The following is a 260,798-nucleotide window of genomic DNA, read 5'->3' as shown; positions in this document are numbered from 1 at the left end:
TGAAAAGTTTAATAAATAATAACAAGTATATTACTCTTTTGCACATAACGTTATTATGTCATGATTAAGTAATTAATTGTAAATTAACCACCTGGTCATGCCGAGCATCCTGATGGTTGGAGAAATATCAGAAAGCATCATTCTTAATTTAATTCGAAACTGTTCAAGACTATATAATTACAAACTAGTTTTGAAAAAAATCCGAGTATATCTTTTTCGCAAATCAAACAACAAATCGAATTTCACTGTATTTATTTCGGTTGTGTAAATGTTGCAAATTATTGATTTTACACAAATATACAGCTGGTGTGAATTTCAGAGAAAAGCCTGAAATATAAAATAATCTCTCTCCCCCTTCCAGTGGAACAGCGCCATATCTGACATACAACGCTAGACACCGGGTTTCGATAGTCATGGTTGACACAGAGCACAGACAGCTTGACTACAAATAAACTCATCTTCCATAACTACGAGACCATTTATTCACACGTCGTATTATGAAACCGAATTACAAGTAAAACATTAAGTATGGGCCCGGCACTGGCAGGTGGGTTAAGGCGTTCGACTCGTAATCTTAGGGTCACGGGTTCGAATCCTCGTCGCACCAAATATGTTCGCCCTTTCAGTCGTGGGGGCGTTATAATATTACGGTCAATCCCACTATTCGTTGTCAAAAGAGTAGCCCAAGAGTTGGCTGTGGGGGGTGATGACTAGCTGCCTTCCCTTTAGTCTTACACTGTTAAATTAGAAACGGCTAACGCAGATAACCCTTGTGTAGCTTTGAGCGAAGTTCAAACCAAACCAAAACCAACCCTCCAAATGCTCAACTGTCGCAAACGTTCACTACGAATATTAAAATATTATACTAATTTGTTTTTAAAGACGTATAATCCGAATATTTAGAATTATGGAAGAAAATAAATGACTGTGGTGGTTAAGTCGTAAGTTTAAGGCTTGGTTTGTTTTGGATTTCATGAAAAGTAACACGAGGGCTATTTGCGCTCGTGGCCTCTAATACTGGGATTAATTTTCATAATATAACGCACCCACAGCTGAAAGAGCGAGCACGTTCGGTGATAAGGATTCGAACCTGCGACCCTCAGATTGGGAGTCGAGTGTCCTAACCACTAGGCCATGTCAGACATTTGAAACTCTGAAATTTGAGGTTCGATCACTATGAATAACAGTATAATTAGTTCATTGTGCAGCTTAGTGTTTAATAACATATAAACAACAGGTGCGGTTTCTCTTTCTGGTTTGTGTGACTGGACTGTAATCTGTTTTTATACGTACATTATTTTACACTTTGAAAGTTTCTGTATGTCGTACCAACGGACAGTAATAATTTTCTGAAGGAACAACGGTGAAAAATTTAAAAGCAAAATAAACACATGACTTTACATATGGCGCTGGGTACCTCTCGACAGGTGCAGTGAATACATGAACTTAACTTGGACCAGTGAATAACTGTAACAAAAGACGAGTAGTCTTCAACACGGTGCTTACACCCCCTTTTATACGACGCTCCCGCAACTAACTAGCCGATTTATTTTTTAACCAAGGGATTTACGAACACACACCTGCGCCTTTTATTGTAATACCTCCCTCTCACATATTTCATTCATTGGCATCACTAGGAAAGACTGTCTTTAGTTGTTGTAGCTCGCGATCGTCGTGTGCAGCAGAATAAGTACTAACGACCTCTAGAAACGACAAACCAGTTTTTCACACAAAAACTCTATATTGAACTCAGTGTTACTTTTAGGGAAACAGCGAGAACAGACAGTTTAACAGCCTATATTTGAACATCTCTGAGAAGAAACCTTTCTGTCTTTCCGTTCTAAAGATCCGTTATCTCAGATTTTCAGACCATTGTATCTTTTCATTAGATAGTTTCAGTAATGGAAAACGTACATTAAAAACAACAACAAAGAAACTTATACGTTTCGAAAACGAAAGGTTATATATAAATAGATTACCTGGCAGGCAAAATCTCCAACCTAAGATCACAGTTACGTAATTATGGTCAAAGTTCACAGTTATTTGGGAAATTATGTATTCATGATTAACCATTGGCACCACAGAATGATTTATATTATCTTAAAACAATGTCCAAAATTCACATTTTTAGTAACATACTAACGGTTAAAATGTCAGACATAAACTACATCAACTAAGAAGAGAAAACTAAGATACCCACGTAATTAGAAACGATCAGAAGAAACCAAAGAACATGTCGTTTTTAATAGGATAAAATGCCATAGGAATAGCAATCGTTTGAAATACACACGCTTTTTATTGAGTAAACACGACAATAAATTTACACAATTATATCAAACTGTTTTTAAATTAACAAGAAATTAACAATATTCGCCTATCTATTAAAAACAAACAAACTCGATACTGTATAATATTATGGTATCGAATAGAAAGGAATATACAGACTAGATATGCCCAACAATGTACACTATTCCTTTCATAATATGAGACTGTATCGTGTAGTCCTGTACCTTATATTGTTAGACAGGACAATAAAAACCAGATCATTTTGAAAGTGTCCTGTCAAGTAACAAGGACTTTAAGTTCACTTTCAGTAGATTCTTTACAGAACGTTATGGGTTGTTTTTTATCATATGATGTTCCGCGTTGTTACACTAGTGTGGTAGGTAACATGTAACGCTTTATCACTCACGTTGGGGGAATTTTTGTTCTCGACAGCACTAGGGGTTTTTATCCATGAACGGAGCCCCGCAGTCAAAGTTCTTTAAAAAACACCAAAAAAATTAGAAGCTTACACTGGAAAAAATGTGTAGATTCTCTGCAGATAAATTACTTCTTAATTTTGCATCAAAAATATTACAATAGCGTTAGAAGTAGGGTTAATAGATTTCCAGAGGGACAAATTGGGACTTATTTTTCATTCGGAGTGATATCGTAGCAACTCTGAAATTGTTTAAACTACAGTAACACACATATATATTTTATACGTAATCTGATGTTTATTTCGTAACCTTTTAAAACTACAGACAATCAAAATTTGTTAACATCTTATCTAGTTAAAGAAATGTAAATAAAAATCGAACCTACGTTAACTTGAATGTACTAAAACCAAAAATAATATGTTAATTCTTCAGTTTCTTCTTGCACAGCTAAGCAACTCTTCAAATTTCACTTCTTGCGCATGCCCAAATGACAGGTTAGGTTAAGAGAACGTAGTTGTGATGGGGTGAACAAAGTGCCGCCTGATTTGACCCGGTCAGATGAGAACAAAACGTACGTCTCAGGCTCACAGCCAGATACAGAGAAACTAGGACTGTTTAATACATTTTATGATCGCGATAAAAAATAAGGCAAAACAAACTGGGATGATCTGGTAATCCTAGTTAAAAAACAACTCATTAAACAATAAAAAGACGACCCCTTAAACGCGCATACACAAAATTTATCTACCCATCTTTTGCTTATGGGTATTTTATACGCACACTCTGTAGTTAAAACTATCTTTATATAGAAAAAAAATTAACAGGGAAAGAATGGGCGGAACGTGCGCTCCTTAAATCAGTAGCAAACGTTTTTGATGTCTTTGTTTTTGGTTTTGCGTATTCATCATTGACGGCTGGCACAGGTTTTTACCTCCTAGTTCCCCATCCCTCAAAAAAAAAAAGAAAAAAAGGCTACGACTGAATTCCTGCGCATGGTCTTATTGTTTAATGCGCAGCAATGCTTTCTATTCACTCACCGCAACTATTAAATAGTCCCGATTCCATTGATTTGTAAAATAGTTGTGTATTTCCTGGATGTTGTGTATCTTGCAATGGACAACAAACACAAATAACGAGCGCCTTTTCTACTAGATTACTCTAGGATTTGAGCCTCATGTGGAAGCAGAATAAAGTCAGTATAGTTTTTGAACGCAAGTAATTGACCAAAATACAGAATTATAAATAGTAATGAAAGTGAACTGATGAGCAAAATAAAAAGTTACATAACACGCGATGAATCAAACACGAAGTACCTCTCTCCTATAAAAATCATAAATGAAGAACTTGCAGATAAAACAGAGCTGAGCGAAACTAATCCTAGACACAAACGTAGTTCTATTTTAAAAGTGTTTTTATGTAAAAATAGGTGTGTATGTGTGTGTATGACTACTAAGCGGAACTTTATCGTTAGCGCGGACCAATAATGCGATCATACGTACGTGCAACTTGTGAAAATAGACGAGTTAATATCACCACATGAATTGGACATGGTGCGAATAGAGGATGTTTATTAAGATTGTGAACAATGGACAAAATGTAACATATTGTAGGTAATGCAACAACGTAACAATGGATTCAGTGAACAATTCACGACAAGAGGGAAGAGGTCAACGCTGAACTTGACCCTCCCTGGTCAAAAATATGGATGTAGTCCCAATGAAGATGACAATAATATAATGTGACTGAGTAAATTAAGTTGTCAAGAAACATGGTTGTTGTTAATTATTTGTATGTGTTCATACACATTCTTGTTTGAAATTACCGACCAATCAAAATTCAAAAGTTGGAGCAAGTTAACTTAGTCACTTATTATGTTACATACAGTTGAATAACTAAGAAATATGAATTATTTAGAACTTAATATAAACGTAGTCATTTACGTTACAGTCACTTGGGTAACTAAAAAAATAATTCATAATTAAAACTTAATATAGACTTAGTCACTTGTGTTAGAGACACTAAGGTAACTATGATATAATGCATAATTAAAACCAAGTAGGGACTTGCTTGCTCTGTTAGGTAACAGAGATCAGTAACTTAGAAGTCTGTTACAATAAATACTATCTTCATCCAAGTAACGTTTCATTTTAGGCAGCTGTAGCTAAGCAACTAGAAAAAACAGTACCAAGTCAACGTGTTGGAAACATGAGGCTCTATTTTCGTAGTGTGTGTCTTTATCCGTGTTTTATAAATTGAAAACCTGGTATTCAACATCCCTCATACTATATCTAAAGAGAAAGTGATAAATGCGACAGTCATAACACTGTTTCTTTACCCCTAATTGACGATATAACAAGATCCACTCATTTTCCTGGTAAAATATGTTATAAAGATAACATATTTGTCTCGCCACCAAGTTATGGGATTGCACATGCGGTTGAAAATACCACGTGAACGAAACAACAATAACAAAAAACAGAACATTACTCCTCTGTCTTATATTTTTGTAATTTTGAAATATCTAGCTTGTGATAATACTTATGTACGTCAAAATGTGCTAAATATGAGGTTCAGATTGTTTAAAAAATAAAGACATTTTATAAACCACCTTTTCAGGACATTTCACAATTTTAAGTAAAAGCTGAGTTTGGAGAATATTATCAGTATCCTCTCTACATTTTATCTTTTACTATGAATTCCTTCCTGTCCTGGTTTAATTGTAACTTAAACTGGATTCATCATCTATCTGTCTCTCTGTCTGACTTTGTGTATACCTACCTATTCTTGCCCGGCATGGCCAGGTGGTTAAAGCACTTGACTAGTAATCCGATGGCGCGGGTTCGATTCCCCTTCACACCAAACATGCTCGTCCTTTCAGCCGTGGAGGCGTTATAATGTGACGATCAATCGCACTATTCGTTGGTAAAAGAGTAGCCCAAGAGTTGGCGGTAGGTGGTGATGACTAGCTTACACTGCAGATAGCCCTCGTATAGCTTTGTGCGAAATTCAAAGCAAACCAAACCAATCTACCTATTTGTTTGTGTATCTATCAAGACGTGTGTTTAGCCGGGTCTCAACGTTATAAGTTTTAAAGACTGTTGAAGTTTAGGAATTGACAGCTTTAACTGAAATTATGTTTCAACAGAGTTCAGGGTTATGACTGCCAGGTTTCTTATGTCAACTTGTTCCAAGGAAGGAAAACAAAATGTAAAACTGTATTAAGTTATGGGAATGTACTCCAGACAATAAAAGTCTCAGAGTGCTGAACAAGAACCTTTGCGTCAATAAAACTGACCATTGGTCTCCACTAACAAAGGCTATTCTCTTCTCTGGAGTGTCCATCTTATTTCCGGTCCAGGATGTGCGAACAGAAGCTGTTATTTATGTGTTTCTTATTGTTAGCCATACCCAAAAGCGTAACAACAGCGGAAAAGTAGAAATGAATAAACACACCCCAAAAAACAGTTTATAGTTTTGCCATAATCTTAGAAGCCCTGCGTGGCCAGGTGTTTCAGGCGCTCGACTTGCAATTTGAGGATCACAGGTTCGAATTCCCGTCACACCAAACATGCTCGTCCTTTCAGCCGTGGGGGTGTCATAAGGTCAACCCCACTATTCGTTGGTAAAACAGTATCCCAATAGTTGACGGTGTGTTATGATGACACTGCTGCCATCCTCCTTAGTCTTTCACTGCTAAATTAGGGACGGCTAGCGCAGATAGCCCTCCTGCAGCTTTGCGCGAAATTAAAAACAAAACAAGCAAACAATCATAATCTTAGATCACTTGCAATAATTAGGTTATTTTCTATTTAAATATCTTGTTTTCTGTTTGTTTCTTTAACAATGAAACTTTTTTTTAAATATGAAACTTATAATGCTGTATATGGTGACTGATGAAGGATAACAGACAAAATGCAACAGTAATGAGGAGCATCGCATCATTTCGGCTTTAGATTCTTGCAGACCTAAACGGTAATGAGAAACATCCCATAATTTCGGCTTTAGATCCTCGTGGACCTTAAGAATAATGAGGAGCATCGCATCATTTCGGCTTTAGACCCTTGTAGAGCTGAACAATAATGAGTCGCATCGCATCATTTCGGCTTTAGATTCTTGCAGACCTAAACGGTAATGAGAAACATCCCATCATTTCGGCTTTAGATCCTCATGGACCTTAAGAATAATGAGGAGCATCGCATCATTTCGGCTTTAGACCCTTGTAGAGCTGAACAATAATGAGTCGCATCGCATCATTTCGGCTTTAGACCCTTGTAGAGCTGAACAATAATGAGTCGCATCGCATCATTTTGGCTTTAGACCCTTGTAGAGCTGAACAATAATGAGTCGCATCGCATCATTTCGGCTTTAGATCCTTGTAGAGCTGAACGGTAATGAGGAGCATCGCATCATTTCGGCTTTAGATCCTTGTAGAGCTGAACGGTAATGAGGAGCATCGCATCATTTCGGTTTTAGATCCTTGTAGAACTTGGAGAATTAGATAAATCTACACCTCTTCTTCACTCCTGTAATATATACTGTAAAATGCTATTTTAGAACTTCAAGTAAACTGGGTTAGAAGATTCGTTATTTAACATTAATTACTCTTCTCTTGTCCGTAAATGTGATACAAAGGATTGAGTGTTTTCGTTACACTTTGCTTTAATTGGTCAATGCCCAAACAGTTCGTTGATAATTTCGTATTTTTTTCGACTATCATATTAAGATTGTATTTTGCACATTTCCCCTTCTGTTGGTGGGCAGAGCACAGATATCTCTTTGTGTGGCTCTGTGATCACTAAACAACAGTCATAAATATATACATATAACTTTTCAATGCACAGTCTATATTTTAATTGAGTGTACTGTAGGTAGCGAGTGACGTTCTGTTTTTTTTTTTCTTGTTTTTGTTTTCCTTTTATGTAAGTAAGGAAATCATAACAGGTGTTATAATGTACAACAGTATTGGTGTAAGGTGTCCGTTGTCTATTTGTGTTAATGATTTAATACTATCTGTTTGATTTAGAGGATTTTTATATTCTTAACTAAAATATTTAAAGGTAATTTTAACTGCTTCTAGAACTGGACTGTTATTCTTGGTGACGAGAAAACCACTTGAAATAAAAATGTATCTTAGAACGGCTGGTATGGGTGTTAATCTTCAGGTTAACAAAGAGAGAGATTGTTAACCTGAATATGACCTAGGAAGGTCGAAACGTTTTTCTCTGCTTTATTAGTAAAAGTATTAATACCCATACCAGCCGTTCTGAGATATACAATTGGACTGTTAATTGAGTGTTGCTATTGGTTATTTACTTCATTTGTGTTCAGTTGTTGTTTTATTTGTCTTTTTTTCGGAGGTTGCACAGCATCGGAATAAATGTGAACTTGAGTGTTGTGTGTGGTTGAGATTGTGGTTATTAATGGTGCTGTTGTTTTCTAAACTGTCGTTTGTTGTTTGATTTGTTTCCTGTACTTACATGTGTTTGTGCAGGTTGAATATTGTGATTTATATTATGTAATCTTTCTTGTATTTAGGGCAACCTTTATAGATTGCCCTGTTGTTTCTGTTGACAGTTACAACCTTCTGAATGTTTTCTTTCCTCTCTTTAAGTCCGGCATGGCCAGGTGGTTAAGGCACTCGACTCATAATATTAGGGTCGAGGGTTCGAATCCCCGTCACAACAAACATGTTCACCCTTTCAGCCGTGAGGGCGTTATAATGTGACGGTCAATCCCACTATTTGTTGGTAAAAAAAAGTAACCCAAGAGTTGGCGGTGTGTACTGATGACTACCTGCTTTCCCTCTAGTCTTACAGTGCTAAATTAGGGACGGCTATTGTAGATGTCCCTTGAGTAGCTTTGCCCGAAATTCAAAACAAACCAAAACAAATCCTTTCTTTAATTCTTTAATGTGGCGGTCATCACCATAGCCCACTCACCATGGGTGAAATTTGCAACTCGAAATATCTGATACCAGAGTGACATACCATTCGATATCATGCACTCCATACCCTGAGTTTATTTTGTGTAGACTTTTACAACGTTTATTTGTTTGTTCTTGCCGAGATAATACTGTGGTGAATGATATACCTTGTATATCAGTTCATCAAGTATTTATAGTAATGTTATAGTGTAGTGTATCCCTCTTATTACAAAGACATTGTTTTCGGTTTATTTTCTGGTAGGTGAATCGAGACGTTTCAGGTTTAAAAATATATCTTCTGACCATTGTTTATGAAGACTATTAAAGCCAGCCACAGCTTAACCTTTAACCAGAACTCTATTAAACAAGATGTTTCATACTCGTTGTATGAACGTTCTGCTATTTCAGACTCTCTTAACTGCCTTCTATTATAAATGTATGTTTTAGAGGCTGTATTACCTCGTAGTATTCGTGGTGTGGTTTGATTATCGACGTTATTTGAAGAGCAGAACTGAGGTTGGGTTTGAATATCGCGCAAAGATACAGGAGGGCTATCTACGATTGGCCGTCCCTAATTTAATATTGAAAGACTAGAGGGAAGGCAGTTAGTCATCATCACCCACCGTTAACTCTTGGGTTACTCTTTTACCAACTAATAATGGAATTGATAGTCACATTATAACGCTCCCACGGCTGAAAGGGCAAACATGTTTGGTGTGATGGGCGACTCGAAACCGAGATTACAGGTCGAGCGTCCCAACCACCTGGCCATTCCAGGCGCTTGAACTACAAGTACATACTGTATATAATGTATGCAAGAATATAATGGTAAATACATTAATATCTAGTTGTTATCTTTCCTATGTAGTAAAAACAACATTTCGAAAGATATTTCATATATGAGGCATTTTTGAACACAATGTTTAAAATAGTAAAATTATACCTGTTGTTTCAGCGCTGTATTTCTTGTTTATAACTGTCAATTCAGTGTAAAAGAAGAGAGTTAGGTACACGAACGTTCTATACTATTTTGTAAGAAAATGGAATATGAATTTTTAATATGAACAGCACCTTATGCATATGTGGGCCAAACGGTTGGGTCAAATAGCCCCGAGGGTTCAGGTATAGCCAGTCTCATAGTAGCACTTGTCATCGCATGGACTTTATCTGACTTTTTAAACTGAATAATGGAATTGGCTGTCACTTTTATCACGCGTCCATAGACGAAAGTGCAAAGAGTGTTCAACAGCATCGTATCTTGAACTCCACGCCATTTGATACGCAGACTGACACGTTAACTACTAGGCGACTTTTGATTCCTTAGAATAAGAGTAAATATTTTGATACCGGAAATGCGATAATATAAACAACAAAAAAACAAGAACAAAAGACTAGAAATATATTTAAACTTTCTTCAGATGCTATAAGTAGTTTACTAAATAAAATATTTTGTGTTTTCATGGCCTAGTAGTTAGTATACCTAGACTGTGAACCAAAAGACTCAGAATTCACAACCCATTGCTCCGTAAACGAGCTCCGAACTTGACGCCATGGATGTGTTATAAGAGTGATCGTCAAATCTCGCTATTCGACCATACAAAATTAGTGAAAAAGTTAGAGACAAGTGCTGTTAACAAGTTCTCTTTCCTCTATTGTATCAGTTCAAAATTTGGAACAGCTATGCACAGCTTGCCCTTATTCAGCTTTGCGCAAGAATTCTAAGAAACAGAAACAGAACAAACTGTTTCGCGCTTTTGAATTTTAATGTTAAAATAGTTCAAAGTTTAATAATAAATTATATTTTATGAAACAATTATATCCATTAAATATTAATTATCTTTTATCGTCCTCGTTTCAATCTAATCTCCTTACTTTAGGCAATCTGTATCTCTACTGAGTGGAAATGCCTAATAAACACAATCCCTGAAAAATTTACTTTTTTTATAACTCAACGAAGACCACAAAAACTTTAAGAAACAGTGTAGTTTTACTCATAATTTTCAGCTCGCGTATTCGGTCCTTTCCTTTATCTAGTTATTTGTTATTAAGCACAAAACTACACAAAGGGTCATCTGTGCTTTGTCCATCACGGGTGCTGAAACCCGATTTGTAGCAGTATACGTCCGCAGAATTACCGTTGCACCACTGGAGGGAATTCCTTTATTTATAGCTTCTGTTCTGTTTTTCTGAGACAAAAGAGAGAAGAGTCACCCACTACTCTGAGTCAACCAATGTTCTGTTTCGTTGTGATAGAAAAGAGAAGAGTCAATCACTCATCTGTTTATTTCTGGCAGAAGAGGAAAGAGTCAACCAATGCTCTGTTTCGTTGTGATAGAAAAGAGAAGAGTAAATCACTCATCTGTTTATTTCTGGCAGAAGAGGAAAGAGTCAACCAATGTTCTGTTTCGTTGTGATAGAAAAGAGAAGAGTCAATTACTTATCTGTTTATTTCTGGCAGAAGAGGAAAGAGTCAACCAATGTTCTGTTTCGTTGTGATAGAAAAGAGAAGAGTCAATCACTTATTTGTTTATTTCTGGCAGAAGAGGAAAGAGTCAACCAATGCTCTGTTTCGTTGTGATAGAAAAGAGAAAAGTCAATACTTATCTGTTTATTTCTGGCAGGAGAGGAAAGAGTCAACCAATGCTCTGTTTCGTTGTGATAGAAAAGAGAAGAGTCAATCACTCATCTGTTTATTTCTGGCAGAAGAGGAAAGAGTCAACCAATGCTCTGTTTCGTTGTGATAGAAAAGAGAAGAGTCAATCACTCATCTATTTATTTCTGGTAGAAGAGGAAAGAGTCAACCAATGCTCTGTTTCGTTGTGATAGAAAAGAGAAGAGTCAATTACTTATCTGTTTATTTCTGGCAGAAGAGGAAAGAGTCAACCAATGTTCTGTTTCGTTGTGATAGAAAAGAGAAGAGTCAATCACTTATCTGTTTATTTCTGGCAGAAGAGGAAAGAGTCAACCAATGTTCTGTTTCGTTGTGATAGAAAAGAGAAGAGTCAATCACTCATCTGTTTATTTCTGGCAGAAGAGGAAAGAGTCAACCAATGTTCTGTTTCGTTGTGATAGAAAAGAGAAGAGTCAATCACTTATTTGTTTATTTCTGGCAGAAGAGGAAAGAGTCAACCAATGCTCTGTTTCGTTGTGATAGAAAAGAGAAAAGTCAATACTTATCTGTTTATTTCTGGCAGGAGAGGAAAGAGTCAACCAATGCTCTGTTTCGTTGTGATAGAAAAGAGAAGAGTCAATTACTTATCTGTTTATTTCTGGCAGAAGAGGAAAGAGTCAACCAATGTTCTGTTTCGTTGTGATAGAAAAGAGAAGAGTCAATCACTTATCTGTTTATTTCTGGCAGAAGAGGAAAGAGTCAACCAATGTTCTGTTTCGTTGTGATAGAAAAGAGAAGAGTCAATCACTCATCTGTTTATTTCTGGCAGAAGAGGAAAGAGTCAACCAATGTTCTGTTTCGTTGTGATAGAAAAGAGAAGAGTCAATCACTTATTTGTTTATTTCTGGCAGAAGAGGAAAGAGTCAACCAATGCTCTGTTTCGTTGTGATAGAAAAGAGAAGAGTCAATACTTATCTGTTTATTTCTGGCAGAAGAGGAAAGAGTCAACCAATGCTCTGTTTCGTTGTGATAGAAAAGAGAAGAGTCAATCACTCATCTGTTTATTTCTGGCAGAAGAGGAAAGAGTCAACCAATGCTCTGTTTCGTTGTGATAGAAAAGAGAAGAGTCAATCACTCATCTATTTATTTCTGGTAGAAGAGGAAAGAGTCAACCAATGCTCTGTTTCGTTGTGATAGAAAAGAGAAGAGTCAATTACTTATCTGTTTATTTCTGGCAGAAGAGGAAAGAGTCAACCAATGTTCTGTTTCGTTGTGATAGAAAAGAGAAGAGTCAATCACTTATCTGTTTATTTCTGGCAGAAGAGGAAAGAGTCAACCAATGTTCTGTTTCGTTGTGATAGAAAAGAGAAGAGTCAATCACTCATCTGTTTATTTCTGGCAGAAGAGGAAAGAGTCAACCAATGCTCTGTTTCGTTGTGATAGAAAAGAGAAGAGTCAATCACTCATCTGTTTATTTCTGGTAGAAGAGGAAAGAGTCAACCAATGTTCTGTTTCGTGGTGATAGAAAAGAGAAGAGTCAATTACTTATCTGTTTATTTCTGGCAGAAGAGGAAAGAGTCAACCAATGTTCTGTTTCGTTGTGATAGAAAAGAGAAGAGTCAATCACTTATCTGTTTATTTCTGGCAGAAGAGGAAAGAGTCAACCAATGTTCTGTTTCGTTGTGATAGAAAAGAGAAGAGTCAATCACTCATCTGTTTATTTCTGGCAGAAGAGGAAAGAGTCAACCAATGCTCTGTTTCGTTGTGATAGAAAAGAGAAGAGTCAATCACTCATCTGTTTATTTCTGGTAGAAGAGGAAAGAGTCAACCAATGTTCTGTTTCGTGGTGATAGAAAAGAGAAGAGTCAATTACTTATCTGTTTATTTCTGGCAGAAGAGGAAAGAGTCAACCAATGTTCTGTTTCGTTGTGATAGAAAAGAGAAGAGTCAATCACTTTTTTTTTATTTCTGGCAGAAGAGGAAAGAGTCAATCAATGCTCTGTTTCGTTGTGATAGAAAAGAGAAGATTCAATACTTATCTGTTTATTTCTGGCAGGAGAGGAAAGAGTCAACCAATGTTCTGTTTCGTTGTGATAGAAAAGAGAAGAGTCAATCCTTGCTATATTTATTTGTGATAGGAGAGGAAAGAGTCAATCATTGTTCTGTTTCTCTATGACAGAAGAGGAAAGAGTCAACCAGTGTTATGTTTCGTTATGAGAGAAAAGAGAAGAGCCAATCCCTGCTCTATTTATTTATAGCTGGATACGTCAAATAAGGTCAATAACTAATGCTCTTAACAAGTACATCAAAATGCTCCTATGAGAAATTACTATTTAACAAACCACTCACACATGTCTTTCTAGAAAACAAAAAATAATACTCTCTCGATGTTTATGGGTTACTTTTCTGTTTCTGTTACTGATCATTTCGTGGTATAATGCCAGCGATACTGACCTAAACAGCTTCAGAGAGAAGAGGTTATCTAATAGATATCAATAGAACTGAGCTATTTACCTAGTGTGGGTAAGTTGGTAGAAATACCTGATTTTATCACGTTTCAACAGTGTGAAAGTCTGAACTGAACTGGTAATGAGCACGTGATAGAGAAAACAATCCCTAAACATACAGAGCGTCACTAACAACACCTGGATACCAAACACCAGTAATTCTGCATTAACATACTCGCTATTCTTCAAAGGAAAACAATGCGTTTTTATACGAATTTAAGATTATACTCAAAAGCACATTAGAATGAAAATTATGTAACTTCTCAGATTATTGTTATGTAAAGCTAATGAGTGGATGCTTTTTCTCTCTCTTTCTCACACGCACATACACACATGCGCGCGCACAGTTTGTTTTTGGAATTTCACCCAAAGCTTTATGAAGTCTATCTGCACGAGCCCTAATTTAGCAGTTTAAGACTAGACGGAAGGCAACTAGTCTTGGGCTACTCTTTTGCTAACGAATAGTGGGATTTATTGTTACCTTATAACGCCGCTAGGTGTGATGTGATGTGTGGTGTGATGGAAATTCGAACCCGCGACCTTCAGATTACGAGCCTAGCGCCCTAACCACCTTGTCATACTGGGCTCACACACAAAGACACTTCTCACGTCGGAAGATTTATCTACACTAATCTACAACATACATGATGCAACTTCATCATCGAACCTTTGACCTACTGGAATAATGGAATGTACCGAAGCACGTGAGTAAACACTAGAATGAGTCGTAGATAACTCCTGAGTAGCTTTGTGCTAAATTCAGCAAAACAAATATTAAAATTAAATATCTCCTACGAAACAATAAAATTATTAAATGTATATACTTCATTACTACGTGAAGCCTACTAATGTATATACTTCATTACTACGTGAAGCCTACTAATGTATATACTTCATTACTACGTGAAGCCTACTAATGTATATACTTCATTCCTACGTGAGGCCTACTAATGTATATACTTCATTACTACGTGAAGCCTACTAATGTATATACTTCATTACTACGTGAGGCCTACTAATGTATATACTTCATTACTACGTGAAGCCTACAAATGTATATACTTCATTACTACGTGAGGCCTACTCATATTCTTTCGATTTGTTCTTGTACGGAGTTACTGGTGATGTGTAGAATTCTCCAAAACAGGTATAACCCAGTGACAAATAGTAGATCGAATAATAGAATGGTGTTTACGTTTATTTTACATTTAAAATTCATTGACAGGAAGTTAATTTCTTAAACGTAATAAAAGTTTGTTTTCACTGAGATGTAGGCTTTAATACGAATCAACTGATATACTCTCAGTCCATAAAATGAGAATCTTTTGTTTAACATCTTAATATAGAACTTAAAAACACGTAATTACATACGAAAGCTTAGTGTTATTTCTTCGAGAATATATTAAGATTGAACCTTCTATTCATTGGTTAAAAGTATTCACTGTCCTCATGGATAACAAAATCCTTATGAGGCTACTAATTCCGAGCCAACAGCAGATGGCAACGAAAGAATACCCTGTCTTGACCCACATACTCCAGATCTAATGAGGGAAAGTGCCTGTTTGGCCTGAGTTTAAGAAATCCTTAACCATGTGGCATGGATGACATGTCCGCAAGAATGAAAGAAAAAATATAGGACAATGAGATAAAGCTCACGGTATACGCAACAGTGTGTGAAATACTGGTAAACCTTGCTTCATATTGTAGAAAACGAGAAAGAATCTTCTGTAGCTTCGGCTTTAATTAGATCTGAAATCGGTCAAGAGATAGAGCTATGAACTGAGAGCCATTCTATGAGCTGCTACGCTGCGTCAAAAATTATTGCAAAGATTTGTTTGTTGAATTTCGTACAAAGCTATTCGAGAGCTATCTACACTAGCCGTCCCTAATTTTGATATAATAGCTTAGAATGAAGACAGCTAGTCAAAACCGCTTACTTCCAACTCTTAAGCTACCCTTTTCACCTATGAATAGTGTCACTTTTATAACGCACTTACAGCTTAAAGTGTGTATGTAGAGGATATTTATGGTATCAGGTTGATTTGAACGCGTGTCGCCAGCTCCGTAACGTAGGACTCGAACCATAAGTCCGTCAGCTCAAGCTCGAAAATTTGGTAATTCAGGAATTATTTGTATGTTTATTTTAAATATATCGTGGTGTCTGTCCGAACGTTCGTCTATGTCCCGTTAAAGGCAACAGTTTCCTGTCCTGCGTTTGAAAAGCTGAGCACGCTTGGCAAAGCTCAAACATTCACTTTTGCAATGATCGGAGAAAAGACATGAATAATGTTGATGTCAAATTACGCAAGCAGAATATTCTACACTAAACTGTTACGTATTAATAGCATTATCATTCACACTCCAAAGTGTGACGTAACTTAAATAATAAAAATGTAGATTTACCGAATGTTGTTGTTGAGTGTCTCTTAACATGACTGAACTCAACAATTACATTTTGCGGTGGGTGATATAAGCAGCCCAGAGCTTTGGCTCTAAGTGAAACCAAGATTACAACACAATTTTAAAGTCCGTGAAAAATTAAATTCAAAGATGAACTTAAGAGTTTTCCCGTCACTGGGGACAGGTACTTTTGCTTGTAAAATGTAATTTATCGCTACGACATATTTGTTAAGGGTAATTGATTTAAAAAATTAATCTCCTGTTGACACTGTTACGTCTGCGACCACAACATGTCTGGTCATTTTGGATTTTATCATTAAAATAATCACGCGTATGTCTGGGGAGTTACAACGCTAAAACCAGGTTTCGATACCCGTGGTGGGCAGAGCACAGATAGCCCATTATTTATTGTTATGCTTAATTCAAAACAACAACATTAAAATAATCATAATTATTGGCGTTCTATTTCTCAATAACGAAACTATATAATCACAAGTTAGGACATTTTAAACTAATATTAACTTAAGAAATACGTTTACTTAAAAAAAATAAATTATAAATTGTATCATATAAGCCAAGCAATAAATACCCAATAAAACAAGACTGGCGTAGCCTGGTCGTTAGAGCAATCGAATAGTAATCTTTGGGTCGAAACGTCTCCCTGTGGCACAGCGGCATGTCTGTAAACATACAACGCTAGAAATTGGTGGTGGACAGAGCACAGATAGCCCATTGTGTAGTTCTGTGCTTAATTACTAACAACAATGGATCAAAACCCAGAATAATACATATTTGCTTTTTCCTTTTTAGGAAGTTTATAATGTAGTGGTCGGTTACATTATTCATTGGTGAAGAGTTGTCTGAGTGGTGGATTTTGTTCGCCATTTGTCTTACCTCTGGTCAGGTCTGATTTCAAAAAGGAAGAACGGTTCGAGAGCGTAAGTAGCTTCACCATAAAAAAAGGAAACAAGCAAACAAATATGGCAACAATTCTAGATTACTCTAATGAAGTCGAATTTAAATTTAGTGCCTAAATATGTTATCCGGCCTGGTATGGTCAGGTGGTTAAGGCACTCGACTCGTAAGCTTAGGGTCCTGGGTTCGAATCCTCGTCACACCAAACATACTCGCCCTTTCAGCCATGGGGGCGTTATAATTGGACGATCAATCCCATTATTCGTTGGTAAAAGAGTAGCCCAAGAGTTGGCAGTGGGTGGTGACAACTTCCCTTTGGTCTTATAATGCTAAAGTAGGGACGGCTAGCGTGAAATTCAAAACAAATAAACAATATTATATTCTTATCAAAGTATTGTTTTAGTACAGAGATAGAGAAATCGCGATATGACTGCTGTTGGTTTCCATAAACAATTTCTTTGCGGTAGTGATGATTATATTTCGCGCGACATGTTCAGTACGTTACCCCGCCCTGCGTTTCATAACTGATAAAACGAAATGTAAGAAAAGTTTAACTTCAATCGAGTTACCGACCCATAATTTATCCACAAAACTTCCATTACAGAATGAAATAACTGATTATCGCGAAGCTTACGTGTGAAGTAAGTGATACGTCAAACTCTACCTTCCACTGTCACGTACTTCCTAAATTGTGTATGGTTTGTTTTTTGAATTTCGCGCAAAGCTACACGAGGGCTATCTGCGTTAGGCGTCCCTAATATAGCAGTGTAAGACGAGATGGAAGCTATCAATACTCACCGCCAACTCTTGGGCTACTCTTTTACCAACGAATAGTGGGATTGACTCTCACATTATAACGCCCCCACGGCTGAAAGGGCGAGCATGTTTGGTACGATGGGAATTCGAACCCGCGACGCCTTAACCCACCTGGCCATGCCGTGCCAATTGTGTAGGAACTAAAACTATAATTCAGAGGTTTCAAAATTGTGTTAGTTTCCGTCTTTCTCCACCTAAGAAAAAAGAAACACTGGTCTAAAACTATGCTGTATTATAGATTTCCAGAACGATAACTGTATGTGATCTGTTTTTTCCAAAGTTAATTTTGCAAGTGGGTTTGCGTGCAATAAATATTTTACGTTGAATTATTCGGATGGATATAGAAAATGAAAAAAATAATAATTATTATTATTCTTAAAATAAATTGTTTTACAATTAACGGTCATAGGACCATGAGGATTTGGAACTTCTGAGAGGATCAGGTACAGTTCAATCTCCTTCCCCATCCTCCCTGACTTCTATTTTACGTGATCTTCGACGGAAATCTGTTTCAGAATATCGCGCTAAAATACGCCAAATTCATTTACCCTTGAGTGTCACTAGGTTCTGCTCTCGTCTGATCGAATAGTATGTCAGAGATGACTGTTACTTTTATAGCGCATCTCTGGGCTCAAAATAAGGAGTGTGTTCCTGAGACGATGGGTCGCGAACCACGAATCCTTGGATTCAAATCCAAACATGCAAACCACTAGTTTAACCTTTGCTTCTACGATTAGAAAAAAAGACTTTTTATGCAGATTTGTAATCACATTTTTGTCATTTAAACTCAATAAATCCTTTAACGCAAGTAACTTGTTTCCCGAAACATTTGTTGTCGTTGTTGTTTTCTCACGAACCTTGCGTAAAACACTATTTAGTTTGTTCATTTCCTTTAGAAGGGAGATAGATTTAAGTAAAGAAGCCTCACCTTTGAATCAATATTTATTAAAACAAAAGGCTTATAAAGAAATTCTGAGCATTCTATGTAAAACAATAGCGAGCACGCAAATCAGATTTGAAAAACAATTCCTTAAGCGTTAATGTGTAAGTTTCGAACTACAATTTCAAACAGAAAGACATCTAAAGATTCGAAGGCTATGTTCAAAGCTCATGGATTCTTGTTTTCCAATACGACATCACTAACAACTTTCCAACCGAGTATTCTGAGAGAATGTGTGGATGCTTTCTTTAAATCATAGATGAGGTTTTCAAATGCGATATTCCATTTCAACCAAATTATAGTCAATATTCGTGAAGTGAGAGTTGGGTTGATAACACGATTTAGTAACTTTTTCAGTAATGCATAGAAAGAAAGTAAGTTAAGTATTAACAATTCGTAGGAAAGGCAAAAAGACAGAATAATTTGCTGAATGGTCTGATTTAAATCCATAGTACTAGTAAGATAGACCACAAACAGTTTAGACTTTTATGTTTCCACACACACTAGGTAGCGCTTACATGTTTATTCTATTTTCAGTTATTTTCCCTTTTTCATTGGCATAGTGCATTAACTTATATGATAAAACGATTATCCGTTGGTTTTGTAAAACAATGGAAATACATGGTTTAGCTCCTTCAGCATTACCATAAAATAATCTCAATTGATTATTTAGTTTGTAAGCTAAATTTCAACTTCAACGTAAGATTAATTTATAGGAAGTCTTTGTTTTAAAATGTTGTGAAATAACTTTCAAACAAACATGCAAATTAACAAATGCATGATAAATAATAGATTATATCTTTAGTTTAAATTTATGATTTTTTTTTACTTTCAAAAGAAAAGGAAACAGTGTGTGTCTTTTTATAGTAAAGTCACATTGGGCTCTCTGCTAAGTCCACCGAGGAGAATCGAACCCATGATTTTAGCATAACTCCGTAGACTTACCGCAGTACCAGCGAGGAACAAAATAAAACATTCAACCCTTCTATATTTTTATTTTTGCAAAATTAAAAACAAAAGAATTATTTTAAAATAAAATCAAGCCTAAGTCAATGAGCTATTTTAGCAGTAAATGCCCTTTGTGACTGGACACTTCTAGAACGAAATTCAGTTATTTTACTATTTTAGGCTGGCCAAACGACCATTCGCTGATCTTGAAGGAAACAGAAATGAGCAAAAAGGATGGCAAAGATGAAGGTCAAACATTTGTATAGTTGAAAGAACATCTGCTCAGGACAGCGTGAGGTAATTATGGGCAGCGTATAGTCGTGACCTGCACTTTCGGCCTGGTCACAATGATTTTAGTTTCTTTGCTGAAGTTTTTCTTGGAATTTTTCCGGGGGCGGTGTGAAAGTGAAGCAAACTTAACTGGTGGAGGAGAATTAGGGGTGGGGACAGCGGGAGCTCTAGTCGGTGCCCGTATACCTACTGTCCAGTGACCTCACCTGCATGAAGGAACAAGTTTAGGGTTTCAGTTAACATTTAACTATTTTTCCTGATTAACCATTATTAGGTACCGGCTAACAACAGGATGTAATCTGAAGTCTTAAGAACAACAGACGTTATCAAGACATTATCGTAATCTAGTTCTTCCGGAAATGTCCTTCATACTTCAGATTTAAAAGCCTTCTAATTCTATGCCACTTTAACAACGTGGGTGTTTTCTGAGAAATGCTACTAGCTTTTGGGTTATTTTAAATAAAGTAAGGATTACGTGTTTCCCTAGGTTGATATTATTGACACTAATAACCAATTACTTTTTTTAAATATTTCAGTTAAAAGAAATAACAATAATCATTCCACTTGCACATGTCGTAAACCTATAAATACTTATTTTTATGTTTTCATTTTGGTGCAAAGCTACACAATGAGATATCAGTGCTTTGTCCACGGCAGGGAATTAAATACCAGATTCTTGAGTTGTAAGTCTCTGAAATCACCACTGATCTACCGGAACAATGGAATTCATCTTTTTGTACTATTCGTAAACTATCATTCAAGAAACAAAACTGTTCATGATACCCAAGTTTTCACAACAGGTTTCAAACACGTTAATGAATATCCCGTAAATATTTAGTAACTAAATAATTAAATGATATAAAACAAAATCCTGATTACAAGTAATCTCTATGTGAGGCATAATTATTCCATTCTATGTGTTTTAACTCCATTAAAAAGACGGTTTTTAACCAATATAACATACAACAACCAGTTATAGAACCGGGTCAATTCCATCTTGACTTGAAAAGAACGCCAACATTTAGATGTGTTTACCAAGTTTCTTGTCAGGATTGTTCCTCTTGTGATAAAGAGGATAAAGGTCGTGAATTAGGAATGACGCTAGAAGAACATTCCCGTCATTTTCACGTGTATTTAAATATTGTTTTTCGACCTTCGTGACCCCAGTTTGGACTGTGTGTTAAGTTATCCATATTTAACACAGGGTTACTCTTTATTTATAATTTACTTGGATAGCTTGCTCTGATCAGAGAATAGTGATATTCAACAAAATAAATCACAAACAAATATGTTTCTAACACTAAATTTATATGTAGGGAACCAAGAAAGTAAATTACAATAAAACTTAAGGAAACTTTATATTGTTTCCGCAGCAGAAAATTTCTATGGAATGACATCCTGGTAACCTTTTATACCTAAGCCACTCGTGACATCTTGTTATCCTGTTCTGCTTAAGTCACTCGTGACATCCTGTGTACTAAAGTCACTCGTAACATTCTGGTATTCTATTGTAATTATGTCACTCGTAACATTTTGGTATCGTATTGTGCTTAAGTCACTCGGGATATCTTTGTATACTGTTGTATGTAAGTCACTCGTAACATTCTAGTATCCTATTGTACTTAAGTTACACGTGACATCTTTGTATCCTGTTTACTTAAGTCACTTGTGACATTCTGATATCCTATTGTAGTTAAGTCACTCGTGCCATCTTTGTATCCTTTTGTACTTAAGTCACACGTGACATATTCGTATTCTGTTGTACTTAAGTCACTCGTGCCATCTTTGTATCCTGTTGTACTTAAGTCACACGTGACATCTTCGTATTCTGTTGTACTCAAACTGCTCGTTACGTCCTGAAATCCAGTTGTACATAAGTCACTCGAATATTACATGAATTGTACTTGTGATTTACGCCCCTGGTATCTCAGTAGTAAGTCTTCAGCATTACAACGTTAAAACTCGAATATCGATTCCTCTAATAGACAGACTACAGATAGTCGAATACTTAGCTTTGCGCTTAACAACCAAACTAATATATATTGTAACGGATTTACAGTTTATTTTAGTGCCTACGCTCGTTTTTGTATAGTTTTCTTTTGTGCATGTGACGTACATTCTTGATTTTATAGAAGGTTCTTGAAAGTAAGATTAAACAATACTAGTTTTACGAAAACGCGCTCGAATATTGTTGAGACGTCGAGAAACTCGCATGATTTGTATCAAAGAAACGTATTACTATTATTAGTCAGTTACAGTCAGTGTGCTATAAGCCTTGGAATTTATAGTTGTGATTAACTTCTGTTAGCCTGAAAAAACTACAGAATTTGACCACGAACGTTAATACAATTCGAACATTACAAACCGTTCAATATTCAGTGAATTCTTTGGACTTTAAATATCATCGCTGGGAAAAGTCTAACTGGCTTAAGCGAGAACTCAGAACTACTTCGTTCGTCATTAACCTGGACCGTCGATGAAATGTTCAATTCTAAACCGGTATTGTCTGTAAGTGTGTAAAACTGTTGCATATAAATCATTTTTTGTAATAACTATTAGTAATAACCGTTATTATAAATTGTATTTTTGTTTGTATATTAAAAAAGAAAATTGTGTGTATTAATCTTGTTGGCAAATAACATAAACTTAATACACGTTAATATTTAAATTCAAATTTCCGGTTATTTGCAATAGTAATACGTAACGTACGTAACGTATCAAATTGGAGACTCGTCCGAAATAAATAATAATATGTAACAATATACTGATTCGCTCGTTATGTGTTGTTCCTGTTGAGTATTTGTAATTTATTAACTTCTATTTTATGTTTGTTATTATTATTTAAGTTAGTGTCTAAATCAAGAAAACTACGCTGTAGAAAACGTTTAAATTCCCTCACAGTTTGATACCTTAGTGTTTATATTTACATGACAATAATTAGGCTATCTTTTATTGTTCCTGTTTCATACTCGTGATAAGAAGGAGGACAGCCAGTTAGCAGCACGCTACCATCTACGCTAAGGGATTAACTTTCACGCTTATAATGCACTCACAACCTAAAGTGCAAGAAATATTTTGCAGTATTGACATTTTCAAAATCGAGATCTCTATCATATCTCTAACCGCATACCTTATTTCCTTTGACTTTAACCCTGAGAGGTTCTTAAACAAAGTATATTATACATTTAGAGGCCATTGATCTGTGGTTGGATAATTTCAGAAACAAAATAAAATAACCTCGAAAACCAGAAATTTTACTCTCCAGATTTAAAACAACAAAAATAATAATATTTATTGTCATGTTGTTTAAAGGTAAAACAAAAAGAATGGTTAAACAACAAATCATATCCCTGAGCAAAAATTACAGTTGATACGTCATTATGTGATTTCTTTAATTTACATCTGATTGGTGTTGTTTTTTTAATTTCGCTCAAAGCTACACGAGGACTATCTGGGCTAACCGTCCCTAATTTAGTAGTACAAGACTAGAGGGAAGGCTGCTAGTCATCACCACCCACCGCCAACTCTTGGGCTACTCTTTTACCAACGAATAGTGGGATTGACCGTCACATTATAATGTACTTACGGCTGAAAGGTCGAGCATGTTTGTTGCGACGGGGATTCGAACCCGCGACCTTTAGATTACGAGTCGAACACCTTAACCCACCTGACCATGCCGGACCCATAGCTGATGGAAGTAGGAATGGAGGTAAATGTTTTTTTTTAATAATCTTGTGTAGCAAATACTATCTTACAAACATATTTAATTAATTTTTCAAACATTAGCGACATAGAAAATGTAGCGTTTTTGAGAATGGTACATTCGTTAAAGGTTTTGGATTTTACTACAAGATTAACGCGTAAAACTCAGAAACGTTAAATATCTTCGGAATATCATTAGTTGATTTTTAATACTCACAGACTGCGTACGTATTAGGGGTGTGGCGATACAGCGAATGATATGAGTATCGTATGGTGAAGCTGTAGTAGAGTTGTTTGTGTTTTGAATTTTGCGCAAAGTTATACAAGGGCTATCTGAGCTAGCCTCCCATAATTTAGCAGTGTGAAACTAGGGGGAAGGCAGCTAGTCATCACTACCCACCGTCAACTCTCGGGCTACTCCTTTACCAACGAATAGTGGGATTGATCATCACATTATAATCCCCCACGGCTGAGCATGTTTGGTATGACGGAGATTCGAGCCCACAACTCTCAGATTATGAGTCGAGCGCCATAACCACCTACCCATGCCGGGCCTTGTAGGATTGTATCGATTCATCTTCCAATGCAGTACGATACGATTTATGTATCTTCACCAAATATGGCAAAATTTCAGTACATATTATAAGTCTTTGGACAGAAAAAAATTAAAATTTTTAATGAAGTATTTTTGCTAAAAATAATGTTTTAATACATGGAGTCACTGTTCCATGTATAAAGAAATTGTCATATTAAGATTAAAAATACTTTTCTACATTTAAAAATTAACAACTTTTTTTGTATAATCTCTAAAATATTTGAAACAAATTTCGAACCTTTTTTTCCTGTAACTTTTTATATTTTGTCTGCTAATTTTATGTAAAGTCGGCCAGTTTTACCTTCCTCGTGACCATAATAAAAATATAAAAGAAATCAAAGTTATTTTTTCTTTCTTTCTAGAATTACTTCAAACTGTAGCAGGAAATTGTATTTGCTTGCACTGAATAATTCAAAGCTCTTAACACTATACATCGGTTTCTAACTATATTTTATTGTCAAGATTGTCAAACTATGTAAGAAACCATTGGTAAAATTTTTCTTTGTAAAAATGTATCATATCAGCCTAAGTACAAACGGTCACTTCAAATTATTAAAAAAACTGATCACAGTGCGATGCTGATGTTACACCCTTGCAGAGTTTTAAGCGTAAAAGTGAAATACTTTGTTTTAACAAATTAAAATAACTATAGTTGCACAAATAAATATAAATAAAAAAGAAGAGACGAATGGTAGGTATATGTGTGTCAGTAGTTCTAACGTTTATTTTGGTGTGTCACAAGTACGTGATGACACCAAGAACTGAAACCTTGTATTAGTCCCTCTTTCAACAATTTTAGTATCAGCTTATTAATTAGCTACGGAAAACAGCTGCATAGTGCATGCGTGTCTCCATTAAGTATAGCTCAGCAAGCGATCCACATTATCTAACATATACTTACTGCCTTAAAAAGGCAGGTGAGAAAAATAATCGCCCAACAATAAACATATAAGCAGCATTTCTATTAAATAGACAACTTTAGAGTTAATTTCCTTATTTTCAAGTATGAACTTACACAACGAGTTACCTTTCTATGATGCGCTCACCGCGGGTATCGAAACCCGATTTTTAGCATTACAGGCACTGCGATTTACCGCTGAATCGACAGTCGACAGTGTGTGGATGGGTTGGGAGTGGAGCTGTAGTGTTACTACAATAAAATTAATTAAATAGACCGTTTTAGTCTATTTAATAAGAAGTATTTTTTATTATAAGAGTGTTTACAGTCTTTATAAAAACAAAAGTTTCACTTGATTCTGACGATGGGGCCTGGCATGGCCTAGCGCGTTAAGGCGTGCGCTTCGTAATCTGAGGGTCGCGGGTTCGCGCCCGAGTCGTGCCAAACATGCTCGCCCTCCCAGCCGTGGGGGCGTTATAATATGACGGTTAATCCCACTATTCGTTGGTAAAAGAGTAGCCCAAGAGTTGGCGGTGGGTGGTGATGACTAGCTGCCTTCCCTCTAGTCTTACACTGCTAAATTAGGGACGGCTAGCACAGATAGCCCTCGAGTAGCTTTGTGCGAAATTCCAACAACAACAATTCTGACGAGATTAAGTGAACGATATGCCACGTGGCTACAACAAAGTGTAAACAGTATGGAATCCGGATCTTTTAACCAAGAAGAGGGAATGTGAAGCTGGAGACGGGAAATGAATTCAAATTCAAATTCGACAAAATAAAAAAAATACTGTACTTCAGGGGAGAATTTTTACACAGGTGGAATTTCCCACCTGAATCCAACACAGACTATAAGCAACGTTGAAACGGTGTTTCTACTTCCCAAAGAAACTGTTGTTTTTTTTTATTGAAATTGAAACATCGACAACGTTTCTTGTACAACTGAAAGCGACCAGAATTATTCTTAGGAAATAGATTCTTGAAACGGTTTTGAAACAGCGCAACTTCGAAAGCTGAGATTTTTTAAGAGACGTTTCAGTAATATTGCGTTGTAGCATTAAAGTTAACTTGTCTGACGCAACGCATATATTTTAATGAAAATTATTTTAACTCTACAAATATTATTTGCCAACTAATGGCTCGCTCAGCAGAAGCCTTGATAACTTATACCGCAAAAATTCGAGGTTCTATTCTTACGGTTGGCACGACACAGATCCATAAATCCAATGTCACAGTAGGCCCTGCATGGCCAGGTGGTTAAGGCACTCAACTTGTAATGTTTTAGTGTTTTAGTTGTTGTAGTTAAAGATAATTTCATAGTTTTACCCCAGGATCTCTTTAAACAAGAGAGAGGCTCCTCCGTGGAAGAAATTGGTTCTTCTTCCTAATACTAGATGTTTACGACCTGTTTATCACTATGATTTACTTCTCTTTTTTTTCTCACACGCGTCTTCCGCGAAAAGAAGGTCATCTCGATACGCGCGCCTAGGAGAAAGCACGTGCTGTCCAGCTTGGGTGAAATGATAATCCTACTACAAACTTGAGGTGGAACAAACAACTAAGACTGGAAGTCTCCCTAAAAATAACTACAGGGTTAACTACTAAGTATGTGTTTAACAGTTATTTTAGCCTTCCTGTTTACATAGCTATATACGTTGTAGAACGTCTCCATTAGATACATGTGTTATTTAAACTATGAAAATGTTTGGGGCTCACTATTTCTTCACTAGACATTCTCCGCTTCTAAAAACTCGCGCTGTAAAGTTTTAGACAGATTTAACGTGTTTAAAATACTTCCATACATGTACAATGATAATGGAAACGACGTGTTACATATATAAGTGAAAATTAAGGGCCGTCAGTCAGTAAACTTTACTGTAAGCATAATTATTTTGTAAGTCTCTTGAGTTCAAGTTGCTATTAACAACAGGACGACCATCAAATATTAAATAATGTAACAGCAAAGCACAGTCATCGTGTATACTACGTATGTATCGTTTACCAGTAGAATTCGAAAATACTTCGTAAAGCGAGGGGGAGGTGATGCTTTGTGCTATGCCGAAATGAACCGTATGATTCAAAACTATAACCTTATTGTGACGGAGTGGATCCGTCCCTCGTGTAAGTAACGCCTAGGAACGTGTATTGTCCTTCTAGGAGTATCAGAGGGGTGTCACTCGTAGTTTCAGGTATTTTCTATTTATCGTTCTGTTTATATTTTATGTCGAAAAGTATCAAATCATGTCAAGTAAAGGTGATAAAGAGCCGTGGACATGAACATCCCCGGATTAATTAGGGGCCTCAAGCTATGACTGTGTGTTGCACGTAGAGGGTTTGTCTCGAGGAAGCCCTAATAAGTTGAAAAGCCAATAAAACCTTTAAACCGGCCTTGGACCTGAAGGAACATCAGGTAATGTTGGGTTGGCAAATGTAAATAAAACAATAGAACTGTGGAAGTATGCGTCTCATATCTATATAATAAACGGTTCTTCCTCCAGGTAACGTTGTTATTTTTCTCTGGCTTCTATAAGAGTAGCATTTAAGGCTTAGATAGCGGTCCTGCTAAGTGATATAATCCGTTTAATATTAATAGAGATTGTCTTAAATGAGTACTGTATATAATATATATATTTTAAATTAAAATAGTTGATATTCGACCAGTTTTTGTTTTTTGTTTTACAATTGCGAAACGTAATATCTTGATGTTTTTAGAAGCGTGTTCTTATTCAGCATTGCGTTTCGCCTATTATAACAGACAACTAAAGAGACTGTGACCAAAAGCGTACGAAAATATATTCCCAGCCTGTCTTCTTACAAGATGACTGTACGACAACCACACGTGCTCTCAGGTGACGTCACAGATACGTTGTGCTGAGTGCTCTTTCCTGCGACGACGCGAGACTCGGGTGTTATGATTTATAGTGAAGAAATACCATGTGTTCTTTCATGTGATGGCACGAGACTCGAGTTGTACGTGTTTCAGGAAAGCAGCAGAATATCTATACTACTTTTTCTATGACGTCATTCTACATGGGACTCTTGGACGTTTTGAAATATGAACTGTTAAACAATAATAATTACAAATGACGAACATGCATTCTATATGTTCCACAGACTAGACTTGCACAATGTGTGTTCTGACATTGATGCTTCAAGTTTATTTATTTTCCTCTAGAATGTTACATGAATTATAATGTAATAACATAGAACAACACTTGGTTTTAAATACTACATATCGTGCAAAAAGTATAAAAACGATTCTTGACCACAATATCATTCCTTATATGACGTCACGTACTATAAAACATTAATTAAAGTACGATTCACAGGTTCTTGGTAGTTCACTTCCGTTTGTTGCTACAGTATAATCAACTGGTTCCTGTTGGTTCACTTCCGTATGTTGCTGGAGTATGGCCAACTAGTTCCTGCTTGTTCACTGTCGTTTGTTGCTAGAGTACGACCAACTGGTCCTGTTAGTTCACTTCCGTTTGTTGCTAGAGTGTGGCCAACTAGTTCCTGCTAGTTCATTTCCGTTTGTTGCTAGAGTGTGACCTACAAATTCCTGCTAATTCACTTTCGTTTGTTTCTAGAGTATGACCAACTGGTTCCTGTTGGTTCACTTCCGTTTGTTGCTAGAGAAGGATGAACTGGTTCTTCAATAGCACGCGTTATGACATTCCTGGAATAAGTATGCTTATCTTTGCAAAAACTGTAGGATTTTAAAAGTGAACTCCCGCAAAATATTTTTATTTTGCTAGTTTATAAAAGGTTTTTTAACACGAGTTAAACTACATATTTTACATACACTAAACACCATTAAATCCATATTTTCATTTGCACAAAAATTGTATTTGCATAATTAAAAACAAAAACAACGTGATTCGCCAACTTCGAAAGGCAAAGAAGGATACAAGAGGTCATTTTTTGCGAACGTACAATTAGCGTATTTCACGATGGCACCATACGAAAAAATAAAACTCCAGAAATTCGTTTTATTTAAACGAATTTTATGTCTTTTATACATACGATGTTAACAGTGATTGGTAGAGGGTATAAACCTGTTGTTATAGATACGATTTATACCAAGTATCATAATAACTTACAATCATATACCCAGCTGTAGACAACCAAAAACAGAAAATGGAGTAAGAATATATTTACCATATATTATGGTTAATACAGATAGGTAAAGTTTTTCATGTAGCATACGGGTTATCAAACAACCTTTAAACCTAAAATAACGTTTATTACTGTTATTAATGGATTGAAAAATAACACTTAACTATAAGATAAATAAGTTAAACCCCTTTCGGGGTTACCTGTTTTAACCACTTTTCTCACTTTACACTAGTGTGTTGTCAGTCGGTCAGTAGACACTAAAATAACGTCACATGAAGGACGCTTAACACTGCAGTTTGTACCGACGTGAAGCCACAAAACGTGCGCATGTCATGAATCACGAAAAGAATTATGCACTTGGTAGGCTAGTACACAGATGACATATGAACTTCAAAAGCAGGAAATGGTAATATTTGTTACTCTTAACTTGGTTTCAGTTACTCTTGAAGCAGAACATTTTCAAAGACCCTCAGGATGTATAGTTAGTTAGAGATTTACATAAACGAATCTCAAACGTCCTGCTTTGTCTTCTGAATATGGTGGATGATGTTGTCCACCAAAGCATACAGATTGTGTTTTTCAATATTATATACACGAACTTTCTGTGGAAAAGGAAACATCGGTGTAGTAACGTTTATTGATAGTATGCACAAGAGCCGACAGTCTAAAGTGTCTGTTTCAAGTAGCCTTCAGAAGTATATCATGAGATCAGTTTATCTTCTGGAAATTGAAGTGTTTTGCAGTAGCCCTAAAACAAGTACGTGTTTATAAAAACATTCTAGAAAAAGCGAATAATAAATACATTTTGCCGATTCGGATTATGGGTCTACCAAACTGTAATAAGGCCCGGAATGGCCAGGTGGTTAAGACACTCAACTCGTAATCTGAGGGTCGCGGATTCGAATCCCCATTACACCAAACATGCTTGCCCTTTCAGCCGTGGGGATGATATAATGTTACGGTCAATCTCACTATTTGTTGGTAAAAGAGTAACCCAAGAGTTGGTGGTGGGTGATGATGACTAGCTACCTTCCCTCTAGTCTTATACTGCAAAGTTGGAAACGGCGAACGTAGCTTTACACGAAATTCAAAAACAAACAAGCAAACCAGGCTGTACGTCTATGATCAAAACAACCGGAGGTTGGTTATATATAGCTGCCACCCACGCAACAAAAACACGGAATGATTGAAATATTTTGATTTTTACAGCCTACCAACCGTATACAGCTGTACGACTCGCTTCTTTGTGTATTTGTAAAATATTATCAACAGCGCATTTCTGTCAACAGCACGTGCCCCTGTAATAGCGGAAGCTGTGGCGCGTGCTTTCTTCACAGAACGAACAAGCTCTCCCTCCTCTCGTGTGTTTAGGGAGAAACACTATCGCAGTGCCAAAAATCCGATTAAGTGATTGCGCAAAATGAAAATATCGGTGACGTCAAGGTGATTTTGAAACGAGAGGATTTAAAGTGCTACTCGTCCAGATGGCGTTGTCCAGGTTCCTATTGCTTACTAGCAAAATAAGAGAGTAGCGGAAAGTCAAATGGTTGAAGAGAAAGGTAGAAATAGTGTTTACTCACACGTTCGTTCACTCACGTGACGTGTGGCATGCTTGACACAATAGTCAGAATAAACATTTTCTGACAGCTTCCATTACGTACACAAAATATTTCACATACCAATTTTTTTCTTCTTTTTTTTTTGTAAACTTAAAACGATACACACAAATAAAGACGAGGAAACAGCACCCATGGATTCCCGTCGTGGTAAATTTTGGATAACGAGCGGTTTGTTTTCTTTTGAATTTCACACAAAGCTACACGAGAACTACCTGCGCTAGCCGTTCCTAATTTTGCAGTGATAAACTAGAGAGAAGGCAGCTAGCTAGTCAACACCCACCTCCATCTCTTAGGTTACTCTTTTATCAATGAATAGTAGGATTGACTGACAGGTTATAACGCCCTTAGAGCTAAAAGTGTGAGCATGTTTGGTGACGAGGAAAATTTTAATGAGGTAAAGCACAAATTTTACAACTGTCAGAAAAATGATAGGAAATATCCTCCCCCCCCCCACAAAAAACAAAACATTTCAATATAATTTAAGAACATTTACTAAACACCCAAAGAAACTACAACTTTCTGGGTTGGTAATTCGTCTCGATACTCTTATGAAAAACACAAAGATCTCAAATTACATGTAGCAGTATAGAGCTTCATTTTACACTGTATGTAGCAGTATAGAGCTTTATTGTATAATGTATCTAGCTGTATACAGCTTAATTTTATAATGTATGTAGCAGTATAGAGCTTTATTGTATAATGTATGTAGCACTATACAGTTTTATTTTATACTGTATGTAGCAGTATAGAGTTTTATTTTATACTGTATGTAGCAGTATAGAGTTTTATTTTATACTATATGTAGCAGTGTAGATCTTTATTTTATACTGTATGTAACAGTATAGAGTTTTATTTTATACTGTATGTAGCAGTTGAGAGCCTTATTTTATACTCTATGTAGCAGAATGGAACTTTATTTTATAATGTATCTAGTTAGGGTGCGTCAGCGGATAAAGGATAAAAATTAAAATGTCCCAATTTTTTTGCTCAGTTGCTCAGTTGTGCCACTGCATGAGAAAAGAACATAGACAAAGTTTCATTTAAATCGCGAAGTATTTAGGGGTCGCGCATCCCTCGCAAAGTTCACTATTTTCCTTAAATTTACCCTACATTACATTGTTAATGTAATTAAACTATTTAATGAAATTATTTAATATTTATTGATTATACATTTAGCAAAAACATAAAAACTTGAAAGAAAAATTTATTTCATTGAAGTTTTATCTTGCCTGCCCCCTTCGCATTATGTTCGCCGATGTTCTTCTGTCACCTGAATCATATACTGAAATTGATCTTCGTTCTTGGTGCGGCGTAAACTGTTGAATTAAAGCTACTCCTCTTTCAGCTGCGTCATTTGTCACAAAAACTGTCCTTTCCTTGTTTGTACTCTTCGGAGGCGCTCCACTCTTTCGGTGGTAATGATAAAAATGCGCTACTAATATCCAGATGGTAGAAATTTTTCTTCGTTGCCGAGGTAAAAAAATCTGGAAATTTTCTGGAAACAGCATTGCTGGCAACATCAACTGTTAAACGTGGAGTTGGCCTAAGAGATCCTTTCACGGTATTCATATTTGAGACCATCTTGAGTTTGTCGCTATTCGTTACACCGTCATCAAAGAGCGCAAGCCCAACTGCAACCTTAGATAAATACCATAAATGCTGATCCATTGCCTTTGTACCAACTTCCTTAATCATATGATTTTCATGCAATGCAAGTTCCTTGAGTAGTGTAAGGTCCCTTCGAGCTGCCACGGAAGCATCCTTAGCTGTAAACCATGAGAACAAGTAATGTTTAGTTATAAAGACACACAAATCGCCAAGTTTGCTGCAGAAATGTGCGTCAAATGAAACACGAGATGAAGCAGGCCGTGGTTGCAGTCTACCAAACTCCTCTTGGAACATCCAAATTTTTAGAGAATATACTGCTCGAGCCATTCATTGTGCACGATGTACAGCACCAGAAGTACGGAAAGAAACTGAAGAACGTCCGTGTGAAAGCGATCCAAGAAAAATGACAGCTAATTCCAAGAGCTCTTTATAATCGTCCCGTGGTTGATGAGATTGAAGGAGATTCTGACAAAATTGAATAATATCATCCTTCCAAGGCTGTATTCGGAGTAGCATTGCTTCTACTGCTGTTATGTACTTAGTTTTATTAATTTTAGGCCAACAATCTGTAAAGTTTAAAAACAAAGTAATATCTGGACTTTTGATGTCTCTATCACGAGGTAGAGAATACAGCGCTCAGAAGAATCTCCAAAATGTGATGTCTACAGGCAAGGTGCAAGAGCTCACGTTCAAGTAACATTTCAATCCTCAGACAAACGCCAGATTTGAATCCTCTATTGGTCGCCGTGGTGTCAAAGCAAAGCGACTTAATTCTGTCTTTTTACATTCCATTCTACTAAAACTGATCCGATCTCAGAGGCTACTGAATTTGCATCCCCACTATCAATCTTGGGCACTGAAAGAATCTTCTCTACACCTTCACCTGAAACTAAAATTGCCAAACGTTCGATCTTCTCTCTGCCAACCAAGTCAGGCATCAGCTTACCATCCCAGTGTAATGTCAAAGGAACGTTTGGAGAAAAACTTTCCTTCAATTCAGCTGCTAGAAGAGTACGGTTAGTAATTCGTTTCCTCCTTATGGAACTTGGGCTAATGGCAAGATCCTTGATATTATGTCCAATATGAGCTGCAAAAGGAAGCAAAATTTGCGCGGCTTTTCGGTCACTGATCTTGGTTCTGTCTAAAGCCGAAGCTAGCCTTTCACTAATGCCAACTTTTCGTTTGGTTCCGGAAGCACGTTGTTATTTTGTGCGCATTGCGCAACCCCTAAATATTAATGTATTGGATTGATTTTTACGCTAGCATATTTTATTCATTGAATGGAATCAAATTATAAGCGAGCGACTGAGTGTCACAACTTTTTGTTTTTTGACGCACCCCTAATCTAGCTGTATACAGCTTAATTTTATAATGTATGTAGCAGTAGGGCCTGGCATGGCTAAGCGCGTAAGGCGTGCGACTCGTAATCCGAGGGTCGCGGGTTCGAGCCCGCATCGCGCCAAACATGCTCGCCCTCCCACCCGTGGGGGCGTTATAATGTTACAGTCAATCCCACTATTCGTTGGTAAAAGAGTAGCCCAAGAGTTGGCGGTGGGTGGTGATGACTAGCTGCCTTCCCTCTAGTCTTACACTACTATATTAGGGACGGCTCGGTGCAGCGGGCTAACGACCTACTCACTTAACTACCTGTTGAAGAATCCGCAAGCGATTGCGGCCCTATGTTCCTTGATGGAATCTAATGGTGATTGAATGATGATGAATTGAATGTAGCAGTAGAAAGTTTTATTTTATACTGTATGTAACAGTATAGAGCTTTATTTTATACTGTATGTAGCAGTATAGAGCTTTATTTTATATTGTATGTAACAGTATAGAGCTTTATTTTATACTGAGTGTAGCAGTATAGAGCTTTATTTTATACTGTATGTAGCTATATACTGCTTACTTTTATAATGTATGTAGCAGTGTAGAGCTTTATTTTATACTGTATGTAGCAGTATACAGCTTTATTATGTACCGTATGTAGCAGTGTAGAGCTATATTATGTACCGTATGTAGCAGTATAGTGCTTTATTTTAATATAGCTGTGAAAATAATCTTCTTATATATAGCCCTAATTGTTTTTCAAAAAAAAAAACAACAAACAAATCGAACTCAGAAATGTGCAGATCTTAATGGAAGGATAACAAAGTTTTGTGTGAATATTTGCACATTTTAGTACACGCTATGAGAAAACAACAACACGAGATTATGTTACATAATGTTATAACTCTTCGCAACATAATCACAAAATATCCACGTTTGGAACAAGGTATGAGTTCACCATAATTAGGCTTACAGCAATACACATCCCCTTTAGTAATCGCACTACCTTGAATAACTGGAGGATGAAGCGGCCATTCATGCTGTTTCACACAAGATGTGTTGTCGTCTCCAAAGAACGATGATGTGCAAACACAGTCTTTTTTAATTTATGTTTTCATTGGTTGACTCTTCTCGGAAAAAGAGTAAGAAACTTTCTCGCTGAAAACAAATTAATATTATTATTATTTCCGGCTGGAAAAGAGAAGGCCTTAATGAAATAATACATTTGAGATTTTTATACGCACGGGTTTCGAGTTTTTCAATTCTTGATCAATCCAAGCTGTCTACGTATATAAAAAATAAAAAATAATTGAAGACGCAGTTCAGTCAGTTACGTGTTTTAATTCCATCCGTTCTTTTGCTATATTTTTTATGTGTATATAGTTTAACGCATAACGCAGATAATGTCTGTAAGCAGTTACATGGATCATAATTAGTTTATTATTCCTCATTTGAATTGGAAATCTCATTTATCTCCTGATTTCGTCATGATCGTGAAGTTTAGGAAAAGCACGATTTTTCAGCGCACGAAAGCACTTTTAACTGGTGTGTGTTTTCTTATAGCAAAGCCACATCGGGATATCTGCTGAGTCCACCGAAGGGAATCGAACCCCTGATTGTAGTGTTGTAAATCCGAAGACTTACAGCTGTACTAGCGTGGGACTACTTTCAACTGAATAGGGGGATTATGTTTTTTTTTTTTTTAATTTCGCGCAAAGATACACGAGGCCTATCTGCGCTAACCGTCCCTAATTTAGTAGTGTAAGACTAGAGGAAAGGTAGCTAGTTATCACCACCCACCGACAACTTTTCGGTTACTCTTTTACCAACGAATAGTTAGATTGACTGTGACATTATACCGATCCCACAGCTGAAAGGACGAGCGGGCTCAACGGGATTACCTGTTACTTTTATAATACAGCTGAAAATGCGAATTGTGTTCATAGACAAATCGCGGACTCGAACGTTGGACCTTCCTATACACGGACCAGTACACTAACCACTAGGTCACGTCTAGATTTGTTGTTTTGAATTAAGCACAAAGCTACACAATGGGCTATCTGTGCTCTGCCCACCACGGGTATCTAAACCCGGATTTTAGCGATGTAAGTCCACAGACAAACCGCTGAGCCACTGGAGGGCCACGTCTAGGTTTCTTACACTTTACTTAGAAAAGAGCCACGCCACCTAGTTTTGCTTGAGATCTATAAAGACCAAAGTAAAAAAATGTAGGATATATATATAAACTGCAACAGTTATCTGTACAAGCTACTCTGTATGACAATCTATAAACTCTTCGCGCTAGTTGATAAGAGATGGATGAGTAGGTTTAGCTGAATTAGTGCTAACATCCCCGAATTTTCTCATTCAGTCAGTGTCCAGTTTTCACATATATACATACGTAGAGACATAGACAGAAAGGCCAAGATACACGATATGTGCTATGCGACAAAAACAACCTGCTGTGGAACAGGGGTAGTAGTTCCACTTTATGTATCTCGGATTGTATTAATCCACACTACTACATATATTCCGTGAATCTCCTCTCCTAAGCTATTACTTTACACATCAAATTTCAAAGCAATTCCTTAAGAAGTGAGTGAGATATAACATCTCCAACTTTGATTCAGTTTCTTCCTTTTTTTTTCTTTGCCTTAAAAATATGGAAACTGTTTTTGAAATATATTCTGAATTTTTATGGTATTAAAAAACATTGTAACACTGATAGATCCTTTCAACCTACAGTTAGGTATTTTATTTGGTGTAAATATAAGCCAATTGTGCAAAGTTATTCAACAAAAACCGCTCGAATTTAACAAAAATATTTTGCACACGCCTACTCAAAAAGTCACGTGAGCTATTGGTCTTAACATTTTTACTACAGCTTCACCTTGGAGTAAAAGTGAACCATATTTAGTTTTTGTCATTCGTATTAAAAACGACTAACTCAGAGCAGCAAAACTATAAGGTGAAGGAACGTACAGATATAGAAATATTGGTTAGGCCAAGCAAACTGAATTAGTAGTTTTTAGCTCAAGTATTCAAAAGAATCATTCGTGTGTACGATTATTATTGATTGCCACCTTTCAGCACAAATTTGCTAAATGTTATGAAGTTATTCTAATTAAAGATCATTTAGCGTCACTAGATGTTAGCTTAAGCAATTTGCATAAATAATGATGCTTGATATAGCTGTACCGATTGCATAAGGGTGATGACAAGAAACTATTAATCTAAATTCCATGGCGTAACTACAAAGGATGTTATTGACACTGTTTTACAGACGAAAATTACCACCATATATATGAAAGAATCTTGTTGGTTCTGTAACATAAAGGTATGTTTCGAAGAATAGGTTGTAATCTTAAAGTTAATGTGGATTATCATCGATGTTAATTTCTTATTTGCTCTAGTTTGTTGGCGTATATTGACAAAAAGCCATAATATGTGATCAAAATTACTTTAAGTCTGAGAAAATGGTGTGGCCAATAAGGATTCGGTGTGTGACTTAAGGAATGAAAACAAAATTTGGAGGCAAAACTAGCAGCCACGTTTATAGCATTGTTTGTTTTGAATTTCGCACAAAGTTACACGAGGGCTATCTGCGCTAGGCGTCCCTAATTTAGCAGTGCAAGACTAGAGGGAAGGCAACTAGTCATCACCACCCACCGCCAACTCTTGGGCTACTCTTTTACCAACGAATAATGGGATTGCTCGAAACATTATAACGCCCCCACGGCTGAAAGGCGATTATGTTTGGTGCGACGGAGATTCGAACCCGCGACCCTCAGATTAATGAGTCGAGAGCCAAGCCTTATAGCATTGATAATAATTTTACAAACTTATCTAACTAATGAAAAAAATATTTGCTGTAAAACGTTTTTCAGTGCTATAAATGTAGCTATTATTTTCACCGCCAATTTTGAGTTTATTCCTTTTAGTTGTATGTTGAACCCTTTTTGTGGCTGCACCTTTTTTACACACCTAAATTGTTGTTTATTAGATTCAACTAATCTCAGGCTTTTATATATTACACACGCCACGTGACACTAAAAATTGTGTAGTGTAAGTTATTGCGGTATCCATGTGATAGTGGTAAACACCTGAACATTTTGTGCCATGTAGGCAGGTTGGGAACTTGGCAGTGGAAATGGTATTAAATAGTGAAATAAAAGCGAATTAGCGAGGGTTATACTATAACCTTTGGTCTACCGCGACACCTGGTTATAAAGCACGGGCGGAGCCTTACTCTTATAGCTATTAGCAATAATAGATTAGAAACTGTGGATTTAAAGTCTTAGAACTTAGCCAGGTCTTCTATGTATCGGAAGGCTTAACTTCTTTTATTTTACCAGCTACTGTCTGTCTGTCTATCGTCTGTTTTTAATACACTGTGCTAATTTAACAAAAGGCTACGTTCATAGTGCACTGTTAATTTTCTATTATTAAATGAAAAAGTCTGTGCACCTGGGTATTACACATCTGTTAAAGAGTAAGAAACTCTGAAACTTGTTATTTGAAAGAGTCGAGTCTGCTCTCACCTAGAATGTTACCGTCTTGATCAAAAACGACAGATAAGGGAGCAAAAAAATGAAAATAAAATAGATCTCCAGTTTCCAGACCAATGAAGAGAAAAAGGCAAAAAGATATATGTAAAAATTATGAACGCAAATCGCATGATCCTATTACATTTACATGAAAGATGCATAATAGACGAGTTGTCGACTTAGATACAACGTCTATAATTATTTATTTTGATTTACAAATAAATCTTCCACGCTTTACAAAACCAAGTATCAATGTGAAGAGAAAAAAAGTCCTAAAAAGTGAAAATTGAGATTGGGTAGGAATTTACCCAGAAACTTTAGTAGTGAGAAATTCCTAGTTTATCAATTTGTGAGGTCTAGTTGCTAGTTTGTTCAGAATGTGAACCCGAGAATGTATGTTTCACGTTTCGATTTCACAAAATCGTGCAGTGTACTTTGGAGCTATGAGTGCGTTATGAGAGAGAGAGAGTCAATCCCGTTATTCGATTAAAGTAGCCCAAGCTTTGACATTAGTTGCTGTTGACCATTTGCTTTCTCTCTAGTCTATCAGCTCAAAATTAGAAACACCTATGTTTTGATGAAGCTTTGTATAATAATGGACGGCAACTGCCTGTTGTGGAGACACAAGTGTAGAGGACGACGTTTTGAAAGTCTTCCGCCTTTCGTCTTCAAACAATTCTAAATAATCTATCAAAGTTATGTCCTTTTATGTAACAAAAAGACACTGGGTAAAAAAAACAACAACAAAAACTAGACTACGATAATGTTCCACACAATCTAGCATATTTTCAACATGAAAAACTAGACTACGATGACGTTCCACACAATCTAGCATATTTTCAACATGAAAAACTAGACTACGATAATGTTCCACACAATCTAGCATATTTTCAACATGAAAAACTAGACTACGATGATGTTCCACACAATCTAGTATATTTTCAACATGAAAAACTAGACTACGATGATGTTCCACACAATATAGTATATTTTCAACATGAAAAACTAGACTACGATAATGTTCCACACAATCTAGCATATTTTCAACATGAAAAACTAGACTACGATGATGTTCCACACAATCTAGTATATTTTCAACATGAAAAACTAGACTACGATGATGTTCCACACAATCTAGTATATTTTCAACATGAAAAACTAGACTACGATAATGTTCCACACAATCTAGCATATTTTCAACATGAAAAACTAGACTACGTTGATATTTTCAACATGAAACATGAATTTTGGAGTAGCATTATTAGGAATGGGTTGTTTTAAATATATCAAAATATTGAAGCCTAAAAATACAATCCTGAAACTCACGTAACTATTTTTTATTTCATTCTTACTATACAAAGACTAAATAAATACTCACGAAATAAATCTTCAATTTCTGTTGTTATTTCAACGCAAAGCTACACAGTTGGTTATCTACAGTCTGCCCTCCGCAGGCAATTGAATTCCGGATTTAAATCTTGTAGGTCCATAAGATTATCGTTGACCCACAGAGGAACTAAATCATTAAAGTTCTTCTGTTCAATCCAGTAAATAAACGCAGTTATTTTAACTTTGTATTATGTAATGAACCTCACTTTTAAAAGAATATGAGGTAGACCATACAGTTCTTGTTATATATACTATTGTCAGTACGACAGCAATGTCCTTCTTTCGGTATCACTAACCGAACAGTCTTCATTACTGGAAACGTTGTATCGACATAGTATATATATCTGTACTTAATTTTTTGGTGGTTTGACCTACAACAGAACTTTTCTTTTGTCTCTTTCAATAACCACTTCGGGCCCAGCATGGCCAGGTGATTACGGGTGCTTGACTCGTAATCAGAGGGTCGCGAGTCAAACATGCTCGCCCTTTACAGCGTGGGGGTATTATAATGTGACGGTCAAACCCCCTATTCGTTGGTAAAAGAGTAGCCCAAGAATTAACGATGGGAGGCCTAGTTTTACACTACTAAATTAGAGATGGCTAGCGCAGATAGCCCTCGGGTAGCTTCGCACAAAAATTGAACACAAACAATCAACCATACGTGTAACTTCCTACACAGTTCCATACAATTCTTGTTGCTGATTGGGCAAAATAATGAATAAAAATAAAGCTTTGTATTTACATATCATTTTAATCTGATGCTGTGTGTACTCTTCTACACTTCTTACGTTACAGTTTTTGACCAGAAAAAAACCTCGTGCAAAATTCAAACTCAAACTACTGGCAGGTTTTTCGATTAAAATTAATTATTAGAAAGCAAAACCGTCGGGGCTACAAAACTGCTTTGAAACAACGGATTCATTGAGCACAGAGCGGCACGTGACTAATTCCTGTTGCTGGAAAGAAGTTTCTTGTGGTGGTGACGTCACATGAAAGTATGGAGTACTCCACAACTTGGCTGAGAGCCTTTTCATGCAACAGATCTAAAAATAGTATCGACCAAACACGAATGTTTAGTCAGGCGGTTAATGCTATTCAACTTTATTTTGTCCACCAGTAACATACGTATGGTCAACAAACACACATGTTCAATTTTCTTCCAAAATCAGACCCTTCAGTTTTTGTTTAGCAATATCATCCGTGAAACGCATATAATCACAAACAAGAACATATTTTCAAAATTGCCCTCTGGTGGGACAGTGGTAAATTACAGACTTCCAACACTAAAATCTGGGGTTAGATTCCCTAGTGGACAGTGTAGATAGCCCAGTGTGGCTTTGCACTAAATAAACAATATCGTTGAAAATATTTTTAAAATATTATCAAGATTGAAACCCTTTGAAGGAGTTTTTCTAAATTTCCCTAACCTGTGAAACCATTTATAATGAATTTGAAAGGAGTGGTCTGAGACTTCTCTAACACAATTAGTAATAATTAATAAATTTTAAAAGAGTGGTCTGAGACTTCTCTAACACAATTAATAAATTTGAAAAGCGTTGTCCGAGGTTTATTAACAATGTTTTGGTTTACATAGCCTGTAATCTCTTTGGAAGCATATTCATTTAGATCTTTACAGTTTTCGATCGTGTTGTCAGTCTTATAAAAAGAGGCTGCTAAGCCTAACAACAAATTTCATTAAAATGTCTTAATCTAAATGCAAGGTTCCCAACCAGGGGTGCGAGATAGCGTTCCAGGGGATGCGAGAACATATTAAAATTTTTAGGGGTGCGGGGCATAAAAAAGGTTGAGAACCACTGATCTAAAGGAATCCTGTGTTGACTTTTATCTTCATTATACATCATTATTTATAACTGCAGAGAGGCGATGTTGTAATACTGTAAAGTACATACTTCAACTATTAAAGCAACATCATTGAATTACGTTTAATTCTCAAAATCTTACACAAAACTGTGATGTTGAGTGACGTATTAGTTATCACATCTGTACAACGCACAATGAATTATGGATGCATATTGTATTCAGTCGCAAATCTGTAAGGTGGAGTGAATTATGAGCTATTCTCAATATTTCTGAATGCATGAGAGAATCCCTGTGTTTAAATATAGTATACTGTGCTTCACCATCAGCTAAACACTTGAACAATTTATAAATGCCAGCTTATAATGTTTATTTCGACAATTTCAACAAACACCTGTCTAGATACGGTATTAAATATTTTAATGTTAAAAAGTATGTACTAGAATTACTTTACATTGGCATCATACAGTTTGCTCACCTGCACATATGCATTGGCTAGTTGACAAAATTTAGCGCATGCTCACTTGAACATTTTCATAGGCCTTAAATACATGACAAAAGTAAGCGCGAGTTTATAGATACATGTTCGCGTTATACTTTGTTAAATACTTTCCCTTTCACAACTTCTAGGAAGTGAAATTTTCGTTAAAAGTAACAGTCAAAGGTTACTGTTCCACGCCTGCCGGGGAGTGAATAAAGAGTTGAATGGTGAGACACGCTTTAATCTTTCACAGCTGTTCATTTTGTAACGCACCTTCGTACAGTGACAGTGAAAGGAAACGTAGTGCCGCAGGTTAGGCTTAACCGTGCAAGGTCGCAATCGCCATTTCGAAGACTTCAATGGTGCAATGACAGTACCAAAACATTTTAGAAAAGTGAACACAAAAAATATAAACTTATGGTCCGTAAACTTTCTTTTGGTAACGTTCAGTATCATTAAAGCATAAAACTCTGGAGTTTCCGCGAAGTTGACCCCCAGACCCTCCTTTGCGTACGTATATTCTCAAGCTAGTGGGACAAATGCTTTGAAACCTTGTGGTAGTACTGAAGAATCTATATAACAAGCATATTATAGATGAATAGACATTATAGCGGATTACAGTGAACCACAAGATGGACATGAATATAACTGAATGGAAGAAAAGGTGATACAGATACCACAAAAAAAATCTCAGGTGTTGAGCAATAGAAATCAGATATTCTATAATTATATAATGTTTATATAAATAAACATCTGATACTGTACAGCTATTAATGTTACGTTACATTTAGGTGAATAGTAATAAACATCTGATACTGTACATCTATTAATGCTACATTACATTTAGGTGAATAGTAATAAACATCTGATACTGTACAGCTATTAATGTTACGTTACATTTAGGTGAATAGTAATAAACATCTGATACTGTACAGCTATTAATGTTACATTACACTTAGGTGAATAGTAATAAACATCTGTCAGTGTACACTTATTGATGTTACATTACATTTAAGTGAATAGTAATAAACATCTGTCAGTGTACACTTATTGATGTTACATTACATTTAGGTGAATAGTAATAAACATCTGATACTGTACAGCTATTAATGTTACATTACACTTAGGTGAATAGTAATAAACATCTGTCAGTGTACAGTTATTGATGTTACATTACATTTAGGTGAATAGTAATAAACATCTGGTACTGTACAGCTACTAATGTTACATTACAATCAGTATAAAGCTGTAACTTCGTGATTTTTTTATACTGTAGGTAGTATTTAAAAATATATGTATAATAATAACGACTCATCAAACGATTTGTTTTCCTTTTATAGAGGAGTAAGTTGGGATATTCGTTAATAAAACAACTCTTAACTTGATGTGAGATAGTTGTATGTATGTATGTTTTCTTGTAGAAAGGCCACGTCGGGCTATCTGCTGTGTTCACCGAAGATAATCGAACCTCTGATTTTAGCGTTGTAAACCGAAGACTTACTGTTGTCTTAACTGAGGACGATAGTTGTAACTCTTAACTCGGTACTGGGATAACGGTTGATTGAATTACAAAATAATGCTTAACTCAATATGGGATAGTTGATTGGGTAACATTTTATTTCCACACAGCAAAGTTGTTTAGTTGTCATTTGATTTGCTAATTTTCTATCTATATTTAAATAACCACAGTGTTATTCTTACTGGGGTTTTGTGTAGGGCACAAATGTCAACGGATGTTGGTGTCCCATCTGACTCCTTCCAGACGTCGTTTCACTACATTTTCTGCTTGCTTGAGATTGCTGTCCTGATGGAAGATGAGCCACTGCCCCAAAGAAATGTAATGATATAATGGACACTAGTCTACTTGTACGTATCGGCAGTTAAGGTGCCATCAGTTTTGTGCAAATCCTCAATACGACTAACTGAGATACATGCTTCATTGTAATGTTATAAATTCAATACGACACAGTTCTCTTCTCTCCCATCGAACAAGCTATATATATGTATATATATATATATAAACAATATAAACACACACACAGGACAATAACACCACATATACAACAAATCTACTTAGTGAGGAAATAGACATTCCTACTTCAACGCAAGTGTTAAGTTATATTATCGCTATCTAATTGTATGCAAAAATGAAGGAGGAAAATGAACTTCACGAAAAGGCCGTAGAATTGGCGTTCTCTTTTAACCGCATGAGAAAGTCCGTTAAAAAACGAATCATTTGAAGTTGGACACTTTCTTCAAATAAATTTGATTAAGATTTTGTGTACCTATGTATATTTCGTATTTTGAATGTCTATTTTTGTTCTTATTCTAATGAATATAGCATAAATAGTATAATAACTTTATTTATAAACGTCTTACTTCCCTTGAAAGAACACGGAGAACAATAACACCACACATACAACACATCTACGTATGTATATATATATACACATACATAGAACAATAATACCACACATACAACGCTCTACGTATATGTATATACGTATATATAAACCCACACACAGAACAATACCACACATACAACACATCTACACACAGAATAATAACACCACACACACAACATACCTACGTATATATATATAAAAACACACACACACAAGACAATAACGCCACACAAACTGCAATTGGTTGACTCTATCTCATTATAAACTATGAGAAAAGGCTGAAGGTAGTTCTGTAGAAGAAAGTAATTTTGCTGATTGTTCCGAATAATAAGCAGGTAAATTAATAAAATTAATTATTAAAGTCAAAAGAAGAAAATAATGTTTTAAAAATCCTTATCGTAATCCTGGTGTGTGATGACATAAATAAAAATGGTGAAATATTCATATGTCAGCTTAATCCAGCTCGTATCGTAACAGTTCTTGTGTATCGCCTCACCCACAATATATCACATCCTAGCTGGCTTGAACAGCTTTGGTAATAGGCGACACGCCCCGTTGGCTCAGGATATAGCAAATATAGTGTGGTTGACGTAATGCTATATGCTCTTCTTTACTTCGGTGAGAAGATCTTATTGGTAATTTCTAAGAGAAACCAGCCAATAAACACAGAAAATATACTTTCAGGAGGTGACGTTAAAAAAAAACAAAACAGTCTAACTTTGTAAAACCTGGTTAGAAGCTACAGTGCAAGTGTAGAACAGTATGCTACGAGTACATCACTATCGTACATATCATAACAACATTCTTGCTTTAAATTACGAAGAACTCATTGAATGAAGATTGTAATGTCGAGAAGTGTGAGCAAAATCAAAATTATAAATCAAAGAAGCCTTTTTTTTGTTGGTCTAGAAAATAATTAATAACTGAAAGTTATAAAATCAGAGAACAACTAAACCTCTTGTTTTCTTACTTGGAATATTTTTCTTTTCTAACTTTACTGCATTTTTTTTCAATTATAATAACTTCGTTATTTCTCTCACCCCCACCTCCAGCCCGGCATGGCCAGGAAGTTAGGGCGCTTGACTCGCAATCTGAGGGTGTCGCGGGTTCGAATCTTCGTCTCACCAAACATGCCCTCTTAGCTGTGAGGGATTTATGAAATTACGATCAATCCCATTGTTCGCTGGTAAAAGAGTAGCCCAATAGTTGATGGGTGGTGATGACTAGCTGTCTTCTCCCTAGTCTTACACTGTTAAATTATGGACGACTAACGCCGATAGTCGTCCTGTAGCTTTGCGCGAAATTCAAGATAAAACCAATCCCTCCCTCAGCAGAAACTACCATATTTTTGTGGAGTTGTCGCCTTATTTTTCAATAAGTATAGAAACTTCGATAAAAACCCATAGAAAATGCTTATCATTATTCCTGGTTTCTAGAACGCTGTGTAAAGCCAGTAAGTAATACGTTTTAATAATACCAGTTAAGTTACGTAAAAAAGTAACCACTTATTTTTCTAGTTCAAATTCGGTGTTGCAACAATGTTTGTTTCCTTTTTTCATTGAAACGGTACTGACTATCAAACCATTGCTAATGGTAAGACCTCCTGCGGAACAGCGGTAAGTCTTCGGATTTACAATGTTATAATCAGGGGCTCGATTCCCCGCGGTGGACACAGCAGATAATCAGGGTCTCGATTCCCCACGGTGGACACAGCAGATAATCAAAGTGACTTTGCTATAAAAAAACCAAAACACACACACGCTAATGCTAAACCCTCAAGTGTCACAGTGGTATATATGCAGACATATACTGCTGGAAACCCTGGTTTCGATACCCGTGGGGGTAGAGTACAGATAGCCCTTTATGTAGGTTTGTGCGTAATAACAAATCAAACAAACAACTTATGATAAACTTCTTGCTGGAGAAAAACTTCAACTGGTATTTTAAAATAGCATCACAATCACTATCGTTTGTAAACTTATTACAAACAATTTTTATCAGTTTGTTTATTTCCTCGTATCATAATGGCTGCGTCATAAGAGTGACAACCAAATTCACCTATTCTATTGAAGAAACCGAAAAGTTGGAGATGGGTGGTGTTGACTAGCTAATTGCCTTCCTTTTGGTCTCTCGGTGGACTCAGCAGATAGTGCAATGTGGCTTTGCTATAACAAAAAGACAAAACAACACACACACCTCTGGCCCATCAGGTCAAAATCAGAGACAGCGCAGGTAGCCGTCGCGTAGCTTAGCACGAAATTCGAATCAAATCGAAATGAAGTTAAGTAAATAAGCACTACTGTCGTTATTATATTTGTTTAAATGTTATGTTTTACTTATTAAATGTTGTAAAGTTCTTTGCGTTTCCACGAGAGGTCAGTTAATATTTTCTTCTTCCTCCAGTTCTTTAGAAATCCACACTACTTGTTCTGGTGTCTATTCACAGATCCACTTTCTTCTGAATGGAGACTATTAACTACGAAATAGTCAAGTATGTACGAAATAATATCAAGGAACTAGCTCGTGGCCGGAGGGAAGCAGCTGCGAGAGTGACCCAATCTAGAAAGCGAATGGATACTCACTTCCGGCCAAACTAGTGGTGGCTAGCTCCCGTTAGCCCTGACAGACACTTTGTAGAACTGTTGTTTAAAGTCACCGACTTTCTTTTTTTTTTTTCTTCTGTGTTGGTGAATGACAGCCTCGGGTTTTTCGACCCATATAAGACAGTATTGTTCATTGGTGTCGTGGGAAGTGAATGGTTAAATTTTTTTTATTGTGTATCCAGCCGCCTCCGCGCATTTTGCTTTTCATTGTGGACATGTCCATGCGCGTGATGCAACGTAATGATATATGCTTCTACTCCAAGCTAGGCGCCTTCATTCTGCGCTACAGAAACCAACTTCTGGAACTCTGTCCGGAAAAAGGCACGGCAGTTAAATATGTATCCTTTCTACAACTGAATGCTGGCGTTAAAAGTCTGGGTGGCCCACTAATAAAATGTGTAGGATGGAGGGTAAATTCTTCAGAAACTGCGGTAAAGGATCAGTGTCCAGTTTCGACTTGTTAGAACAGAAGATTTGTTTGTTTTTTTAATTCTGCGCAAAGTTACGCGAAAGCTAACTGTGCTAGGCGTCCCTAATTTAGCAGTATAAGACTAGAGGAAAGACAGCTAGTCATCACCACCCATCGCTCATTCTTGGGCTACTCTTTTTACTAACGAATGGGGGATTGAGTGTAACATTATGACGAAAGGGCGAGCATGTTTGGTGTTACAGGGATTCGAACTCGTGACCCTGAAATTACGAGTCGAGCGACCTAAACACTTGGCCATGCCGGGCTCAGAACAGAAGAAAAAGTATATACATATAATGTATTTAAAAAGTTCATTCAAAGAAAAAGAGTTGCTTTAACGTTACGAAACGCTTCCTGCTGAAAAGAAAATGTAATCTTGAGCTCATTCCTCTGTTATAAAGACGCATCCTGTACCATAATAAGTACAGTAGTAAGGTATAGGGCTTTAACGCTGCGATTTGAAGCTCGATTCCCGTGGTTGGAACAACGTCGATATCGCTCTGTGCATATTCTAGCTGAATTCTAATTACACATACAGGATTTTACAAAGGTCACTTCCTCTCTCCTGACGAGTGCTTCAGGAAACCGCTGGACACAGTATTGTAGAATTTGGTATGTTGACCAATATGACCACAGAGTAGTGTCTTCTTTACAAACTATTTGAATATGAGTATGGACGATACCTTTTATACTAATATGTACCATGGTATATAGTGTGACCATGATGTCATCACAACACACTACACGTTCATACTTGTCTACACACCGAATCACGCAATACCGAGTCCATCTTTTCCTCAACACAGTTGCTCGGAGAGTGGAAGTACCTTTTAAAACATTCTGTGTTTATGTAAAGCAGACGTTGGACTGTTTTTGATGAACAGAACATTTGAATTGGCAGGACTGTTTTCAACAAATGTGAAAGAACATAAAGTAGATTACCGAATACAGGTTCTGATGCTACATATAAGTCAGCCAGCTAGTCATCATATAGCCTGACTGTATGGTATTCATTATGATACGCTTACTGTTACGAAACGCTGAACTTATTGCAGTCGAAAACAAATGTACACATAGATAGATACCCAAACAATACGACAGAAGGTTTTATCACCCCCATCATACGGTACGATCGCTACTTATTCGTTAGCGTGCTGCATGGTGGATCTATGGATTCACATTTTGAATTTTGGAGCTATGGGCGCATTAGAAGGATAACCGCCAAATCTTACTACTCGGTTAGACGAGAGTGACTCACGAATCGGTCGTGAGTGTTGTTGAACAGCTCAGTTCAACACTAGGGGTTTCCCAGAGTAGTTAGCCGATAGGTAAGTAGTTTTGAGCAAATATTCTGGAATACAAATACAGTGTAAGAAAAGTTAAAGCGTTACACGTATTCAATCCTAATTCTGAAATAACAAAGTAGAAGGGAAGCAGTTAGTTACAACACCCATCACTAACTCTTGCCTCCTCGATTGATTAGTAGTGTTTGACTGCCACTCTTATAACGCACATACAACATCAAAGCGAGAAGCGTATTTTGCGGTATCAGTCCGCAAATCACGAATCTTAGGATTCACAGTTCGGGCATTTTAACATGAAGGCCACGCCAAAACTGTATAAACAAACGCGCGCCCTATGTTGATCAGGCAATAAAGTCATCTATAGCTCAAAATCATTTGAAATGTTGCTTCTCTTCCTTATATCATGATGGGAATGTTACCTCTCTCCCCCCGGGCCTCAGCGGTAACTCTGTAGCTATATAGCATAAAAACCCGGTTTCAATGTTTATAGGCTTATAACACTAAATTAGGCTTCAGTACCCATATTGGGCACAACACAGATAGACCATTGTGTGGCATTGTGCTTAACACCAAAGTTACAAACAAACGATAACAAGATATAAAATAGAACCTCTGTGTCTCGTTCTAGGAGGATTCAAAAGGAAAGCTAAGAAAGCATATTCTTTATTCTAACTATTATATAACATTTACTTTTTTTCGTTAGGTTAATTCGAAACACAGTATCCAGTTTTGTAAGTTATTATTATGCTAATTTTACGGTGTAATATTATTAGAACATTGTGTTATTAAGGATACAGAATTTATAATAGCAACAGCATCTGACACTTATGTGGGCAAAGTAGCATGATAATAGACATATAATATTCAGCTGACCAAAAAGAAGGCATATAATCAGCAGCATCCACCGCAACTATGGAATTGTCTGGCATTTCTGACTGCCACTTTTATAATGCACCCATAACTTTAAACGCTGAGTGTGTTTAGCATCATTACATCACGATTCACACACAGCTCAACACGTACGCTCACCACTAGCCCATGTACGATATGTAATAATAGTTATTTACGAAATAAAAAAGTAATATATTAATATAGTTATTTTCATTAGCAATGCTTAAAGAGTAAAATAAAGTGTATTATTTTACTTTGAAGGATTTTTATCTTTTAATCTCGCAAAAATAAGAATGTGGTAAAAAATTTAAAACGAACGAGTTTCCTCATACAGATACTGTCCCGCCATCTATTGAGAACACCAAAACTTATAACGTAATACAAATATTTAATTTCAGAAATTTAATATCTCAAAAGTACATAATTTCTAATTTCAGTTATACAGCTTTGTATTTCTAAAATAAAATAATTTTGTAGGTAATAAAACACCAACGCGAATGAACAAACAGGAACTTCTGACCAGCTAAAACTTTAATAGTGAATTAAAGGATTTTGAGATGATACTTCAGAGCAATCTCTCTTATAGTCATTTGGGTGTATATGTTTCTATACCCAGGAGGGTCAGGTTTCGTCGACCTCTCCCTCCTTCCTTTATATTTGTTTCAGCATCTGTCAAGTGTATTTATAGATTGTACACGAAGGCCAGAGTAACCTGCACTTACTCAGGCAATGCCCTATCAGGGCAATGTCCATGCACTATCTACACATACACTCGGTGCAAATAAATCATTTCTCTTTATAGTTCCATAATTATTTGCACCTTAATTAAATAGGTATTAACTATAAAACATTTACATGAATACTTTTCAATATTTATTAATTAACCGCTAAACTAATGTGAAGTCTAGTTTATAGGTGGCCTTTTTATTTTATTTTAAAAAATACATATTTACTGGAGAAAGGTGTTTTTTTACTTACATATATCCTTGCAGGGGCTGCATAGTCAATGACAAGTTTGTTTTGTTTTTTTATTTCGCGCAAAGCTACATGAAGTCTATCTGCGCTAGTCGTCCCTAATTTAACAGTGTAAGACTAGAGGGAAGGCAACTAGTCATCACTAACCATCGCCAACTCTTTTATCAACGCATAGTGGGAATGACCGTCACATTATAACACTGCCAAGGCTGAAAGGGCAAGCATGTTTGGTGTGACGGGGATTCAAACCCACGACCCTCGGATTGCGAGTCGAGTGCCTTAACCACCTGGCCACGCCGGACCTCACAGTAAATGTACGGAGTTTTGTAAGTTACACAGTATAAGTGTTGCAATGAACTAATGAATTGGTAGACAGACACAAGGCTTTACATATTTCTTGTACATGTTTAACTAAGTTTCTCTCTGTAGATAAGTGTATATATAAATACTTACCTACAGACCTATGTTCAATCATTCTTACGTATCACTATTTCAAGTGTGATATACAGTTTACTGAATAGTACTATAATTTTGAGAAAAATATTTGTTAGAAAAGAATTTCTCTGCATATAAATTATGAACTCATGAGATACTCATTAAAAAATTTTAAAACGCGCCAACACTAACAAATTTTTATTAATGTGTCATAATATATTGAGATATTAATTTATATTTTTCGTAATATTAATCCACAATAAAAATTCGGAGAGTTTCATCATATATACATTGAAAACCTAGAGATTTGGTTCACACAAACTTGTACAAAAATATCCAGTTTAATTACTTCATACTTCTGTACAATCACATAGCTTATAGGAATATATTTATAGTACTGACAGTTTATAAGCGATTTACATTCTATAATAAAATCATATCACAAATATTTTAGCCCCTGGTAGTTGGATTTGTTGCCCGGTCTCTTACCGAGGTAGAAAATAGTAGCAGGAAATTACATGAAGATATTAGAATAAGGAAATTTATTAATAGTTTAGCGAGATTATAGTTATTAGTAATTTATACTGAGAGAAAATTGTGCCATATAGATATAGGTAATTATATACATTCGGTGCCTTTTAACGCAAATTAAGGAGTAAAACAGACTGACTGGTACATTCAGTGTTCTACGTTGTTTAGTTACTTCATACAGAGGCACGGTTAAGTAGTTTGTAATAGCAATACAATGGGCGATTTGTGATCTGCCCACTATGGGTATCTAAACCTGGTTTCTAGCATTGTAAATCCACAAACATTCTGCTGTGTCACTAGAAGGCAGTTTATAAGACTATATTTATAATATAATCAGCTTTTAGACCAGATACAGTAAAAAAACCCAAAAAAAACACGTTAAATCAAATGAAAAGTATTTTTAGCATCTGGTGGCAGACTTCACTGATTTAAGACATTAAAGTAAAAACCAGACTGTAAAATTTTATACAGTCGTTAAGGTAAAGACCTTTTAAAGGTTTAATATGATAGTGGTTACAAGTAGTTTATTATGAGTAGACACATTGGGTTTGATTGGGTAGTGAAAAAATAAGTTTACCCAAACGTTGTACAATTATAATAATATTTCTTTCACCATTAATTAAAGCCGTCTTGAAACTTTATTTTCTAAAAAGTGTATCCCTAGCGATCAAACCTGGATTCAGTCCGTGATGATGAGAAACCCACTTGAAGTAAAAATGTATCCCTGGACGGCTGATATGGGTATTAACATTTTTACCAATAAAGCAGAGAAGGTCAAAACGTTGTTACATGTTTTATTAGTAAGTGTTAATACCCATACCAGTCATCCTGAGATACAAATCTGGATTCAGGTAAACTGTGTGGTCCTTTTCAGTCTTATGATATTGGTGAGAAAAAAAGGGCTTGGACTTTGATGTTCTACGTTGTTTTGATATGTTGTAAGTAGGTACAACTAGATGGTAGTTTTTTATCAGAAATTCCTTAAATGCAAGTCAGTACAAAATAAATATAAAATAATTTAAGCTTCTCTTGGTGGCCTTCATTTCTGGATTCTCTCATTAGACACTGGACTGGAACATTACATGAAGATGTGAGAGGATAGAAGGCTTTTCAATCGTTTACATTTATAGAGTAATCTATACTGAATGTTGTTTCTTTTAACTAAAAAGTATTAAGTGATTTGATTAACCAGAAACAAGGCCTCAACTTTTTTGTATTCTAATTAGTGTCTAGTACCAGAATTGACTATAATCAAATAATTTTGCTATGAAATATCTGAGTACAGTAATTGCAATAAGAGTATTATGTGTTAAAAATGACAGCTGTTTATAACTATAAAAATAAATAAACTGGTTGAGTGGAAATCATTTAGCTTTGTTTTTAAAGGCAAGCTAATTAACAATCATGATTTGAGCTGGAATAAATAGATGTCAAACTTGAAGTGTAATTTACTGTAGGTAAAATGATGGTGTCTTAAGAACCTTAAGATAACATTAAGTTAGCCAATCACATATTTGAACTAATCTTATGCAGCCTATGAATGTAAACAACTTAATGATGAACAAGTTAATAAAACATATGTTTCCTGTTTCACATTTAAGACACAGAATAAGAAGACATTTATTTACTTTCATTCACTAAAAGAATTAAACTGATATTTGATTTTAGAATCTGTTAATCTAAGTTAAATATCTATAAGTAATGTGTCTATGAATTTTTATTATTGTTTACAAAGTACAAAATTGATACTTCTCTATTTTGCCTTCCTTTCTGTTAAAGTGAACTGTCAAGCATCTATAATGCAAAAATCCTAGTGTTACTTAACAAACCATGTAGGTTGAATGCAAGTCACTGATCCTTACACAATTAAATGAACATTTAACTGACAAGCATGTTACCATTTTCTGTCCATTATAAGAGTGGAGTCAGATATTGATAAAACATTAACAAGTTCCAATTTTATTGTTAACTGTAATTTTTACTGAAGACTTATAAGAGCTCTTCTGGTAGAAGTTATTACATATTTTATGACAATCTAATATCTGCCATTAAAGGCCTGGTGGTAAGGGAGCTTAACTCATGATCTACAAGTCATGGGTTCAAACTCCTATTGCCAAACTTGCTAATTCTTTCAGTCATGAGAGGCATTATATTGTTACAGTCAATCTCACTGTTTGTTAGTAAAAGAGTTAGTTCAAGAGTTGGCAGTAGGTGGTGTTGACTAGCTGCCTTCCTTCTAGTCCAACACTGCTAAATTAGGGATGGTTACACTATGTAACACAAATTTTGTTCCTGGATAATATGTGTTATTTCTTAATTGCTTAAGTTGTAAAAGTACAGAAAATGACCATTATTCCCTTCAAACTTTGCTTTTGTGGCCAGGATAATGAAATTTAGAAATTAACCTACTTTCTATGTGAAATTTGCACATTTTTATTTACATAAGGTCTGAATAAAACAACATATGATTTAAGATTTACATGTATTTACACTAAAGTTATACAAAAATGTTTAGAAGTGAGTAGTTTTTTGAGATTTGGGACTGTAATGTAAATCACTTTCATATATCAGCCCCCAAATATAGTCTCCAATCATGTTTTCATTATACACTACCAGGTCACAAAAGCAAAGTTTGAAGAGAAAAAATAGGTCTTTTCCATTTACTTTAGGCATAAGCAATTGGGAAATAACACTTTCTGCCCAGGAACAAGAAAAAGTAAACATTTTGTTACATAGTGTTATCTGAAAAGGAAATAGGCATCATCAGGTAAACCTGTTCAAGGTTCAATGCATCAGATTCTACAGTGCCCTAGGTGGCATGAAAATCACCTGTAACTGTGTGACATTAGCTCATCATGTTATTGAGTCCACAAGTTTTAATACTATACTTAGGACTAAAATTACTGATGTCTCCAACAGCCTTTTAAACACTTTTCAAAAGTAAATATGCAGTTTTTAGTTTATTACTTTATTAATTACATGGTCTCTAATAACATACGAGTCACACACACATACAAAAAAAAAAGGAAACAAATATACAATCAGTATTACAGTTAATCTCAGTAATTAGATCAATAACTGAACCCAAAATTGGTAATTTATGCATTTTATTTGATCATCAAACTTTGTAAGAATCAATGAAAAAATTATGGTTATAAACTAAATATTTATTACTGTACCTAACAGAACATGCACGTAATTTTATAAATGTCCCAAAGCTGTTAATGGAAAGCCAACTTAACTTTCAACACAATTAAATATATCACAGGACCTGCATATAATAAGAAACTTCTAACAAAAATGTCCAGCTAATGGTTGATATACTGGTACTGGTCAATATCAGCTGTTTTCAATTTCTCTGTAAAGAAAATGTACAACTTAGCACTGGATGGATGAAAACTTGGTGAAACAATATCCTGCGAATCAACACAAACAAAACATTACCTAAAATTTAACATACAAAAAATGAAAATAAATCATGCAAAATAAAATATAAGAGACATACATTTGACTTTAAAATCGACTGTCACTAACATCATATATTAAAGAAAAGTATTGTCTATCATAATAATTGGTTGTATGTTTGAATAATTCTCCATAAGTGTATAACATTCAACCAATATATTTTAATACACAAAGCAAAACAAATTGTTATATGAAGCTCTGAAAAGAGGGCATATGTAAATGAAAAACAGTTTATCATAATACCAAATCTAAAGTTATAATATGGTGGTTAAAGTCATGAAGATTAATTAAACATAATGAGGTAAAATGATATAGTGGTGTTAACATACTAAATGGGGCACATTTGTTGTGAAAATATGTCGTAATAGTTGTTTGTCAAATTCTGTAACAACTTCTGTATGTATATATTTAAAAAAAAATCATAACTTATATCAAATCTTAAGTTCTCCATAATTATTTGCACACATGGCAATTTATACAGTATTAATATCGAACATGAATGCACCAGAGCTGTATACAGTTCGTGAATTATAAATGGAATTCAGCACATCCTAGAAATTTTCAAGTTGCTGATATCTGGTTCTGAAGAGTTCATATTTCTTTTTTCCAAAGTTCAGTAATGTTAGCAAAATATGATTTTAGTGCTTTAAAAACCCAACTTACCCACTTTGTTTTCTTTCACCAACTTTGAAAGATGATGAATAACATTGTTTTCTGCTGCAAGGTGTAAGGATTCAGGAGTATCCTGTGAAAATATAAAAATACATCTATAATAACTAGTCTATAAAGGGCAGATTTACTACAATATATCAAACAATTACGTGTTCATCAACCTGCATGCACAACAAAAAAAATATGGTCATGAGTTGGCCTGTCAAAAACACAAATTCCAAAATAAAATAATTATTAAGTGAAAACCACAGAATAAATATTAAAAATAATATCCTTGTATGAAGAAAGGTAGAACTTAAATATATCCTTTCTTTCTTTTTATTTAGTTTTTCTATTATTTCTACATGGTATTGTCACATTTAAATGTTACATGTATTTTATGCAAGGACAAGAACAACAAATAAAACTTTTGGTTGGCCCTGGATCACTGTTCATAGCAATGTGCATGGCAGGTCAAAACATTTCATACCTTCCACTATACTGATTCCTGGGTTTTAAACTTATTACATATATTAAATAAAACAATCTCGTTAAGAATAAAAAAAAAAGTTAAAGTAGGCATGTTTATACTTGGTATACTAAAAGTTATTTTTATTGTATGACAGTTACTGTAAACACCTTGAAACTGGGTTAACACAAAAACTTGTTATTTTAAGAAATACTTAGATAGATACTACAAATAATGGTCAATGGTTAGATCAGTGAAGTACAAAACTGGACATTCCATGAAATAATGAGGCAATACTTAGAGAAATCAGTTTCCATTAGAGCAAATTACTGACCAATACAAGTCTTCTGAAAGGCAGGTATGTATTATGTTAATCCATGAACCTCTGCCTACCTGCCTATCATTTTTCAATTATAATGTAAACTGATACATATTGTAATTTGTATACATTGTGGTAACCATTTTGTCAGTATATTTTGTCTAATAAAGAGATAAGATTCTTTAACTCCAGATAATAAAATAGATCTTTGTCCAATTTAGGCTCCATCTGAATGATTTTACACATAAAAAAATTGTTCATTTTATATAATGCTAAAAAACTGGTGACAAGTGGTAAAACATTTCAAGGCTACCAATATGTTAATTATTGGGTTTAGGGGTTATTAAATGTATTAAACCTTCTGATTAATAATAAAAAAACAACAACATCGACTTCTTTACACTTTTAGTATATAAACATATTTTTATTGTATGCCAATAATTGTAAACACAGTGAAATTGGGTGTTTTTTTATTATTAATCAACAAATACAATTTACAGTTTTATAAAATAAAACTTTTATAGAAAAGGTTTTAAAAGAATGTAGAATGATACAAAATCAGTACAATAATCACAACTGTTTCTAAAAAAACCACAATGGAATCCTTTCTAATTTTCAAAGCTGAAAATTAATATATATAAAAATATTTTATTTGTAGCAGCTACATGATCTACAGAAAGGTCATAGGTTACAAATTTCACAAGCTGTGATCTGTAGAAAGGTCACGTTTCAAGTTTTACAAGTTACGTGATCTATTGAAAGAACATATGTTTCAAGTTTCACACTATTTCAGATGAATAGTTGTGTTCTTCGATGCAATTAAACCACAAAACAGATGCATTAAAATGATACACCTTGGATTTTTAGGGATAAATATCCATATTTCACTATACAATAAATCCCTAAAATTGTAGGAATGATTCACAACAATATATATCTCTCTATTATTTTAGTGATTATGCGAGATACCAGATCACAGCACTAAACTCAATATAAACAGTCTATTAATTTAATTCATAATTATCACTTGGAGTTATGACTTTAAGCAAATGTTTTGAATGAATAGTACACAATAAGGTAAGGTAGAGGAAATGGTCAAACACCCAGTATTACAGTCACATTCATACAATAAATTAACAGTACAAGATGTATTGTATTTCTAGAGGCCAGTCTACATTGACATATATCAATAATTATATTCATTCAAGCAAATTTTGAAATGAAGAAGACAAAACAGTATACACTTTTAATCACAAACTGTTGTTGTATGTATGACACAACAATACTATATGGTAAAACACCTTTATTACATTATTATAGTAAAGATCTGCTAATACTGCTAAATATTTATGTACATTCACTAGATATTTCATAAATACCTTATTGAAATAAACAGTAATGAAGCTGAAAGCTCATTGAATAAACTTAGTTTCTTTGAAATAGTATGAAGTTTGAATCATGTATTGTTGAAATAATGTTCAGACATTACTAATCATTAACAATATTCTAGCTTTGAATCATATACATTGTTGAAATTATGTTCAGACATTACTAATCATTAACAATATTCTAGCTTTGAACCATATACATTGCTGAAATTATGTCCAGACATTACTATTCATTAACAATATTCTAGCTTTCAATCATATACATTGTTGAAGTTATGTCCAAATATCACTAATCATTAACAATATTCTAGCTTTGAATCGCATACATTGTTGAAATTATGTCCAAATATCACTAATCATTAACAATATTCTAGTTTTGAATCGCATACATTGTTGAAATTATGTCCAGACATTACTAATCATTAACAATATTCTAGCTTTGAACCATATACATTGTTGAAATTATGTCCAGACATTACTAATCATTAACAATATTCTAGCTTTGAATCATATACATTGTTGAAATTATGTTCAGACATTACTAATCATTAACAATATTCTAGCTTTGAATCATATACATTGCTGAAATTATGTCCAGACATTACTAATCATTAACAATATTCTAGCTTTGAATCATATACATTGTTGAAATTATGTCCAAATATCACTAATCATTAACAATATTCTAGCTTTGAATCATATACATTGTTGAAATTATGTCCAAATATCACTAATCATTAACAATATTCTAGCTTTGAATCATATACATTGTTGAAATTATGTTCAGACATTACTAATCATTAACAATATTCTAGCTTTGAATCATATACATTGTTGAAATTATGTCCAGACATTACTAATCATTAACAATATTCTAGCTTTGAACCATATACATTGTTGAAATTATGTCCAGACATTACTAATCATTAACAATATTTTAGCTTTGAATCATATACATTGTTGAAGTTATGTCCAAATATCACTAATCATTAACAATATTCTAGCTTTGAATCATATACATTGTTGAAATTATGTCCAGACATTACTAATCATTAACAATATTCTAGCTTTGAATCATATACATTGTTGAAATTATGTTCAGACATTACTAATCATAAACAATATTCTAGCTTTGAACCATATACATTGTTGAAATTATGTCCAAATATCACTAATCATTAACAATATTCTAGCTTTGAATCGCATACATTGTTGAAATTATGTCCAAATATCACTAATCATTAACAATATTCTAGCTTTGAATCATATACATTGTTGAAATTATGTTCAGACATTACTAATCATTAACAATATTCTAGCTTTGAATCATATACATTGTTGAAATTATGTCAAGACATTACTAATCATTAACAATATTCTAGCTTTAAACCATATACATTGTTGAAATTATGTCCAAATATCACCAATCATTAACAATATTTTAGCTTTGAATCATATACATTGTTGAAGTTATGTCCAGACATTACTAATCATTAACAATATTCTAGCTTTGAATCATATACATTGTTGAAGTTATGTCCAAATATCACTAATCATTAACAATATTCTAGCTTTGAACCATATACATTGCTGAAATTATGTCCAGACATTACTAATCATTAACAATATTCTAGCTTTGAATCATATACATTGTTGAAATTATGTCCAAATATCACTAATCATTAACAATATTCTAGCTTTGAATCATATACATTGTTGAAATTATGTCCAAATATCACTAATCATTAACAATATTCTAGCTTTGAATCATATACATTGTTGAAATTATGTCCAAATATCACTAATCATTAACAATATTCTAGCTTTGAATCATATACATTGTTGAAATTATGTCCAAATATCACTAATCATTAACAATATTCTAGCTTTGAATCATATACATTGTTGAAATTATGTCCAAATATCACTAATCATTAACAATATTCTAGCTTTGAATCATATACATTGTTGAAATTATATCACTAATCATTAACAATATTCTAGCTTTGAATCATATACATTGTTGAAATTATGTCCAGACAATACTAATCATTAACAATATTCTAGTTTTGAATTGCATACATTGTTGAAATTATGTCCAAATATCACTAATCATTAACAATATTCTAGCTTTGAATCGTATACATTGTTGAAATTATGTCCAAATATCACTAATCATTAACAATATTCTAGCTTTGAATCATATACATTGTTGAAATTATGTCCAAATATCACTAATCATTAACAATATTCTAGCTTTGAATCATATACATTGTTGAAATTATGTCCAGACATTACTAATCATTAACAATATTCTAGCTTTGAACCATATACATTGCTGAAATTATGTCCAGACATTACTAATCATTAACAATATTCTAGCTTTGAATCATACACATTGTTGAAATTATGTTCAGACATTACTAATCATTAACAATATTCTAGCTTTGAATCATATACATTGTTGAAATTATGTCCAGACATTACTAATCATTAACAATATTCTAGCTTTGAATCATATACATTGTTGAAATTATGTCCAAATATCACTAATCATTAACAATATTCTAGCTTTGAATCATATACATTGTTGAAATTATGTCCAAATATCACTAATCATTAACAATATTCTAGCTTTGAATCATATACATTGTTGAAATTATGTTATTACTAATCATTAACAATATTCTAGCTTTGAATCATATACATTGTTGAAATTATGTCCAGACATTACTAATCATTAACAATATTCTAGCTTTGAATCATATACATTGTTGAAATTATGTCCAGACATTACTAATCATTAACAATATTCTAGCTTTGAACCATATACATTGTTGAAATATTAACAATATTCTAGCTTTGAATCATATACATTGTTGAAATTATGTCCAGACATTACTAATCATTAACAATATTCTAGCTTTGAATCATATACATTGTTGAAATTATGTCCAAACATTACTAATCATTAACAATATTCTAGCTTTGAATCATATACATTGTTGAAATTATGTCCAAATATCACTAATCATTAACAATATTCTAGCTTTGAATCATATACATTGTTGAAATTATGTCCAAATATCACTAATCATTAACAATATTCTAGCTTTGAATCATATACATTGTTGAAATTATGTCCAAATATCACTAATCATTAACAATATTCTAGCTTTGAATCATATACATTGTTGAAATTATGTCCAAATATCACTAATCATTAACAATATTCTAGCTTTGAATCATATACATTGTTGAAATTATGTCCAGACATTACTAATCATTAACAATATTCTAGCTTTGAATCATATACATTGTTGAAATTATGTCCAAATATTACTAATCATTAACAATATTCTAGCTTTGAATCATATACATTGTTGAAATTATGTCCAAATATCACTAATCATTAACAATATTCTAGCTTTGAATCATATACATTGTTGAAGTTATGTCCAAATATTACTAATCATTAACAATATTCTAGCTTTGAATCATATACATTGTTGAAATTATGTCCAGACATTACTAATCATTAACAATATTCTAGCTTTGAACCATATACATTGTTGAAATTATGTCCAAACATTACTAATCATTAACAATATTCTAGCTTTGAATCATATACATTGTTGAAATTATGTCCAGACATTACTAATCATTAACAATATTCTAGCTTTGAATCATATACATTGTTGAAATTATGTCCAAATATCACTAATCATTAACAATATTCTAGCTTTGAATCATATACATTGTTGAAATTATGTCCAGACATTACTAATCATTAACAATATTCTAGCTTTGAATCATATACATTGTTGAAATTATGTCCAAATATCACTAATCATTAACAATATTCTAGCTTTGAATCATATACATTGTTGAAATTATGTCCAGACATTACTAATCATTAAAAATATTCTAGCTTTGAATCATATACATTGTTGAAATTATGTCCAAATATCACTAATCATTAACAATATTCTAGCTTTGAATCATATACATTGTTGAAATTATGTCCAAATAATACCAATCATTAACAATATTTTAGCTTTGAATCATATACATTGTTGAAGTTATGTCCAAATATCACTAATCATTAACAATATTCTAGCTTTGAATCATATACATTGTTGAAATTATGTCCAGACATTACTAATCATTAACAATATTCTAGCTTTGAATCATATACATTGTTGAAGTTATGTCCAAATATCACTAATCATTAACAATATTCTAGCTTTGAATCATATACATTGTTGAAATTATGTCCAAATATCACTAATCATTAACAATATTCTAGCTTTGAATCATATACATTCGCATACATTGTGAAATTATGTCCAAATATCACTAATCATTAACAATATTCTAGCTTTGAATCATATACATTGTTGAAATTATGTCCAAATATTACTAATCATTAACAATATTCTAGCTTTGAATCATATACATTGTTGAAATTATGTCCAGACATTACTAATCATTAACAATATTCTAGCTTTGAATCATATACATTGTTGAAATTATGTCCAGACATTACTAATCATTAACAATATTCTAGCTTTGAACCATATACATTGTTGAAATTATGTCCAGACATTACTAATCATTAACAATATTCTAGCTTTGAATCATATACATTGTTGAAATTATGTCCAAATATCACTAATCATTAACAATATTCTAGCTTTAAACCATATACATTGTTGAAATTATGTCCAAATATCACTAATCATTAACAATATTCTAGCTTTGAATCATATACATTGTTGAAATTATGTCCAGACATTACTAATCATTAACAATATTCTAGCTTTGAATCATATACATTGTTGAAATTATGTCCAGACATTACTAATCATTAACAATATTCTAGCTTTGAACCATATACATTGTTGAAATTATGTCCAGACATTACTAATCATTAACAATATTCTAGCTTTGAATCATATACATTGTTGAAATAATGTCCAGACATTACTAATCATTAACAATATTCTAGCTTTAAACCATATACATTGTTGAAATTATGTCCAAATAATACCAATCATTAACAATATTTTAGCTTTGAATCATATACATTGTTGAAGTTATGTCCAAATATCACTAATCATTAACAATATTCTAGCTTTGAACCATATACATTGTTGAAATTATGTCCAGACATTACTAATCATTAACAATATTCTAGCTTTGAATCATATACATTGTTGAAATTATGTCCAAATATCACTAATCATTAACAATATTCTAGCTTTGAATCATATACATTGTTGAAATTATGTCCAGACATTACTAATCATTAACAATATTCTAGCTTTGAATCATATACATTGTTGAAATTATGTCCAAATATCACTAATCATTTAACACTAATCATTAACAATATTCTAGCTTTGAATCGTATACATTGTTGAAATTATGTCCAAATATCACTAATCATTAACAATATTCTAGCTTTGAATCGTATACATTGTTGAAATTATGTCCAAATATCACTAATCATTAACAATATTCTAGCTTTGAATCATATACATTGTTGAAATTATGTTCAGACATTACTAATCATTAACAATATTCTAGCTTTGAACCATATACATTGCTGAAATTATGTCCAGACATTACTAATCATTAACAATATTCTAGCTTTGAATCATATACATTGTTGAAATTATGTCCAAATATCACTAATCATTAACAATATTCTAGCTTTGAACCATATACATTGTTGAAATTATGTCCAAATATCACTAATCATTAACAATATTCTAGCTTTGAATCATATACATTGTTGAAATTATGTCCAGACATTACTAATCATTAACAATATTCTAGCTTTGAATCATATACATTGTTGAAATTATGTTCAGACATTACTAATCATTAACAATATTCTAGCTTTGAACCATATACATTGCTGAAATTATGTCCAGACATTACTAATCATTAACAATATTCTAGCTTTGAATCATATACATTGTTGAAATTATGTCCAGACATTACTAATCATTAACAATATTCTAGCTTTGAACCATATACATTGTTGAAATTATGTCCAAATATTACTAATCATTAACAATATTCTAGCTTTGAATCATATACATTGTTGAAATTATGTCCAAATATCACTAATCATTAACAATATTCTAGCTTTGAATCATATACATTGTTGAAATTATGTCCAGACATTACTAATCATTAACAATATTCTAGCTTTGAATCATATACATTGTTGAAGTTATGTCCAGACATTACTAATCATTAACAATATTCTAGCTTTGAATCATATACATTGTTGAAATTATGTCCAGACATTACTAATCATTAACAATATTCTAGCTTTGAACCATATACATTGTTGAAATTATGTCCAGACATTACTAATCATTAACAATATTCTAGCTTTGAATCATATACATTGTTGAAATTATGTCCAGACATTACTAATCATTAACAATATTCTAGCTTTGAACCATATACATTGCTGAAATTATGTCCAGACATTACTAATCATTAACAATATTCTAGCTTTGAATCATATACATTGTTGAAATTATGTCCAGACATTACTAATCATTAACAATATTCTAGCTTTGAACCATATACATTGTTGAAATTATGTCCAGACATTACTAATCATTAACAATATTCTAGCTTTGAATCATATACATTGTTGAAATTATGAATATCACTAATCATTAACAATATTCTAGCTTTGAACCATATACATTGTTGAAATTATGTCCAGACATTACTAATCATTAACAATATTCTAGCTTTGAATTGCATACATTGTTGAAATTATGTCCAAATATCACTAATCATTAACAATATTCTAGCTTTGAATTGTATACATTGTTGAAATTATGTCCAAATATCACTAATCATTAACAATATTCTAGCTTTGAATCGCATACATTGTTGAAATTATGTCCAAATATCACTAATCATTAACAATATTCTAGCTTTGAATCATATACATTGTTGAAATTATGTCCAGACATTACTAATCATTAACAATATTCTAGCTTTGAACCATATACATTGTTGAAATTATGTCCAGACAATACTAATCATTAACAATATTCTAGCTTTGAATCATATACATTGTTGAAATTATGTTCAGACATTACTAATCATTAACAATATTCTAGCTTTGAACCATATACATTGCTGAAATTATGTCCAGACATTACTAATCATTAACAATATTCTAGCTTTGAATCATATACATTGTTGAAATTATGTCCAAATATCACTAATCATTAACAATATTCTAGCTTTGAACCATATACATTGTTGAAATTATGTCCAAATATCACTAATCATTAACAATATTCTAGCTTTGAATCACATACATTGTTGAAATAATGTCCAGACATTACTAATCATTAACAATATTCTAGCTTTGAATCATATACATTGTTGAAATTATGTCCAGACATTACTAATCATTAACAATATTCTAGCTTTGAATCATATACATTGTTGAAATTATGTCCAGACATTACTAATCATTAACAATATTCTAGCTTTGAATCATATACATTGTTGAAATTATGTCCAAATATTACTAATCATTAACAATATTCTAGCTTTGAATCATATGAATCATATACATTGTTGAAATTATGTCCAAATATCACTAATCATTAACAATATTCTAGCTTTGAACCATATACATTCTTGAAATTATGTTCAAATATCACTAATCATTAACAATATTCTAGCTTTGAATCATATACATTGCTGAAAATATGTCCAGACATTACTAATCATTAACAATATTCTAGCTTTGAATCATATACATTGTTGAAATTATGTCCAAATATCACTAATCATTAACAATATTCTAGCTTTGAACCATATACATTGTTGAAATTATGTCCAAATATCACTAATCATTAACAATATTCTAGCTTTGAATCATATACATTGTTGAAATTATGTCCAGACATTACTAATCATTAACAATATTCTAGCTTTGAATCATATACATTGTTGAAATTATGTCCAGACATTACTAATCATTAACAATATTCTAGCTTTGAATCATATACATTGTTGAAATTATGTCCAGACATTACTAATCATTAACAATATTCTAGCTTTGAATCATATACATTGTTGAAATTATGTCCAAATATCACTAATCATTAACAATATTCTAGCTTTGAATCACATACATTGTTGAAATAATGTCCAGACATTACTAATCATTAACAATATTCTAGCTTTGAATCATATACATTGTTGAAATTATGTCCAAATATCACTAATCATTAACAATATTCTAGCTTTGAATCATATACTTTGAATCATATACATTGTTGAAATTATGTCCAAATATCACTAATCATTAACAATATTCTAGCTTTGAATCATATACATTGTTGAAATTATGTCCAAATATCACTAATCATTAACAATATTCTAGCTTTGAATCATATACATTGTTGAAATTATGTCCAGACATTACTAATCATTAACAATATTCTAGCTTTGAATCATATACATTGTTGAAATTATGTCCAGACATTACTAATCATTAACAATATTCTAGCTTTGAATCATATACATTGTTGAAATTATGTCCAAATATCACTAATCATTAACAATATTCTAGCTTTGAATCATATACATTGTTGAAATTATGTCCAGACATATACTAATCATTAACAATATTCTAGCTTTGAACCATATACATTGTTGAAATTATGTCCAGATATTACTAATCATTAACAATATTCTAGCTTTGAATCATATACATTGTTGAAATTATGTCCAAATATCACTAATCATTAACAATATTCTAGCTTTGAATCATATACACATTGTTGAAATTATGTCCAAATATTACTAATCATTAACAATATTCTAGCTTTGAATCATATACATTGTTGAAATTATGTCCAAATATCACTAATCATTAACAATATTCTAGCTTTGAATCATATACATTGTTGAAATTATGTCCAGACATTACTAATCATTAACAATATTCTAGCTTTGAATCATATACATTGTTGAAATTATGTCCAGATATTACTAATCATTAACAATATTCTAGCTTTGAATCATATACATTGTTGAAATTATGTCCAAATATTACTAATCATTAACAATATTCTAGCTTTGAATCATATACATTGTTGAAATTATGTCCAAATATCACTAATCATTAACAATATTCTAGCTTTGAATCATATACATTGTTGAAATTATGTCCAGACATTACTAATCATTAACAATATTCTAGCTTTGAATCATATACATTGTTGAAATTATGTCCAGACATATACTAATCATTAACAATATTCTAGCTTTGAATCATATACATTGTTGAAATTATGTCCAAATATCACTAATCATTAACAATATTCTAGCTTTGAATCATATACATTGTTGAAATTATGTCCAAATATCACTAATCATTAACAATATTCTAGCTTTGAATCATATACATTGTTGAAATTATGTCCAGACATTACTAATCATTAACAATATTCTAGCTTTGAATCATATACATTGTTGAAATTATGTCCAGACATATACTAATCATTAACAATATTCTAGCTTTGAATCATATACATTGTTGAAATTATGTCCAGACATTACTAATCATTAACAATATTCTAGCTTTGAATCATATACATTGTTGAAATTATGTCCAGACATTACTAATCATTAACAATATTCTAGCTTTGAATCATATACATTGTTGAAATTATGTCCAAATATTACTAATCATTAACAATATTCTAGCTTTGAATCATATACATTGTTGAAATTATGTCCAGACATTACTAATCATTAACAATATTCTAGCTTTGAATCATATACATTGTTGAAATTATGTCCAAATATCACTAATCATTAACAATATTCTAGCTTTGAATCATATACATTGTTGAAATTATGTCCAGACATTACTAATCATTAACAATATTCTAGCTTTGAATCATATACATTGTTGAAATTATGTCCAGACATTACTAATCATTAACAATATTCTAGCTTTGAATCATATACATTGTTGAAATTATGTCCAGACATTACTAATCATTAACAATATTCTAGCTTTGAATCATATACATTGTTGAAATTATGTCCAGACATTACTAATCATTAACAATATTCTAGCTTTGAATCATATACATTGTTGAAATTATGTCCAGACATTACTAATCATTAACAATATTCTAGCTTTGAACCATATACATTGTTGAAATTATGTCCAAATATCACTAATCATTAACAATATTCTAGCTTTGAATCATATACATTGTTGAAATTATGTCCAGACATTACTAATCATTAACAATATTCTAGCTTTGAATCATATACATTGTTGAAATTATGTCCAGACATTACTAATCATTAACAATATTCTAGCTTTGAATCATACAATATTCTAGCTTTGAACCATATACATTGTTGAAATTATGTCCAGACATTACTAATCATTAACAATATTCTAGCTTTGAACCATATATTGCTGAAATTATTGATACATTGTTGAAATAATGTCCAGACATTACTAATCATTAACAATATTCTAGCTTTAAACCATATACATTGTTGAAATTATGTCCAAATAATACCAATCATTAACAATATTTTAGCTTTGAATCATATACATTGTTGAAGTTATGTCCAAATATCACTAATCATTAACAATATTCTAGCTTTGAACCATATACATTGCTGAAATTATGTCCAGACATTACTAATCATTAACAATATTCTAGCTTTGAATCATATACATTGTTGAAATTATGTCCAAATATCACTAATCATTAACAATATTCTAGCTTTAAACCATATACATTCTTGAAATTATGTCCAAATATCACTAATCATTAACAATATTCTAGCTTTGAATCATATACATTGCTGAAAATATGTCCAGACATTACTAATCATTAACAATATTCTAGCTTTGAATCATATACATTGTTGAAATTATGTTCAGACATTATTATTCATAAACAATATTCTAGCTTTGAACCATATATATTGTTGAAATTATGTCCAAATATCACTAATCATTAACAATATTTTAGCTTTCAATCATATACATTGTTGAAGTTATGTCCAGACATTACTAATCATTAACAATATTCTAGCTTTGAATCATATACATTGTTGAAGTTATGTCCAAATATCACTAATCATTAACAATATTCTAGCTTTGATCCATATAAGTTGCTGAAATTATGTCCAGACATTACTAATCATTAACAATATTCTAGCTTTGAATCATATACATTGTTGAAGTTATGTCCAAATATCACTAATCATTAACAATATTCTAGCTTTGAATCATATACATTGCTGAAATTATGTCCAGACATTACTAATCATTAACAATATTCTAGCTTTGAATTATATACATTGTTGAAATTATGTCCAACTATCACTAATCATTAATGATATTCTAGCTTTGAATCATATACATTGTTGAAATTATGTCCAAATATCACTAATCATTAATGATATTCTAGCTTTGAATCATATACATTGTTGAAATTATGTCCAAATATCACTAATCATTAACAATATTCTAGCTTTGAATCATATACATTGCTGAAATTATGTCCAGACATCACTAATCATTAACAATATTCTAGCTTTGAATCATATACATTGCTGAAATTATGTCCAGACAATACTAATCATTAACAATATTCTAGTTTTGAATTGCATACATTGTTGAAATATTCTAGTTTTGAATTGCATACATTGTTGAAATTATGTCCAAATATCACTAATCATTAACAATATTCTAGCTTTGAATTGTATACATTGTTGAAATTATGTCCAAATATCACTAATCATTAACAATATTCTAGCTTTGAATCGCATACATTGTTGAAATTATGTCCAAATATCACTAATCATTAACAATATTCTAGCTTTGAATCATATACATTGTTGAAATTATGTTCAGACATTACTAATCATTAACAATATTCTAGCTTTGAACCATATACATTGTTGAAATTATGTCAAGACAATACTAATCATTAACAATATTCTAGCTTTGAATCATATACATTGTTGAAATTATGTCCAAATATCACTAATCATTAACAATATTCTAGCTTTGAACCATATACATTGCTGAAATTATGTCCAGACATTACTAATCATTAACAATATTCTAGCTTTGAATCATATACATTGTTGAAGTTATGTCCAAATATCACTAATCATTAACAATATTCTAGCTTTAAACCATATACATTGTTGAAATTATGTCCAAATATCACCAATCATTAACAATATTTTAGCTTTGAATCATATACATTGTTGAAGTTATGTCCAGACATTACTAATCATTAACAATATTCTAGCTTTGAATCATATACATTGTTGAAATTATGTTCAGACATTACTAATCATTAACAATATTCTAGCTTTGAACCATATACATTGCTGAAATTATGTCCAGACATTACTAATCATTAACAATATTCTAGCTTTGAATCATATACATTGTTGAAATTATGTCCAGACATTACTAATCATTAACAATATTCTAGCTTTGAACCATATACATTGTTGAAATTATGTCCAAATATTACTAATCATTAACAATATTCTAGCTTTGAATCATATACATTGTTGAAATTATGTCCAAATATCACTAATCATTAACAATATTCTAGCTTTGAACCATATACATTGCTGAAATTATGTCCAGACATTACTAATCATTAACAATATTCTAGCTTTGAATCATATACATTGTTGAAATTATGTCCAAATATCACTAATCATTAACAATATTCTAGCTTTAAACCATATACATTGTTGAAATTATGTCCAAATATCACTAATCATTAACAATATTCTAGCTTTGAATCATATACATTGTTGAAATTATGTCCAGACATTACTAATCATTAACAATATTCTAGCTTTGAATCATATACATTGTTGAAATTATGTTCAGACATTACTAATCATTAACAATATTCTAGCTTTGAACCATATACATTGCTGAAATTATGTCCAGACATTACTAATCATTAACAATATTCTAGCTTTGAATCATATACATTGTTGAAATTATGTCCAGACATTACTAATCATTAACAATATTCTAGCTTTAAACCATATACATTGTTGAAATTATGTCCAAATAATACCAATCATTAACAATATTTTAGCTTTGAATCATATACATTGTTGAAGTTATGTCCAAATATCACTAATCATTAACAATATTTTAGCTTTGAATCATATACATTGTTGAAGTTATGTCCAGACATTACTAATCATTAACAATATTCTAGCTTTGAATCATATACATTGTTGAAATTATGTCCAGACATTACTAATCATTAACAATATTCTAGCTTTGAATCATATACATTGCTGAAATTATGTCCAGACATTACTAATCATTAACAATATTCTAGCTTTGAATCATATACATTGTTGAAATTATGTTCAGACATTACTAATCATTAACAATATTCTAGCTTTGAACCATATACATTGCTGAAATTATGTCCAGACATTACTAATCATTAACAATATTCTAGCTTTGAATCATATACATTGTTGAAGTTATGTCCAAATATCACTAATCATTAACAATATTCTAGCTTTGAATTGCATACATTGTTGAAATTATGTCCAAATATCACTAATCATTAACAATATTCTAGCTTTGAATCATATACATTGTTGAAGTTATGTACAGATATTACTAATCATTAACAATATTCTAGCTTTGAATCATATACATTGTTGAAATTATGTTCAGACATTACTAATCATTAACAATATTCTAGCTTTGAACCATATACATTGCTGAAATTATGTCCAGACATTACTAATCATTAACAATATTCTAGCTTTGAATCATATACATTGTTGAAATTATGTCCAAATATCACTAATCATTAACAATATTCTAGCTTTAAACCATATACATTGTTGAAATTATGTCCAAATATCACCAATCATTAACAATATTTTAGCTTTGAATCATATACATTGTTGAAGTTATGTCCAGACATTACTAATCATTAACAATATTCTAGCTTTGAATCATATACATTGTTGAAATTATGTTCAGACATTACTAATCATTAACAATATTCTAGCTTTGAACCATATACATTGCTGAAATTATGTCCAGACATTACTAATCATTAACAATATTCTAGCTTTGAATCACATACATTGTTGAAATAATGTCCAGACATTACTAATCATTAACAATATTCTAGCTTTAAACCATATACATTGTTGAAATTATGTCCAAATAATACCAATCATTAACAATATTTTAGCTTTGAATCATATACATTGTTGAAGTTATGTCCAAATATCACTAATCATTAACAATATTCTAGCTTTGAACCATATACATTGAAATTATGAAATTATGTCCAGACATTACTAATCATTAACAATATTCTAGCTTTGAATCATATACATTGTTGAAATTATGTCCAAATATCACTAATCATTAACAATATTCTAGCTTTGAACCATATACATTCTTGAAATTATGTCCAAATATCACTAATCATTAACAATATTCTAGCTTTGAATCATATACATTGCTGAAATTATGTCCAGACATTACTAATCATTAACAATATTCTAGCTTTGAATCATATACATTGTTGAAATTATGTCCAGACATTACTAATCATTAACAATATTCTAGCTTTGAACCATATACATTGTTGAAATTATGTCCAAATATCACTAATCATTAACAATATTCTAGCTTTGAATCATATACATTGTTGAAATTATGTCCAGACATTACTAATCATTAACAATATTCTAGCTTTGAATCATATACATTGTTGAAGTTATGTCCAAATATCACTAATCATTAACAATATTCTAGCTTTGATCCATATACGTTGCTGAAATTATGTCCAGACATTACTAATCATTAACAATATTCTAGCTTTGAATCATATACATTGTTGAAGTTATGTCCAAATATCACTAATCATTAACAATATTCTAGCTTTGAATCATATACATTGCTGAAATTATGTCCAGACATTACTAATCATTAACAATATTCTAGCTTTGAATTATATACATTGTTGAAATTATGTCCAACTATCACTAATCATTAATGATATTCTAGCTTTGAATCATATACATTGTTGAAATTATGTCCAAATATCACTAATCATTAATGATATTCTAGCTTTGAATCATATACATTGTTGAAATTATGTCCAAATATCACTAATCATTAACAATATTCTAGCTTTGAATCATATACATTGCTGAAATTATGTCCAGACATCACTAATCATTAACAATATTCTAGCTTTGAATCATATACATTGCTGAAATTATGTCCAGACAATACTAATCATTAACAATATTCTAGTTTTGAATTGCATACATTGTTGAAATTATGTCCAAATATCACTAATCATTAACAATATTCTAGCTTTGAATTGTATACATTGTTGAAATTATGTCCAAATATCACTAATCATTAACAATATTCTAGCTTTGAATCGCATACATTGTTGAAATTATGTCCAAATATCACTAATCATTAACAATATTCTAGCTTTGAATCATATACATTGTTGAAATTATGTCCAGACATTACTAATCATTAACAATATTCTAGCTTTGAACCATATACATTGCTGAAATTATGTCCAGACATTACTAATCATTAACAATATTCTAGCTTTGAATCATATACATTGTTGAAATTATGTTCAGACATTACTAATCATTAACAATATTCTAGCTTTGAACCATATACATTGTTGAAATTATGTCCAGATATTACTAATCATTAACAATATTCTAGCTTTGAATCATATACATTGTTGAAGTTATGTCCAAATATCACTAATCATTAACAATATTCTAGCTTTGAACCATATACATTGCTGAAATTATGTCCAGACATTACTAATCATTAACAATATTCTAGCTTTGAATCATATACATTGTTGAAATTATGTCCAGACATCACTAATCATTAACAATATTCTAGCTTTGAATCATATACATTGTTGAAATTATGTCCAGACATTACTAATCATTAACAATATTCTAGCTTTGAATCATATACATTGTTGAAATTATGTTCAGACATTACTAATCATTAACAATATTCTAGCTTTGAACCATATACATTGCTGAAATTATGTCCAGACATTACTAATCATTAACAATATTCTAGCTTTGAATCATATACATTGTTGAAGTTATGTCCAAATATCACTAATCATTAACAATATTCTAGCTTTGAACCATATACATTGCTGAAATTATGTCCAGACATTACTAATCATTAACAATATTCTAGCTTTGAATCATATACATTGTTGAAGTATGTCCAGATTATCACTAATCATTAACAATATTCTAGCTTTGAATCATATACATTGTTGAAATTATGTCCAGACATTACTAATCATTAACAATATTCTAGCTTTGAATCATATACATTGTTGAAATTATGTCCAAATATCACTAATCATTAACAATATTCTAGCTTTGAATCGCATACATTGTTGAAATTATGTCCAAATATCACTAATCATTAACAATATTCTAGCTTTGAATCGCATACATTGTTGAAATTATGTCCAAATATCACTAATCATTAACAATATTCTAGCTTTGAATCATATACATTGTTGAAATTATGTTCAGACATTACTAATCATTAACAATATTCTAGCTTTGAATCATATACATTGTTGAAATTATGTCCAGACATTACTAATCATTAACAATATTCTAGCTTTGAATCATATACATTGCTGAAATTATGTCCAGACATTACTAATCATTAACAATATTCTAGCTTTGAATCATATACATTGTTGAAATTATGTTCAGACATTACCAATCATTAACAATATTCTAGCTTTGAATCATATACATTGTTGAAATTATGTCCAAATATTACTAATCATTAACAATATTCTAGCTTTGAATCATATACATTGTTGAAATTATGTCCAGACATTACTAATCATTAACAATATTCTAGCTTTGAATCATATACATTGTTGAAATTATGTCCAGACATTACTAATCATTAACAATATTCTAGCTTTGAACCATATACATTGTTGAAATTATGTCCAAATATACTAATCATTAACAATATTCTAGCTTTGAATCATATACATTGTTGAAATTATGTCCAGACATTACTAATCATTAACAATATTCTAGCTTTGAATCATATACATTGTTGAAATTATGTCCAGACATTACTAATCATTAACAATATTCTAGCTTTGAATCATATACATTGTTGAAATTATGTCCAGACATTACTAATCATTAACAATATTCTAGCTTTGAATCATATACATTGTTGAAATTATGTCCAAATATCACTAATCATTAACAATATTCTAGCTTTGAACCATATACATTGTTGAAATTATGTCCAAATATCACTAATCATTAACAATATTCTAGCTTTGAATCGCATACATTGTTGAAATTATGTCCAAATATCACTAATCATTAACAATATTCTAGCTTTGAATCATATACATTGTTGAAATTATGTTCAGACATTACTAATCATTAACAATATTCTAGCTTTGAACCATATACATTGTTGAAATTATGTCCAGACATTACTAATCATTAACAATATTCTAGCTTTGAATCATATACATTGTTGAAATTATGTCCAGACATTACTAATCATTAACAATATTCTAGCTTTGAATCATATACATTGTTGAAATTATGTCCATATACTAATCATTAACAATATTCTAGCTTTGAATCATATACATTGTTGAAATTATGTCCAAATATCACTAATCATTAACAATATTCTAGCTTTGAATCATATACATTGTTGAAATTATGTCCAGACATTACTAATCATTAACAATATTCTAGCTTTGAATCATATACATTGTTGAAATTATGTCCAGACATTACTAATCATTAACAATATTCTAGCTTTGAATCATATACATTGTTGAAATTATGTCCAGACATTACTAATCATTAACAATATTCTAGCTTTGAATCATATACATTTGTTGAAATTATGTCCAGACATTACTAATCATTAACAATATTCTAGCTTTGAATCATATACATTGTTGAAATTATGTCCAAATATCACTAATCATTAACAATATTCTAGCTTTGAATCACATACATTGTTGAAATTATGTCCAAATATCACTAATCATTAACAATATTCTAGCTTTGAATCATATACATTGTTGAAATTATGTCCAAATATCACTAATCATTAACAATATTCTAGCTTTGAATCATATACATTGTTGAAGTTATGTCCAGATATTACTAATCATTAACAATATTCTAGCTTTGAATCATATACATTGTTGAAATTATGTTCAGACATTACTAATCATTAACAATATTCTAGCTTTGAATCATATACATTGTTGAAATTATGTCCAGACATTACTAATCATAAACAATATTCTAGCTTTGAACCATATACATTGTTGAAATTATGTCCAGACATTACTAATCATTAACAATATTCTAGCTTTGAATCATATACATTGTTGAAATTATGTCCAAATATCACTAATCATTAACAATATTCTAGCTTTGAATCATATACATTGTTGAAATTATGTCCAAATATCACTAATCATTAACAATATTCTAGCTTTGAATCATATACATTGTTGAAATTATGTCCAGACATTACTAATCATTAACAATATTCTAGCTTTGAATCATATACATTGTTGAAATTATGTCCAAACATTACTAATCATTAACAATATTCTAGCTTTGAATCATATACATTGTTGAAATTATGTCCAGACATTACTAATCATTAACAATATTCTAGCTTTGAATCATATACATTGTTGAAATTATGTCCAGACATTACTAATCATTAACAATATTCTAGCTTTGAATCATATACATTGTTGAAATTATGTCCAAATATTACTAATCATTAACAATATTCTAGCTTTGAATCATATACATTGTTGAAATTATGTCCAAATATTACTAATCATTAACAATATTCTAGCTTTGAATCATATACATTGTTGAAATTATGTCCAAATATCACTAATCATTAACAATATTCTAGCTTTGAATCATATACATTGTTGAAATTATGTCCAGACATTACTAATCATTAACAATATTCTAGCTTTGAATCATATACATTGTTGAAATTATGTCCAAATATTACTAATCATTAACAATATTCTAGCTTTGAATCATATACATTGTTGAAATTATGTCCAAATATCACTAATCATTAACAATATTCTAGCTTTGAATCATATACATTGTTGAAATTATGTCCAGACATTACTAATCATTAACAATATTCTAGCTTTGAATCATATACATTGTTGAAATTATGTCCAGACATTACTAATCATTAACAATATTCTAGCTTTGAATTGCATACATTGTTGAAATTATGTCCAAATATCACTAATCATTAACAATATTCTAGCTTTGAATCATATACATTGTTGAAGTTATGTCCAGATATTACTAATCATTAACAATATTCTAGCTTTGAATCATATACATTGTTGAAGTTATGTCCAAATATCACTAATCATTAACAATATTCTAGCTTTGAACCATATACATTGTTGAAATTATGTCCAGACATTACTAATCATTAACAATATTCTAGCTTTGAATTGCATACATTGTTGAAATTATGTCCAAATATCACTAATCATTAACAATATTCTAGCTTTGAATCATATACATTGTTGAAATTATGTCCAGACATTACTAATCATTAACAATATTCTAGCTTTGAATCATATACATTGTTGAAATTATGTCCAAATATCACTAATCATTAACAATATTCTAGCTTTAAACCATATACATTGTTGAAATTATGTCCAGACATTACTAATCATTAACAATATTCTAGCTTTGAATCATATACATTGTTGAAATTATGTCCAAATATCACTAATCATTAACAATATTCTAGCTTTGAATCATATACATTGTTGAAATTATGTCCAAATATCACTAATCATTAACAATATTCTAGCTTTGAATCATATACATTGTTGAAATTATGTCCAGACATTACTAATCATTAACAATATTCTAGCTTTGAATCATATACATTGTTGAAATTATGTCCAAATATCACTAATCATTAACAATATTCTAGCTTTGAATCATATACATTGTTGAAATTATGTCCAAATATCACTAATCATTAACAATATTCTAGCTTTGAATCATATACATTGTTGAAATTATGTCCAAATATCACTAATCATTAACAATATTCTAGCTTTGAATCATATACATTGTTGAAATTATGTCCAAATATCACTAATCATTAACAATATTCTAGCTTTGAATCATATACATTGTTGAAATTATGTCCAAATATTACTAATCATTAACAATATTCTAGCTTTGAATCATATACATTGTTGAAATTATGTCCAAATATTACTAATCATTAACAATATTCTAGCTTTAAACCATATACATTGTTGAAATTATGTCCAGACATTACTAATCATTAACAATATTCTAGCTTTGAATCATATACATTGTTGAAATTATGTCCAAATATCACTAATCATTAACAATATTCTAGCTTTGAACCATATACATTGTTGAAATTATGTCCAAATATCACTAATCATTAACAATATTTTAGCTTTGAATCATATACATTGTTGAAGTTATGTCCAAATATCACTAATCATTAACAATATTCTAGCTTTGAATCATATACATTGTTGAAATTATGTCCAGACATTACTAATCATTAACAATATTCTAGCTTTGAATTGTATACATTGTTGAAATTATGTCCAAATATCACTAATCATTAACAATATTCTAGCTTTGAATCATATACATTGTTGAAATTATGTCCAAACATTACTAATCATTAACAATATTCTAGCTTTGAATCATATACATTGTTGAAATTATGTCCAAATATCACTAATCATTAACAATATTCTAGCTTTGAATCGCATACATTGTTGAAATTATGTCCAAATATCACTAATCATTAACAATATTCTAGCTTTGAATCGCATACATTGTTGAAATTATGTCCAAATATCACTAATCATTAACAATATTCTAGCTTTGAATCATATACATTGTTGAAATTATGTCCAGACATTACTAATCATTAACAATATTCTAGCTTTGAATCGCATACATTGTTGAAATTATGTCCAAATATCACTAATCATTAACAATATTCTAGCTTTGAATCATATACATTGTTGAAATTATGTCCAGACATTACTAATCATTAACAATATTCTAGCTTTGAATCATATACATTGTTGAAATTATGTCCAGACATTACTAATCATTAACAATATTCTAGCTTTGAATCATATACATTGTTGAAGTTATGTCCAAATATCACTAATCATTAACAATATTCTAGCTTTGAATCATATACATTGTTGAAATTATGTCCAAATATCACTAATCATTAACAATATTTTAGCTTTGAATCATATACATTGTTGAAGTTATGTCCAAATATCACTAATCATTAACAATATTCTAGCTTTGAATCATATACATTGTTGAAATTATGTCCAAATATCACTAATCATTAACAATATTCTAGCTTTGAATCATATACATTGTTGAAATTATGTCCAGACATTACTAATCATTAACAATATTCTAGCTTTGAATCATATACATTGTTGAAGTTATGTCCAAATATCACTAATCATTAACAATATTCTAGCTTTGAATCATATACATTGTTGAAATTATGTCCAAATATCACTAATCATTAACAATATTCTAGCTTTGAATCATATACATTGTTGAAATTATGTCCAAATATCACTAATCATTAACAATATTCTAGCTTTGAATCATATACATTGTTGAAATTATGTCCAGACATTACTAATCATTAACAATATTCTAGCTTTGAATCATATACATTGTTGAAATTATGTCCAAAGACAATACTAATCATTAACAATATTCTAGCTTTGAATCATATACATTGTTGAAATTATGTCCAAATATCACTAATCATTAACAATATTCTAGCTTTGAATCATATACATTGTTGAAATTATGTCCAAATATCACTAATCATTAACAATATTTTAGCTTTGAATCATATACATTGTTGAAGTTATGTCCAAATATCACTAATCATTAACAATATTTTAGCTTTGAATCATATACATTGTTGAAGTTATGTCCAAATATCACTAATCATTAACAATATTTTAGCTTTGAATCATATACATTGTTGAAGTTATGTCCAAATATCACTAATCATTAACAATATTCTAGCTTTGAATCATATACATTGTTGAAATTATGTCCAAATATTACTAATCATTAACAATATTCTAGCTTTGAATCATATACATTGTTGAAATTATGTCCAAATATTACTAATCATTAACAATATTCTAGCTTTGAATCATATACATTGTTGAAATTATGTTCAGACATTACTAATCATTAACAATATTCTAGCTTTGAACCATATACATTGCTGAAATTATGTCCAGACATTACTAATCATTAACAATATTCTAGCTTTGAATCATATACATTGTTGAAGTTATGTCCAAATATCACTAATCATTAACAATATTCTAGCTTTGAATCATATACATTGTTGAAATTATGTCCAAATATCACTAATCATTAACAATATTCTAGCTTGTTTGCTGTTTACATCATATAAAAAGAAACAAACTTGTCATTTGAATGCCCTTCATGTCATATTTAGATTGTGATTTAACTTGGAGTACAATGTGATAAAACAGGGAGGAATACAGCAATAAAAAAAAATGATGAAATTTTGAAATATACATTGAAATATCTGATTGCTTACCAATTGGTAAACTAAAAAGTACACTTTGTCTTACCTTATAAATACTCTTTACTAAATCCATAGCTTTTAGTGGTTGCTCACTGCTTTCTTTCAATGCATTCAATATTTGAGTTTCTCGCAAATTTCTGTGCTGGATGTAATCTTTAATCAAAGCACAAGGGTCAGGAACTACTGGACCATGACCAGGATATATAATTGTTGGTTTCAACTCTAGGATTTTATGTAAAGATTTCATGTAGTTGTACAGGTCCTCAAACACCTAAGAAAACATTAACCTATTAGTAATTTATGTAAAGATATTACAAACTTGTATTTTAAGATTTAACTAAAATTAATTAAAAAGACCAGAGTTATCTGTAAAAAAATTAATAACTTAACAATTGGCTATTCACATAAATGCATCAGTGATGAAACAAATAGGAGATATAATCCGTGATGACGAGAAAACCCACTTGTAGAGAAAAATATATGTAAAACCAACACCAGCCATTTTTACATATATAAATAGGAGATATATGTAATTTCATGCACCAGAAAAACTAAAGTTTACAAAAGAGCACAAAAATATGATTCGGCCATTAGATGCTGCCCTTATCTCACTGCTATGTTTTCCTTCCTAAATATTTTGAAATTTCATTACAGCAAATAACATATTGATACAAGAAACAATGTGGCTTTATGGAAGTCAGTTTTAACAATTCCAGGACTTAAATAAATTTTAAATAGCTATTTGCCTCTATGCACAGATAATTTATCCCCAACATTTATTTTGGACAACAACTGTGACACCAGTAACATTAACAATAATGCTAGGAATGTTCTTGGTGTGTCTGTGTGACCCAACACTTCATTTCATGATGAAGAAAGTGGAGAGTGGGAAGAGAACTTTTAGGTTATTCTACAAATATTAAATTAGTTGACTTTCCTTTAGGAGTAGAAAACCTAGGGGATCAATATAATGTTGAGGGGATGTAGGGGGGACTTCTGAAACAGAGAAAGGAGTGATTTACTGTTTCACAAGCAGCATTCTGAAACAGAGAAAAACTGTGTGGTTGTTGACCATGTAGTAAACAAGTATGCTCAGAAAGCATATATTGAGTGGTAGAGAGAGGTAACACAGTCACAAGGACTACTTTTAGGATTAGACAGTAACTCTTGAAACAACTGATACCATTTCCTGTCAGTCCTAATGGGCAGCTCAGCAATTAGTTGAGTCAGAGTGTCCTTTCGAGTTCAAGCATGTCCACAACTATGACAAGAGAATGAAACAAACAAGAAGGAATCCAAGGATGATGATACAATGTACAGATGATTTATTTATTAATATCCACAAAACAGGCAAGACCCTAACAATACAGGAATGTGTACTCCAGTAACAAAACCACAAAAAGGATACACTTATTTGCAGTAGATAAAAGCTGGTATTTGGTATGTTTGTAACATCAAGAACACCATTAGATGTTGAGTAGGGCAGTTAAGCATTTCCTTTAATGAAACTAGGCACAGTTAAATGTACAGGAAATCAGGAAAGGATCAGTTATGAAAAAAACAAACCTTAATTACATCTCCAGAATGCTACAAATGTAATACAAATAGCAATGATGCAACCATAGGGAGTGGTGGAAACTAAGTCATCATCAAATGTCTACAAATATATCTTCAAAAGAGGTCTATCAGCTACAGCAAGGGTGAAGAAGAACGTGTGTTAAAAACCATAGACCCATTCAAGTATAGGAACATTAAACATGGTTAAATATTTTTATGGCATGATAAAAAAAAATTAAAAAATCAATAGTTCAAAATATAGTACAGATATACTGACAAAGAACACATACAGAATGAGGTAGAGTTCTGTAATCATACTACTATTTTCTACAAATATGTAGAAGAACTACCAGCATTACAGATGTTATCATAAAAGTGACAAGAAGTAGGCTTAGTTCTGATACTAAAGTCTAAGCTAAGCTTTCTGTGCAAACAGAGCTAAACTAATGCACCTGTAAATGTGGTAATGTGAACATCCAATTATCCTTCACATCTAAAACTAGTAATAGAATATAAGTGGATGTAGAAAACTCAATGATTATAAAATCCTGCCCAACAAGATAACAGGCCTAACACAATTTCAAACTCCAGAAAATAAAGAAAGCTGAGCATACAGACAAGAGCTAACTACATAAACTAGCTAAAGTTCCATAAGAGGACCCAGAATATCAGATGGCTTACTACATATTTGTAAAATTTTACAAAATTAATATCCTACTGAAAGACTAAATTAAAAATGTTTGACATCTGGATATAAGGAATAGATAAATCACAGCAGGAATGGGTAGTAGCCTTATTCAAAACAAGTTCTCAACCTCATGAATCTGTCAGAAGTGGAAAGAGTCTGATCATGTAGAGATTGAAAACAATACCCAAGAGAAAAATGAATCAACTGCAGTAACATTTAGAAAAGTGCACAGTGTTTGGACACAGACAGAAGTATATAAAGTAAGCAAGATTTCTGAAGTATAGAGCCAAAAAATGCAAAAAAACCAAGATGTGAAATGTAAACATGGAATTTTTCCATTAAGTCAGAGGAGATCAATGGGTATAGTTAGAAAGAAGCCAACTATGAGGCAAAACTAGGTTGTTTAGTTTCTTGGCTTGTAAATACTGAAACAAGAAAGGAGAACAAAACAAATAAGATGAGAGAAGACTATCAAAGGCATCTTGTACAAACTGGTAACTGGGTAAGTAACAATTAGGCAGGGCTAAGTTGTATCGTCCCATTCCAAAATAATACAAAGAGTAGCTGCAAGTAAGATACAGTGAAGGTCCGCATTAGGAAGGTTCCCAAGATGTTTTATGGGAAAGTGATGTGACAGATATAAGGATTAGAAGTTTATCCAATTTAAAGAAAATAATATGAACTGAGGAAGTTCACACTGAAGACAAAAGATCCTGACTAAGAAGCCTGTTTGCATAAGAAAAATACATCCAGATGTAAGCAACTATTTACGATAGTTTCCTGCAGTAAAAAAAAACAATGATAAAACTTCGATATGCTGAAAGCACAACCCATGCAAGCCAATCAGACATACATAAAAGAAATTTGTGTGGTTAAAATATATATAAATTTTACAGGACATTTCAGTACCAAATACTCACCCATACAAAAGTAAGCATCCAATGGGTTTCACAGTAGGATGAGATTAGGTATATTTTATGTGTTTCATCAAATAGGTTCAAGGTAATTATCCCATGAATAGAGTCTATGATTTCATTAGTACAAATCACATGGATTGGAAGCAACTCAAAATCACATGACAAATTTCATAAAATTATAAGACAAAATGCACAAACAACCTAAAAGAAAAATGAAATATTTAAATATAAAAATATTTTTTTTAAAGTTGAGTAGAATTAATTCATTTTTAATCTTGCACATGCGCACACACACACACACACACACACACATTCTAAAGGAACTATAGAGACATTTTTAGCTTTTAAATTTAAGCCTCAATGCCCAACCTTACCTCATGAGCAGAATTACCACTGCTGCAAACTAGGCCAACAATAAGTTATAAAACAGTTAGCAACAGCTTTATAATCCATATCTTAGCCAGTAACCTCACGTAGTTAAATGACTGGACACGAAGGTCTGACAAACAAATACAAAGACTACAACAGCCTAGACAGGCTGAAAGCAGAGAGACAACATACTTAAGGTAATGTTTGAAAATGGACAAAAAAAAAGATACCCTTAATAAAACAAAATCAAACAAATTCATGAATTTTATGTTTAAATTAAATTCAGTTAATAGAAGGGTAAAGTTTATGATGCAAAATATTACACCAAAATCAAATACCAAGACATGTACATATCAACTTTTTTGGAGGGAAAAGGGGTCCTTACTGGAAAGTGACAAAAGCAAGGAAAACATTCAATAGCCACTGGAGGAACTATTTCTTTAATTTTCCTCAGTAGAAATGAATGGATTGATCTCCTACATTTGATCTACCTAGCCAGGTTTGTATGATCAAAAGGCAGTTACCATAAGCTGATGCGTGAAAACTCACAACTCACTCAAGATGTTACCAACATGAATGGAAACCACTGGGAAAATGTGAATAGCAAATATATAAACAATAAAACAGAAAGGTACTCCACTTTATTAGCTTTTACAAAAACAGAATTCAGAAGTCAAACAATTCACATTATCTGATCCAGTCTCATTACCCAATTTTATTCACAAAAGCAACTAAATCAATTGTACCAAAAAGTGATTTTTTTTTGTCTTTTGAAGAAATAAAGATGAGTGTTACTAATGAAAGGATACATCTTGTGGTAGGTTTCTGAAGTGTTTGTGATGAAGAAAGAGGATACATCAAATATAAGATGTGAGGAGCTTTCTATGAGTTTCAACAAGTCCAAGTCATCCTAAGCAAACACACACACACAATAATACCACACTTCATTCTTCTTGGTTAAGATGTCAAAGTCATATCCAAAGTGTTCTCAAGATTGCTGCCAAACCAAGATCTATTGACTTGAAGCAAACAAAAGGGAGTAATATAATTTACCATTCCATGTGACAGCTTATGGGTTGTTGTCCATCCATAGCATCTGGTGCAGTTGATGTGAACCCTTTCAGTTCAAAATCCTCATTAAAATTTACAATAATAGAATTACTGAGAGATGTCAGGTTTATTTCATAACCCATAAGAAAAAGTGATTTTAGGCAATTCTAGATTCAGCATAAACATTTAGCACAGTCTTTCAGTTTTTAACACAATGGAGTTGACATTAGTAAGTAGTATGAACAGTAACAGAGATTTATGCCAACAATAAAGTAATCAATAACATTTTCTTTCTGAAGATCCTGATGATCCTTACCCCTGTGCATCTTGACTCCATACAGTGATTAATAGGTGACCTTAACCTTTGTAATGCCAATACAGCAGCACATGGAATACAAATGCATATTCAATAAGGACAGATCTATTACTAACTGAAGGTGTGATATATTAGCAGAAATACTAATACAGTGTATGAAATAAATAAAATTGTTTAATTTGTTTTTTAACTTAAACTGAGCATTGACTGTTACTTTTAAATAAAGCAGAACGATATTATGAGAAATTTAAGGTTATTTTTCAATCACACTCTTTCAGTAGGTCTACGCCTACCATTTTAAGGCATTGTGAATACAGTAAATATGTATATATTAAAACCTGATGAAATAATGAATATACACTCCATGATTCAATGTTTTCTCATGAAAATATTACATAATTTTAACAATGGAAATTACATTCATAAGTGACTCATTCAAATAGGAACTACTTTAAACAAATCATTATGAGTTTGCTGTAATATATTATTTTTTTTATTCTAATTAACTGATATAAAATATGACTTAAACCTAATATATCTTGCAAAAGAGTTTATTACCAAAATTTAGAAAAAATAATTTTTAGCTATACCAGAGAGAGGTGTTTAAGGAAACATTATACATTTATTCAGATGAGAGAAGAAAAGCTTTAAAAAGTTGAATCATTCAGATAAAAATTGTAAATAACACATAAAAGTTTGTTACTACTTATTCAAACTCTCTCACAATTAATACAGATTTCCATGATTCTTGCCAATCCAAACTTAATTCAAGTGTTTGTCTCAAATAAAAAGTATACATACCGTTGTTCCTTCTCCAAGTATACAATCTCCACTGAACACGGCATTGTCTTCTTCCAACACAAGCACCAAATGATCTTCTGTATGACCAGGAGTATGAACTACCCTGAAAAAAAGTATTTTAAAATAATAACAAAAAAGTACATCAAAATATTTGATGTATACAAGTAAATTGTCCAGTAGTACCACAACATACTGAGTTATCCTATCTATGAAAGAAGGAAGGCTTGATGAGTATGCACATAAAGCATAATAACATTTAGAGTTTCTCAAATTATCAATTTACCCCATTTATTTAAATAAAGGAACCACATTAGTAGTTTTTCAATCAACCTTCAGCAACTTTTAAATTATTATACAGCAAAAATGGTGTTTTTGTACAAGTTCATTCAAAACATATTTTGCTATTCTATAGCATATATTTATATATGTATATGTAACAAACACATGCACGTTCTGACTAATTTATTAAAAACATTAGCTAATAATGGGTTAAGCCACCTACTGCTCAAATAACAGCCATCATAAAACATGGTATAGAACCTACAAAGTGCTGAAAGGTGTTCTGAGGATTCTATCCCCATTCATTCATTAATATTGTTCACATTAACCCTTTCAAAATGAGTCAATGATCAAAGGTCATGCCATCTTGTTTGTTGACTTACATTCAAAATTTTATTGAACTACTATTTTATGAATTTATGTCAATAAGTACGGAATCAAATTGTAAATTATAATTCAAACTTTAATGCTATATATGAGTGAATTTCTTAATTTAAAAAGTAAATATTAAAAAAAACATATAAAGGTAGATTTTAGTAAGTTATGTGGTATGTTGAATGCAGCACTGTTTAAAATTAGATGTTTGTGATGTTAAAATATTAAGTATATAGTTTTGTACAAATTAGGAACTCAAGTTACTAATATTGACAAGTGAGGATAAATTTTAAGATTGGTTGGTTGATTTGGTGTTTCATGGCACAAAGCAGCTAGGCTATCTGTGCCAAGCATCCAGTAAAAAGTTAAAATTAAAGTAAATTCAGTGAAATTCATAAAAGGAAATTAAGGTAAAACAAAGGTTTAAAAAAAAACATAAATAGCATTAAAACCAATGTTTACATCTAGCCTACAACAGTAAGAGAAAAACTTCAGCAATACAAGTTATAAAGGACTTTCATAATTGTAATTATCATAACTCCCCAGGAAAACTAACAGTTCAAAATCCACCATTAGTCACCTGAAGTTGGCCTATCCAGTCCTGGTTCTCAGTTATTTGACGTTATGGTCATTTTCAGAAAGTAAAGTAATAAAAACTTTAAAGGACTTGTAGCAAAATTTTAATAATAACTCGCCAGGATGACTAACAGGTAGTTCAAACAGCAGTGTCAGTCACCTGAAGGTGGCCTTTCCAGTCCCAGTCGAGTTATTTGATGTTACGGCCATCTTCTAATTTCAAATCGAACTAGGTGGACTTTGATTCTTAAAAGGGTATCACATTAAAAAAAGTCTAATGTATAAATTAACAAACTTAAATAGCATTAAAAAGATTAATGGCCTTTAAAAATAAAAACGTTTGTAACATGAACAGTGTCACCATTACCAATAACACTGTCTAATGTTACGGATAAAACTTGGGACAGAACATGTTTAAAATGGTGCTACCATTGAGAGTCACAATGACGGCAAGACAGTAAAATATGGCTTATTGTGACCTGAATGTTATACGGCCAACACATTGGTGCATCAGTCCTAGATAAAAAGAAAACGATGAGTTAAAAAACTGTGACCAATACTTAGTCCAGGTAGATCAACTTTCTCTTTCTGATCCTTACAGAAGCAAGATGGCCAAAGTCCAATGCAAGGTTTTATTTGGAAAAGCTTGTTTTCACATTACTCACTCCAAGTCGACTGCCAAAGGAACGGAGCTGAGCCTTGAATACAGGACTATAGTTCATGTATGGAACAGGCATAGCGGTGATAGTGCCTGAGCAGATAGATTTAGCTGCAGTGTTGGCTAGCTCATTCCCGCGAATACCAATGTGACCCGGTATCCAGAAAAACTGGATAGAAGTAGATGATAAAGAGAAATGGGCCAGTCAGTTTTGAATATCGGCAAGAACAAGGTATGAACTAATGTGAAGCGATTCCAGGGTCAGAAGAGAACTAAGTGAGTCAGTATAAATAGTACAGTTTGAGTACTGCTTAGCTTCTATGTGGTCCAGGGCAAGAGAAATGGCATATAGTTTGGCAGTGAACACAGAAGGTGTAGAGGGAATTCTCCATGCAACCACTGAACCACAACAAACCAAGGCAGAGCCCATACAATCACCTGATTTCAAACCATCTGTATAAATAGGAATGAAAGAATGGTTCAAAAGATGTTCAGCAAATAACAGACAGTATTTCCAATTGGGAGAGTCTGCTTTTCTCAGATGACTTAATGGTAGGTCACATTTGTGGATGTTAGGAAGCCATGGTGGGATGGGTTGACTAGTGGATACAGCAATGTTATCCAAGGACAGACCCAATTCATCCAACTGCACCTGGATATGAAGGTCAAAAGGAGCAATGGCAGATCATCTGTTCTAAAAAAGTATGTTCACCGAGGAAGGAAAATACAACCCCAGGTGGGATGCTTTGGTAAGAAATGAAGTTTCGAAGCATACAGTAAAGACAGTTTTAAATGGCAAAGGTGCAAAGAAGGTTCCTGAGACTCTATGTATAAGCTCTGAACTAGGGAAGTGCAGAAAGCCCCAGTGCAGAGCCGAAGTCCTTGATAATGGGTCCAGCATCTTTAATTGGAGATCCCGGCAGAGCCATACACCAGTGATCCATAGTCGAGTTTTGATCAAATAAAAGCACGATATAACTTTAGCATAGAACATCAATCTGCTCCCCAAATTGTGGAAGAGAGGACATGGAGAATGTTCAGTGCTCTTGTACATTTGACCCACAGCTGCTTGATGTGTGATATAAAGGTCAGCTTATGGTCAAAGATAAGCCCCAAGAACTTTGTCTCAGGGATCACAACTTCACCAATACAGAGTTCAGGATCAGGGTGAATACCCTGTTAGCAGCTAAAGTGCATGTAAACAGTTTTAGAAAGAGAGAAGTTAAAACCATTTGCTGTGGTCCACTTCAGGAAACGATTGAATGCAGTCTGAAGTTGCCTCTCAATATACCTCATGTTCGACGACTAACATGAGATGTGAAAGTCATCGACACAGAGCCTGTTTGTAACAGTAAGTAGTAGTTGTTCAGTGATGGCATTAATCTTTAAACTGAAAAGTGTGACACTCAAAACACAGCCTTGAGGGTCTCCAAGTTCCTGTAGAAAGGAATGGGAAAGTGTCAAACCCACATGAACTTGGAATCTCCTGTCCATTAAAATTTTTTTAATAAAAATGGGCCAATGGCCAAGCAACCCATATATATGGAGGCCTCACAAAATGCCATACCTCCATGTTGTATCATAAGCCTTCTCAATGTCAAGGAATATTGATACAAAATGTTGTCATTTGAGAAAGGCTTCTTTGATTGATGTTTCAAGTAGAATCAGGTGGTCAACGGCGGAGCGCTGCTATCGGAACCCACACTGGATGGGCGAGAGGAAGTTGTTTGATTCGAGGAACCAAACGAGACAAGCATTAACTATCCTCTCTAAGATCTTACAGAAACAGCTCATCAAAGCAATTGGATGGTAGTTCGAAGGAATCTTGAGATCTTTCCCAAGCTTAAAGAAAGGTAGGATAGTAGCCTGGCACCAGGCATCAAGAAAAACATTCTCCTGCCAGATCCAGTTAAAAACAATCAGAAGAATAGCAAGAGAAGCAGGAGATAGATGGCGCAGCATTTCATAGTGTACATCATCAGGTCCGACTGATGTACTGCCAGACTATGAAGGTCCAGTTTGAGTTCCACCAGTCTAAAGGGATGACTATAATCATAGAGACAATCAGCTCGAAAGGAAAGAGGTGATTGCTCTGCCCGAGTCTTGATGGCTAAGAAGGTGGAGGAAGAAACAGAAGTGCTAGATATCCAACAAAAGCTTTCACCTAGAGTATCAGCAATGCTCCTGGTATTAGCTACTTCCTGGCCATCAGAGAGCAAGATCGAGAGGGGGACAAAATTATATTGCCCATTGACCTTTCGAATCTTGTCCCACATGACTTTAGAACTGGTGGTAGAAGATATGCTGGTTGTGAACTTAATCCAAGATTCCTTCTGGCTTTGACATCTTACCCACTGAGCGTGTGCACGGGCCTGCTGGAAAGCGATGCGGTGCAGGAGTGTGGGATACCTACAAAAAGTATCCCACCCCCATTTTTGAGCCTTCTGTGCCATGTGGCAGGCAGGATTCCACCATGGAAGAGGATTTCGTGGAAAACGTGTCGAGGTTTTAGAAATACACTGAGTAACTGCTTGTATAATACAGGCACTTACTGTTGCCACAGAGTCATCTGTTGATGGCTTACAGACAAGTGCAAGAGCAGTGAAAGAGGGACAGTTTGCTTGATACAGCTTCCACTGAGGCACACAGGTTGGGTGGCACTGACCATGGTCAGTCTCTCTCAAAATTATAAGAAAATGATAACTGTCTTATGGAGTATTGTCAACCCTCCACGGAAAATAGGAGAATAGTGAAGAGGAGCAAATTGAGAGACCAATAGCAGGTAAAGGACTGACTAGGTGCATGAAAATAAGCAGAAGAACCAGTATTGAAAAGAGAAAGGTTGTGATCAGAGAGCGTACCCTCTACAGAACAACCTCTGCTATAAATATTAGCACTTCCCCACAGGTGATGATGTCCATTAAAGCCCCCCAGAATTAAAAAGGGAAACAACAACTGTTCAATAAGAACATTAAGGTCTGATTGATCATAGTTATATCCAGGTGGAAGGTTGAGTGAACAAACAGTGATGGCACGACCCAAGGAAGCACAAATGTTTATGACCTTCAAGGATGTGTCGAGTGGCAAAGACAAGGTGGGCACATGCTGATCAACCAACAGCACCACCCACCCCTCCATGCACTTTTCCATCACATTGCCTGTCATTTCTGTACAAAGGAAACTGCCGAGAGGTGACTGTATCGGTAGATTTCAGAAATGTTTCCTGCAAGGAGAGACATACAGGATGGTTGGAAGCAATCAGTGTTTTGATGTCATCCAGATTAAAATGTAAACCTCGACAGTTCCATTGTATCAAGGTGGCCACTTTTATTTATGTGCAGGCGAATTGGGTGAAGAACCCTTCTGTTTACGAACACGTCTTTTTTCTTTACTGTCTTTATTGAGAGAGATCAACTGACCTCCATGGATATTGCCCTGGGTTGATTGGGCATTTCTTTGCTGTTGGAAGAGGATTCCAGTGACTGAGGACGCAAACGATCATCCTCAGTCTTCTGGAGGTGGGAGAATAAGATGTATCCGAGTAAATGCCTTACCTGAAACCAAAGGAAGTGGATCTTGGGATTTGCTTGAATGTATGTAAGGGACAGAGATGGGTGTTAAAGCTAATTCATCAACTTTTTTAACGATGGAGGTCAAAAACTTTTCATTTGGTTTGAGAACAATTCTTTTGGAGGCACAGAGAGATATGTCTGCACTCCCACTGTAGTTGTGGAACAAAGTGCAGCAGCATACGTCTGAGATGAAGAAGTGGTGGATAGCAATTTGCGAGCCTTAAGATAAGTAATGTTATGAATCATTTTCAAATGCTGCACCTTTTTATCTCCCAACCATTTAGGGCACAAATGAAAGTAGGATGGGTGAGAACCATTGCAATTGATGCAATGAGGGTCCGTTTCACACTCATAGGCATCATGGTCTTTGACACCACAACGAGCACACGTCAAGGAACCATGACACGACGTATTTGAGTGACCAAACCCCTGACACTGGAAACATCTGAGAGGGTTTGGAATATATGGCCATACCCTGCAACTAAAATAACCTGCCTTGCCTTGAAGGTGGCAGGTGGATGTGGTGATGTAAATGTCAGAAATGAGGATATTGGTCAGCATTGTAATTCCATCTTTGTGAGAGGAGATACGCCTCACTGCAGAATCTCTGACTCGGGGATGTTCTTCAAATCCCTCTTAACAATAACTCCTCGTGATGAATTTAAAGCAACATGAGGTGTAACCTCAATAGGTATATCCCCAATTGCCTTTGAATGCAAGAGGAGTTCACTGTGTTCAGATGTGGATGTTTCCACCAATATGTTACCAAAGCGAAGATTCTTTACTGACTTTGGAGAGCCAGCAAGTCCCTCTAGTCCCTTCTGAATGAAAAAGGGAGAATTTGCTCTAGAGGTTTGTCTGAAAGAGAATGCAGTATAAGAAATTGAGGTACAATTGGTGTTACTGATGTTGAAGATGTGGTCATTTACCTATGGACTGTTTTTTCACTATTTTATTTAAGTTTTTATTTGGAGGATCCATAATAAAAAAAGGAATATTTTGGTGCCTACTGACACCACCCACCATGGAGCCCTACGAGAGGATGCACTACAATGCCAAACAAGAACACTGCGGCAAGGCCATGGTTTCATGAGCACTATACCCAAACACCAGCACCAGATACAATGTCCACAACACCTGTTGAGAACATCCAACACTGGTACTTGGTTGATCCAAGCCCAAGTGGACTAGCAGACTGACACAAGGGAGGCCACCCCAAGGCTGCCCATCTACAGGAATTCAAGGCTAAAGTGGTGTGTTAGGATTGGACCCCTCAACCACCAGGATCCTCTCTTCCCCTTCACAGGTCACCATGTACTGGAAACACATGGGTGGATGTTTAGATCCCAGAGGAGGTAAACTGAAAGAACACAACCTTCTCTGGGAGGTCCCCTCACCACGCACAGGAATCAACACACAGGGGACAAATTAAGAACCTCTTATCTTTTTATTTTGCTGAGATATTGATTAGGTACTGAATCAAATGGTCTCTTATATACTCTTACCACAATATGTGACATGTGAATAACCAATTGACAGCTTGCAACTTCCCATCAGCCTTTTTAATCTGTGAAAAAGTTATCATGTTCTTTCAAACCAAGATTTCATGAAGGTAGTTTATGTCTTTAGTTTGGTTAAAGTTTCATACGTTTTAAAATCCAAATACATCTTAATTAAATTCTAAGATTAATAAATTATCAGGGAATTCTATGGTATATTATGTACTTATGATTTTTGGTTATTCAACTACATATATATAAAACCTAAAAAAAAATTTTTGTTTGATATCCTCCATGTGCAAAATTTAAAAAGTTTAGCAATCTATGTCCAGCAGCAACCAAGTTCAAAGGTTGTAGCAAGAAGAGATAATTGTTTGCTTTATTTTGATTTATTGTTATATATTTTAAGAAAAACAAGTTTCATAATTTATTATTTAAATACTAATAATCTCACTCTCTGATGTAATAATTGAAATGACTATATATTACAAAATATTATTCCACTAAAACACAGCCAAGATAGGGAAGACTAAAAGTCAAGGTCAGTTTTATATTACTGAATATGCAACAAGTGCACATGAACTGCATCAATGCAAGTTAAATAATGCTAGCCAGACATAACTGGAAGGTCAATGTAATAAAAAAATAATAAATATATAGTGTTATGAGACTTAAGCTACTTAGACTAATACATTTGTAGTTTTGTGTTGTAATATGTAGTCATTATAGCACGAAAAAACACAATTTATATTTATATTTCCTAATTTTTTTTCATGATGGTTACGAGGTTGGTCAAGTGACAGACCCCTCACAGTAATAGAAAATAACAAAATATAGTCTTATTGAAAACAAATGTTTGAAATTATTTTAGAGATTATGCAAATAATATTTAAGATTTATGGGATGAAGAATAGATTTCTTAATCATAACACAAAATCATATTTCACTCAGACTAGTAACGAAACAGACTCTATTTTCACAAATAAATCTTTAGTAAAAACATTTCATCAAAAAACCTTAACTAAAAGCATGTCAAATTTTGTGAAGATACACATGCTGTATCAAAAGTTATAGTGCAAATACTTAATGTATGCAAATGTGCAGATGAACTCATGCATATTATACCGAGCCCATCACAAAAGGGTCAATGAAGCAGTGTAGGCAGAAGAACAGTAGGGGGGTAATACAGGCTAAATTTGGGAACAGTTATACTATTTTAGAGCACATCTGAATAGATACACATAATTATAACATAAAATTTAAAAGTATCTTTCAGATTTCTTTGCTCTAAGTACCCTCATACAACCCACAGCTCAAAGTTTCAGCCAGTTTATACTACATATAAACATGCCTTATTTGAACTTAATCACTGCCACTCAAATTACTTTTCTATATTATCTTTTGGACTGCAATGGCAAATATCTGTTCCGAGTTCCTTCCATAGATGGTTAACTGAATTGAAATCCAGAAGCTGTGGTAGCTGTGGTAAACATTGAAAGTCTTCATCATATTTTTCAAACAATACACAAACAATTTGGGTATGGTAAATGAAAAGAGTGTCATCTGTGAAGTAGCCATCCCCATCAGGATACACATGAAGTATTTCTGGATGTTTGTGATCAGAAATGATGCTGAGTGGGTTGTAGCACTTATCTTGCCTTTTAAATGATCCAGAGGATGCAAAGAAAGCATCCCTACACCATGATTCCACTACCAAAGACCTTGACAACTGAGGCTACAGAAAAGGTGTTTGTGCTGAACTTTGTTTTTTCCAAATCTGTCTTTTCCTGATTGTACAAAAAATGGTAAAGCATAAACCCTGTACTACATAACTGTTCATCAGTTTTTATTAGTCCAATGTTTTTTTTTGTTATTTTTGAGTTTTGCTCAAATTCACTTGAGGGCTACCTGCACTAACCATTCCTAATTTAGCTGTGTAAGACTAGAGGGAAGGCAGCTAGTCATCACCACCCTCTGTCAACTCTTGGGCTACTATTTTACCAACAAATAGTGGGATTGACCATTACATTATAATGCTCCCACGGCTGAAAGGGCGTGCATGTTTGGTGCAACGGGGATTTGAACCTGGCAGTCCAATGTTTGTTCTATTTACACCACTAAAGACACTTTTTCTTGTTTGTAGCCAAATTTACTGCTTTATGTAAATCTCCTACTGCTATAGGCCATTTGTTCCAACGTTATTTGGAAGGTACAGCTGGATATAGGTGTAGACTGACCTACACAAAATATCTGTCAACTGGCGCACTGATTGATGGGTGGGTTTTTTTTACCTGTCCAACTGCCTTCCTTCTCTTCTTAAGCATTTGTGGTCACAAGTCCTCCTTACACAGTCCCCCGTTGGTACAGCAGTAAGTCTATGGATTTACAACATTAAAATCAGGGGTTGAATTCCCCTCAGTGGATTCAGCAGATAGCCCAATGTGGTTTCTCTATAAGAAAATATACATACATACATCCCCTTATACCAGATATTTTGTTCAATGTTTTCCATTTTTGATAAACTTAGATGACTAATTTCTTGAAACAGTCTACCCATTAAACTGTGTTCAACACCGATATCTTCACCTAATGACTCTTTTGAATGCTACAACATTATTTCTCAATATTTCGTCCCAACCAAATTATAATGCAGCATGAGTAATGTGACACATCATGTGACCAACCTAATTTCCACTTGCAGATCAGGATAGGCCCAAGACTAAAACATGTATATAATTCCTAATCAAATGACCAGGCTGTGTTTTTTAAATAAAATCTGTTACATATAATCTCTATAGATAACTTCTTGTACTAAGGCTTACCGCAGGGTAGCACCTTCAGTTTTCAGCTTGTCACCATCTTTCAGATACATATAGTCGATATTTTTTGCTGGTTTGTCATCTTTCTTTTCAGAATCAAGAGGCAATTTGAAAACTTCACAGTCTTTAGTGGAAAGCAATATGTTAATTTCAGACATGATTTATAAAGACAAGTTTCTCTAAAACTATGAACAACTGATTTCTATATGTACAGATAACAACAAAACTGATTGAAATATGTATGTACATTTATTTGCAATACATCACTAATTCTCAGAGAAAATATATGCTGCTAGTTTGTTCTTTGGATAATCTTTGTTTATTAGTTTAAAAATTTTTAGGGCCAAATATCCCAGATCAACTATAAGCAGTAAAACAGACAGCTGAAATGTTTCATTAGTAGTTTAAGTAAAATCATTTAGCAGTATTCAGTTCCACTAGCAATAATTATGTCTCAAAATAATATTTAAATACATAAAAAAACTCATAAAAACAAAGCCAACAGAACTAACTGAATATAACACATCAAAAATTAAATGAATACAGCTTTACAAAAAATCAACAACTGTTCTCTAAATGCATGTTAATGAGAAATCCACTTGAAGTAAAAATATATTCTAAATACGGCTGGTATGGGTAATAAACTTTAATTAAAATAAAGTACATAACAATGTTTTGACCTTCTTAGGTCGTCCTTCAGGTTAACAAAGTCTTAGGAATGAGAGTGTAGATGGGTGCCCAGCAACAGTCAGTTGCAAATTCTCTTTGCTAACCTGAAGATAACCTAAGAGGGTCACAATGTTGTTCTGTGCTTTATTTTAAATAAATTTTTAATACCCACACCATTCTTTGCTGGTACAGTGGTATGTCCACAGATTTACAATGCTAAAATCAGGGATTCAATTCCCCTTGGTGGACTCAGCAGATAGCCCACATGGCTTTGTTATAAAAAAAAAAAAAAACCCATACCAGCTGTTTTTAGAATACAGTTCTTTAAATGACAAAACCTGGTTTTATATCTCTGAAGATGTCTGCAATTCCTCCTACATGGTCATGATGCCAATGACTCACTACTATTTTCTCTAGAGAAATCTTTTTTTCTGAAAGCTCCTGCTGTAATAGAGAGATGTATTCTGGAAAACCAGCATCTCCAGTGTCAAAGAGAATTCGCCTGGAAACGGCAATGACAAAAGCAACATAATTAAAAGTTTAAATATCAATTGTTAATATCATTCATTTATTAAGTTTATCCTTAATTAAAACAGTCTGTTTCCATTATTATTTTCATAGCATCTACAAATTATAATTATTAAAAGTACATAAGCTTTTTTACCAGTACAGGATTTAAATAGCATGTTTATTGTTTTACATTTTACAATGGCTTTAACCTTCAAAAGAAGATTTTCTGTATCTGCACTCAATGAAGTCTTCTGAACTCCTTAATGATACCAATGCATAATATTATAAAGCATGCATAATTTAAAAACATATATTGAAACAAATGGGCAAGCTTCCAAAAAACTGAGTATGTTTATTGGTGTAGACTCAAAAGACCAGAGCGAGTTGGATGTCCAGAGTCAAACCAGTCCTTGAAATCATGGTAGTAAATGTAATGATCATTTGTCTTGCATTGTCCGAGATTCTCAATTAAAGCCTGACTATACCTTGTTGCTTTTTCACTTATTCCATATCATTACATTTGTTATTACTCAAGTTAGGACATGATAATTAACTTATAGGGCACTTGCTAAGTTCACTGAAGGTTTGTCTTACTGTTATAAAACACAGATACACTAGTGAAACTATAAAAGATGTTTTCCCCCACAAAAAGTAATTTCTCTACAATTGTAGTCACAATTCTGGTTGATTTGAAGCCACTTTTACCTCCACCCCACAACTGCAGGGACCATGAAGGCATACCAACACTACTGCTAAAATACCAAAAAGGTCAAAGTCAAATACAAAGTAAGATTGATCAAAGTAAACTACCTAGGCAGATAAAAATTTATACCTAATGAAGAACAAAACCTAACGAATATAATATTCAAACTATACATTTCTTTATGATTTGAATACATTGTTTCATTACTTAGGCCATCTCAGGAGGATTTGGTTAGCCCTAAATCCACTAACTAAGAAACAATGTATAATCATGATTATAATAAAATAATAAACCAAATATTAAATTACAAATTATGAAAAATAAAATTATATATATATATTAGACATTCTAACCAAAACCACATGTTCACAATGTGGTAAAAAATTTTATCCTTTAAGTCGGTGTTTCAGTATGAACTACCACACTTTGTTAAAAAAGTTATACTTGGCTTGGCTAGTTTAGTAAATTTAGGTTGGCCTAAATCCATAATATAATTCAATAATTTGAAGTTATCCTTACACAATAATACAAATAATAACATAAGCCTAATTAGTATTAATGTAAAAATTACACTTTATCAGAATTGATCCAGTTTATCATACAACAGTTGTTCAAGCAGTTTGCTAATATAAACAAAATCTCAACTGCTACTATTTTTGTTGTATCCAAACCATCTTGAACTGCCCCGGTACTGGGCAGAAGGATCTTGTACTGTTTTAGGCAATGGATATAAAATGCTTTTGAGAAAGGTATGTAAGAGTCTTTTCTGAGGAAAAATATTCTTACACTCAGAACATAAAGATGTGTTTAGATCAATGATTTAGAATTTCCATGAATAGGATGTCCTTTAGACTTAATGACACTGGAAAACAAAAGGAATATGGATCAATCTTGGTGACCAGAAATATCCAGAAAAACCTGCAAAAATTCATATATCAACCATGGTAATCTTAAAACATAGAAATTCATGAACACAAAAGCCACCCAAGTGACCCTGGCAACAGTAAATACAACAAAGAAAGGTCTCCATCTAGAAATCAGGCTAACGGAGGGTATTGGCTCATCTAAATAAGTTTTTCACTTTCAGTCATAAAAAAATATTCAACCAATGCATATTTGAAAAAAAGGAAGAGAGAATGAAACGGTATTAATGCTATTCTATATTAAAGCTATACTGGTTATATTAATGGGTAAAGTGTCTATGGATTTCTGTGCAGTCAGGCTTTCGCAACAGGTGACAGGACTCTTTTTTAAGTCTCGCACACTAGTTTATAAAAGCCTGCAAAGAACGGTGTATTCTGGACATAAGGATCTTACGACAGAGATTTTGCAATGAAAATTATGATGCATGAATACACAGATCTTAAACAAATCGTGAGTGGATATAACAATATGGAATATTACGACGTGATGAACTTCATGATCATTCTACTACATTATGATTTTTTTGTTCGTGTTGTTGTTAAGCTGAGACCTACGAACCCACACTACTTGTAGGCTTATGGAATGATGTTATTCATTATTAATATGCAACTGCGTTAGGTTATTTTTTATTCACACTGGAACTTAAGTTACCCTCAACTTATTTCAGTAAGTATTAGCTTACTTTTTACCAGTACCAATTAAATATGTGTTCGTTCCTTGCAGAGTCGCAGGATTCGGATTACATCCTAAAATACGAATCACTCGGTGAGATAATTGCGATACTTTAGGAACTACAGACGCCATGTTTGAAATCGTGCTGCTCCTGGTATTCAAAGTTCACTTCGTTTCAGGACACATTAATAGTTTTATCATTATCACAAGCATATAAACAGCACTCTTGAGGAACGAGGCAATGGGACTAAATACGTATTTTAATATAAACAGTGAACTCCGCGATTGTACTTTAAATATGCTTTATTGTTTTCGACCCTCGGTACTTGTTTTGTTCGTTTGTTTGTTTTGGAATTTCGCACAAAGCTACTCGAGGACTATCTGTGCTAGCCGTCCCTAATTTAGCAGTGTAAGACTAGAGGGAAGGCAGCTAGTCATCACCATCCACCGCCAACTCTTGAGCTACTCTTTTACCAACGAATAGTGGGATTGACTGTAACATTATAACGCCCTCACGGCTGAGAGGGCAAGCATGTTTGGTGCGACCGGGATTCGAACCCGCGACCGACAGGGTACACTCTGAGTCGAACGCCTTAACAAGCATGACCATGCCGGTCCACTAGAGGGAAGGGAACTCTTGGGCTACTTTTTTTTACCAACGAATAGCTGAAAGGGGGGGGAGCATGTTTGATGGCCTTACGCGCTTGGCCATGCCGGGCCAACCCTCGGTAGATAAAAGTAATTTTGCCATATTCAACACTGCACCCAACACCTCAACAAATGGAGATGATTTATTTCTTAATACTTTATCTTGTACGATACAAAATATTTTAAATAGAAACTATTACTTTTAGTCTACCTGTATGGTAAAACTTGTGTAAAACATAGAATAAATGATTTTAGATTTAAATAATTTTAGAAAATTACATTGGTAGGTCGGCCTGGCATGGCCAAGCGCGTAAGGCGTGCGACTCGTAATCCGCGGGTTCGCGCCCGCGTCGCGCTAAACATGCTCGCCCTCCCAGCCGTGGGGGTGTATAATGTGACTGTCAATCCCACTATTCGTTGGTAAAAGAGTAGCCCAAGAGTTGGCGGTGGGTGGTGATGACTAGCTGCCTTCCCTCTAGTCTTACACTGCTAAATTAGGGACGGCTAGCACAGATAGCCCTCGAGTAGCTTTGTGCGAAATTTCAACAAAACAAACAAAGCGTTGGTAGGTAGTCGCATTTTAAAATATTTGATAAATAAATATTTTTATTTGTTTGAATTATGTTTCTATTAATGGCAGTTATTAACACATAAATTTGCGATTTCTCGGATAATCAATAAACCAGAAAAGTTAGGACTGATAACAATATGATCTCAGATTTGAATCGTGTTCCCTTTGTGTCAATAATAGGATCGTGACAAAAATTTAGTCAACAAATACTTACGAATACTTTAATAGTTTACAATGTAGTATAATGCACCACAATACAATTAACAATGGGACAACTTATTATTTGTATGTCTGTTTGTGAATGGTATTGAAAGAGTTGATGTTAACATCAACAATAAACAACAAAGCTCTTGTTTGTACGTGTAGATACGCATTGCAATTTGAATTAAATGAAAAGAAAATACCAACTGTATGTACCCCAAGTTAAGTATAATCTTGAATAGTATCTAAATATACAATATACGAAATCCAAAATTCTAATTTGATTTTACCTCAAAGCTCCAAATCCTAAACAGTGGAGTAAACGCTACACTCGAGTAGCTTTGCGCGAAACTCCAAACAAACAATCTTTTACAATCACCGATACAAATATTTATGCATTTTCCACTTACCGAGAGGCTTTAGATTGCATTAGATTAAGAAGGCAGGCCTTAGCGATGTGGCAGACATTAAAGGACGGAAAGTTTCACACTGAAAATTTCGTCATAGAGTTCGTGTCATTTTGTAATTTCAGAAACGAAATTTCAATTACCTAATAAAATAATGCGTAAAATATTTTGAGAAGAGATAGTACCACTTTGAATAAGCCCAACATTTGCATTATTTGAGATTATCGTTCATTTCACTTATATTTTTGTGCACTGTTAACAAGAATAGGTTATTTTAGAAATGTTTTGTTTCTTTATCTTGGTTAGGCCATCCGCGCTTCATTCACCACATGTATCGAACCTCAATTTTCAGTGTTATAATCCCTTATATTGATAAATGTTTGATTATAATTAAAACAAAAAGTCAGGCAGAAAAAAACGAATTATTTAATACTTTGCAGAACAGTAATAATAAATGCAGAGTACTTTGTCAATTAACTTGTTTTTTTATTTGAAGTTTCTAGATATGTTTATACCATTAAACACATTTTTTGTATTCAAATCATTAACGATTGGTTGATTTACAGCATTTAGCATATTTACCAAAAGCATTTCAGCTTTCTTTACTTTCTGTTGTTTCTAAATTTTATAGTTGGTAGGCCATTCAATGATAAAAAAAGTTCTTTTATAATCAAATGTCCTGCAAACAGAATCCTGTATTACAACTTTGAATGGCCCGGCATGGCCAAGCGTGTTAAGGCGTGTGACTCGTAATCTGAGGGTCGCGGGTTTGAATCTTCTTCACACCAAACATGCTTGCTCTTTTAGCCGTGGGGCGTTATAAGTGACGGTTAATCCCACTATTCGTTGGTAAAAGAGTAGCCCAAGAGTTGGCAGTGGGTGGTAATGACTAGCTGCCATCCCTCTGGTCTTACACTACTAAATTAGGGACAGCCAGCACAGATAGCCCTCGAGTAGCTTTGTGCGAAATTCAAAAAACAAACAAACAAACATACAACTTTGAAATGAAACGTTAATTACCTTTACTTTGATTACTAGCAGCAATTGACAATAATATCAAATTACAGTGGGGTAAAAATGACAGAATACCTTTAAAGATACTAAAAGCTATTCTTTCAAAGAAACTGAGTATGCTCGATTTATGCGATTTGAACAATAAATCTTGTTGGTATAATGTATTATACTTTAATTTACAAACTCAATATGTATAACATGATCATATATCAGTAAAATAATACAAATAGTTATCCAACTAAGCAAATTATTATTATCTGTTCTGCAGAATACAAATATTATATAATTTGAACAAGTATACAAAAATAATAATACAAGACAATAATATGTATGTGTTTTCTTATATCAAAACCACAGCGGGGTATCTGCTAAGTCCACCGAGGTGGATCGAACCTCTAATTTTAGCGTCGTAAATCCATAGACTTACCGCTGTACCAGCGGGAAACGAGATTTCAATATTAAGCCTATTATATTTCTAAGCACTATATTCACCATATCCATTGCGAAGAAGCGTTTTGCTCAATCCAGAACTCATCAGGCTGGCTTAACACAGCAATGATCAGAATACTATTTATTTGTTACATACAGCATCAATCGTTATAGAGTATATGTCTCTTACAAGTAGGTGAAGCACAATTAATGTTACTAAATAATTTTGATACGATCACTTATTTTTTGTGTAAAATGCATATCAGGCCCAAGCAACAATTAATAAGATTAACTGCAAAAATAATTATATTGTTGTTAACATTTCTTGTGCTACTATTATGTTACTGGGAGCCCCTTAACTAATAAACACGTACAACTTTATCTATAAATAACTCGCACAGTAATCGAATCATCACAACAACGTGATATGTAATAGATTAAGTCATTCATGACAGCAAATCATTATGTGATTATGTTTCAATATAATAACACCAGAGAGCATGTACTACCGTTACTTATAGGATATACCTTCTTTACAAATAAATAGTTATGTTTGTCTTGTTTTCAATTTCGCGCAAAGCTACACGAGGGCTATCTGCGCTAGCCGTCCCTAATTTAGCAGGGTAGGAAGGCAACTAGTTATCATCACCCACCGCTAACTCTTGGACTACTCTTTTACCAACGAATAGTGGGACTGACCGTAACATTATAACACCCCCAGGGCTGGAAGGGGCGAGCCTGTTTGGAGCTATGGGGATTCGAACCCGCGACCCTCGGATTATAAGTCGAGTGTCTTAACCAAGTTGGAGCCGTAGAGTTATGTACGCTGATCTAATTAAAATTGTCAGTTGTTTGTTAAATCCCATCGATGCTGGTTCAAAGAAAATCACTTCGAAATAAATTAGTAAATATTTTATAATAAAAAGCGAAAGCATACAGTTAGCATGATTTCGATAGCTAATCGTAGTTTTATACGTTTTCTATATCTTTTGACATTTTTTCTATGTCGTTTGGTATATTTCTATAATTAATTGTCACTTTGTGAGATTTATTTAGCTAACTAAAGGTCGGCGTGTTTTCTACAACAGACTAAGCTTTTACGTGCCTTGTGTAGCTGTCTATTGTGTGGTACGTATTTGATAACTAGCTATCTTTTTATATGTTTTGTAAAGAATTTAGATCAAGAATAAATACATTTTAAAAAGATATTAACAAGTGACTTAAGTGTTATGCATATATTTGGTTGGATTACGATACATTCTTTTGATTCTTGAAACTTAAGTGAATGAATGAATAATACAGTATTAAAAATGTAATAGGCCTAGTGGTACTGAATGGTGACAACTGTTATTTATTTCACTTGGTTTATACACTTCGATCGCATGACGGCTGTTATCTATCCAACTAGAAAAGTACGAATTTTTCTGGTTTTGTTGCTTTTAGTTGGAAATCTATCATCATCAAGTTCTTAAGATTATGACTAGGAATATGATATTTCTTGGCTAATAATTAAAGCATGAAGTGTAGAAGGAGGTGAAATACTTGACCATATAGGACTTTTTTTCTGTTAACCTTGCCAACTTCCGAGATTCTGCTTCTCCTATCCCCATCATGTGGCGCTGTTTCACTTTTGAATAAAACGAGGTCTGCTTATGAAATCGTTAAAGCAAAAACTTCATTCAGCTAAACAGTTAATGATTAGTTGTTTTTTACATAAGTAACTGTGGTGGATAAAATAAAAAAAGATGTGAATGAAGTAAAATATTATATATAAATGTACAAATTTTACAGGGAATGAAATATATGTGTGTGTGTATATTTTCTTAAGACTACTGTCAGTTATGTTATTTCAAAAGAAATCCTTTAAAAGACAAAGTAAACACATTAAACAATTAAATGTTTTCAAATTCACGAAATAAATCAGAAAAATACATAGTGGTACCCTTGTAAAAGTGGTGTTTTTACATGTTACTTACATTATAGAACAGAAAATGAAGAAAGAGGTAGTGTTTTATTATCATTTTAAAATTTTAGTCACACTCACAGCAGCTCGCAGAATGGTTCCGAGTTGTTTTTAAGCATAACCTGTTATAGCTCGTGACCGATTTGAGATATAATTATAGTTTTGAACTCAAAATTGATGTACTTGACTGTGCTCAAAGCCCTTCAGGTTAATTAACCTTAATCCATCCAAAACAATTTCAGTTTGAGGCTAGGCAAGTAGAGATTCTGATGAGTAATAAAATCGAATCGGGTATACACGCGCAAGCTAAGCTTGGTATTGCTGGATGACGAAAATACAGCTAATAAAAATGAGAAGAAATGTATTATAGAATAATTTATTAACTCTAACCCTGCTTAAAATATTTTCAAGTTCTCCGACTATTGAGAATTCCTCTTGTTAGTTCATCTAGAACAGGGGTGGCCTAACTTGCTAAAAGTAAAAATCGCATACGATAAACTTAAGATGTTTGAGAGCCACAAGACATGTAACAAATATTACACATTCGTTTTTATTATAACATGTACATTTTGTAACATAAATTTGATAAAAGTATTAATAAATACACATACATAATAATGTTTATTAATGTATGTCGTTTTTAAACTGTTTATTTGTATTAGTTTCAAGAATCATAAGTACATATATATACCAAGTGTTTTTAAAATCCTGGTTGATTATTGTTTTGATACGATAACGAACTACTGAAACACCAAAGAAAAATATGCAAATTTGCATTTCATTAATATTAAACGAGACTGCCAAAAATAAAAAGGGTAAAAACAGATATTGTTAACGATATTTATTTGTCTTAGTAAATATCTGGTCAAAGCATGGAGGATAATATGTAAAACAATAAAATTACAAAATTTTAGTCTTATCATAATATGTTTTTGACACAAACAGACATTGATATAATTATAAGGCTATTCACTGCTAGTATAGATCTTGTGAATTTCCATCTTGGTTGTGAGTCGTTGAAATTCCGGCTGGTATGTTGTAAAGGCTGTACGAATTAGCTCCGTCAGGTGTTGATTTGTAAAGATTGCACGATGCTTCGACTTCACAAACTTCATTACAAAACAAAATACAGTGGTTCACAGCAGTATGCTGTGCTGAAAATTGAGATGAGTCTCACACTGGTTTTCTTCAGTTCAGCATATTTTATTTCTGGAACTGGCTTCCAGAACTCAAATGTAAAATACGATATATGGATCATCTTTAGACCCAGGCTCTTTTATAGTTTTATTAGCTCCATTTCCACAGCAGATGATTCTGTAACCAGAGGTTCGAGAATTGGACAACCATCATTGATCACATCAACCATGAATGGATTTACAAGAAAGGCGAAGCAGGGCTTCAGGTTCTGCAAGTCTTTAAACCTGTCTAGGAAATTATCAAACAGTCCTTGTAATTTGTCTTTTTCCAGTTTGTGGTCTTTTATTTTAATATCAGGGAATGCATTTACTCTTCTTTTGAGATTTGGAAAGTCAGTGAAGTTTTTTGACAATATGTCTCCTTGAAAAAGTTTTATTTTATTCTGAAAGTTGAAAATTGTATGAGTAAGATCAGAAACAATCTTATCCTTCCCCTGGAGTGCCAAGTTTAGAGTTTGTAGAGATTCATTATACCAGTAAGGGACATTAGATCTTGCATCCGTTCATCATTTCCCAGTTGAGGATAGAATCTTTTTTTTCTTCAAGAAAAGTAATAATAGGCTCCAACAGACCCACAAACCTATTTAAAACATTGCTAGTTGACAGTTACCTCACAGTGCAGTAGAAAGAGACATCACTGGGTTTATCATTCAAGCTCCAGTTATTTAATAAAATTTTTTAACTGTCGATGGGTCTTCCTATTTTGGCGTATGAAATTTGTTCTTGAAATTGTTAATTTCATAACATTTTCATACTTGAAGTATCTGGCTGCCAGGTGTTCACGATGAATAATGCAATGACCAGAGAGAAACTTTGCAAATTTGGGATCACTTTTCACAAGCGCAATTAATCCTGCATTTTTTCTCCACCATTGCAGGTACTCCATCTGTTGCAACACTGACGAGCTTATTTAGTGGAATATCAGCATTTGTTAAAGCTCTGTCAAGTGCATTTTTAATGTCAACACCACGAGTTGTTTCTTTTAGTGCTACTAAGTCCAACATCTCTTCTTTCACAGTTACATCAGAGAAAACATGACGAACAAATACCGCCAGTTGTGGGTTGGCTTGTGTGTCTGTAGATTCGTCAAGGGCTGAGCTCAATGCAAGGGAATTCTTTAAATCATTTTCATTTTGCCTGCAACATCATCACTGATCTGGGAGATACGTCTCTCTGTAGAGTCGCGTGAAGCTGGTGTTTGTGATATTAGTCGCTGAAGTTTTGTGTCATTTGGATCTAACACTGCAACAACTTCAGCTATATTCGTCTTAACAAATTCACCATTAGAATATGGGCGTTTAGCACGAGCAATATTCCATGATATAACAAAACTAGCTTCAGTCGTTGTATCAACTTTGTTACTGAACGTTGTCAACAGTGTCTGCTGGTTATTTAGTAATGATTTTCACAGAGTTAACTTGTTTTCCATAATTCTGATTTAGGTGGATAATCAGACAAAAAGGTTTTGTGATTTGTTTCATAGTGGCGTTTCAAGTTACTGGCTTTGTAATGACTGAGTAGCACATTGCAGATAAGACACAAAGGTTTACCTCCTTTAACGGTAAATACAAAATCTTCCACTTTGGCTTAAAATTTCTGTTTTCATCTTCATACTTTCGCTTCTTACAATTTGATGACGTCATGTTCCTTCACAAACACTTCTAAAAAATTAAAGTGAAAAGAAACAATAAGCTTTAACACACGCTTCGCAACCAAACTCTACAGCGCCTAGTATTACACTAACACTCAGCTTAATTCACTGCCCCACAACACAGCCTCACACGCCAGAATCACGCGATCGCAAGCCACGCCCACTAAAACAAACATTGTCAGCACTTGCTTGTATGATTACTGACTTTCTAGCACAATTCCTCTGTAATCCTTCTGATCCAAAATTTCTTTAGTCTCTGACTCATATCTAGCTTCAAAATTAGGATTTAAATTCTTAAATATATTTACTCACCATGAACATTAAACTTACGGTTAATCCAGTGGACTTTCAGTTTATACCCGGTAAATAATTATAAGCTTGAAAATAGTTTATTTACCTTTTATATTAATTGTGATGCAAAAAGAAACTCAGTCAACATATTTCCGCAAATCGTACATTATATGTCAAGGAGCTGCGATTTGGCCACCCCTGATATCGAACATAAAAAGCTTTAGTTTTTAGGGCATTATAACTTGTTATATTTTAACTTGGAATACGAAACTCATATTTGGACTAGTTGTTCAAACTAGTTCTTAGGCTTGCATACTATTTCCTCTGATAATCCTGAGAAGCAATTAAATCAGAGAAGAACGTAAATCATTTGAAATAATATTTGGAGAAAAGTTGAACAAAATGGATTATTATTTTTATAGTTTTAAAATACTGCGCGATTCGGTACGCGTCGAATGTGTTAATTTCGTGAAAAGTGATAAAAAGTATCTGTATGATTATATTTGGCACTTTTATTCCCCTAGTGGTTCTTAATGGAAATTAATTTTCTTCTGTAGGTTAGTGTGTTTCAATTTCATATTTCTTATGCTTAAGGCATTCTAAAGAAGTCTTCGTTGTTTTGGTTGTAAAACTGTAAAATACTCCAATTTAAATGTTATTAATATTACAAAGGTTCTGATTTGCCTCTAGACAGTTCAATGGTGAACTTGAGGGATTATAATGCTAGATATGAGGTTCGATTACCGTCAAGGATATGGAATTTTGAGCCCATTTTGATACTTTGCGGGTAAAAATCGAAGCCAGACAAATGGAAAGATTGTGGTGAAAGTAGCAGTAAATTAAATCTGGATCAATGTGTTCACTTATTGTTGGTTTGTTTTTTGAATTTCGCGCAAAGTACACGAGGGCTATCTGCACTAGCTGTCCCTAATTTTGCAGTGTAAGACTAGAGGGAAGGCAGCTAACTATCACCACCCACCGCCAACTCTTGGGCTACTCTTTTATCACTGAAAGGTGTTGGGTGGTGATGACTATTTAGAAATTTAGAAAACAAACAAACAAAATTATAAGAATATTATCTTACAAGATATGTTACGTTATTTTAAAAATATTACGCGTTGATGAACGAAGAGTGTCTACCTACAATCATGTTAACTCATCCAGTATACAATTACTTATTGTTTTTTGTGTGTTTTTTTACAATAGCTCCTCGTCTTGTAGATTTTCTCAGCTAATTTTTTTGTTTTACAGCAAAGCCACATCGGATTATCTTTTGTGTCTATCGAAGGAAATCGAACTCTGGATTTTAGTGTTCGTAAACTCACCACAAGTCTACTGGGGTGAAACTTCCCAGCGAATTTAACGTTTTATCTGCACTGTTAAACTCTTCAAGAATATCTACGAAATATCTTAAATATCAATTCTTTTCCTTAGATTTTAAATAATTCCAACATAATTAGTCCGGCATAGCCAGGTGATTAAGGCACTCGACTTATAATCTGAGGGTCACCGGGTTTGAATCCCCATCACATCAAACATGCTCCCCTTTTTCATCTATTCGTTGGTAAAAAAAGTAGCCCAAGAGTTCCCTTTCCTCTAGTGGACCGGCATGGTCAAGCGTGTTAAGGCGTTCGACTCAGAGTGTACCCTGTCGGTCGCGGGTTCGAATCCCGGTCGCACCAAACATGCTTTCCCTTTCAGCCGTGGGGGCGTTATAATGTGACGGTCAATCCCACTATTCGTTGGTAAAAGAGTAGCCCAAGAGTTGGCGGTGGATGGTGATGACTAGCTGTCTTCCCTCTAATCTTACACTGTTCAATTAGGGACGGCTAGCTCAGATAGCCCTCGTGTAGCTTTGCGCGAAATTAAAAAACAAACCAATCCACATTATCTTATTCTGGAAAATAAAAAGAGTGAATAACATAAAAAAACTACACAAGTTAGATAACGCGGTTACCACATTTATACTTTATTTGGAGTGATTGGTTGTTTGGAATTAAGCACAAAGCTATACAATGAGAGTTCTGTGTTTTGCTTATCATAGGTATCGAAACCTGGTTTTTAGCTGTATAAGTCCACAGACATACCGCTGTGCCACTAGGGGGCCAACGTATCCTTAACGTAATTCAAACTATTGAATAGATAACATATCAACGACTAGACTGTTAAGAAAATTTTTAACATATTTTTATTTGTAAATACAACTGAAAATTAGGTTAAGGTGCGCCTTATATTCTGCAATAGGTTGTTCAAGGTCTTAATACAATATAAATATTGTTGTTCGTCACGTATGAATCGCTTATATTTTGGTACACAAACTGAAATACTTATATAAGTTAAATGATATCAGTTACGTTAGATAAATAAGATTTAAACATAAAAACAGAGTGAATTGCTGAGAGTTAAATAAGTATTGGTTGCTTTCATTTGAATTTCCCGCAAAGCTACACGAGAACTATTTGCGTTCGCCATCCCTAAAGAAGTAGTGATAGACTAAAGGGTAGAAAACTAGTCAACGCCACCAACCACCAACTGTTGTGAAACTATTTTTACCAACAAAAAGCGTTTCATTCATACTCGCTGCTATAACCTTTTGGTATTTCAGACTTTCTCTAACTGCCTGGTATGCCTTCTATTATGAATGAATTCTAAAACATTCATGTTTTAGAGACTGTATTACCTCGAAGTATTTGTGGTGTGGTTTCATTGTCGATGTTATTTGAACAGCAGAATCAAGGTTTGGTTTGAACTTCGCGCAAAGCTAAACGAGGGGTATCTGAGCTAGCCGTCCTTAATTTAGTATTGAAAGACTAGAGGGAAGGCATCATCACCTACCGTCAACTCTTAGGCTACTCTTTCACCAACGAATAGTGGAATTAACTGTGACATTATATAACGCTCCTACGATTGAAAAGGGCGAGCACATTCTGTGATGGAGATTCGAACTTGCGACTCGTAAGCTGTGAGTCGAGCGCCCTAAGAAAGGTTATCAGTGAGAAACGTTTTTTTCAAATGATTTTAAATTGTGCACTAGATGGCGCAGCTATAATATAAGTCAGGGGTGTGCAACATTTTTCGTCGGTGGGCCATATAACCAACTTCATCAATCAAGCGGGGCCACTTAAAAAACAAGCTTATTTGTGTACATGCACAATAAATTAAAAAAAATTCTCAAAATGCAAGCAATAATATTTTATATTTTTGCATGAGTGATCATTTTAGTGCGACACTTGAAATTTAGAGTCCTTGCAGAGCTTGTCAATATCAGCTTTGACAGAAGTGGTTGCCACTCTTAACTGACTGGTCAAATGTTCATCAGTCAGCTGACTTCTACATTTGGTTTTGATGAGCTTCATTTTGGAGAAAAATTGCTCACAGCAGTAGGTGCTACCAAAAAAGGGAGGCAATTCTTTGTGCATGACGGGACAAATTGGGAAACTTTTCACGTACACAGAGTTTGTAAAAGTCTAGCAAACTGTTTTCAGAGAATTTCCTTTTAGTGTCCATGTCAGCCTGCAGTTCAATGAGTTCCATTTGGCAATCATCAGGACTGTCTTCCACTGCCAAATCAAAAGGTTGAGCGAACAATTTCAATCTAATTTCAGTTTGTCTGAAATCTGGAAATCTGTTTGCAAACTCATCACGCAGCTTTTGTACACTGGTTCCATATTTGGTGCAATCCAGATTAGGAAATTCCAGTTTCCTGGTTGCAAGACATGTAAAATGGGTCAATATGGCTCTTCTCAACTGAACCTGGAAAAGTTCCAATTTCTTCTCAAAAGCACAAATATGCTCAAACAACTTATTCACAAGTTGACTTTTCCCTTGTAGTTTTAAGTTTAAATCAGACAGATGCTGTGTAATGCCTGTGAGGAATGCTAAGTCATTCAGCCAGTTCTCATTGCTCAAGAAGTCCACATTCTGACGTTTGCTCTCCATGAAGAACTTAATCTCCTCTCGCAGCTTCCAGAATCTCTTCAGAGTAGCAGCTCTACTAAGCCAACGTACAGCAGAGAAGTACAAAACATCTGAATACTCACTGTCCAGCTCATCTAAAAAAAGTTTTAAATTGTCGATGATTTAATCCTCGTGTTCGAATATAATTTACGCATTGGACGACATTTTTCATGACTTCTGCAGAATCCAGAACTTTGGTGCACAAGCTCTCTTGGTGAATAATGCAATGGCTTACAACTACGTCTTGTGCTCCAATTGCAGTTAGAAATTTCTTGGTGAATCCATTTGTCCTACCTGTCATGGAAGGAGCACCATCTGTTGTAACACCACATAATTTATAAGGATTCAGTTCAAACTTTTCTACAACCTTAAGCACTTGTTCACAAATATCCTGTCCTGTGGTTGTGGAGGAAAGGCTTGCCATATCTAAAAACTCTTCGAAAACATCAAAGCCTGCAGTGACAGCTCTGATGAAAATAACAAGTTGGGATGTGTCATTGATATCAGTGCTTTCATCCAAAGCCAGACTGAAAGCTTCACACGAATTCAATCTCTCTTTCAAAGTTTCTTTGATGTCCTCTGAAAGATCTTTTGTCCTGCATGAGACAGTAAAGCGGGAAAGGCTAGTTTGCTCCACCAAATATTTTTTCTCTGGACATGCATATTCTGTGAATATTGTTAAACAATTCTTAATAAATTCTCCATCACTGAAAGGCTTTCCCTTTTCTGCCATACATTCACAAAGCTTAAAACTCAGTTTTGTCACCAGTTCTGAATTTTTCTTGAAAGTGGTAAAAACACCTTGTTGCTTTTCAATGGATGTTTTAAATGTTCAATTTTGTCCTTTCGTGCCTGACCAACAATTTCATCAAACTGGGAGGAGTGCTTAGTTGCGTAATGTCGCTTAATATTGTACTCTTTCATGACTGCAATTGTAGTTTGACAGACGAGGCAGACAACACCTTGATTATGTGGGACAACAAGATATTTTGTGCACCATTCACCGTTGAATAACCTTCCCTCATCATCAATTTTTCGTTTCTTAACTGCTGACATTTTACTAGCCCTGAAATCAAAACAAAAATTATTCTCACGAAAATAGCAAAGTAGAAAAAAACATAGAATTTATTTACACATGGAACCTCTTATGGACAGAAACACATGTTTCTAAATTGGCATCCCGATCATAGCCTTCGCGGGTTATGCGCGAACTGCGTTTTTGTAGGTCACAGAGACTGAAAGGGCTTTTCGAGGAGATTTCTGTTGTATTTACTCAATCAAGCCGTTTTTATCAATTGTCGTCTTCACCAAACAAGATTGGACTGCTATTGGCTGACTGCCTCAGCTTCCCCAACAACGCAAACGGCAAAGCACAGCCCGGTAACGCACGGTACAATTTAGTGAAATACATAACAGTATGCAATATTGCTACATTATTACTGCATCAATGAGTATAAGTATCATTAGTGTTTGGGAAGCATTTCATATAGTATATAATCGCATACATATACGTTTTAAAACTGCGTCCAATATTCGCGGTTTTTCGCTATTCGTGGGAGGGTAAAGAACGTAACCCCCGCGAATAACGAGGTCACACTGTACATAGAATCAGATGCATCTGAAAGCAAAAATTTTAATAAATTCAGTAAAGTCACAACAATATGCTAAATAATAATCAATTTACCTTCAATCTCTTGTAGTAACTGTAAAAGGTAATAAAATTTTCACCAATAATGAATGACGGACAGCAGAGGTTAGGGAAAATTGTCGCCAGCGGGCGAAGGCGAGGTTCAGGACATGACGTTGAGTCGTAGACAATAGTGCTAGTGCACGTCACCTATTCATGCCCTAAGGAGGCCGACCAATCGAATTCGGCCTGCTCCTCTCTAGCAAAGATAATTTTAGAAGTTTGTCGAGTCGAAGCCTGGGAATCCCGTAGGATCGATGCTTTTAAAAATATTCCATTTGCGTTGGATTACAGATCAGGCCACATGGTTAGATTACAACAACTAGGGCCACACTAAATGGCTTGGCGGGCCGGGTTGTGGCCCGCGGGCCGCCTGTTGCACACCCCTGATATAAGTAATAAAATGATCATACTTAGCACATACTTCAAGCTCAAAGTACAGTTAACGGAAAAATTATTCCTAATATTTCGTTCTTCTTCAGCTAATAAGTAGTTTTTTAATCGGTTAGTTTTAGAAGGAAAATAGTTGGGCCTAACTATAACATTAAATAAATTTTAGATAGCAGAATAATCAACGTTGGTTCATTACCTTACAACGATTCGTGTGATCATTCGAGTGCTGCAGTTACGTTACAAAGAATGTATGTCATCATCAACAACTAGGTTAATGTAATACGTTGCACAACGATACATGTCATCACCACTAGATTGATATAAAACGTTGTTCATCGATACGTGTCGTCACCATTAGATTAATATTAAACATTGTAGAACGATACATGCCATCACCACTAGATTGATATAAAACGTTGTACAATAATGCATACCATCATCACTACTAGGTTGATGTAAAATGTTGTACAACGATACATGACATCACCACAAGATTGATGTAAAACGTTGCACAACGAAACATGTCATCACCACTAGATTGATATAAAACGTTGTTCATCGATACGTGTCGTCACCATTAGATTAATATTAAACATTGTAGAACGATACATGTCGTCACCACTAGATTGATATAAAACGTTGTACAATAATGCATACCATCATCACTACTAGGTTGATGTAAAATGTTGTACAACGATACATGACATCACCACTAGATTGATGTAAAACATTGTACAACGAAACATGTCATCACCACTAGATTGATATAAAACGTTGTACAAGGATGCATGTCATCACCACTAGATTAATATAAAACGTTGTACAAGAATGCATGCCATCATCACTACTAGGTTGATGTAATGTTGTATTTCTTTGTACGTGCAACAACATAACACTTACCTTCCAAACTTAGCGTAGCCTGTAATTTTACCAGAAGCTACAGTCTATGAACAACATTTTGTTTGTTTCAGAATTTTCGTGCAAAGCTACACAAAACCTTATATATTTAAAGGTGTCTCTAATTTTGAATTGAGAGGAAGTTAGCCAAGCAACTTCTCCCCACTTCTAACTCTTGGGCTACTTTAGTAGAATAGTACGATTAGGTTGTTACAATTATAGCGCAGTAAATGCATCAACGTCAAAACGAAGTTTTGGAGCAATGGACCGAGAACCGCGAACCCTCGGATTTATAATTCAAGCATACTGTCCACTACACTACGCTCGACTCGGACAAATTAGATTATTACATATATCGAACTGAACGGAATCATCATTTTCTACTTCTTGCGTCATATTTAACACTGAATTCGGGGAAGAATTCGTTTGGTACGATTAAGAGAATGTTATAATACCGAAACGTTAAATTATTGGTAAGAGGACTTTTAAGCCTCACCAACTCCAAACTTCACGACTTACCTCGGAACAGAGATTTAGTGACGGTCAACGGCTTGAAAGTTACACAGGGTAAAGAGCACAGTAAAACTATGGTCTTGAAAGCCAGTTTGAAGCACAAATAAAAGACTTACCATATGGTTGTTCAACGAGGCCATTAAGGTATAAAAAGAGGTCTCTTTTTCTACTTCTTGACATGAAATACAGAGAAAACAGAAGTCGTTTTTTTTATTCTAGACTGCCTACTTCGCTCATCTTCGTATTAGAGTTTAAGAAGATTAGATGTTTATTGTTATCTCTGTTTCAGCGAAACACATACCAATTTATGTGTTGTATCTACAGTTGCTTAATATCATATGTTAACTACACTTCTGTTTTCTAAACTAAACAGAAAAAGGAGCTTTTTCTTTGTAACTTAAGTAAACTGATGATTTGCACAGGATGTCAATCTTCGATGCCAGGACATTGGTGTAATATGTCTATACCACGAAAAAATTAAGTTAGTCTCACTGTATTTAAGGTTTATGTATAGCTTTGTTGTACCAAAACTTGGACTCTATTACTATCTCAGGATCAAGGCAAGGTTCTTACATGGATTAGAACCAAAACCCATCCAAGTAGTAAACAAAGCTAATTTATATACCCTTTACTTTGTTACTTACTTATAATGACTATTGTGTATTGTTTCTGTAGTTGGATTAATAGCAATATTTTCGGCTGTAATAACGAATAATAGACCCCCTCATAAGAGATAAAATATATTACTACAGAGGGCGCAGTTTGTCTGCCGTGGAAGTAATTCTAACAAGCAGAGTAAAGAAGTACTTTTTTTGGTAAGTGAAACTCAGATTCATTCTAACAACGGTTAGTAACTGTATGCAGTTAAGTTGCTTATAAAACGCTTTAAACTGGCAAAAATTCTGGTAAATGAATGGTTCCAGTTGGATAAGAGGTTGTTTTTGTACTTCCAAGATTTTAAATTGTTGAATTTACTTGGAAGACGAGAAGTTAGTTTTTCTCATCGGAACTATACACCAGTAAAATCTGTAAAAATGGCGTTTATCACTCGTATGTGATTTCTCTTTGTAATTCTACACACGTGGAAAAAAACCTTAAAGATGGTGTTTGTTCTGAATGCGCAAGAATGCATTTCATGCTCTTTCGGAACATTAAAAGTTTTGAAATTAGTATTTATTATTTAGCACACAGGTTTTCGTGATTATACATCAGCGTAAAGTTGTTGTTTGTTATACAATACACATACTTTCTTTTTATAATTATACAGAGTTAAAACTGTGTAATTGAGAATTGTCACTTAATACTTAGACCTTAGTTTCAGGTTCAAAAGCAACTGAATACCGGTACGTTTGTGTTTGTGACATGATACTGATCCATGCGTCTGACACTACACATATTACATGATACTGAACCACGTGACTGACACTACACATATTACATGATACTGATCCACGTGACTGACACTACACATATTAAATGTTAGTTTACTGATCCACGCGAGTGACATTACAGTATTACATGCTGATGATCCACGCCAATAACATTACACAGCACTTGTTATTAGTGTTATACACTACAGCGTAGTGTGACTCTGTTTCGTATTTATAAGAACTGGACACAGCTGAGAGACGTAAGTTTGATGTTTAACAATATTTAAAGAACGTTACCTCACTGGAAGGCTATGAACTGAAACGAGTTTCCCTCGTCGGTGTTCTAAGCTTAGTTCTGATCACAGTTTTACATCTGGGTTGTGAAGTAGTTAAAGGTTTTAATATTGTACCTTCTCTCCTCATGTATATGGATATTCGTTATAAAAGTGGTGCACTTCAACATCATCAGTTTGTTTTCTTTTTCGAACTCAATGATTTGTTTTTATGCAACATATATTGTCCGACACTTAAAATAGGTTTCTGATTGAAGTTTTAAATTGCTATAATTCCAAAACAAGTAAAACTTGATTCTGTTATTATAATTAAAACATGTATTTAAAGATGTGAAAATGGTGTCGGACACTTACTCGGACCTCTACACAGAAATGTGTTGTCTGTCAGTCAGTCAGTAGACACTATAATGACGTCACATAAGGCTTTGTTTATTTTTTAATTTCGCGCAAAGCTGCATGAGGGTTATCTGCGCTAGCCGTCCCTAATTTAGCAGCGTAAAACTAGAAGGAAGGCAATTAGCTATCACCACCGACCGCCAACACTTGGGCTATTCTTTTACCAACAAATAGTGGGTTTGACCGTAACATTATAACACCCTCACAGCTGAAATTGTGAGCATGTTTGATGTGACGGTGATTCGAACCCGCGACTCTCAATACTCCTAACCACCTGGCTATGCCGGGCAGTCACAATTTGTAATGTTATAACGTCAGTAAAACGTGCTCATACCATGAATCACGAGAATAATTATTTTCTCTGTAGGCTATAAAACAGCATGACATATGAACTCAAAAGTAATAAATAAAAGAAGTTACTCTAAATTTTGGTTTTATTTACTCTTGAAAGAGAACACTTTTGGGGACCCCGGAGAAGTACATCTAATACATACGGGTCACATATAGTTTTTAGAAAGAGCTAAGAACGTTCTATCAAAAAATAATTTTGAGTATGCTAGTCAATAAATCACAGGACAACCAAGCCGATAGAGTTTTATGTGTATGTGGGCCTAAGTACTCTACAGTAGGTGTCTGTGTTTTCTCATAGCGAAGCCACATTGGGCTATCTGCTGAGTCCACCGAGGGGAATCGAACTCCTGATTTTAGTGCTGTAAAGGTGTTTGTAACTTGGCGATAAATTCAAACAATAAACGGACAGCACACAAACCGTGCAACAACCAAGCTGATACGAAGTCGCGATGGAATGGATTGTATCAGAAATATATTTTTACATTGTTTGTCTTTTGTGAGTTGTGCATGCCATTCGAAAACTAATTGCTTTTAAGAGGGATGTGCACAGTCATTTTACAGGTAGAATATTCATACACTTAGAACATTAGTACACGTTATTAATGGGGATTTAGAACATTCAAGACGGAAATATTCCTGGTACTCGTCTCTTCCCCGCTGGGACTACGGTAAGTTTACGAACTTAGAAAGCCAAAATCCGAGGATCAATACAGTGGTGGACACAGCAGACACCCCACTGTAGTTTTGCTCTGGAACAGTCAATCAACGAACCTTTGCACTAAGAAAACAAAACAAAAAACATTTTGATATAACGCATTCACCCTTTGTATAAATTGTTTAAAGTTCTAAAAGTTAATAATAAACAAGGATTTGAAGTTATCGTGGCTGATAAACTTTTAGTCACGAGAAAGATGGTTAGAAACTGGAGTTACAAGAATTTGATCGCACAGCGTTTTGAAGCTTCAATAAACGCGTGTGATTTTGGTCTGTTTTACACCTGCACATCACTGACAGGCTTGATTCATCCAAATATGTCCCCTCCCTATATTTTGCTTGTGACTTCATGTTAATACGACAGTGGTAACTTTATTACCAGTTAATGTTATGTTTGTTAATACGACGATAAACTGCCACTGAGTGCTGAAAACGTAAGAGAACTCATTGTCTGGCTAATAAAGTACCCTATTACCTTCCGGTATATGATGATAACGTAATCTTTGTATTAGATACCGTCATATTAAAATCCGCGCACCATATGGTATACTGTAATGGCAGACATAGGCACGGCTTAAATACACGTTGGGAGTAATGACAGCTAAGTCCACCAACACTTGTTTACCACAAATAGTTTTAGGGCCTTCTGTTGTAGAGGCCAATCGCTGCAAATGTCGGACAGGGCAAACGCGTTCAGTCAAGTAGAGTAACAGGTTTGGTGAGTGAGCCTGCTTTTCCAGCTCACCCCTTCAGCCCGAGTTAGACCGGATAACCTAGCAATTCTTTCATAGTGTCACACTCTAGGTTCTAATACAGAACACAACTTTAGAATGCTAGTTTCTTCAAGACTGGGGAAAAGCTCTTTGCCAATTGGAATTTTGTAATATAAAAAAAACAACAACTATTCTTATGAAACCAGTGATTTTGACTGGTTAGTCATTGTAATGTTTATTTCTCTACTGAAATCTTTTAATTCACCAAACACACTTTCCTTGAACTTCCATGAACAGATGGACATGGGATGGTTTACGAGCGAATACCACTGAGCCAAAGACAATAAATACAGCAAGTCATAAGGCACTGTACATGGAAGCCGGCATAACCCTTGTTTTGTTTTTCAGGAGTCCTGCTAGAAGGTTTCCTTTGCTAACGTGAAACATGCCTGGAAAAGTAACAAAAGAAAAGGTATGATGTTTTCTCTGACATGCCTTTTAAAATTGTCACTTATCTACTTGAACACTTAGTGTAAGAAGTTATATTTGGACTTATTTTTTATTAAGAAAAGATTAAAGTTTTAGAATCATTTTAACATAATAGTATTTTATTTACGATTTGGACGTTAACAGGACGTAAAACTGCACTGCAATAAGTAGTGAATTTCTTATTTCTTTTCGAATTGAAAATATAAAAAATAACTTCAATATAAGGTATTCCATATATTATCTGAAACCAGTATTGGAACACTTAATGTATATGAAGTAGTTATGAAAAACCGTATAACTCCAATTGACATCACTGATTAGGCCTACAAATTACTTCGTATCACGATTACCTCATGTTAATCATAGAACGTGAAAAATGTTTTAGCGGCCTCGACCAATCATCAGGTTCCTACGTGAGAGCTGAAAACAGGTGTATGTAATATATAGGTTACAAAACTAGAATTATAATTTGCAGTGGAAATATCTTGATTGTAACTGATTAATTTTAGTGTAGAAAATATATACTTTACAAACAGGAATGTTAATATTTCGTTTTTTGCTCTTTGATTTATTTATTAATTTTACCTTTATTGATGTGTAAAAAGACAAATTAATTGCTTTACAGTAGATGTCTGTAAACAGAACGTCGTGACTCTTTGCTTTAATATTAAAAATACCTAACTTTTGACTGTTGTTTTAGAAACTCTGGTAGGAAAATGGTTCATCCATTAATGCTCTTGATCACAGTACACACCTGATTGTTCTTTTGCAAATTCACGCTTGTTAAAATCTTAACAGCTTTAATTATGTACTGAAATATTTCTCGGGAAACCTTCACTGTTCGATTTTAATCTACTTCCGACTGTGTGAGCTCCCGAGTAGAAAAAAAAAATGAATGAATAATCCGCTATATTAAGGTACCCAATTTCGCCCACCTTCTAAATGTTCTCTTGGGCACCACCCTCAATAGGATAGAAAAATAAAGGTGAATTGCCAATATAACAGGATTTACTTCAGTTTTGGGCACAGGTTAACCATGTGGTTAAGGGATGAGTTTCGGAGCTGAAAAATCGCGTTCGAGTCTGTGCGATACCACAAAGGATTTCTCTTACTTTAACCTATGGACGTAATAATTAGCATGTATGGTAGGCGACAGGATACTGTTCATTAGCTGCCTTTCTACAGGCCAGTAACACATAGTTAGAGATTGCAGGAGATATCCATAAATGCAAAACAATGTTTGTTTTTAAACCTAAATGCTATTCACAAACTGACCAACACAGATAATACAGTTAATCATAATTATCTATTAAGTACGTATAGATCTGTTGTTTTTTAAAATTCTTATCACTAGTCAAACGTCTAGTGATTTTATCTAGTTGAAATCTTGGTTTTAATATTCAAGTTTCAAAATGGTTTCCTTATGGGGCCTGGCATGGCCTAGCGCTTTAAGGCGTGCGCTTCGTAATCTGAGGGTCGCGGGTTCGCGACCGAGTCGCGCCAAACATGCTCGCCCTCCCAGCCGTGGGGGCGTTATAATGTGACGGTCAATCCCACTATTCGTTGGTAAAAGAGTAGCCCAAGAGTTGGCGGTGGGTGGTGATGACTAGCTGCCTTCCCTCTAGTCTTACACTGCAAAATTAGGGACGGCTAGTGCATATAGCCCTCGTGTTGCTTTGCGCGAAATTCGAAAACAAACACTGTTAAATTTAAGTGGCAGTAGAACAGTTTCTTGTCAATGTAAATTTTGCAAATGTCTGCGTATAAGAGTACGAAATTACTGCATACCATTATGGAATCTTTCTTCTCGCGATATTATACTGTTTCTGTGTGTAATAGTTCGTTTTTTTTTAAATACAACGCCAGCCTTTAACTTGAGAATACGTTGTTTCTTCATGCGAGAGTACGGCATTTATTAGTTCGAGGATATGTTATTCCTCTTGTAAAGGGTACAACATTCACGAGAAAGTATGACGTTTCTTCTTCTTAGGGGTACAACCTTCTTTCATGACAGAATACAATGATTCCTCTCCTGAGGATACGAAATCCCTTCATACGAGAGTGCAAAAATATTTCTTGTTAGTGTGCAATATTCTTTCATCTGCCAGTAATTACTTTTTTCCTCGTAAGGATAAATTTTTTTTATCTCACGACATTGAATGTCCCGTCATCTACCGATTTATTTTTGATGATTAATTAATAAAAAAAACAATTAAAACTTACTGTCATCCGTTAAGACACCATCTTGCACTTTGAATACCCTTTTAACTACACTTCATCTGGTACAGAGTTTTTGGTTTGTTTTGAAATTCCCGCAAAGCTACATATGGGCTATCTGCGCTAGCCGTCCCTAATTTGGCAGTGTAAGACTTGAGTGAAGGGAGCTAGTCATCACCACCCACCTCCAACTCTTGATCTACTCTTTTATCAAACAATAGTGGGATTGACCGTCACATTGTAATGTCCCCACGGCTGATAGGGCGAGCATGTTTTAGTGTGACGAGGATTCGAACCTGGGCCAGGTATACAGTCACCAGCTCTAGGTGAAATTTATTTCATATTCCTGTTTAACACCTGGGGAACTTGTCGGTTAAACTGGGTTATCAGTATAACGTATCAGCAATAACAGTATATCAATCGTAGGTTGGCAAGCAAACAACCTTCAACAGTTCCAAAGTATGTGTAGAGATTACAGTTAAGGGCTGTCAAAACTGGTACTCGTACTAAGTTATAGATAACTGGAAGCATGTTCAACATTTGTTATTCAACAACATGCGCATTATTAATATGCAGTCTGTCCATATTTATCTTACAAGTTTTGTTTTTTTTTATAATTTTTCACACATCGAACGCCCACACTTGATATATTTAGTAAGAACATGTTAAGCGTCCGTATTCATGTTGTTAAATGGAGCTACTGCAGCCAGTGTATGATCGTACGTGTGTATGTTTTTCTTATAACAAAGCCACATCTGGGTATCTTCTGAGTCCACCGAGTATATGATCATTACAAACGATATTCGTATGTTCAGAGAATCAAGTTCTTTTTGTTAAAACTCCCAAAGTGGATACTTTATCTATTGTTACATGGTACAAAGAACGTGAATTTCTACAGGCTAGATGTTAGTTAATTTTAATGTCGTCCATATGGCCAACACCAAGTTGTGAAAACTATTTCCGTATTGTCAAAAAAATAAAAAGTTTATATCTTATTTGTAGTGTTTATCTGTTTGTTAGGAAAATAGAAAAAAAACGTTACAAAACACGTTTGGACATTTAACACATGAATTTTGCGGATTATCTTTTCGTTTACAAAAATACACTCATGATTAGTGTTTGATCTATATGGATTATTTGTTTTAGAAAAATACGCTCAAGCAATCAATGCTTGATCAGTATGAATTATCTGCGTGGCTTTGCAAAATACATCTGTTTGTGTAACACTTGCTCTGTTTGATTTGAGCTAATTAAATGCTTAACCAGTGGTCTACAGTGCTATAAAGAAACACCTTTACACTTGTGGAGGTATTCATTTGATAGGGTGAACGAACATGTTCTGTGTGGGTTTGTGAGTCTAACTGTTTGTACGGAAACGTTTATCCACTGTTTGTTTGAAAGATTTACACGTTTTGCATCAGATTCACAATTGTGTGTATGTGTTGTACAAGCCCACTTATATTTTTAGCAATAACCCACAGTATTTAATGATTAGGTAAAAAAATCAGTAATACCCAGTAATTTAATTTGTGTCGTATTCACAGAATAATAAAAACATTTGATGGGTTAGTTTTGTGTTTGTACACAATAGGCTGGATGTCTGTCTGTGTCAATAACGAGTACAGAAACCTTATATTTAGTGTTATAAGTCCTCAGTCTTACTACTGGGGGCAGGCATAATGTCAAGTACTAGATGTACAATGCTAAAATTTGGTTTTGGTTTCTCTCAATGGGAAGAATGAAGATATTTCATCGAGCTAATTATGTTAAAACAGCAAAGCTTCCTCAAAAGCTTCTTTACAAAGCTTCAAAGCATAAATATCCTTGAGAGAAATGTGTATAACAGTTGTCCATCTGTGGAACAGCGGTAAAATCCAGGGTTCAGTTTCCTGCAATGAACACAATCCAACGTAGTTTTGCTCTGAAACGAACAAACACAACGTTCAGGAATTATTTGTAATTATAAAATACGATTTTGTTTAACTTATTATGTAATAACTTTTAAAATAAGAGTTGCTAAGATATATAACAACACTTACAATCAATAGTAATCTTAATTATATTCTCGGACCTGTAACCACCAGAAACTGGTGATTTCTCAAAGCCCGTTCCCTTGGCTGTGGTTTCCCTATATACCAGATAGGGATAGTGGGTATCTCGTTAATCCATTCATGCGCGTCACTAATTAGATGACGAGGTATTTGGCTACTACCTCAAGAGAGTCGGACCTGTAACCACCAGTTATCTTCATAGGTTTTGTAGAAAAAAATGTTCCTGTTTTACGATCACTTCCGAAGATCCATGTGTTGTGGACTTTATAGAGTAATTATACGACGTAGCCTGAAAAGTATGTATTTAAACCAAATTTTAAGTCCGTTATTACCTCAAATTGTGAAAATTTCAGTTTTCTTTATTATGTTTATTCTTCCGTGATTGTTTATAATGATCTTCTAAACAATTTCGAATTATAGAAAGTTTTGGGTTGAGTGGGTTAATGGTTAGAGTGCCCCGACAATGAGCCCATGAATTAATGGTTCGCGTCCCGTTTCGTAGAAATATATTATGCATTTTGTGGCCGTGGGTCATTATAAGAGTCATGAGGAATCTTACTATTTGATTGGGAAAGATTAGTACAAGAGTTGGCGGTGAGTGCTTTTGGCTGGGTACTTGCCCTTTAGTCTATCAATTCAAAACTGGGAACGACTAAGGCAGCTACATCACATGTAACTTATATATATATACAAAAACTAACAGGAAGTTTCATTTATTTGTGTTTTGAATAAATATCCCATCCGTAAATCGTTGCCAAACTATCCTTGGAAAATTTTTTTCATCTTCCTGGTTAGCCTCGTGTATCAAAAATTTAAAACTTGACCAATATTCCAGTATTGTAATGATTAAAGAATTTTGTATCTCTGATAGTTCGTTGAATGAAATATAATTTTGAACAAGTTGTATTTATTTTATTTAACAGAATACTAAGTCTATGGTTTAGCCGTAAGTCTGAGAACTTATGCGTTCGCTAAAAATTGAGTTTCGATACCCATGTGGGCACAGCACAGGTAGCCCACTCCGTTTAAGTTTTTTTTTTTTACAGTTAAAGAAATATACTCTTCAAAAAAAGAAACGCAAAAGGCAAAATATGAGACAACTTGTTAACAAGTTTATTCCGGGTAGTTCTGTATGACATGTGTGAAACTTTGCAGATTCACTGCTAAACATCCAAAGTCTGCAAAGGCGAAGTCTACGCTCACTAGTTGAAGTTTAACGTCACGCAACGTCAATAACAAGTATGCCCCCGTGAGCATCAATAACTGCTTGGCATCTCCTGCCCATGGAAGCGATGAGATGACGAATCACATCCTGTGGAATGGCTGTCCACTCAGCCTGCAAAGCTGCTGCAAGCTGAGGTAGAGTCTGCGGTTGAGGTTGTCGCCGTCGCAGACGTCGGCCCAACTCGTCCCAAAGATGTTCGATGGGGTTTAAATCTGGTGATCTGGAGGGCCAGGGAAGAACGTTGATGTTGTGGTGTCTCAAGAAGACAGTGGTGAGTCGGGCTGTGTGAGGACGGGCGTTGTCATGTTGAAAAACGTCGTTGACGTTCACCATGATGGGTTGCACATGGGGCCTAAGAATCTCGTTGACGGTTGCGTACGGTCTGATCGGAAATCCTACGCAGCCCTGGTATGGTTGAGGCAGTAGACGTCGCAGTGGTGGTCCTATCCCGAAGGTGACGTAACCGGATGTAGCGATCGTGTGCGGGCGTGGTCACACGAGGTCTGCCAGATCGTGGACGGTCACGAGTTGATCCATGTTGTTGGTGACGATTCCATTCTTGTGATGGTGCTTGGGTGGAGATTCACAACTCTGGCAACATCTGATCAAGATTCGCCTGCTTCCAAGCGACCAATGGCGTTGTTGCGTTGTGCTTCAGTCAGTCTTGGCGTAACTGTATTGCATGTCGGTGGCTTAACACTGAGCTATGGAAACCGAGAACCCGTCACTTTTATAGGGATTTTGCACATTTTGCACTTGCAGAACATGCAGATCTCTCAAACAAATTTATTGGACACGAATGCGTTTTGGCGAAAAATCCGATGTTTTCCTCCGTTTTCAAAGTGCACAACTTTTATTGTCATTTTGGTCTGACAGTCAGTGCCTTAACACGTGTAACATTACATACTCTGAGCTTGTAACGTTATTACATATATTTCTCTTTAAAATAACAAAAATATCCCTTTTGCGTTTCTTTTTTTTTTAAGAGTATATATTTAACGTTCCACTGATACTTTTCAGGTTTCTTAGACCCTGAAAATCAATTGCACGTTCAACTTTTTTAACAAATCAAAAAGTTTATAAAATGGATATTCGGTTTCTATTCGCAGTTTTAATCTATAAAAGATAGAACTGCACTGCTGTTATATTTCGAGCCACGAAGATTTCACTTATATTATCTACACTCTTTTTTTTAATACTTGAGTCTTAACTTAAAAAGAAAAACTAATAATATGAGTGTCCCTTGGCATCCCTTGTTTCAACGCTCAAACAATAGTTTAAGGTTCCGCCAATGAAACTGTTTCACGCGCACTTCAACATCACTAGAATATCTCAGCAATAGGTTCTTATTGGATGTTTCGATTGTTAAATAATATTTTTATTTAATTTTGGTACTAAACTGTTTCAGTTTCAGAGAATCAACTGTGAACAAACTGAGGGCCTAATTATCAGGCCCATTACGGTTTTTGTTTCAAGCAACGTTTCATGACCGAGACAGAGCTTATTTACGCGACTTCCCTTTACTCATTCTTATTTCAAATTGTGTGTGTGTGTGTGCGTGATTTTAAAATGCTTTTAATAACTACAAATACCTCGATGATTTTTATTACTCGCTTAGGAGAGTCTGACATTATGTTTTGTTGTTGAAAAAGAAGTAGTCTTTAAGCTGCTTCTCCTAAATGCACGTCTTGAAATTCGTTGTCCTTCGGTATTAATCACAAAGCTACAGAAATGGCTATTTGTCCTCTGCCTTTCACGGCTATGGAAATCCATTTTCTAGCGGTATAAGTCCACAGACATTTATACCATTGCGTTACTGTCTTGAAAGAAAGGTGTGATTTAAGACTTCGGTTTTCGTTTTTAAACAACGCTACAACTTTCTTTGTTATTCGAATAGAAGTTAAGACCCAATAAAATTACAAAATAAATAACACTTTGTTTGTTTGCTCGTGCCTGTCCTGGAATATAATGCTAAGCTCCATGATGGTTATAGATTCGAGGATTCACGGCTAGCGACCCGTTGCTCAAATACGTACTTCACACTTTGGACTCGAGAGTGCATTGTAAGGGTGACTGTCAAATCTCACTGGTCTTCTGATTGGACCAAATCGTGATCCGCGCTGCTACTACAAAAGGGATCACAAAAGGTAGTTCCAACAATTTCAGAATCCCAGATTAACCACTTAGAGAAGCGGTTGAGTTTTGTTAACTAACTGCTTTCCCCATGGTCTATCAGTTCAAAGTGTTGTCATATTTTATATCATTATGAAGTGAAGAAAAACCGTGTATTATTATGTAAACTCCACATACAAATTCAAAAGAAGTTTCGTTTTGAAAATGTGGGATAATGTGTGTGTGAGTAAAAAACTCAAATATATCAACGTAACACAAAATTGGGAACTTTGTAATCCAAGCGCTTCAAATGATGGGCTTTTTATTATCAGGAGGAAACTGACGAAGAAAGGTTTATGTTTGGATTTGGTTAATTTTGAATTTCGCGCAAAGCTACTCGAATGATGAACTCGAGGGAAAACAACTAACCAATACCACCAACTCTTGGGCTATTCTTTTACCCGATGAATGATGGAAGTGACCGTTAGATTATAACGCCCGAAGGTTGAAAAGACGAGTATGTTCGGTGACGGGGATTCGAAGTCGCGACCTGCATATTTCGAGTCTAGTGTCCTAACCATCAGACCACGCCAAAAATTCATTGATAATACACTGACAATGAGTCACTTATAATTGGCTCGGCATGGCCAGGTTGTTACGGCGCTTGACTCGTAATCTGAGTGTAGGGGGTTCGAATCCCTGTCGCACCAAACATGCTCGCTCTTTCAGCCGTGGGAGCATTATAATGTCCAGTCACTAGTAAAATAGTAGCCCAGCTGTTGGAAATGGGTGGTGATGACTAATTGCCTTCCCTCTAGTTTTACACTGCTAAATTAGGAACGGCTAGCGCAGATAGCCCTCGTGTATCTTTGCTTAAAATTCAAAAACAAAGCAAACACTTATAACAACATTGAACAGAACATTATGAGGTTGGTCATACACTGAACAACGGACAGAAGTCATGAACAAGAAATACTCTAAACTATGTTCAGACATTGTGAATAACAAATACACTGAAAAATGGTAAGAGGTTATGAAAAAAAAATACACTGGACAATGACCAGAAGATTTTAATAAGAAATACACAGAACAATGTCTTAGATTATTAGTTACAAGTTCAACGAGTAGTGTAAGGTAACTAGAAACTATAAACAATCATTGGCTAGTTACTAAACAAGAAGAGTGGGACACACGTACTGTTGTCTGACCTTTCTAGTTCGAAGCCACACGTGCAATAATATTCTGCCAAATACAGGCAGTTATATTAAGCAAGCAAACTAAACAGATTGCGATTACTGGACATATGTGTGTGTGTTTACTTATAGCAAAGCCGCATTCGGCTATCTGCTGAGCACACCGACAAGAATCGAACTCCTGATTTTAGCGTTGTAAATCCATAGACTTACCGTTGTACTAGCGGGGTGGTACTGGACATGGGAATGGGTACTCTGTGGTTAAATAACCTGTGGGTTAGGCTCTGTACAAGGTTTATTCTTGTTGGACACTGATGTACGGTCCTACTAACTTCATGTAGTATGTTATGAGTCATCACACGCACAATATAGTTCCTAACTACCAACTCCTGTGTACCAGTCACACAACTTTAGGTGAGTGTATTAATAACACGAAGCACGAGTGTTATTATTTGTAAAATAATTTAAATTATAATTCTAGATTAAATATGTGTCACACACGACAAAAAACCAATAACACAATAAATTACTATTCTTGTAAAGCAAGATTTACAGAAATATTAAAACTCATATTATTGTCGCGTCACCTAACGCCGCGTTATTTAGGTCAACCGACAATCTTGTTTCACTTGTTTATTAAAGTCTCTATTCCATATCGGTCAAGTAAGTGCAGTCATGTGGAACTTTAGCTTTAAAGTGTTTATAAAAATGTATGAAGAAAGATTCCAACGGTCAGAATACAAAAGGATGGCTACTTAATAAATAGAAATAAATGAAATGTTCTGTTCAATTTTTCACACGGCGAATGTGTAATTAAATAAATGTGTAATTAAGTTGTAGGTCTGTAAATATTTTAAAATGAATCAGTTTCCTACATAAGTTATAGGCCCAAAATGGCCAGGTGGTCAAGGCGCTCAACTCGTAATCCGAGGGTCGCGGGTTTGAATCTCCATCACACCAAACATACTCGCCCTTTCAGCCGTGGGATCGTTACAGTATGATGGTCAATCCCACTATTCGTTGGTAAAAGAGTAGCCTAAAGGTTGGACGGCTAGCGCAGATAGCCCTCGTGGACATAGCAGATAGCTGAATGTTTTTTTTTTCTCTGAAGCAATCACACATTGAAGATAGATGGTATTAAGCTACTGATACATTAAAAATATATTGTGTTAAAACTACTTTGTCGTTCAAGATATGTGGTGTTAAAGTTGTCTAAGTGTTGTTGATAAATGCAACTCACCAACTCAAAAAGGTGAGCAAAAGATATAGGCATAACACAGTACGAATTGCGGGGTGGAACACATTTTGGATAGAAAGGTATGCCCTGACATTGAATTTAACAAAGTGATTGTCAGTGATGTCATCTACAAATGTTGGTTGTCTCACGTGGTGAAAAAACAACATACTTACAGACTGAGTTCATCAAACTAATATTATCTCATACTCCTGTGAGCAGCTTCAACCAGAGTTTGGGTTACACGTCAGAGGCCTGTGAAGATCACCCTTTTAGTATCAAACACGTTTAAATTCAACCTTTCTTAACAATGCTGAATTTCTTAGGATTCCATGCTGTTGGAACTTACCTTTCTGAGAAGTTTGAAAGCACTTTTGGGTGTCCCAGATAACCCTCTACCAACGTTCCCTAAAGATCCTGGAAAGAATGTTCTCTCCACATAGTTTTAGACGATTGTAATTTTCCTGGAGCATTTCCAAGTCTGGCTAATAAACTCTCTCATAAATAATGCAATATTTGGAAATACAGATATCATTGTATCACGACATCAAGTTTTCTTTACCTTATACCTCTGTGGTATTTCCCTTACAAAAGGATTTTCACACACGGCAGTCAATTAGATACACAATTAGAGTTTAGGAGAATATTAGACTTCGATCCATAACTGAGATTGCCCGGTAGAAACATTTAACAACAATAGAAGTACAAGTGCACAAATATTCATTCATCAATAACAACGAAAATAAAACAAATCCAAACAATTGCAAATGGTGCATGTTAAACTGGTTTGGTTTGAATTTCGCGCAAAGCTACTCTAGGGCTATCTGCACTAGCCATCTTTAATTTAGCAATGTAAGGCAGCTAGTCATCACCACCCACCGCCAACTCTTGGACTACTCTTTTACCAACGCATAACGGAATTAACTGTCACATTATAACGCCCCATCGGCTGAAAGGTAGAACATGTTTGGTGTGATGGGGATTCGAACCCGCGACCCTCATATTATGAGTCGAGTGCTTTAACCACCTGGACATGTCGGGCCTTGTTAAACTCATAATACAAATATAAAGACTTAAATAAATAACAAAATAAATCAAAAGTCATTGAACCAAATCCACAATCAAGTCGAAAACAATCTACACTTGATATTTACACAAACATACGAAATATTAGCCCAAACAAAGAGTCAAAAGTGTTTCAAAGGTTTGTTTAACGTTGAACTAAAACGCGATAAAGTTACCAAATTTAAAGCTAAAAATAAAAATTAAAAATAAAATGGAAGTTATAGCTACCAAAAACTTATATTGAGATTTTAGATGAAACATTATGATGTTGCCTTTTTTAATGTCCCTTCTTAAATAATTTAAAATTCTCCTTAATTCTTGTCTCCTGCTGGAACAGCGGTAAATCTTCGGATTTATAACCCTAAAATCAGAGGTTCGATTCCCCTCTGTGAACACAGCAAATATGCCCGATGTGGCATTGCTATAGAAACTTTACACAAAAACACACCCTAATTCTTTCTTAAACGAGGCTAACCTGACTTAATATGAAAAAACAAAAAAAAAAAAACAACTACTAAATCACATGGCAGGGTGGTTAGGGTGCTTGACTTGTAATCTTCGGGTTGTTGGTTTGAAGCTAGTGGTGAATTGAGAGAGAGGTGGCTAGCCACCCTCTTCTTACACTTTTTTTTTATTATGTCATGTTTTCAAATTTTCTATTAAATGACGCATTTTAAAAATGTGACACAATTTTTAAAACAATATAAAAATACACCACTGGAATCCCCGTCTCACCAAACATATTCGCCCTTTCAGCTGAGGGGAGTATAACTACCGGCCAATTCCACTATTCGTTGTTAAAAAATTAGCCCAAAATTTGGCGGTGAGTGGTGATCACTAGCTGCCTTCCCTCTTGTCTTACACTGCTAAATTAGGGAGGGCTAGCGCAGATAACCCTCGTGTAGCTTTGCTCGAAATTCAAAACAAACAAAGAAAGCCAGGTTTGCACAAAAACGTACCTCACGTTCAAGATTTGTGCTCATTGAAAGTTGATCACGAAGGCGTGGCTCTTAACAGGAAATGATAGCTTTCTATTCTTGGACGTCACGTGCTATTTTACCAGCAAGAAAGTTGGCTAACTGCTACTTAGTGTATACCTACATATCTTTATGCATTAAAAAAGAAGCTTACAGCGCATTTACTTTTGATGCAAACACGAAATTCTGAAAAGCACAATAATGTTATCAACAAAAAAGAGCTAATAACATATTTCAAGCAGGTGGTACTTCAACAGAAAAATACCTACAAACTCAGTAAAACCATGGACGTAAGGCTGAGAAAGATATTACATATTTGAGGCATTATGGGAAATATTTTTGAAATGATCATTTGCAGTTTTAAGCGTTTGAGGGAGGGAATTAATTTCTATTACATGGATAAGTGTTAAATGCTGGAGGTTAAGGGAAGCCGTTGTATAAGATCATAATTATTAATCGCTTCCAGAAGGCTCGCGCCCGTTGCTCTAAACTTCGACCAAGTACACTATTACGTGTCACTTTCTACATATGTATCGTTTTTACCTTAAAGTTCACTAATGTTTTAATGTTTTAAGCGGATCGAATGTCCTGCATGTTCTACCAGTCTCATAAAAAACATTTAACTTTATCAAGTATGTCTTTTACAAACCCTCACACATTTTATATTACAGTATATGTAAAACCGGTTCAGTATGACAAATGCTCATGTTCTAGTTTCTCCACGGAACTGTAATTACGTACAATGTTGTGTCCCAGTCTTCCCTGCACGACCCGGCTATCCTCCAGGTAATATGTGCAAGGATAACTGGAGCAAATACTTAATCAAGTAGACGAATGTGAAGGTGTCTCACTCAAAGCTACCTACTTCCTCTGTGTGTGTGTATCTATCACTGGATAAAAAATAGTTGAAACCACTGATTTACATTTTTTTTCTGGGGAGGGGTTCGACCTAGACCCTGAATCACTTTATTTAATTAAGTGTTTCTAAACATACCAAATAGTTTCCATTTGTGCTACTGTACAGTTACGTTTAAGGAACACAGGTTTTATAAACAGCCACAAAATAAATGTATGATGTATTCTATTTCTGGTCGTCTTTAGACACAAAATGGATATGTCATGCATCCAATTTCTGGTGGTCTTTAGACATAAAATGAACGTATCATGCATCCTATTTCTGGTAGTCTTGAGACACAAAATGAACGTATCGTGCATTCTATTTTAGGTAGTCTTTAGACACAAAATGGTCGTGTCACGAATCTTAATTCTGACAGTCTTTGGAAGTGAAGTAATTTGTAAGTGGGTGTAAAAACATGAACTAGATTAGAACAATGGCCTCTTCTAAGATATTCGATCAACTAAATGTTTTATCAGAACACAGTAGAGTTTACCTACTGTTCTTAAATGCTATAGTTTCAATTTACAAAGTTGCTGAGAGCAGTTAACATGTTGCATAAAAACACGTTAAAATGATGAATTATTTAAATCTTTGTGATGTACATGACTTGGTGGATAGGGCATCGGACTTGCAACCTGCGGGTCGAGCTTTCGAGTTTCGTCACTGAACATGCTCGTCCTTTCAGCTGTTAGGGCATTATAACGTTACAGTTAGATCCATTATTCGTTGGTAAAGAGTAGCTCAAGAGTTGGCGGTGTGTAGTGTTGACTAACAGCTTTACCTCTAACATATTATTTCAAAATTATGGAAGGTTAGCTCTGATAGCCCTCCAATATTTTGGCACAAAATTCAAAAAAGTCGCACACGTATAATTTATCCAATGACGTGCTAGGCATAAGCTGAATAAACAATTGCTTAAGCGCATTCAAGAAGCCCTCGATTTAGGAGGAAATTGTTTTTAGTATTTCATGGAAAATTTGACTCCTGCCCATTTTAGTATTTTGTCATTTGAAAAAAAATGTATTTCAATGAAATAGATCTTAATCATCGCTCATTCACGGACGTCAGTAAGCATACGCACGATTCGTGGGCGCTGATTGGTTCGCAGCAGCAAGACGTCACTGAGCACACGTGCAATTCGTGTGCGCAGATTGGTTGCTAAATGTACGAACAGTGCATATGATTAGAGAAAAATACCGCGCAGTGAGCTAGTTTGCTAGCAGAAATGACTTTTTCTAAAAATATCTTAGTATGTGATGTGTTATACCTTTTGTTGTTGTTAATTTAAATAATCCAATTAGTAGGTTTGTTTTCAGTTGAGCACCAATATATTTCTTCTTAGGGACCACAAAGGACAAGCACTGCCTCTGAGTTTATAACGTATTTCTGTGTATCTTTATCTTTTATCTGTTTCTTCTGCTGTCTGCCTATCACCTACTTCAACTTAACTTTCTGTTACGTGTTTTGTTTTTTCCTGTTTGTCACACCTTTGTGTTTCCGCGTGTATGTTTGTCTGTTAACATACATTAATACGGATTTGTTTGTCAGTTACTTGTTTATGTATCTGTATGTTTGTCTAATGTTTTTATAACACTAAAATAAGCTTACATAAATGTTTTTTATAACTAATTACAACATCGACACGATATAAAAAAGACCTAGAAGGTATATCACGTTTCTAGATATCATTTACACGTTGTGTTTCAGTTGTATCTGTTTGTCATGTACTTTTATGCATTTGGCTGTCTTATGATTGCTTTCCTTGGTTTAAAATCGTCTGACTTCGAAGAGAGAATAAAACTCTATTTTAAAAGTTGTTTCAGGTGCTATTAATTTGACTGGTTAACTCTATGACTAGGAGATATATATTTAGTCTTTAGAGTTATTGAAAATACAAATAACTCGGATAATTGTTTACAACAGTTCAGAAGTCAAGATATACGCTGTGAATAAACTTGTGTTTGCAAGGAGTGGAAGGACCCTAATTACTCTGTAAATGATTTTTTTGGGGGATGGACTTGAACTGACGGAAACCCCACGTTTACACGGGTAATCAGCTACTTCTTCGCTAAGCACAGGGAGGTTTACCAATTTTACTGTTTGGGCCAAGTTCACTGGCCCTTCTACCCTTTTCGGTGACCAGGAAAATGGTTACAACTGTGGTTAAAGATCCTACGATTAAGTCAATTCGAAGTCGTTAAAGGTGACGAAATAAACACGTTGATAAACTGTTGCTCTAGAGTCTAGAGCGTGCGTGATCAAACGACCATTAAATACAAAGTGGTACATTTAAGATTATGTTAAACTTGTTTCACTTAGTATGGAACAATTATATTATAACTTGATCTGGAACCGTAATAATATATACGTATCTACTCATAAAAATTATAGTATATCACAACTTTAACTCCAATAAAATAATAAATACATACCATATCGCAGCTTTAACCCTCCCCTCACACCAATATGTTAAACATAAACACAATACACACTTTCCCAGTGCGTTGACTTATAATATTCAACTAAATTACCTACCTAACTCGTGTTTACGAAATGTGTTTTTTTTTGTTTTTTTACGTTACCACTATTTATTCTTCGGTGGTAAAATAAAAAGTTTCAAATTCCAGTTAGTAGTTATTTCAACCCAAACCTAACCAGCTTGGTGAACGAACTGAAATGCCGTTCACGTTACTTCGACTCAGTTTTCAGTGCAAATTCCAATAGGCTAGAACCCGTCTGTGTGAGATTTTTGTACATATATATATATATTGTCGGTAAGTTAAACACATTGTCCAAACAGCTTCTTTTGTATTTAATTATAACTACAGGCTTTGTATCTTATTTAATCTAAGATACTTATATATATATATATTCTTACTGTGGACCTATTATAGTAAATAGTTTTTTTTTTTTATGAAACATCATTTTCTGCTCTTGAAAACCAGTTCCTGATTGGCTTTATCTTTCTACCTGCTGCACTGATGCAGTTTCTACCAGGCAGGTTTAGCGCTCTACAAGTATTTCAATGTTTACTCTAAAATGTGACGATTAACATCTTGATAACGCTAAAACTGTGGGCTCAACACCAACCATTGGGGCTCGGCATGGCCAGGTGGTTAAGGCACTCGACTCGTAATCTGAGGGTAGCGGGTTCGAATCCCCCGTCACACCAAACATGTTCACCCTTTCAGCCGTGGGAACATTATAAAGTGACGGTCAATCCAACTATTCGTTGATAAAAGAGTGGCCCAAGAGTCGGCGGGGGGTGGTGACGACTAGCTGCCTTCCCTCTAGTGTTACGCTGCTAAATTAGGGACGGCTAGCGCAGATAGCCCTCGTGTAGCTTTGCGCGAAACGTAAAACAAATCAAACAAACCAACGATTGGTTTCTTTTATTCGAGTTATGTTATTGCTAATTAAGCAGGGGTAAGATTTTTATACGGGTAGATTTTTTTTATTCTTTCTTTCTAACAGTTAACGGTAAGTAAGGGGTTATAGACGGTAGAGAGCTTTATAAGAAATGCCATCCAACATAAATCTGCTTGTAATCAACTTGGGCGATATTTTAAAATAGTTGTTCTGACACATAAATGACATACAAATGAGATGAAACTACAAAACTTGGTGAAAAGTGAAATGAAACATAAGAAAAGAGATATCTGCAAAAGAATGACCCATACACGGGTAGGGAAACACTATTTATAGCGTCTATACGTAAGCCAAAAGAAGAAATTGGGGGGGGGGAGAGGGTTTGGTTGGTTTTGAAACTAGAGGGAAGGCAGCTAGCTATCACCATCCACCGCCAACTCTTCGGCTACTCTTTTACCAACAAATAGTGAGATTGACCGTCACATTATAACGCCCCACGACTGAAAGGGCGATCATGTTTTGTGTGACGGAGATTCGAACCAGCGAATCCCAGATTACGAGTCGAGTGCTTTAACTACCTGGCCATGTCGGGCCGGGGGGAACAAAGCATTAAATGCGGATATAAGTGCTTAGATTCTTACAACGTTTCGTATCCAAAAATATAACGTATCAAACAATCACGTTACTATCAAGGTATGGTAAACTACGGATTTACTAGTTTTGCTATCGAAGGAAGCTATGTTTTCACCCGGGTGTGAAATCAGCAAGATTTCTCGTAAATGACAGAATGGATTTGAACAAAAATTAGTATACATTTCAACTATGACCACACTTATAAACATTTAGTTTTGGAGGGTCAAAGTCACAGTAAGATCACGAAAATCAAAAATATTCTTATCTGTTAATATGGGGACCGATTTTTCACGCTATTTTTGCTAAAAAGTGATCAAATTTTGATGACACTTGGTGGACTTATTTAGAATATTATTTCTTATTATTCTGTCCAAAGTGATTTGTTTCCACTGATAACGACGGACATAAGGGTGTGTGTGTGTGTGTGTTTTCTTATAGTAAAGCCATTTCGGGCTATCTGCTGAGTCCACCAAGAGATTCGAACCCCTGATTTTAACATAGTAAATCTATAGACTTATAGTTATACCGGCAGGGGACCGGATATAAGGACAGATTTTCGTGTTTTTAAGAACCAAATATGATCAACACTGTGTGACGGAGATATACACTCTATCGAGTGTCCCTTTTCAATAAATACTTCTTACTTTCTTTCACCGTAATCTTTCTTCTAGTTATTCATTAACTATAATTTTATCACCATTTGATAGAGCAAAACAGTATTCATGATATTTGAATACTTATTTTATTATTATTATATGTAAAATTACAAGAAAAAGCTCTGTTATAGGCTGAAACAGGAATTACCAGCCAATGATAGATGAACAGTAGATGACTGTTACATGCAGAATACTCAATGCTTTGTAAACTATACAATCGATGTCTTTAGGGGGCCAACCCTTATATTATATAACTACAATTTTTGATAATTTCATAGAGCAAAACAGTCTTCTCGATATTTGAATACCTATTTTATGATTATGCGTAAAATTTATGATTTCGTAAACACACTAGTAACCCACCTGCACCATTTTATAAAAAAAGTTGACAAACAAGAATTTAGTTAAATAAAAACTATGTAGAGCTGGCTACTGGGTTAGAAAATAGAAACCGAAGAAGATAGAAATGGAAGTGGACATAACACTTGATTCGGGTAATGATCACATAGCAGACTAAGCCATCTGGACTTTATATGGAGAATAAGATCCCTACATTACTGACTTCCTCTCTGACAAATCAAATAGAACCAGAATTTACAATCGTAAAATGTAGAATAATCATACAAGTAATATTTTAAAGTTAACTAAATGAAAGATATAATGATGAAAGTTGAGATTCTGTTCAAACACCAAATGTTAGATAGACAAAGCGGGGTAGCCAATAATGTGGGGATTTTATTCTTCGCGTGAAGCCGAGACAGCTTAATCTGCTATGTGAACATTAACTGATCTAGTGATATACAACTTTTATTTTACAGCCCGTACACATAATGTTTGAAAGAATGTTTCTAATTTATGAGATCAAAATCAACACACACTGTTTGAAGCACGTTCATCATGCAAAGCATGCTAATACTACGAAGGTATGGGGGCATGTCCCTCAGAAAATTTGTAAACACACAGGTGCTATGAGATTATACCTGAAAGCAATTTTGTATGACATATAGCTTAAATAATAGTATGGTTGTTCACTTAAAACCCACAAACATCTCATGAAAAATCAACAAATTATCATTCTGTTGTAACACTGCATGAGGAGCTAGGTCTGAATTATCGTAAATGTTTAGGTTTTATTATATTAAAGTACTGTACTAGCTACATACACAATGGTTGTTAATTGTTAATTTGTATTTTTAATTCAAACAATTCTGTATAACAGAAGTATGTTAGCTATTTAAATCATTGACAGACATATGCCTACATATGTGCACTATTAAAATAACTTATTAGTATGCCCAATTCTTCTGGGGCGTTTTTTCAGAAATAACTACATACAAATTCAGTGTTGACTCATAATGATTGTGGATTAAAGGTAGACACTCAGTCTTAGGTAGAGAGCAGATGTTGAATGTTCACATGAAACGAACTTAGTGGCAGAGTTTCGGTAACATAATGATGTTTGGTGACAAGTATGTTTTTCTTATTGCAAAACTACATCAGGCCATCTGCTGTGTTCACCGAAGGGGATCGAACCCATGATTTAAGCGTTGTAAATCCGAAGAGTTACCACTGTCCCAGTCTATATATATAGACTGCGTACTTGTGAGTTTACAATAAAGAGTTTACAACGGTGATTTTTAGAGCAAAATTTTCACAGACTGTATTGTAAGAACAGAGCTGAGAAAAATAATTTCTCCTGTCAATCACATTCTAAAGTTATTGAATCACTCTTTGTGTACTTTGATAAAAACGAGACAATTATGTGAAGTTCTGGATATAACTGTTATAACCAACAGTATAAACAAACATTTGTTTATAGGTTTGACTTGTTTTGACATATTATTTTATAACAACTGTGATAACCAACAGCGCAACGAACATTTTTACATACGTTTGACCTGTTTGACTGGTCTCACCGCTTCTTACGGCCCTGAGCTGTGGACTGTGTTCCTATTTGTTAAGTGATAAAAATTTCCTCCAACAAATCATAGACACCCACTTTAATGAATACAGCCTATACAGGCTTTGGGATTCCAATTATAAAGTATCGACAGAAACTATTGAATGCGACTAGTTCAAGCCAAAAATGTTAATGTACTTCATTAGAAGAATGTATACTATTTAGAAAACGTTCAATTCCATAAGCATATTTTTTTTTACACCGCAAAATAAGGGAATTCGGCCGAGCCCCATTAATTATCACTCTCTGTGTGTACGCATGCCCTATTTTGTTTGGTTCCTTTTTTTTTTAAAGTTCAGTAGCCAGCCCTACAAAGATTTTTTTTTTTTTTCCCCCAATACACACTGTAATTGTGTAATACAGAGTAACTTCTCTCGGTACAGTGTAGAGGCATCTTGTTTTCTTACCAGACCACGAAATAATACACCACATGAATACCATATTATTATTTATTTTAAATAGTCATACACGAACGTTGTTTCTATATGTCACCACTAGGAGAAATTCAAGCTGTACAATGGGGTGTATAAACTCTGTCTATCAGATTTTAGGGTTACCGTTTAACTTACCGATCAACCAATGGGGAACGTATACTAAAATTACTCGTTTAGTATTTAATATACATTAGAAAGGCAAAGTAGAGTTCAAAAGACAAATAAAAACATGATTGAACTAACAAACTGAAGAAAGAATGCACGGGTGACAAACAAAATCATAATTAAACATTCAAATCATTATTTCCCCAAATCACCATTTCCAACTTGCATTTAATTACAGGAGGGCAGTTTTTCCTAATGGGGTTGAATTATAAATAAATACAAAAGTTACAAATGCCAAGATACTGGGGACGCTAAATAACTTTTACATTCTCAAGTTGGCATTTCAGCACGCCCATAACGTTCAAATACTTATAATATATGAACATCCCAATAAGAGCTTATGTGACTATTTTAAAAACAATTACCGTTAGAATACAAATAAATGTATTTATTCTCCAAATTCCGAAAACAAAGGTAGCAATGAAACACCAATAGGAACAAAACACAACAAAAAACTCACAAACATACCTGACATTAAGCCTGCGCAGTACGCTGTTAAAATGCGCACATTCAGTTAGATGAATGAACTAAGCAACCTACGTATTGTATCTAACACACATACGCCAGTTACCGAAGACAGCCTTGACACATAGTTCACGCCAAAACAGACATAATATAAATGAAACAACCTATATTTTAAACGTGAAAAAAATAACTAAATAAAGGAAATACATACGTATTACTTTAAAGGTTTTATGTAAAGTTTTAATAACGTTATCATTGTTTAATCTGAATTAATATTTACTATATTTACTACTGAACATGTGAAGAAAACAACAACAAAAACAAACATATACGTGAGTCTTGCTATCCAGGTGAATGTAAGAAATAATGCAACATTTTTACCCCCTTCGTTACGATAGTAGAGTGTCAAACATTTTTATGGAATAATTTTGTTGTAACGTTTGTTGTTTTTTTAATTTTGCGCAAAGCTACACGAAGGCTACCTGCTCTAGCGGTCCCTAATTTAGTAATGCAGGACTAGAGAGAAGGCAGCTAGTAATCACCACCCACCGCCAACTCTTGGGATACTATTTTACCAACGAATAGTGGGATTGACCATCACATTATATCGCCCCCACGGCTGAAAAGAAGAGCATGTTTGGTATGATGGGGATTCGAACCCGAATTACGAGTCAAGTGCCTTAACCACCTGGCCCAAGAGTAGCCCAAGAGTCGGTGATAAGTGGTGATGATTAGATACCTTCACTCTAGTCTTACACTGCAAAATTAGTGACCGCTAGCACAGATAGCCCTCGAGTAGCTTTGTGCGAAATTCAAAAACAAACTAACAAACTTTCTCATAATTACTGTGAAAGTACGTTACCCTGTTGCAGGCACGCGGTTACCACGTGAATTTGTCATGTGATTTACATAATACATAACACAACACACAAAAAAAAAAAGGGAGGGATTTTCCTGGAATGCATTTTATGTGTGGCCAAGGGAAATATATAGGGATATAGGGAAAAAAAGGTTAATTTATGTGTCGTAGACCTTATACTACAACTCAGGGAAAGGGTCAGTTAAAGAATTTACGAGTATTTTGGTTGGGCATAGGCGGAATCCATGTCGACTTACAGTGATGTTATGTTCGCAAAAGAAGAGGCTTAAATATTTCGCTTTGACAAAGAAAGGCGTTTTGGGCTTGGCATGGATTAGCTGATCACGGAAACGACTCGCAATCTACTATGGGTCGCGGAATCGAATCCCGTCACTGAATGTACTCACTCTTTGAGCTGTGAGAGTGATATAATATGACGATCGATTCGCTTTTTTTTAAGAGTAGCTCAAGAGTTGTCGATGGGTGATCTTAACTAACTGTTTCTTCTTTAGTCTATCACTATAAAATTAGGGACGGACGGCGAGTGCAGATGGCTCTTGAGTAGTTTTGCACTAAATTTGACAACAATAGCAACAAAATCTTGTCGTTTCAGACAACACTCTTTATGAGATCTTTTACATTAAATCTTCTTCAAACTAGTTCTACATATGACATAAAGTTGGTATTAAAGGAGTTAATACGCAAACCCTGTTAGTGGGTAAAATTAACAGGAAATTGTTTTAATTTTTTGGACTTATGGAATAAATACAGTCTGAGCGAATTTAATTAATTACGAAACACTTTAGAATTAACTTGGATTATGCATCAGTGTAGATTATATATACATATATTAACTTGGACTATGCATCAGTGATTATATATACATATATATATAATATTAGTAGTTGACAACATCATAACAAATATCGGGGTTTATTTTATTTTCCGCAGTGGATAAAGTGCTAATCGTGAAACTAACTTTGCAGTGATAAAGCAACCACAATCTTTAACAAAATAATTACTGACATTTGTACCTGGAATATATAACAATAACTATATATATATATATATACAGTTATATGTAAACAGCCCAGTTTAGAAAGTGCCGTGCTCTGACTACGAATGACTTTTGTAAATATATATATATATATGACTAGAAGCAAAAACGAAATCATAACACGTACTTAACATACTCATACTTTCTCCGGCATATTTCCTTACTATTTTCTTTCTAAATTGGTTTGTTTTGAATTTCGCGCAAAGCTACATGAAGTCTATCTGCGCTAGCCATCCCTAATTTAGCAGTGTAAGACTAGAGGGAAGGCAGCTAGTCAGCACTACCCATCGCCAACTCTTGAGTTGCTCTTTTACCAACGAATAGTGGGATTGACCGAACATTATAACGCCCCACAGTTGAAAGGCCGAGCATTTTTGGTGTGACAAGGATTCGAACCCGCGAACCTCAGATTACGAGTCGAGTGCCTTAATCACCGGGCCATGCCGGGCTCCCATCAGATTGCGAGTTGAGCGCCCTGATCACCTGACTGTGCCGGGCCTTTCTTTCTAATAGTTGCAGATTTTATTTATGAAACATAAAGTTACCTTTTATCTAAGGGTTAAATCTCGAGTAGTGCTTTATATGTCAGTAATATATATTTGTTATTCAGTAATTTCTTCCCTTTATATTAGATACATTACTAAGGGCAGTGTCTGCGCCATCTTTGATGTTCTAAAACTAGGACAGACACTATTAATTATTGCTGAATAATTCCAAGAAGCGTAAACCACTTTCCAATGATTAAATCTGTACAAATTAACACAAGAAAGAGAGAAAATTATGTTCGTGTTGGTATCCCAGTCTACAATCTTCTAAATTGTTGGAGAGTACCAGAAACAAAACAACGTTAAACAAAGTTTTGTCTTCTTGATGTTTAACATAACTTGAAAAAACGACAACTTTAAATTTTAACATTCTAGGGTAATGATCAAGTCATAAGTTTACAAGTTTTGTCTTCTTAATGTTTAACATAGCCTAAAAAACGACAACTTTAAATTTTAACATTCTAGGGTAATGATCAAGTTACAAGTTTACAGAAACCACATATTTCAAGTTTTTGTCCTAATCGAAGCGGCCTTCAGCAACGAGTTTTATTCTCGTCAATTCACGCGAGACATGAGACACCTGGATTGCTGGCAAACATTAGTGTATATACCAGAATTATCCAAGAAAAAACTGATTTGTAGAAAGAAAACAACATAAAAATATTTTGAAACGAAGAAGCTTGTTAGTTAAAATAGCAACCTGAAAATTAAAATGATAACACAAAGTAATATCCATATCAATTCCTATTCGAAGAAGCTTGTTAGTTAAAATAGCAACCTGAAAATTAAAATGATAACACAAAGTAATATCCATATCAATTCCTATTTTTTTCCATTGAAGTTAGAATTACTGTGACGAAAAGCGATCAATAGTTAACCTAAAGTCATACGATGGGCTAGCTGTGCTCTGCCAACCACGGGTATAGAAATCCGATTTTTAGCGTTGTAAGTCAGTAGACATACCGCTATGCCACTGGGGTCTCACATCTCTAAAGGCAGCGGAGATGTAGCAGGCTTTTTATTTTAATTTAATCTGCTTTTACGATTAAGCTTACCTTTACAAACGTACTGGTAAGATAGATGAAGCAATGTTACTTTTTAACGATGAAAAATGTTTTTCTGATTCATTCGTCACGTGAAATTGTCTTTTCAACTCTGTTACATATACAGCCAGAAAGTCAGACAAATAATATCTCGTTTTACTGTAAAATTTATTTAGAATTCACAGATGTGAGAGCGTGACCTGGCGCATTGTCCTTGATTTATGCTATGATTAAGCTTGTTACATTTTTATTGCTACAGGTTATGTTGTCTTGTACTGTTTTTATAAACGAGCGTCAGCTCGTGCCAGTACAAGACGGGTGGTGGCAGTGCATCTGACGAGAAACTAGACGGGAGCAAGAATTGTAATTAAAAAATATACTATCCCCAGGTTATTCATCTCTGGTTGGTAACAACAACATTACTAACTACTCCGGGATAAAGAAGTCCGTGTTTTGTTTGTTAGCACACGTTGCGGGTGGTTAGAGAAGTATGTTGAATATATCACACGCTCTTTGTTGCTCAAGTACCAAGACACTAGTTTCGTTTCATTTACGGTACAAAACGTTTTAGATTCAGTACTGTGCAAAAGTGTTAGGACAAAGTCAAAAGTCAGGCTACTTTAAAAAAAAAAACAGTTGAAGGTAAAACATCAATATTTTATTATTATTCACATTTAGTGCTTTAATAACTCCAGACAGTCTATTGGGCATTGTTGTAACATGTTTAGTCAAAGTTTCCTTTAGGAATTTTACTCAAAATGTCTCCAATACACTCACATAAAGTTTCTTTGGAAGTAACTTTTGATTTGTAAATTTTTTTATCTACAAAATACCAGATCTGCTCACTTGGTTTGAGATTGGATCGGGGGGTTGTATCATTTGAATAACTCCAAAATAATTTTCCATAGGTTGGATTAGCATTTGGGATTATTATCTTGGTAGTAGAATCCTTTACCAATAATACGCAAATCATGACGAATCAGTGTCTGACAATACTTGTATTGGTCCATTATTCCAGCTATTTTGCAAATATCTCTCATTGCCTCAGCAGAAAAGTACACCCAAACTCTCACACTGCCTCCCCCTCCCCCATGCTTGTTGTTGGGTGCTACGCATTGAGGTAAGTATCTTACACCTTTCTTCTGTTGGACGTACAGCCTGCACTTTCAACCAAATATTTCAAACTTTGGCTCAACTATCCATGACACTATTTTATTGTGCAGTTTTTGTACTTCTGAACAAATTTCCATCTCTTGACAATATTTGGAGATCAAAATAAAGGTTTTTTAACTGCTACACGACCAAATACTCCATTTTGGTTGAGTCTTCTTGATACTGTAGATCTGGACACTTTTCTGTCATTTGGTACATGGCTGTTTATCTCATGCTTGTGATCAATGACAGTCTTCCTTCTGTCCTGAAGGCTACATAACTGAAGATATTTAGCATCAGTATCATTGAGGTGTTATGCCTCTTTCTTCTTATTTTCAAATCTATCAGGTTCAGTCTCATGATGTAGGGTGTACTTGACAGTGTGTGGAGAACATTTCAAGTCTACAGTAATTTGTTGTAGAATTCAACTAGTATCACATAAATCTTTTATGTAAACTCTTTGCTCTACTGACAATTATCTATGCTCTTTGGGCCGTGTCATGACAATAAAACTTATAGTTTTATATATAGTGTTAAACACTGGTTTTATCAAGGTTTATTTGTGGAGTACTATTAAATTGATTTCTTCTAGCATATACCAGTACAGTGTGTTAGCTTCTTGCTCGCTTTTTATATACATATAGTTAAGACACTACATGGAGCACCATGACAGTTATTTTGGACTCAAAATTTGAACAGTATATTAATTCAAGCAGAACCCTTAAGACATGCCTTGGTACAAGTATATGGGAATTCTAAAAATGATAAGTATTCTCACCTTGGTTTGTTGAATTGTCAACAAGGATCAGTGAAATAGTACCCTAGTGTTGAAATTTACATTCTGTAATAGCATGGAATTAGGCCTATAAAATAGAAAGAATGGTAAACTATTCTCTTGTTCCAACACTTTTGCACATTACTGTAAAACAGCAGTTACTTAGCTAAAACTTTCAGAAAGGCAATAACGTTATTGATCCCATTGACCAAGAATATAGTTGTAGATAAGTTACAAATACCTACGGATCCTATCTCCGTACTTACTAAGTTAATGTCTGATAGTTACTGAGTCCACACGCTTACACAAACCTTGCCATTTCATAGAGCTGTTTTTGCAATTCTTAAAAAGATATTTTCACACCGAGTGAAGGTTTCTGAATAACATCGTACTAGATTTTGTTATTTTATTATTATCTTGAAGAGCTAATAAAGCTCACCAGTGGCATAGAGGACGGTCTGTGTGCTTATGATGTAAAAAATCGGGCCTCGATGCTCATGGTGGTAAGAGCACAGAAGGCTCATTGTGAAGCTTTATGCTAAACGACAACGAAGTCAAACAGTCACCAAAGAGACATCTATATAATAAACAGGATGTTTTAACATATATTTACTCAGTTTTTATTTTATTGTGGACACTTAATGAAGTTACATCTACACACACTAAACAGTTATTTTTCACACTTTTTACAAAGTTTCAGATTTATTTATTTTGTATGGCCACTTAAACTACATCTATGCATAGATTATGTTTGTTCTGTTTTGAAGATATTGGTTATGTGTGCACAGTTAGCTCCATGTGTTATCGTATGCACCAACTAAACGCTTTATTAAACAAGCGAAACCTCCACGTATAAAATTTTATTCATGGGAACGAAAAGAGGTATATTATATGAACAGTGCTGGAATTATCTTGAGAATGAAGTATTTCCTGGTAATAAGTACACAATTACCTTTCACAAGCTTTATCGTGCCAGTTGCTGACTCCAAAGTACTTTGTTTGAAATTGAACATCATAACATTGATGAAATGTAATGGGCATAGTACATGAAAATTTACATTTGAAATGTCTGCATTGGTGCCTAGGAATTAGCGAAGAACGTCAAACTTTGTCATGTGTTATTGCAATAACGGCTGAAAACACCGCTAACAAGATATATACCTAACTAATGACTGAAGGCAGAGTGATTAAAGAAGTTTTTACGGTTTGTCTGTCACTCATAACTAAGATATTTAGCAACTGGTAGAAATTATTAAATATTATATAATTAAATTATTAAATAATGATAGAATATTTATAATTCATTAATCTATTTCTAAACGGTCCTCTAAGAATTACAGGATACACTGGATAAGTATAAACTTTGTAAACCATACTTTACGCATTTATGGATAATAATTATTTTTAAAGGGTGACGCACGTCAATAACAGCTTTACAATCCTTGTACAATTTGGGTGAACCTTCAAAGGTGGACTCGGAATGGCCATGCAGTTTGAGCGCTCGACTCGCAATCTGAGGATCGAACTTCCGTCACATCAAACATGCTCGCTCTCTCAGCCGTTGGGGGAGGTACAATGTGACGATGAATTCCACTATTCCTTGGTAAAAGAGTAGCGCAAGAGTTGGTGGTGGATGTTGATGACCAGCTGCCTTCCCTCTGGTCTTACACTGCTAAATTAAGGAGGGTCAGCGCAGATAGCTGTCGTGTAGCTTTGAGCGAAATTAAAAAAAAAGCAATTAAATCTTCAAGAACAGAGAGAAGTTTAGGGTTTTCTAATCAAAATTCTTGAAAGGTAATTCATTCTAATCAATAATTGTTTACAATTATCTCGCTAACACAAAGCGTAAGAAACTCTAGAAAACTGTAAACTGAAATTTCTTTCTTATGTTGATGAATATTATTGTCTCTTGTAACGCCGTCTTTCATATTTATGCTGTTTAATGTCTTTGTCTCTTGTTATGCCATCTCTTAGATTTATGTTGTTGAATGTCTTTGTCTCTTGTTATGCCATCTCTCAGATTTATGTTGTTGAATGTCATTGTCTCTTGTAACACCATCTCTTATATTTATGTTAATGAATGTTATTTTTATCCAGCGAGTTTTATCTTTATGTTGATGATTGGCGTCCCCTACCCAAAATGAAAGATAATATAACTACAATATTGTACTTTTTTCCTAAAGTTTTTATTAAGTTAGTTAGCTATGTTTCTGAGCAACTCTCACAAGAAAATTTCTTGTTTTTTTTTTACAAACTAAATGTTTACACTTTCCCCAGGGCCCAACTGGTATATTTAATAATGATATTATTTAACTCTTGAAACAGTTGACTCAGGAACAGCTTTTCTTTCATTTGAATATGACTGTCGGCCAAAGGCTAGTTAAAGGTTTTATAAATGATATATATATCTACATATCTTTTGTTTTAGACCTCACAAGAAGAAGACGTGAACGGCCGGGATAATTCTGCTTATCAGGGGGAAGAGTTGACGGGGATAATGGTTTCCACAGGGCAACATCCTAGTTCCGGCTCTAGTGGGTCTTCAGATCAGGAAAGAATTCAGAGTGTTTCAGACCAAAGATCAAAACCTTCTTCCCAAGACAGTGCGCCCATCTTTCGTGAAGAACACCGACAAAGGGTGGTGGTCTCTATGGAAGAAGAAAGCTCTTCATCTCCTGATATGGAAGAACAACGAGGAATGGTAAATTTTGCGTACGAATCAGAAGAAGAAAGGGATTCTGATAAGAGTACTGTACACTTGGATGAGGCTGAAATGATAGATAAAATCTTTATGGGCCACGACGATAGCGATCAGTTTACAGAAGACTACAGTGCAGGTAACGAGTCGCTTGCAAATGGACATGGTAAAGTTTTGAATAAGTATGACCACACTGAAATTGCCATTCCGGACGACACCTTAATAAATTACAACACTGGAAGAGTACGAATCAAGAAGAAACAGAAATCTCAGGGGTCTCCAATGGCGGAGAAAATTCCGTTAGGATACATTGAAAATGATTTATCTTCTTTTACCAATTACTGTGAAAGTGATAGAGAAGTGGTAAAAGAAACTCCTATACACAAAGAAAACACTGAAGACGACCAAAAAGAAGAGACAATCGCAGATGAAAACAGAAGTAACACAGAGACAAACGGAAGAGGAAAATTCTTTGAGGAATACTTTATCCCAGACAATACTCACAAGAAGCTGCTAAGGTAATGATAAAAAAAAAACATAAGTTTTCTCTCATAATAAAATTTCGCGAGATATCTGAGTTATTCTAATGAATTACTAGTTGTTCGCTATATTTAAAACGAACAAATACATTCACGGTTAAGTCTAAAGGTGTTAATAGAAGATAATATTTGATAAAAAGTTCACAACTTTGAATAATTCTCTGCTAATTGTGTCTAAGGTTTTCATAAGACTTTAAGACGAGCTATAAAATGATAAATTAATTTTAGCTTTCTTGCATCTGAAACAATTAAATTTAGTCACACAAATGGTTGATTTCAAAAAATTATTTGACTGCATTGTAAATGATACAGATGGTGTTTTATGATTCTTTTATTTTCTTGGGGACTTAGAGATTCATTAAGAACAAACAAAGTAAACAGTGACTAAACAATGAGGGCCCGGTATGGCCAAACGTATTAAGGCATTCGACTCGTAATTCGAGGGTCGCGGGTTCGAATCCCGGTCTCATCAAACATGCTCGCCCTTTCAGCTGTGGGGGTGTTATAATGTGACGGTCAATCCCACTATTCGTTGGTAAAAGAGTATCCCAAGAGTTGGCAATGGGTGGTGATGACTAGCTGCGTTTCCTCTAGTCTTACACTGCTAAATTAGGGACGGCTAGCGCAGATAGCCCTCGAGTAGCTTTGCGCGAAATTCAAAAAACAAACTAAACAATGACATCTTTATTAGAGATACTTGTTTTTTAAAGCACAAAGGTACATAATGTGCTATTTTCGTTGTAACATCCAAAACGATCACATTCTGAGTTTTAGGTTTATAAGCCCTGAGATTACCACTGAGCCAGCTGGGCTTGTTTCAACGCAAAGAAGCTACATAACGAGCTGTCTCCGCGTTGTCGACTCCGGGGTCACGAATTCTGAACTTTGTCGCTATAAAATCAATAAAAGTACCATTGACATACAGGCAGATATTTAATGCAAACAAAACAATTCGATTTAATTACATCTGTGAGTTGTTACAAAGAAGAATATTGAAAAATGATGATCACGGGTTCGAACTCCTGCACCACTAAATATGCTCGCCCCTCCAGCCATTGGGGGCAATGTAATGTGATGACCAATCCCAAGAGTTGGCGGTGAGTGATGATTATTATCTGCCTTCCCTCTAATCTTTCATTACTAACTTGAGGACGGCTAGTGCAGATAACCCTCGTGTAGCTTAGCGCGAAACACAAAACGAACATGAAAACAATGCCTACTTGTTGTATGATTGCCTTTAATGAATTAAAGGTTTCGAATTATTGTGTTTTGATTATTTACTAATCCTTAAAAGCCAATAATATTTATTGTCTCTAAAGTTTTTAAAGAAGACTGAACATTAAAAAGAAAATATTGACCTCATAAAGAAATGTTATGTCCTTCAGAATCAAGATGTTTTGAAAACCTACAAGCCAACTTGGCCACGTGCCACAAAATAAAATGAAAATATATTTATCAAATTATTTTCTTCTGCGCGTGCCTAGATGTATGTAACCTTGAACAAGTGAGGTTACGGGCAGCTAGCTGCCAAAGAGGTCTCTGTTTCTTGTGTTTTTATGTGTGTGTGCACATCTTCGTTTGAAGTTATCATTCTTTGACTAAAAATAATGCCTACCCAACTTTATTGTTTGTATCAAGAAGTACATATAAACTCACTTATCTTATTCCAACCGGCCTGGTTAAGGCATTCGACTCGCAATCCGAGGTCGCGTGTTCGAATCCCCGTCACACCAAACATGCTCACCCTTTCAACCATGGAGGGCGTTATAATGTTTCGGTCAATTCCACTATCTCAAGAGTTGGCGGTGGGTGATCATGACTAGCTGCCTTCCCTCTGGTTTTACTCTGCTAAATTAGGGACGGCTAACAGATGCGTTAAGTAAATGGAGTGTAATATATGTGTTTGTATTTTATTTCAACAGATTTTAGATATGGGAGGGCTTCTTTATTATACATATATGTAGTTAACATAAATGATAGTTACATATATCACGAATGTTTTCCTCTGGGTTTTAAAAAACTTTGATAATCAATGGTTTGTAGTCTTCACATGTTTGGCTAGAGCTATTTTCTTTCACAAAGACACATGTACTACAGTAAGTATTTTCACTGGTTTCAAAATTTCAAACGTTGCTGTTCCCTAGAGACACAGCGGTAAGCCTCCGGACTTAAAACGCGAGAAACCGAATTTCAAAACCCGTGGCGAGAAAAGTATAGGCAGTCCATTGTGTAGCTTGGTAATTAATTACAAAGAACCAAATTTAAACATCAACTGCGAAAATTAGGAGAAAAGTATTCCAAATTGCGTTCATTAAAACTTTTCTGGCGTGATTTTAATGTGTTTCCAGTTTCAATTTTTTTAACAAAATTAAGGTCATTCGACTTGTTATGATACCTGGTAATTTGACTCTAAGAAAGCCAACCAGTTTTGACTATGTTAATTTTTAAGTGTTCCTGAAAAAGCCAAGGCTAAATAGTACGTTTACTGGCTTAGTTCTTTGATGTTTCTTAGAACTTAAAAGTACCGGAATGTAGTAGGCAGCTGAAAGGTCTACAGCCGTCTGGTATCATTGTAAAGTGTTCGTATAACTTGTACTCTGATATTAAAATTATTCATGCAACAAACTTTTCAATGAAAATTATGTTATTTTCGATGTTTTCAAGTTCTATTCTCATTGTATAACACGTCCCAAACTCAAAATCAGCTTTTTAAAATATTATCCTATCGATTGTTGATTTCGAGTTTTGGGCGTGTTATGTCACTCATTTCCGTTCTTTGTTTTTCTGGAATATTTCAAATACTTAAGACATTTATGACTGGTACAGTTAGAATGAAATTAAAATAGTTTTATTATATTTAAAAATACATCTGCAAAATAGAGGCTGTATACATCAAACATAACATAATTTTCATTGAAAATTGTGTTGTTTAAATTAATGTTTTATTTGTATATATCGTATATATTCCCAGGTAGCCCAGAAGGAAGTTTTTAGACTCACAACGATAGAATTTAGCGCTCGATTCCTCGCGGTGGTTACAGCAGATAGTTCAATGTGTCTTTGCTATAAAAAACAAACAAATACACTATATAACAACATTTTTACTTTTTCATGTTCCTGGGCAGAAAGTGTCAATCCCAATTGCTTATGCCTAAAGTAAATAAAAAAGATATATTTTTCTCTTCAAACTTTGCTTTTGTGACCGGGGTAATGAAATTTTCAAATTTACCAATTTTCCAGAACATTCCAGGTAGATTTAATGCTGAGTAGCTGATAGAGAATTTTCTCGAACTTACAAGAATTTTCAAGAACTTTCTAGAATGTTGTAGAACTTACAAGAATGTTCTAGAATGTTGTACAACGAGAATATTTAAGAACCTTTTATAATTTTCTAGAAATTTCCATAGTATATATATATATATATATATACAGGAGCTCACCACTCACCACTTCAGTTTAGTTCTAACTGCCTAAGTGAACACATAGACCTATGTGATTTTATCAGAGATGGCATCAAGAAGCTGCAAGCATTTTCCAGACGCATTCTGCTATGTATGTGGCCAACTTACCAAGACAGGAGCGAAAAAGTACTCAGTAACAGCATCTGCCTTGAAGTATGGTGAGTATGGTTGGGAGGTTATCGAAGACTTCAAAATGGTGGTATTCCTGTTGGGTTTCCAAGGAGGCTTTACCAAGTTTTCCTGTTATCTTTGCCTTTGGGACAGCAGGGACACCGCAGCGCACTACAACAGGAAGCACTGGCCACAACGGACCGAGTTCTCTGTGGGGAGGCACAATGTCAAGTGTGAGCCACTAGTGGACCTCCAGAAGGTGTTGTTCCCACCATTGCACATAAAATTGGGTCTTATGAAACAATTTGTCACAGCTCTTGATAAGGAGTCTGCAGCCTTCAAGTACCTTCGAGACTTCTTTCCTAAGCTGTCTGAGGCAAAGGTCAAAGCTGGTGTCTTCGTTGGACCACAAATAAAGAAGATTCTAGAGCGCACAGAAGTCCCCAAGAAGCTCAGTAGGGAAGAAAAAAGCTTGGAGCAGCTTTGTCGCAGTGATTCGGGGCTTCTTGGGCAATCACAAGGCCGAAAATTATGTGGAACTGGTTGAGGCTCTGGTGAAGAACTACCGTAAAATGGGATGCAGGATGTCCCTAAAGGTCCATATTCTTGACGCTCAGTTTAATAAATTCAACTAGAGCATGGGAGCATACTCAGAGGATCAAAGCAAGCGCTTCCACTAAGATATACTGGACTTTGAACGCCGCTACCAAGGAGCGTATAACGAAAACATAATGGGAGACTATATATGGGGGCTGATACGTGAAAGTGATTTACAATACAGTCGTAAATCTCGAAAAACTACTCACTTCTAAACATTTTTGTTCAATTTTTGTATAACTTTAGTATAAATACATGTAATTCTTGATTCATATGTTGTTTTATTCAGACCTTATGTAAATGAAAATGTGCAAATTTGCCCGTTTTTACAGACAAAATAGATTAATTTCTAAATTTCATTATCCAAATCCAGGTCACAAAAGCAAAGTTTCAAGGAAATAATGGCCATTTTCTGTACTTTTGCAACATAAGTAATTAAGAAATAACACATACTATCCAGGAACAAAATATGTGTTACATAGTGCTATTGAAAATGTAAGGTAACAAATCAAACCACCAATAACAAAGGTTTTTTATGCACCTAATCGGCACTTGTCAAATGTGCGTGATAGTATTTGATATCACGTTGCGAATACCAAGCATTAGAGAATTATTTATTTAGCTAATTGAGAGACTTCATAAACTGTCACTAGAGCAACAGTTCTCAACTTGCGGTTCGCAAATTACATTCACATGTTTCACGAAATGATTCTATAATTTCGGAGAGAAAGCTGTTGTATGTAATATAAATGATCCGAGGACAGAAAACATTAGAACCGTTGTATATGAGAACTCTTTTCACATTCTAACAATCTGAACGACGATGTGTAACGTAAGCTTATTTTATTTTAATGTTTAGAACCTCCGTTAGATCTCTTGCGTTTTCAACTGTGAAGAACGTTTATCTCGCACATTAATTTAATTTTTGCATTTGTTTGTTTTTGAATTTCGCGCAAAGCTACACAAGGGCTATTTGCGCTAGCCGTTCCTAATTTAGCAATTTAACACTAGAGGGAAGAGAGCGAGTCATCAACACCCACCGCCAACTCTTTTTTACCAACGCATAGTGGGATTGACCATAACAATATAACGCCCCCACGGCTGAAAGGGCAACTTATTTTCTGGATATTTCGTTTGAATTCTTTAAATGACTTTATAGTTCTGGTCGGGTATATCGTTTATCTAGAGCTTTTCCGTTAGTTAATATATCTAATAACTATATGATAGAACATTTTATTAGGCCTATTTGGAATATTTCTCTCACACCAGTGTCAATTCAATTGACCAATGATGTTTCAATCTACTGGAAGTCTTTATTCACACAACAGTTAATTCGATCAACCAAAGAAGCTTGCACGTCGTTATATAGCGGACTGATACAACTGAAGGAACTTCGCATAAGCACGTTATTATGTCGTTCCGGAAAACTTAACATTGTTGTCCAGATTAATATGTGCGAAATTATGTCCGAAATATATTTTATTTGACTTCCGTGAGGAATTTTACTAAATAATTTTTTCTGGTGTTCTTCATATATTAGCATTGTTTGTTTTTGAATTTCACGCAAAGCTACTCGAGGGCTATTTGCGCTAGCCGTCCCTAATTTAGCAGTGTAAGACAAGAGGGAAGGCAGCTAGTCATCAGCACCCACTGCCTACTCTTGGGCTATTCTTTTACCAACGAATAGTGGGATTGATCGTCACATTATAACGTCCACACGACTGAAAAGGCGGGCATGTTTGTTGCAACGGGGATTCGAATCCGCGACCTAGTGATTACGAGCCGAGTGCCTTAACTACCTGGCCATGCTGGGCCTTATATTCGTATTATTGATGTATCATAGAGACTTCTTGTAAACTTTGTCTTGTTTTATCTATGTATTTGTTTTGTTTTTAATTCAAAGCTACTCGAGAACTATTTGCACTAGCCGTTTCTAATTGAGCAGTGTAAGACTAGATGAAAGGCAGGCACCGCGAACTCTTGAGATACTCTTTTACTAACGAAAAATGAAATTGACCGTAACATTATAACGTGTGGAAGACTTTTTCCCTGTGTGGATGACTTTAATTATACACAAACCAGTTTTCCTTCTTTTTTTTGAGAATTTCATTCACATATTAGTCTTATTGATCTATCGCGTGGGGGAGGGACTGGATTGGTTTGTTTGTTTTTTGAATTTCACGCAAAGCTACACGAGGGCTATCTGCGCTAGACACCCCTAATTTAGCAGTATAAGACTAGAGGGAAAGCAGCTAGTCATTACCACCCACCGCTTGGCCTCACACGAATGCATCAAAACTGTTTTTGTTCTGCTTATATATACACACATATATATATTGTTGTTAGTGCACTTAGCGTGCTCATGTGTTCGAAAAACACATTAAATTGAAACAATATTCAAAGCAGTCTCAACCACAGTATTGGTGCTATATTTTTACACCAAACAATGTGACCAACGCTTCGTAGCGATAGGCAAAAATAAAGAGTTTTTCCTAAATAGATTTAATATTTGAATGAATTGTACTACATGCTTATGTATTTTTCTTGGGTATATAAATTGGTATAATATGAAAAAATGTTTGTGGAAAAGCAATATTTCTCATTTAAGGTTTAACTGTTTGTTTCATACGCGCTAATATAAACCTCACAATAGAATAAATAAATAAATTATAACTGCTGAATCACCTGTGTTACCAAGTCTACTCTTTCTTATCTTTGACAGAGGAGAAAAATTGTATCTCGCTAAAAATAAAAAGTCGAAGTCCAGCTGGAAACGAGTAATCCTTTGTGGTCTTATAACTATCATTATTGCCGTAGCTCTTCTAGTTGCAGTTCTAGCTGCAAGTAAGTATTAGTATTAAGTTGTGAAGTCAAACATCTGAAATTTATACCATATTTTATTTCAAATGATATACTGAAGCCTTAAATCCAGATGCACTCTGTAAGATTTCAATTTTTATTTGAACGTGATTTTTTCTCCTCTTTCAGCGGGCATTCTACTTATAGAATCAAATATTACTGAAACCACGAAAAAACCTGACATTGATCTACTACAGAGCAATATGCCTGGTTCTCGTGAATCCCCTAATCCCCCTTATTCACCTCTTCAAAATTCCTCTCATTTACGATCGACTCCATCATCTTTTAAAAATACTTCTCGGTCAAAACCAACGACTATGCCTCCACCATCAACAACAATTCGAAAAGAATTGATGTTTTTATCGACATCTACCGGAATTCGCAAAACAAATCAAACTGTGTCGCCTACAATAACAATTTTTCTGAATGGCATGAGTATTCCTGTGAGAATTGGTAAGAAAAGAAGATTAAAGCATTTTGCGAAAATGTATTTTCGTAAATCATGTGATGATATAATGTACATACTCTATTTAGACTAACTCGGTCGAATTGACCAACCACGTAACCAACTTGTATTAAAAGTAATATATAGTTTGATTCTGATAATCTTAAAACTTTTATTGCTGATGCTGTTGTATATTCAACAGTTTTATCAGAATAAGAAGTAAATATTTTTGCAAACTCATAATTAAATTAAAAGCAAGGCATACCCTTTTTTTTACTTTCTTTTTTTTCACTTTCCAGTTCCCAATGCAGTCAGAGGAGTATTCAACATTTTAGATTTAGAATTTAAGGACTCGTTATTGGACCGTTCTTCTTATGATTTTGTTACCTTAGCAACCGAACTCGAGCTGGAGGTAAGTTACGTGTTATGATGTTTTATGATAACATTAAGCAGATAAAATCTTGATTATTATAAAACATCTAAAACCGAAGTATAGGACTAAATTCAACACCAATTCGAAAGAAAGACAGGTCAGCCTTAAAAACGATGATTCCGTTTAAATATAATCAGGGAATTAAGAGACATAGTTTACAATATTTGCGAAAGAAAATAGAATGATATATGACAGTTGTAATGATCACGGATTCAGTTCTAGACTTTCAAAAGTGTAACGCATAAAACTACAACATTTTTCTACACATGAACAAGATGATTAAATTTTAATGAGTTCAAATACATTATGATTAGTGTATTTTTCTTGTTTTGCAGAATTTTCTAAAAAAAAGAAACTGGTCACCTATATTGTTATTAGGATTTTGTTCCTTTATAACTAAGCTATCTTTGCTCTGCCCACCACGGGTATTGAAACCCGGTTTTTAGCGTGGTGAGTCCGTTGATATACCACTGTGCCAACTGTAATATATTACTCATAACTGTATTTAAAGTCAAGCCTTTATAGACCTGTGTACAGTGGATTGTTGCATTCAAATCTATAGAAAGTGTGAACCAGTCACATTGTTTATACGAAATGTTAAAATTTCTTTTTAAACATTTAATTGTTTTAAGTGAATTTTTATGCGCTACATTAACATTTTGCTTCATTCTAAAGCAGTTGATTACTTCCGCTTGTAAATAATTAATATTAGCAGAATAAAACGTGTGAAATTAAGTACCATATTAAGTACTATATTTCTCCCTTATTTTTATTCATTTTATTTTCTTTCTTCATACATGTTGACGAAAAGTTAGCAGTTTGTTTCTGTAGTTTGGTTTGATGATTAACAGGTCAAAAATTATTATTTTTTTCTTCAATTAGTTAAAGAAAATCTTCACTGATGAAGGGAACGTCCCAGACTCTGTCAGAATTATTTCCTTTGAGTAAGTAACGTTTTTAATTTCTCGAACCAGTATTTAGTGTTTTAAGAAACTATCAAATAAGAAGAGAGCAATTACGTAAAAGCTATATGAAAAAAAATTCATATATGTGTTTTATCACTGCTGACTATGTAGGCCTGGAAATGTCGTTGTTCACTTTACAGCGACTTGGAACCAAACCCATGCACTCTCTGCACCAGCTGCCCAAACAGTTATACAGCGCTACCTGCAGGTCAATGACGAAATCATGGCCAGACACCACATCAGTTCACTGTCTGTGAAAGTAGAGGGTAAGAGAACTTTAATCAAATGTTTTAGCATGCCTGAATCTTTATATTTTGTTAATTAGTTTTCCATCTTTAAATTTTACTACGTTTTCCCATTTCTGTTTATCACTTTGTCAAATCAAATATTCTAAGCTTAGAAATTAATTGAGTTATAGGACCGGACATGGCCAGGTGGGTTAAGGCGTTCGACTCGTAATCTGATGGTCGCGGGTTCGAATCCCTGTCGCATCAAACATGCCCGCCTTATCAGCTGTGGGGGCGCTATAATGTGACGGTCAATCCCACTATTCGTTGGTAAAAGAATAGCCCAAAAGTTGTTGGTGGATGGTGATGTCCACTGCTAAATTAGGGACGACTATCGCAGATAGCCCTCGAGTAGCTTTGCGCGAAACTCAAAAATAAACAATTGAGTTATTGGCAGTGATTATAAATTATTTCTTCGATTTATTTTGTATTAGAAAGTCAAATTTTATTATGAAAAAAGCACAAAATTTGTCAATCGAGAAACGAATTCATCGTTTATTTGTTTTATATGACTTTAAAATGTTTTGATGCTTCAGCTTTAAATAATTTTGCTAAAACATTATAGCGACAAAAAAGTACAAGAAATTGTTCGTTCCCAGTTGTATCTCGAGAAGTAATTTTAATCAGATGATCAAAGTGTTTCTTCAAAACAAAACTATCTGCTAGTATTACAGTAATGAAAATGATTACGGAAATACACACGCAGGAGTCACAAGTAACGAGTAATGACAACTGGATGGCTGGTTTATTAGTTATACAATAGACTATAGGTGTTGCGCCCATCACGAGTAAGAAAGTCTGACATTTAGCATTATAAGCCTTTAAGTTTACTGTTGAGCCACAGAGGGACATTTATTAATGATAGAAAATACAAGAAAATTGAGTAAGTTGTTTGGTTGGTATGTTTTAAATTTCGCTCAAAACTACACGAGGGCTATCTGCACCAGCCGTTCTTTGGAAAGAAGTGAAAGACTAGAGGGAAGACAGCTAATCAGTACCAACCACTGCGAAATCTTAGGATACTGTTTCACCAACGAATAGTGGGATTTACCATCATTTCAGAACGTCTCCATAGTTGAAAGAGCGAGCATATTTGTTATGGCAAGGATTCGAGACATCCACTCTCAGATTGCACATCAAGTGTCCTAAACACCTGGTCATGCAGAGCAATAAAGTAGGCTGTACAACATAATGTTGTTTCATTTGTAAGCCCTTTTCGTTAGGTCCGGCATAGCCAGGTGGTTAAGGTACTCGACTCGTAATCCGAATTTTCGGGTTCACATCATCCTACCTCTAAACATGCTCGTCCTTTCAGTCCTTATGTAACTTTGGGCGAAGTTCAGTAACAAACAAATCTTTACCTTAAACGAAGTATTACGTATTTATCCTTTTTATTTTTTAAGCTGCTATGATTGTGTAATATTGTTCCAAATGTTCTGTATTACTGTCACATTTTAATGAAGCTGTTTGGTTTGCCTTTTGATCTTTCCATTTTCTAACTAATGCCAAACAACCTCAAGAATCTTCATGTTTGTACTTTGTGCATGTTGTCGGGTTCCTTACAGCCAAGATATACCAGATTTTCTGTTCACTCGAAACCGTTGTTTTGTTGGAAGATGAAATTCCGTTTGACAAACCATGTGATTAAGGAAATTATATGATGGATCAGGTACTGGTAAGCAGCCATGGTGTCATAATTCTGTGTATATGATGGATCAGGTACTGGTAAGCAGCCATGGTGTCATAATTCTGTGTATATGATGGATCAGGTACTGGTAAGCAGCCATGGTGTCATAATTCTGTGTATATGATGGATCAGGTACTGGTAAGCAGCCATGGTGTCATAATTCTGTGTATATGATGGATCAGGTACTGGTAAGCAGCCATGGTGTCATAATTCTGTGTATATGATGGATCAGGTACTGGTAAGCAGCCATGGTGTCATAATTCTGTGTATATGATGGATCAGGTACTGGTAAGCAGCCATGGTGTCATAATTCTGTGTATATGATGGATCAGGTACTGGTAAGCAGCCATGGTGTCATAATTCTGTGTATATGATGGATCAGGTACTCCAGCAGCCATGGTGTCATAATTCTGTGTATATGATGGATCAGGTACTGGTAAGCAGCCATGGTGTCATAATTCTATGTATATGATGGATCAGGTACTGGTAAGCAGCCATGGTGTCATAATTCTGTGTATATGATGGATCAGGTACTGGTAAGCAGCCATGGTGTCATAATTCTGTGTATATGATGGATCAGGTACTGGTAAGCAGCCATGGTGTCATAATTCTGTGTATATGATGGATCAGGTACTGGTAAGCAGCCATGGTGTCTAATTCTGTGTATATGATGGATCAGGTACTGGTAAGCAGCCATGGTGTCATAATTCTGTGTATATGATGGATCAGGTACTGGTAAGCAGCCATGGTGTCATAATTCTGTGTATATGATGGATCAGGTACTGGTAAGCAGCCATGGTGTCATAATTCTGTGTATATGATGGATCAGGTACTGGTAAGCAGCCATGGTGTCATAATTCTGTGTACATGATAGATCAGGTACTGGTAAGCAGCCATGGTGTCATAATTCTGTGTATATCATGGATCAGGTACTGGTAAGCAGCCATGGTGTCATAATTCTGTGTATATCATGGATCAGGTACTGGTAAGCAGCCATGGTGTCATAATTCTGTGTATATGATGGATCAGGTACTGGTAAGCAGCCATGGTGTCATAATTCTGTGTATATGATGGATCAGGTACTGGTAAGCAGCCATGGTGTCATAATTCTGTGTATATGATGGACACCATTGTTCGAGAAGCAGCTCCACACCATGTTTCACTTCTCATGTTGTATCGACTATAATACCATTATCCTTAAATGTTTTACCGACTATAATTCCGTTCTTCTTCTCACGTTGTACCGACTATAATACCGTTCTCCTCACATGTTGTCCCGTCTATAATACCGTTCTCCTCACACGTTATACTGACTATAATTCCGTTCTCGTCACATGTTGTCCCGACTATAATACCGTTCTCCTCACATGTTGTACCGACTATAATTCTGTTCTTCTTCACACGTTGTACCGACTATAATACCATTCTTCTTCATATGTTGTCCCGACTATAATACCGTTCACCTCACCACGGTTGAACAAATTGTCATCGATTGTTGTCAAACAATTCAAATTCGGAGCCATATGTAATAAGCACGAGTCTTCTACTGTGCTCACTGTGTTTATAGCACAATGTCCACAATTCTGGGTTAGATACTTTTTCTTAGTAGGGATTGTGATGGAGTTTCACGTTCATTGAAACCACTTCGTGCTAATGTGTATTTTACTGTTTTCGAATTGACATTCGCAGCTTTTATTTATAACATGGTAATTGGCGAGATCAGTAATTTATTTTTACATTTATTAAGAAGGACATATTTATACTTTATTTTTGAGACAATTATTACTGTAACAAGTAGCATGAACAAAGCTGCTATTCTATTTAGAAGCATTCAAATTTCCCAAGTTTAAATTTACAGTTACTGTTAAGCCTCGTCAGCAGATTAGCCCTTGATTAATATGGGAAACTCAAACGACCTAATATTAAAAAATAAATAATTATATTCTTCACCCGGAGATGATGGTCATTATATTTACAAGATGATAATATGATAAGAAACATAACACCAGTTTTGCTGAGTTTCCTTTTTTTTTGTATTTTGACCACTGGTATTATTAACAGTGCTGGTTTTACGTACCCTTTTCAGAGAGTTACATACGACAGCTGCTATTGACACGTGGAATATTTTCACACCATTTCGCTTGAAATACCTTTGACCAACTAATATTTTGATTTCTAAACGCTTGATATGTGGTATTTTAGTGCTAAATGTCATGGTTGGAGCACTTTACTTCTATTGTGTCAAGTATAACTTCTGAACTTTTTATGAGCTTTATATAGCTGGCACTTTTCGATTGGTTGAATGGTTACCCATCACAGTACTGTATTTTTGACGCAGCTCCTTTCCACACAATAAAAGTTTAGGTATTCCCATAGTGTGTGGTATTTTATTATTTTCCTCTCTCACTGTGTCCGTAATTATTTTCAAAACTGTTTATGCCAATGAAAGGTTATGCTTCAAATTATGTTCCATGTAACATAAGATAGATTCAACCGATTTCTAAATTTTGGAGTCATTCTTTTCGAGCAATAACTCCTGAAATGTAGTGAAGCATTTGATCTCAGTGTACTTTTTTATTTTTCTAGACAAATTAAGAATAGTGATCATCACCATCATTATTACGATGTTTTATTAAAGCTGTATGTATCATAGAACCGTTTTGTATAGTTATAGACTTGTATATTTTGGTAACTTTTCAGAGGTTTTTAACGAGTGTGAGATTCAAAATGGCGGCTGCTCTCATCAGTGCACGTGGAGTGACTCAAGACTTATGAAAACCTGTTCCTGTTCTGAGGGTTACAAGCTTGAAAAGGATGGTCAAACATGCACTAACCAAAGTACTTTCCCGATTTGTCAATTTTATATATTTTGCTTCATTTAAGTCTAAATATCTATATCTTCTCAAAGAAAAATAACTATCTTTAGTTTGGGGCTGTGTTGCTATTTCTATAAAACAAGTCTCCACAGTTGATTGAACTGAGAATCAACAAAAGTACTCAATATCTAACGTACAGTCTTCTTCTTGTGTAATGGTAATTAACACAGGTTTATTCGACCATGGTTAATAATTTTAAAAAATTACACATTCTCAAGAATCTGTTTTTAATGTTATTTTAATTTTATATATATAAATTCAAAATCGAAGTCATTTTGTACAGTTTGTTGAAATACAAAAATTATTGTGACTTTGTTTTCCAGCTTCGTCTGCAGTGGCACCTCCCGACCCCTTCAAGCCAAACATATATACGCCACCAGACGGAGAAGTGTTTAGTCATACGATAACAAGAGAAATGGTGTCTTCCTCCACCCAGGAAAGTGCTTATACCACTACTACCAGTACATTAGGGAAAATCACCATGTTTGTAAGTAACCAAGCTTCTGCAGTGAGTGAAAATATATTATTCAATCCACCTCCAACATCCATGACTACAATAATCGATCCGACCATACACAGAAATAAAGTTTTAGCTCACGAAACAAAAACGGAGAGGCCAACAACATCGAGAATATTTACCGACATGTTCACATCCACTACTGCATATTTTCATGAAAATAAAGATAATCCCTTATCTCTGAATGTCGAGAAGTCTGATGTTACCACTACAATTGCATCAGAAAAGAGCCCAACTTCTGAGACTATCAATTTGTATACAGTAACAACTTCTAAAAATTTGGAAGCTGTTCAGTCCATTCAAAATTTAACCATCGATTCATCTATTGAGGACGACCAAACCACTGCTGTTGTAAGAAGTGACAAGAACGAATTTATTTACGGAGAAGACAAGTACAAGTCAATTTGGGAAGCGATGGGATTTTATGTACAACCTATAGCTAAGAATGCTAATAATACTGACGAAGCAAGTTATGACAGAGTCTCAACTCTTTCATCCCAAGATTCCACGGGTATTTCAGAAACTCCAGAGACTTTCACTGAACATTCTACACTCTTAACAAACGCAACTGAATACCAAATATCAGAAGACGACAACGGTTTTAAATTTGCAACATGCGGAAGTTACCACGACCTCTGCGAATTCATTAGTCGAACAAAGAAAGCAAACAGAAAATAAAAGCACTACGACTTCTTTCAACTTCCCTCTCGGAGGTGAAGACGAAAGTAATGTAACTCAGAACATTGTGGTTAACACAACTCACTTTACAGGCGTCAACGATCAGTTTGAAAATATTATTGAAAACACAGGTGTTCTTCAACTGCTTGAAACAGATTATACGACCGTCTACCTTAACGACGAGAAAACTAGCCGTGCAACCACTCTTTCATCTGCAGCTGCGACGGTGCCTCAAGAAGAGGATAAAATACCAACCACCACTTTTCATGACAACAAATATGAAGAAGTCTCATCGAACCCAATGGGAATATCTAAATACAGATTGGGAGGTTCAATAGAAGTAGCTAAACCAACAGAAGTCACTACAAAGAATGATCAGTTGGTACTCCAGTCAAACAAACCAGAAGTCATAGATTTTATTCAATACACCTTTACCAACAACAGTAATTTCCAACAAGAAGCCTTAAAAGAGATAAATTCTACAACTATTTTGATATCAACTCCCAGAAAAAATGCTTTATCTGAGAATAATTTTATAACATCGTTGTTATCAACCACTGCGAGAAGCGCCTCACCAGAAGGAAGTTCTCAGACTGATTTGGAACTAATGACCACCAAAGAACCTTTGCCAGAAAATAGTTCTACAACTTCTTTACTAACAACTATCACAGAAACGTCTTTAGATAGATCTACAACTGTTTCACTGACAACTTCTTCAGAAGAACCTTTACCAGAAGATAACACTCAGACTGGTTTACTAATAACTACCACAGAAGAATCTTTATTAGAAACAGATTCTCGGACTGTTTCATTAACAACTACGAGAGAAACTGTTTTGCCAGAAAGTAGTTTTAAAGCTGTTTCATCGAGAAATTTCACCGACAAACCCTCACCAGAAGGTAATCTTCAAACCAGTTTACTAACAATGACCAAAGAAGAACCTTTACCAGGAGGTATTTCTAGGACTGGTTCACCAACATCTACCATTACTACAGAAGAGTCTTTATCAGAAAGTAATTCTCAGACTGATTCTTTAACAACTACGACAGAAGAACCTTTACTAGAAACTGATTTTCAGATTGACTCACTAACAACTACTACAGACGAACCTTTACTACAAAATAATTCTCAGAATGAATCATTAACAACTACCACAGAAGAACATTTACTACAAAATAATTCTCGGACTGAATCATTAACAACTACCACAGAAGAACCTTTACTACAAAATAATTCTCAGACTGAATCATTAACAACTACCACAGAAGAACCTTTACTACAAGGTAATTCTCAGACTGAATCATTAACAACTACTACAGAAGAACCTTTACTACGAGATAATTCTCAGACTGAATCATTAACAACTACCACAGAAGAACTTTTACTGCAAGATAATTCTCACATTGAATCATTAACAACTATTACAGAACCTTTACTAGAAAACAGTTCTCAAACCGATTCAGTAAAAACTACCATAGAAGAACCTATGCAACAAGGTAATTATCAGAATAAATCGTTTTCAAATACTACAGAAGAACCTTTACTAGAAACTGGTTTTCGGACTGATTCACTAACAACTACCACAGGAAAACCTTTACTACAAGATAATTCTCAGAATGAATCATTAACAACTACCACAGAAGAACCTTTACTACAAGGTAATTCTCAGACTGAATCATTAACAACTACCACAGGAGAACCTTCACTACAAGATAATTATCAGAATGAATCATTAATAACTACGACAGAGGAATCTTTGCTACAAAATAATTCTCAGACTGAATCATTAACAACTACCACAGAAGAACCTTTACTACAAGATAATTCTCAGACTGAATCATTAACAACTACCACAGAAGAACCTTTACTGCAAGATAATTCTCAGACTGAATCATCAACAACTACCACAGAAGAACCTTTACTACGAGATAATTCTCAGACTGAATCATTAACAACTACCACAGAAGAACTTTTACTGCAAGATAATTCTCACATTGAATCATTAACAACTACCACAGAAGAACTTTTACTAGAAAACAGTTTTCAAACCGATTCAGTAAAAACTACCATAAAAGAACCTATGCCACAAGGTAATTATCAGAATAAATCGTTTTCAAATACTACAGAAGAACCTTTACTAGAAACTGGTTTTCGGACTGATTTACAAACAACTACCACAGGAAAACCTTTACCACAAGATAATTCTCAGAATGAATTATTAACAACTACCACAGAAGAACCTTTACTACAAGATCATTCTCAGACTGAATCATTAACAACTACCCCAGGAGAACCTTCACTACAAGATAATTATCAGAATGAATCATTAATAACTACGACAGAGGAATCTTTGCTACAAAATAATTCTGAGACTGAATCATTAAGAACTACCACAGAAGAACCTTTACTACAAGATCATTTTAAGACTAAATCATTAACAACTACTACAGAAGAACCTTTACTAGAAAACAGTTCTCAAACCGATTCAGTAAAAACTACCATAGAAGAACCTATGCTACAAGGTAATCTTCAGACTGATTCTTTAGCAACTAATACGGGAGAATCTTTACTGGAAAGAGGTTCTCATAATGGTTCACTATCATCTAGTATACAAATACCTTTTACAGAAGTTAGTTCCACAATCGTTTATTTGAAGGATTCCACAGAAGAACCTTTACCAGAAGACAATCCTTGGTCTGGTACATTAACAACTACCACAGAAGAAAGTTTACGAGAAGGTAATTCTATAATTATATCAACAAATATTTCAGATACTTTACCAAAAGGCAAATCTCAGAAAGGGTCTCTAAAAGCTTTCACAGAAGAATATTTAACAACAGACATCCAGAACATTATTTCGTTGAAAGCTACTGGAAAAAAATATTTGGTAGAAAAAGATACTTCAACCACTTTCACAAGTGAGCCTTCATCGAGAAGTATATCAACAACTGATTTTTTGGCAAACAACACTCATCTAAGTGTTCACGAGGAATATAACTCTTCTGTTTTATCCAGTGTTACCAATAATGACGCCATATTGGTAAAAAAGCAGCGGCTAACTAACCACACCTTAGTTTTAAGTAATATAGATTTTGGTGAAGAAAACAATGGAGATTCGTTAAGGACTACTAAATCACTACAACTTATTAATGGCACTTCGATATCAACAGAAGACGTTAATATGACATCGAATAATGATGATGCCACTACCGTCGCAGAAACTCTAGAAGGGCGTGGACTACAAGAAATATTTCCCACACAACGGACCAACGGACCACGTTTTGAACTTCAGGAAACAGATGTACTGGCAACGATCAAACCATTTGGTAAAAGCACTGATGTTCCCAGGATTGGCACATTGGCCAGTCCTCACGGTAATGTTCCAAAAGAGTTCTCAATAAAAGATGCTGTTTTAGATAACCAAGTGAAAATACTTTCTGGGGAAAATCTCAAGAACATCCAAACAACAACACCTACATTTCTTGAACGAAAATATTACACTAAAGTAACAGGTGCTCCCTCGGTTGGTCTAAGTCACTTAACTTCTGAAGACGCAAGACGAATTACTGATCTGGAAGAAGTTGAGAGTGAAACTCTTGCTTGGAGTACAACTAGAATGAATACGGAAGAGGAAGATTTGGTAAAATCTTTATTTACACAAAAAACCATGACAGCGACTTCTGAAAAGAGTCAAACTGTCAAAGATTCCGAGATTTCCGAAACTACTAACTTAACTAACACCAAACTCCCGTTCTTGTCAAACAGTGGAGAACTGACCACTCAAACTAGTGACACTGGCAACTTCGCGGACTCATCTAAGGTCAATGAAACTTCAATGTTCTACCGTGAAACAAACAAAAGTTCTGATTCTGGTGATAAAACTAAATTTAATGCATTACATTTAAGCAAAACGGCTGAGTTTAGCAATGAAAACTCCACTGATGTATCTACTTTTAACGAAACGTCAGGATCCAGTACTAAAAACACCACTAATTCGTCTAATTTCAATGACACATCTAAACAATTAAAACATAACGGAAGTTTTCTGAAGAGCAGTGATAATGCAAGAAAATCGACTAAACAACTAGTTTTACAATGGGGTTGGTCTAATATTTCTGAGGATACGTCAGCAAATCTTCTGACGTCACTGTTAAATGAATCATTGGTTTTGGGAGAACTAAAACCTACGTTGAGAGAGGCGAAGGGAAACAGAACTGGAAAAGAAGAAAGATGCGGAGATGGTAGGTTCTATATGCGGATCCTTTGAACATTTGGCTGAGCTAAGTAATTCCAGTTTAAATTTTTAAAATCTCATAATCTTTATTTCAAAATCAGAAACAAGTAAGCTGTCCAAATATTATCCCAATAAATAGGAGGCTCAGAATATGATAATTTAGATATAACGAATTTTAATATCATTCACTTTTTAAAGATAATCCTTACAAATGTCTGTATAATAAACAGTAAAGTGAGTCTCTGATAAATAATTTAGTATAGACTCGTACTACAACAATTGTACTTCACTTACAATTAAATTCTTGTTGTCAACAAGGCAAGTTCACGTGCGGAGACGAAGAATGTCGAAGTGCTACTTTGATTTGTGACGGTTTTGTTGACTGTGCGGATGGCTCTGACGAAGATAAGTGTGAGTAGGCATTTGTACAATGTTTTGTTGTCAAACGTTTCTTAGTTATATTATGTTCGTTTCAAACACACTGTTGGTATAAAAGTGCTATATAATCACTACGAGAAAAATCCTGTACACTGGATAGGCGAAGTGAAGAAATGGCGTCATTGGTCACTATTCAGTTCTACACAGTAGCAGATATAATAAATAAACTTAGTATTCAGAATAGTAAGTTTATTATGTTAGTTTCTAATGTAATAAAATTTCGTATAAAAGAAAATATGATAATATGAAGATATTTCTAAAAGCTAACAACGTTAGGGTTAAGTCGATAGCACGGTTTTGGTTGAAGAGAAATACTGTTTCGTGAAAATGCTTTCTTTTTTTTCAACAGTGAAGTTGTTGTTACGTCAAAATAGTTCTTTGTTTTAGCAACGCAGTTGTTGATAAATCAAAATAATTATTTTTTTTAGCAATGCAGTTGTCGCTAGGTTAAATAGTTATTGCGTTTAAGAATGCAGTTGTTGCTAGGTTAAATAGTTATTGAGTTTAAGAATACAGTTGTTGCTAGTTAAAATATTCATTAATTTAACAATGCAGTTGTTGCTAGGTTGAACAGATATTTATTTTAACAATGTAGTTGTTGATATGTTAAGCCCATCATTTTTATAAATATAATTTTTTGGAGGTTGTGCTAAACTTGATGCTTATTTATGTGTGTGTGTATTTTAACTGTTGCGTTTGACATATTTATGGTACCAACAAAGACATAAACGTGAAAAGGTCAAGTCCTAATTCACCTTTAAACAACTACATCACATAAAACCAAAGTCAGGCCAAGCTCTAGGAAGAGCTTAAAATTAAACTAGTTGTTAATGTCTCTTTAATTTATGAAATGTCCCCGAAAGCTGGAGGTTATATTTTTAAATGTACTTAATACAAAAAGTGCTTCAACTTGGACAAACAAATCAGGTGTTTCGTTTAGTCATATTGTTTACTATATAGGTTTTATAACCTACTAACAACTTGCTGATTTATGTGTTTTTACTTACAATTGAAGGTGTAAAATGATATATAATAACCATTTTCGTAAAGTTTAGTTGACTATATAGCATTGTATTTCTTAGACTAATGTTTTATGATCTACATAATGAATTTTCGTAGATTAAAGTTTGATGAATGTGTAATAAAGGTTGTTTTTGTATGGGTTCGTGTATGTACACTAAAGTTTCATGTTATTTACTGTAACACTTGTCATTATTTAATTCCTGTGCTGCATTTTGATGTATAGGAGAAATTTTAGTACTAGAACTAAGGGGCCTAGCGCGTTAAGGCGTGCGCTTCGTAATCTGAGGGTCGCGGGTTCGCGCCAATTATGATCGCCCTCCCAGCCGTGGGGGCGTTATAATGTACGGTCAATCCCACTATTCGTTGGTAAAAGAGTAGCCCAAGAGTTGGCGGTAGGTGGTGATGACTAGCTGCCTTCCCTCTAGTCTTACACTGCTAAATTAGGGACGGCTAGCACAGATAGCCCTCGAGTAGCTTTGTGCGAAATTCCAAAAACCAAACCAACTAGAATTAAACAACTTTATAGCACTAAACGTGTTATTTTACTTTAATTTAACTCAACGTTTCGCCTTACAGCTTCTTTAGAAGCATTCCACTAAAACACAAACCGAAACTGACAGTACAAAGCTGAATTCTCCAATAAAAATAGTTTTATAAACTCGTTTATTTCTAGTAACACTTTCCGCAGACGAAAGTTTCTTTAACTTCATAGCAAGACTTTTCACAGACTACAGTTTCGATTAATGCGTCATAATAACGCTGTTTTATCCTTTCATTTTTTTAAAATATTTTAGGCCTGCTCAGTATCTCACGATAAGATTTATCACCCATTTTTGTGATTAGTTAAACTATTATTGAAATAGCATTTATATCTGTTCCATTTGTTTACGCCTTTTTAATGCACGTCTTGCTTCCACCAGGTGGCGATGGATGTGGGATGAACTTCCGGTGTGATAATACCGCCTGTATTAGTAAGGACGTAAGGTGTGACGAAATATGGGACTGTGAAGACGGCAGTGATGAAGATGAATGTCGTACGTAACGAAGTCAAACATCTAGAAAATTTTTAACGATTTTCAAATATTTAAGAAGAGTGTTTTAAACTAACCTTCTAAAAAACCTTATTTTTGTATTTCTTTTTTTGTAAGTAGGTACTTTTTAAAATATTTTGTATTGGCTTCTGTTGCTTTAGTCTAAATATCAAATAAAATACAAGTAGAATAAAAATGGGAAAGTGTTTGACAATGACGCAAAATGATGTCCTAAAATTAATGGTTCTCCTATTTTACTTTCTTTGAAATACTATTGTAACAGATTTACTATTATGTATTAATTTTAATATCTATGTTTCAGTTTATTATATATATTTAGAAACCTATGTAACTTATATTGTTAAATGTGTGTTGCACAAGTCTTGCCTGTTCTCTAAATTTGTAGAAGATTCAACAAAATTTGTTTTATGAAAGCACTAGCATAGCTTTGAATATTGTCAACCGAACTTTCGAGAACCTCACCCTAAATGTTTATAAATCCACACACAAAGAGACAGTTTAATATATATTGTTGGGTTGCTGCAGTCAATATACTATAATTTTCGGAAGCTATACTTGTGATAAATGCTTATTAATCGGAAAACTACAGATATTTAACGAGAAACGTTTATATATTTCGAACATTTTAAACAGTTTAGTTTAAGTGAATTAACTTCAAACGTCAGTATTTACACGAGGACATTAAATATTTTTGTCGGTAAAAAGCTATCTTTAAGTGGCGTGAGGCCAGCCAAGAATAGACAGCTAGCTGGCTAAGCAAAATGTATATCAAGACGACTGGTATGGATATTAAAACTTTTGTTGAAATGAGGTAGAGAACAACGTTTCAGCCTAAAGATAGAGTTTGCAACAGACCGTTTTCGGGCACACGTCGACGAAAATGTAAACAAGTACGGAATTGTAGATGGCGTTACAGCCAGATGTTAGGTTATTAATTAATATAGGTATAAAAGTGTTTATTTATATTGGTTTAATTTTGGTTTTAATTGTTGTATAAGTAGGGCTTATTTTATTTTTTGTTTGTTTTTATTTGTTTCCCTACTTAATATCTAGGTGTTTTCTATGGTTATGTTGTGTTTATTTGGTTTGCAGTGTTCCAAGATGTGCAAGTTTTTTTTTTTGTTATTTGAATTTGGTTTCCATCTTTCTATTAGTTTCTCCAATACAGAAGTCGTAGCAATTGTTGCATTGTACATAATAAATTATGTTGGTGTTGTGTTTATCAGTGTAGTTTTTACATTGTATGAACTTTAGTTTTGTACATGGTTTTTGAATAAATTTGGTGTTTTCTGGAATGTTGTATTTTGTTATAAGTTTTTTCCAAATGTTGGTTAATTTTTCGCTGATGTCGGGAACATGGTATGCAGTAATATAAGGTTTCGTAGTTTGTTGTATCTTGGGATTTATTGTTGTATGTCTATTGTTGGTCTAGGTATGTGAGTATAATTTTTCCACGGTTTTTTGAGGAAATTTATTGATGTTGATGAAGTGTTGTTTTATTTTGTTGACTTCTTTGTTAATTTTATCTGGTGAACATAGTTTTGTGGCTGTGTTTATTTTGTTTCTTAATACACTGAGTTTTTGTTTTGTTTCATGTGCTGAGTCCCATGGAATGTATAGTCCAGCATAAGTGATATTTCGGTGGATTTCTGTTTTTAATTGTGTATCGGTTCTTGTGAGCTTGAGGTTGAGAAATGCTATTTAGTTAGTTTTTCGTGTTCACAAGTGAACCTAATGTTGGGGTGCATGCAGTTAACGTGATTGAAAAACTAAGTGTGTGTTCTGTAGATGTGAATCCAGCAATTGTATCATCAACATATCTGTGTCACAAAAATATTAGCTTGAACCGGTGACACGGGGTTGCCCATACTTAAGCCATTTATTTGTAGGTAGTTTTGGTCCTTGAACATGTAGTTGTTTTCCAGAAAACCACCACCAGAAAGAAGACAACTTCGACAACAAGAACATCGACAACTAATGACCTATCTTTCCAGGTAGAACTGAAAACATCTATTTCCCCGAAACACTTCAAAACACTATCTTAAACAACTTTTTCAAAGAAGTTTCTTACAAAACCATCAACATAATTTCGCACCCCAGTGGTACAGCGGTATGTATGCAGACTCACACCCGCTAAAAACCGTGCTTCGATACTCGCGGTGGGCAGAGCATAGATAGCCCATTGTGTACCTTTGTGTTTAATTCTAAACAAAAAACAAATCAACATAATTTCACAGAAAATAACACTAAAAACAACCTCATACGAAAAGATATTAATTCTATAAACAACCTGAAACAAGACAACATCAAAATTCTAAAAGCAGATAAAGGCAATGCTATAATTATGACGAACACAAATGAGTGCATTAAAAATGAGCATCTTAACAGACATAAAGAAATTTAAACTACTAAACACAAATCCAACGAAAACACATGAAAACTAATTAAACAAAATAATACTACAAATGAAAAACAACACAATATCAGAAAGCCTTTATTCTTACCTACGTAGTATCGACTCACGCACACCACATCTATGTATACGGCACCTCCAAACTTCACAAACCCGATTGTTCACTACGACCCATACTGTCGATCTACGACTCATTTAACTACAACTTTGGTAAATACATAGCCGGATACTTTTTCAAAGACTCTTTTTAACTTTAAATATATTCTTAATCAACTAAATCATGAAGCTTTAATGGTCAGTTTTGATGTAATTTCCATTTTCACAGAAGTCCCAACAACTGAAGCAAGCAATATAGCTCCAAGACCCCAATCCATTGATATACATCCCCAGCAACCAATCAGCAACCTTTATAGAATTCACTACCATCGAAACTAACTTTATGTTTAATGAACAAAACTACCTAGAAATAAATGACCTAAGTTATACTCTGTTATTTATTATTTTTTAACATTGAACTTGCAGAAACGTTTGAAAATATACTTGGGAATATAGTGAAAAAAAAAACGCACATATTCCGGATCGCATCAATAAAACAAGAGTAAATGTTGTACTTTTGGTTTTAGTGCCGACTCAATGTGATCAACACGATGTGATGTGTCTAGATGGCAGCACATGCATCAAACCACTAGATATCTGCGACGGAAACTACAACTGTCGTGACCGCAGTGACGAAGTTGGATGCGGTAAGTATTTATAAGGTTATTTTTTACTGATAATGTTAATCGTATAGTACGGCTAGTGGTGAAGTAAATGTGTTACGAAACTTAAATATCAAAGCTGTTACGTAAACCGAACAGGTGTTATAAAGAAGTATATTATTCAAAGATTATAAAACACCAAATGAAATTTATTTCAAAGATGGCGCTTCGAGCAATCGCCTTTTTTTTTTTATCTGTTGCTTTATGATTGTTTGTTTGTTTGTTTGTTTTGGAATTTCGCACAAAGCTACTCGAGGGCTATCTGTGCTAGCCGTCCCTAATTTAGCAGTGTAAGACTAGAGGGAAGGCAGCTAGTCATCACCACCCATCGCCAACTCCTGAGCTACTCTTTTACCTACGAATAATGGAATTGTCCGTAACATTATAACTCCTCCACATGTTTGGTGCGACTGGAATTCGAACCTGCAATCCTCAGATTACAGGTTGAGTGCCTTAACCACTTGGCCATGCTATGCCTATTATTTTAATGAAATGTACCAATACTCTTAATACTATTTATTTTCAGTTTGACACTGCGTATGATCTGGAATATCTCACAATTTGTTTTAACACTGCTGGTAAACGTTGTATGTATCCTTGTCACTTATTATCACACCTTAACAGATTCTTTATTTTTTGTTTGTGTGTTTTCAGTTACTCGTAAAACATATTATGGTTTATTTTTATTTTTTGATATATATAAATTATTTTAGTTATATATATGATGTATTTCTGTAACTACGTAATTAGTATTATATTATATTATAATTATATTACATTATACAATAATTATATTATGCTGTAATATTAGAACAACAATGAAAGAATTACATTTTATACATTGTTAGACGCTCGTTACGGCAGACTTGACAAATAGAACATTACAAGATGTTTTATAAGTTAACGAATATTCTGATATCAGACAGTTATGTGTATTAATTTTGAAGAAGCCACAAAGACGAAACGTTAGCTTAAATAAAAATATATTATTTTATATTTATCTGGAGTGTTTGTTTTGGAATTTCGCACAAAGCTACTCGAGGGCTATCTGTGCTAGCCGTCCCTAATTTAGCAGTGTAAGACTAGAGGGAAGGCAGCTAGTCATCACCACCCACCGCCAACTCTTGGGCTACTCTTTTACCAACGAATAGTGGGATTGACCGTCACATTATACACCCCCACGGCTGGGAGGGCGAGCATGTTTAGCGCGACGCGGGCGCGAACCCGCGACCCTCGGATTACGAGTCGCACGCCTTACGCGCTTGGCCATGCCAGGCCTGCTTTATGATAAACAAGACGTTGAAAACTCACAACAGTTTTCAGAGTATTAAAATTCATAGACTCAACATTTTTACATAATTATGTAAACCGTTTTCCTGAGAAAAAAAACAGACTGATAGATTTCTCGTTCAGCTACTTTAATAAAAAATTATACAGAAATGATCTGTTAACAGAAATAGATCGCTATATCATATATGATGTTAATAAGGCAAGATATCTCTCAGTATTAAATTTCTAAGTTAGAAATAAGACCACCTATACTAGACATTAAAATTATTGTACCAAGAGTTAGATATCTTTGTGGTATTTATAAAGGATATTTTATGTATCAATACGCCCTGATGAATACGAGGGCTGTTCAAAAAATACGCGGACTGTTTGAATTGCGCGGCTCCAATTGGTTCCAGGGGAATCCGCTTGTTGTCGCTAGGTTCACACAGATCAGCTGATTACGACACCATTTCCCGATTGCAGATATCTTCATTTGTGTATTAGCTACGCGGTTTTGAGTGAAGTGCGATTTTTTCGTTTGGCGGATTTCAGAATGAATGACCTGAAGGAGCAACGACTTGCTGTGAAATTTTGTGTTAAACTTGGAAAATCTGCGACTGAAACTTTTGCTATGCTTAACAAGGCTTCTGGTGATGTTGCTATGAAGCGTACGGCATGTTTCAAATGGCATGAACGTTTTAAGGATGGTCGACAGTCCATTGAAGATGATGAGCGTCCTGGACGTCCTTCCACGTCAACTGACAACCCACACGTCGACAAAATCAACACCCTGATGCGGGCAAATCGACGTCTGACTGTCAGGGAGCTTGCTGAAGAGTGTGAGATATCACTTGAATCTTGTTACGAGATTTTGACCGATAAATTGAAGATGCACCGCGTTGCTGCGAAATTCAGCCCTCAGAACTCGTGAGTTTTTGGCCAAACACTCGATCACTGTTCTTCCCCACCCCCACCCACCCCTACTCACCTGACCTTGCTCCTTGCGATTTTTTCTTGTTCCCCAAACTCAAAAGACCCTTGAAAGGAAGAAGATTTGAGACGATTCCCGAGATTAAGGCAAATGCAATGAAGGAGCTGGAGGACATTACAAAAGAAGCGTACCAGGACTGTTTCAACAAGTGGAAACACCGTTGGGATAAGTGTGTGCGTTGGGGAGGAAGGTACTTTGAAGGGGTCCCAGACCTGTAACTTCTAAATAAAGTACATTTTGTTTTATGACGTCAGTCCGCGTATTTTTTGAACAGACCTCGTATCTCTTGTGAACAAGTGTAGTGTGATTTCGGAACTGTTTGTGATCCAATGCAACTAATACAGTGTATACACTATATATACATATACTACAATACGACTTGTTTTCAAGTGTTTGTGACCAAATAAAGTCAAGATTTTTAAAATTGCATTATATTCAAGGACACGGCCTTGAAAATACGAGAAAGTTGAATCAGTGTTTTGTGTTAGAATATTATCAACAGCATTTGACAGTTCTTAAAAATGGGTGGAATAGGTCGAAAATGTACCTGACCCCACCCAGGTCCTCAACGACCTGAAAACCTGATGTCGAACGTGAAGACGTTATGATCTTAATAACTGACAGGACAATGGACAGTGTACAGTTTTAAATAAAATGGTCATGAGAGAGAGAAAGTTATTTACTATTTAATGAGAATGAAGTTGTATGGGCAAGACAGAAATAAATACATAACGTACAACAGTCTATAGAAACAAACACAAATGCATATTAATACGCATTACAATATAAATGATTTGCCATAGTGTAAAAACGTACAATACACTCATGGATCAAGGAAATACAATAGTTTATAACAGCCTTTTAATGACAATAACAGAAATATTGTTGTTTCAGAGAACGTAAAATACATCATGTGTTAAGTTAGCACATAAAGTACATAAACGATATAAACAGGTAACGTTATGTACTTACGTATATATATACATTTATCCACAAACGTAAATCATGCAGACGCACACACATATATCATGTTATTTTTTGCTAATAATGTTAATGGGTACAGTAAGGCTGGTGTAGTAACAATAGTGGTGAAGTAATTGTGTTACAAAACTTATATATAAAAGGTGTTACGTAAACTGAACAGGCGGCACAAAGAACCATATTATTAAACACCGAACAAAATCTATTTCAAATATGGCGCTTCGAGCAATTGTCCTCTTTTTGTATGTACATATATGTTATATACATTCGAAAGCAAAATAGCACATAAGAGGAAAGAACAATATGGGAAAATCAAAACTAGAAAGGATCTCCCTAGTGGCACAACGGTGTGTCTGCAGACTTACACTGCTAAAAACCGGGTTTCGATACCACTAGGGGCAGAGCACAGATAGCCCATTGTGTAGCTTTGTGTATGTCAACAAATTTACAAGAAACATAACCGCCTATGTGCCTTTTTTTCTAATTGACAACTTAGTTTCAACACAATACGCAAACTTGTCTAGTTTAGATCATTTAGAAAGAATTTGTAACTTGTGAGTTGGTTATTATGCTTCACTTATACAAAGTGGGGACGTAGTACTTTCACTCTGAATTGTTTCTTTCTTAGTAAGCGCAAAGTTACGTAATAGACTATCTGTGCTGTGCTCATCACGGATATCGAAACCAGATTCTTAGAGTTATCAATACAGGCAGGGAGTGATTCCCCTGTTAAGGTGGGCTATACTGACACGCTCGGGGTTGTAGAACTGGGAAGAAGCAAGTCCTGCTGCTAAGTAAATACATTGTTCTCAGTGACTCACATACAACGTTCTTCAGTCTTTTCGTCTTTTTTTTTCTTTAACGTGGTGATATTTAATGCCCTGTAGGAACGGCTCATTTGGACAGGCTAAGCCTTCCCAAGTTCCTTTGTACCAGCGATTCACTAGGGGGGAGTCACCTTGAACTTCTGTTGACTGACGACCCTACCCGTTTCTCATGGACGAGATTCAACATTTATCCCCGAGTACTGTTTTACACAAACAACTTAGTTACTATGATGTGTTTCCCGCTGGGACAGTGATAAGTTTTCGGATTTATAACACTAAAATTAGGGGTTCGATTCCCTTCGGTGGGCTTAGCAGATAGCTCAATGTGGCTTTTCTATAAGAAAACACACACGTTATGATGCATGACACAAATATCACTTTTCAAAGACATTATAAACCGTTTTTTTATGTCGTAAGAAAAAAGCTAATAAACTTTTACACGATGTACTAATTAAAATGACACAAATTTTGTTATAATTAGAAACTTTGTATCAGTGATTACTTTTATTTTAATTTTTTTAATTCCAAAATTTGTTTCAGTTAATCGGACGACATGCAATCAAAGAAGGAAGTTTTTTTGCTCAGATGGATTTTGTATTCCATCTTCTCTGAAGTGTGATGGAAATCGTGACTGTAAAACTGGAGAAGATGAATTGAACTGTTGTAAGTAATATTTTCCCGCTTTTTTCTTAATTTTACAGATTTTATGTTATTATTGTATAATGGATTTGTTACGTTTTAATTTAAATTAGAAATGCCGTACTTCAATATTAAACATGTAATAAACACGAGTTTAAGCCTTTTTTGTTTTCAATGAATGAATCATTGAATTACATATTTTCGTACTTTGCTTGAAAAAAATTTGAAAAAAAAGATTACACTTCCCAGGAGGTTTAAAATAACAAAAAGTTTTGGTAGATTAATAGAAATCTGAAATTTTAAAATACGAATAATTTGTAATTAACAATGAAACAGCAATATGGTTTGAATGAAGTTAAAGGTATTATAATACAAAATTGATTGGCAAAGAAGAAGCAATGCCTAGAACAAACAAGGCAAAAAATCTTATCAAATTGAAATAAGTTTATTGGCGAATTTCAACCATTTTTAACAAGTTCTCCATCAAGGTTGCAGAAGGTATCACTTCTCAAAAAACAACAAAGTGTGTCGTGTAAGTAAACCATGTGTCCTTCTTTACGGTAAAGTAACAATGATACGAAGTTTCGTTTTAGAGAGCAGTTGACAACAATATAAAAATTATTGTCTCTATTTGTAAATAATACAACAATGATGCAATGTCAACCCAAATTTATGTACAGAGATTCATTATGGTATTGCAAAGGTAAATTGTTAACTGCTGTTAGCTGAATCTTATGTTCGGACCAATATTATGCTAATGCGATAGCATACTGCCAACTGTTGTTGGCTAAAACTTACGTATAGAGGTATATTATGCTAATAAAACAGTAAATTCTCAACTGTTATTAACTCAAACATCTATGTAGTTTCTAGCACTTTTTTTTCAGAAATATAAAGTTTGCTGTTTGTAGTTGTCAGTTAAAAATGATATAACGCAAATATTGTAATACATAGTATATAATTAAAAACATGCAAAGAAACTGTTTTTACTTTGGAAGACAGTTATATAACATTTATTTTAAGAGATGTTTAAAAGCCTTATAAAGTGTATAAGTTTATTAGTGAGACAATAATATTATCTCGAACCTCCTTATGTTTCCAGCGTGTTCTAAAAACAAGTACCAATGTACGGATGGTAGGTGTATTTCTGACTTTGCGAGATGTGACAGTCGTAAAGATTGTAATGATGGAAGTGACGAAACTGAGTGTGGTAAGTTGTCGTCGTACACTAATATATTAGTGGTATTTATATCTAGTACGCATGGATTGAAGGATTGGAGTTTAGTGCAATCTGAAAGATTGCTAGAGAGGGCTACATCTTTACTACTCTGTCTTGGATGTTAAAACTACGTACTGATAACTCACAGTTGCATTTACGATTGAGTTAATTGATTCTCAATCTATGGTTCGCGGTGTCATTGCATAATTACGCAAAGAAAGCGGAAACATAATGTAGAGATCCAATTGTGGTCCACCGAAATGAAACAAAAATCAGGTGGTTCCGAAAACAAAAAGTTTTGAAAACAGCTGGTTATTATTTCATTGTATAGGTCATTGATTAGGCGAAAGAGGATGTAATTTTATTCTATAGGTCATTGACTAAATCATACTTGAGGCATTGTGTTTCGTACTAGACTCGTGAACTTAGGAAGGACATTAAACTGTTGGAAAGGGCTCAGAGGACGACTTCTAGGATAATACTTTGGATGAAAAGATTATTACCAAAAGACAGGTTAAGGTCTCTGATATTATTTTCCCTTTGAAATAGACGAGTTAGAGGGGACCTTATTTGAGTGGTTAAGGGTACCAAGAGATTTGAGTGTATTGACCCCTTCTTCGTACTTAATGATGAGAATGGTCGGACTAAAAGACACAAACATAAATTCTGGCAGAAATCATTTTCAATTAAAATATTTTTAGTTTGAAATGTATCACCTTCGAATGCGGGGGCTGTAATTATTCATTTAAGGGAGTTTAAAAGAAGGCTTGACAAATATTTAAGTTATGAGATCTGGTATTGTTGTTTTAAGCTTAATTTAGTGGATGGGACGGCGTAGTAGATTAATAGGTTCCTATTAAATTTTATGTTGTGTTAAAGCTTAACTGAAAACAAACAACACACTATAAAACCATTACGGATATCTCCACAATTCCAAAATATTAAGATAATTATAAAGGGGTTTGTATAGTCATGGTCTGGGGATTTTCAAGGGCCTTGTATAATGGCGGTCTGAGGATATCAAAAGGGACTGATAAGGGTCTAGTACTTACCATCTGAAAATAATATATTATTTTATTTAAATAAATTTATTTATTTATTTATTTATATCTTTATTTAAATAAAGATATTATTAAGCAACTATTAGCAATGATCTGATAATATTAATTGAGGGGACTGCATAGGACTTAATAACTACTATCTAAGATTATTAGGAGGGTTGTTGATGACCTAGTAGCTACAACCTGAGAATATCATAAAGGCTGTTAAGAACCTAATAACTGCGGTCTAAGACTACTATGAGGACTATTAAGGACCTAGTAGCTAAAACCTTAGAATGTTCTGAGCGCTATTCAGGACCTAATAACTACGAGATTAAGACTACTATAAGGGATATTGAGGACCTAGTAGCTACGACCTGAGAACATTATAAGGTTGTTAAATAGGAGCTATGATTAGAGATATTAAGGATCTGATAATTATGACCTGAGAAGATAATAGGACTTATAGGGACCCATTAGTTAAAAATACAGCTAACACGTTAAAACGTTTCTCCGTTACTTCCACAGATATACTGGCAACATGGGTCTGAGCATCTACCTGGGTAAGCCCGATCAGTTATTGTCTCTGATGCTATACGTATTAGCAGCAGTAGAATCTATGTTTTTAAGTGGCGAGCTCGCAAGTTTAAATCAACACAAAGAATTTTAAATCTAAAGGTGTAAATTCGAAAACTGCGCGAGACCAGACAGTTTCGTTCAGGCTACTTTTCAGACAGTTTCGTTCAGTCTACTTTTTCATATTTAGCAGTATAATACAGAATTACATAATACTTCAGATTTATTTTTTGTAACCCGTTATTTTTATTTTCTTTTATTCAGATTTTTTTTTGCCTTTGAATCAATTTCTGAGACTAAGTATTTTACCAAAACCTTTTGTCGTCGCAATATTACACATTTATGGGCATCTCAGTGTAAAGACATGTCGTTGTTTTTATCTTCAGTGAGGGTAGACGTGCATGGAGTCGTTCAAGTTTACAACTCTGTGACACGAGAATGGAACCTTCTTTGTGGACATGAGTGGACTTTGGAAGCTGGAAACGGACTTTGTCAAGAACTAGGATTCGGGTAAAAAGAACACTAGCCTTGAATACTCAAAGCTCTACACATTTCATAAACTAACAGTAATCTGTCAAACGAAACTAGTTTATTTGATTAGATTAAATTATATCTGGTCTCACTGTTAGAAAAAAGTCGTCAGAAAATCTTTAAAGTTTCCTTATTAAAATTTACTCAGATGTTCTTATTTCTTATATAGTAGTTCCCACATTCTTTGTGAAACGTTAGACTGTGGATTCGTTAAAAGTAAAGGTTAAAATGAAAAAAATGGTAACCGTTTTTAGAGCTGTGTAGTTTCCCGATTCCATCTTTACACTGGTCACAAAGCCATACAATGGACCATCTGTAGATGGGTATCCAAACCCGGGTTCTGGCGTTATAAGTCTGCAGACTTACCGCCGTATATTAATTGGAGGGGTGATGCTCAGCATAATGAGAAATTTTGTCTTGACATTCTACAGTATTTAGCATAAATAAATAACAAAAAGTGGATAAAATAACAACTCATGTTGTATTTAAAACACGCCAACTTTCATGAGTGGGATTAGTTGATGTCATTTTTGCGGGGCTCATAAGTTGTAAGGAATTCTGTTTGTGCGTAGTTAATGAAAAGGCTGCACAATTAGCTATCTGCGCTCTGCTTACCACGGGTATCGAAACCAGATTTATAGCTCTGTAAGTCATCAGACATACCGCTGTGTTACTGGTGGCAGGGACCCTGTGATCAGGGAAAGTCATGGAACCACGAGCAATTTGGTGAATAAATAGTTGAAAAAAAAAAAAAGGTTGGAAGGATCTGTATCCAATCAGTGATTCTAAAGTTAATGAAGTGTAATCTTTACAAATCTAACCTTCCCATGAATCTCGCCAACTTCAAGTGTCCTCTGATTTAATTGAAAAATAATTTTCTCTAACTTGTTAATAACGAAACCAAAAGATTTAGTAGCAAGCAGGCCCGGCATGGCAAGGTAGTTAGGACGCTCGACTCGTAATCTGAGGGACACGGGTTCAAATCCCAGTCACACCAAACATGCTCGCTCTTTCAGCCGTGGGGACGTTGTTATATGACGATCAATCCCACAATCCGTTGGCAACAAAGTAACCCAAGAGTTGGTGGTGGATGGTGATGACTAGCTTCTTTCCCTTTAGTTTTACACCATCTAAATTAGGGACGGCTAGCGCAGACAGCCCTCATGTAGCTTTGCCTGAAATAAAAAAAAACAACCAGCCAAACAAAGACGATCAATCCCACAATCCGTTGGCAACAAAGTAGCCCAAGAGTTGGTGGTGGATGGTGATGACTAGCTTCTTTCCCTCTAGTTTTACACCATCTGAATTAGGGACGGCTAGCGCAGACAGCCCTCATGTAGCTTTGCGTGAAATAAAAAAGCAACCAGCCAAACAAAGAAACAGTAGCAAACTGCCAAATAAAGCAACGTTTATAAATTACTTAATTAGCTTTGGAAGTTTGAAATTTTTTTCATTTTGCACTGCCATATCTTCGTGATTAGCAACCCCGGACTATGAATCTGAGGATTTATGGTTCGTGTCCGTTGCCTCAAAAACGCATTACATACTTTAGGGTCGTGAGTGCTATAGGAAAGTGCGGATTAAATCGCCACTATTCGATCAGACATGAGTAGACCAAGAGTTGAGGGTGATGTTCTCTCACTGTCTTCCATCTAGTATGTCAGTTAAAAATTAGCGACATTTATAAGCAGATAGCCCAGCTTTGTACGAATTTCTCGAAGAAAGAATGTCTTGAAAAGTCACAGTTGTTTATGGTATTCTTCTAGTGAGGCCATAGCAACAGAGACGAGGACAGTAGTAACAAACAATACCAGTTGGGCTTCGTACGAACGGTCTTTTACTCCACTGAATCACACTTTCTGGACTTCGGGACTTCAACTCAACTCCAGTTGTGAAGGTGGTCAGGCTGCTGTAGTTGAGTGTCGTCGATTTAGTAAGTTTTACACAAAAATAGAACTTATTTTACTTCGTTCAAGTTAATGTTATGCAGGTTTTGCACCGTTTATTAGATAAATATATACAATCTGTTACGTCTTAAAAGACGGAATATTTATAAAATACGCATAGTTGAGATGGAAAATTGGCCAAGTCAACAGGAACCTATTGTGGTCGATTTTACATCGATTGTAGACAGGTAGTTGTGATAAAGTGTGTTGATTAAATGTCCAATATCAGTAGAAGAAAGTTTAATATATTATCTAACTAGCTGGAGAAACTGTCCTCTGTAAATTCGTGTTGTCTTAGAATACGAAAAGTTGCTTCCCTTATTTGTAGATGTAAGAAATGCAAAAATGTCCATAAAAATTGCAAAACGCATGATGCAAAAGTGAACATTTGGATGCAACTCCCCATAGATCCAGTAAATCTCCATTTTAAATTTGGTGAAGGTTCATTTACAGGGAACGAATTAGTAATAAAAATCAAAAAACACAAGACTGAAAATTTGTATCTATCCCCACATGGACCTAATGAATCATCCACCATACAATTTTGGTGTAGATCCATCCATACCTCGCGAAGTGGTTATATGAATATACAACAAACAACAGGTAGTACTATTATATTTATTTATATTACAATTTGAAGGTAACTTTTGTCACCTTTGTCATTTGGTGAAGGTTCATTTACAGGGGACGAATTAGTAATAAAAATCATAAAACACAAAACTGAAAATTTGTATCTATCCCCACATGGACCTAATGAATCATCCACCATACAATTTTGGTGTAGATCCATCCATACCTCGCGAAGTGGTTATATGGATATACAACAAACAACAGGTAGTACTATTATATTTATATATAATACAATTTGAAGGTAACTTTTGTCACTCTTTTTAACATTCTGACTTTGCTTCTTATCTATTTATTTTTATTTTTCAGTGTTACTTAATTTGTTTCTAAAGAATCACTATGTATACAATACGATAATTTGACTGTTTTTTCCCTGTTTCGATTAATGTTTTCCAAAAAATGCCAACAGGAATATCTTTTTCTCAGTAATAAGTATTTTATACAACTATCCCATCTACATAGGACTTAACTTTCTAATCATTTTACTTTCTTAACCAAATTTGCAGTGGTAGGCACATAATAAATTACATACGTTTTTCTGTAAATGAATCAGATATCATAGAGGTTCGATTTCTATACCATTCTTCTCATCTAATTAATCCTGTGTTTTCATGATAATTAATTTGTTAAATTAATTCTATATTCCTGCTTTAGTTTCTTATATTAATCATTAAGTGGATTTTCTCTATTACTGTTAAATAGGTATTCGATTAGTGATTTTGTTCTTGTTAACTGATAGTTTTTGTTTACAAATGAGCTGCTCTATATTTTATTTTATTTTTCTGATTGTTAATTTACATATGAAGTGCTTTATTACTGTAATGTGGTTCTGGTTTCTGATACGTTAGTTCATAAACTAGGTGTTTATTACTCTAATGTAATCCTTGGTATTGACTGTTTGGTTTATAAACTCGATGTTTATTACTCTGATGTAATCCTTGGTGTTGACTGTTTGGTTTATAAACTCGATGTTTATTACTCTGATGTAATCCTTATTATTGATTGTTTAGTTTATAAACCAGGTGTTTATTACTCTGATGTAATCCTTATTATTGATTGTTTAGTTTATAAACTAGGTGTTTGTTACTCTGATGTAATCCTTATTATTGATTGTTTAGTTTATAAACTAGGTGTTTATTACTCTGATGTAATCCTTATTATTGATTGTTTAGTTTATAATCTATATGTTTCTGATTATTGATTTATTGTTTACAAATGAACCTTTCTATTATTCTGATTCCATCTTGTTTGCTCATTAGTTACCTTAAAAATCTGCAAATATTAATCTGAATTCATTGATTTAGATTGTTCAACCTTTCCTGGTCCCTTGTATCGAACGAAACCTGTTGTTGAAGGACAACTATTCTCTCCTGAACAGTGGCCGTCACTAGCCATGGTGAAGAACGTACACACAAATAAAACTTGTCATGCAGAAATTATATCTCCAAATTGGTTGGTGACATCAGCAAATTGTATTCTGTAAGTTGATTTGATTGTGAGTTAGGTAACGGTAAATAACCGAATTTTTTAGACAATCTTGCTGGCTTGAAAATGTTTGAATGATTTTTAACCTCTCAGCAGATAACCCAATGTGGTTTTGCTATAAGAAAACACATACACAAACACACACTATTTTAACCTATTGGAATGGCCAAGATAAAAAAATGATAACACTATCATGGGATATCTTAAACTAATAGTTTCTAATGTTGTAGAAGTGTAAATTTCTGTAAAAAAATGAAATAAAAAAAATCCAACAAGAATCAATCGTCTAATCTGTTGCATTCATCATAACATAAATCGAATAAAATTTATTCTGTTTATAACTTGATGAAACAAACATTGGACGCCTTATGTTTTGAAATTAAGTATAACTGATATGGTCAATGAATACTGAATTACTACAAAACGTAGTATTAATAGAAGCACATAAATAAAAAAAAATGTATTTTTTTTGACATTTGATTCGAATTAATGTGTTCAACAGAAACAAAATGGAGGACGTTTACATTTTGGGCACAGAAAATATTTTTCCATACGTATATAAGATTATTATAAAAAGCCATTTTAGCTTATAGATATAAAAAATTAAACTACTACTGAAAAAGTAAAAAAAAATAAACGGCAGGATTTTTTTATCAATTATTGTGATTCAAAATCCACAGTTATGAGTGTTAGGACTAATTTTAACGTAAAAACTTACAGTGTTTCGTGAAACATAAACATATCGTAACAATATATTTTACGAAAGAGGAATTGAAATACGGCAGATAAAAGACTGGTTACCAATGTACGAATAATAAGAGAGAAAGACATACAACTGTGAATATTAACAGTAACTTCCGATCCGAGTGACCTGTCCACTTACAGAGTAATAAAAGATCGAGATGGTAATGAACACAGCCAGTCAAATATTCGTTTATTTTGGTATTTACTTATAAAGATTAAAATACATTGTTGTGGTGTCAATGCTTATTCTCTCTCTAAATAAATCAATAAAGCTAACAATGCAAAATAATTATCTTAATTAAAGTATAATAATAAAATTCTAGAAATATTTTTGTATAAATAGTGTCAATACGTGTATGAAAAAAAAGTCGTAGAGTATTATTAATAGACATAATGTGTGGTTTTTGTTTTATATAGTTTATAAGGCATGAAATGAATTTAATTTCATCTTCTGATATTTGTAGGATCATATAGGTTACCCTGACTGACCAATTTGTTTTTGCGCTTATCTTGGTCTATTATTTCACTTAATTATCTATTTTATTATTTTTTTTTAACATTGATCAATTACTTATTTTTAGGGATAATAGTAACAAATTATCTTGTCAGTATTTTCGTTTTTGCATGGCTGGTTCATCCGAAGTAAAGCCATATTTGGCTATTTTTTGTGTCCACAACGGGAAACCGAACCTTGGACTTATTCAGTGTTGTAAGCTTCTAGATGTACTACTGTTTCACTATGGAAGGGTTCAGCATGGCTAGGTGGTTAAGGCACTGTACTTGTAATCCGAGAGTCAAAGGTTCGAATCACCGTCGCACAAAACATGCTAACCATTTCAGCCGTGGGGGGCGTCATAATGTTACGGTTAATCTCACTATTCGTTGGTAAAAGAGTAGCTCAAGAGTTGGCGGTGGGTGATGATTAGCTGCCTTACCTCTAGGCTAGCACTGCGAAATTAAGGACAGTTAGCGCAGATAGCCCTAGTATAACTTTGCGCGAAATTCAAAACAAAACACCAGGGAACATTTCTTGTATGAGCAAAGTCAATATTTGTATTTGTTTTATATTATTTATTATTATTACAAATGTGTAAATACAACCTACTAGCAGACCAAAGTACTCGCAATAATAAAAATGATAATTAGAATGACCAATACGATCCCAAATATATCCGCAAGTGAAATAAAAATTAGTTTCATGGATTATACAAATGTATCAATAATAAAACAAAATGATATACATGAAAACATTTGTGAATGTTCAAAATTCATATACACAGTACTGCATCTCATTATACTCACATATGCTAGTTACCATGTGATCTCATCGTTTAACCTGTCCTCAATTTGTATGGCTTAGATTACAACTACTTTATATGAATTTAATATGTTAGATTTTTAAAAATGTTTCTAACTTTTAATTAAAAGTACATGTCCATACATTTATATGAGCACTGACTGTTACCTGTGATACCTTTAGACAACTATCAGAAAACGACTCTGATTGGTTAGTTTTCACTGACATTTGGAAACTGGCAGAAGATGTGGAAGACCTAAGCGATGCGAGAGAAATTCGGAGGATTATTATTCATCCTCATTCATCCAAGTTCCGTTCAGTGTTTCTTCAAGATTATGATGTGGCCCTAATTCAACTTGCAAAATCACTTCGTTTTGATGAGCACACTAGTGCTATCTGTTTACCGGAGGAAGAAGTTAAACCTGGAATTACCTGCTTTTCAGGAGCATTTGGTAGCAGCGTACCAAGATGTAAGTAAGATGCATGAGTAATTTTTCTTTTCATTGGGTAAAAATAAACTTTGTTCTAATGTGAGAAACCTAGGTGGTTTAATTCAAGTCATGACAAACCTTCTTTTTTTTTAAATTGTGATCTGAATAGAATATAATTTTCGAATCTAGTTGCGATCACGTCACAACATTTTCAGTTTTATATAAATTGCTGTTCATATTATCGCATATCATAAGTACTCGGCCGTTGTTATTATATTTAACTTATTAATTAGAATTATCTTCTACGTGATATAAAATATCTTCGGTTGGGAAATTGGTGAAAATAAGCAGAGTTCTAAACTCTCAAAATGAAATGTTTATCTCACAAACTTGAAATACGAGTCATCTTTGATAAAATAAAACGTCAAATGTTTCTTAGTGACCCTCATTTATAAAACTGAACATAACAATCCGAAAATGATTAAAGTTTTTTTGAAAAATTAATATGACTCTCCCCGTATTTTGATCACAATGTCAATGTGCACATATATATTTAATAAATAAAAACCTTATAATCCGAGTGGTTTCGAAAGGTGGGCCTTTCTTCTTTAGGAGCAAACTGCTTCTATCGAGACTTCTTGAATTCACTTGTCTTTTTTTTTTTGTAAGATGCACTCGAAAACATGCCTTCAGAACATATGAGCATCAAAACAAACGCTTTCAGTTATAAAATTATATTTATTTATAATAATGTGCCACAATTATTCAGGACTCCACTACGGTGATAAATTAATCATATTGAATAATTAGAATTATGACTTAGTTCCTTTGGTTTTTCTGCAGCTCCGTCTCCTGTCCACACCAGCGACACCTATATTGCTTTAATGGTTCTCGATAGAGATGAGTGTAATAAAAAAGAACATTATGGAGGAATTGTGAACTCTAGAATGTTGTGTACGAAGAATATTGACTCATCAAGAAGTTTATGTGATGTAAGTTCAAACACTAATAAGTGTTTTCTATTGTACGTATGTGGTTACTTGACCTTTGAATTCCTCTCAAACATTTTGTCAAATTTATTTGAGATTTTCAATGTATATTTTGACTTCCTACATGTAAACGAGAAAGAGTCAAGAAGAAAGTCCAAAAGAGGCAAGTCCAAAAACTGGAAGTCTGGAGATTTTGAGAGCTTTCACTCATTCTCTTCACTAAATTAATTTACTTGAAAATTTGTATTAACAATAAATTTATATTTTTATAGATTTTTTAAATGTAAACTTTTATATGGGATAGGAGAAGGGGTTCGATAGACTTATGTGAAAATTATATAGCTCTCATTCATAACAAGTACGCACAGCTTGATCTTAAGCATTTTCATATGACGTAGCCAACCGAGCAATCTGAGAGTTTAATGGGATCTATATCAGCCAAAATAAAACACGGAAACAGTCGTTCAAAGTAGCACGTGCACATTGTTGTTTGTTAGTTTGTGTGGTTGTTGTTTCCCATTACCTAGTTACGAATACTAATATAGTTTACTACCTAGTTACGAATACTAATATAGTTTACTACCTAGTTATGAATACTGGTACAGTTTACTAGCTAGTTACAAATATTAATCTAGTTTACTAGCTTGTTATAAATACAAATATAGGTTAGTAGCTAGTTATAAATATTAATCTAGTTTACTAGCTACTTATAAACATTCGTCTAGTTTACTAGTTAGTTATAAATATTATCTATTTTACTAGCTAGTTATAAATATTAATCTATTTTACTAGCTAGTTATAAATATTAATTTATGCGCAAAGTTTACTATACATTATTGAATACTTTGTGTATTAAGGGAAGATATCTTCCTTAAGGCTGTTTTATGAAACTTCTAGATACTTAGGTCAAAGTGAATTCGTAAGTTAAAACGAAAAGAAAGTTGTTGATGTTATTCTAGGCCGTTAATGTAGGGCTAAAATCAAATTTCGTTCCAAAATTCCAGGTAGTGACTGTGTATTCTTAAGGTAGATTATTTAACTTAATCCACAATATTGTTTATTACTGTGAGAGTTAGCACGAGGAATAGTTGTCTGCATTACATGGTCACAAACTACTCTTAATGAATTACATAACAAGAACAAAATCTAAACACTATTGTCCCTTTGCAAGTTTATCTATAAGTCAGTGTGTAAATCATAGTACTATGATGTAATTATAAATTACGTAACAACTAAACAGCTACAATAATAATAAACATTTTAATAATGAGCAATAGTCAATCTACGAAAAGTTTCTGTGACGCATCTCACCTGGGTCGTCACTTGTTACCCTTACTTCTAGTGTTGTTTTCTGCTCTCTATGGTGTGATAACAAAAACATGGCGTATCTTTTACAATATTGTTTATAGAAAGTGAGAACACAAGTTTTAAGGTGATGAATTTAGGGTCGGAACAAAATTCATCATAAATATTTTTGTTTTGTTTAAAATTTAATTAACCTTTTTGTATGATTAATTTGTTTCTTTGAAGTCAAACACAAAGCAACAAAATGGGTTATCCATGCTCTGCCCTCTGACCTGGTGGTTAGGGCGTTTGATTTGCAAGGACATCGAACATGCTCGACCTTTTAGCTGTGGGGGCGCTATAACGTTACAATCAATCCCACTATTTATCGGTGGAAGAGTAGTCCAAGAGTTGACGTTGGGCAGTGTTGACTAGCTGTCTTCCCTCTAATTCATAATTGTTATATTGGGGACGGCTAGCGCAGATAGCCCTCGTGTATTTTTGCGTGAAGTTCAAACCAAACCAATTATTATTAAAAAAACAGTCTTACAAATTTCACATAAAAATTAACTCAATAAACCTTTACAATTTTATATTTTTTGTTAGTAGACGTCATACATTTACGGGCAAAGTATTAACTGCGTTCATAGTAAATTAGATAACTCTTACCATGGAAATGTATTAATAATTACGTTAGAAATACGAGAGAGATAGAGAATTCCAGTTGAATAACACTACTAAAGTTAACACGTGTGTTACTTTATCTAAACTCTATGACAACAGCAAGAGTAGTGTTGAGCATTAGTTAATCTTCTGGGCCCCCCGCTAGTACAGCGGTATGTCTCCGGATTTACAACGCTAAAATCAGGGGTTCGATTCCCCTCGGTGGGCTGAGCAGATAGCCCGATGTGGCTTTGCTATAAGAAAAACACAAACACTAATCTTCTGGTTAAGTTTAGGCCTGCGAAACCAAGCACGGCCCAATGGTTAGAGTGAAGGATTGTGGATCCATGGTTTACATTCCATTATTGCAAAAAAATATAAACATATCTCACTCAACACTGGGATCATGGACGCGCTATAAGAGCTAAAACCAAATTCCAATATTCAGTTAGAGTAAATCACGAGCTGGTTGTGAGTGGTGTTAACTAACTGCCTTCTATCTAGTCTATCACTTGAAACTTAAGGGCGACTAATGCAGACTACTCTCTAGGCCCGAAATTCAACCTAAACCAGGCCTGGAATGCACTTTTTGTTTAGTTTGGACCAACTTCCAGTTCGTTATGTTTCACTCATTATAGAAAAGTGCGTTACAAGCTAATTACTTTTCATGACATGGCGTCATAATTAGCTATGGCCGTTTGTGGTAGCTGTCATTTAAATTAATTATTAAATTTTATCTTACAGAATGACGAAGGAGCTCCTTTGATGTGTCTGTCGACCAAAGGTATTTGGCATTTTGGAGGTGTTTTGACATACCAAAGATGGTGCAACATCTACAAAGAACATCCTGTCATCTTTGCTAACATATTTGCAATGAAAGAGTTCATCGAGAAATTCGTCGGTTATAAAAATTATTGGGTTAGTTACGATCCTGATATATATAGGTTTCTTACACCAAAATATTTTCCAATCACAACAACGATTAAATCATCACTAACACAAATCCGTCCAGAGCCAGAGGATGGAGTTCTAGAAGACAATGGAAGTAAAACGATTTCGATGCTATCTACAAACACGATGACTGGAAATCTTAGTTTGGGAACATCAAAAATAGAGGAATTCAAAACGGTTGCTGATGGCTTGGGGTTGAATCTTAATGACTCGGATATATTTCCAGAAACCAACGGAAGCAAAGAAAAAATGGATAATCACGCAGTTGTAAAAGACGTGTTAAATCGTGTGAGCGAAAACGCTTTTGATTACGCTAGTCTTGAAAATGAACGTAATAAGACAACAAAAACTAAGAGTTTTTTAAACTTGAACCTGCTTAAAGAAACAGAAGACAATCAGAGCATAATTGCGACGTTGTCTCCATCATTACCAACTTATTCTAACTCTACTGTAATAAGTCGACCATTGACCTCGCTTGAAAATATTCCAAGAGCAACAAATATAACAGGATCCGAAAAAGTAGAAAACGATACACTGTTGGACGTCAACGAACTACAGAACTTCACAATGAATCAAATAAAAGCCAATTCATTTATTTCCACAATTAGGAAGTATCATTCACTGGAAAAATTAGAAAACCAAACTTTGTTGGCCAGTATTGAACAAAATAGCAGTGTCGAACAATTGGAAAACCACACTTTACTGACCACTGTTGGACAAAATAACAACGTGGAACAAGTAGGAAATCGTACGTTGCTGGCTACTGTTGAACAAAATAACAACGTGAAACAAACGGAAGATCACACGTTACTGGCCACTATTGGACAAAATAAGAATATGGAAGAAGCAGATCACACGTTACTGGCCACTTTGGAACAAAATAACAACGTGGAACAAATAGGAAACCAAACTTTGTTGACTACTATTGGACAAAACAATAATGAATTAAAGGAATATGAAAACCTCACTTTATTGTTTGATGACGAAGAAAATAATATTTCGTATCAGATGGAAGACCCCACTTTAGCGGCCAATGTTGAGCAGAACCATGATCTACAAAGAAATGAAACGTTGCTCGCTGACAACCAAACTAATACGGAACAAACAAAAAAACACTCGTTGTTAACAGTTAGTCAGCACAATGTTAGTCTGGAGCAAATAGAAAACTCAATATTCATGAATGCTATTGAGCAAAATAACATAGTGGAGCATATTGAGAATGAAACTGCAACGCCTACTGTTAATGAAAATGATACCATGGAACAATTAGAAAACCATACAGTGTTGAACGTTGTGGAGACAGATGCAACAGTGAAGCAAGTTGAGACCCATACAATGCTGCCCACTGTTGGGCAAAATGACACAGTGAAACAAGAAGAAAATTATATGTTGTTAATTTTAACACAACAGAATAATATTGTTGTGCAATCTGAAAACTACGCTTTGTTGCCCACTGTTGGGCAAAATGATAGTGTGGAGCAAGAAGAAAATTATATGCCATTAACTACAACAGAACAGAATAATACTGTTGTGCAATCTGAAAACCACACTTTGTTGAATGCTGCTGAGCAAAACGATTTTGTGATGCGAGTAGAAAACCATACATTGTTGACTGCCTTCCAGAAGAATGATACACTGACGCCAGTTGAAAATCAAACGTTGTTAAATGTCGTTGAACAAAATAATACTGTGGAAAATATAGAAACTTATATACCTCTGTCGGTTACAGGGGAAAATTACACGTTGAAGCAAATAGAAAATCACACATTACTGACTTCTGTTGGACAAAATGGTTTCATGGAATATGCCACAAACCACACATTTTTTACCACTGTTGAACAAAATGATAGTATGGTGCGGTCTGCAAACCGTATTCTGTTGACCACTGTTGAACCAAATGATTATTTGAATGAATTAGGAAACCACACATTTTTGGCCGTCGTTGAAGATCATACAGTACAGAGTATTATCAAGCCAGATGTTTCCTTAGAACAAGTGAGAAACAATTCACTGTTGAATATTTCCGTGGAACAAAAGCCAAACCATGCAGTGGTTGACATAGTTGGAATAAAGAATACCAGTTTAGATGAAGTAAAAGAACTGTCATTGTGGAACAAAACAAAAAACACAACTAAAAGCAGCAGTTTCTTTGAAGATATCAAATCGTGGAATTCCCAGTCTTCCTTAGAAAAGAATAGTCATGGTTACTTAAATATCTTCGAAAATAGTACTTGGTTCTCAGTTAATGATAGTGTTATAGAAAATACAGCAGAGCGAGAAAAACAGATCGATGAAGAATTTTACAATGCTACAACCATGTTGAAAACCACTGTTGTGGTATCAAACCATGACAATACTCGAGAAGTTGTTACAGATGCAATTTCTGTCAACCATGTTAAGAATACAAAGTCACAGATTAAGCAGGCTGAGAATAAAAAATCGCAGACTGAGCAACATGAGAATATAGAATTACAGTTTGAGAATAAAGAATCACAGATTGAGCAACCTGAGAATATAGAATCACAGACTAAGCAGCCTGAAATTATAGAATCACAGATTGAGAATAAAGAATCACAGGTTGAGAATTTAGAATCACAGACTGAGCACTCTGGGAATATAAAATCACAAATTGAACAGATTGAGAATAAAGAATCGCAGATTGAGCAATCTGAGAACACAGAATCACATATTTTTAAAAATGGCAATCCGTTTACAACACCCATTTATGTGAATGAAGTAATCTTGAAAGATACCGCCTCAGACAAACGACTGATATTTCCAAACAGAAATATTTTGAAAACTACTAGTCCAGCTACATCTCTGTCGTCTTCCAATAACAATGGTTTTGAAGTTGTTAATACAGCTGCATCATCAACATTAAATCTTCATTCTTCAACTAATGAAATAAAAAATGATCATAAATCTCTACCTTTAACCATCACGCCATTTAATGAAACATTTAATAATGCACCTGATGAGCTTATAAATAAGCTTGGATCCCTTCATGTTTCAATTACAAATAATTCAGAAGTTAATAAAGGAAAGAACTTGTTACTTGCTGATGACCCAGGACAACTATTTTCAGAACGAACAAGCCAACTTAATTCTTCTAGAGGGAGTTCTTCCTGGGTATCAATTGGAACATATCCAAAGTCTGATGTATATCTAACCACCACTCACTCTATATTAGCCAATACTGTTTATGAAGTATCCATTTCAGAACATGAAGTGGTTACATCTAGCGTATTGGAAATGGACAAAGGTACTGCTACTGATGTTGTTAAACCAGTGTTTATTAGAGACCAATTCGAGAAAATAGAAGCCACAAACAAAAATAACCAATCTAAAGGCAATCCTAAGCATGCTGAAACTATGTCCTATGTAAACAACATCACAACAACAACTGTGGAACCTATTTCATCGTTTCATGAATTGGATTTCGTTATCCAGAAGAATTTGGAAGATTCCGACTTTGACACATCAATTCCCTTTATGGAAAATTCTAAAGTGACAACAATAGATGGTTCTTCTCAAAGTCTAAACACTGGTCCAGATATAGTACCATATAAAGTAACAGTGCTAAAGACAAGTTCCCACAATGAGACTGAAGAGCAGACAGAACAACAGGAGTATGAATATCAAATGAATGCTCCCTTAACAATAAGCCACAAGGTGAAACCAGTAGATGATTTAAGGGTTTTTGTAGAGTTACAAGCTCAGGAACAACTTGCAAACAGAGACTCGAAAAACTTAGAACATTTAGTTACTACTACGCTTATTCCAAAGATTGATGAGCATCCAGATTTAACTATTATGAAGGTTACCCATCCAGATGTAACTGGTGTGGAATTCAGTGAAGTGAATACATTAAACATCTCAGCTACGTCTATAAATAAAAAAAATACAGAATTCACTAACAGCTCAACCACAGAAAAAACTCCAACAAAGCCTAAGACTAATTCTACATCTACACTTGATTCTGTCATCGCACAACAAGAAATAAGGAAAAGTTTTTCCATTCCAAAATCAGGCTTAAGAAAGTCCGAATCAATAATATCAGACAAAAATCAAAGCGATATCATAGCACTGTCTAAGTTCTTTCCAGCGGTTAGTGATATTAAAATGTTAGCAGCCAGATATTTTAACACAGAAGATACAACCTTTCGCAAGAAACCAGACGAAAATTCTGTGACCAAAAACATTCAACTTTGTAAACCAGGTACGTTTGTTTGTTTTGAATTTCGGACAAAGCTACTCGAGGGCTATCTGTGCTAGCTGTCCCTAATTTAGCAGTGTAAGACTAGAGGGAAGGCAGCTAGTCATCATCACCCACCGCCAACTCTTGGGCTACTCTTTTACCAATGAATAGTGGGACTAAACGTCACATTATAACGCCCCCACGGCTGAAAAAGCGAGCATGTTTGGCGCGACGGGGTTGCGAACCCGCGACCCTCAGATTGCGAGTCGCACGCCTTAACCACACACACATACGTACGACACACAAGTTTTCTTTGGTTGACGTTTAACTAATATAATATGCCAGATTATCCTCGATAAAAAATAACCTGTAGGTTGGATAATAACATCCAACAGATGAGATTTCGTATCTTTAAACATGAGTTTTGTTAGAGGAATGCTTCTTTAGAAATGTTAAGAAGTAATCATTAGCTTCACGGACCTGATGAATAGATCACATCTCTTTGTCCAGATAATATTATTTGAATATTAACCTACTTTATTCTGCTAATTATTAATTTAATTAATTAGTAATTTCCTGCTTATTTAAGTATTAATGAAGAGGTTCAAGTCGTTGGTTCATATTATGAATGTGTCACGTACATGTTTTTTACAAAAACAAAAAAATCATATCTTCGGTTAGAGCAGAGCTCACCGTGCTCGAGGTGTGTGTTCGTTTGCTTTGAATTTCACGCAAAGCTACACGAGGGATATCTGCGCTAGCTGTCCCTAAGATATCAGTGTAAGACTAGTGGGAAGGCAGCTAGTCGTCACCTCCCACCGCCAACTCTTGGGCTACTCTTTTACGAACGAATAGTGGGGTTGATTGACACATTATAACGCCTCTAAGGTTGAAAGGGTGAGCATGTTTGGTGTGACGGGAATGCGAACCCGCGACCCTCAGATTACAAGTCGAGTGCCTTAACTATCTGGCCATTACAGACCTGCTCGAGGTGTCGCAACATCTTTTTTAACTTCATTAAATAATTAAAACGTGATTCTTTGTGTAGGAAAATGTTTCGTTTTTTAACATCTGTGATCGTTATTTCCTCATTTAAAATTTTGGTATTTCTTGTTCGGCTTGTATGGGAGTTTTATCGTCATCTTAGAACATTGTTATTTCCTCGTTTTAGATTTGGATATTTCTTGGTCGGCTTTTATGTGAGTTTTATCGTCATCTTAGAACATTGTTACTTTCTCGTTTTAGATTTAGATGTTTTTTGTTCGGCTTTTATGTGAGTTTTATCGTCATCTTAGAACATTGTTACTTTCTCGTTTTAGATTTAGATGTTTTTTGTTCGGCTTTTATGTGAGTTTTATCGTCATCTTAGAACATTGTTACTTTCTCGTTTTAGATTTGATATTTCTTGTTCGGCTTGTATGTGAGTTTTATCGTCATCTTAGAACATTGTTACTTTCTCGTTTTAGATTTAGATGTTTTTGTTCGGCTTGTATGGGAGTTTTATCGTCATCTTAGAACATTGTTATTTCCTCGTTTTAGATTTGGATATTTCTTGGTCGGCTTTTATGTGAGTTTTATCGTCATCTTAGAACATTGTTACTTTCTCGTTTTAGATTTAGATGTTTTTTGTTCGGCTTGTATGGGAGTTTTATCGTCATCTTAGAACATTGTTATTTCCTCGTTTTAGATTTGGATATTTCTTGGTCGGCTTTTATGTGAGTTTTATCGTCATCTTAGAACATTGTTACTTTCTCGTTTTAGATTTAGATGTTTTTTGTTCGGCTTGTATGGGAGTTTTATCGTCATCTTAGAACATTGTTATTTCCTCGTTTTAGATTTGATATTTCTTGGTCGGCTTTTATGTGAGTTTTATCGTCATCTTAGAACATTGTTACTTTCTCGTTTTAGATTTAGATGTTTTTGTTCGGCTTGTATGGGAGTTTTATCGTCATCTTAGAACATTGTTATTTCCTCGTTTTAGATTTGGATATTTCTTGGTCGGCTTTTATGTGAGTTTTATCGTCATCTTAGAACATTGTTACTTTCTCGTTTTAGATTTAGATGTTTTTTGTTCGGCTTGTATGGGAGTTTTATCGTCATCTTAGAACATTGTTATTTCCTCGTTTTAGATTTGGATATTTCTTGGTCGGCTTTTATGTGAGTTTTATCGTCATCTTAGAACATTGTTACTTTCTCGTTTTAGATTTAGATGTTTTTGTTCGGCTTGTATGGGAGTTTTATCGTCATCTTAGAACATTGTTATTTCCTCGTTTTAGATTTGGATATTTCTTGGTCGGCTTTTATGTGAGTTTTATTCTCATCTTAGAACATTGTTACTTTCTCGTTTTAGATTTAGATGTTTTTGTTCGGCTTTTATGTGAGTTTTATCGTCATCTTAGAACATTGTTACTTTCTCATTTTAGATTTGGATATTTCTTGTTCGGCTTGTATGTGAGTTTTATCGTCATCTTAGAACATTGTTACTTTCTCGTTTTAGATTTGGATATTTCTTGGTCGGCTTTTATGTGAGTTTTATCGTCATCTTAGAACATTGTTACTTTCTCGTTTTAGATTTAGATGTTTTTTGTTCGGCTTGTATGGGAGTTTTATCGTCATCTTAGAACATTGTTATTTCCTCGTTTTAGATTTGGATATTTCTTGGTCGGCTTTTATGTGAGTTTTATCGTCATCTTAGAACATTGTTACTTTCTCGTTTTAGATTTAGATGTTTTTGTTCGGCTTTTATGTGAGTTTTATCGTCATCTTAGAACATTGTTACTTTCTCGTTTTAGATTTGGATATTTCTTGTTCGGCTTGTATGTGAGTTTTATCGTCATCTTAGAACATTGTTACTTTCTCGTTTTAGATATAGATGTTTTTTGTTCGGCTTTTATGTGAGTTTTATCGTCATCTTAGAACATTGTTACTTTCTCGTTTTAGATTTAGATGTTTTTTGTTCGGCTTGTATGTGAGTTTTATCGTCATCTTAGAACATTGTTATTTCCTCGTTTTAGATTTGGATATTTCTTGGTCGGCTTTTATGTGAGTTTTATCGTCATCTTAGAACATTGTTACTTTCTCGTTTTAGACTTGGATATTTCTTGTTCGGCTTGTATGGGAGTTTTATCGTCATCTTAGAACATTGTTACTTTCTCGTTTTAGATTTAGATGTTTTTTGTTCGGCTTGTATGGGAGTTTTATCGTCATCTTAGAACATTGTTATTTCCTCGTTTTAGATTTGGATATTTCTTGGTCGGCTTTTATGTGAGTTTTATCGTCATCTTAGAACATTGTTACTTTCTCGTTTTAGATTTGGATATTTCTTGTTCGGCTTGTATGGGAGTTTTATCGTCATGTTAGACCATTGTTACTTTCTCGTTTTAGATTTTGGTATTTCTTGTTAAACGTTGACGTGGATTATTTGTTATATTTTAAGTCATAGCTATGTTTCATTTTTAAGACCCTGCGCTGATACAAGTAACAGTATTTTATATTGTGTATAACTGCTGATAAATCTATTTGAAATGGTACGGTAATAGTGAGAATACACATGTACTAAGCCTTACAGTTTCTATAGGCAACACTATTAGTAAGCTCTCTTTGAACTTCTAGTGTATAAAATCAACTAAAAAGGATTCATTCCCCACATTTTAGGGGAGTTTCTGTGTGGTAATGTGAGCTCCTCACCCCATGCTTGTATCCTGATGAGTCAACGATGTGATTCCGTTATCGACTGTGATGACAGAAGCGATGAAGAGGACTGTGGTGAGATTACCACAAAAGCAGGTAACGACAGATTGATAAATGATTTTTAGTTAAAGCGGTGTGTATCTAGACAAGCAGTCTTTTTTTTTGCTTATAAAATATATTGTAAAGTAAAAGTTCCATGTTCTACCTATGACCTGACAGAATTAAGTTAAATATTTATAATATTAATACAGCTGCTGACGTCTGGAAAGTTTTCAGGTATTTTGAAAATGTTTGCTTCAAGGACTTTTGTCAAATACATTTATTCACCCCGGTCGAATATGTTTACCTCTGAACACAATACGTCCGTAGTACTATCGATACCTTAATTTTATAACTTTTTAAAGGTTCCTGAGTTGAATAAAATGTTGGATTTCATATCGGGTGTCAAATATTTTGTTTGAAAAAAATTGGTCATCGATAAAACAGCACTGATACAACATTGTTGTGCAAGTTACTTTACATTTAAACTATTTCAAATACAGTTTTACCCCAGAAAAATAAAGTTTGATAATTTCTAAACGTGTATAATAAAGCGCTTAAACAACGTGAATGTAAAACCAGTTTTTACTGAAAGAGAAGTATCAGGTAACACAACACTATCAAAAGACACAGTAACAGGTGGGCCCGGCATGGCCAAGTGTGTTAAGGCGTTCGACTCGTAATCCGATGGTCGCGGGTTCAAACATGCTCGCCCTTTCAGCGGTGGGGCGTTATAATGTTCGGTCAATCCAACTATTAGTTGGTGTTGTTCTTGAACTGAAGGAATTAACATTGTATTGTTTCAGGATCGGTTTAGTGGTTAAGCAGAAAGCTACACAACAGGCTATATATGACCTGTTTATCAAAGGTATCGAAACCTGAATTTTAAAGTTATGCATGGGCTATCTATTCCCTGCCTATCAAGGATATCGAAACCCGAATGTTTTTAAAGCTATGCAAAAGACTATCTATGACCTGACTATCAAATGTATCGAAACCTGAAATTTAAAGCCATACAATAGGCTATCTACTGCCCTGCCTCTCAGAGGTATTGAATCCTGAATTTTAAGGTTACGCAATAGGCTATGTATTCTTTGCTTATCAAGAATATCGAAACCCGAATTTTAAAGCCATACAATGGGCCATCTGTGTCTTCCCTGTCAAGGGTATCGAAACCTGAATTTTAAAGCCATACAACGGACCATCTATGCCCTACCTATCAAGGGTATCGAAACCCGAATTTTAGCATTTTACTGGGAAGCTGTTTCAGAAGAAGTGAAGAATATTAAAACAATCAACAAATAAATAACATTTATTACCACTAGCGATTAACTTATTTTCTTCATACCAACACGGTACTTGAAATACTAGAAATGAACCTCCCTTTTCTTTTATGTGGAATTTTTAATTGTATTACGCATGCGTAGCTCCACTCCACCTAGTGGAACATATACATACTATAATTTGAACAATAAATTTCCCATGAGTCACCCTTAACGAAATGTTCGATAAATTACTTCGCTGCTTTCTAATTATTCTAGAAATATGAAGAAACGAATTAGTTCAAAACTTTATCTTTGTGAATTGAAATTGTTCCATTTTGTAAATTCTCGATCCTTTTTTTTATACACTTGTTTGCTTGTTGTTGAATTTTCGCGAAAAGCTATTCGAGAAGTATTCCCGCTAGCCTCCCTAATTTAAGAATGATAGGTTAGAGAAAAGATAACTAGTCAACACCAATCACCACCAACTAATCCTTGGGCTACTTTTTACCAACGAAACGTGGGATTGTACGTAACATTATACCTTCCCCACAGCTGAAAAGTCGAGCGAGTTCGGTGACGGGTTTCGAACTCGCAACTCGTAGATTTCATATTGAACGCTCTACTCAACAGGCCGTTCCTTATGAATATCGAATTACTATTACACTCTGGATAATGGTTTATTTATTTAACAGTATTTGATAATGTTCTGTTTACGATGGCCGATTGTTTGATAAGACTTCTTCATGAAATCCTGATTAGTTTACGTATCGTGAAAAATACTTCCCACTAATTATCTAATTCGCAATTGCATTTTGCTAGAATCTGGTTGTCATGGTAACTATCGATGTCAGAGCGGGAAGTGTATCGCACGACATCACGTATGTGACCAAATAACAGACTGCAGAGAAGAAGAAGATGAAACAAACTGTGGTGAGTCTACATTTTACTTCATAAATTTTTTTCATGTGTGCAGATAACTATTTGTGATTATTATAGAACATTCTAGTTAGTTCCTGTTAAAGATTCGTTAACTAATTAGTACCCAGTCTGACAAATTAACAACAAAGCGTTAAAAGCAAACAAGCATTTATTTCTTTTCGAAAAATTATGTGGCGTTGTTTTCAAAACATTTTGTATCAAACACATGATAAATTAAGAAAATTCAGACGTATCCAAAACACGGATTAACTTAATTAACTGTGTATACAAGGTCGTAGCTGGAAAACAAGCTTACTGACCATTTTTACTAAAGGAGTTTCAAAGGAGATAAAACATTAGAACTTCAAGTTGAAAGGAACACACTACAAATCTCTCACTTTGCAGTGAGTATAACATAAGAGTAAATTCTTGATTTTCTAAGCCTATCACTTCGCATTTTTTAAAACTCAGAATACCGAGATTTCTATCCATGATCTGCTAAGCCTCTCACCTCATAGTGTTAACTCAGTATAAAGAGAAGTCTATCCCTGATCTTCTAAACTTCTCACCTCATAGTGTATAACTCAGTATAAAGAGAAGTCTATCCCTGATCTTCTAAGCCTCTCACCTCACAGTGTATAACTCAGTATAAAGAGAAGTCTATCCTTGATCTTCTAAGCCTCTCACCTCACAGTGTATAACTCAGTATAAAGACAAGTCTATCCCTGATCTTCTAAGCCTCTCACCTCACAGTGTATAACTCAGTATAAAGAGAAGTCTATCCCTGATCTTCTAAGCCTCTCACCTCACAGTGTATAACTCAGTATAAAGACAAGTCTATCCCTGATCTTCTAAGCCTCTCACCTCACAGTGTATAACTCAGTATAAAGAGAAGTCTATCCCTGATCTTCTAAACTTCTCACCTCATAGTGTATAACTCAGTATAAAGAGAAGTCTATCCCTGATCTTCTAAGCCTCTCACCTCACAGTGTATAACTCAGTATAAAGAGAAGTCTATCCTTGATCTTCTAAGCCTCTCACCTCACAGTGTATAACTCAGTATAAAGACAAGTCTATCCCTGATCTTCTAAGCCTCTCACCTCACAGTGTATAACTCAGTATAAAGAGAAGTCTATCCTTGATCTTCTAAACTTCTCACCTCACAGTGTATAACTCAGTATAAAGAGAAGTCTATCCCTGATCTTCTAAGCCTCTCACCTCACAGTGTATAACTCAGTATAAAGAGAAGTCTATCCTTGATCTTCTAAGCCTCTCACCTCACAGTGTATAACTCAGTATAAAGACAAGTCTATCCCTGATCTTCTAAGCCTCTCACCTCACAGTGTATAACTCAGTATAAAGAGAAGTCTATCCTTGATCTTCTAAACTTCTCACCTCACAGTGTATAACTCAGTATAGCGAGACCTCTTTACAGTACGTAACATGGTGTGACAAGATGGGAATCCCCAACCTTTATCTACACAATTAATTAAAATTCATATAATGATAATTATTTGTCGTAACAACAATTGATTGTCAAAATTATTCTTTAACATTTTACAGTTTAACTTAACTAAACTGATGTTGCTACACAGTTGAATTATTTTTCCCTAAAAGTGCCTTGTTTCTTCCTTTCTATAAGATACATGGAAATGCTTGAGCAACGAATTTAAGTGTGACAATGGTCGCTGTGTTCCTGGGTATTGGCGCTGTGATGGTGTCGATCAGTGTGGGAATCAAACCGATGAGATTGGTTGTGGTAAGTTTATGTTTAATTATTGCATTTATACCGATATCAAGAGAAGTTTGTCAAGATAACAAGTGAAATAAACATAGCAAACGAAGACAACGTGTGACAATATTTTATGATTAAATAATTAGGTACAAGAAAACTGAGCTCACCGGAAAACGTGACAGAGGAGTCGATTATGTAATTGCTGTAACTTGTTAGTTTGTAAATTTAGAGACATCTTTTAGGTCCACCAAGTTTGCATTAACATGATAAAGATATTTCAACCTTTTGATTGTTTAAACTGTTAAAATGTACTATACTTTATGTTTGGTTTTGAATACATTTGTCACGCTTTAAAATTTTAGCTTATTTTCATTTATTGTCATCAAATTTTAAAATCTTGTAGTTGTACAGTAGTTCTGCTCTTTATATTATTTATTATCGAGTAGCAACCAGAAGAACAAATCTACTATTTATTTCTTAGTGTAAGTAGGACACCCTTGACAACAACGTTAAATAATTTCCGTTTCTATCGACTGCTTTTGCTGTCACCATAAGCCGCAGGATATGCTGAACAAATATTTTAAACTTTTCTATTTGCGTTCTGAGAAACTTACGTAGACTATTTACAAGATAAATCTAAAATTTTTATGTTCCATTAACAGCAACGTATTGTCTAAAATAATTGTCTTTACTCCATGTTTTTATTGTAAAGAGTTTATCCTTCATTGTAGTAGCTTTCTCATTAATAGCAGTGTTTCCGGAAGAACGTTTATTTTTGTGTGGGTGTATCTACCATTTCAAACAGCACTTCCGGTAAAACGTTTTTGCCTTATGTATTCTATCACCTGTGTTTGTCTGTCTGGAACCACTTTCATAAATTTGTCGATCAAACGCTACTAATCTCAAATAGATGGAAAAGCCTTTGTTGTTGTCATCACTAACGACTGGCTTAGATCTTAACTTTTTAAAATTTTATTTGAAAAATATTTTATTGAAACAACGCTTAACTTGTGCGTGAGTTCCTAAAAAATGAACATTACGTTAAATACAATATATATGGGTTTTCTGAACGTGATCAGGACTAACATATGCATGCAAAGTTCATTCAAAATAATATGTTTATCACTTTATGAACACGCATTCAGACGCTTCTGCGTAATCAGCTAAGTTTGCTTTCATTACAATAAGTTAGTAATGCCTGAAAAAAGCGTAACTTAAATGTCGTGCATAAAAATAATAGAATAAGGAAACTACAAACGAAGGGCATGAATACCACTACCACAACTGTTTTGAGTGTCGTGCCTAGTTTAATGACATTGTTTCTGAAATGAAAAACCAAATCACTAACAAGAATACTTCATAAAGAATATATTCGTGTTATATGTTCTGTCGTTAAATAAAAGTTTTACGGAAATGCCTTTTACTTTTCCATTGTCTATTATCAACAAAAAGTTTTAAGAAAAAAAATCTCATCTTCCATCTTTTATTATATACGGAACATCATTCTTATATCATAAACAACATTACTGGAGAAACATTTTTTTATAACATTTCAGTGTGTTTATGTAAAACTTATTTATTTTAAGTTTAAGTTAAGAAAAAAGCTTTAGAAAATACCTAAAACTTTTCACGTACTATAGCAACAGAATGCTCAGAACAACAGTTTTTGTGTCCAGAAGGATTCTGTATACCTAAAGATTGGAGATGTAATGGAATCATAGACTGTTTCGGCCAAGAAGACGAAGCAGGCTGTGGTGAGTATAATAAAAGAAAGATAAAAAAGCTGTATACATTCTTAACCCTTTGTGACGAGTTTTGTTTTCAGAATCAGACTATTATAGTTTTAAAATATCATGTGGAAAGTAAAACTCAGGTAAGATTTTAATTCTTTGTTTCCAAGTCTGTCTTCTGGTGTTCCCTAAATTAATTAAATAGTTTACACCTTTGGATACACGTGAGAGAATAATAACCCTGTATAGGATGACCACACGTGGTAGAATAACATTTCTGTGTAGGATGACCAAACTTGGTAAAATGATAGCTCTGTATAGGATGGCCACACCTGGTAGAATGGCATCCTTGTCTAGGATGGTGACTTGAATTAGAATGACAGTCCTGTAAAGGATGGCCACACCTGGTAGAATGGCATCCTTGTCTAGGATGGTGACTTGAATTAGAATGACAGTCCTGTAAAGGATGACCACTCGTAGTGAGATGGCATCCCTGTGGAGGATGGCTACATGTGGTAGAATGACAACCTTGTATACGATTCTTATGTGTTCATCTTCGAGGTCTCAAAGCTAGGTATCTAAAAATTTAATGTTGAAATGTTTTAACACGTTAACGAATATAATAACACAATTTATCGTCCTTGAAACAAATGTTCTTCATAAATGTATAACTTAAGTAACGCCTCAAAAGATAACACTATTACTATTTTAACGTAAACAGTGACCACTGGTAATCCATGTATTTGTTGTTTCTCCAAAGACTGTGTCGAGAACGAGTTTAGATGTCAGGGAGGGGGCTGCATCCCCCATTCACTAGTTTGTGATGGATCTGGTGACTGCCCTGGTTCTAGTGATGAGCTCAGATGCGGTAAGTTATTATAGTTCCCACTTCTACATCTTTGTGATTACTGTACACCAGCTTCCATAAGTTATTAGAGCTTCCACTTACACATCTTTGTGTTTACTGTAACTCAGCGTTCGTAAGTTCTTAAAGGTTCCACTTACACATCTTTGTGCTTACTATACACCAGCGTCCATAAGATTTTAAAGTTTCCATTACCACATCTCTATGCTTACTGAAGGCTAGCCTCTAGGCGGTTTTATATGGATTTTTTTTTCATTAGTAACAAAAGCTTTAATTTTTAGAAATGTGAATACACATTAGTTGTGTTTTGTTGTTATATGTGGTAAAATCTTCACTATTGATGTTAAGAATTTCTGTTTAACAGAAGAGTTAATGCTTAATGCAGTTTTAAAACTGTAATGTATTCGTTTTCCATATATCATATTCTTTATTACGTATAATATATATATGATGTTTGTGACATAAAAAACTCTACGTTTAGCATACATTTAATTTTTTATACTCAAACTAACGTATGTATTTAATTTGTATATTAACACGGATTATTCATAATCTAGGCTCAAGGAGTCTGGATAGAAATGAATAAAATCCCTATAACCCGAGCGCTTTCGAAAGGTCCACCTTTCGGGTTATAATGTCGTTTGTTTTAAGCCAGTGGTTCTTAACCTTGTTGGAGGTACTGAACCCTGGAAGTTTCGTACTTGCATTCACTGAACTCTTCGTAATTGGAAAAATAACATACGATTTTTTTCAAATTCAAAACATAAGTAGATATTTTATTAGTGCACAAAATGAACCAAGCATCAGTTGCACACAATATCACTGTGTTCAAAGAATAAAACCAACAAAACATGAATTTCACACAAAAACAAAAACATAACTCAATGAATATTTACTGCAAATCAATGTGGCTTTTGCTGTTGCCTTTCAGAGACAAGTTCAGTGTGTGTGTCTTGACCTCCGCCGAACCCCTGAGACTGACTCACCGAACCCCTGAGATTCGATTGAACCCAGGTTAAGAACCACTGTTTTAAGCGCAAAACTGCTTAACTGGCTTTCTGCATTGCAGCTACTGTAAGCCTCGAGTTACACATTTTATAGACATAAGCACTAAGCCTTACTATTGAGGCATCGATGCCTGAGAAGCTTTATTAACACACTATTATCCCATACTTTATGAACTTATGTCATACTAAAGGTTGTTAGATTGAGATGCTGCTCAGATATTTCACTTTTCTTTACAGTAAGGTTAACCGTTTTTGTATTTTCATATTTTATCGTATTAAGGCTTCATTTATTTTTCAAATGTAAATATAAACTGTAATACTGTTTTATAGATTTAACAATGGATTGTTTTGTATCTATTCTCAACAGTTAGCGTCGTGTTCCCTTTAAAAGCAAAAGAGAAAAGCAGTATTTCGTATAATAATAATCATAATACATGTGCCGAGCATTGCTTGTGGTTAGCGAACCAAAGCTGCAATATAAATCTACAGGTTCATTAGTCGCGTCTCATTGCCACAAAAACGCGCTCTGTAGTTGATTAGTTTTTTAACAGTTTCAAGTGTTTACTGGATTAATAACAATCTAAAGTGGTCATCAGATTTAATAACAACGTAAATTCTTAACCACATTTAAGAACAATATATAAAGTTTTAATTAGGCTTGACAGTTCTTCAGGGGGACAGCTGTAAATTTATAGTTTGATAACGATAAGTTCGTGGTTAGATTCCTCGCGATAGCCACAGCAGAATGCCCAGTGCAGCTTTGCTCTAAAACACACGGTAAAACAAACCAGATTTAAAAAAAACAATGTGTACTGTTATTCCGATGTAATACTATCATATAGTTTTATTTGACATATCAAGGTTTAGTATAAATAAGTAACAAGAGAGGGCATTGTTGTTCTTTCAGTGCGGTTACGTAAAGATTCCATGTTGCTAGAGGTATTTCATTTCCAGCATGGATGGACTTCGGTTTGTGGTGATGGTTGGAATAAGGCACACAGTGACTTTGTCTGTCAAAAACTGGGCTACAGGTAAACTAAGATATATGAACATCGTCGGTATATGATTCGTGATAGAAATTAGTGTTAACACAGTGCTATAACCAAACAAATAACCTAAAAACATTGTTTTGGCGTAGTAATCGGTAAAACTAACCGGATATTAATATGCATATAATATCTGTTTCATTTATAAAACATATATTATTATTAGAATATATAAATTTTCATTATTTCTACATCTTAAAAAATAGCATATAAAAATTTCAATTTCACTAATTTGGAGATTCGTAAAATTATGTCGATTAAATTATTTTGGTTTCTGATAGAAAATATTGATTTTATGCATTGGTGTTATTTTATTAGTCACAACAAGCTATTCCTAACAATAAATTGTGTGTATAAAATGTATTTTCCCTTATCAAGTTACGACTGTTAATAGAACTAAGAACAGATTCAGTTAACTTTTAGTTACAACTAATGCAGTCTTATAATTTTCTAACAATATATGCTTTCAGTCCAGATTTATATTTAGAATCTTATGTTCCTCTGCACATGACTATATATATTTTGCTTTTGGAAAATTGGCAGAATATTGTACAATAAACATTTTATTTATATCATCCAAACAGTGAAGCAGTCTCAACAGATTATCTACCAAGTAATGACTCCAACCCTGAAAGAGACAAAAATTTCTACCATTTAGTACAAGAAATAGTCCCTAATAGCAACGTCTCATACCTCCAGGAGTCGCTGTTATTGAGGTTAGAAAGCTTGAATTTTGCCTTTTATTCATGTATTCAAAGAAACGAATAAGATTAAATTTTGTTTTCGTTTTTTTAATATAGAAAATCTTCAATCATTTTTCAAGTTAGCTATGAATAAAACTATAAAGGCGAAGAAGTTTGTTTGGTTTTGAAAGAGGAAAACGGCAAAGCTAAACGCTTTTTTCACCACCAACTTAATTTAGCTAAAGACCAAATAAGGTGTAGCTTTCCGAAACTCTTTCGCCACAAAATAAAAGTACTAATTTCTGTAGCCACAAAACGTTGTTATAAAGACATCACTTTGATCTGACGTGAGTAAATGTATGTTCATATTTATTTCAGGAGAGGTGAAAGCTGCCAAAGTGCAAACAGAGTAGCGATTAGTTGCCGAAGGTTCAGTAAGTATTGAGTTTTAACATTATAGTATTAATGGTAAGCTTAATATGACCTTTGGTGGGTTTATAAATGAGTCACTTGTGTGAAAAAAGTCTCCAGTGTGTGGTTAATGTATCTCTGTAGGTCGCTTGTGGGAAACATTCTCCAGTGTGTGGTTAAAGTGTCTCTGTAAGTCGCTTGTGCGAAACATTCTCCAGTGTGTGGTTAATATATCTCTATAGGTTGCTTGTATGAAACGTTCTCCAGTGTGTAGTTAATGTATCTCTGTAAGTCGCTTGTGTGAAACGTTCTCCAGTGTGTAGCTAATGTCTCTGTAGGTCGCTTATGTGAAGTATTCTGCAGTGTGTGGTTAATGTATCTCTATAGGTTGCTTGTATGAAACGTTCTCCAGTGTGTAGTTAATGTATCTCTATAGGTTGTAGAAACATTCTACAGTGTGTGATTAATTTATCCCTGTAGGTCACTTGTGTAAAACATTCTCTATTGTGTTGTTAGTGTATCTCTATAGGTTGCTTGTGTGAAACATTCTCCAGTTTGTAGTTAATGTATTTCTGTAAGCCACTTGTATGAAATCTTATGAAGAATTTGTATGGAAGATCATTAGGTCCATGCGGGAGTATATACAAAGGTGGACACAACGGATAGCCCAATGTGCCTTTACTACAAGAAGAAATGTGTTTCGCCCCCTATTGATGAATTTTCACCAAATTTAACATAGAGGTTTATTGGATCCATGTATAGATACATATAAACTTGCTGTTTCACATTTTGTGTTTTACAGTCTTATGAGCATTTTTCCCTTTTTTTTTTTACAATTACATATAAGGGAAGCAAATTTTCATGTCTTAAGATAACGTTTCAATAATCATAAATTTACAAAATTCCAACCAGTATGTAACATTACTTACAGTGTTATTAAGGTTCGTGAAGCTGTTACTGCTACTAGGTTGAAAGCCCTAAATACTTTGTTCAAAACTACATTTCATTTCACCTCATGTAGTGCTGTTGTCCACATGTTGATTTCTGGATTGCTAAACCCAGAATTTATTTTCGTAGGTTGTGGTACTTGGAGTCTTACAGGAGAACTGCAGGGTAGAATAATCGGAGGTAGCAGTGCTCCCGACGGCCAGTGGCCATTTGTAGGCTTCCTTGTGAACAAATTTAACAATCATACCTTGTGTACTGTTAGTGTCCTTTCTCCACGGTGGTTAGTAACATCCGCCTCATGTGTCAAAGACAGGTAGGAAAATTATACTTATAATTTTATTATTGTCGCCTAAGGGTATGTCACGCTTTCCGTTAGATTTTATAGTTTGTTTTTCTTATTTTTAAAATTTTTAAGAGATAAAGGTTGTAAGCTTTACAGAGCAGATCGAAACAATATTTATAACAATAACAACAATTAATCATGCTCCTGAGAGAAATACAAACTCGACGTTTCGGCTTACACCTTTCCTAAGGATTAAGAGTCATATACGCATGTGAAGCTGTAGCCTTTGGAAAGGCGTAAGCCGAAACGTCAGGTTTTAATAAAATCTTTATTTATTTCTTCATAGATTGTGATTGGTCTTTTTTTCTTTTCTTTTTGTAAACAACTCGCGTTTTAACCATGCAATAATGTTGCAAGTTTTAACCAGTCTCCTAAAAACTAATAATAAAATAAATTATGATAATGTATGTTTTCCAAAATATATTTTTGATACAGTGATCCAGATGTTTGGAAGTATGTTGGAAGCATGGTTTCTTCTGGTTACGATCTGCAGAGCCACCTATTAAAGAAAATAATTCTTCATCCCAACTTTAAACAGATTGGTCAATTTACCAATTTTGACGTTGTGTTACTGGAATTACAAACTCCAATACCGTTTGATGGCCGTGGTGGTGCCATCTGTTTGCCAAAAAGTGAAATTCAGCCTCGTCAGCTATGTGTAACAACAAGTTGGGATCAGACGAGACCAGAAGGTATGTATAACAACTGTTTTACACCTACTTTCATGTCACGGCCTGGTATAGCTTGGTGGTTAGGGCGCTCGACTCGTGATGTGAGGGTCGCGGGTCGAATCACAGTCACACCAAACATGTTCGCCCTTTCAGAGGGCGCTATGATGTAACGGTCAATAGTAGCAGAACAAGTTGTTGTGGAAAAGTCTCGAGGTGAGAAACACGCGTTCACTTGATTGACAAGGTGTTGACGATTTGTGGTGCCTTTGTTGTTCTCCTTACTTGTTTCGGATTATTTGGTTTCAATTTCTTCCAAAACTACACGACGGCTATATGTACTAACTCGTTATGACCACCCCACAACCCTCAGATTGCGAATAGAGCATTCTTAACCACCTGGCCATGCCAGGCCTCTTGGATAATTTACTAGTAAGCAATTCATACGTTTATTGAACCCATAGCTGGTTTTGAAATTCACTTTATTTATATAACTAACAAGTTACTTTAAAGAGAGTTAAAAATAAAGAGATTAAGAGGTGAGCTATAAGATCCTAAACGGACTTGAAACAGCCGTTGCAATACTGGTTTGAACCCGTAGTTGCAATTAATTTCTTTTCATTGTAACTTGCAATGCTAAACTTAAATAATTCAGGTTCGATCAGATTAGCTGCGCTAGTTTCTCTTTCGTACGGCATCTGTTTATTAAAATAGACAGCCATTTAATATGCAAATAATTTAATACCGCCATCTACTTCAGCATGGCTGCAAACTTATTTAAACGAAATATTACTCGTGTTTTGTCTCTAGTCTCGTCGTCTCGTCAGAGTCTTCACTATATACCAATACCTACCATGTCAGCGGAGGAATGCAATGGGTCGGCACATTATAACGGTCAGCTGCCTCACACCTCAATGTGTTCTGGTTTCATCGATCGTCAAGAGCCAGCTTGTCAGGTATGTATAGCCTGTGCACATTATACGAAACAATTGGAAGTTTCTTAATAAATAGGGTTAAAATAATATGAAGGCGCAATGTTGTGAAAACGTTTTCTTTTTTTATTCCATTGGAAGGACAACGAACCGATTTCTGAAAAAAGCGACACCTGCTTTTTAATTAATATGTATCTTTTCATAGTATTCTATTGTAACTATTCTATGATTATCCTTAGAGCTATGGTACTAACTAAATAACCTATGTATTCCATAGACGTACCATAATTTCTTTAGTACTTAAATACAGTCATTTTATAACATTGGATTCAACACTTTAACCACAGTTATTTGTATTAAACACGTAACGTTCTTACTCTATTATTATTATTATTTTCAAATGTAAAAGGCCCGGCATGTCCAGGTGGGTTAAGGCGTTCGACTCGTAATCTAGGGTCTCGGGTTTGAATCTTCTTCACACCAAACATGCTCGTGGAGCGTTATAAGTGACGGTCAATCCCACTATTTGTCGGTAAAAGAGTAGCTCAAGCGTTGGAGGTGGGTAGTGATGAATAGCTTCCTTCCCTCTAGTCTTACACTGCTAAATTAGGGACAGCTAGCACAGATAGCCCTCGTGTTGCTTTGCGTGAAATTTAAAACAAACGCAAGTCAGCGAAGAGTTCCCCCTGGTGGTACAAGAGTAAGTTTACGGACTTACAGTGTTAAGAGACGGGATTTTATTCCCAGCGGTAGGCACAACAGCTAATACAATATGCATGTTTCTTTTTTTTTTTCTTAAAGAAACAAACACAACTTCGAATCGGGGGACGTTGTTGTTTTTGAATCTCGCACAAAGCTACTCGAGAGCTATCTGTGCTAGCCGTCCCTAATTTAGTAGTGTAAGACTAGAGGGAAGGCAGCTAGTCATCACCACCCACCGCCAACTCTTGGGCTACTCTTTTACCAACGAATAGTGGGATTGACCGTCACGTTATAACGCCCCCACGGATTACGAGTCGCACGCCTTAACATGCTTGGCCATGCCGGGCCCATCGGGGGACGTAAACGTCATTAAAATATATTAAATCCCGAAATTCTACTAAGCTAAACATGTTTCTTTTAAAGACTTTTTGATTATGTACTTCTGTCTTCGAATTCAAGGAATGTTTAATTAACAACTTTTGGTTGTAGAATCAGTAATGATAGTGAACATATCTGAGATGTAGGATCAGCCGCGAGTACTGATAGTGAACATATCTGAGCGGTAGGATCAGCCGCGAGTAATGATAGTGAACATATCTGAGCGGTAGGATCAGCCGCGAGTAATGATAGTGAACATATCTGAGCGGTAGGATCAGCCGCGAGTAATGATAGTGAACATATCTGAGCGGTAGGATCAGCCGCGAGTAATGATAATGAACATATCTGAGATGTAGGATCAGCCGCGAGTAATGATAGTGAACATATCTGAGATGTAGGATCAGCCGCGAGTAATGATAATGAACATATCTGGACCGTAGGATCAGTCACAAGTAATGATAGTGAATATATCTGAGATGTAGTATCAGTCACAAGTAATGATAGTGAACATATCTGAGATGTAGGATCAGCCGCGAGTAATGATAGTGAACATATCTGAGATGTAGGATCAGCCGCGAGTAATGATAGTGAACATATCTGAGATGTAGGATCAGCCGCGAGTAATGATAATGAACATATCTGGGCCGTAGGATCAGTCACAAGTAATGATAGTGAATATATCTGAGATGTAGTATCAGTCACAAGTAATGATAGTGAATATATCCGAGATGTAATATCAGTCACAAGTAATCATAGTGAACATATCTGAGATGTAGGATCAGCCGGGAGTAATGATAGTGAACATATCTGAGATGTAGGATCAGCCGCGAGTAATGATAATGAACATATCTGGGCCGTAGGATCAGTCACAAGTAATGATAGTGAATATATCTGAGATGTAATATCAGTCACAAGTAATGATAGTGAACATATCTGAGATGTAAGATCAGCCGCGAGTAATGATAGTGAACATATCTGAGATGTAGGATCAGCCGCAAGTAAGTGAGTCTTGTGTCAGCGGAAAGTTTTTGTGGTTATAACGCTAAAAATCGGGTTTTAGTACTTGCGGTGAGTAAAGTACAGACAGCTCTTTACGTAGCTTTGTGCTTAGTAATAAACAAATACAGTGGTACCTCTGTTCTCGAACGTAATCCGTTCCAGAAGGCTGTTCGAAAACCGAATTAATTTTTCCCATAAGAAATACTATAAATTAAATTAATCCGTTGTAGACTTCCAAATATTACGCATTATGAAGCATTTTAAGTAAAAATATTGCTTATTTATACCTGTATAATAATACTTACACGCATAAAGTCAACCACAAAAACTATAAACACAATAAATGAAAATTTAACTGCACTTTACCTGTGCTGAGGAGAGCTGATGGCGTAAGTGAAAGGGGGTGAGGAACGTGGAGAGTAGGAGGGTTATTATTGTTTTGAAGGGGAGTCACCTTCCTTAAAAACGTCAGGTAACTCTCCTTCTGGGGTTATTTCTCTTTTCTGTTTCTTTGCACCGCTACAACTTGCTTGAGACTCACTGGACATATTTCTCACTAAAATCTTGTCTAATGAGGTTTGTTTCTGTCTGCATTTTAAAATGTTTCTGAAGTAAGACATGGCATTGTTATTGAAAAGGTTTATGCTACGGTTTGCTATAGCTTTGTCAGGGTGAAATTTTTCCACAAAACTTTGTAACTTTCCTCATTTTCCACACATTTCCTTGATTAGTGAACTAGGAAGATCCTCCCTTCCTTCCTCCTCATCTGAAGACACTTCCTCAGTTGCCTTCTGTTGCTGCTCCTTCTGAAGGTCTTGGAGTTCTTCCGTGGTGAGCTCAGTGTTGTGGTCTTCCACCAACTCCTCCACATCATCACCACTCACATTCAAGCCCATACACTTGCCTAGTGAGACAATATCCTCAACAACAGGCTCAGCCTCAAAGCCTTCAAAGTCTCTGTCTGCTACTGAGTCTGGCCACAATTTCTTACAGGTTGAGTTCATGGTCCTCAAAGACACTTCCCTCTAGGTTTTGTCTATGATCCTCAAGCAATGGAGGATATCAAAGTGATTTTTCCAGAACTCTCTGAGGGTTAACTCTGTCAGAGGTCACTTCAAAGCACCTTTTGAACAGTGCTTTTGTACTCCTCCACCAACCCGTCCTCCAAACCTGGTGGGTGAGCAGGTGCCTTGAGTGGCAACTGTTTTTCCGTGAGGTAATTCTTTACACTTGGGACAAACACTTCATGGACCCACTCCATAAAAAATTGCCTGGTTACCCATGCTTTACTATTAGCCCTCAACATGACATCTAGTTTACTTTTCAGGACATTATTTTTCTTAAAAACCCTCGAGTTCTCAGAATGGTACACAAGCAAAGGCCTCAGTTTTAAGTCCCCACTTAAAACATAACTACTACATAACAATAGAGTTGGCCTGTCCTTCATTGACTTGTGTCCTAGCAGTGACTTCTCCTCCTTGGTGATTTATGTCTCTTTGGCATTTTCTTCCAAAAGAGGTCTGTCTCATCACAGTTGAACACTTATTGGGGAATAAAACCCTCAGCTTATACATAGTCCTTAAATTCCCTAACAAATGTATCAGCAGCGTCTTTGTTAGAACTGGTACTCTTCCCATGTCTCACCACACTATGTATGCCACTTCCTAAATTTTTCAAACCACCCCCTACTAGTCTTAAAGGCATCACTTGTATCAGCACTCGTTCCAGGGGTGTTTTTCAGGAGGTCAGCATGCAACTGCTTTGCTTTCTCACAAATGATGGTCTCAGAAATGCTATCACCAGCTAACTGTTTTTCGTTTACCCAAATCAACAACAGTTTTTCTACCTCTTCCATTGTTTGTGATATTTGTTTCGTAAGCACTGTCACTCCTTTTGCAACATCAGCCCCTTTGATGACCTCTTCATTTTTCAGTATACTGCAGACTGTAGACTTCGCCATACCAAAATGTGTAGTAAGGTCAGACACGTGAACATTACTCTCACACTTCGCTGTGAGATCTTTTTTCACCTCTATTGTGGCTCTAACAACTTTTCTTTTGGGTTTACTGCTTTTATTATCCTTCTTTCACTCCGTGGTGGCTTATTTAATCAGAATATTTAGAAAAACAACAAAAAGAAAAACGAGAACGTTCACAGTAGATTTTAGTGTGGGGTGTGGACTGAGCGACAGGTGCGGGTAAAATGTTTTGGGCAAGCTTGGCGTGGGCCGAAAATGGTCGAAGGGTCGTTCGGGTCATCAGTCGGGTTATTTCGGGGGTTCGGGCCACGACAGCTTGTTTCGGGAACCGAGTTTATGTTCGACAACCGAGACATTTTTTTCTCAAACAATATGTTCGAAAACCGAATTATTCGAGAAGGGAGTCGTTCGAGAACCGAGGTACCACTGTATACGTAAATGTAATGAATATATTTGTATAACAGAATCAGTCAAAGACTAAAGAGTTAGTTAGCTATATGGAACAAGAGGTCACTGAGAGATGAAACAATACTATAGAATAATTGATAGTTTATAAAGGAGCTGACGATACGAAGGATAAGATCTGGAAGTGATGGGATCAGCGAATGTTTAACCCAATCCACCATCATCGTCCAGGGTTGTAAGTTTCTAAACTTAGTCATCCATCGTAGTCTAAAGTGTACGTTTCTCGTTGTCGTCAAAACTACTGACATTAACTTTTTAGGTTCTAATATGTAATACGTTTCCTTAATAAAATGTTGCATGAGATATTTTATTATATTATAGTTCTCTCTTAGAGAAATGACCTAGTCCCAGCTCCATATTTCCATCCTGTTTACTTGCCACAGTTAAATGTAGTGAACTTTATTGAGTGTTAGGTTTAATTGTAATTAAATTAAATGCATTTTATCCATTTCATTTTAAGTGTCCTCCTGTTTAGTGTGTACATTAAAGACCTCAGCAAACACGATGCACAAAATAGGAGGGTAACTCCCTGCTTCTACCTCACTGAAGAAACGTTTTCAATTTTTTTGGAATATTGCGAGACTCTAAACAGTCGTTCATCTTATTTGTCCTTAAGACCCGACCCGGCATGACCAGGTGGTCAAGACACTCGACTCGTAATCCAAGGGTTGCAGGTTAAAATCCCCGTCACATCAAACATGCTCGCCCTTTCAGCCGTGGGGGCGTTATAACGTGACGGGCAATCCTATTATTCGTTGGTAAAAGAGTAGCTCAAGAGTTGGCAGTGGGTAGTGATGACTAGCTGCCTTCCCTCTAGTCTTACACTGGTAAATTAGGGACGACTAGCTCAGTTAGGTCTCGTGTGGCTTTGCGCGAAATTCAAACCAAACCAATCTTTAAATCCAACGCAATGAAACACTTTCTGGATTTTTTTTTTTATTTCGGCCACTTTAACATTGTTACATTTATTTGCTTGTTTGTTGTGAAGCACAGAGCTACGCAGTGAGTCACATGTGCTGTAACTTATCATCATAAGTCTTCTGACCTGCAACTGAGTCACGAGGGGAGGAAAGCATCGTCATGTGCCATCTTCTGTTTATTACTTTATCTTACGTGAACAGCATCGCTGGTCCACACACTATATTGATAGCTTTGAAGCTGAGATTCTGTTCGTTTTAGCCAAGGTGTCAAAGACTTCAGATCTGACCTTATCGAGAGTCATTATTAAAATGGCTGTTGGTATCTTCGTGGAGTACTACAGTCGTGAACAAATCAGTTATTATTCAATCACAAAAAAATGTTTTTGCTTCAAATGTACGTGTGTTTGAGAGATCAAGTGTTAATTTTTGAGGACAATAAACTACACAAACTGAGAGACAGATGAACATCTTTGAAACCCACGAACATCTTAAATTAAATTTTCATACAGCTGACAAGACCTGCAATAACTTTCTGTTAATTTACAAAAATTATATATCTTGAACAATCTATTCAGAGTCGTATAAATGTACATATTTGAGCGAAATAATGATTTAGTAGCCAACTGCTGGGCTACTCTTTTGCAAATGAAATCTGGGATTGATCGTCACGTTATAATGACCCCATGGGTGAAAGAGGGAGATTGTTTGGTATGATGGGGATATGAATCCGTGACCCACAGATTACGAGTCGATGGACCTAACCACCTGGCCATGCCGGGGCCTTTATGGAGTTACTCTTATTCAATAGTTGCAGTTTGAGCGCTACTCTGTTTAATTCTTGATACAACACACAACTGAAGTTAGAAATAGTAACTATTAAAACTCAATACGTACTTCGAGAATTATTTCAATCGAGAGATTTTATTTGATAGTTTTCTTTAAAAAATCATTTCATTATTAACACTGAGTCCTCTAGTTCGAGCTGAGCTTCAGTACACAAAATTTATGTCTTAGTTCTATAAAAAGGTGTTTCATTGTTAACACTGAGTCTTCTAGTATGAGTTGAGCTTCAGTAGAGAAGATTTATTGCTCAGCGTTAGTGTAAAAGTGTTTCATCGATAAACTTGAAAAATAAACTATTTGAACAGCGTTTAGATAGTAAGGTTTTATAGTCAGTTTTGTCCAAAAAGCGTCTCATTGGAGCTAAGTCATCTAGTACAAATATAGTTCCGGTTTTATATCTCGGCTATGTTAAAGTAATATGTTATGGTGCAATGTAAGTTATTAGTTCTAGCCATGTTCTGTTGGTGGAGTTTTATATCTCAGTTTTCTCAAAGCGTTTTTTGTTAAAACTAAATCAATTTAGTTCCAGCATGTTTTTGAAGTAAGGATTTATATAATATCTTTATTGCCCACAACACTTTTCATTTTTAGAACAAATAATTTAGATGAGTAAAAAGTTTTAATGTGAAGTTTTTGTTAAAGGAATTTTTTAGTGCTAGCACACCATCATTGTAATGAGTGGCAATGCTGAAATTCTGTTCATCTGTGGTTCACACATGTAAAAATGCTTGAAAACGTTTAAAACGCGAATTATATTGACGTAAATGATGTTTCTCGGTAGGACAGCGGTAAGTTTTTGGATTTACAAAGTTAAAATAAGGAATTCGACTCACCGTGATGAACGCAACAGCTAGTCCGAGGTGGCTTTGTTATAAGAAATCATACACACAGAAAGATAGTAAGAGCTTGGTAGGAAGGGATATTCAAATAAATAGTTAAATATTTATTCAGTGGGGTGAGTGAAAGAGGAAATAATCGGATGTTCATCGCAATTGAATTTATGAACTTTATGTAATAAATACAAATAGTTATTCAGGGATTTCAAGGACTAGCTTTTCGATAATTTTTGGAATTATTTTGTTCTAACAGGTCCTTCTATGATTAAGGTAGCGTATACGTAAACGTCAGAGTTAAGGTATTGACCAAAGATTCTGCAAGAAGTTTTTCTCAAGAGTTTATTGTTATGTCTTTTTTTTGTCTTAAGTAAAGATTTCATAACATTTTTGTCTTCTTTACTGGCATTGTTTTTATTGGTCTTCGTTAGAATAATCGTTTTGATTACAAGGTAGCAAACGTGATTGAAGGGGTCGAAGATTGGAAGCTGTCCTACCTTTTGTGGAATTTCAGAGTAATTTGTCTCCATTGGCTAAAAGAGGTCGCTACTTTGGAATAGACGGTGATCATTGGTTTTGGTTGGCTCTCAGTTTCATTGTCGTTGATAAATATTATGTCTTTACTAATGTTTAATCTGAATAGAGCTTCCAAACAGCGATATCTGGATAGTTTTTTTTACATTTATCTGCTGTATTCATTAAGATGATTACAATAACTTTGATAAATGTACTACTTTCACCATCATGTGATGGAAGGTCATCTGGTATGTTTATGATACACTAGATGGAGACTTCGTTTGTTTGTTTTTTTCCAGAATAAAGTGTGTATCTGTGTAAGTGGGGTCATCCGACATGGTTGTAATACACGCGATGGAAACATTTTTTTTTTCAGAATAATGTGCGTGTAAGTGGGGCCATCTATAATACATGTGATGGAGACTGATTTTTAGTATTATGTGGGAGGGGAGGTCATCCGACGTGCTTGACGTGATGGTGATGTGCGGTAGAATTTTGGTTATAGTGGTGTCGATTATTTTTAGGTTGCCCAGCGTGTGATGTTTAATTCTTGAGTTAATGGTAGTCGTTATAGTGGGTAATTATCTTACAACACAGACAATTTAGGAAACGTTGTACAACTGTGCACGTTTGACATGTAGTAACTATGAATAGGTTCAGAAAGTATCACTAGATATATATACTATCACCTCTGTTTAAAAGTTGTGTCATTGTGGTAAATTCATTACACCATTGTGTTTTACAAGAGATGAGGTTTTGTTTAAACGTGTGTCGTATCGTTCTACTATTATTATTCGAGATTCTTTTTGTCATGCACGATTTTAATAACAAAATTTAAATCTTGGTTTATCCTATCATTGTGTTTGTAATGGTCCAATAAAACATGGAAATAGTATTTAATAAATAGAAACACATTGCATTCCAGGAAACCTACTTTGCATCTGAGAAATTAGATTTATCTTATGTAAAAAAAAACAAAAAACACCTCCGTAGATCAGACGAAAAATTGTAATGTTTCTGAGATTTATGTAAATGTTAATTAATAAGAAAACTTACTGTATGGCAGGAACACCCCGGGGCTCCAGTAATGTGTATCAACGATGAAGATCGGTGGGAGCTACATGGCACTCTTTCTTTCCAAAGAAACTGTGGTCACTCTGGACATCCTGCAGTCTACACCGATATTTCTACAGTGTCCACATGGTTAAGATCTGTGATAGGTGACAGTGTGTATATCGACGCCTAAATATTATGACTTGCTGATGTCAAGCATAGTGATTTTTTTTTTCAATTGTGGTTTAAAATTATGACGACAGTGAATATTTATAAGTAAACATACTCTATTGTCGTTACTGTTGTTGTTTTTTAAATGCAATAAGGTGTTTTAGGTTAGACCAATCTATATAAATACCAAGTGAGAAAGAACATCAGTGGATACAAGGCCAGAACAAGACGAAACTTTAAAGTATCAGGTTTTCTCTAATGTGTGTCATGGTTTTGGGATCAAAGAGGCCGAGTGCCATGACGCTTTCTGAATTTCTATTTAAAACAGTTACTTGAAATTGTTTCATTGAATTGTTTGAGTTTAATTAACCTTCTGGAGGAGCTACTAATTGATTGACTCGGTAAAAATTTAAGTGGAATCCTAGAAGGAGATGCTAAAAAGGGATATAAGAGGTTAAAGACTTCTGTGAATTCTAATGGTAATAACATTAACTGTAAAGTATTAGCAAGGCAACGAGTCATGTCCCTGTTTGAGAGTAATTCAGTTGTATTTACTAGAAGCATGGTTTTGTATAAATATTAATAATCAGATTAATGATACTGAGTATTTGCAAAATTTAGACAATTTTCTTTGGATTTAAAATGTGACAGGAAATACATTTCCACTAAATCATTGTAACTTAAAAACTTACTTCTTACTGTATTCTGGGTGAATATAACTTTGAAAATGTTATATTTATACAACTTGTATAAACCGTAAGTTAACCAGGTTTTCTGTATCGGAGAAAACACATATATTAAAAAAATCATAGGATTCTGTAAAACTTACAAATTATACATAATGCAATAACGATGCAAACTAAATAATGGAGTATATCCAAGGTATGTTCGTTTTTAAAATCGGAACGTTTTAAATATTACTCCTGTAAATGGGAGTAAACAAATGGTAAATTAAAAACAAAACAGAAACGAACAGACTCATAATATTTAAAATCGTTATGGCTTTACCAGTTAGGTAACGTTAACACAGTTCAGTTCTACTTATACAAGTGTTACTGCATTGTGAAAGATTTTTATTTTCACTGCTCCAATGAGAAATTTTACATGAAGCTTCAAATACATCTATGTTCATTAGCTCGAAAACTGTTGATGTTAAAAAAATATAATCAAAGTGTGAATTAGTAGCACTAAATAGCTCTTTACTAATAGGTGTGTTTACATTACCCCAAGCTATGTTCTGTTAATAACTTAAGAAATAGCTCTTTACTAATAGGTGTGTTTACATTACCCCAAGCTATGTTCTGTTAATAACTTAAGAAATAGCTCTTTACTAATAGGTGTGTTTACATTACCCCAAGCTATGTTCTGTTAATAACTTAAGTCTGTATTTGTACAAATACTGTTTTGTTTTGTTTTTTATAGTTAAGCAGAAAGCTACATAAAGGGCTATCTGTGCTCTGTCTATCACGGGTATCGAAACCTGGTTTCTAGCGTTGCATGTCCACAGACATACTGCTGTGTCATTAGTTGTTTTTGTTTTTTTTTTCTCTTTTGAACAAATTTTATCTAAATATTTTGGGGTCTGTGTAACTCCATCAAACCTCACGCTTATATACAAGGGGTAATATGTACATTTTAACACGGTCTGTAATTGCTTTATTTGTAACTTGTTAATTAAATGGATTTAATAACGTATATATATTTTTTCTTAAGCGTGCCTTTATAACATATAAACACAGGGGTGCTTGAATTATTTAAAGTGTGTGGGATGGATGAATATAATTGAATATTTTGTTGCTATAACATAAGTGTTAATATGTGCACAACGTGATAAGAGTATGTATTAACATATATATCAGTGATACACGAAGAATGCTATGTTTGTGAAAGTGCCAGCATGGTTTGGGGTGTTATTTAAGTAAGTAGTTATTTTCACTAGCATTTGTCTATTTTAAGCAGTTTCAGTTGCTGAGACCAAATGGATAGAAAATCTTTTCGTAACTGTGTGCATACATAAGATGAATGGCAGGCCTTGCTGTAAGCAGTAATAGTGTAGAGTTACACAGGTTATTTATGTTATTTTAAGGTATTAAGCTATATATTCTAGCTGTGCAGACATTTCCTTAAGAAATATCTTTCTCTACTGATGTTTCCAAATTCTTTTACTTGAACAGAGATATCAGATTTCCAGAGTGTAAAGCTGGGGGGGGGGGCTCCCCCTCTTGCGCACGGAGTGACACAAAAGCTCTGAAACACTTTAAATTATAATTATACACTTTTTTAAACATTTGTTAGTTCATTCCGATGAGTTTTAAACCACAGACAAACAAAAGTTATTAAATTCTTATAGGGCTATTTTGAACCTACTTTAAGGTTCCATTCTTTATATTTCTTTATCAGGATTCGGTCCATGTTTCGGAAGAGGGAGATTCGCGCCATGTTGAAAGCGTCGGTTCTGCTCTCTCTCTCTCGTCGTTTGGATACTTGTATGCTCGGGAGGGTCAGGTACGCTTGACCTCTTCCTCTACTTTATTTATCTCAACTGTTTAATGTACGGATAAATATTACACGAGGCCCGGAGTAACCCGCACTCATTCAGACCCCTATCACGGCAATGTTCATTCACCAATACGTTTGGTGTGAATATACTATTTCAAATAGTATATTTGGTTCTACTCGGATCAAAAGTTTTGCTTTTTTGCTTTCGTGGATTTTTTTTTTCTTCCCCGTTTTCAAATCTTAATTTCTGCGGCTGTCCAATGAGAGGTTAGGTTAAGAAAAAGAGGGAGGGACAACTGGATCGTGTAACTTTTTTTTTTTTCATGTGATGGATAATGAATGACAAACCTTAAGTATCAAAGCCATACTGAGGAACAGAGAGATCTGGAAAACTTAATATTTATACTGTTTCTGATCCAGACAAAAAAGAAACTATAAAGCCAATAACCATAAAATCTTGTAACGTGTTGTAGTAGCAACAGAGCGTAAAATTTTGTCTCAATGTAGTTATATTGGCTAGCTTAGTAACTCAGTTAGGACTGAAATATGAAATACCTACTAATAAAACGATAATAATTTGGTTATTAACGTTCTGTAGATTGTTATGGTGTTTTTAAAGCTCTAAGATTTTTATTACTTTTTCTTCGTAAATGTTTGTAAATAAATTATGTAAATACAATTTTATGTTTTGAATAACTAAACACTGTCCAGTTAGAAAGCTACTTGTTCAGATTTAACCTTATTAACTTTGCAGAATGTACCAGGTGACACGTGATTTTAGCCTAGGAAAATTGTTTCTAAAACAATATACTACTAATACTTTGGGTGTTAAGCCTAATCTAAAATAATGAGAACTTGCATTCGTTTCGCTTTAATTAACTGAGTTTGAGTAAATTATTATGAACAATAATAACATGAAACATCATAAATTTAAGAGAATTATCATCTGTCATCAAATGCCACATTGAAACAGAGATGACTCTCTTTCCAGAATTTTAATAGTAGAAATTATTCACGAGAATGCGAGCTTTAGATTTGGGGCAAATAACTGTGGGTTATTTCATACTCTTTTGTACTATTCACATAATAGTTATAATTCTGATCACCTTTTACCAAGGGCGTCGCTAGGTGGCTTAAAATACTCGAGGTTCGAGACCACAGACACAGGAATTTTCGGCGTTTTAGTATAACAATGGTTGCGGCTTTATACTGTGATTTTTTTTCCTGACACCAACTGGGAATTCGGGGCACTGGCTCCATGTGCCAGCACTTAGCGACGCTTCAGCTTATTACAATATCAGCTTTAAATAATGATGATCATTTGTTTGTGCATGCTAATCTGTATGAAGACGTTTCGGAATAAATACTTGACATTGTTTTGAGTTTATTGTAACAATATTATATTCATTTCCTTTCAAGTACATGCATTAGATATTGCAACAAGGAAGACTGCAAAGTGATTCGATCGAATACTTCTTTTCTCCATTAAAAGCTCTTTGATTTAACTCTAGTTTAAAAGCTAATTATTCACATTCATTACATTTTATGTTAGAAGAATGTCTGTATAATATTAGAATACCATTCCTATGGCCACTCAAGTTTCTAATTAAATTAAAGGGAGAGCCTAATTTGAAGGAAAGGATCGTGTATTAAACTAAATTGGTTGTGGCTGTACTTGGGACTAACTTCCAAATAACTGAAATGATTGACATTAAAAAAAAAATTGAAGATTCGCGATCATGCGCATCTCGCATGTCTTGTTTCTCCTACCGAGCACAGTCTTCAAAAACAGTAATGAAAAATAATATTATATTGAATGAATACACACGTTTTATAAAGAAAGTAATTTTATAAAAATGATATACGACTTCACTTTCGCAAAAGTTGCTAATTTTAACCGTTAGGCTTTATCAGGAAAGACACATGGTGTCTGTAAATAAACGTAAATCATGTAGCATACGGATAATGATAAAGTAGTCTGTTAAAAACATAATGTTTAACAGATATTTTTAGTTATTCTCCTCTCAATTGATAACTGAATAAAAATATTTGAAGTCAAACAGGAATTTAAACACATTTGTCAGATATACTGAGCTATCTTGCTAAACTAGGTTAAGCTTTGACAGAAGTGAACAATATCAAATAACATGAAGTATCTACAAGCATACAACAATAATATTAAATAAACAATAACTACAGTAATGTAGCATGCTAATAATAATTTTGAACACGATTTAGAAAATAAAATTAAGCTAATGAACAAAAATCAAAATGCTACGTATAGATTATGCTACGCCTATCATGAGTATTACCCCTAATAGTCAATGTTACAAGCTCACAGACTTACCACTGGGCATCCGAGGGGGAAGGGTGCGCTACTGAAAATCAGCAACTTGTATAATATCCGTGACAATAAATTAAAATTGTGAAAAGAAAAAAAAAGAACAAGGTATCTGTTGTTGTTGTTTTTAATTAGCCCAGAAAAAAATATCACGACCGACTTTTAAGCACAAAGTAAAAGGGATTCCAGAATATATTGGATTATTCCCACGGCAAGTCCGAAAATTTACGCAGAAACAATGGATTCACTGATCAGTCACTGACTGGTTTAAGGAAAACTCTTCAATACGAAATGGAGTTGTCATCAATATACTAGCCTAAAGCAATGAAATCTTGAAGACAGCTATACTGTCACACATTCTAGGCCTAATGAATCCTGAACTAAACTCAAATGATAAAAAAGCAGTGGAAACAGCGTGTAGTAAGTATCTCGGTCAAATTACCCAAGTTCGAAACCCGTTTAACTAGTAGTGCTCCAGTGGTAGATGTCAAGTTTGTGGGAGACAACTGGGTGAATATTGTTTTTAATGTGTGTTTAGCAAGAATTGTATATCTGCGATACAAAAAAGAAGTGATCCAAACCTACAAGAAATGATTTTTCGAACACTATAAAGGAAGGGCACTAGAAAATATGGATAAGATGAAAATAGTGAGAATTCCTCTAATACCCAATTATAAAATGTGGGCTAGTAAAACTTCTGGGGCAGAGTTAAACTACGATTATTTCAGTTATTTTGTCAAAAATAACGACAAAAAGTGTCCAGTGAAAACTGTCACAGAGAAACGAAATCATGTGATCAGAACAATATTTCATCCAAATTTACACTAAGTTGACAGTTACAATAGTTTATCCTGTCTCATCACTAAGGATGGCAAAAACCTTTAAAACTATGGTTTAAAAGTATTTGATTTGACCTTAAAACACTGATCAAGCTACTCTCGTGGCATAAGTCACATCAACTTTTACGTGTAAAATTAACTTTTAAAAACACACATCAAGAAATATTCATTTTTGGAATATGGACATGGACAAACAACAGAGAGTACTATTGTATTAATATAAATAAATAGTTACATGGACACACAACAGACAGTACTATTGTATTTATATAGATTTATTACTCAGCAGGGGCGTAGATCTTTTTACACCCGATGGGGGGATGATTTTTGCAACCACTTACGTGGACTGTTCAATTTGCAAATTGGTAATCTCTGATTACGTGAACCTGAAAGCTGTAAACATGCAATCACAGAGTAATCTTGTTGCCACGATACTACAAGGTTTCCATGTAGGTTTGTATAAGTGAGGTGTTGTGAACAGTTTTCAAAATGTTAATAGAATAAAGACAAATGTGTCACAAATTAACTGCCACGTGAATTTATTCCTGCACACTGCACAGTATAAAAGATGGCCATTATACTTGACAAGGTCACTAATAACTTTCATTGCATGAATTACGTTTTCAAATATTAATAAAATCAGTAATTACCCTTGATAAGTTTATATCTACTGAAAAACTGTCCATGTTGTTTGATAAAAATAATTAAAATGTCTTTGCAAAGTTTTGAAAATAACACATCAATACAATGAAGCACATAATTATTTATACTTTTCATTGAAGTAAGATTCATTTAGTCCTCTAGTCCACATGTTCCCAAACGTAGACCTCCTTTGTGACGATCTGTTTATGAATTATTTCATAAGCTCTTCTATATTTATCTTTTCGACCTCATCTTTGTGAGTGTGACAAACTGCCACATGGTTGAGGCGGCACTGAGACATAGTTGACCTTAACCACGTCTTCAACCGTCTTAATGCAGAAAAGCTGCGTTCACATTCGCAGCTGGATACTGGACATACAAGCAAAATTTTCATGAAAAGAAACACTTTACTGAACATCTGCTGGCTTGTTTCATGCATTTTAGAGTAAGCATCTTTCGCACCTTTCAGAGATACTGCTTTTGTTGTTCCTTTGAACATGGGCAACTGAAACTCGAGCCGTTGTGCAGAGATTTCTGGATAGAAGTTTATAACCGAGTTGTCAATCTTACCAGATGTGATCATGTTCTAAAGTGCCAGATATTGCCTCAAGTCATTGTTGTCTGCATTGAATCTAGTGGTAAGATGTTCTATGACTGTGTCCACAAATTCAAAATATTGGCTTCTGTAGTAATCTCTAGCTGTTGCAGAATGGTATGCTGAGCCATCACCTGTGATCCTTCTGGGGATCTGCGAATGGGTGGTAGTTCAATAGGCACCAGATCTAGGGAAGTTACCTTTTTCTCAGCTTCATCAAATATCTTGTTGTAATTTTCTTCTGTTCGCAATACCCGCAATTGCTCAACTGTCATTGCAGATGCTTCAAACATGCCAGATACTGTCGCTGATTTTGCTTGGAATGCACGGTTTAGTTCCTCTAATGCAACTAATGGATGCTGAGCCATCAACAATCCTAAAATTGTCTTTCATTTGTCAAATCTGTCCAGCAGACCTCGTGCTTTCACTGCTACATCTGAGTTTTCATTTGCTAATTCAGACAAAGAATCACCAATGTCGCTGTAGTGATCATTAGCACATGTAATTCCAGATAGGCGGCACAACCAGCGTGTTGGACACAGTGGGCGGATGTATTTAACTGGACCTATGTGGCTGTCTGACGATACAATATTTTCAAAGATTGTCTTGTATTTGCCTGACCTCTGAAGCAAGACACCAAGTTCATGTACCCACTGGATAGAATCTCAAACACATTCACAAGTTTCAACTGCATATTGCATTATTAAATTAGCCTTGTGTACTCTGCAGTGAAAAAACAAAGCTGATGGTTGCTTCTCTTTTATTTTTGCCTGGCATCCACTGTATGCACCACTCATGTTAGCGGCTCCATCATAAGTTTGGGCTCTTAATCCTGACAGTGGTAAATTGAGTCTAGTTAGTACATCAAGTATAGTCGAGGATATTGTTTCACCAGTTGTATTGGAAACACTGTACAAACCAAGAAATGTCTCATGAACGTCAAGGTTCTCATCTACGTATCGTACACATATTGCTTCCTGTTCGGCACCTGTAACATCTTGAGTGCCATCAACCATTAATGCAAATATTTTACTTTGCTGCACTTCGTGTTCCTCAGTATCTGATGGCTGAACATCTCCATTATTTCATTCTGAGCCTGGGGTGATGTGAATGTGGTTTTCTTTGACAAGTAGGCCGTCAACTCAGAATCTTTCTTTTCCAGGAGCTTCATTAACTGTAGGAAGTTCCCCTCCGTATCTGTATGTCCACGTAATGCTAAACCTTGACGCAGTGAGAAACGTAAACTTCTGAACATTTTGGCTAGACTTCTTTTGCATTCTTCCTGCTGCTTCTTTTTTCCATCATGTGGCTGGACAGTCACTGGAGTTACATCAAGTGAACATTCTAGAGATATAGCGAATCTGTACTGAGAGGAGGATTAGTGTTAGTTGAATTTCTGTTTTGCTTTTTTCCAGTTGCAAAAACCAGTGGATATGAAGGTATACTCCACTGGCCTCTCCAATTTCCCTGTAAAAAGGCCTCTATTTTCCGCCTTGGCACAATGAAAGCATATGATTTTTTAAGTCTGATTGTCGAAGTGCAACCATGGGAACTCATCAAACCACTTGCCCTGGAAGTTGATACTTTGAGATTTTGCTTTCTGTCGTGGTATTAGTTGTGCGTCCGGATGATATGGCTTTCCACACCGTATCTGTGGAGTGTCAGATGTTTCATTACTACACAAACTTGTTTCACAACTATCTGGTGGTTCATTTTCAGACTCGTCCTCTGATGAAATGGTATTTCCTCTGTATGACAAGTTTCTATTCCTTTGCTTGAGGTTGTTGGATTATCTGCATCTGCATTGTCACTTGTAGTACTAGTAACTGGCTTGCAGAACTGTCTAATATCGGAAAGTTTCAGACGTTTGCTTGTCATAATTGGAATCTGTTTCTCAGATGACTCAACAGGCTAAAATACAGTCTTTATTGAAAAACACTAACGTAAAACGAACGAAGATAGAACAGAATGGAAGTAGAACTGAATTATACAATGTATTTAAGTCGAACGCGCAAACCTCACAGTGACTACCGAGCCGACTGACCGCCTGGGCATCGCTGGGACAATAATGTGTGCTAGTTACAACACAAGTAATTGCAAGTTTCTCGAAATAAATACTTAAACAATTACAAATATATTATATTCCTGTTAAAGCTCATCAAAAGGCAAACACGTTGTGATATAATGTCTATAAGCACGTCTATTAAATAAAAACAACTAAACAAAAACTAGCAATACAATTCAAGTAGAGGTTTTAGGCCGTTGAAATCGCTCCTTTTGTGTTCTAATTATACAGAAAATACAATATTTTTACTATATATGATAAGAGAATATATTGTTCTTTTACCATAAAGCACCAGCACTTTATTAGAGGGCGTTCGGTGATAATCTGAAATTTCATGGCTTAATGAAGGCCACAAACACAGGCCTAATGGATCCGAGAGGCCCGAACCTGTCGTTATCTGTACACTAAACGTACACTATGGTCAGTGGCTTCGGAGAGTAAGGCGTTCGACAATAAAACCGGCTAAACATGCATAAGATCAAATGGCGAAGGAAAACCGCACAATGTATACATAAGATTGATGCAGCTACAAGCTACAAATGGCCTGCCAGATCTAGATCACAGGAGTTTACGCTTGGGAGTAATATTTTCGAATTTCATGCTCTATTCAATCTGTTGTGATGAACATTTTACTTAATTTTACACTAAGTACAAGACGTAGGTAGATTCTGTGATAGTGCTTGCAAGCCTTGCATGTATACTTAGGCAGTATACTTGCATGTATACTGACTGATACTTACGAACTATCGCTTAGATCGAAAAGCTTAGAAGCATGCCTATATTAAAGATGTACATTTCGGCTACTGAAAAAGCCTACATCTCGGACTAATTACGTAATTCGATTCGTAAAAACATGAGAACCACAATAACAAACAATAGTTCATATTCTTGCATCTTCGGCGTATCTTTTATTTACATGTTTAATGTTTAGTTTCATCCATTTATTACTAACATTTTCATTGGAAAATACCAATTTGGAAGACTGCATCTTTATAGTTAGTTTTAATAAAATTAGTAAATATAAAACACTTTAAGCTCTGGTTGTAGTTTACTTATTATGACTAGTCATAAAACATGCTTGTCTTAAATTTCCTTCAATTTCTGAATGTTAGAATTCTTGTAACAAAGGATTCAGATTTGTTCTCTATAATTGCATGAGGGTTAAAGATATTTTGATAGTTATTACTTAGATATTTAAAACATATTCAGCAGCTGAGTAACAGATTATGGAACTAGATTTTGTGGTGAAGTAAAAAATTAGGGAACTAGATCTTGTGGCAGAATAACAAAATGATGGAACTCACTCTTGTGACGGAGTAACAAAATTACAGAACTCAATCTTGTGGCGGAGTAACAAAATGCAAAATCTTATTATGGAAAGTTCCTTTCATTCAATGCAACAATTATTTATAAAGAATAAAAGTACACACAATAGGCCTACCCAAAAATAGTGATTCATTTTGATTAAATATCACAATGCATTCTGGTTTCAGAAAATGATAAACAGTGATTAGGATCACCCATTAACGACAGTTTTGCGCCACAGATAGAACAATTTTTATTCTTTGATACCTTTCAAAATTATTATTTCAAAGTTCCTTTGGTATTGTATAGTACGGTAAAAAGTTGAAATAATAATTTTGAAAGGTATCAAGGAATAAAATTGCTCTATCCGTGGTGCAAAACTGTCGTAAATGGGTAATCCTAATCACTACTATGATGCCTTATGGATTGCACTCACGTTGAATTTGTTAAAATTATCTTTCTAGTTAAATTCAGGTTTTCTGAATATATCTAATTATATGGTTTTAAAAAGATACTAAAATTTACGTTTTATTTTATAGTTTTCTCACACTATTCAATGATAAAAGATAAGACAATTTCTATGCTATTGTGATATCAAGCCATTATTTCCATTTACATCTACTAGATGGCAGCACATCAATATTCTGTTGCGTGTTTGGTTGTTTGAAAGCTAAACAAGTGGGTTGTCTTTGCTCAGCTCACCACAGACGGTATTAAAACTTTCTTTTTAACCTTATGACTTGATATTTCCTTCATAGTTTTAAATCTGGTAACCATATAGATATTAGTCGTATTTATGGAAGACAGTGTAAAAATAAATGCTGATAACAACAGGTGATTTTGTTCCAAGTAGTGCTGTTAAAAGTTAAGACAAAAAAAACGACATTTACACTCCAGATAGGCCTGGCATGGCCGAGCGCGTAATCCGAGGGTCGCGAGTTCGCGCCCGCGTCGCGCTAAACATGCTCGCCCTCCCAGCCGTGGGGGTGTATAATGTGACGGTCAATCCCACTATTCGTTGGTAAAAGAGTAGCCCAAGCGTTGGCGGTGGGTGGTGATGACTAGCTGCCTTCCCTCTAGTCTTACACTGCTAAATTAGGGACGGCTAGCACAGATAGCCCTCGAGTAGCTTTGTGCGAAATTCCAAAACAAACAAACAAACACTCCAGATAAATATAAAATAATATATTTTTATTTAAGCTAACGTTTCGTCTTTGTGGTTTCTTCAAAATTAATACACATAACTGTCTTATATCAGAATATTCGTTAACTTATAAAACATCTTGTAATGTTCTATTTGTCAAGTCTGCCGTAACGAGCGTCTAACAATGTATAAAATGTAATTCTTTCATTGTTGTTCTAATATTACAGCATAATATAATTATTGTATAATGTAATATAATTATTATATAATATAATACTAATTACGTAGTTACAGAAATACATCATATATATAACTAAAATAATTTATATATATCAAAAAATAAAAATAAACCATAATATGTTTTACGAGTAACTGAAAACACACAAACAAAAAATAAAGAATCTGTTAAGGTGTGATAATAAGTGACAAGGATACATACAAGGTTTACCAGCAGTGTTAAAACAAATTGTGAGATATTCCAGATCATACGCAGTGTCAAACTGAAAATAAATAGTATTAAGAGTATTGGTACATTTCATTAAAGTAATAGGCATAGCATGGCCAAATGGTTAAGGCACTCAACTCGTAATCTGAGGATTGCAGGTTCGAATTCCCGTCGCACCAAACATGTGGAGGAGTTATAATGTTACGGACAATTCCATTATTCGTAGGTAAAAGAGTAGCTCAGGAGTTGGCGGTGGGTGGTGATGAATATCTGCCTTCCCTCTAGTCTTACACTGCTAAATTAGAGACGGCTAGCGCAGATAGCCCTCGTGTAGCTTTGTGCGAAATTCAAAACAAACTAAACCAAAATCTGTTAGTTCGATGTTGTCACAATTAACTTCAGTAATTACGTGTTACAATTCTGAATAAAAATCTAAAGATAATATAATGTAAAAGTGTAAAGTCATTGTTTATGTCAGATCTGGATTAAGGTATTCAGTCTTGGGCTCCGTACCTGAGAACTGTTAGAATGTCATATCTGGATTACTATATTTAGTCTTGGACCAGGTGGTTAAGACACTCGACTCGTAATCCAAGGGTTGCAGGTTAAAATCCCCGTCACATCAAACATGCTCGCCCTTTCAGCCGTGGGGGCGTTATAACGTGACGGGCAATCCCACTATTCGTTGGTAAAAGAGTAGCCCAAGAGTTGGCGGTGGGTGGTGATGACTAGCTGTCTTCCCTCTTGTCTTACACTGCTAAATTAGGGACGGCTAGAGCAGATAGCCCTCGAGTAGCTTTGAGCGAAATTCAAAACAAACAAACAAACACTCTTCCCATGCAGTTGAAATGTAGAGGATGACGTCATCTCAATATCAATACTCTGTTTAAACTATCTTTCAAACAGATAGTTGGTGAGTCTTAAACAAGCAAAATGAATTTGTGTCACCAATCAAATAATTTTACCCAATTAAATTTCACGGGGGGTTGTACAAGTATATGAAAAAACATAGAATATAGAGATGAAATAAAAACATATTTGCCCCTGAAGAAGAAAGGTTAGGTTATAGGGTTTTTATTTTATCTTTGTATTCTATAAGAAATATTAAACTTTTTTTTTTTCAGAATATAACCAGTAGGTGAAAAAACGTGACTTTGGTCCAGAGAGCTTAAACTATGTCCAGAGTTGATAAGAGCATAAATCATGTACTTCATCGGCGTTGGAGGTAAATAATAATAAACGTTACTTGTTGTGCAGATTTTGCTTTAACAAGTATAATAATTCGAATATAGTAATACTCATAAATATTATTGTTAATATATTATTATCTGTAAGTAAAAGATACGATTACGTTGTGCCGATCTTTATAACTCATGGTTACGTTAGCTAATTCGAGCTCATTACAATGAATTATTGGTAATAACTCGTTTATTTATTTTGTAAAAATACAGGATCAAGTTAAGCCTAGTTGTTGAACTCGATTAGCTTTGTCAAAATGACGATTCTCATGCGGTTTTGTTTGGCGGGAAGAAGACGTCTGAGAGTTTATCGAGGCTTTGTTACAATTTTGATACAGAAACATCGATCAGATTCTGGTATCTTTTGCAGCCGTAAGGTACGTCTTAGGAGTGTTTGTTTTCCTCTGTTTATTTTCCTTCTGAGTATTGATCGCAATAAGATAAAAGCTGATAAGGATAGAAGTCTGTTTGAGTGTGAGAAAAACTAACTTGTTAAAACGTTAAAAAAATTAAAATTGTCTACAGATAAGTACTGTATTGTACGTATCTCATTAAAACAATATTATGTGATACTAAAAACTGTTCAACACATACATACAAAACAAACATTGTCTTTGCTACTAGAAGAAATATGACTGTTTCATAGTAGTTTAACTATGTTGATTTTAAATATAATATTGATAATAACTAATCACCCCTAGTGTCGAGATTTATTTATTTAGAATATTACTATGTATAGTGAAAATAACAATTATTCGTTAAGAACTTGATTTATTCATTGAAAAGTGCCCTTAAGAGTTTCTTTCATGTTCACAACATGAACAACAGGAATTGATGGCTTCGTGTTCCCATTGTGTAAAGGTATAACTTTCAGACTAGCGTCAGATGAGTCGATAAAAAGTCTTCCTTCGTGATAATGGTGTTCAGTACCCAATTCTTCCATTAGTGCATAAACATTTGTGTAGAAACACAAAGTATCTTGAGTGTCTGCGAACTTTCAACGCTATTAACCGGATTTAGATACCCGTGGTGGACAGTGTAGCTTTGCGCTTAACTACAAACAAAACAATGCAGTACTTGACGTCTAAAAATATTCGTACAAGATCTTTGTTTTGAACTACCAATTATTTACGTCGATATTATGATAACTACCAGAAAATGTCTTATCGGCTATCTTAGGTCTTTTACCATTACTTTTTGTCACACTCTGCCATTGTCTATACATTTATTTGTTTTTTATTAATAGAACTCTAGAACAGAATCGCAAAATGTTTATTTTTAGCTACTATATCAGAAGGCCCAATCTGTTTGTTTGACGTTTTATGATTTGACGAAATATGTCTATATCAGTTGAAGTAGCGAATCAGAGAAAACATATTTTTTGTTTGTTTCTGAGTTTCGCTCAAAACTACTCGAGGGCTATCTGCGCTAGCCGTCCGTAATTTAGCAGAGTAAGACTAGAGGAAAGGCAGCTAGTCATCACCACCCACCGCCAACTCTTGAGCTACTCTTTTACTACCGAATAATGGGATTGACCATTACTTTATGACGCCCCCACGGCTGAAAGGGCGAACATGTTTGGTGTGACGGGGATTCAAACCCGCAACTCCAGATTACGAGTCGATTGCTTTAACCACCTGGCCATGCCGGGCATAAAGAACATATTAAGTCTTTACGTCATCTTTTCTTCACTGAAATTCACGAATAACTAACTAACTTATTATTTATGTATCATAAATATTATATCAAGCTAGCTTAGCATGCTTAGGTATTTAACTTTATACCTTCAACATTAGCATCCTGGAGAGAATGTCGTTTCTGAAAATATCACAATATAATTCACTCGTATTCCACTTGTTTTTTTGCAAAGTGTAAGAAAGTGCTCAAACACAAATAACACCGAACTTGTCATTATCAGCTCTCAATGTTTTAATGGATAATGGTTTTAGTCGCCCTTGAAAATATATACAAAGTATAACCATTCGAAGCATCCAAATAATTATAATAATAACTTCGAGAAAATAAAGATTGGAGAAGAAAGAATTAAAAGAAAAAGCAACAGTTGAAGGTGACCCACTTTACCGCTTATTCTCAATCCATTGTTAAAGGGTGGAGTGTTCGACTTGAATACGTTTGTTGTCCGATCGTTCTTACCATGATTGTTATTGGACTTCCCCTCCAGCTCCCCTCTCCTAAGTTTCTATGCATGGGTAATTTTGACCAATTAGCTTCAGGCTACATTACAGTAAAAACCGCCCTTTTTCTTTACCTTGAGCTCGTGCAAGCTTACGCTGGAAGCTAGTTATTTCTTGGCAGAGTTTGTTTGTTTGTTTGTTCGTTCCAGAAAGCTAAATATTTAATAAGCTTTTTTACTTTATGTTCATTTTGGGCGTGGTGTATTAACATCATTAACGAAATCTGTGATTTGCAGTCCAGCACAAATAAGCACAGAGTGTCATATTCCTTAGATGACCTGGTATAGCCATGTGGTAATAGCGCTCGACTCGTAATTTGAGGGTGGATTGCGGGTTCGAATCCCCTTCACACCAAACATACTCGCCCTTTCAGCCTTGGGGGCGATATACTGTAACGGTCAATTCCACTAGTCGTTGGTAGAAGAGTAGTCCAAGAGTTGGCGGTAGGTGGTGATGACTAGTTGCCTTCCCATTAGTCTTACACTGTTAAATTTAGGGACGGCTAGCGAAGATAGCTCTCGTGTAGCTTTGCGCAAAATTCAAAACAAACGAATAAACTTATTTCGTAGTTGTCGATTTCCGATGGTGAATGGATAGGTAAAAAGTTGAGCAGTTCTATTACAATTTATCTTGAAGTTAATATCAAAATTTCCAAATTACATCCGACAACGGTTGAAATGTTTACATGTTATTGTTTAAGAGTTTTCATTAAAACTTTAATAATGGCACTAAAACTATCAATTTCTTTTTTTTGAGGCTGACACATCTACTGCACTGAGCAGATCGTGATAAACGTAGGAAATTTTGAACGATACGTTTCTTGGCAAATCACATAAAAAGTTTCATAAGTATTTATAGTTAAGAACTTCATTTGTGTGCTTGAAAATTTTCCCGCTAATTTATACAGAAGGCTATCTAAGAATAGTCTTTTTTGGGTTTGAACTGATACACTAAAAGGAAGAAAACTGGTTAATAGTACTCGCCGCGAAATCCTGGGCCGTTGCTGTTTAACCAAATATTTGGATTTGAATGGCACTCTTATATATATATTTATATGTTATAACCATATTTTTTAAAAGCCAAAATACATTAAAATTAAAAAAACAAACGAAATACGCTCCATTAAAAAAAAAAAGATCCTAGGGTACAAGCTACAATGTGGGATTATAAAGTTATCCTAGGTTTTGGAGGTGACTGCGGAATTAGGACCCACATTGCGGTGGGGATACATCGTCTATCAGTCTATACCTCCAATTTGCTAGTCTCACGTAGGAAATAGACACAGTTAGATTAGAAGTTAGAAGAGCAAGATGTGGGTAATCAAGCCCACAACGTCCCATATCTATATCACCCTTCACTGCCTGCAGACAGTTGTGGGAAGGTGATTGTTCTCCTAAGTTAAAATAAGAATTAGAATAAGATAAAAATAAAAAATAAGGAAATAACATACTACCATTTGGGAGTAAGTAAGATGAAACTCGCCTCTTGATGCTAGCATTCCTGTCCCCAATATGGTAGAGGCACAAATTAACATGATATTAAACCATATCAATATATTTCGTTTACAGTGACTGTGGTGCTTTTATATGCGGCTCAAGGTGTACATTCGCATAAAGTAGTGCCAAGTTCTTAAATGACCTTATTTTTTAACTAAAAATAATTATTAGTGATGTTTAGTGAAATTTTTCTGGTTTTTATTTATTGGTATTTATTTAGTAAATTTGTGTGTGTGTGTATATATATATATATATATATATATATATGTATATGGCACACTCTGAGATCCAAAGTACAAAGTGCGTTTTGAAGTAACGAGGTAATAACCATGAATCCTCGGTTTCACAGAGTATTAATTCGTGTTAAACTGAGTTACTCTTAGATTATTAAGTAAGTCCGTTTTATAACGAGACGAATAATTCACGGAACGATGATAAGTCTCTGAAGTGACTTAGATTCAAGTTAAGAAATAAAGAGACTACACACGATGTTTAATACAAAACTAGAACACTCTTTGCTGATTAGTCAAAAACACCAAACACAGTGAGCGTACTTGTGTTGGACGCTGGACGCCTTCCACTGGACGTTTGAACTGATAAGCAGATTTTCGTCCCTCACGATATCATCCCGTCAATTAACTCAACTGAGATCCCATACAGGCTATTTGCCCATGTATGCATTACTCCAATGGCTGATCATTTATTTGCACATAGGGGAAGCTGTTACCTCGAGATATTACCTCTCTTATCAATGAAGGACACTGCTGTCGTTTACATTATTGCACAACGTGCAACGTTGTAGCAATACCATGCGCAGGCTGAATAGGCATTATCTTTTAACGACAACAAAAGAATAGGGTTAGCTAGAAAATAAAACAAAACAAACAAACGTGAACCACGTGTCATGCGAAAATTGCATAGATCCAGTATAATCGAAATTTTTGATAATTTCCATGTTAAAATAATAATGTAGTAAACGTACTGTATGCTTTCATGCTACAGAAGTTATGACAAGTTAACCATAAGGTCACGACCAGCCCATCTTCAAATAATATGCAAACATACTGACATCCACGAATACGTCTCTTCACCAGACAAGTAAATAGCACTTCTGCAGCCAATGAGCGCAGGCTACCTGCAAGAGAGAAAAATAAACAAACGATATTTCGAATACTTTATTTAATACCCTGTTCTCTTCCACTTTCTGCTCTTGTTTCCTTATTAACTACACGTGTTTTTTATGTTTACAACATATTTAATTATAAGTTTTAACAATTGCATCCTCACACCAAAGCTGAGTGGTTCGTACCGTTATTGCATCCTCACACCAAAGCTGAGTGGTTCGTACCGTTATTGCATCCTCACACCAAAGCTGAGTGGTTCGTACCGTTATTTCATCCTCACACTAAAGCTGAGTGGTTCGTACCGTTATTTTTTCTCCAGTTTAATGGTACGTCTATCTTTCAACCCTATCTTTCTATCTGTATGCCTTTCCGCTAGTCCATACAGATATATTTGCCATTCAACTTATCTTTCTGCCTATTGTTCCAGCTTTATTTCTTCTGTCTTTCTATCTGTCCATATGTTTGCTTGTCTTTCTATCTATTTTTTGTCTCCTATTTATACGTCTTTTTGTCCATCCTTTGTAGATATGAGTTAGACGGTTTTTCTCATTGTGAGTAGAAATTATTTTCGTTTGTTATTTTCATAATACTTTAAATCTCTCTGGAAGAAATTTCACTTTCACATTCTATTATACGCTAACTACTAGGCTGTGGCTATAGTTTTATAATTTTAAATGCCGTAACCATATATGATCTTACCCAAACCGTACACGTAAAATAAACAAGCAAAAACAATTTTAACTTCGTGTGTACGATAGCAATAAAAAAGGAACATTTCAATCGCTAAGATTAGCATGGAATAGCCCCAATGTTCCTGATAGCATGATCATACAAAGGAATAGGTCGTGTACAGTACTTACAAAAGCTTTAAGACAGAGTCAAAACTCACATTTCAGGCTATTCTCAAAAAACAATGGAAGATGAATCACAGGTGACGCATAAACATTTTATTAATTTCCATAATTAGTACAACAGAAACTCAATGGAAGTGCTTCACTTCGGTAAAAAGTTAATATTTTGTTTGCTCCTTTTTGCTTTAATTGCGTGTGTTTTCTTATAGCAAAGCCACATAGGGCTGGCTGCTGTGTCCAACAAGAGGAATTGAGTCCTCACCGGGAGACTTTTACTTTAATAACTGCAGACAGTCTTTCAGCCATCTTTGCAAGATATTTAATCAAAGTGTCCTGTGAGATTTTACTCCAAATGTCTCCAATACACTCCCATAAAGATTGTTTGGAAGTAACGTTTGGTTTGTCAAGTTCCAGATCTGCTCAATTGAATGAAGATCGGGACTCCGTGGGGGTAATTGCATCATTCGAATGATTCCAGTGGTTTCTTTCTCAGCTATGTAATTTCTGCAGAGGTCAGATGAGTGTTTCGGATCATTATCTTCTCAGTAGTACAATTCTTTATCACTAATACACAAGCCACTGGGTCTATCATGAAGGACCAGTATCTGATGATATTTGAGATGGTCTATTATTCCATCTATTTTGAAAATATCTTCTGCCGACTAAGCAGGAAAACACTCCCAAACCATCAGATTGTCTTCCCTATCTTTCATGGTAGGTGCTATGGACTGAGGTATCTTCCAACAATGTTCCACAGTGCTGTAAGTTCATTAAATAACAGGCAGAATAACACATATCTTCCAGAAAAAAATCAAAAAACATTATCTTCCTGGAAGTGAATTAATAAATAAGATAATCAGTATATTCCCAAAGGGTAGTAGTAGTTAAATTAACCAATATCTTCCAGGAAGTGAAATAACATAAAATAAAGCCAATAACTTACAGGATGTGAAGCAACGGACAAGATAACCAATAAAAATATCTTCCGGAAATTGAAATAACAGACAGGTTAACCAATATCTTCTAGGAAGTAAAATAACATAAAATAGAGCAAATAACTTCCGGGATGTGAAGCAACGGACAAGATAACCAATAAAAATATCTTCCGGAAATTGAAATAACAGACAGATTAACCAATATTTTCTAGAAAGTGAAATAATATAAAATAAAGCCAATATCTTCCGGTATGTGAAGCAACGGACAAGATAATCAATAAAAATATATTCCGGAAATTGAAATAATAGACAGGTTAATCAATATCTTCCAGGATGTGAAATAACAGGTAATATACTTTATTTTGCTGAAGAAAAGTAGGATATGAAATATACCACATCTTTCTGGAAGTAAATAACACATACATACATACACACGACAGTTAATACTTTCAAAATTATAATTAGTTCAGTAACTACACTTTAATAAAAGTTCCATAGAAAGTGTTACAAATTCTGGTTATGAAACGATATATTATATAGACTGGTAACATTCTTTTTTCTTCGTCCTAGCAACACGTTTCAGGTTAGGTCAAACGTAAGTGTATCAATTAAAGAAATTAAATGAAAAATGAAGAAACAGGTGCTGCTTGTTTTCCTGACTTTATAACAAACAACTTTGACAAATAAGTTTTATTTTCTCTAGTTGTAGCACTTTTTACACCTCGTTTTCCACCAGGAGACTTAATTCATGACTCTCTAGAAGTAGGGAGTTATGTTTGTTACAAATTAGCAAAGTATATCAATCCCATCAACAGTAATTTTAAAAGACAATATTTTTTCCGTCTGGTTCTTTCTATTTCATTACATGGTCAGTAATGACCAGTTAATCTTACAAGTAGATGAGTGAGTTTCTGAGTTTTTCTTATGACAAAGCCACGCCACATCGCGCTATCTACTGAGCCCACCGAGGGGAATCGAACCCCTGATTCTAGCGTTGTAACTCCGTAGACTTACAGCTGTACTGGTGGGGGGGGAATTAGATGAGAAATATTGCTATTATGTTTTGTTAAGTATTTTTATAGCTTCAAATTAATGTAACGTTAGGGTTCGTTTGTCTTATAGCAAAGCCACATTTGGCTATGTACTTTATTCACCGAGGGGAATCGAACCTCTGATTTTCGGATCGTAAATCCGAAGACTTCCCGCTGTCCTAGTAGCTGGCCGTTAGGGTTAGTAAGCGTGAGTGGTGTTGTGTACAACAAACACTATTTAAAAAATCCCAATTCCCAATAAATTAAAAAAAATTAAAATCTCCATTCCAGTTTCTGTTACATTTACCTGCACTTATTACGAGGCCTAGTATAGTGGTTAGGGCGCTCGACTCTTAACTTACGAAACGCGGGTTTGCATCGCGCCGCCGAACATGTTCGCCCCTTCCAATGATGGGAACGTTATAAGTAATGGTCAATCCCACTATTCGCTGGTACAAAAAGTAGCCCAAAGGTTGGCAACAGATGGCGTTGACTATCCACCTTCCCTATAGTCTATCACTGCTAAATTTGGGACGATTAGCGCAGATAACCCTCTTAAAGCTTTGGACGAAATTCACGCCAAAAACGAAAATGAACTTTCGTGTGTGTAAGTCATAATAATATAAATATCACGAGTTACTGCTTAACCCTCGTCTTTTCTCGAAAGGAAGGATAGGGGCTAATTTATTATCGCAAAGCTATACAACAGGCTATTTGGGTCCTGTCCACCACGAGGAATTAAACCACTATTTTAGGGTTACGAATCTGTACATTTACTAATGACATACTACGAGACGAAAATTAGGTATCAATGTATTTTGCATGCCTCTTGTGGAAGATGTAGCGTGTACAGACTGGAAATCAGATGATTTTAGGTTTGTGTCTCCTTGCCTCAAAGAGTACACTTCACACTGGCAGCCAAATCCTATTGTTGGTCGAAGAAAAGTTGGAGAGTGTCTCTTTTTTTTCTTTTTGACCTGACATGGCCAGGTGGTTAAGCCACTCGACTCGTAGTCCGAGGGGCGCGGGTTCGAATTCCTCTCACACCAAACATGCTTTCTCTTTGAGTCGTGAGGGCGTTTTAATGTTACGATCAATCCCACTATTCGTTGGTAAAGGAGTAGCCCAAGAGTTGGCGGTGGGTGGTGATGACTAGCTGCCTTTCCTCTAGTCTTACACTGCTAAATTAGGGACGGCTAGCACAGATAGCCCTAGTGTAGCTTTACGCAAAATTCAAACCAATCTCTCTCTTTTTTTTTTTTTTTTTTTTTGCAATTGGTTTTACGACTCTCTATCAGTTTAAAAGTAGGGACGGATATGCACAAATAACCGTTCTCGTAGCTTTCGCGAAATTCTAAAAAAAAAGTATAATATATTACACGTGTCGTACATTTACACTATTTTAATGGACTTCTATATCTTTAAAATACTGTGTTCTATAATTGTATACATCGGGGATAAAGTCTGGTTAATATGTAATGCCATCATCTATAAGATAACTTCTGTTTTGGCTTTCAGGCGTAGCCTAATGGTCAGCGTATTGGACTGGGATTCCACGTTTCGAGACGTGGGTGTTTTTTACAGTGACAGTCAATCCATCTGTTCTCCCGATGGAACAGCAGTCAGTTTACGGACTTATAATGCTAAAATTCTGGGTGCGATTCACTCTCGGTTGGCACTGCAGATAGCCAAATGTGTTTTTTTCTTGTAAAAGAAATAAACAATCAAAACAATCCAGATATTCGGTTAAGAGCAGCCTCTAGGCTGGTGGTGCTTCCCTGGTTTGTTGTCTGTTTACACTAAACAATTTTATAGACAACTGACTGCCATGTCGTTGGTCATCAGGAGCTTTTGGTTATAATGGTTTAAAATTATAATACATTTATTAGGAAATTTGAGCAAATATGATTCATTCGAAGTCTAAATATATTTCAGTCTTGTTTCGATCTCAGATTTCTTTACATTTGTATTACAAGAATCTCAAAACACCGACTGCTTGGAGGAAATTCCAGTAACCTTGAGATACAAGGATTTTAAACTTGTACAAAAGTTACAATGTTCAAAGATATTTTTATTACTGTTTTACGACATCGCTTCATGAGCAGAAATTGTTACTTTCCACTACTACAAAAAATGGGGTCGATGTTTTTGTTAGATGACATTGCCGCGAGCAAAGATAGAACGTGCCCTATATTAACGTCACATGGTAGTTCTTTTGTTGCACGAGCAAGTTGCTTTCGTGCTTCAACTCTTTATCTGTTGTACATAATACACGTTACAGGTCTGAAGAATACATTTACATTTGCAGAAGGAACAAGGTCATTTCTGTGCCTCTAGACTGCCTTAAACTAAATATTCAGTGACAAATAGGGTAGAAATTCTGAGGATTTCCTTAATTTGACGCCCAGAATACGTATGTGTTTGTGTGCAACAAAAATATTCAAAAGTTGAAAACTGTTTATATTAAAAGGTAGTAAATGTGTTCTTATGTTGTTTACTAATGGTTTACTTTAAGCTTAAATAATCCGTGCACATTTGGCATGGCATTTAACGTGTCGGGCTGCAGGCGGAAGTTCCGGAGTTTGGGATGTGATGCTACTGAAGAAAGTCTACTCTTTCAGCCGTGAACTTCTGTACCAAAGCGGTCACTTTACAAACTTACTGGGCTGCAATCCAGGGTTTGCTTCCCTGCAGTGAACAAAGCGTAGATAGCCTGTTATGTAGCTGACCCATCAGGTTAAACAAACAAACAAAACAAAACTTGAACCGCAAGGGTCTTCAACCTGACTTTTAAACCCCATGCTGTTCAACTTCCAGGTTTAATTATATATGAACTTCCACAAATGCAGTTTTATTACTTGTAAAATAAAATAAAAATGACTACTTTGTTTCAATTTGTTACTTTATGATAACCAAGTTTTATTGTATTGATCCAGCATATGACGTCAACAAATTTCATTCATCTTTAAGGTTTAAAATTAGATGATGTAACAGAAAGAAATTGATATCTAATCCTAGCCAATAAAATATACCAAGATGAACATTATGTTACACCTAAACTATTTTACACATACTTTTACGTAATAAAAATCATATAAACTGTTTTACATATATTTTACGTCGTAAGAATCATATAAACTGTTTTATGCATATTTTTTTCCGTAATGAAAAAGGACTTTTATAATCTTTATTTTAACAGACATTTTAGAAATCAAAATTATCAAAACACTTATATTCTAAAATTATTACAGGATCAGTTTGTACACCAGATGTAAGAAACAAACAAAAATAGAATAGCTGTGTGTGTATTTTTTTTACATAGCAAACCCACATCAGGTTATCTGCTGAGTGCATAGACTTAGCGCTATACTAGTGTGGGACGTAGAGAAAAGCTATTTGAAGTCAAATATTCTCATGGTATGACCATCTAACCACAAGTCTGATAGCCCCTAACGTTGGTTATGAAATTAAGCATCCATCTTTCTTTTGGTTAAAACTAAGATAGTTTTCTCAGTTAAATTCTGTATCCAGTAGTATAAATTTCTCATAACGAGGGTTATGTCTAACGATGAGGATTATGGAAGTACAAGTCTAGGGGTTTATTGGAGAGAATGTTTAGAGATGAAGCCGAGTGTTTTAAAGGCTCCTTTATTGGAAGTGGAAAACTACAATAACTTAGAAGTTAGTATACAACTGTGGAATGATGATTATAGACGTGAAACTAACGATACACAAACTAGAAAACTAGAGATATAAAAGTAGAAACCATCGATTACAAGTTGGAACCAGATACACGATGAGTAAAGCCAGGAATGATAAGCAAAGAAACTAGAAATTATAAAACGAACTCCTGAAAATATTTGGGAAGACACTATTTAAATAAGGTTAAGTAACTGACAGAACAACATGAGGATTGAGAGATCTAAAAATAATAAAACTGTAAAGAAGGAAAAAAGTTATTTTTTTGTAGGAATTGAAACACGTTGTCGAGAAAATTACCATTTAAAACATACCATGTGAAGAGAGGAAACCAGATGTTTTCTTACTCTTGTGTCAACCAGAAATACTGTTAACTAAAGGAACTAGAAGTACACTGAGCAAATTAACTGGTTAAATAGGTAAAAGTGTAAAAGTCCGACTGTTATCAGGAATCCAACTGGATTTAGGAAAGTCTGTGGATTAAGAAATCCTTGTGAACATTTGTAGCTATAAATCTTGAAAAAACAATTGTAGGGAAACAGAAGCTCGGATACCCATGGTATAATGTGCAACCAGGAACTTTATATAATACATGTAGAGAAATAGAAGCTTAGGATACGTACAGAAAGATGTGCAACTAGGATCTCTACACAATAGATGCAGCAAACCGGAAGCTCAGGATACCCACAGTAGAATGTGCAACCAGGAACCCTAAACACTAGATGCAGAGAAACAGAAGTTCAGAGAATCTCCACGAATAGCAATACAGAGATTCAGAGACATGTCTGTAAGAGAACCAAAAGTCTGTTGTATAAATTAATTTAACTTCAAAACAACTCAGACAAAGTCCAAAATGTATAAAAAACGATACAGAATTTCAGTATTCAAGGCCTGTTGCGTAAAAATGTAAAAATAGTATTTTTAGTGGAGTATTTTGAAATCCGGTTTCTAGCAGACATGTAGCTGGAATACTTAGGAAAGAAGTAATATGTTAATATACGTCTAAAGAAAACCTCTTCCATTTTATTTCATGCGACGTTTAGAGGGGGGTGGTCCACATCAGGCAGTGCATGGTTTGTTGCATACAAATTATCCTGTGAATATTTGAATACCTTAATGGGCAGTGTTTTCAAACGACAGCTCATATTTATATTCCCATAGTATACAACTGCTGGAAGAACGTTGATAAAGAGATAGAAATGTAGATAATTGAATAAAAAATATCATAGTTTTGCTGTTTTAAGTTGGAAAACCCAGCGTTCCCAAGTGAAAAATGTTGAGAAACAAGGTAAATGAAACAAGCACTCATGCACAATACAGGATGATACCGAACTAATATCAGCTGAGAAAAATAAAAACAAACAGCATAAAAACACTAGTTGGTTTAATTCCAGGTACCCCAATATAATTTTACAAATATAATATATGCGAATCCATAGCAAAAAATATGCTCGTTGTGTGAAATTGACAAACTTAGGGTCACACGAAGTTCATAAACTATACTATCGTCTATCGTAGAGGGGGAAAAAATTGGTGAGAATATAATAGAAAATTGTTAATTATAAGAATTGAGAAGAACAAAATGAGATATTTTAGGGCAAAATTTAGTGATATAAAAATTGAAAACCAAAATAGGGCTGTCGTGAGGGCTGTACTGACTGTGGTCCGAATACAACAAACAAGTTAATATAAATACTTAACGAGGGCATGCATATGACACAATAAGCAATATACGAGTTTCCCCCAAACACAAGAACAAGAAAGTTTTCATTCCCTCGAAAAACAAACAAGTTTTATTACCGATATTTGACTTCTATCCTAGAATGTTGGAAACAATTAGGAAATAAATAGTTGAGTTTGTATATTTAAGTGTTAACTGGAGAACGTGTGTTATATGCAAAGTAAAGAAGAGAAACAAAATGTATTTTTGTTTGTTTTTGAAAATTTAAAGCCTTTAATTATAAAAATATCACTTTACTCTTACTGTGTTCTGAAATAGTTTGAACGTCAGCTCTGTCTTGCGACTTCATGATCACGTGATCGGTAAGTAGCACGTGCCCTGAAAGGAGGTAACAAAGGGGGAGAGCAAGAAAAATGGATATAACACTGTTTGACAAGTTTTGATAACACCGAAATTATTTTCCTTTGACCGATATTCCCCCGAAACCAGTTATTTCTTTTCATGCTAGAAATGAAACTTCGACGTTTTATATCGTTGACTCCCATCCTTTTTATGCAGCTGTAAATTAGGTTCACGTGTGTTTTCTTATTTGCTATTTGAAATTGTTTTTACTTAAAACCCGTAATTATGAAAATTCGTAGTTATAAAATATTGATAAATCTGTCTACAACAACTTTGGTCACCAGCAATTTGTATTTCTTGATTCAACATTCTTTTGTATCCTTATTGCTTGGTTCAACACTGTTTTGTATCCTTAATACTTGGTTCAACACTGTTTTGTATCCTTAATACGTAATTAAACACTGTTTTCTGTTTTTATTACTTGATTCAACACTGTTTTCCATTCTTATTTCTTGATTTAACACTTTTGAATCCGTATCACTTGATTCAACACTGTTTTATATCCTTATTTTTATTCAACACTGTTTTGTATCCATATTTCTTGTTTCAACATTATTTTTTAAGTTCTACAAAATAAAGAATGTTTTTCTAAATATCTGTCTGTTTGTTTTGTTGAATTTAGTACAAAAATACACGATGGATATCTGCGCTAACCATCCCTAATTTGGATGAAATGCACTCGGATAAAAGTAACTAGACAAAAACCACTCGCCACCAATTCTTTGGATAACCTTTACTAATAAATATTGGAATTGACCATAACATTATAAAGCCCCCAAAGGCTGAGAGGCTAAGCATGTTCAGTGACAGGATTCAAACTTGTGACCTATAAATGGCGAATCGAGTGCCCTAACCACTACATCCTACTCACACATTAAATATCTCCTCAGAACTTTGTTAAGAGATATGTCGTATTTTCGAATTCTCTAAAAATAACATTTACTAACTATGAAAAGTTTGTTTGGAATTAAGTACAAAGCTACACGATGGGCTATCTGTGCTCTGCCCACCACCGGTATCGAAACCCGACTTCGAGTGGTGTGTGCGTGCAGACATGCCGCTGTGCTAGTGGAGGGTAGCCATGAAGAGATTAGTCCAACCTAATGCTTGTGACATATCTACATGTCAAAATACACATAATTTAATGGAAACAGTCGCATCACAAACGCCGTATTTTTTCAGTATTATGCAGTTTTTAAAACTAATTATTCCTGATCGCTTTGCTTTTAGAGATCATATCCACGAAATGTATTTTCAAATTATGTAAATTGTATAATGAACAGACTGTTAAATACCAAATATAGTTATTATCGCGGTATTTGGAACGATCGTATTTCTTATATCAAACCTACCATGTTAGAGCGCCTACTTCCGTATATAGGTTTTACAAGTAATTTGATGTGACGTCCGTAGTGCGTTTTCAGGTTACGCGTAGGAAGCGCAATAATAGACATCGTTGAAATTCTTAAGGTTGAAACTGTTCGTTGTAGTCACACTGTAAGATAACAATACAGGTGATGAAGCTTTGTTGAATCGTGACCTTTAGAGAGAAATCTAAAAATCTTAGGAGGGGGAAACATGTTCATTACGTTCTAATCTCAGGTCGTGACTGCGATGATGAATCTCAGGGTCTGGTTTCGATAGTAAAACTAACTTCTTGACCCTTAATTACTTGATTTGTTTTGCTTACTTTGGGCGTGTAAGCACGAACTTATAAACGCCAGTGTCAAAAGTACAGTTTTTCGTGTCCTATTTTCGCTTCTCTTGTACAGAAGTTTTTTCAGCACCTAGGCCTAAATTTGATAAATTCGCATATTTTTTTTTTATTCCCAACACAATGTACATGTGAAATATCTCCACGCCCCCTATAACATGTATATTGTTTTCTGCACTTTGTCCTGGGGTACAGAATAAATTCTCATTTGTGTCTATTCACTTCGCCATGTGACCAGACTGCTTCACTTTCTAGTTAATCATGCTTCATTGTTTGAAAAATTGTCCTACTTATAACACATGTTATTACCACAAAGATAACTCAGGTTATTGCTTTAAATCTTTTGTATATATCTTTTACTGGCTCAAGTTTTGCAAAATAGCACAAAAAATGAATTGAATTTGGTATGTGTTCAGTCCAACACTACTCGTTGATTTTTCGCTAACTTCTAATTCCGCATACCTACCCATCTGCCGCTGCAGAAAGTTGCTTTTATATTCACGCAGTTAAACTTATATAAAGTTAAAATAACTCTTTATTCGTTTTTCAGTGGCTCAGAGGTATGTTTGCGAGCTTACTGTTTGTTTGTTTGTATTAAAATTTAGCACAAAGCTACACAATGGGCTACCTGTGCTCTGCCCACCACGAGTATCGAAACTCGGATTCTTGCGTTATAAGTCCACAAAAATACCGTTGTGCTACTGGGAGGCCTGCGAACTTACAACGCTAGACATCTATTTTCGATACACATGGTGGGCATAATACTGGTAGCCCATTGTGTACTTTGTGCTTAACTATGATACAAACAAAATCGGCTTTTTTTTTTTTAGCATTTAAAACCCAAAGTTACAATTAAATAAATAACGTGTAAAAGACATCTCTGAAATACAATGCTATGAAATAGACCGCCGTGTTTTGCTTTTAATCTTTGTAGTGAAGTAGATTGCGCACGAGCTCGCTTCTCTGTATTAAGGTTTGACGGTAAACGGTAGCCATATTGTTGGTCCCCAAATTGTCAAGTGTGCTCGCTCGAGTTCATGGTAAGGATATTCAAGTGATGGGTGAATGCATTGTAATAATTTCACTTTATGTGTTTTGTTGATCTAAGTATTAACGATATTATTTATTACTTCTGTATATAAGTTTTAATTAAGTATATATTTTAATAACTACAGAAAGTAAATGATTTTATAAATTACAAAATTACTTGTTTGTAGAATTTACATTATAAAATAAAGAGAACAATAACCGACGTTGTTTTATTGGACTAAACAGATTTTATTGTGGTTGCAAAATTAGTAACTAGATGTACATCTGCATGGTCCCCAAAAAAGTTTTGTTTCAAAGTAAATAAAACCAAAATTGAAAGTAACAAATATTTTTATATTTTGGTTTTGAAGTTCTTATTTCTCGTTGTATTGTCGTGTGCAGTGTGCATAACTATTCTCGTGGTACTGGAACAGCGGTAAGCATAAAATCAGGGATTCGATTTCTCTCGGTAGACACAGCACGTAGCCTGATGTGGCTTTGCTATAACGAAAACACATACTTTAGATAGGCATGTTTTACTGGGCCCTGAATGGCCACCTGGTTAAGGCACTACACCCGTAATCTGAGGGTCGCAGGTTCGAATCCCTATCACACCAAACATGCTCGCCCTTTCAGCCATGGGAGCGTTATAATGTTACGGTCAATTCTACTATTAGTTAGTAATAAAGTATCCCAAATGTTGGCTGTGGGTGGCGATGGTTAGGTGCCTTCCCTCTAATCTTACACTGCTAATTTAGGGACGGCTAGCGCAGATAGCCCTCCAGTAGCTTTGCGCGAAATTCTGAACAAACCGAAATGTTTTACTGACGTCATGACAGTACAAATTGCAGCGTTAACTGTCCCTTGTATAACGTCATTTCAATGTCTACTGACTGACAGACACAAACAATACTGTATGGTAGTGTGAGTGACTAAAAGGTTACCCATTCAGGTGGTCTTTAGTTCCCTTTCGGGGAAATAATAAAATAATAAATTTCTTATAAGCTCATGTGGGAATGTCTATGGTGAAGTACAAACAGTCTTCGGGGTTATACTGCTAGAAACCGAGTTTTGATACCCGTAATGGGCAGAGTACAGATAGCCTTTTGTGTAGCTTTTTGCTTAATAAAACATACAGTATAAACACAATGCAAGTACTAATATTCAAATAACACAACCTATTGAGGGCTGTATTTGATTGTTTATTAATACAGCGTAACACTGTTATTTTGAATATCATATATACATTTACACAAACACCAGTAGTATGATAAAAAGCTAATACTATATCATTTGTATGTATGTTGTTTTTTTACATTTCACGTCACAAATTATAAAATAATTAATTAATATTTTTCCTAAAGACATTTGAAAATTTGACAAATTGTACATTGTAGAAACGTTTTGATACTCTATAACGTCTCAAGCTACTAATGTATATAAACATAGAAATTTTGTTTCTCACTTCTTACCTTCACCTTCTATAGATTATTGTTTTAACAAGTTAATGCATTAAATTAACCAGTTTACCAAAACTATAAACACGGCTACCTCCTAGTGTGTACAATAAAACTTGTGTCCATCTGAACCAAACAAAACTCCATTCTGAACAACTTCCAAAATAGTAATCTGTATTCCATGGCTAATTGTACTTACTGTAGGAAGTTCATTACTTTTACTGCCTAACATACCTTGATTATACTTGCTGCTGCCTTTAACAAACAATCTTTGTTTTCACTGTTGTTGTAGAATTGACAAGTGTCTAGAATTCCCATCTATTAAGACCTCCAAACAACCTGTTTATCTTACTTTTATTTATCTTATGGCTGCTTCCTTATATGGAGAAATATATAGTAAGTTTTCATAACCACAGACGTCCTGTATAGGTTCAGGTACTTCAAGGTCATACCTGCATAATACACTTGAAGAACCACTAGGAAGTGTAGTGCCATGTTATGTGAATGTAAAATTGATGATAATGGATTTTCCTACCGTTTTTTGTTTTTTTATTTTGTAATTGTTATTTCACGACCCATGAGCATTCTAAACGTTTGTGGTTCAGAGTCAATTTTCAATTTTTCTTCCCGTCATTGGATTTGTATTTATCGTAATTTAATCATAATTTAAATCATATACATGTAAAAACGGCTGGTTGGGTTGAGAAAAATTTTATGTAAAGGAGTGAACAACTATTCGACCTTCTTCGGTCATCGTCAGGTACAGATATGTAGACGACACGATTGCGGGATTCACATGTACAGAACACACACTTCATTTTTTCAATCGCATTAACTCTATACATCCCAACATTAACTTTACATGTGAACAGGAAGAAAACAATCAAATATCATTTCTTAATCTCAAAATTACAAGAACCGACACACCATTTAAAACAGAAATCCACCGAAAAATCACCCATACTGGATTATACATTCCTTGGGACTCAGCACATGAAACAAAACAAAAATTCAACATACAAAGAAACCAAATAAACACAGCCATAAAACTATGCTCACCTGATAAAATTAACGATGAATTAGACAAAATAAAACAATACTTCATCAACATATGACATTCCAGTTAATACCAAATTTATTCAAAAATTAGGCACAAAACTAAGGTCTATACTATGTAAACGCTACAATGACAAACACCACACCGAAATTATTTATAAAATACAATGTGATAAATGCCACAACTTCTATATTGGAGAAAGAAGTAGGAAAATGGAAACCAGATTCAAAAAACACAAAAAGTCACCTTCATACGTTTTCGAACACTGGAAATCAAATAAACACAACATAACCATAGAAAACACCCAAATACTAAATAAAGAAACAAATATAAACAAATGCAAAATTTAAAAAGTCTTACTTATACAACTCAAGCCCAAAATAAACCAATACAAAGGAACACCTTTATACCTATATTAATAAATATAATCAAACATCTGAGCACGCCCTCTACATTCCTACACTTAGTTACACAACCCTCTTCAAGCATGTAATTAGCTATCGGTCAGTTACCTCTTTCTTTCTGTGTGAACCTGACAATGACTGAAGAAGGTCGAAACGTTCTTCGCTCCACTACATAAAAATTTTCTCAACTCAAACCAGCCGTTTTTACATATATATTTTTCTCTACAAGTGGGGTTTTTCGTCATCACTGATTGTAATTTAAATCAGTAACAAACTATCATTTAACACACCCACCTTATTCACTTTTTAAAGTTTTTCTCATGTTCAATAGTGTTTCCAGTAAGCACACGTGGCATGTGTCAAGTACAACAAAAATTTAGCATTTTTTTGTTGCTTGAGTTGAAAAACCGTGGCTGCAAGTTTTACGGCGGCAAACTGGCGCTTATTACTTCAACATGGAGAGGTGGAAAGTTGGATCATCACAAACTGGCGCTTATTTCTTTCAACATGGAGAGGTGGAAAGTTGGATCATCACAAACTGGCGCTTATTACTTCAACATGGAGAGGTGGAAAGTTGGATCATCACAAACTGGCGCTTATTTCTTCAACATGGAGAGGTGGAAAGTTGAATCATCACAAACTGGCGCTTATTTCTTTCAACATGGAGAGGTGGAAAGTTGGATCATCACAAACTGGCGCTTATTTCTTTCAACATGGAGAGGTGGAAAGTTGGATCATCACAAACTGGCGCTTATTTCTTTCAACATAGAGAGGTGGAAAGTTGAATCATCACAAACTGGCGCTTATTTCTTCAACATGGAGAGGTGGAAAGTTGGATCATCACAAACTGGCGCTTATTTCTTTCATCATGGAGAGGTGGAAAGTTGGATCATCACAAACTGGCGCTTATTTCTTTCAACATAGAGAGGTGGAAAGTTGGATCATCACAAACTGGGGCTTATTTCTTTCAACGTAGAGAGGTGGAAAGTTGAATCATCACAAACTGGCGCTTAGTTCTTCAACATGGAGAGGTGGAAAGTTGTATCATCACAAACTGGCGCTTATTTCTTTCAACATGGAGAGGTGGAAAGTTGGATCATCACAAACTGGCGCTTATTTTTTTCAACACAGAGAGGTGGAAAGTTGTATCATCACAAACTGGCGCTTATTTCTTTCAACATAGAGAGGTGGAAAGTTGGATCATCACAAACTGGCGCTTATTTCTTTCAACACGGAGAGGTGGAAAGTTGTATCATCACAAACTGGCGCTTATTTCTTTCAATATGGAGAGGTGGAAAATTGGATCATCACAATCAAGTATCAACACCTGACTTCTTTTGTTCGCACACTCTCTTAAAAATGTTTTCGTTCCTGTTTAGTGTTGCCATAAATAAAGAAACAGTCAACAAACACCTTAGAAGGTGTCTGAAGAGACACCCATAAATACCAATACACCAATGACAAAAGGAGGAGTTGGTTCGTTCTCTGTATCTGCAATTTCGAATAAAAGTTGAATGTGAAGGAATAAGTTTGAAAGTAGGTCTTACAGAATTATAGGCTTTGGTCTAATAAAACTGTAGTGTCAATAATAAAAGACCAGAAAAATTGATGAATATGTTTTGGGTATGGATTTATTTTTCCTGTTAATAAGCTATGGTCTCTTTAAAATTTTTAAAGGAGTTACACCTTTAATGAAATAACAGATTATTTCAAATGCTCGTTGTTTAACTTTGAACATAATCAGCTGTTTCGTCCATATTTATCTCTCTTCTGCAGGATTATCACTCACATGGCAGATATAATGTAAAAGTACAGATGTTGTATTTGATGTGACTGGTTCTGGAGCTCGAATTGACGTACTTACCTACTGATGCTCACATTTTGGGAAAACTGTAAATAAATTACAGCACACAATTGAATCAATAACTTACTAAAGCCACATGTATCTTTAGTAAACACTTCATTACACAAATAACCCGCTTTGATGGTTGGCTATTGTAATTATTTTCATACTTGTTACTAACTATTGACTTCTATATGTATGCCATAGTGCCAACCAAGAAGAAAATTATGGTCTGTTTGTATAGCAACAAGTATCATTAGTTTCAGCTTATATGTAGTAAAGGATCTTCTTAATAATAGCAGTGGTATCATAATTGGTTAATACCTTTAATATATCATTGATTTGAAAGTGACGTATGTTCTTAATTATACAAAGAATATATCATATATGTAAATATACTGTTTTCTGTTGATTAATTTCTTAACACGTTGGCTCCCAAGCCTATTTTACCGATACTTTCCAGGGTCCCACTAGTCATTTTACAATTATTTTATTAGGAAGGGTGTATATGTTTGTTTTGTTTGTTTTGGAATTTCGCACAAAGCTACTCGAGGGCTATCTGTGCTAGCCGTCCCTAATTTAGCAGTGTAAGACTAGAGGGAAGGCAGCTAGTCATCACCACCCACCGCCAACTCTTGGGCTACTCTTTAATTAACGAATAGTGGGGTTAACCGTCACATTATAACGCCCCCACGGCTGGGAGGGCGAGCATGTTTAGCGCGACGGGGGCGCGAACCCGCGACCCTCGGATTACGAGTCGCACGCCTTACGCGCTTGGCCATGCCAGGCCCGGGTGTATATGTAGCCGTTATGTTCCAGCCAATAAGAAGCCCTTTAAAAAGAAAATAAATCATGACCCATCGGTGGGTCGTGCCAACGTGTTAATGATACTATAGGCCTTTGTGTAATATATTTATTCATTCACTTATTTAGTTTTTGTTGCAACAATATTTTTCTATCAAAAGATTTCAACAATTAAAAAACTTTACGAAGTAAATAATTCGAACAGTACTTCACAGCAGGACATCAATGGATTTTCTTTTTTTCAAATTAAACGATCCAGTTTTCAACAATCTAAAGAATTATTTGAGTTATTAGAACAGCATATTCCAATGTTGTTGTTAATAATATAATGTTCATAGGTGGGTGGTCAAGAAACCGAAAATACAGTGGGAAATGTATTATTTCTCAGGCAAACATTTTGACTTGCTTCATCAAGACATTTTTCTTCAAAATGTTCGAAGCACAACCTGGCGGCTTGTTGGATACCACTTATTTATCCGAATAATTAGAATTCATGTTCTTCAACAGGTTGGTTGTTTATATAAAAATCTGTATCAAATTCGACAATGCTGAAAGAGATTAATTTGACAACTTATAATTAAAGTAAAAGAAAACTCCAAGCTTAAAAATGAAAGTGTCCGAAAGACAGTGAAGTACTGTTATTTCAGTTATGACCTAAGTTAATACATCTAACCATGTAATAAGGGAGGGGAAAAAAAGAAACAAACAACGTGAACTAACCAGTGAAAACAACACTTTATTTCTTTGTTTGTTAGCATAAAACTATATAATGAGCTGTTTGTGTTGTGCCTAACACAAATATCCCAAACCTATTTTAGGCGTTATAAGCATGGTCAGGTAGTGAGGCCGCTCGATTCGCAATCTGAGGGTCCCTGGTTCGAATCCCCGTCATACCAAACATCCACGCCCTTTCAGCCGTGGGGACGTTTTAATGTAACGGTCAATCGCATTATTCGTTGGTAAAAGAGTAGTTCAAGAGTTGGCGGTAGGTGGTGATGAATAGCTGTCTTTCTTTTATTCTTACACTACTAAATTAGGGACGGCTTGTGCAGATAGTTCTTGAGTAGCTTTGCGTGAAATTCAAAACAAACTAAACCCTCAGGGTGGGGGTGAAACAGACCAGTTCTTGGTCTATTTTCACAATTATTTTTTAACATTAAATACAGACGACACTCTTAGAACTTCAACGAAACGGCCACTTTATAACTACCAATGATTAGATCTGTAAAGGTCAATGGTCAATAAACTTAAGTATAGATCTAAGTGAGGTTTAATACGCTAACAACGCACGTGACTTTTACAGCTATGAACCAACATTCGGAATGTCAGCATAATAAAACTGTATGTCACATTAACTGCTGTGAGTGTGGAGTTTTTAAAACAACAAATAATGTATATATTAAGCATTATTTACGTATCAAACTGCTTGTGAAGGTTGCTCCACCTCAAAACCTATTTCTAGGTAAATGTTGTTTGCACTCGAATTATTTTACAATAAGCAAATTAACTGCACACGTAACCGTTTTCGCTCCTACAATCAAAGTTTTTTCTCAAGTTCCTTATGTCGTTTAACATGTTGACACTATTTACGACGTTTTGAGTTTTAAATAATGGTTTTTCTAGACGCTTTCGATTTCAATAACATAACCAATTTGTAGAAAATATGTGTGTTTGAAGTTAAGTATGTAGCTACACACGATGGTTTTCTGTGCTCTGCATACCACGGGCGTCGAAAACCGGTTTCTAGCATTGTAGGTCCGCAGACATGCCGCTCTGTCACTGGAGGGCAGTGTAGGGAACTGTTTGTTTATTAAATATGTATCTCAGAACGGCTGTTTGTTTTATAATTTCGCTCAAAGCTACACGATGGCTATCTGCACTAGCCACCCCTAATTTAGCAGTGTAAGACTAGGGGGAAAGCAGGTAGTCATCACCATCCACCACCAACTCTTGGGCTACTCTTTTTACCAACGAATGGTGAGATTGACCGTCGCATTATAACGCTCCCACGGCTGAAAGGGAATTCGAGCCCGTGACTCTCGGATTACGAGTCGAGCGCCTTAACCACCTGGCCATGCTGGGCATGTTAGAAACTGACTAATCAAAGTAAAAAAGTTACAATATTTCTCTGATATGGTGTTTAAAGTAATATACAACAAGGTAGGTTACTGTAAGTTGGAAAAAGAATATCGAAGTAATGCATCTCTATTGAAAGTTTAAGGTTAAGATTCTGAAAGGTTAAGGTCAGTGTTAGGGAAACACTGGTAATAAATTTGAAAATAAATAGAAAAGTATTCGACACAAAGTCATGTGATTGATATAATCCACACAACTTCTAAATTCTCAAGTAAGTTCTGGCCTAGCGTGGTCTGGTAGTTAGAGCACGTTCTGGTCTAGCATGGTGTGGTAGTTAGGGCACGTTTTGGCCTAGCATGGTCTGGTAGTTAAGACACGTTCTGGCCTAGCATGGTGTGGTAGTTAGGGCACGTTTTTGCCTAGCATGGTCTGGTAGTTAAGACACGTTCTGGTCTATCATGGTGTGGTAGTTAGGGCACGTTCTGGCCTAGCATGGCCTGGTAGTTAAGGCACGTTCTGGCCTATCATGGTGTGGTAGTTAGGGCACCTGAAAATGTTTGCTCTTTCTGATGTGAGGGAATTATAATGTGATAATCAATCTCCCTGTTCGTTTGTAAAGAATAGCCTAAGAGTTGGCGGTTTATTGTGTTGAGTAGTCTATAAGTTGAAAGTTAGGAACGACTACCACAAATAGTTCTGGAGTAACTTTCACGATCAAATTCAAGTGCACTCTAAACCAGCAGAAATGAAACCAATTGATTGTTTAAACATTGATACATCAGTAACAAATACCGTTATGTTTACCAACTATCTGGTAAAATACATATTTAACTAAGATTCAATAAATAATACAAATATTTCAATATGATTTAATATCTAGTAAAGTACTTCATTATGATTGAATAACTTGTAAAATACAACATAATTTAGTATTGTTTGCGTATATAAGTATAGGATAAACTTTCACTAGAGAAAATTACCCTTTTGTGTTTGTCTTCTATCAACTTTTACGTTGTTGCACAATAAAGGGCAATGCCGCTACCCTAGCACCAATGTTTCAGTGCAACCACTCAAAACTGAAACACATTTGATGCTCACTTGAGTGCACTTCTTGTAATAACAGAAAACTATACATAGTAGGTATATATATTTGTTTGTTATAGCTCAAAAACAAGCCGAAACAAAAACAAATTAAATAAAAAAAAAACGTTGCGTTAACTGAAAAGATCTCAGGGTACAAGCAACAATGTTGGATTATAAAATGTACCCTAGGTTTTGGAGGTGATTTATAAAGTAGGACCCACATTGCGGTGGGGGTACACCGTCTATCAGTCTTAGTCTCCATTCGTCAGTCCCACATAACAAATAAAGAGTAGCAATAGATGTAGAATTAGAAACAGAAATTGAACTTAGGAGAGCGAGGTGTGAATGCTCAAACCCACAACGTCTCACATCTATATCACCCTTCACTGCCTGCAAACAGAATTAATTGAAATGAAAGAAACAAAATAAAAATATAAAAAATAATATTAAGGAAATAAGGTACTACCATTTGGGGGTAAGTAAGATGAAAACTTACCTCTTGATGTTAGTATTCCAACCCCTAATATTGTAAAAAGGCATTAATTGACAGTACAGTAAACTAGCTATACCAGCATAATTACAGGGGACTTTCTTAAACAAATGATTTTATGCATTTTAAGCGTTATTTCCGACTGCTGATCAACATTATGTAGCTGAGATCCTGCTTTGCAGAATTGGCGTTCGCAGGCTAGGTTTCTTTCATAGTTGTAATCCTGTAACAGAAGGAGGAGCACAAGGTATTCAGGGGATAGAAGATCAATCTCACGCTAGGTAGAGTTTAATGGAAGCATCGG

General features: G+C 34.6%; 3 protein-coding genes across 4 annotated transcripts; 2 read left to right on the top strand and 1 right to left on the bottom strand.

Moving 5' to 3' along the window:
* Window positions 1-54,858: 54,858 nt before the first annotated feature.
* LOC143252576 (endoribonuclease LACTB2) lies at window positions 54,859-100,073 on the bottom strand. Of its 2 annotated transcripts, none has more exons than XM_076504918.1 (7): window positions 99,892-100,073; window positions 97,411-97,574; window positions 96,407-96,527; window positions 86,626-86,728; window positions 80,974-81,198; window positions 55,897-55,978; window positions 54,859-55,184 (listed from the first exon to the last, which is right to left on the bottom strand). In XM_076504918.1, exons 1-7 carry the CDS (start codon window positions 100,011-100,013, stop codon window positions 55,147-55,149), a joined length of 855 nt encoding a protein of 284 aa, XP_076361033.1. In that variant the 5' UTR covers window positions 100,014-100,073; the 3' UTR covers window positions 54,859-55,146. The 2 variants fall into 2 exon arrangements, with proteins under 2 accessions (XP_076361033.1, XP_076361032.1); XM_076504917.1 differs by having other exon boundaries at window positions 54,859-55,126; window positions 99,892-100,068.
* A 19,798-nt stretch (window positions 100,074-119,871) lies between these two features.
* On the top strand, window positions 119,872-164,263 carry LOC143252575 (uncharacterized). Its single transcript, XM_076504915.1, has 9 exons — window positions 119,872-120,008; window positions 148,539-149,326; window positions 156,239-156,360; window positions 156,505-156,828; window positions 157,120-157,232; window positions 158,136-158,197; window positions 158,330-158,484; window positions 162,893-163,030; window positions 163,392-164,263. Exons 1-9 carry the CDS (start codon window positions 119,982-119,984, stop codon window positions 164,261-164,263), a joined length of 2,601 nt encoding a protein of 866 aa, XP_076361030.1. The 5' UTR covers window positions 119,872-119,981.
* Window positions 164,261-225,891, top strand: LOC143252574 (uncharacterized). The gene is made up of 24 exons (XM_076504914.1): window positions 164,261-168,504; window positions 168,816-168,908; window positions 170,879-170,992; window positions 174,047-174,166; window positions 178,793-178,915; window positions 179,994-180,101; window positions 182,113-182,236; window positions 184,024-184,190; window positions 186,135-186,309; window positions 188,540-188,826; window positions 189,631-189,779; window positions 192,468-196,893; window positions 200,527-200,658; window positions 202,686-202,796; window positions 204,427-204,543; window positions 206,160-206,273; window positions 207,010-207,117; window positions 209,029-209,152; window positions 209,752-209,883; window positions 210,229-210,284; window positions 211,339-211,522; window positions 211,988-212,244; window positions 213,031-213,176; window positions 221,853-225,891. The coding sequence occupies exons 1-24, from the start codon at window positions 164,565-164,567 to the stop codon at window positions 222,030-222,032; spliced, it is 11,487 nt and encodes a 3,828-aa protein (XP_076361029.1). The 5' UTR covers window positions 164,261-164,564; the 3' UTR covers window positions 222,033-225,891.
* The last annotated feature ends 34,907 nt before the right edge of the window (window positions 225,892-260,798 follow it).

Source organism: Tachypleus tridentatus, chromosome 6 (genome assembly GCF_004210375.1).
Source record: "Tachypleus tridentatus isolate NWPU-2018 chromosome 6, ASM421037v1, whole genome shotgun sequence".
NCBI classification, from domain to species: domain Eukaryota; kingdom Metazoa; phylum Arthropoda; class Merostomata; order Xiphosura; family Limulidae; genus Tachypleus; species Tachypleus tridentatus.
This window is presented reverse-complemented; position numbering and strand designations above follow the sequence as displayed.

What these genes read in the sequence shown, in the direction of transcription:
- LOC143252576 (XM_076504917.1), bottom strand. Translation starts at nt 100,013, where the DNA reads ATGGCGTCTGTAGTTCCTAAAGTATCGCAATTATCTCACCGAGTGATT. An exon ending in CTTCAGAGATATAAAACCAG is followed by an intron (nt 96,528 to 97,410) that starts GTTTTGTCATTT and finishes TTTCCACTAAAG; the next exon opens with ACTGTGAAGTTTTCAAATTG. An exon ending in TAGTAAAGAGTATTTATAAG is followed by an intron (nt 55,979 to 80,973) that starts GTAAGACAAAGT and finishes ATATTTTCACAG; the next exon opens with GATACTCCTGAATCCTTACA.
- LOC143252575 (XM_076504915.1), top strand. Translation starts at nt 119,982, where the DNA reads ATGCCTGGAAAAGTAACAAAAGAAAAG. An exon ending in ACTGTCTGTGAAAGTAGAGG is followed by an intron (nt 158,485 to 162,892) that starts GTAAGAGAACTT and finishes GTAACTTTTCAG; the next exon opens with AGGTTTTTAACGAGTGTGAG. An exon ending in TCAAACATGCACTAACCAAA is followed by an intron (nt 163,031 to 163,391) that starts GTACTTTCCCGA and finishes TTTGTTTTCCAG; the next exon opens with CTTCGTCTGCAGTGGCACCT.
- LOC143252574 (XM_076504914.1), top strand. Translation starts at nt 164,565, where the DNA reads ATGGGAATATCTAAATACAGATTGGGAGGTTCAATAGAAGTAGCTAAA. An exon ending in CAGTGACGAAGTTGGATGCG is followed by an intron (nt 174,167 to 178,792) that starts GTAAGTATTTAT and finishes AATTTGTTTCAG; the next exon opens with TTAATCGGACGACATGCAAT. An exon ending in TAGTGATGAGCTCAGATGCG is followed by an intron (nt 207,118 to 209,028) that starts GTAAGTTATTAT and finishes TTGTTCTTTCAG; the next exon opens with TGCGGTTACGTAAAGATTCC.